The sequence below is a fragment of the Phoenix dactylifera genome, chromosome 17 (assembly GCF_009389715.1).
Source record: "Phoenix dactylifera cultivar Barhee BC4 chromosome 17, palm_55x_up_171113_PBpolish2nd_filt_p, whole genome shotgun sequence".
NCBI classification, from domain to species: Eukaryota; Viridiplantae; Streptophyta; class Magnoliopsida; order Arecales; family Arecaceae; genus Phoenix; species Phoenix dactylifera.
In genome coordinates this window covers 11,719,309-12,001,571 of record NC_052408.1, presented here as the reverse complement: position 1 = coordinate 12,001,571, position 282,263 = coordinate 11,719,309, and the positions used below count along the sequence as shown (strand labels likewise).

Genomic DNA, 282,263 nt, shown 5'->3' with positions numbered 1-282,263 from the left:
TTGGGGGCATTCACTGGAAGCATCAAATAGTTTGGCCCAGACGGTGCCTCTAAGTATCAGCATAGGAGAAAATTCTAGTCTGGATTATTTTATCATCTGAGTAATGGATTCCAGGCACCACAATTGCCGGACAGAATGCGGGCTGTTCATCTTCTGCAAAGAAGTTATCAATATTTTTGTTCAAGACCATTCACCCAACAGGCTGGAGATGAACGTCTTCTGGACAGAGCTTGGTGACATCAAGTGGGTCAAAATCAAATTCATCTTCAGGGTCAGGAATCAGGATCAATGGTCTGGATGAAAAGCTTCCACTATGGACAATTTCCAACAGCGATAGAATCATACAGATCCTTGGTGGCATGGCTGTGGTTACTACCCCCAACAGGCAGCCTCATCATCCAACAAGCACTTCACACCACATGTTGGTTTCCAGTGGAACTTGACATAATGAGCTTTTCCATCCTTATTGATAAGAGTATAAGTGTTCACACCAAAACCTTCCATGTGCCTGTAGTCTAGCGGAATACCAGCATCATCAAAGAGAAAGGAAAGCATGTGCAAACTCTCTGGGTGGTGCGAGAAGAAATCTAGGATCCTCTAGTTCTCCTGTATGTGGGACTTTGGGTTCGGTTTGAGAGAATGAACCATATCGGGAAATTTTATTCCATCACAAATGAAAAACACCGGGAAATTATTTCCAACAAGATCGAAATTACCCTGAAGCCAATAAACAAATATGACAACAGTCATAATAGTGAATTTGATCATGTGAAAAAACAATTATTTTATTGACTTTTTGATCATTCATGTAGATAGCTTGATAGAAGTATAAGTTGAATTTACAATACTGAAATCAGTACAATAAACAGAATCTCGTACCTTCACTCCATTGTTATATTCACATACACATACAAAAAATTCACGAAGATAGCTTTTCATGAACAGGTGGCGGCATTTTCACCAGTATAAAACCAAGTTCAGAACTAAGTAGCAAACAGAGCACAAACTTATATGATGGGTTCTTCAATAAATCTCGAATCATGGTAAGTATATTTATTTTACCAGAAGGTATCGATCAGATAGTCACCTTGAATAACATTGCTGCTACTTAAGAATGCTTGCATATTCCAAGTTTTATCCTCGCACAGGTAACAAGATCCTACATGTCATTAACTAACCAAACAAATGGAAGAGAAATGAAATAATACAGAACCAGTAACCCACTCCAAGATCATATAGAAATTGTACACTACTGAAATGAAAATTTAATTCCACAGCATATTAATGGCATAAATAACAGTGCACCATGGAAGATAATAGGACGACAATAAACACAAAACAATCATACCTTTCACAAATTAAAACAAATAGGGGAAGGAAACTCTGAACCAAAACAAAACATTCCACAACAAAATTACAACTCAGAAGGATAAACCACAACCTGCAAATGAGTAGAACAGCCCACTTACCTCTCTAGTGTAGAACTTGACAGCAAAACCACGTGGGTCTCTCAAGGTTTCAGGGCTTCCACACTCATGAATAACGGTTGAGAAGCGAACAGTGATGGGGGTCTGAACCCCTGGGGCCCGAAGGAAATCAGCACAGGTGACGTGAGAAAGATCATGAGTGACCTCAAAGAAGCCCTTAGCACTAGCTCCCCTAGCATGCACAACCCACTCAGGGATGCGTTCCCTATCAAATTGAGCAAGCTTTTATAACATGATAATCCTCAAGAAGAATACGCCCTGTCCAATGAAAACGGATTAGAAAATTATGTGTTCTTGATCACTATCATAGGCATATTAGGTCTATACCTTATTTTGATAAAGCAGATCCAGAATTTTCAAATCAGGAATAACCAGTCTTAGGAAATGAGAATCCATTAAGCCAAATTAAATAGTTGAGATAAGGCTGATGGTTATGGTTTCGGTTACAGGAATAACCATTCTCTATAGTCTCTCCATGAAGAAAGATAAAGAACTATCAACACCATAAATTTATAGTTACTTTAGTTTCTGTTATTGAACGTGCATCAGCTGCATTGGTAATCTCTCAATCATGATTCTGCATACCAGGAATCTACGATATCAACTCAGATACAGGCAATTTATTATCCAATCTTTCTGATGCCTCTGCTGCTGTGCTATCTGTATCCTTGTACCAATCAGTGAATCTATAGCTCAACTAACAATCAGTTTATTTTCTTGTGTAAAGATCTCAATATGATTCTCTTAAATTTTGGTATAGGTGTTTGCAACAATCAATGCAATAGTCCATAAAACATTACAAGCATGAATTTCTAATGGGCCTAACATCCTTTCATCAAAAAAAAGAAAAAAACCGCTCCAAATAACTCTGGTCACTTTCAAAACCCATCTATTCCTATCTCCAGATTGGTACCCTCCGCTCTGGTACCCGGCTAAGGTCCTGCCCCATGTTGATGTGTTTCCTGGATGTATTCTTTCCTTTTTACCAGTAAGATACGTGCTAAGCGCAGGGTCTTACTCATAAGGTGCAAAACTTCTGAAATACTATAACTTTGCCTTAATACCTGAAGATACTACCTTCGCTGCAAAAAATATCCCAGTATCAAACTGTACTATAAAGCCTAGAATAACAGGGAAGCTTACCTTAAAAGCAGTTGCTTCTGATGCTGATAACCAATCAATTTCTTGAATTTTCCTACTTTGAGAAGGATCTATTTCATAGTCGGCTGTGCCGGTACTAGGCACCAGATAGGTTGCCCGACGGCACGGGTCGGTACGGGCCCGCATCATGTCGTGCCCGGCCTGTACCAATATAATAGAAGAGGCGGGAGAGAGGGCGAACGGGAGAGAGAAAAAGAGAGAGAGAAGGCAGAGAGAGGAAAGGAGAGAGAGGAGGGTGACAGAAGCCGACGGAGGGCCAACGGAGGCCGGGTGCGCTGGCCCTCTGTCGGCCCTCCGCCGGCCTCCCTCTCTCTTCCTCACCCTTCCTTCTCCGCTCGCTCTCTCTTTTCCTCTTTTTCTTTCTCCTTCTCCCCTCCGGAAACCGGTTTCGTTTTCATTGTTGGAACCGTTTTGATCTGCTGCCGGGATAGCTCGATACGACCGGAACCATCCGGTTTGGGACGGTTCCGCCGATCCTGATATATTTTTTTAATAAACGACAATTATCATACATTAAAGCAAGGAAGAAGAAATTTTGAACCCACATACAGTGGTTTGGACTATATAGTGCTCGGGGCCACCTAAAACTTTCAAAACCATAATCACACAACAAAGCACTGACAAATAAAGGACCTAAAATCTGTCATTTCCCCAAGTCCCTCGACAGCCTCTCCAATGCAAACACCTAAAAATATCCAAAAGACAAGCCATGCATCATTAACACAATAGCTAGCCCAATCTTCATACCAAAAGCAAAATTGTCACAAAATAACCGCAAATAGCTTACTGCTTAAAGATATCACAAAAAAACTACCCAATAAACAAAACGATTCACACCACTAACTCATTGATTCATGCAATACAAAAAATATATAAGAATCAATTGATAATAGAACCGAGCGATTTCACATCCATTAGAAATCATGAAGCAAAGATTACAAGAAAACCTCGTGAATCAAAGATAGATCAAATGTTACCTCGCGATCCGACCGTAAGTGAGGAATTGTTGTTCCAAACGGAGTTGGTGGTCAAAAAGGGGGCGTTGTGGGTACTCGAGGGGCGGTGCTGCATCAAATACAAACCCAAATTAGAGAAGTATATAATGGTGAGTCGCATTAGCTCAGCAAAGAATCGCCACTCGGTAACAATCGAACCTAATGCGATTGCAACCCGTAAACAGAAAGATCGAATCAAAACCTCAACCCATCAAAAGATCATGACAAAAAGAGATGAAAAAGAAACGATCTTTGAGGGCGAAAAAATCAAACCAGTGATTAAGTCAAGGGGGAAAAAAATGCGAGAACATCAAGAATCCTATCGAGAAATCGAAAATCTTGGATTGTTGGGGAAAAGATGTTACCTCGCAGGGATCCATGGGAAGAGAAGCGCGAAGCTGGACTTTCTTTCTCGATCTGGGATGGGATAAGAACGAGGAGGGCTCGCGCGTTGCGCGCTCGAGAGGACGTACCTAATGCGATTGCAACCCGTAAACAGGAAGATCGAATCGAAACCTCGACCCATCAAAAGATCATGACAAAAAGAGATGAAAAAGAAACGATCTTTGAGGGCGGAAAAATCAAACCAGTGATTAAGTCAAGGGGAAAAAAAAGCGAGAACATCAAGAATCCTATCGAGAAATCGAAAATCTTGGATTGTTGGGGAAAAGATGATACCTCGTAGGGATCCATGGGAAGAGAAGCGCGAAGCTGGACTCTCTTTCTCGATCTGGGATGGGATGAGGACGAGGAGGGCTCGCGAGTTGCGCGCTCGAGAGGACGTGGGAGGGGTTCTTTTGTTTACGAGAAACGAGGTGCGGTTCGCTATGCGGTCTGGGCCCCACCGTTGGGTATACGTGGCGGCTTTTCACGGGCGTTACACGCAGCGATTTATTCGTTCCGTTGCGCGTTGGCCACCGTCCAGAGTCTACGACCACACGGGAATTATTTAAAAATGGCAAGGATTATCCTGTAATGAGGACAGATAAATGAATTTAATCATATCTTTATCAAAACCATGTTTCTTTTTATATTTCACACATATGCCTTTTTTTTGCTTTTGTTTATGTAATTTTTCATTTAGCCATACAAAAATATAAAAACTGTATTTATTAAGAAAGGGATGGACAGGATTTCGTGCCTCATAAATTGAGATAATGGTTATTAATGGTGTGATAATTTGCCAAATCATGAAGGATTGGGGATGTATTTTTTGCAGAAAAGGACTCATTTTTTTTCAACCCGCTGAATCATTCATTGGTTGCTTTGAAGTATATACAGATAGATGCGTGTTGAATCATCCATTAGTTGTTTTGAAATATATGCAGATAAATGGATGAAAGAGTTCAGAGTGCTTTGAGATCTATATAGAAGATGATCCAATATTGAATTCACATGAAAAAAGACGAATCTTTTTTTCGTGCGAAAGATGTAACCCTGATCTAATTTTTAAGGCACTTGGTTAAATTTATAAGTGATGTCACGAGCGCTTAGGAGATATGTCTCAAAACTATAAATCTTTCTTTCATTGGAGATGTGTGTCGCCTCCAATGACAAAGCCACAACCCTCCACACAAGTATTACTACTGAGCTATTAGGAGGATTCGAATGAAAAAGAAAAGAAGTAGATAAAGAGATCAACAGGTTGCTGATTCCCCAAGAGATCACCTTCAATAGGTAAGCTTGTGAGGTAATAGTGCTATCATAATGCTCCCTTTCCGAACTCTTGCGCATCACTCGACTTTCCCACACAACATGGGCCACAAGTTACCTATAAAACTCGACCAACATCCGACAAATTCCTATATCTGCAGAAAATATAGCCCAACGAATTTGACTAGTGGAGCAACATAGCAACAACTTGTACCTCAGCATGTCACCTGGTACAAGGTTGGGTAAATAATTTGTAGGCACCCTCTTCCAATTTCGAAATAAAACGCCACCATTGGTTGCTCTCATTTATAATAGAATTCTTCACAATTATCATATACAGCAACAACCAAATATGCCACAGTGATCTTTATGCTATGCCAACTGCAAAGGAAACAAGTCCCCCCCAGCCCACAGATTTCTCTTTGTTAGTATCCTATTTGCTTTTCTCGGTCCATTGTTTCCGGACGGTATCCTTTCATCATAGCCAAGGCCAAGAGTTCATTCTGTATTTTGAGAAACGGCTCGTTGCATGTATTGACTCAAGCCGGCAGCCGTCTCGAAACCAAATCTAAAGCAACAATGACAGATAGGGACATCCATGAACAAAATACTCTCCTTTCTATAGGATGTAGAGAAATTTCTCAGGTTGATCGATGGAAAGTAACGCTTACGACATGGCAAGGAGAAAAGCGTTTATGATGAGCAACAAGCTAGAGCTGCTATCATGGGTTTAAATTTCTTGATTCTTATGTTGGGTTGGATGCCATCATAGGTCAGGTTTGGCTCATTTCTGCGGATTGAAGGCTAGATATGTGCTTCTGATCTAATTTTCGAAAAAGATTTGATCAAATCTAGTCCGTTTCTTCTAGATGTTTTGCAGACATAGTTGGAAGTACATCTCATATATCAATGTATGTATAGATACATATATACATACATATATGTACATATGTATGGATACATATATAGATATACATATACATACATATGTGGGTGGTGGATGGAAAGCTATCGTCCCATTTGAGTGAAGATAAAGATAACAGTCTCTTAATTGGAGTACCTCGTAATTGAAGATACAGCTCAGGTATTAGGTGGCTTGGCACCTGTTGTCCACCTCAAAAAAAGAAACAGGAAAACAGAGAGAGAGAAAAAAACTTAACTCAGGTAATTAGCATAAAATGTTCCTGTTCAAGGTTAATGCAAATGCTATGCTTGGACTTTTAGCAGAAACAAATCCAGCTATGGAAGCTGGACATGAGAAGGACACAGAGATTCAACTTCAAAATGTTCGTGGAAGTTTTTGATTAAGCCACATCTGTTCCAGCTCCATTAAACAATTTGATATCATTATAGAATTTTATATTGATTGCTAAATGATGGCTGAGAAGAAGTGACATTTCCGGTGCGGTAGTCGGATTTCACGATCCTTCATAGCATGAATACCATATTAGCAATTGTCCGATGCTACAAATAAGAAGATCAGTTCTTTCTATTTAAGAGTCCGAAGGTCCTTCCATGCGGATGTAGTCGTACATAATTCCCTGGAAAGGACCCTGGCTCCTAGGCTGTGTGAGAAATATGGTGTTATCACCTTGAACAAGCCAAGTACTTCGTACATCGATATTATACAACCAATATAATCCATGGATTCCATGTCTCGCAATTGCATTGTCCCTACCAATCAGCCCTGTTGCAAAGTGAGCAGGATTTGCTTTCGAGTCGTTGAAACGAACCTAAGAAAAAGATAGAGATTAAGTTAGTTCATCACAATATAATTATCATGTCGAAAATTTGAGAAAGAAAGCTTTATGAGCATACTTGTAGTTCAGAAAGTGTAACAGATGCAAGTGCCACTCGAAGCTTGTAACTTCCAGATTGATCAACACTGTCAAGATGAAACTTAATCTGCCATGTGGTTGGCTGATACGAGTTCTGATCAGTCTTCCTGAAAGGTAAGAGTAATTACAAATCAATTTCATTCAATGTTGGCGTAAAGATGTACATTGAAAAGAACTTATCACTTGATAATGAGTCAAATTCATAGTTACTTCGAACTTTATAGAAGCAGACATGAGGAAGACCAATGATAAAGGGTCGAAAGGATTTTAGAACTTGTCCAACTTGGTACTAATGTTGTGATATTTTTATATGCATTTCTAAATACGTGAAGGCAACATATCAAACACCAAAACAAATAAATCTATAATAAAATTGTCCAAAGATGTCAGAAGAAGGTTTTGTTCCAACTTTGCTTGTCCACACATCGTTAGTCACAAATGATTAACCATGAAAATACTAAACTTGGAATCAAAATCAACACCATTCTAAAGCTTGAAATTTAAAATCGCCAAGTATTTACAAATTTGAAGTCTATTGCAACCATAAAAGTAGTTACAAGGAAGAAGAGTATAAAGAACAAGCTTTAGTAATTAAGATCAAACAAGCCAAATGAAGAAATTAGGGTGTAGAAAAAGATGTAATCAGCACCACTGAACCTGAAAGTTTGTTCAAAATTGTTAAACTGAATCAGAGAGAGAGAGGCTGAAAATAGCACAAATTAATGTTGAGGAAACTTTACCTGGTAACCTGAGCAAAGAACCAATCTTTCTTATAGTCGCTGTCACCAACTGTATAGACAAGATCACTGTCTGGATATAAATCTGCATATCTCTCCCATAGGCCATATTGCCTAAATCTGTAAAAACAATGCAGGAGATTCTGTTTAATACTAAAATGAAGTACCAATTAAGAATACGACAGGTGCACAACACTAAAATAGGACATGATGATATCAAGTGCAGTCTTTTTTGAGAATAATCGTATTGAGTAGAGTCAAAGCGAAAAATATTGCCCTTCCTATGCCAATGCTGATCTCTGAAAATGAAACTACAATACTTTTGAATAGATAATGTTTATACCTATCAGCTGGATCACTGATGTAGAGTCTGTTCACATAGTTAGGATTTGGATCTGGAATATAGAATTCAGCAGCAGAACGGTCAGGGATGCCTATTTCCCATAAGGTGTCACCATCTCTTGGGGGTTCAAAAACAAGGTCACCCAAATCAATATTATTTCCTGTTTACCGAAGTTCAAAAATCATGAGATTTCCATAACAGATAAAAATAATCAAATGATTACTAAAATAACAAAGCACATGGTTACTGTACAATGACCTGAGGTGATTGTTATAGTTGCATCATATTTGTAATCCCCAATAAAGCCAGGAACCCATGCATAAAGATTATAATCTCCAGTTCGAACATTTGTAATTGTGAAACTCCCATTCGCATCTGCTCTGGTCCAAAATTGGTATCCCTGATACAATCATAATACATAAGATACTAGGATGTTCTTTTATGGCTCGTGTTTTGCTAAAACACAAAGTAAAAAAAAAAAAAAATCATTATGCATATCTTCTAATAAAAAAAAAGAATGCAAATTTTCATGGTCAACCTTGAGTTCTCTTTGCCATGATCCTGCTTCTCCTGGTAAAGCCAAACCAACATAAGCATCATTTGCATATATGTCATCACTATCTATATACCTGAGGAAAGTATCCCAACTTAATTATATGAAAATCATCTCACACCAACTGGTAAGCCCATTATTATGCCACTTATCCTAGAGAGTAATGCAAATTGCAAATCATGATAAAAAATGTTCAGAAGAGGCTTTATATTTCCTTTATACACAAAGAAAGTAAACCAATATATAGTTACCATAGTGGCCTATCCTTTTTTGCAAAGATTTTTTTTTTCACCACACAGTAATAATTTAAACTATATAAATGTATGAGAAAAAAATAACAAACAGGACTTACTTGATTTATATTCATATGCTCTTTAATATAGCTCAAACCAGAACAGCTAATCAACTTCTAAGCAAATATATGAAAGTGGAGAATGAAACCTACCTATCTCGGACTAGTAATTTACCACTAACAGACCCTCTTTGCAAGCACTTTTGGAAGTCCTCTGAAACTGGAAAGTTATAAGGCCAACTCTCTACTTCGCTCTGCATCTGAATATACAGAATAGAAGCAAGAAAGTGTAAGCATGATCCAGTTGCATCTACAATTAATGACACCAAGACCTTCCATATGTAAATTCATAATGAATTCATGCATTTACTTAAAAAAAAAAAAGCTTCATTTTATTCCTTAGTAGTACAAGAATTTTAAAACAGTTGCTCAAATTCAAATTTTGAGCAGACATATCGAATTCTTAGCATGAATATTTCAGAATTTGCAATAACAAAGAAAACCATGCACATCAATTCTCAGAGAAAGTTCCTGGCATGCAAAATGGTTTGTTTCAATAACAAAAGTCAGTCTATACATATAATTGTGAATCCATCATATACCTTTCATTGATAGTCCATCCTTTTTTTGTTATTACCATTTTTGGAAGAGTTAAATTGGAATGACACTATTTATTTCATAAAGTGATGGAAGATTCAGCTATTTTAAACATTTTGAAAACACCTCTCAAGGTTCAAAAATGGAACATACTCCAAACAAATGCATGATGTAACCACTAGGCCACAGCCCTGTTTGCAAGAAAAACCAGCAATTGACTTATCAAATTGGTTAGCATCTTCAGAGTTAATATGATAGTAGTGGGTGACCTCAATTCAGAAACACTCGAAGACAGCTCTTCATTTTTAATAATGCTAATAAGATTACATAATAACCTGAATTTTTGCATCCTCCCATAGCATTTTTGGATCGCTCTCATCCCAAGCGGAATTAAGGTAAATAAACACAGGGCCAAAAACTTTTTTCCAGTATTCTCCATTCCTGAATTTAGGCACAACATCTTGCCCGGCATAGTGAGCACTGACAAATACCTGAATATAGCAAGACAAACAATGCATAGATATTAAATATTCATAAAGATGTTTAAATCATAGGAAAAAAAAAATTGCAAGTCATTGTATCGGAAGAGTATTTATTGAGCAATAACAATTTCCATGGAATTTAATATAAATATAGTATTCTAGCCATTGATGTGCAAGAAACAGACATATGTCATCAAGATGCATTATGCATTACGCATTAAGTCATCAACTATCACATAAGAATCATGATTATGGAATAACAGGTGTAACACTATGAAGCAAAAAATATAACTGACAAGATATTGTATTTTCATCTGACGATGGTGGGGTGTGTGTGTGTGTGTGTGTGTGATTGTGTGTGTGTGTGTAGGGAGAGAAAATCCAACCAGAGAATTGCCTGCAAGAAATCCTTGGGGAAACACTTTCCAAGACTCAACCACGAAACCCCCTCCATTTGAAGGAGGGATACAACTGCAATGCTATAGCCCAGTTTGCTATATTCCCACACATATAGATTAAGTACATTGAAGACAAAGAAACTAAATCAACAAGGTTATAATAGTAAATGATGAAATGAATTCTTAGACAGAAGAGGTGATATTTCAGGCATATCACAAACTCTAAAATTCTAGATCAAGAACTTTCCAGACAATATCAACAAATATCTACTACAACAATTTCAGCTGAAAAGTGGTTACGTCCTTTTTTTTTGTGAGGGACAGCTTTTAGAAAACAAAAAATCATGTAAACAAACACATGGATCTAAATCTAAAATTGTAATGTATCCTTTCCATTTGTAATCGAAGTAAGTATCCTAAAGATGGTAAAGGGGGAAAAGAAAAGAAAACATCAAATAGCCACAGGAAGATTGAACTTCTGCATCTCAAGCTAATGAAATGCATAAGCATGCTTTGTAAATTGAAGCAGGTAGCAGGATCATAAATTGTCAGCTCAGTTGTGATGTAACACTTCTTGATACATAGCCACAAACATACAAACACCAGTAGAATTCTTTCTCTGTTCACATTAATTTTTCCATGTCTTCTCATTTGTTGTGTGCAAACAAAAGGATACTGTAATCTATATTATAATTTACTTCACTAAGGAGGAGTGTCACAATCTAATGTACTTTAAGAAGTTATAAATGACGCCAATGGGACTTGGGTCCGTCGGTTTGCACCTCTCTCCTCAACCAATGTATTAGGAAGAGGTTTTTGGTTTGATCCCTCATGGTGGCATTCCCACCGTATTTCGCATGAAAGAAAAAAAAAAGGAAGTTATGTATAGGTCATGAGGACATATTAAGACTATATACAGGAAGATGATATGAAGAAATTCCAACAATGATAACATATTGACATTACAAGATTTTTGGCCTGTCAATAATGTATACGGTCTTTTGACAGGACCATTATGCCTAAAGCTTTCTATTATGAAAGAGAAGCAGAAGCTAGAAAAAGACTAAATTAGAAAAATTATGATACTTACAGAAAGGGCGGTAGGACCAACATGAGAGGTTAGATTCTGCTTAACAGGCCCTCCTGCTCGGAACTCATCACTGGGTGTGATCTGCCAAAAGCCAATTGGAGGATCAAAACTTATCCATCCATGGACCTTGATGTCTTGATCTTCACAGGAGTATTGATACTTGTCATCCACCTAGATGGACATTTTCTTAAATCAGGTACCGTGTATGTAAATGGAAATAATAAGCGTGTAATAAGGGTTTTCTTAACATGTTTAGCTTACCTCTCCTTTGAGGTCTGGATTAATTGGATTAATGAGGAGGACAGCCTCAGGGTATGCTAATTGCTGACATCTTCCAGGCATGCGATCATCAGGCATGGGCATGATTCTCTGCCTATTGTCTGATATTGCCATGTAGTGAAACCTATAATTGCATACAAATTGGATAAATATATTCGCATAGAAATATAAAGTAAAATGAGCTGAGAGTAAATGAGCAAACTTAGTACTTTTTCTAAGATGGTTAAATGAAAATCAATTGCCATTATAGGCAATCTAAGTTAATGACCATTTTTTCCATAATTTGGGACATAAGCAACTAAGATTAAAAGAGGATGAGCTTGCTGCAATGGTAAGGTTGTTCCACTGTGACCTGAAGGTCACAGGTTTGACACATGAAAATAACCTTTTTTCCATGGGAGGCTAAGGCTACATATATTCAACCCTCCCCAGACCTTGTAATGGGGGGAGCCTCATGCACTAGGCTGGTCATTTAAGCAGCTAAGATTAAAAATCACATTGGGTAGGATCAGATGACTTATCTACATAACTGCGTATTAACTTATTAAAACATTCTTCATTTATGTAAAACTTTAATGGAGGGTAGTGGAAGTCCACTTACTTGTCTTTCCTAAGCTTGAAAGCAATCCGGGTTTCCCCTATATCGAAGTCAGGCCATCCTTCTAGGTGTTCATAGATTGCATAGGTGTAGAATCCTGAGCAGCCACGGAGCACCACAAACCTACAAACTTCTGTAACTATTAGTATCTCATAACCTTTCCAATTTCAAGAGGAGAATGGATGATTGGAACTTGATGCACCTTTTGTCTATGTTTAAGGGGACAAGTGTGCCTTTGAGGGACGGAGCCCATGATCTTGTGAATGAAACTTCTACTTGCTCTTCATTCTGACATAGTATTCTAAAATCTGTTCCTTTTATCCTGTAAGGCAATTTATAGGATCAACTATTATAAAATTTTATATTCAGGTTAAAGGTAGTAAAGAAAAAAAGCAAAGGAAGAGATTCACTCACACATCAAATATACCAGAGGTTTCAGTATCATTCCAGACAAGATCCCAATACCTAAATGCTCCGTGGAAACAAGGTTTAGCAACAACTTTAAAATGTCGTATCATTACAAGAGAAAATAGCATCTATATCTATCCTATGTTCATCCAAATTGTCTCACAAAAGTGACACTTGGTCTAATCTTATCCCCACTCAAGAACCAGACCGATAAACTGCAAGAAGTTAGCAGCTGAGTTTTCGGGCTCCAAGCATTTTCAAAAGCCCGTTCAGTAAGTGAAAAGAAACTTGGCATTCATAAAAATGCTCAAAATACATCAGAAGTCCACAAAAGATTGGGCAAAGTAATCAGTTTATGGAAGCAGTTCAACTAATACGATAAGTTCATGCATAAGGCTGTATCTGGATATTGATTTTTTTTATTTTAATTACCATTACACCTTTTTCTTTAATTTCTTTTTAAATCAAAAACTTTAGTAGGTGTTTCGCTGCTAAAAGGAGAAAAATTCAAACATAAAAAAAAAAAGATGATTGGGAGGGAGAAATCATCATGTTGAATTCCTAGTAAAATAAGAAGTTTTCAGTTTCATTCTGAAATTGTATATATCTGATCTGCATCAAAACAACCTAACACCCAGTTTTATAAAACCATATATCTTTTTTTAAAAAAAGAAAAAAGGGGGTAAAAGACATTCCATATTACACCAACATGCACCTGTGGCACAAATAACAAAAAGAAAAAGAAAAAAAAAGCTTATAGCATCAATATGCAATATTATATCTGACAAGTCATGCTATATATTCTCAAAATTCATGAGCTGTAGAGTATACAAAATTTCAGAATCATCTACTTTATGAATAAATCCAAACTACTTGGAGATTATTGTAACTATGATCCCAATATGATGCTACCTACCCTCTGTTATCTTCTTTATTAAGAACTTCCAGCAGATTATCAACACCATTATATCGAACTCCCGTTACGATCCCATCAGGATTTGACAGCGTCAACTGCAGAATGCCATTATCTATGATCACCTGCATTCATTCTCCATCAGCACCATCTTTTTACCCATTGGTAAACAACTAGACATCCAATATATAACTCAACAGCATGACAATCAAATCAAAGAGTCAGCACATACATGTCGATCTTGAACAACAAGCCTCACACCGATGGGCGACATGGCTTGCGAACACGAACAACAACCTCGTAACGCTTTCCTGCGATTGCATGAAAACAAGCATAAGCTTAATTGCACTTATATAATGCTAGAGATATACTTCATGACGTATGTAGCATCATCCATATGCGTCTCACCTTAGCTTTTGGATCGGTCCCATTGCGTTGGAGATTAGCTTGGGCTTTTTGTAGCAGGATCCAGATCTTTGCTCCAAGTGCGTTTTATTATGTCTTGGCTTGGAATCTAAGCATCCATATCTTTAAAGCCAAGACGGTTGTTTTGGAAACAAAGCATCCGGATTTTTTTCCTTTTATATTTCCTGCAGCCTTACGAATAGGACGATCAGAAAGAAGGGATCCATATGCAATTATCGAATAGGACAGGGGCTTCCATGCAAAAATCCTAAATGGCTGCATTATTAGAAAAATCTAAAAACGGGGTAAATGGGTAAGGTTACCGCTGGAGGAGACGACGGAGGTGGCGACGACGCAGGACTGGATGGCCGTATTCTCCCGGCGGTGAGCTGTTGCTTAAGAATACAGGCCAGCTCCAGAACGTTGGCCCACGTCTTCACGCGAAGAAGAACCCTAACAAGCCGGCGGAGACGTTGAGGGAGGGGATGGTACCAGTGGTGAGATTAAGCTTCATGATGATGATGCATATCATCGCCCCGAGGAGTCCGCTCACCGCGAAGGCGCGCACCGTCAGGTGCTCCCGCCACGTCGGCACCCGCTTCCCGTCGAACCGCTCTCTATCGACACCGCCTCCGCCGTCCTCCTCTTCCGCCTTCCGCCGCCGAAGCTGGTGGCTGCTCTCCTCCACCACCGCCTTCATCGCCAGCTCCTCCGCCTCGCCATCTCGCCATCTCGCCAGGCTTTCCTCCCCGGCAATCTCCTCTGGTCAGAGGTAATGTTCCAAAATGGGGAAAGGTTGGAGAAGGCCATAGAATGGGTGCTTACAAGGGAGCGGCGACGTCTGATGGAGACTGGACGGCAGTGATGACTGGTGCAACGCCACACCGGGGAGTATGATGACTTCAATGGGGATTGGAGATCCTCTTGGAACTTGGAAGTGGCGATCATTTTAACTGGGAACGAGTAAAGTTGCACCTGAACGGTTCACCTGGTTAAAGCCCGGGTTCGGGTGCGTTTTATGAGGGTGAAATTGTAATTGCGCTGCGAGAAGAAATTGGATGTATGAAGAATTGGATCTTCGAACCGGGCGTACAAAGTTCGGGGGATTGGACGGGGGATTTGTGAAAGAGACCCGTGAGGATGGTTTTTGGTTTGACCATCCTACCCACCAAAATAGTGGTTGTGGTTGGCCCACGTTCACATCTAACGGGTCGGATATTTTATTAATAAAAATTATTTAAAATAAGTTTAACTAATATATTCTTATTTATTCTCATATTTTTATATTTTTAATTATTTTAAATGAATATGAAACAGTTTATTATCAAGAAATAATATTTTTTATATCCTGGAAATCCATGCATGGTCCAATGAAATGTGCGAGGGAGATGTAATGGCAGGGGCAAAGTAGGCAGATCTCGTATGAGGAAGTCTGAATGGTTATGATTATCTTAGAAAAAATATTTTTTTATATAATAATGTTTAATTGATTTAAATATGTGTAGAATATTGTATCAAAGGCAGTATCCCTTAGAACCTTGTAAAATACTAAGCAGAGTGTTCTCCAAACAAATACTAAAAATAGAAATATTATTAATGTTTTGGAATTTCAAACTAATTTAAGTGGTTTAGAGAATACTTAAATTATGATGCTAAATTAGAGTTATTAATCATCTTTGCTGTTGCTTGGGAAATGATTATGAAATTGAAAAGTCATTATCTGATGTATAAAAAGCCGCCAACCGATGGTGACAGAAAAAAAATGGTGCGATTAAAGGAAACAAGGCACCTAATATCGAAGACCAACGGAAAAAATTAAAACAAAAGAAAATAAAAAAGGCAAAGAGAAACAAAAATTTTTAATAAGAATTCAATTGTGACTGCTGCCGCAAATAAGAATTTAATTGTGACTGCTGCCGCTAAAACCGCTGAAAACTTTCTCTGTTTACTTAGTATTTTTCTGACTTATGAATCAAAAGATTTTAAACCAATACACTTCGTCCAATGAACTGTTTCACGTCGGAGCTCGGTCTAGCTACAGCCATCCATCTTAAGTTACAGTTTTGCACAATCCAAACAATATATTGTCTGATGGGGATGACTATTTTTGGCTAATGTAGCAGTATAGAGCATTTCAGTTTATATATATATATATATATATTGGAAGGTGAATAGGATAATTGTTTTTTTCGCTGCTCAGTATTTAGAAGAGGTTCTATGGCCTTTCTAGGGAATATCCTCTGCTTTCGGCCGCCGAAGGGTAATCTCATGTAGAGCAGTAATCCATAAAAGACACAAAAAAAAAATCTTACTTATATTTATTTTATTATTTACAAAATCAAAAGAAGGCTGGTGGTTGGAACTTTTTATTAAAAAAAAAAAGTTATGGCAAGAATTAGGTATCTCCACCATGTTGTTCGTACGTGGGTTTCATTCGAGGAATTGATGTGACAGAGAGAAAGCACGCCTTGGAGTTGGTGTAAGAAAAATAATAGATGAAAGAAGGAAGAACTTATCAGTTGAGGCGTGATTTCACTGTCCTTAAGAATAGATCGCGCCCCTCGGAGATTGAATCTCGGTGTAGCAGGTAATGGCGGCCTATCCTCCAGGATACAACAACTGGATCACTCCAAGCGTACACTCGCAGATGAAGTGACGGTCGAACAGCCCAGAACCGCGCTCTTGGAATGACAACAGAGAAGAAAACAGGGAGACTCTTCTCGGGAACAAGAAACAGAGAGAGGATAGGTTGGATTAGATAACTCTATCGGATCTGATAGGGTTTAAAAAGAAATGAAGAGGCGTATTTAAAAGACACATCGTTTTATGTTTTTAAAGACGCGACGAGACGCGACGTTTTATCAAGAGATAACCAAAGAGCTGTTTTAAAGACGCGACGTTTTATTCAAAACAATTCAAAAAAATAAAACGGCAAAAAGAAACCTGGCTCAAGCCCACACCCGCGGGGGGGGGGGTCCCCCTGCGCGTGATAATCGCAACGCGCCCGGTTAAACGTTTCCGGATCGGATTCGCCAATTTTGGCTTGGACCTCCATTGGGCTCATGCGCGCGTGGGCTACTTTCTTTCTTTGCTTCACCAAGTTAGAAAGGCTGAATACTACATAAAGACCTTTTAAGTTTTATCTCTTTCCAATGTGGGACTAAAGGAAGTACACTAAACAAAAAGGCAAAAAGCAAAGAAGGGCAGAATTGGAATTTTAAAATATTCCAACAATCCCCCACATATTTTAAAATTCAATAATAAGTTAACGAGCGCGAGAGTTTAATGCATCAAAAATGGTGTCTTTGAGACTATGAACCATGTTTTAGGACTAGTAAGTATGACTTACAGAACTTTGGTGAAATAAAAATTTCTATGAACCAAAAGTCCTTCATGTAAATCAGTGACCCATAGACCACATTGACCTCTAAAGTTCTGGGCTTGTTCTAAACGGGTTGGTGCAAATAGGCCATGCACCTTACCTGGATATTCATGAGTGCTTTAGAGAACTGCCTAATTCTCATAGGAAGCGGCCCCACTCCCACACCCATATAGGTGGATCCATCAAGTGTGTACTGCAGGTAGACACACCATCCTAAAGGACTATGGTATCCATTAAGAGCTTTACCTCATCCTTATCTACTGCAGTTTGCACTATCTACACCATAGGGATGGATTTTCAAAATTAAATATGATAGTGTACTCACAGTCAACTAGCGACTTGTTATTACCCATATGAACATGCTTCATGGGATCTCCAATCACACATGTTGGGTTTCTGTCGTTATTGACTTTGATATAGGCATTAGTCCCATCCCCCTCGATGTTTCACTCACTAGTTTTCTACCTAGTGGTTTTGTCAAAGGATCGGCCAAATTCAACTCTGACTTTACAAACTCAAGAGATATAATCCCATCATCAAGCAGCTGCCTTACAATATTATGTCTCAACCTTATGTGTCTATTCTTCCCATTATAAACTTTATTCTTAGCTCGATATATAGCAGCTTGGTTATCACAAAGAATAGACACAGAAGGTGTTGGTTTATTCCATAATGGAATATCTCCCACAAGATTTCTAAGCCATTCAGCTTCAGAACCTGCCTTTTCTAAGGCAATAAACTCGGACTCCATTGTAGACCGAGCGATGCATGTTTGCTTGGATGATTTCCAAGATACTGCACCCCCACCAAGAGTAAAGATATATCCACTCGTGGATTTTATCTCATCTGAATCAGAGATCCAATTTGCATCACTATACCCTTCTAGTACAGCTGGAAATCCACGATATAACAAACCATAATTAATGGTTCCTTTCAAGTACCTTAGTACTCTATGAACAGCACTCCAATGGTCCTTACTAGGATTATGAGTATACCTACTTAATCTTCCTACTGCATAAGCAATATCAGGACGAGTGCAGTTAACTAAAAACATTAAACTACCAATGATGCGAGCATATTCTATTTGTAAAATACCATTATCTTTATTTTTCCTTAAATGTATACTAGCATCATATGGAGTAGATACGGGTTTACTATCATAATGCTCAAATTTTCTTAAAATTTTCTCAATATAGTGTTCTTGTGATAGCATAAGTCCATTAGAACTTCTTGTTATTTTAATCCCAAGAATTACATCAGCTTCACCCATATCTTTCATATCAAAATTTGAAGCTAAAAATTTCTTAGTATCTATAACTATATTCAAATCAGTTCCCATTATAAGCATATCATCAACATACAAACATATGATCACAACAACATTATTAACAACCTTACTATAAACACACTTATCAGCCTCATTAATTAGAAAGCCATTAGATACCAATACTTTATCAAATTTTTCATGCCATTGTTTAGGTGCTTGTTTTAATCCATATAAGGATTTTACTAATTTACAAACTTTGTGCTCATTACCAGGAACAACACAACCTTCAGGTTGTTCCATGTAAATTTCTTCATCTAATTCTCCATTCAAGAATGCAGTTTTTACATCCATTTGGTGAATTACTAAATTATGAATGGATGCTAATGCAATGAGTACTCTAATAGATGAAATTCTAGAAACTGGTGCAAAGGTGTCAAAATAATCAATATCTTTTCTTTGTGAGTATCCTTTTGCTACTAATCTTGCTTTAAACTTATCAATTGAATTATCTGGTTTTAACTTTCTTTTAAAAATCCACTTACAGCCAATTGATTTAGCACCTGGAGGCAAATCAACTAAGGTCCATGTATGATTAGACATAATAGACTCTATTTCATTATTAATAGCCTCCTTCCAAAAAGGTGCATCAGCTGAAGTTATTGCTTCTTTATAAGTTTGAGGTTCATTATCAACAAGAAAGGTGTAAAAATCATTTCCAAAATTTTTCTCTTTTCTAGTTCTTTTACTTCTTCTTAAATCAATTTCATAATTTTCATGTGCCTCCTTTTCTTGTTTATTATGAGACTGAGAGTCAATTTTTTCTTTACCTAGTTTCATAGGAAAGATATGTTCAAAGAAATCAGCATTTTTAGATTCTACTATAGTGTTGGGTTCCATAATATTAGATTCACATTTTAATACCAAGAATCTATAAGCAGCACTATTTAATGCATAACCAATAAATAAGCAATCAAAGGTTTTAGGTCCCAACTTTCTTTTCTTTGGTTCAGGTAATAAAACTTTGGCCAAACACCCCCACACTTTAAGATATGTAAGGTTAGGTACATGACCTTCCCAAAACTCATAGGGTGTCTTACCAGATTTTTTATAAGGTATTCTATTTTGAATGTGACAAGCAGAAAGAATAGCTTCCCCCCACAAATAAAGAGGTACTCCTGAGCTTATTAACATAGCATTCATCATTTCTTTTAGAGTTCTATTTTTACGTTCAGCAACTCCATTAGATTCAGGAGAATATGGTGGGGTAATCTCATGGATTATACCTTTATCTTCACAAAATTTATTGAAGAGATTATACTCATATTCTCCTCCTCTATCAGTCCTTATTCTTTTAATTTTCTTATTAAATTTATTTTCTACTTCAGTAACATATTGCTGAAATTTTTCAAAAGTTTCATCTTTAGTCCTAAGTAGATATACCTTAGTGTATCTAGAATAATCATCAATAAAAGTTATGTAAAATCTTTTTCCTCCTCTAGTTGGAGTGTTTTTCAAATCTCCTAAATCAGAATGTATTAATCCAAGTAATTCAGTTTCTCTTTCTATTGACTTATGACTCTTTTTAGTAGATTTAGATTCTACACATACTTCACATTTATCATTCACATTTCCAAAGGTAATATTATTTAACAAGCCTAGGTCTTTCATTTTCTTGATATAAGAAAAATTAACATGTCCTAATCTACCATGCCATACATCAACAGAATCAATCAAATAAGCAAAAGATGATGCATTTTCATTCATAGTTTCGGTTACATTCAAGACAAATAAACCCTGGTTACAATAACCCTTCCCAATGAAAACATTGTTCTTAGTCATTACAATTTTATCAGACTCAAAATACACTTTAACTCCAGCCTTTCCTAATAAAGAAACAGATACTAAGTTCCAACGGATATTAGGAACATGCAGCACATCATTCAGGGAAAGGACTTTTCCTGATGTTAGCTTGAGGAGTACTTTTCCTTTGCCAACCACTGGCGAGGGTCTCGAATCACCCATGAACACTTGTTCCTCGCCTTCATTCAATGGAGTGTAGGAAGTAAACGCACTTCTATTTCCACAAATATGTCTGGTAGCCCCAGAGTCTACCACCCAGTCCTTTGCTCCCATAACCATGTTGGTTTCAAACACAACTGCTGCAATAATATCTGTCTCCACCAAGTTAGCATTTGGTTTAGCAGATATATCATTCCTTTTTCTAAACCTGCATTGATTAGCATAATGTCCAGGTTTTCCACAAACAAAACAAGTTCCTTTTCTTTTAAAACCTGGACCTTGGAACTTAGGTTTCTTATCATTTTTGAGATAAGGCTTCTTGGACTTTGAACGAGACCCACCTGGTTTGCTGACTATAACATTGGCTTTTGAAGTCATTTCCTTGGCCAATTGTTCTCGGTCTCTGACTCGATTTTGTTCTTCTATTCTAATATGAACAATAACATCTTCAAGACTCATATGTTTCCTTTTGTGCTTCATGCTATTTTTATAATGTTTCCAAGACTCAGGTAATTTTTCAATCAAACAGCCGGCTAGGAAAACTTCTTGAAGCATTATATCTTCATTTTTAAGATCAGTGACTAATCTATGAAAATCATGTATTTGGGATGACACATCCCTATCCTCGGACATTTGAAAGTGCAGAAAATTTCCTATAGCATATTTCTGTACTCCAGCATCTTCTAACACATATTTTTTATTTAGATTTTCCCAAATTTCTGCAGCTTCTTTGTATGAACAGTAGACATCAAAAAGTTCATTGGACAGTGTACTCAGAATTGTGTGTCTACAGATTTTATTTCCATGTTCCCACTCTTTGAATTTAGTGTCAAAATCTTCAGACCCTTCTATCGGTTTTGACTGATTTAAATACTGAGCAAAATTAAGCATATCCAATGCAGAATAAACACGTTCTTGCCATCTCTTAAAATACATACCATTGAAACTCTCAATTTTAGAAGTATCAGGAATTGATCTAGCAGTAATCATAGCAGAATCCATGCCGATCTATTCTTAAGATTGTAAGAAAAATAATAGATGAAAGAAGGAAGAACTTATCAGTTGAGGCGTGATTTCACTGTCCTTAAGAATAGATCGCGCCCCTCGGAGATTGAATCTCGGTGTAGCAGGTAATGGCGGCCTATCCTCCAGGATACAACAACTGGATCACTCCAAGCGTACACTCGCAGATGAAGTGACGGTCGAACAGCCCAGAACCGCGCTCTTGGAATGACAACAGAGAAGAAAACAGGGAGACTCTTCTCGGGAACAAGAAACAGAGAGAGGATAGGTTGGATTAGATAACTCTATCGGATCTGATAGGGTTTAAAAAGAAATGAAGAGGCGTATTTAAAAGACACATCGTTTTATGTTTTTAAAGACGCGACGAGACGCGACGTTTTATCAAGAGATAACCAAAGAGCTGTTTTAAAGACGCGACGTTTTATTCAAAACAATTCAAAAAAATAAAACGGCAAAAAGAAAGGCAGGGGGGGGGGGGGTCCCCCTGCGCGTGATAATCGCAACGCGCCCGGTTAAACGTTTCCGGATCGGATTCGCCAATTTTGGCTTGGACCTCCATTGGGCTCATGCGCGCGTGGGCTACTTTCTTTCTTTGCTTCACCAAGTTAGAAAGGCTGAATACTACATAAAGACCTTTTAAGTTTTATCTCTTTCCAATGTGGGACTAAAGGAAGTACACTAAACAAAAAGGCAAAAAGCAAAGAAGGGCAGAATTGGAATTTTAAAATATTCCAACAGTTGGTAGGCATGGGAGTTCATTAATTGCTCAATATCAAACAAATCTTGGATATTGTCCTACTGTTTTTGATTTTAGAGTAAAAAAAATAAAATTAAAAAATAATTAGATGCGTGTTCCATCCCAAGAGTCTCACTCAATGTGAATAACTTGGACTAGTTTGAAACTCAAATTCAGAATTTTCACTTGAAGAGAATTCTCAATTACGTAAAAATTAAATAGGCTGAATCCTTGGACAGACGCCACTTAAAATTCAAATCCAGAATCTATGACTTATAAGAAGATAGGTATCATCACCAAGATAAGTATCGGCATCCCATTGGATCTTTTGCAAGTGGGACACTTTGCAAGTAACACCATATTGTTCAGAAAACAAAAAAAATATAATCATTTTTTTTTCCTACTTGCAGTTTATGTAGTTTATTTTAGATTTACCATTCATTTGCTATGCTACTTAATGAAATAAAATATAAAAATAACCAGAAAAGAAGCTACAAAAGATACACTATAAATGAATGAAATAGTTTTTTTTCTTTGTAGTGCATCACAAGGCTAAACATTAAGAATCCTATTGAATAAACGAGAACTCAAATCAACTCTCACATTCTTAACAAGGGCTGGAGGATAGAGATCCGTCCATGTAATAGATCATGTGGCTTGAACCCCTTCTTTGAAAATTCAGCCTGCCAATTGATTGACTTCCTTGCATACGCAAGCACATAACATAAACAACAAGGGTTCAAGGTTGGATTGCATGTAGATGTGGGTGTGGTAAGAGCTTTGTTGATAGCCTCTATACCACTCTAGAGTGCCCTTCAATCCAAAATCTTTGAAGCACGAAGATTGATCCTTGCAAACCGGACTTCATCTCAAGCACCATGTAGCTCTGCATCTACCAGTCTAATAGAGTGAAGATGTCTCAATCCTCCAACCAATATACTCCCATTCTCACCTCTATTGACAGCCACAACCCACCAAGAAGAATTCTCTTGGAGGGGCCCATCAAAATTAACCTTTACTACTGAGCTTTGGAAAATTCGAATTAAAAGCAAGAGTAGTAGTAGAAGATATCAATACGTTAGTGATTCCCAAGAGATCAGCTTCAATAGGTCAGCTTATGAGGTAATAATCCTATCGTAATGCTCCTTCAGTTCAAGTGGGACAACAAATTCTTGTTCGATTTTGTTGTGTACTTTTGAACACTTACTCAGCCCTTGACAACTATATTTCAAGCATAATATAGGCCACAAAGGACCTCGAAAACTTGACCAACAAACCTGTAACGACCTAAGCTTCATCCAAAAAGGCTAACCAAAAGATGTTATTTGGTTTTTTTGGTTGTGAATATGTACCTAAGATCTACCCAATACATGGTCGAATAGGACTAAATATATGCCTGCATGGGTCTTTACAAACTCTCCTCATTTAAGTCCAAGCTCATCACCAAGTTAAGGGTCTAAGTCCATTTAAATTCAATCACAAGTACTACAAATCCAATCACAAGTATTATAAATTTAATCACAAATATTACAATTAGCTCGTAGTTAACCTAATTTATAAACACATAAGATCTTACCTAAAAAGGTTGTCTAGAAGGTATTATTTGGATTCCTTGGCCTTGTGTAATTATCCAAAATCTATATGGTGCATAGCCGATGTGGGATTAAATACGAGCTATACATAGGTCTTAACATACTCTACTCTTTAAGCCTTGGTGTCCTCACTAGTATATAGGTCTAACTCTATTCAAATTCAATCACAAATACCGCAATCAGTTCAAAATGGAAGCACATTGTATCTAGGAGGCCCTAAGATGTACCTACATTGGAGGGATACTTTTTTATGGAATAGCATGAAAACAAATATTGCTCAGTATATCTACCAGTGTTTACTAAGCCATCTAAATCTTAGATGACAGGCTGAGGGTCTATGTCTTGGACTTAGGAGATGCATGGGAAAGTCCTTAGTCAAAAATAGAGTTTTTTTGCAATAATAGTTATGAAGCAAGTATTCGGAGGGTTCTTTTTGAGACATTATCCACCAGGAAGTGCAAGTCTTCTATTTGTTGGGATGGTGTGAAAAAGAGGAATTATTGGATGCATAGTTACTGCAACGAACTATGGAAAAGGTGCAACTTTTCAGGTTGTGGCTTTGCATAGCTCAAAGCAGGTAGAAAAGTTATGAAAACTAGAGTTGGAATTTTAAGTAGAGGATCATATTTTTCTAAGGTTATCTCCTATTGAAGGTGATAATATTTGGGATTCGCAATAAATTGAACCGTAAGTATGTGGATCCATTTGGAATATTAGATAGGGTAGGAAAGATAGCATATCGATTGATATTACTACCAGCTCTATCAAGCTTACACAATGTGTTTAATGTGTTGATATTAGGGAAGCATGCGCTGAACCCTAGCCATGTATTAGAATATAAGTTGCTACAACTTCATGAGAATGTGACCTACGAGCAGCACCCAGTATGGAATGTGGATAGGAAGGATCAAATCTTTGAGGAATGGAATCATTCATTATGTAAAAGTTCAATGAAATAATCACACCAAAAGGAAGACTACTTGGGAGCTCGAAGATGAGATGAAAGCTAAGTACCCTCAAGTTTTTGAAACTTCTAGTAAGTTAATTTCAAGGGTGGAATTATTTTTAATAAGAAAAGAATAAAATTACTAGTCTATCTACATCGACTTGGACCAGACCAACACAACCTGTATCTTGAGCATGTGCTTTGCATGTGATGGAGCCCTATCAAGACTCCCAATGAGAGTCAAAAAGCTTGACAACTCCTGTTGGAGTCAGAGTTCCAAAGGCCGCCGAAGGTACGAAAGAGTTGGCTGTGCTCATGCCAGAGCAGTGTGAGCAGCCGATGCACCACCAAAAAAAAATAAAAGAAAAGAAAAAAAAGTAAAAAGAAAAAAGTAACCAAGAAGATCAATTATTTCTATTTAAGAGTTTGAGGGTCCTTCCATACGGATGTAGTCATACATAATTCCCTGAAAAGGGCTCTGGCTGTTAGGCTGAGTGAGAAATATCGTATTATCACCTTGAACGAGCCAATTATTTTGTATATTGATATTGTACAACCAATACAATCCATGGATTCCATGTCTTGCAATTGCATTATCCTTGCCATTCAGCTCTGCTGTAAAGTGAGGAGGATTTGCTTTCAAGTTGTTAAAATGAACCTTAGCCAAACATAGAGATCAAGTTAGTTCATCCCAATATAGTTATCACGTCATAAATTTGAGTGAGAAAGTTTCATGAGCATACTTGTAGTTTAGAATGAGTAGCAGATGCAAGTGCTACTCGAAGATTATAACTTCCAGATGGATTAACACTATCAAGATGAAACTTAATCTGCCACGTGGTTGGTTTATATGAGTTCTGATCAGTCTTCCTGAAAGGTAAGAACAATTACAAATCAATTTCATTCAATGCTGACGCAAAGATGTAATCTGGAAGGAACTTATTACTTGATAATGAGAGAAAATCATAATTAGTTCAAACGTTTACAGAAACAGACGTGAAGAAGACAAAAGAACTTGTCCAACTTGGTGCTAATGCTGTAATTATTTTATATGCATTTGTAAATGTGGGAAGGCAACATGTCAAACACTAAAAACACATATATCTAATTATATATAGTAAAATTGTCCAATGTTTATCAAAAGAAGGATCAGTTCCAATTTTGTTTTGCTTGCCCACACATCATAAGTCGCAAATGATTAACCATGAAAATACTAAATGGCGAATCAAAATAAATGCCATTCTAAAGCTTGAAAATTGAAATAGCCAAGTATTTGCAAATTTGAAGTCTATTTACAACCATATAAGTAATTACAAGGCAGAAGAGTATTAACAACATAATTTGGCAACTAAGATCAAACCAACCAAATGAAGAAATTAGGGTGTTAAAAAAGATAAGTCAGCCAGTGAACCTATAATTTTCTTCAAAATTGTTGAGCTGAATCTCCTTTGAAAAGAGCATAAATTAAGGTTGAGGAAATATTACCTGGTAACTTGAGCAAAGAACCAATCATTCTTATAGTCGCTTTCACCAATTGTATAGACAAGATCTCTGTTTGGATATAAATCTGCATATCTCTCCCATAGACCATATTGTCTAAATCTGTAAAAGCAATGCCGGAGATTCTGTTTAATAATAAAATAAAGTACCAATTAAGAATACGGCAGGTGTTCGACCCTAAAATAGGACATGATGATATCAAGTACAGCCCTTTTTTGAGAAATAATCGCATCAAGTAGAGTCAAAGCGAAAAAGGTTGCCCTTCCTATGCCAATGCTGATCTCCAAAAATGAAACTACACTACTTTTGAATAGCTAATATATACAACCTATCAGCTGAATCATTGATGTAGAGTCTGTTAACATATTTGAGATTTGGATTTGGAATATAGAATTCAGCAGCAGAACGGTCAGGGATGCCTATTTCCCATAAGGTGACACCATCTCTTGGTGGTTCAAAAACAAGGTCACCCAAATCAACATTATTTCCTGTTTACAGAGGTTCAGAAATCATGCCATAACAGATAATAATAATCAAATGATCACTAAAAGAACAATGCATATGGTTAATGTACAATAACCTGAGGTGATTGTTATAGTTGCATTATATTTGTAATCCCCAATAAAGCCAGGAACCCATGCATAAAGATTATATTGTCCAGTTCGGACATTTCTAATTGAGAAACTCCCATTGGCATCTGCTCTGGTCCAAAATTGGTATCCCTGATAGAATCAAAGTACATAAGATACTAAGATATGTTCATTTATGGCCCGAGCTTTGCTAAAACAAAAATAGAACCTAAAAATATCATTATGCATTTTTTTAATAAAAAAAACATAAACTTAAATGGTTAACCTTGCATTCTCTTTGCCACGATCCTGCTTCTCCTGGTAGAGCCAAACCAACATAAGAACCATTTGCATCTATGTCTTCCCCATGTATGTACCTGTGGATAACATCCCAATTTAATTATATGAAAATCATTGCACCAACCAATAAGCCCATTATTATGCCTATTATCCCTAGGGACTAATGCAAACCATGCAAATCCTTACGCGAAAAGAATTTTTTTCTTCACCACACAAGAATAATATTAGGCTGTGTAAATGTATGAGAAAAAAATAACAATCAGGACTAGATGAATTGAATTTTTATGCTCTTCAATATATGAAACTGAAAGAGCTAGTAAACTTTGAAGAAAAATATATGAAGTGGAGAACCAGACCTACCTATCTCGAACTAGTAGTTTACCACTAACAGAACCTCTTTCTGAGCTCTTTTGGAAGTCCTTTGAACCCGGAAAGCTATAAGGCCAACTCTTGACTTCTCTCTGCATCTGAAAATATAGAATAGAAGCAAGGAAGTGTAAGCATGATCCAATTACATCTACTATTAATTATAGCACTACCTCCCATGTGTAAATTCATTATGAATTCATGCATTTACTTTAAAAAATGCTCATTTAATTCCTTAATAGTACTATAATTTTAAAACAGTTGCTCAAATTCAAATTTTGTTCAGAAAAATTGAATACTTAGCAAGAATATTTTAGAATTTGGAATAACACAGAAAACCATGCACATAAATATTCAGACAATGTTTTTGGCACACAATGGTTTGTTTCAATAACAAAAGTTAGTCTACATGTATAATTGTCAAGCCATTGTAAAACTTTCATCAAATAGTTTATCCTTTTCACTATTAGCATTTTTGGAAAAGTTAAAGTGGGATCTGATGGAAGAATCATCCATTCGAACATTCAGAGAACACTTCTCAAGGTTCAAAAATTGAAAATACTCCCAAAAAATGCATGATGCGGCCACTAGGACCCAGCTGTTCGCAAGAAAAACCAGCAATTGAATTATCAAATTGGCTAGCATTTTCAAAGTTAATATGGTAGTAGAGGACGACCTCGATTAATAAACACTGCAAGACAGCTCTTCATTTCTAATATGCTAATAAGATTATATAATAACCTGCATTTTTGCATCCTGCCAGAGCGCCTTTGGATTTTTCCCATCTGAAGCGGAATTAAGGTAAACAAACACAGGGCCAAAAACTTTTTTCCAGTACTCTCCATACCTGAATTTAAGTACTTCCCCGGAGTAGTGAGAGCTAACAAACATCTGAATACAGCAAGAATACATAGAATATCAAATATTTATAAGATCTTCAAATGATAGGCATAAAATGCAGCAAAACCAAAAAACAAAAATTTCAGTCATTGTATCAGAAAGAGTCTTTATTGAGCAGTAACAAGTGCGATGGAATTTAATCTAAACACAGTATTGTAGACATTGACATGGAAGAAACAGATATATCTTAGATGACATGCATTTTGCGTTAAGTCATCAACTATCACATAAGAATCATGATTTGAGAATAAAGGGAGCAACATTTTGAAGCCAAAAATATAACTCAAGATATTGTATTTTCAACCGAAGATAGAGGTGTGTGTTGAGTATAGGGAGGGAAAACCCAACCAAAGAATGTATGCACCAAATCCTTGGGAAAATGCTTTCCAGGACTCAACCACAGAACCCCCTCCATTTGAAGGAGGGATACATGTATAGGGCTATGGCCACCTTGCTATATTGCCTCACATACAGATTAAGCAGATTGAAGACAGAGAAATTAAACCAACAAGGCCATAATTGTAAATGATGAAATTAATTTTTAGGCAGAGGAAATGATATTTCAGGCATATTACAAACTCTAAATTTCTAGATCAAGTACTTTCCTTAAACTATCAATAAATATTTATTACAACAATTTTAGCTGAAAAGCTTTTTTTTTTTTGAGGGGCATCTTTTAGAAAACAAAAAATTGCGTAATCAAACACATAGATCTAAATCCAAAAAGGTATCGTATCCTTTCCATTTGTTATCGAAGTAGGTATCCTAAGGATAGTAAAGAGGAAAAAGAAAAGAAATATTGAATAACCACAAGAAGATTGAACTGCTGGCAATTGCAACATCAAATTATATATAGACGAATCACAAGCTAATCAAATGCGTAAGAACAACGTGAATGCTTTGTAAGTTGAAGTAAGTAGTAGGATCATCAATTGTCAGCTCGGTTGTGATGTAGTAATTATTGATGACACATAGCCAAATGCAAATACTTGTAGAATTCTCTATATGTTCTCGTTAATTTTTGCATGTCTTCTCATTTGGTATGCAAGCAAAAGTGTCATATAATCTATATTATAATTTACTTAACCAGGGAGGTGTGCGACAATTCAATGTACTTTAAGTTGTAAATGATGCTAATGGGACTTGAGTCCATGGTTTGCACCACTCTCATCCTCAGCTCAGATGCTGGGAAAAGGTTTTTGGTCTGATCCTGCATGGTGGCATTGCTACTTTCTCAAAAAAAAAAAAAAAAAGTTATGAATAGGTCACTGAGACATATTAAGAGTATATACAAGAAGATGATTTGAAGAAATTTCAACAATAATAACATATTGATGTTACATGTTCTTCGGCCTTCCATAATGTATATGATGTTTTGATAGGACCATTGTGTCTGAAGTTTTCTGTTGTAAAGGAGAATCTGAAGCTAAAAAACTTGAATTAGAAAAGTTATAATACTCACAGCAAGGGTTGTAGGACCAACATGAGAGGTTAGATCTTGCTTAAGAGGTCCTCCCGTTCGGAATTCATCACTGGGAGTGATTTGCCAAAAGCCAATTGGAGGATCAAAACTTATCCATCCATGGACCTTGTTGTCTTGATCTTCACAGGAGTATTGATACTTGTCATCCACCTTGACAGACATTTTCTTAAATCAGATGCCATGAAAATGAAAATAATAAGCTTGTAATAAAGGTTTTCTATAATATCTTTAGCTTACATCTCCTTTGAGTTGCGGATTAATTGGATTAGTGAGGAGAACAGCCTCAGGGTATGCTAACTGCTGACATCTTTCAGGCGTACGATCTTCAGGCATGGGCATAATTCTCTGCTTGTTGTCTGATATTGCCATATAGTGGAACCTATAAATGCATACAAAATGGATTACCACATCCTCAAAGAAATATAAAGTAAAATGAGCTGAGAGTAAATGAGCAAACCTAGTACATTTGTTAAGATGGTTAAACTAGAAATCAACTGCCATTATATGCAAGCTAAGTTAATGAACGTTTGTTCCATACTCTGGGACATAAACAATTAAGATGAAAAAGGATGAGCTTTGGTGCAACAGTAAAGTTTATTGGAACCCAAGATCTCACTCAAAATAGCTAGCCAAAAAGTATTTTTGAGTTCTTTAGTTATGTATAAGTATCCAAAATCTTCTCAGCGAATAAATGATGTGTGAGTAAATATACGCCCGTACGGGTCCTGACATATTTTTTCTGTTCAAGCCATGGCGTCTTCATTAGACTAAGGGTTCAAATCCATTCAAATCTAATTATAAGCACCATGATCGGCCCGTGGTCAACCTCCATGAACCTATGCTGCGGTGTCCCCTAGTTTACATAGGCTATGGGTCGAGTTCACTCTGATGCAATTTGTCATGACCCAAGATTTTACCTAAAATAGCTAGCCGGAAGGTATTTTTTGGATTCACCGAGGCGGATTAGGGCCCTTCGTAGGGATCAACTCGGGTTCGTAGGTCAAATCGATGGAACTCGATTCATGGATCCATGAGTCCTTTTAGAGAGAGAGAAAGGGAAGGTTCTCTCTCTTCCTCCTCTTCTTCTCTTCTTTCTTTCTTCTTTGTTCATGGCAAATGGTGGACCGGTGGCTGTCATGGCCGTGGTCCGGCAAGGACGCAGCAGGCGTCGATAAAGGGCAGTGGAGAGTGGCCACTGGCAACGGCTCGTCAGCTGAAATTAGCCCAACATAGGGCCGAACAGGGGTAGGGACTTAGCTCGATGATTGTCGGGTCCTAGCTCGCTCGCTGGCTGCTGGGGCTCCGGCCCCGGCTGGAGGCTGGTGTAGAGAAGGGGCTGAGGGCTTCGATGAACGTCGATGGTGGCAGTGGTCTGAACAAGAGGAAAGAAGGTGGAAACAGAGTAAAACAGGGGTCCTTTTCTCCGAGAAGTTTTCGGGTGATTTCTCTGCTGGCGGCCATGAATCCTCGTCATTCGAAAAAGAAAAAGGAAAGGAGAAAAAGATCGGAGTGTTACCTAGGCTCCAAAGGCACCGACAACCTTGATTTCTGGTGAGCACAATAATGGGTAGCTACAATTTCGAAGCAAGAGAGAGAAGAAGATGCTATCACCATTTTGGAGGGCATTAGAGGGGAGGAGGATTAAATAGATGATGTCTCTGAGTTTTAGATGAACTCGAATGGCCTCCGATCCCGCCAGAATTGGAAGAGGAAGAAGGCTCCTCTTTCTCCAAAGTGAAACGGGGCACAGTTAGCCCCTAATGGGCCATGGCCTCTTCAGACCAGCCCACAATCTCGCTTTATGTGCGGGCCGGCTAATGGACAAGGCACTTACAAAGTTGCTCTACTGTGACCTTACAGGTTCGAAATATAAAAACAACCTCTCTACTTGGGAGGGTAAAGTTGCATATATTCGACCCTCCTCGAACTCCATGATGACAAGCCTTGTGCACTGAGTATGTTTTATAAGCAACTGAGATTAAAAATCACATTGGGTAGGATCTAATGATTTATCCAAGCAACTGCATATCACTAACTTATTAAAACATTCTTCATTTATGTAAAACCTTATGGACGATATTGGAAATCTACTTACTTGTCTTTGTTAAGCCTGAAAACAACCCTGATTTCCGCTATATCAAAGTCAGGCCATCCTTTCTGGTGTTCAAAGATTGCATAGGTGTAAAATCCTGAGCTGCCGCGGAGCATTACAAACCTAGAAGCTTTTGTAACTATCAATATCTTGTAACCTTTTTCAATTGCAAGAGGAGAATGGATGAGTGGAACTTGATGCACCTTTTGTCTATGTTTAAGGGGACAAGTGTGCCATTGAGTGATGGAGTCCACGTTCTTGTGAATGAAACCTCTACCTGCTCTTCACTCTGAAATATTATTCTAAATTTCGTTCCTTTTATCCTGTAAGACAATTTAGATGATCAACCATTATGAAATTTCATGTTAAATTCTATGGTAGAAAAAAAAAACGCAGAGGAAGAGATTCGCTCACTTATCAAATATACCGTAGGCTTTAGTTCCGTCCCAGACCAGATCCCAATACCTAAATGCTCCATGGAAGCATGATTTAGTGACTACTTCAAAATATTGTATCTTTACAAGAGAAAATAGCATCGATATCAGTCCTAAGTTCATGCAAATTGTATCACTAAAGTGATACTTGGTCTAATCTTATCCCCACTTGAGAACCAGCTCTATAAACCATAAGAAGTTAGTAGGTGAGTTTTGGGACTCCATATACAGATTTTCAAAATCCCAATATCTGTAATGTACATTAAGTGAAAAGAAACTTGGCATTCAAAATAATGTTGAAAATACATCAAAAGTCTGCGAAAGATTTCAGAAAATAACCAATTTATGAAGCAGTTTATTAGAACCATAAGTTCCTACATAAGGCTGTATTTGGATTTTGATTTTTTTAAAAAAAATTTAATTTCCTATAACACCTTTTTCTTTAATTTTTGAATCAAGAAAACCTTGGTAGGAGTTTCATTGCTAAATGGAGAAAAATCCAAACATAAAAACATTTAGATGACCAGGAGGTGAAATCATCAAGTTCAAATTCCTTGCGAGATAAGAAATTTTCAGTTTCATAGCTTTGCATTGGGTATATCCTCATAAAAACAACCCAATTTTATAAAACCATAGATCATTTTTTTTAATGAAAAGGGTAAAAATGCAAATATCATGATTCCATATTACACCAACAAGCATCCATGGAACAACTAACACAAAGAAAAAAATGCTTATAGCATCAATATCCAATATTTCATTTCACAAGTCATGCTATATTCTCAAAATTTAGGCATTGTAGGATATACAAAACTTCAGAATAACCTAGTTTTTGAATAGATCCAAACTAAATAGAGATTCAGAGATTATTGTAACCATGATGCCACCTACCCTCTGCTGTCTTCTCTATTGTGAACTTCCATCAGATTATCAACACCATTATATCGAACACCCGTCATCATCCCCTCATGCTTCGACAGCTTCAATTGGAGAATGCCATTATCTATGATCACCTGCATTCATGCTCCATCAGCACCTCCTTTTACACATTCATAAAAAACTTGACATTCAATATATAATTCAAAAGCATGAAAACCAATTCAGAGAGTGAGCACGTACATATCCATTTCGAACAGCAAGGCTCACACCGGCCGGCGACCTGGCTTGCGAATCGTTGGAGAACTGCTGTCCGCTTGCATCAGTAAAAACCTATAATCAAAATGCCAATTTTTCAATGATTAAGAATAGCTAATTTAAATTATAGAATTTTTTTCTAATCAAGCTATGTACTAGATTTCCTCCACCGGACTCCATCACATGCCCAGAATAAGAATTTTGTACAACTTAGATTATAAATTGATCCACTTTTGATCTATTTCATGGTTGCATCATATGAACTAGTGGAGGTTTCCCACATCATCCATGGAAGTTGTTTTATGGTTCGATTTAATTGGTTCAACTAATCAATGATGGGTGATGATTGAATATGAGACACATTAGCAGCCATGTTGCGTAGCTAACAGAAAATGGTGGATGATTTAGATACTAAGCAGAAGCACGAAATATATGGATTTGAAATTTACTGCATTATAAGAGTTGAAGCAAGCAATTTAAATTTTTTTTTTCGGAGTATACATGTTTATAAAATCTAAAGAATAACCAATCTTGATATAGAAACATATTTGTACTGCTGAACATCAATTAAGCTTGTTTTTTAATCCTTGAATATATGATGAAACAATATAATTATTTGTCAACATATGATACACTTAAAATTTTTAAGCATAATTATGAATCCATGTTGCACTATAATTTAATTGCACATGGAAATTGGTAAGACACTAAATGGACAATTTAATCTTGAATATTTCTAGGAAATAATTATTCTTTATATCAAAGTTATAGCTTGATGACCAATAGTTTAATTTGACAAAATATTATACATCCATAGATTCAATTTTGCATGAGAAAAAACCACTATAAATATGTTAACATCAATTGTAGAGCTACTCAACATTTAAGTTACTATCAATTTATAGAGTAACTACAATGTGGTAATTTTTCCTTTGTAGCCATGAAAATAAAGCTAGAGCATTTCTGGTCTCTCAGCACATCCAAGATTAGTTAGACCTGAAACCCTTGATGTATAATATTTCTAGACCTCTACTTGTCACAATTAAGTGACTTAGCTAGTAGCTTCAAAAATAACCATTCTCCAGCACTGAAAAAAACAGTTGTTATGTTACTAGAGAGAGAGAGAGAGAGAGAAGAGTTTACAAGATTCAAACCTGAAATATTAAAATTGTTAGGAGTAACCAAAAAGGAGGCTTTTTAAGAGCATGCTGATCGGGCCCTGTTCTGTAATTTGCAAAAGCATGAACAAAAATGGGTTAGCCAATCATTAAGATAATTTGAGACCTGAAACAGTTCTGTAATTTTTTATCTGCATATAAATCAATTACATAGCATATAAATTAAACATGAAATGTGCAAAATGGAAATACGCAAGCATGTTTTTACATATAGGTCCCTTCTATCCATAGCTGTAAACACAGATTCATGACGGATTCCTTAAAAATTATGAATAGGTCATTTAATTGCTATGTTTCTGCAGTTGCATAACATCACAGATCTGGATTAGCCTTCAACCATAACTAGTTTGGTTCACCTGAGCTAGATATCAGATTAAATCCGCAAAATACCGCTTTACGATTTGGTCCCTTTCAGTCAGTATCCGTAGATACAGATTTACAGTCAGGTCCGTGCACCATTCTACAACAGCGGAAAAATTCAGTCTGATTAAAAAACCCAAAACGAATCAGGTCTGGTTCAACCGAGTTGGTTCACACCAGATAAATGGTTTTATAATATCGAAGGCCCAACCAACATAATGGATTTTATAACTTAAAAACCGAATAGATCAAATTTAAGAATATATATATATATATATATATATATATATATATATATATATATATATATATATATATATATATATAGGGGATTGATAACCTACTCTCTATTATGGTAGGTTATCAATCTACCCATTTTTCATTGGACAAAAAATACCCTTATTTTTTGTAACTTTTAAGGGTGCTTTATGTCTTTTTACAATCTCACATTTACTCACCCTCTTAACCCCTCCAATTAATGCTCTCCCTCTCTCTCTCTCATACATATACATATACATATGCATACATACATACATACACATACATACATACACACACATACATACATACACATACATACATACATACACGCATACATACATACATACACACATATACATAGATACATAGACATACATACATACATAGACATACATGCATACGTATGTATGTACATACATGCATACACACACCGGAGAGAGAGAGGGAGAGAGCATTAATTGGGGGTTGAGAGGGTGAGTTAATGTGAGATTGTAAAAGACATAAAGCACCCTTAAAAGTTAAAAAAATAAGGGTATTTTTTGTCCAATGAAAAATTGGTAGATTGATAACCTACCATAACAGAAAGTAGGTTATCAATCCCCATATAATGTGAGATTGTAAAAAGATATAAAGCACCCTTAAAAGTTACAAAAAATAAGGGTATTTTTTGTCCAATGAAAAATGGGTAGGTTGATAACCTACCATAACAGAGAGTAGGTTATCAATCCCCATATATATATATATATATATATATATATATATATATATATATATATATATATATATATATATATATATATATATATATATATAGGGTTATATCCATTAACATCAAATAGAACAGATTTAAACTACAACATCTTATAACAAAACAACCAAAAAAATCCAATACAATATTTATGATTTTTTTTTTTAATACTAAGGAAGGCAAAGGCTACCCAAGACTATTAAAAGAATTGATAATTACATAAAGGATGAGTCAGAAAGTAGAGAGTCTGTCAGATCAGAAGGTATCAATTGTAATCAAACAAACCCATGAAAAAGCAAAGAACATAGCAATCTGTTAGCTATGTATAAGTCAGAACAGAAACAAAAAGAAATAAAAATTGGGTCATGTTCTTCCTCCTTCCCTTTTTTTTCAATGGTATGAAATATAGCTATTGAGAGGAAAACAGTCTTTTATTATTATTATTTTCATTATTTTAACAGATTACAATAACGTACTTGATTTCTCTTTCTTGCTCGAAAAATCAACGATCGTTCTGCTTCTACTTAAGAACCGGACGTAGAGGAAAATGAGTCGATAAGACATGAAAACAAGGAAAAAGATAGAGAAAAGAAAAAATAAAAGAAAAAAAGAGAAAAATTAAGCTACATGCATGATCGGTGGCTCTGATGCCATAATATAACCTCTAAGGGGTAACAAGATGATGACTCATGGGGAGAAGATGAAACCATTATTTATTGATGCCAGTACCTTGTTGCAACACGAAAAGGAGGACTGGACATGCTCCTCGCGCCCACCAACACCATATCAGTTTCCTAGGCTGTCCAATATTGAGCCGGGGAGAATAACTAGATTATCATCGTCAACAACATTATTTATATTGTTAAAGATATCCATTTATAAGATGAGGAGGCAATAATTAGATACTTTTACCATACAGGCTATTTTTTGGATAATAATAAGAAATTAATACTATATATATAAGATGAGGCAACGTTGCTTGAAAATAAGATTAGGCTAAACCATTTATATTTTTGGCCATTAAAAGATACTTATTACTTGCTTGAACGTTACCAGGTGGCAAGAGAGGATTGTTGCAACTCACGAATTTGCTGCCAAACATAGAAATAAGTCGATTATGAAGTTGCCGAGTCAGAAGCTGTGGAGTTGATGAACTTTATATTTGCACCTTATGGGAGCCCCAAACCATTTTCATTTAGTCTTCCAAAAGAATAGCACCGTTTCAACGATTCTTTGGTTTGCCATGCATTCTCGCTAAGACAACCAGTGGCCGGGCAGGTCACAGTTTGATTTTTCATTTTTTTTGAACAAAACAAAAGGCAAAAACCAAAAATTTTCGCGAAAGGATGTTTTATTAATTCCGATTTATTGCTTGATGAATGCTTGAAAGCAAAAATGGAAATGGAAGATATGCTGGACTTCAGTGCCATGAAACGGACAGTGAGGAAAAACTTCCATGTTCAGGGTATGTTTCTCAAGTGCAACAAATTAAGTTGGTAACGCATCATCAAAGGTTGCACAAGAAGGTGCATCACGTCCCAAAAACCCACGCTAGCTCATGCAGGCATATGACATGACCACAATGGCGCCGGCAGGTCCAGATCCAGCGGCAGCCCTATCCTCTCCGCCATGGCCTCCATGGCCGCCACCTCCATCCCCGCCTCCTCTGCAATCTCAACCACCACCTCCGCCTCCTTCTCCTCCAGAGTCTCAACCACCAAATCCGTCGCCATCTCTTTGCTAGTCTCAGCAGCCACCTCCACCACCACCTCCTTCACAGTCTCAGCCTCCTCCTCCTTTGTAGTCTCGGCCACCACCTGCGCCGACGTCTTCCATCTCCCTCTCCTCCTCCTTTGACCAATCTGCACCTCTATCCCTCCCTTACCCACATGAGCACCAGGCCCACCATACCTCACCCCATGGTCTCCATTCCCATTCCTAAGTGGACTTTGCATGGCATCCCTTGACGCTCTGATTCGCCCTGTGCCCCCCACGGTTTGCCAGGTGTCGAAAGCTCTCCCACACCGGGAACACCGCTATCGCTTCACCCACGCACCCTCCTTGGCCGACAGCCTCACCATCGATGACGCCACCTCCTTCTCGCTGTCCGGCTGCAGCACCGGCGGTGTGATCCCCCGCCACGCGTGATCGGGGTGGCACCGCTTGTACATGCATCACCTTCGGACTGGCGAACTCCTTGCCGCAAGCGGGCTTCTTCTTCCTCCACTAGGCGGCGCTGACGAAGGCGGCAGAGGTGGAGTCGTAGTTTGTTTCCATAATTAGCGTTGGGACCAGTATTCTCTTCCTCATCGGGGAAGGCAGGATTAGCGTCGACTGCATGGGTCAAGGGGAGATGCCAGCGGCGGGGGTTGCATCGTCACCATGACCGTCGAGGCCACTGCGGCGGGCAAGAGGCCGGATTGGGCCCCGGAAGAGGGGGGGGGGGGGGGGGGGGGGGGGTGGGGGTGGAGTTGCGGGGTTTTTTTTTTTTCTTTTCTTTTCTTTTTTTCTTTTTCTTTGATTTTTGTTTTTGTTTTTTTTGTGGGGCAAGGATGCCCTTCTAAAAATTTATAACACTATTAATAAAAACCATATTTATTTTAATTAAAAATAAAATATAATTTTGAAATTATTTTTTTCATCGTGACCATCTTATAATTATTTCTTTTTTCACATTTGGTCATTTTAATTTGAAACCATTAATTTTTTAACGAAGTTAGATGGCATAAGTGTATATGCAAAAATAAAAATAAAAAAAATAATAGAATATCAAAATAAGTGTTTTATGAGGGTATACATGTAAATATTAATTTTGGAAGGTATTTATATAAAATTTGATATTTAGAAGAATATTCATGCAAAAAATCTAAATTTAATTAAAAAAAATATTTTTGGAATATTTTTTCTATTTAAGTATGAAGAAGGAGGAGGAAGAGACAGCGACGAAGTAGAAGAGAATGAGTCCCCCTTGCTTTCTCTTCTTTCTCTAGGTTCTCTCCAAGAAGCCCTCCAACGTGATGGGGGTAGAATTCAAATGCAGTTGCCGCATTCCAAAGGGATGCGGTTAGAATCTAACAAGGATGCGTGAATGCCAACAGCTATATTTTTCGATAAATAACAAGGATTTAGTAGATCCACTATGTCGTCCATGGAAAAGGCCATGACTACACGAACTGCCTACCTATTTTTAACAACTATGAGGAGGTTGAAGAGAAAAGGAATTTATTATGATGTTATTCCACCAAAAAAAAAGGATAAATAAAAGCCAGAGAATAAAAAAATAAAAAAATTGTATTGTTGCTCTAGAACTCATTTCTAATGCGAGGAATGTATGATATGCTGTAAATTTCGGACAAGGTGGTGAATACTTGGTCACACGTGGGGCAAACTAGCCACAAGCATGAAACGTTTGGAAAGTAGATGTGGAGAATTTCTTGAATTTTCTTTTGTCAGTAAAACTTAAGCATGTTTACACCACATTCATGATTAGTTCATCCTAGTTCAACATGGACAGGATAAGTGAGAACAATAATCTATTGCCAGATATCAGCACCACACTACAGAAAAAGAGGTCCGTACAGACAAGCGGCGTCTGTCGCGCTCCGAATTCGAGGCGTGACACCCTTAGAGTTACGCGGCCGTGGCATACGGCCGACCCAAATGAGTTTGGGGCATGAAAATATCAGAACCTTTTTTCTCATAAGACTTCTTCATGTAACTGCTAAAAATGTACCTTAACAAGTTTGATAAATCAACAAATATAGTAGTAGGTCTTTCGTATTTTCTATAATAGCATGGCACGTGTATAGGTTGGATTCATATGTATATACGTAGCATTAATGTATGCATGTGTGTATTTATATATGCATGTGCACATATACATATATATATATATATATATATATATATATATATATATATATATATATATATATATATATATATATATATATATATATATATATATATATATATATATATATATATATATATATATACACAGATGGATGGATGGATGGATATTGAGTGGCTTGCCACCCCTTGTCCACCCCAAAAAGAGGGGGGAAAAGGAAAGAAAATAGAAAAAGGGAGAGAAAGATATAGCTCAAGTAATTAGTAGAAAGTGTTCTTTTTCAAGGCTTATAACAATGCTATACTTGGATTTTCAATAGAAACAAATCCAGCTATGAAAGTAGGACATGAGACGGATGCAAAGAGGCTCGGCTTTAACAATCTAATCCCATTCATGGAAGTTTTGATTAATCCACTTCGGTCCAAACTCCAACAAACAATCCGATATCATCATAGAATTTTATTGCTCATTGATGTCCAAGAAACAATGATACTTCTGGTGTTGAACTCTTGCATGGTTTGAATACTATATATTATTTGTCAAATGCTACAAGTAACCAAGAAGATCAATTATTTCTATTTAAGAGTTTGAGGGTCCTTCCATTCGGATGTAGTCATACATAATTCCCTGAAAGGGGCTCTGGCTGTTAGGCTGAGTGAGAAATATCGTATTATCACCTTGAACAAGCCAATTATTTTGTATATTGATATTGTACAACCAATACAATCCATGGATTCCATGTCTCGCAATTGCATTATCCTTGCCATTCAGCTCTGCTGTAAAGTGAGGAGGATTTGCTTTCAAGTTGTTAAAATGAACCTTAGCCAAACATAGAGATCAAGTTAGTTCATCCCAATATAGTTATCACGTCATAAATTTGAGTGAGAAAGTTTCATGAGCATACTTGTAGTTTAGAATGAGTAGCAGATGCAAGTGCTACTCGAAGATTATAACTTCCAGATGGATTAACACTATCAAGATGAAACTTAATCTGCCACGTGGTTGGTTTATATGAGTTCTGATCAGTCTTCCTGAAAGATAAGAACAATTACAAATCAATTTCATTCAATGCTGACGCAAAGATGTAATCTGGAAGGAACTTATTACTTGATAATGAGAGAAAATCATAATTACTTCAAACGTTTACAGAAACAGACATGAAGAAGACAAAAGAACTTGTCCAACTTGGTGCTAATGCTGTAATTATTTTATATGCATTTGTAAATGTGGGAAGGCAACATGTCAAACACTAAAAACACATATATCTAATTATATATAGTAAAATTGTCCAATGTTTATCAAAAGAAGGATCAGTTCCAATTTTGTTTTGCTTGCCCACACATCATAAGTCGCAAATGATTAACCATGAAAATACTAAATGGCGAATCAAAATAAATGCCATTCTAAAGCTTGAAAATTGAAATAGCCAAGTATTTGCAAATTTGAAGTCTATTTCCAACCATATGAGTAATTACAAGGCAGAAGAGTATTAACAACATAATTTGGCAACTAAGATCAAACCAATTAAATGAAGAAATTAGGGTGTTAAAAAAGATAAATCAGCCAGTGAACCTATAAATTTCTTCAAAATTGTTGAGCTGAATCTCCTCTGAAAAGAGCATAAATTAAGGTTGAGGAAATATTACCTGGTAACTTGAGCAAAGAACCAATCATTCTTATAGTCGCTTTTACCAATTGTATAGACAAGATCTCTGTCTGGATATAAATCAGCATATCTTTCCCATAGACCATATTGTCTAAATCTGTAAAAGCAACGCAGGAGATTCTGTTTAATAATAAAATAAAGTACCAATTAAGAATACGACAGGTGTTCGACGCTAAAATAGGACATGATGATGTCAAGTAGAACCCTTTTTTAAAAAATACTTGCATCGAGTAGAGTCAAAGCAAAAAATATTGCCCTTCCTATGCCAATGCTGATCTCCAAAAATGAAACTACACTACTTTTGAAAAGATAATATTTATACCTATTAGCTGGATCGTTGATGTAGAGTCTGTTAACATATTTAGGATTTGGATCTGGAATATAGAATTCAGCAGCAGAACGGTCAGGGATGCCTATTTCCCAAAAGGTGACATTATCTCTCGGGGGTTCATAAATAAGGTCGCCCAAATCAACATTATTTCCTGTTTACAAAGGTTCAGAAATCATGAGATTTCCATAACAGATAATAATAATCAAATGATCACCAAAAGAACAATGCATATGGTTAATGTACAATAACCTGAGGTGATTGTTATGGTTGCACTATATTTGTAATCCCCAATAAAGCCTGGAACCCATGCATAAAGATTATATTGTCCGGTTCGGACATTTCTAATTGAAAACCCCCCATTGGCATCTGCTCTGGTCCAAAATTGGTATCCCTGATGCAATCAAAGTACATAAGATACCAGGATATGCTCATTTATGGCCCGAACTTTGCTAAAACAAAAATAGAATGTAAAAAATATCATTATGCATTTTTTTTTTAAAAAAGAAACTAAACTTGAATGGTTAACCTTGCATTCTCTTTGCCACGATCCTGCTTCTCCTGGTAAAGCCAAACCAACATAAGAACCATTTGCATATATGTCTTCACCATGTATGTACCTGAGGATAATATCCCAATTTAATTATATGAAAATCGTTGCACCAACCAGTAAGCCCATTATTATGCCTATTATCCCTAGGGATTAATGCAAACCACGATAACAATGCTCATTTATAGAAAGTAAACCCATATATAGTTATTGTAATGGCTTATTCTTATTCATAAAAAAAAAAATTTCCTTCATCACACAAGAATAATATTAGACTTGATGAATTGTATTTTTATGCTCTTTATTATAACTGAAACCAGAAGAGCTAATAAACTTCTAAAAAAAAATATATGAAGTGGAGAACCAAACCTACCTATCTCGAACTAGTAATTTACCACTAACAGAACCTCTTTGTGAGCTCTTTTCGAAGTCCTTTGAAACTGGAAAGCTATAAGGCCAACTCTCGACTTCTCTCTGCATCTGAAATACAGAATAGAAGTACGGAAGTGTTAGCATGATCCAGTTACACAATATTAATTATAGCAATACCTTTCATATGTAAATTCAGTATGAATTCATGTATTTACTCTAAAAAAGGCTTCAGTTAATTCCTTAATAGTACTACAATATAAAACAGTTGCTCAAATAATTCAATTTTGTTCAGAAAAATTGAATACTTAGCATGAATAATTTCAGAATTTATAATAACACAGAAAACCATGCACATAAATATTTAGAGAAAGTTCTTGGATTACAAAGGTTTGGTTCAATAACAAAAGTTAGCCTATATGTATAATGGTCAAGCCATTGTAAAACTTTCATCAGATAGTCCATCCGCTTTTTTTTTCGTTATTATCATTTTTGAAAAAGTCGACGTGGGAGCGCACTAATAATTTCATAGAACTGATGGAAGAATCAGCACATGCATGATTCAACCACAAGGCCACTCCTGTTTGAAAGAAGAACCAGCAATTAAATTATCAAATTGGCTAGCAATTTCAAAGTTAATATAGTAGTAGGGGACGACCTGAATTCGTAAACATTGGAAGATAGCACTTCATTTCTAATATGCTAATAAGATTATATAATAACCTGCTTTTTCGCATCCTGCCAGAGTATTTTTGGATCTTTCCCATCTGAAGCGGAATTAAGGTAAACAAACACGGGGCCAAAAACTTTTTTCCAGTACTCTCCGTAGCTGAATTTAGGTGATTGTCCGGAGTAGTGAGAGCTGACAAATATCTGAATACAGCGAGAATACAAACATATTAAATATTCATAATGATATTTAAATCATAGGTATAAAATGCTGCAAAACCAAAAACAAAAAAATTTCAAGTCATTGTATCAAAGGAGTCTTTATTAAGCAGTAACAATTTCCATGGAATTTAACATATAATCTTTATTGTAGCCGTCGACATGGAAGAAACAGATATATCTTAGATGATATGCATTATGAATTAAATCATCAAGATGCATTATGCATTATGCATTAAGTCATCAAGTATCACATAAGAATCATGATTCTAGAATAAAAGGAGCAACACTCTGAAGCGAAAAATATATCTGACAAGATATTGTATATTCAACCAAAGATAGTGGTGTGTGTTGTGTATAGGGAGGGAAAACCCACATACAGAATTGCCTGCACCAAATCAATTGGTAACACTTTCCAAGACTTAACCATAGAACCCCCATCATTTGAAGGAGGGATACAACTACAGGGCTATAGTCCAGTTTGCTATATAATTGCCACACATATAGATTAAGTAGATTGAAGACAAAGAAGCTAAACCTACAAGATTATAATTGTAAGTGATGAAATGAATTCCTAGGCAGAGGAAATGATATTTCAGGTTATCAGAAACTCTAAATTCTAGATCAAGAACTTTCCTAAAAATATCTTTTTTTGATGTAAACTGTCCTGAAAATATCAACAAATATCTAGTAGAACAATTTTAGCTGAAAAGCCGTGACATTTTTTTTTTTTTGGAGTGGCATCTTTTAGAAAACAAAAAAATGTGTAATCAAACTTGTGATCTAAATCCAAAAGGATACCATATCCTTTCCATTTGTCATTGAAGTAAGAATCCCAAAGACAGTAAAGAGGAAAAAGAAAAGAAACATCGAATAACCACAAGAAGATTGAACTTGTGGCAATTGCAAAATCAATTATATATAGATGAATCTCAAGCTAATGAAAAGCATGTCATAATTTGAATGCTTTGTAAGTTGAAGTATGTAGCAAGATATCAATTGCCAGCTCGGTTGTGATGCAACGGTTATTGACACAGCCACCTACAAAGTAGTAGAATTCTCTATATGTCCACATTAATTTTTGCATGTCCTCTCGTTTGTTATTTGCAAACAAAAGGATACTAAAATCTGGATTATAATTTACTTAACCAAGGAGGAGTGTCATAATCTAATCTACTTTAAGAAGTTGTAAATGATGCCAACAGGACTCGTGTCCATTGGTTTGCACCTCTCTTCTCAGCCCACATGCTAGAAAGAGGTTTTCAGTTTGATCCCTCATGGAGGCAATCCCACCGTACTTCTCAAAAAAGAAAAAAGAAAGGCTATGAATAGCGTATCAAGCCATATTAAGAGTATGTACAAGAAGATGATATGAAGAAAATCCATCAATGATAACATATTGACATTGTAAGTTAATGTATATAGTCTTTTGACAAGACCATTGTGTCTGAAGCTTTCTATTATGAAGGAGAAGCTGAAGCTAGAAAAAATACCAAATTCAAAAAGTTATGATACTTACAGCAAGGGTTGTAGGACCAACATGAGAGGTTAGATCCTGCTTAACAGGCCCTCCTGTTCGGGCCTCATCGCTGGGTGTGATCTGCCAGAAGCCAATTGGAGGATCAAAGCTTATCCATCCATGGACCTTGTTGTCTTGATCTTCGATGGAGTATTGATACTTGTCATCCACCTAGAAGGACATTTTCTTAAATCAAATGCCATGTACGTAAATGGTAATGATAAGCTTGTAATAGGCTTTTCTATAACATCTTTAGTTTACCTCTCCTTTGAGGTCTGGATTAATGGGGTTAGTGAGGAGGACAGCCTCAGGGTATGCTAATTGCTGACATCTTCCAGGCATGCGATCATCAGGCATGGGCATGATCCTCTGCCTGTTATCTGATATTGCCATGTAATGAAACCTATAATCATATACAAAATGGATAAATGCATTTACGCACAAATATAAAGTAAAATGATTAGAGATTAAATGAACACGCCCGCACGGATCGTCACAGAATTCCTCCGTTTAAATCTATATAAATCTAATCACAAGTACCACAATTGGCCCGTAGTCAGCCCTAATGGATCCGTGATGCAGTGTTCCCTAGTCCACATAACCGTTACGGGTCGAATCCGCTCTGATACTATTTGTAACAATCCAGGACCTCATCCAAAATAGCTAACCAGAAGTTATTATTTGGGTTTCTTAATCCTATATAAGTACTCAAGATCTACTCGGCGAATAACTGATGCGGAACTAAACACACGCCCGCACGGGTCCTCACAAACTGAGTTAAAAAGAGGGTGAGCCTTAATACAATGGGAAGATTACTCCCCCATGACCTAGAGATCATATGAAAACATGAAAGCATTATGAAGACTGCTTACTTGTCTTTCCTGAGCTTGAAAGCGACCCTAAGTACCCCTATATCGAATTCAGGCCATCCTTCCAGGTGTTCGAAGATTGCATAGGTATAGAATCCTGAGCTGCCACGGAGCACAACAAACCTAGAAACTTCTATAACTATCAGTATCTCATAACCTTTTCAACTGCAAGAGGAGAAAATATGATTAGAACTTGATGCACCTTTTGTCTAGGTTTAATGGGATAAGCGTGCCATTGAGGGATGGAGTCCATGTTCTTGTGAATGAAACTTCTACCTGCTCTTCGCTCTGAAATATTGTTCTAAAATTTGTTCCTTTTATCCTGTAAGACAATTTAAATGACTTATGAAATTTTATATTCAATTCAAGGTTAGAAAAGAAAAAATAAAGCGGCAGAAGAGATTCGCTCACCGATCAAATTTTCCAGTCCAGAAAAGACTCCAGTACCTAAACGCTCAAAGGAAGGAAGGTTTACTGACAACATTAAAATATGAATCCTTACAAGAGAAAATAGCATCTATATCGATCAGTCCTATGTTCATCCAAATTGTTTCATGAAAGTCGCACTTAGTCGAATATTATGCTCACTCAAGAACCAAATCTAGAAACTGTAGGAAGTTAGCAGGTGAGTTTTGGGGCTCCAAGGATTTTCACAAGCTCAATATCTAGAATGCTCCGTAAGTGAAAAGAAACTTGGCATTCACAAAAATGTCGAAAATACATCAGAAGTCCATAAGAAATTTCAGAAAATAATAAGTTTACAAAGGAGATCAATTAAAATGATGGTTCCTGCATGAGGCTGTATTTGGATTTTTATTTTTCTTTTTCATTTTCATTTACCATCACACTTTTCTTAAATTTTTTAAATCAAGAGCATTTCAGTAGGAGCTTCACTACTGAAAAGAGAAAATACAAACTTAAGAACATTTAGATAACTGGGAGGGGGAAACCATCAAGTTCAAAATTCCTAGTGAATTAAGAAGTTTTCAATTTCATAGTTCTGAAATTGAATATTTCTGCATCAAAACAACCCAACACCCAGTTTTACAAAACCATATATCATATATATTTTTTTCAAAGAAAAAGTAAAAGGTAAAGATACAAATCTCATGGTTCCACATTACACCAACGTGCATCTATGGCACGAGTAACAAAAGATTAAAAAAAAAAAAGCTTATAGCATCAATACCCAATATTTTATTTGACAAGTCATGCTATATTCTCAAAATTCATGAGCTGTTGGATATAGAAAATTTCAGAATCATTTACTTTATGAATAAATCCAAACTAATTGGAGATTCGAAGATTATTGTAACCATGATGCTACCTACCCTCTGTTATCTTCTACATTACCAACTTCCAGCAGATTATCAACACCATTATATCGAATGCCTGTCACAATCCCACCAGGATTTGATAGCGTCAACTGAAGAATGCCATTATCTATGATCACCTGCATTCATGCTCCTTCAGCACCACCTTTTACGCATTCATTCAATATAAAACTCAACAGCATCACAATCAAAAGCAAGGAATCATCACGTACATATTGATCTTGAACAGCAAGTCTCACATCGGTAGGTGACCCAGCTTGTGAATTGTTGGAGAACTGCTGTCCGCTTGCATTAGTAACAACCTGTAAATAAAATGCCAATCTTTCAAGGATCAAGAATAGTTGTCAAATTCTTCAAAATTTATATTATAGAAAATTTTTATAACTCCATCACATTCCCAGGGTAAGAATTTACTACAACTTAGACTATAAATTGATCCATTTTTGACCTGTTTTATGGTTTCATCATATGAACCAGTAAAGGCTTTCCGCATCATCCCTGGAAGTTGTTTTATGGTTTGATGTAATTGGTTCAATTAATCAATGATGGGTGATGAATGAATGGGACACATTAACAGCCATGCTGCATAACTGACCGAAAACAGTGGATGATTTAGTTTTGAATACTAAGCAAAAGCACAAATTATATGGATTTGAAATTTATCGCATATAGGAGTCGAAGCAAGCAACTTAATTTGAAAAAAAAAAAGCTCAGGGATTTTTTGAGTATACATATTTATAAAATCAAAAGAATAACCAATCTTGATGTAGAAACATATATATCTGCGCCAGAATTTAGAGAGGAATAAACTGATTGACTTTATTATACTGCTCATCATCAACTAAGCTAGTTTCTTAGTCTTCAGATATGACGAAACTATATAATTATTTGTCAATATATGATAGGATTCACTTAACTTTATTAAGCATAATTATGAATCCATGTTGCACTATAATATACTTGCACATAGAAATTATTAAGAGAGTAAACGAACAATTCAATCTTGAATAGTTCTAGAAATTAATTATTCTTTATATCAAAGTTATAGCTTGATGACCATTGGATTTATTCGACAAAAAATTGTACATGTATAAATTCAATTTTGCATGAGAACAAACCACCATAAATAGGTTATAATCAATCATAGGGCTACTTATCATTGAAGATACTATCAATTTACAGCATGACTTTTATGTGGTTTTCTTTCTTCTTTCTGATATGTACTGTGGATATAAAGCTAGAGCATTGCTGGTCTCTCAGCAAATCCAAGATTAGCTGGATCTGAATTTCTTGATGTATATTATTTCTACGCCTCTACTTGCCAAAATTATGTGACTGAGCTAGTAGCTTCAGAAATAATGATTCTCCAACACTGAAAAAACACACAGAGAGAGAGAGAGAGGGGATGGGGGGCGACGCAAACCTGCAATACTAAAATTGCTGAAAGTAACCAAAAAGGAGGCATTCTAGGAGTATGCTTGCCAGGCCCTGTTCTGTATTTTGCAAAAGCATGAACAAAAATTAGGTTAATCAATCATTAAGATAATTTGAGACATAAAATAGACCATTAATATTTTATTTGCATATGAATCAATTAAATAGCATATAAATTCAACGTTATATGTGTAAAATGGAAATAAACGAGCATGCTTTTATATATAGGTCCGTACTATTCATACCTGTAAAGTCGGATTCATATGTAAACAGATTCCTGAAAATGTCAATAACAAAGTTTATTATTATTATTATTTTCATTATTTTAACAGATTATAATAATGTTCTTGATTTATCTTGCTTGTTCAAAAAATCACAAACCTCTCTACTCCTACTAGAGAGCCAGACATATAGAAAGTGAGCCAACAAAACATGGAAATAGAGAAAAAAATGGAGAGAAGAGAAAATAAAAGCAAAGAGAGTAAAATTAATCTGTAGGCATGATAGCTCTGATTCCATAATATAAACTTTAAGGAATAATTGACTCATAGGAAGATGAAGCTGTTATTTCTTAATACCAGTACCTTGTTACAGCATGAAAAGAACTGGATGTGCTCCTTGCGCCCACCAACAACACCTTGGTTTTCCAGGCTTTTGAATGAGTTGGGGACAATTTGTTAGATTATCACTGTTAGCTAGACTTTTTATATTGTTAATAAGATTCTTCATATAAGATGAGGCAATAATTAGATAATTTGGCTTTAAAAGCTATTTGGGTAAACTAATAAAACATAAATTTGTATATAAGGCATGCAACCATATGCACATCTTTGGCCATCAAAGAGCATAAACGTTGTAACCCCCCGCCCGTTACCAAAATAAAAAGTAATGATTCCCGGTTCATAACATGCATGCAAACAATCATCTTGCCAGGATAAGTTGATTGTGAAGTTGCCAAATCCGCAGTTGTAGATTTGGTAAACTTTATATTTGCACTTCACGGGAGCCTGAATGAGGACAGCTAGATTATGAGTTTGTTTGTTAATTTTTATCTCTGAATAAATGCATGCAAGCAAAAACGGAATGAAAGATATGCTGATTTCAGTGTCCATGAAGCAGACAATGAGTAAAAACTTTCCATGTCAAACCTGCTACCTTGCTTGAATTAGATAGGGGTATGATTCTCAAGTGCAACGTAGACAATATTTTAGAGCAATGACAAATTAAGTTAGTAATGCATCATAAAAGCCTAAATAGGCTATCAAGTGGACGAACCAAGGGTGCACAAGAAAGTGTATCACATCCCAAACCCACCACTCATGCAGGCATGTGACATAACCACATATTCCACCAGATATAACCCTATGAAGTACATGAGGCCTACTAATGAACAAAACATCAACAACATAATCATCATTTTCAAGAACAAAATAAAATAAAATAAAATAGTCCATTACGTTTATGTAACAAAAATAGTTCAACCACAATGTTCAAACATTCAGTGGTATTAGAGATATTTTAAATCCTCTTCGCCTCACACTACTAAATTCTGAACCTCCGTGGCTGTGAAAAGAAAGACAAAAAGTGTCATGAGCTAATATAAATAAATTAATTGATTGTTAACAACAAATATTCTATAGCAATTATAACCATTGGATAATATTAAAATATTATCATCATGAAAGACACATGCCGGTTATCCATAACTTGAATTTTATTTCCATCACTCAAATGTTAATTCCTTTCGATAGTGGTTCATTATCAACAATTTATAATTATTTCATAACGTATGATACGGTTGGATTCGGCCAATATCTTGGGTAGCGTTTGCCATATCAACCCAAACAACATGGTTCAGAGGATACTGATCCATATAAGCTTCTGACAATACGGTGCGGCATACGTCGCCGCCGCCTCCATGGAGAAACATGAGCACCGAAAGCTGGTGCTTAGGGAGCTTAACTCCCTCATCTCCGGAGGAACATGAGCACCAAGCCGATGACGCCGGGACCCAGGCGAACCAGCGGTCGAACATGGTGTAGACGGAGACGGCGTCGGGTCTGAAGCCGCTCATGACGGTGCGGGCCATGCTAAGGCCCATCGAGTGGGCCTGGAAGATCTGCTCGCGGATGGCCTGGAAGGAGTGGCAAGGGTTCGAGTCCACGAAGACAACGTCGTCCGAGATGAAGATCTCCGAGGAGTCCGGGTCGGAGGCGTTGAGGCGTGCGTGCGTGATCATCAGGTACTGGCCCCGGACCAGCGTTGGCAGGACGGCTCGCGGCATCTTGGATGGCTATGGGTTGATGAAGCCCAGCTGGGGCGCGATTGCCGCGATCTGGTCGTGGGCCCCGGCCCCGGGAGACGTAGCCGTGGTGACCCCCTCGTAGGAGACGTAGCCGTGGATGGTCTCGACGTGGTCGGGGTCGTCGGCGCGGTACAGTGCCATGGTGACCCACTCGTAGGAGACGTGGCCGTGGTGACCCACTCGTAGGCACGGGAAGAAAACGCCTCCTCTGGATCCGGCCACGGACGCAGAGCAGGCGCGGGCGGAGCACTCGCGCGGTCTTCCTCCTCCTCCACGGGAGTCGCCGCAAACAGAGAACCCGCGCGTAGGATGAAGAAAAAAAAATTTTCTGGCGTTTCTCGGCCTGGGAGAGAAGGCATGGGAGGGAGGACACCTCTAAGCCCACCACGTGAAGCAACAGAGGGCAAACAAGACAACACCTCTGAGCCCCACGTGATTTTTTTTTTTTAAAGAGTTAAAAAAAAAAAACATATCATAGCCCCTGAGCATCCTCGTAGGCCGGCGTCACCTTTCGATCGAGAATTAAATAAAAAATAAAAAACTAAAAAATAATTAAAAGAAGAAGAAAGAAAGAAACCTAAAAATTTATTAGAATTTCGAAGAAGGAAACTTTGAAAGCTGCCGAGGCTAGAGCCCTCGCTACCTTCTAAACGAGACATGAGAAATAGAGGATTTACGAGCGACGATGATGACTATAAGAAAGATGGAAGAGAGGACGGCAATAAGTTACGTGATCAGTGTCAGGAGCAACAAAGGCCAAAATGGGGATCAAAGGAAACAAGGGATTGGAGAGAAAAAAAAGACAATTTTTTTTTTTTGCTAGCCTATGATACTATGTTGAAAAAGAAGAACAAGAAAAGAGAAGTTGATGTCCACTCTACCGCCTTGAGTTTGAGAAGGAATGTTAGGATCATTATAGGACCAATGATTCTAACATCAATGTCGATCTCCTTTCCGCCTCTCCCTCTCACCTTTTTTAGATTTGAGGCCTAAATAGGCCAAAAATAAGGAAAATGAAGGAGGTCATGCCAAATTTTTATCGTTCAACATGACTTCATGATATATTGTAAATTTAAGGATGATCTATGAAAAATCAAAAATTCACTTTTTTTCATAAATCATATGATTTTTATATTAAAGAATATATTTTTAGACTAAAAATAATATAATATTTTAAAAATCTCTATAAAATTGGCAACATGATTTGGGTATGCATGTTACTTGCTATCTTAATTCGTTAGCAATTTATTTAGACCTGGACAACATGAACTTAAGCTCAAATTGAAATAAATTTAAAAAATAAGTGGCAATTAGTACATAACCATGGGTTTAAAAAAATATCAGTAGCACCTTTGGTAGGATGCTACACTAATTCAAATTAAAATTAATTTTCTAGATACATAGTTTATTACTAAATATCATTTTATTATTTAAAAAATGATTAAATATATATATAAATCAAAAAATGTTAAAATTAGTATTTTGTATAGATAATGTAGGAGTATTTTCTGAAGTATTTTAAAGATTTTTGCATTCCAACATAAATTCACTATTTTTTTAGAAAATTAATTAAATAATTATAAATTTATATAAAAATACTTGAAATATGTTCGTCAAACTTATAGAAATGGATTCAGAAAAGGAGGAGCAAAAGTGCAACATAGGTTAGGATCATAGTGTGATCCTATCGGAACAATACTATTGGAGGTGCAAGTGGTACGGTATGGAATTTAGACAAAGGGATAGCCAAGTCATAGCAGTATCTAGATTGCGGTTATCCTAACATATCAGCTTACAAGAAATGCCTATAGTAGGTCTATCAACTGATAAAAAAGTATTTTGTTAATTTTAATATTAGCAAGTGAAAAGCAATGACAAAAAGGTGGAGATTGAATGTTGGGCAGTTGAGGCACCTTTATACCACTCAAGGGATCTCGAGGACTATGAGGCATTGAATTCGGATGATATGAAGTTGACGTAGATTCATGCTACCATATGAGGAACTTGAATGACTAATGGTGGAGGGAGGACATTGCCCGGCACAAAACTTATAGTTTGGGCTCTCATAGTATAGGGCAAGTGGTGGTTGTAGGTTTGCATAGGCAAATCCAAGCTATAGAGGACCTAGTTAGTCAGAGAGATTGCCAGTAGAAGTGGGGGTTAGATAGACTCCATATTTGGAGCCTTTAATAGTAAGAAGATGAAGAAGTCTATAGGCATATTAGTAGAGGCCGCCATTTACGATGTAGGTCCACATGCCTTTTTCTGCATAGATTCAATATCATGATAATTATAAAAAGTTAGAAAAAGAACGTGTGGAGAGATATTGCATCATATTTTTGCTTCAACTACATCCTTGCAAATATGGTGGACAATACATACTACTAATTTACTACCAGTTCTATTTAGAGAACTAGGCAGGGTGTAGATCCTCCAAGCTTAAAGAATATAAATGGTAAGCTATTAGATAATAATGAGGAGTTAGAGAAATAGATAGCCTCCTACCAAAGCAGGTGGGGCACCTAAGGACTAACTCTAATATATGATGTTTTGATGGGTCTTAACAGATAGCACAACATTAATTTCCTGGTCTATCTTTTAGGTTGGGTTAGCTTAGCATTGAGGTATGGTCAGGTTTGGATTGGGTTGAAGGCCAACTCTAACTCAATTATACATAAGACTATATTTTTTCAGTCCAAGGTTACTCAAAAATTTTCAGAACTTTAATCCAACCTAACCCAATAAGCGGGTTGGACCGATGCGGGATAAGCCCAACCCAAGTTGCATCCTGGGAGGAAGAAGACGACATTCACACAAAATGTAGCAATGAAATACTAGATACTTGAATAATGGACACTTTATTTAAGAGTTTTATTCTTCTATAAGAAATCTACAGTATGTAAAGGAGTAGAAGTCAACAAAAATGTCAGGAAAACCTCTCATCTTAATCAAAAATTAATTAAACATTTCATCTCTTGAAAAAGAGTACAATTATTGCAACGATATACACTTTGCTTTATACCTTGCATCAAGAAGGGCATCAACTCGTCTCATCCATTCCAGGAATGGTAACATGTTCCACCATTAGGGTAACAAGTTCACAGGTACACTTTGCTTTATACCTTGCATGAAGAAGTGCATCAACTCGTCTGATCCATTCCAAGAATGGTAACATATTCCACCATTAGCATGTAACAAGTTCACAGGTACAACTTTCAACGGGCAAGCATTTCTCAAACCGGCCAGTAGAGGAATGAAAAATGGAAACTAAAATGATTTAGTTCAAACTGTCAGCAAAAATTGACATGGTTAGAGCCCCAAAATTGCCAATTAGACGGGGGCAAAACCTAATCTTTGCACATCGTTTGTCAAGGAAGCTGTACGTTGTCTACTTTTATATAATAGCAACAAGAACGTAACGAGAACTAATCTACGAGAACAAGTGATCTACTCATCATCTTGGCTGGGCAACTTCTTGTTTAGGTCGATGATCCCGGATGATAAATCATCATTCTTGTCCTCCGGTGGCGCCGGCAGGTTCAGATCCAGCAGCAGCCCTCTCCTCTCCGTCACGGCCGCCACCTCCTCCGCCGCCGCCTTCTCTGCAGTCTGAACCAACGTATCCGTCGCCGTCTCTTTGGCAGTCTCAGCCGCCGCCGCCTCCGCCGATGTCTTCCATCTCCCCCTCCTCCTCCTTTGACCAATCTTCACCTCTATCCCTCCCTTACCCGCATGACCACCAGGCCTACCGTTCCTCATCCCATGGTCTCCATTCCCATAATTCGTACCTTCGTGCTTGGACTTTGCATGGCATCCCTTGACACTCCTATGACTCGCTCGGTGCCCCCCAAGGGCTTGCCGGGTGTCGAAAGCTCTCCCACACCGGGAACACCGGTATCGCTTCACCCACGCACCCTCCCCGCCCGACAGCCTCCCCAGCGACGCCGCCACCTCCTCGCTCTCCGGCTGCAACGACGGCGGTGTGATCCCCCGCCACGTGCGATCGGGGTGGCACCGCATGTGACCATGCAGCGCCTTCGGATTGGCGAACTCCCTGCCGCACACAGGACACTGCAGCGTGGGGTTGATGCCGGCGCGCTTCTTCTTCCTCCACGGGGCGGCGCCGACGAACGCCGCCGAGGTGGGGTCGTAGTCGTTTCCATCATTAGGGTTGGGATCAGGGTTCTCTTCTTCATCGGGGAAGGCGGGGTTAGCGTCGACTGCATGGGTCAAGGGGAGATGCCCGCGGCGTGGGTTGTCATCGCCACCATCACCGCCGAGGCCGCCGCCGCCGGCCAAGAGGCAGGACGGAGGGAGGGAGGGTTGGGAGGCACTCATGGTGGGAAAGTATAGAGGTTTAAATAAGGGAGTATTTTAAGGATATTTTTTTCTTTTTAAGGACGAAGGAGGGGGAGGAGGAAGAGAGAGCGAGAGGGGGAAAGTAGGAGAAGAGAATGAGCAGTTACGTCCTCCCTTGCTTTCTCTTCTTTCTATTGGATGCCTCTCTACGAAGACCCCCTACGTGATAGGGGTAAAATTGGAATACAATTGCTGCATCCCAAAGGGAGCGGTTAGATACGGGAACGCCAACAGCTATATTTTCTGAGAAATAGCAAGGATTTAGTAGATCCACTTTGCCGGTCATGGAAAAGGCCACGACTACACGAACCACCTACCTAGTTTTAACAGCAATTAGGAGGTTGAAGAGAAAAAGTATTTATTATGATGTTATTACACCAGAAAAAAAGACAATAAAAAGGAAAGATTAAGAAAAAAATTATAAAAGAAAGTGAATAGTTGCTCTAAAACTCATTTCCAATGTGAAGAATGCATTACTCAGATATGGTGGAAATTTTGAACAAAGGTGGTGAATACTTGGTCACTGAAATATTTGGAAAGTAGTAAATATGAAGAATTTCTCAAATTTTCTTCTGTCAGTAAAACTGCAAGGAGTGAAGTGAATAATTAGAATACATTTTGTACTGTCATGTTTTTTAATACAAAATTATACAGATATAAACAACTAGACTTGCAATGCCACCATGAGACCTAAGTTCGCATGACCTCCTAAAAAAGACTGCCGAACCACGACTGGCTCCTTGGTGTGACCTTTTGCAAATGATCTGAACACCTAATATTAAGCATAGGAGAAGAAAGGAATTTTACATAAATAGATCAATAATAATTAATGGGGATAAGTTACACACAGAAGCCTGGTTCTCATTTTTTGTTTTGGAAGGATACTTTGCAGTACATGCTCAAATTTTGTTGTTGTTGTTTGGACTATTTATTGAGCCATGGAGCCTAACATTTGAGTGCTTTGTGTGCTAAGAACTGTAATGAGTACTCAAATCCCAGCCAAATAGATGATGGACTTGCATTACATAGCTTGCATGAGCTTACTGAAAAGCATTACATATATCATCACCACCAGCTAAAGCACTCAAAATTTCGGAGCATTTTGTAGATAGGTAAAAAATTAAATATATGTGATGTATAAAAATCAGAAGTTATTGGGTAGCTCATCGATATCAATTGTAAAAAACAGATATAATTAACAAAATTATCAAGTTGATATAAAATTAATGAGCAATTTGATTTTTTTCTTTGATATTTTGGAGACTATTACATAATTAGAATTCAATAGCAATCTAATGAATTCATACATACAAGGCTGAAAATTGGATCCACATACATGTTTCTGTATTTTGCCGGATATCATATTTGAATCTGAATTTTAAGGATTTCAGAAAAAGACTATTTACATCCCACCTATACGAGGGATCGAACCATTAATTGACCTCTCAGCTAGTTAAAGCCACTCAACCATCATAATGATATCTAGTTTTGTTATATAATTATGGTTTATAATACTTATTCTCATTATAGAATATAATCATTTAAAAGTTATTCAATTTCGTTGGTGTGGCTATTCTTGACTTTTAAAGGATTTGAATCTTGTTTAGCTGCAACTAAATTTTTATTTTAGTGAGTTTCGCTTTCCGAGACAGATTGTAGTGATTTTGTCATATGATTAAATAAAGAGGAGATGTAGTTCATTTATGCATGAGGATTTCTTTACTTGTTGCTCGTATGACTCCACGAGAGTAAAACTAGTGGGGGTTTACAGTTTTTTATCATTTTACTTGTACTTTCTGCTTCGATATGTTGGTCTTCAAATTTGCAAGAACCTGTAGGAATTTTGATAGCAAAACAAGGTAGCATAATGGAACGGGAACAGTTAACAAAGGGCTACAGTGGAGAACATGAAGGCTTGTATTTGTAATGTCAACGGAAACTATCATAAATATGGAACTCCTGTCTATATGATTAATTGTATTGTACGTAGTAGGTGCTAGATTTTGAGGGATTTGAATTGAATGGGTTGTTGATCAACCACTCTTATAACATCATCTTGAAGCATCCAAGACAGACTAAAATTTAGCCAAGAGTTTAATCTTTAAATAGAATTGACACCCTTATCTACAAAATTCAGTAATAAAGATTCGGCAGCATGTCTGAACTCTGAAGAAGCCTCAGCTTCATTTTAAGACATTTGGGTCCCTGGAAGGCTAGAACAATCTTCTTACCTTCTTCGGAACCTCCTTTCTTTGGCTGTCGCCCCTTAGAGGGGCTAAAGTTGAACTTTGATGGAGCTTTTTGGAGTTATTAACTGTTAAAGTTTACCACCGGGTCAGCCATCTTTAACTCTTCTTTTTCTTAAAGCCGATCCCTGAAATCTTCTTCCACAAAATTTTTAAATAAAAAATTCAAGAAATGAATCTATAAATCTACAAAAGAATTTTTTTCATCACTAAAAAAAAATCTAGAAAAAGTTTTTTCACCGGAACTATATGATGCCCAAGCCTGTGGGTAACACCAAACACTAACCTGTCAATCTCGCGTGGCATTTTCAGAAGCATGCAGTTGACCGTCGATGTGGTATAATACTTGATCAAACCTCAATATAGAAAGGCAAAAGTTTATTTGATGGCAACAAGCTGCTGATCAAAATCCATTTGAGCTGCATATCAGCGAGTTTAACGTGCACCAACTACATATTATATCAAAATTAGTCACATGATACATTCTCAACAGTTGCATTGTATTTCCCATAGTTGCTTGGATTAAACTAAAGCAACAGAAGCTAAATCGCACCAAACAAAGTGTTTAACACTTGCAAGCACAAACATTTGATTCAACATGCCAAAAAGATACAAAAAAGCGGAAGTCTCCTGCTCTCAACAAGAGCAAGAAAATCCTTGCTTCCCCATCCATAACTTAAAAAACAGACTAATTGGACGGTACCTACTGTCTTCTATTTCTGAAACTGTGCCTGTAGAGGAGAAGGGGTCTGATTTGAAATTGACGTATGATCCTTGGATGGAGCTTTTCCCAGAACATTCAAAACTTTCATTCGATGCAACTCCTTACCTGCAAAAAGAAAAGAATCATTACAATCCGCATTGGTAGAATCATTTTCTACTGGGAGAGAAGGCTTAGCTTGAAAAAGACCAATTAGATGATTCACACAAACGTCAACCATTCAGAGTAATTTTGATTATTGGGTGGGCTGTTGTCCTCCCCTATTACTATTTTTAAAAAAAGTAAATTACAAAAAAAACTCCATGAGGTTTACGTTTATTACACTTACATCCAATAATTTGTAAAACCTACATTTATGCCCAATTTAATTAACGGCATTAGTAAATCCGTTTACCTCAAATGAAAAATCAAAATTGCCCCGAAATGAAAAAGAGGATGTATACATTTTCTTATGTCCTTGGGTGGTTGTTATATCACGTAAGATTATTTTGACCATTTAAAAAAAAAAAATCAGACGTGGCATTTGATCCTATATAAAGTTAACGGTTTGACTAACATTTTGTTAGGTTATAGGTTAATGTATTGGATAAAAATAAACCTCAGGAGATAAGTGTAGGATTTTCATACTATTGGGTGTAAATGTAATTTATCCCTAATCTCAAAGAGATTTTTGTAATTTACTCTAAAAAAATGATCATATAGTATATAGTCATAAACAGTTTTTCTGCATAGATATAATACTATTTTAGTCTATACAAATGCTACGAAAGACATGCAGAATTACCTTCCTCCAATAAGAGATGTATTGCTCTCTTCTCCAACTCAACAGCATGCCTGCTTCGACCGACCGCCGACAAAGATCGAAGCACTAATATTATCATTAATATGTATAAAGTTAGCAGAACATAAATGATATAGATTTGTTGGGTTATATTACTTAACAATGTGACTTACTTCGAATATATTCCTCCTGGCTTGACTGGTCACAGCTCTTCAAGAACATCTGCAGCCGAATAAACCTTTCTTTCCATTCTTGACTACCCGATCTCGGAGGGTCTGCTTGAACAGCTGTCGCGGAAGTGACCATTGAATCGTGTGGTTCTGGCACAGCCATTCCAGTGATGGGCCTTCCTGGACAGGGGAAAACTGACGATCCACCAGATGAAGTAGCCAGAGATACCACTGGCATAGGCACAGGATGAGAAGCCTCCTTAGGCTCTTGGGTCTGACCCTGCCGCAGATTTTGTTCTTTTGTTTTGTTGCCAGATTTCCTTGACTCGGGAGTATCAGCACTATCCATATTGAGACAAGTGCTCATCTTGCCTTGCTCAGTTTCAAGTTTCCTACGTACATACACAAGATGTCCATTTGGACCAATGTTGCCTGGGGCCTGGTGACTGGAAGGACTTGATGGATCATCAGGCTGTGGCCTCTTAGTACCAACTTCCTTCACAGAATCTGGGGTGATTCCTTTGTCTTTAGGAAGAGGAGAGGTTCCGGGCGGCTTAGTAATGATGTTCCTAGATTCATTTGGCAACTCCCTTAAAGCCACCTTTTTTACTGAGATTGGATGTTGCTTGTCTCCAGCAGGCATGGCACGTCCACTGCTAGGCAATCTGTACCCACTAAACTTATCTATCATTTGTTGAACCATTGGCAGATAGCAGCTCAACCAGATTATGCTGAAGAACAACCAGAAGAAAAAAAAAGAAACGAACGGATATGAGTAGAATGTAGAAAGAACATAGCAGTCAGTAAGATTTCATGTCCAAATGCCAGTGCGATGAGACAACTCAGAAGGTAGACGCTAATGGAAGTAAACATATATTTGCAGTAACTCTTATAACAGAAATAGGACTAGCAAGAAAGCACAATGCTTGAACAAGATACACAACATGAAAAAACAATTAATAACTCAAAAATGTAATCAAAGTTGTAAACATTCAGGATTAATCATTTTTCCCTTAATCTTTTCTTCCTGCGCAAGATCGAGAAGAATAATTAAGGGGCATGGAAGATTGAAACAATGGATAGCTTCTATGCCTCTTCATGCATGTCACAAGTATTTGAGGCTAGCCTCATGTGATGTTAGTGCACACACATTTTCACTCTCACAGATACTCAAAGACAGATTTGAGCGCCACACCCCCCCCCCCCCCCCCCCCCCCGACCGACACACACACTTGGCCTTCAAAGATCTAAATATCACATACCCATACAATTTCAATCAATTCTCTATTATTTTATTCTTGATAATTTAAATCTTACAGTTCATATACACTCTAAATACCTGGGCAGTTAATACATTCGTTCCTCAGTCGGTCCTTTATATAGTTTCATCAAAGACTATAATTAATTTTAACAATTTCTGCACAATTTTCATGATTACCTGGATCACTTTCATTTTGTCCTCAATTAGCACAAACTCCTATAGCTTTGATATACTCATTTCGCTTGAAAGTTTTATGATACACCATATCTGGCATTCTCATTTATGCCGAACTCTTCTTTTTTGCTAGGCCAACTTCTTTATCACCCAACATTGTAGACTATACAGCATTGAAGACCTTACTGCAGTTATTCAAATTTTCCCTTCAATTGTCAAGACATGTTCTAACCGCATAACACCCAGGAAGCACCTCGCCTCTTCACCCATGCAACTCAGGTTTTATTACATAACATGTCTTCATCCACCTCTCTATTATTTTTGTATAACAGACCCAAATATCAATAGCAATCACATCAAGGTATTTATTGAACATTAAATTTGAATGAGACATTATTTTAATTTCCATTTCTCCATTAAAATCACATTTTGCATATACATGTTTCCCCTATTGATTTGTGGGTGTATGTATATACATATATCTATATGCGCATAATGAACAAATACACATATTTAGACAAAAAGAGATATTACTTTGTACATAGCAGAAAGAAAACGAATTTTTACAACATGTCCTTCCATACCCAGCAGCAAGGTCTGGGAGCTGGCACTCAGTGCATTCACCCTCCCCCTTAAACTTCCTTTACATTCCCTTGATGACTTCCTAAGCTTGGTCGAGCAAGCAGTAAGGAGGACAACTAACGTGCACTATATATCCCACAATATGTGGGGTGGTAGATCTGATGCAACATAGAATGATTGCATGTTTAATGCCTGGCAAATCCCAATGCACTGAGGATTCAGCAATAGTGTTTCCCAAGCCATGGAGCTTCTGGGAAAAACCTCATCTCTGGGCATCCAACAGGGGCATTCAAGTCCCACTGTCCACATTCTAGCACTTCTTTCCCTTGGGTTACCCCCCACCCCCGCCACAACCAAACAGAATACCCCCTGTGGGAACATTTAAAATCAATTCCCAAGGCTTCATCAAGTAGACAAATGGTCACTGCAGGGCAGGCCATATCATACAAGATCTCTGAGGCCAACTTCTTCATGCTCAGAAAATTGGGTTCTTAGATGCTTCTGTGCCAATTCTGGAGCTGCAAGCAGCTTTGGAGGGGCAAGCCGTGCCGTAGACAATTATCCTGGCTACTGGATCTAGCAGAGGTTGACTTAGTGGCAGCGACCCAGCGGCGACACTGCTGCCCTAACCCTAAAGAGAGCTATGGTTGATCCCTCTTAAATTTTTGTTGCTCATCCAGTCAAGGCTGGACATGGAGGTTACACATATTTTGAGGCAAACAGCATGGTGGACTGGGTGGCCAATTTTGCAGCTGAGCATTGTGGAATGATAAAGTGGGCAAGTTCACTTAGCGACAGACTCATGAAGCTGCTTCATAGTGATAGAGAGACATGTGTTTCAAAGATTTTACCAAGCTAGAGAGAGAGAGAGAGAGGGAGAGAGAGTTCTCCAGACCTGAGGCCAAATCCAACTGGACCACTAGTCACAGATGGCCTAAAAGATTTGATTAAATCTAGATTTAAGAACGGAAACAAGATGCCAATCATTATACCATAGCATCATTATTTTCATAAATGATTTGTTAAATACACTTGTCTTTTACTATGCCAAAGTTGGAGTTTGTTATGCTCCAGCAACCTAATGTAAACAGAAAAAGAGCTCCTGGAAGATAATACACAATGATTCCAAAACTCAATACAATTTAAAGACACACCGCATTTAATATGTCTTAGAATCTCCAATCATTAGAATAATTAGTTTATGGAAAAAAGGGTATTTCAAAGAGAAGTTCAGCATCATTTTAGGTTTGCACAACATAGGCAAATAATCCTGTCATTTTATAGAATTTGAACTCAATCTTACTGATCAGTGTCCATTAACTACTCTTGCTGGTTTGGAGTAATGTGTCAACGACTGGTGTTGTGTCCTCTGAAATCAATGCTTGGGATGTAAATGTCTCAACTAGGCCCATATAACCACCCTGCATCCAACCCACACCCAAACCCTGGATGATATTAGGTATGCTTCCGAACTTAAGACCTAAATTCCAACAAATGCAGATAACAATCTTACAGAACTGAAACAACCCAAATAAACCTGATTCCAACTAATCAAAACCGACAGAAATTGGTCCAAAGATCAGGTCTCAACCATAAAACTTAGGGCAATAAAAACCATACCAGAAAAGGGACCAATCACCCTGGCTCATCAAATATATGGTTGTATTTGGGTCTAAATGATATATCCAGGCGGTTTCAGTCAGATCTAGTCAGCTTCAACCTAATGCAACTTGACCAAATTGTGCCTCCTAACCAGCATGCACCATCACAACATAAGCCCAACTTTTCATTAATGAATTTCCTTGTTGGTCCTGATATATTTAGGTTACATCCTCCCTTCATATCTGAACAATTTTCTTCAATTAGAGCAAATAAGCAATAATTACCCAATAATATTAATATAAAGAGTTGATAATTTCTGATGTAAATGCTATGTTGGTATAGATGTAAAGGCTTTGTTCTAAACAGCAAGTGAACAAAAATCAAGGTTATTCATAACAATAGATAAGACTTACTATAGCATATTTGTAACAAAATTAAACAAGAAATTTGTATGTATTAGGGATTTCAGCTTAAAAAATTAACTGGTTTTGCATTTTGAATGAGGTCAAACCATATTCCCTATTCATTGAGAATTTGCATGTAAATATAAGGGTAATCAACTTTACTCAATGAAGAGAAAACATGAGACCACAAAGAGTTGAGCATGAAGCACATGCATTAATGCAGAAATGATATGAATTTTACATACTACAATCAGAAGGTTAAAATTAAAACTACGAAAGACCTATGTTAAAATTTCATTTGTCAGTTGTAAAGAATTGAACAGTTAACAGGTCCTAAAATTTCAAAGTTCATTATACTATTTATAGAACGATGTTCAGTTATATGCTGATCAAACATAAGCAGCCAGACATGGAGTGATGTCTTTTATTACCTTTTTTGGCTTGGAGGAACTTGGTATACGAGATGCCATCAACAAAACAATTGGGAGTGTAAGGTCGATGAAGCAGAAAGAAGAAAAAGAATCTAAATGATGGCTTTTTTTCTGATTCCTGATAAGATTAACAATATAATAGGTAAAGCCCTTAGTTGATAACAAATAATTGTGTAAACCTGTCTTACTGCTAGTATATCATAAACAAGTTAGTGTTGTTGAATTATTGTGACTACTGCCTTAATCCAATATAGAATTTTTTCAGGTCTTTCACTAGTTCTCCTGCCTTTTTCACTTCGAAAGGTAAAAATTATGAGAAAAAAAAATCAACTAGAATGATATCACAACAATAGAATCCCAGCAAATGAGTGTTGTGCCCTGCGAATAAAGGAGGCTGGGGCAGACCCAACAGTTCAGATGACACACACCATAACAGTCCTGGATGCTACAGAGTACAGGGTCACAAATAGTATAAGATGACAAGTGTGTAAACAAACTAAGAAATAATCAAAAACATTATAGAAACAGAAATTTAAAGAAACCATAAAAGATCATGAAATAGATAAATTTTGCAAGTATATATATAGTTCAAGGAAATTTTTGGCACAAGTCAGAAGCATAATGTTTTAAATTATGGTTCAAATAAAAGCATTTATTTCAGAAAGAAAATGTATATAACAGAAAGTTTGTGACAAAACTGAAGTAACTGAAAAAAGCCGAATTTCATGGTTTTATCCAACATGCTTTTCTATTCTACTATGTGAATATAGCGCCATGCATAAGGAAAAATCAATTTTCTTGCATAAAATCAAACTTTTTAAAATTATGTTGAAGAAAAAGGTTAAATATAATGAATCTAACCAAAATGATATCTATTTCTTCAATTTTTCTATTTTCCCTATTTTTTCATTTCTCCTCTCTTCATTTCCTTCTTTGATGTTAGAATGACAAAAGCATGAAACAACATGCCTCATTTAACTTCAAATTCTTCTGAAAAAATAAAAGCAGGCTGCACCGCCACCAGTTAATCCTCCAATTTAGCCAATTTCAGGATGTACCATCCAACTCCTACAGCCAATCAACCCACATGCTGATTGATGAGGTACAAACCCTATCAAGTGTTGATATTAACAATATGTACCAATGAAAACATACTAGTTCCAAGTTCCAACTACTTGTTAGCTTCATACTGTATTTGCTCTTTTTGGACAAAAGAGTGCATCTGCTAATACTAATGCCATTAGCTCAACCAAAATAAGGTTGACAAAATGAATGAGGATATGAGGATATGATATATGACAGCTTTACCAGAACTTTGAGAAAGAAATGTGCCTTAGCTTAGCAGTTAGCACAACTCATGCTCCTAAAATCATAAATAGGAAGTTGAAAAATACAAGTGTCAAAAAGAACCCCAGTGGTGAAAAAATTTGGATATCCAAAGCACATCAAAAATAAGCAGAAAGAAAGAACCATGGTGAATGAAATACTTATTGAGATGCATTTTAGAAACAGGTCACATCAATGAAATTGCACTCCTACAGTGGATTTGACCTCATAATGCAAAATCTTCTTTTTACAATTACAAAGGCCAATTCTTTGTATAAGTATGCTACCTTAGCTTCCACACTATGCATTCGACCATCATATTCACATTTCTACAACTTTTTTGTGCCTTCATTGGTATGTAGCTAAAGGTGGATTTTTAGAAACAGAATATTGTCCCACCACCAGATATAAGTATTTGCAGTGTTTTCAAATATGGTGCATAAGACTGCATATGCAACCGCACATGTAGATGTTGTCCTTTGACCGCACCGCATTGCCTATATGCAGTTACTATATACCACATATATGCCCAAAAGGCAACCCCTTTCGCACTATGGGCCCATGTATGTTGCTCAATTAGAATTTAGTAGTTGCATGTGTGGCTCATTTAGCATTATAACGCAAACATTTGGCCCACTCTTATGGAGGCCTTTTGAGGATAGAGCATGTGGAACCTAATAGTTAGTTTGGATGAAAGTTTTATTTACTTATTACTATTGCTATTAATATTAAGTACTAAGTACTACACACTAGTTATTAGTTGTTACTATTATTAGCATTGACATGAAAGGGTGTCCTAGTGCACAAAGTCCCCACCATTGCAGGATCTTGAGAGGGTCAGATGTAGCCTTACCGCGCATGCGGATAAGCTATTTTCGTGTTTCGATGAAGCAACTTTACGATAGCGTCAAAGTTGGTGTTTTGTTACTAATATTGATATTATTATCCAAAAACAAAAAAAAAATATCATGATTGTTGTTTGACTGGTACTTAATATATCTTATTTAATTTTATATAGTTAAAAGTACTAACTGCATATGCGCTTGCAAATGAAACCAGCATAACCTATATGCACTATGCAGTCTCTTGACCATCCATACACTATGAATGATTTTTAAAACACGAAGTATATGCGAGAAATTAGAAAAGCCTAATGGCATGGAATCAATGAAATTTCACAAAAATAGATTATATCATCCATAAAGAAAAAATCAGAATTTTATTTAACTAAATGAAGCGAAGTTGCCCACTTGCTTATTCAACATTGATTAAGGCAGGAAAAGGGTCACAACCATGCACAGAGTAGGATGAGCTCACTTAAACATGAAAAGCTATCATTACGCATTAGACATTCCAAAGGAGGAAGACTGAAGATATCAAATGGAACTCCGGTGGCATAGAATATAAGTCGTAAAATGTGATATTTATCTACTAAAGATAGTGTTTTCTATTGTCTTTAGCATTAAGAAAAAACAATTCAAAAAGAAAAGAAGGAAATCCTAAATCATAACATAACTGACAGGCCTTGTTATATTTGGGGTATGCACTAAGAATTCTTCTCAACCAATTATTCCTATTTGAGGGCTGCATCATTGGTCATTGTTATCTTTAAAAAATAAAAATAAAAAGAGGAAAGGAAGAAAATCATAGCCTCTGTATATTGTCTTTGCTCTTAGCTTATCTCACTTGACCATTCAAAAAATATCTAAACTCCTCCAGTGTGGCAGCTGCATTCTAAAGGCAGAACTGAAAGCTAGGTCAAGCTTCATCGTTACAGACCAAAAAAGTATATTCGTGGATTCTGTTCTTATGTTAGTTGCTATCATGGAATTAAGTTAGCATTAGAAGATACTAGATTTGTAGTTCCTTAAAAGAAAGTGGTAAGGGTTTGGATCAAGGGCAGGTCCTGCACTATTATTCAAGATCTTTTCTTGATGTCAACACCTCCTGAAAGAGGTTGTCCATCTACAAGGGAAAAGGAAGTCTCCCATAATTTGAAGGAGGGCAAGTAACTTGTGGAGTGGCAATGATCCAGGTAGAGAATGTCCTTTGTGGACAAAAGGGACAAGCCAGAGCATCAGCTTGTCACTAAGAAAAGGATGCAATATTAAAGTCTTGCAGACCTGAAAAACTTGGGCATATGGTCATAGAAACTCAGCATCCAGCTTCTAAGATCACAAACACACATAATAATAACAACAAATCATGAGTAGGCATAAACAATCCTTGTTGAATTTCTAATTTTTGGACCAACACTTGAGGAATGTAACTTTTTTCAGCTTGCAATTTGGAGCAACATTCAAATTCTGTCTATGCCACCACAGGGTTAAAATCCTGCTATCATTCCTTTTAGCTCTAATTTCGTGTACCAAGGCATTAAAGGAATGAGAGTATGCCTAAAGCCATGTGAGAATATGAGTGATTATTAATACCACCCGACCAAGTGCTGCCATGCCTAACATACAATTTTAACTTTGGACCATATCCTTAATCATCTGATTCACAAAGATGTGCTGTCCTCAGATGAGAGGTTCTTTATCTTTGAAAGCCAATTTCAATAAAGATATGGTTCCCGGTGCCTGTCTTAATTTCTTCATCTTTTTCACTTGCAATGATGATGATGCATTCACCCTTTCCTTGCGGGGAATTCAAAAGACCAATTTTACCATGGGATATCCAGTATCAGACGAAGCTCTTCTCTAATAGCTAGGAAGTCAAATGTAAACTAAACTCTGAGAGAGATCGAAAGGCATGAAGACTGTTGGGCCAGCACAATTTAGAGATCATTTCCAAGAACATCATATCATCATCAAGTTTGGTCTTTGAAGGCACCATGACAAGCCATCAACATCCCAGGCCTCAACAAAGATGGAAACTGATCAGAAGAAAGATCGATTGCAAAATTCACTTCGCGTAGAGATTGCATTCAACCAGTTGCCGTTAAAAGAACACACAATTGAACCAGATAGTAAGTTAAAGAGAATGCTAGAGTTGGGCACGTAATTTTCACAGAATGTAAAATTTTCACTTTTCGGACGCAATGGCATAAAAAATTCTGAACTTTTGGGAAGGAAGCTAATGGAATCGAAGGGGATATCTTAATGGAATTCTAAAGGAAGTATTTGGTACCCGATGGAGCTCGATTACGGTGAAATTTTTCAATTTTTGGATACGTTTCGCACCAAATCACATAGGCTCCAACAACCATGGAGAAAAATTTGAACATGAAATCGCCCTCATTCGTGCCACGAAAAAAGGTTAAAAAGTTCGAAGAATAAACTGAAGAAATTCCAAGCAAATTAAAAATCGAAACCCCAATTCATAACACGGAAAGAGACAGAAAGAATGAGGCAACTATTACCTCTACCGGCAATGCCGATCATCGCCGGTTCGAGAAAATCGAAGCGGTGGTTCCCGTCGCAATCGCGGTTAGCGGGGGAGGAGAGTTTAGGGTTAGAACACTGATTTTGAACTGGGCTCGGCTGTCCGGCGAAACGGCTCCCACGGAGAGCATTATGAGGTCGTCGAATCCGTCGTCCGCACCATAGTGTGAAACCATCTTCTGCGCTCGTATATGTGCGCCGAATGTGGGCGGTTTGGATGGACTTTGGTAGAAAATCAAACGGTGGATGCAGCAGTTACATAACGTTTTTTATGCAGACGTTAGGATGCCGTATTATTCCCGACTTTGACGGCGGGGCTTTTTTCCCTCTTAGAAAACATTCGGGGGACGTTTCAACCCGCTGGCGGTGGCCATCAAAAAGAGCTGGGTCATATATCAATTCGAGTGAAATGCAGGTTGGATTGAAAAATTCTAAATCTGAATCTGATTTATTTATTAAATATATTAAAATATAAAATTTAAATATAATATATTTAATAAATAAGTAATCTGATTCGATTTATATAATCTACTTAACTTGGTAACCTTTATAACGTCTTAACCTATATAATCTATATAACTTGTTAACCTATTTAATAAATAGATAAAATGCTTAATATTCTTAACCCGACTTGATTAATGAATAGATTAAACGGGTCGAGAGGATGAAATCTGAACCCAAACCGATTAATAAACAATTTAAATGGGTTAACCCTTTTATACCCAAATCTGTTTATTGTATTTGGAATACGGATTGAGTTGACATGGCTGATCATATTTTGCCAACCCTGTCCAGTGCCACTATAAATTTGCAGTGTTATACACAAGCTCACAAAGGTTGATTTTAACCTAACCCGTGGCTGATCTCCAGATTTTAATACTCATGCTTTAATAGCTAGAATAGGACTTCATTGAATTTTTGGTGAGCAAATGATTTCAAGTTTAATATTATGTCCGAGACTAGGCAAAAGAAATGCCATGTCGTCGCGTAGATGCATCAAGGCATTCGTGCAATAAGATTGAAATTATTTTGGTAAACAGTTGTGGAACGCCTGCATTTATTTGGATTCTTGGAGCCCAAACTAAAGGGAGATGAGAGAATCGATCTTTTCCATGAGAGTCGGTCTGATTAGAAGGAACCTCTTTGAACCATTGTCTGCTTCAGCTAACCATGGCATACAAAATTAGATCACGCCACAAATGGGCTGGGTTTATATCTGATTGCTACAATCTTTCCATTCATACTAACTACTAAGGAGATCCAATATAGACCAGCAAGGCTCTGTGATTATCGTGGTAAATAACTCCTAGAGTGTGTTTGTGTTGCAGCTTATTGGTTGTCCCCAGTTGGGCGGCAGAAAGCTCGAATACTATATCAACCACTTTAGCCAAGAGAGTTTAGGCTATCCTCAAAAATGCCTGATAATTATAATCACCAAATGAGAAACGGGAGAAGACGATCATATATCATAGACAAAACACAAGTCAAAGCAGTATACAAAGTGTGTATTTACAATGACAACCAAGGGTCTTCATATACATATATATACATATATATATATATATATATATATATATATATATATATATATATATATATATATATATATATATATATATATATATATATATATATATCATATCAACAAAGAGTGATGCATCCAAATGCATCAATAGTTCAACAGCTAACATAACAAGTTACACAGCTCTTGACCACATATATCTACTTATTTCTCGCCAAAATTACGATGCTGAAACTGAGCAGCGTATGGATATAAGCTATTATAAAATGGATAGCATCACATGACAGTGATCTATTGACCGAGATTCCTTAAGAGACGCTCAACTGCAGCATGCACATTCCCGGCAGTGGCACTCAGGGCACGGATGTTCTCCTGGGTGTCACAGAAGCCCATTTCTTGTAGCTGAGACAACTGGGTTGCATAAAGCTGCTCAGGAGGCACTGCAGCAAAAAAGATTCAGTTCTTTAAATTTCTGCATGACTGTTTCGCAGAAGAAGATGCAAGTCACATTTGAAGAAAGAAACAATCAAATATTTAACCATCAGAGGTATTAGGAAGACTAAGACCGCCAGCCCCTCCAAGTCCGCCAAACATGTTCATCAAAAAATCCAGCCCAGTGCTGTTTGGCGTGCCTGCAGCAAAGCGGCATGATGAAAATTCAATTGTCAAGGGAAAACCATTAGACCACGCTCCAGTTTGACAATGAGCCAAAGGAGGTTTGGTCTATTGACTACAGTGTGGCATCAGCAAGTTAATAGGGTTTCCACGAGCTGAAATAAATATTTAACTATGCTAACGAACCAACCGGTGTCATCTTTACAAAGATGCATCAATAGAATTTCACGGCATATGATCAAAGCTATGCAACTCGCAAACACCAGGCAAATGATGACTGAACATTTTTAATTACCTGCACCACCACCTCCCTGATTAGGCTCCCTGCAATTTGATAGCATAAACAGCAATTAGGGAAAAAACAAGAAGACAGCACAAGAATTCAAAACCAGTATGCTATCCAGCCTAGGGATCATGGCAAATCTAGTATTATCTCAAATGAATGGATTAAGAATGGGCCATATCTTACATAAAGAATTCCCTTCACGGAAAAGTTGACAAAATGAAACGAAAAAGTGAATTATTAACCATATAAAGAAAACCAACATTGCAATGATTTTGCCATCTACAAGACCGCCATGTTTACCACTCTTAATAAGGGGCAGAATCAAAAGTTCGACAAGACAGCAGATAAAAAGAGTGAAGGGAAAAATACAAATGCCATCTTTAGGTGCTGACTTACTGGCTTGACTGTTGCCGACCAAGCTGGGAAAAAAGTGATTGTTGTAATGATAGAAATTGCTGCAAGAAACAGAAAGAACAGATTATACCAGGACACAAGTTTATCAAGTCTTGCGAGATTGAATTTACCTGCAGTGTCTCAGGATAAGTAAGCTGGCGAATAGATTCTGGATTTTGCAACATTTCTCTCATTTGGGTATTCGATTCAGCCAAGCTACGGAGCTGGGGACCGAGAGCTAACATCTAATGGCAATCAACAATCACAAGGTAAGACAGGTCATGCTAACATTCTTAAACTGTAAGGAACAACTACCTGATTCATGAACTGAGGGTTGGAGAGGAGGTTCTGCATCATGTGTGTCATGGCTGGGTTTTGCATAATCTGATTTACGAGGGATGGATCTCCCGTGCTACCAGCAATCGTTTCCAACTCCGATAAACCAAGTCCATTGGTAGGAGTTGATCTTGAGTTGGTTGTTTGTGCACCTCCTGTTGAAATAACTTCAAGTATCAATATGATCAGGCAGACAAAGATCAAACAAAAGAGTGAAACAAATAAAACTCACTAGCATTGCTCCAAGGATTTGGAAGTGGGTTAGTATTTGGTGCAGCAGACCCAGTTGTTGTTTCTGAACCAGTAGTCGAAGGGTTTGGAGATGAATCCCTAGACTGAGTAGCACCTTGATTTCCAAGCAGGGCTGCAAATGGGTTGGAACCCAAGTCCGTTCCTGCACCCCCTGCCATTGTTGCGGCGTTGAGAAATGGCTCCTGAACAGTTTCATACATCCGCCTAAGCATGTTAAATCCTTCTGGAGAAGATTCAATGTTGCTCATAGCCCTGTCAGTGTTCCGCATCATCTCTCTCATGATTTCAGGATTTCTAACAGCTTCCAAGGTCTGTCGTAGAGTGCTGGGGTCATTAATTACATGTGCAATATCAGGATTCCTGTCTATGATATCACGCATTTGGGGATTGTTCATTATCATGTTTCGCATTAGCTCAGGGTTATTGATAACATTCTGAATAGCAGGCATGTTCATTATTTCCCTCATCATGGTAGGATTCTGAGTCAGCTGTCGTTGCACCTGATCAAACTCTGGGGATCCAAATCCAAACAAATTGGATCCCCAACTACCACCCAGCCCATTAACACCAAGACCAGGAAATAGTGAACCATCAAAACCAGTTCCAAAACCCCCACCCTCATTGGATCCAACACCCCTTGCAACACCTGACATGCTGTTTGGAGTTCTTGAAGCCGGATCCCCAGATGCAGTTGATGATGCAAATCCACGAACCAAGTGAATAGTGTGATCAGAGTCGACACCTGCCAAGAAGTGTCTTATGCCATCAGAAAGAGAGAAAAACTGTTTTTTAAGTACCCATCAGAAACAATACAGATCAAAGAAGTGTCTTATCCCCATAATTACTTAGCCTTCAACTTTGTCATTTAGAATGCAAAGCAGTTCTGACAGGCAATAAGGCAATGTGAATGGCCAGAAAAAGCCCTCAATGCCACTGATATATATACACACACACACACACACACACACACACACACTAAAAAACATAATAATACCAAAAATGCTTGAACTCTTCCTACTCGTGGCTATTGCGTGCCTAACAGTCAACCTCCATGACAATGGAAACGAATACTCTATGCGCTCCAACCAAGTCAAGGAGTCATAAGTGAATTACAAGATCAAGCTAAAGTTCAGCTGCATTTTCAAATCCTACCTATTGTTGATCTCATATTCATGCAAACAAGTTCTCAAGACTTCCCAAGTGGCAACAAAACCAATTGCAGAAAGGCAATGTCAAATGCAATGACAAGGAGTTCTCAAGGATTGATGTCAGACAGCAGTTGGTCATAAACATCTGCGAAATTATTCCATAAAGCCTTATTCACTCACTTGCATCAGTACCTCAAGCCATCAACATTTTGATGGAAAAAGGCTTAAAGGCTTGGAGGAGGAAGAGGAGAAGGATACATTTGCAATAACCCAATAAATTTCCCACTGCATCCACTTCGAACGGATTCCACACTATTCTAGCAAAGAACTTAAGGAACATGTTCTTAATGTTAAAATTCCTAAAAACATGAGAATACATAGCCTTAGGTGCATTATACTCAAAATTGGTAGATCCATCCATGTTTCAAATAATATTTGGAGATGCATTAGCACATTTTTCATGTTAGCACCAAAATACCATCATGCATTTAAGATAATAACAAGTTATAAACTTGTGCTTGGAGATATTAGTCTAATCATATCCTCAACAAGAAAAAAAAATGATCACTGAGCTGCATCTTAAATGTTCCAACTATTATGAATTTAGATTCAAGAATAACATCATCCATATTAAGTTGAACACTATCGGCATATTGTACAAGCAATACTTGTGTAATAAAACACCTGTAAGGACCATCAAGTCCAAACTGAATAATCTATCTATATGTACATATAAATAAGAGGATCTATATATGTTGTACATATGTTCCCTAAGAACTTGACATTTTCTAAATGCACCTCCCACAAGCCAGCCCTTACCCTACCTACTACAAAATGCATACCTACTTCATGCAACTAAGGCCTCAGGAGGGGGGAGTAGGGGTTTATAGCATGTGGTGACACTAGTATAAGTCTCCTGAAGATGACCTAGAGAAGCATTAAAAGAATACCATGAAGAAGCAGCGAAAAGCATTATTGCAAATAATTGCATCCTTTTTCATTTTTTGTGAAAGTTGTGTGAAAACTAATAGCCTTAATTATCATAATATGTGCATCAACAATTGCAAATTTACAAGCAATTGAAAATTTTTGAAATAGAATTTCATTCTTTTACTTGAATTCATGTTCCATGTATTATATCTTCCAAAGAAAATAATACTTGCTCCTGGAAATCCTGTTAAATTTCAATAACAATTTTGTATCCAATTATTGTTGAGAGGTTAGTTTTATAAGCCCCTCAATTTAATTCCTACCAATTTTTGTATTCACTAAATTGAAAAGAAAGAATGTCATAATATGTTTACCGTAAAAACAGATATTGTAACACACAAAGAGAAGTGCTACTTTGCATCAACAAACTGGGAAAAATAGAAAATTTCAAGAATTGCCGCATGTCAAATGAATGAAACCTGCTGGAAAGTTACCTTGATACTGTCACTTATGCAAGTACATATAATTGCATATCAATGAAGTCATATCCCATTTGACTTATTTAACTAATAGTTTTGCAACCTAAAAATCGTGCTATCTGCCTGTCCACTTAATGATGTTTAGTCAATCTTCTTTAATCAACAAATCTATAGTTTACTATAGAAAATTACTCATTGCTTTGTGGATTGAAAGCAGTTATTAATTTTCTTATCCCTTTTTTTCGGTGCACCCGGTGTCGAGTGAAGTAGCTTTTTCCAGCATTCCTTGTAAATGTTTACTTCGCACATCAAAGCAACCCATCAAATAAGGGACGTAAACATTATACAGTAACTTTTGCATCTCAATAATTCCTCCCAGTCATCAGTCTAACAGACTAATCATGTGGGAACATCAGATCAAATGGAACCTTAAACATCCATACCCATCATTGAATGAAACACAAAAGTCTGAACCCTACCATAAACAAAGCAACAATTCTAAAGTATCTCCCTCTTGCCTAACCGTCCATAATTAATCAGATAGTGCCGATGCTAATTCAAAATCAATGAGAAACAGAGAATCACAAATTACCGTCGTAACAATCACCACACTGCTCATCATTTCAAGATTCTACATTCTTGTTATATATTATAAGCAAATTCATGAGCAATTCAAGATAAAAAATTGGTTTCTGATGATTCTTAAACAACAACAATATCGCCTACTGGAGATCAAATCATCATATATAACAAGAAAGAGTCAGCCAGAATGGCTAACCGTAGCTCGCTAGGGTTTGGTCGTCCTTCAAGATCCGGCCTTTATAAATCAGCCGCTGCTGCTCCGCCGGCACGTCGCACTTCTCGGCAAGAAAGGCCTTGAATGAGCCCACAGTGGAATCTAGGCCGGCCTGGACGGAGAACTTGGACCCGTTGGAGCAGCGGATGTGGACGGTCGTCCCGCCCCCACCACCGGCAGCGGCGGCGGCGTAGGCGGAGCCGTCCGCGTCGAGGGAGTCGCCGTCGGCACTCATGGAAGGGGGGATCGGGAGCCCTAACCCCGGACGGAGAAGGATTGGGCCCCGATCCGCGATTAGGAATCGAGAGAAGGGACTTGGGGAGGGAAAGGGCGGGGAGGGTTCTTGCTCGCCTTTTTTTTTTCCTCCCTTGCGGTTCCTCTCTAATTGCTTGGGAGAGAGGAAAAGGAGCGATGGAAGCAAGGAGGGGGCGGAGGAGGAGAGGTCGGAATGTCCTTCGCCCACCCAAATTCTCCCGAAGAAAGGAAGTCTACTTTACATGGAGGAGGGCTGAGAGCTCCGATGGAATTAGGTTCAAGGGGGCACGTGATAGGCATGTGAGTAATGAAGGTCACGTGCCTCTCACGGAGGCAGGATGGGGTGGCGACGGTTGATGGGGATGGATCGATGTTTTCCTGGCGGTTGGCAAAATGCATTGAAGAAGGTTCACCGTTATGCGTCAATGGGGCGCGGCAAAGGTGGTGACCTTGGAAAGTGGGAGAAATAATAAGCGTTCAGACAATCTACGGTGCAATTTTTGCAATGTAGAATATGATACTATCTACCATATTATTCATTTTGAAGATAGATGGCTCTTAATTCATTTTTAAGATGTAGTAAAGCGCCTCTAGTAAGATATATGGCAGATCACATGATGAAAAAGAATCATCTATTTGTAAGATAGAAGATGTGGCGACTATCCACAAGATACTGCATTCTATGGTACAAAAGAATTCCGTATCAGATAATATGTATGCGATCTTAACCGAAGTATTATCTTAGTGGTCGCATCTTCTGATTTTCCAAACAAAAGGCCTAGGGTTTGGATGTTGAATCATATTATTGCATGAGTCAACTTTTACAGCCCAGCCTCTTGAAAACAAATTAGTATAGAACTGAGAAGAAAACTTTAGGGCATTCACTAAATTGGAAGTAAGAGTATTGAATTTTAAGCGGAAAGCATTGCGAGGAATATATCCATTTTGCTGCTTTTACATGTGAAGAAAAACAAGGGTGGCTAGACAATGAGACTTCCCAAGCTTCATTGTACTTGTTCACAATTGCTGATTAAGGCTTTTGCTTTCCTTTGAGCTCTGTCAGTTCCACTTTTTACGATCTCATCTAGGTGGTCATGAACGCCAAGCTGGATTGCAGCTGATAAGAGTGATGAATTATGCGATCCCAGTTCGAGAAGAACAGAGAGTGCACATTCCTTGTTTTTGGGGGTCCCTTCTTTGATGAATTCTACAAGGGTTTGAATGAATGATTGCTGGCCTATAGCATTGCACCCATCAGGATGTAATGTTAGAAGAAAAAGTATTGAGAGAGCTTCATCAGCCATACCCAGGTTCGTTTCACCCAGTACTTGAAGTACAGGTGCTATAATGCCAGCTTCTATGGCTCTAGCCTTGTTTTTACTGTTTAGAACCAAATTGAAGAGTGCAGTAGCAGCATCCTTTTTGCCTCTAATTGTCCCATTTTGCAACAAATCTATCAATGGTGGCATACCATTCAAATTCCCAATCATCAGCTTGATCTCATCAAGCATAGACAGGCTGAACAAGGCTGCTGCTGAATTCTCTTTAGCTGGCACAGTGCCTGTCTTCAGAATCTCGATAATAGAAGGAACGGCTCCTTCTTTAGCAATAAGCTTCTTGTTCCCTTCATCTATTGATAAATTCAACAAAGCAGTCACAGTGTTCTCTTGAATTTTAGAATCAGGATATGTTAGAAGACTGACCAGGGCAGGGATCCCTCCATTCTGAGCAATTGCAAGTCTGTGATCAGGGTTCTCTTTCGAAAGCATACGGATCTTCTTAACCGCCCTTCGCTGCTTATCAAGATGGATAGAAGAAAGATCCTCAACTAGTGATGAGATTTCTTCTTCATGATCTGCAGCCTCAGAGTCAAGATCCGTCTCTTTTTTCAGTAATTCAACTTTGTTCTTCTCACACCACTGCAGAATTAAGTTTCGGAGGGCATAGTTAGGTGCCAGTGAAAGATGGGACAAAGTTTGCCTAGTCTTTGGGCAGGTTCGATGTCCAGCATCCAACCATATCTGTATACTTCGTCTTTCAAATGTCTGGAACAAGAAGAAATGGAAGAATTTGTCAGGAAATATTGTCAATTTATACAATGAACGAGCAATAACCTTTGAACTATTCGAAGCACCTGCCCTGTTGCAACGATGACAGGATCTGTCATGATCTCTAAAGATATTGGACAGAGGAAATCATTAGGAATCACCAAAGATGGACACTTTTCCAGATACTTAGGCAAGGCAACTTCACTTAGCCCATTACTGTCTTCAATGCCGGCAATTTGTTTGAATCTATCCAATAGGTCAATGATCTGCTGAGTACTTTCAGCATTTTGACTGCATCTATCTTTAATTAGCTTTTTTATAGCCATTGTTTCTGCTCTTAAATCTGGGAGAGCCTGCAGCTGTAATCTACTAGCCAGCCTTTCTAGTACTGCTCTATCTACATCCAAATCCTCCTCTCCAGAGAGTACAACCATAAGATCCATAGCCAACTCCATGTCTTGCGTATCTGTCCTCCTCTTGGCCCTTTCAAGTTGCACATTCATGAGCTCAACCTGACAGCATGAATATCAGAAATGTAACTCATAATGTGAAGGATCACATTACATATAACGTGAATATTTCTAAGGTTGCAATGAAATATGCCAAACAAACATCAAATTCAGAGCAAACCATACTCAAAATGTAAAGGTGAAGATACAAGATCTAATCTCCATGGCAAGAAACTTCACACTGATGACTCAAGTTTATTTTAGTCTGACCACAATTAATAAAATAAAAAGTGAGAAAAATAAATGATGAGATTCCTTCATGGAAAAAAGAAAGAAAAAAAAGAAATAAAGAAGGAGATATATGATCTCTGAAGGGTAGACATAGATAATGCACAAGGGAGCCAGAGCTTTGAACATGTCTGAAGACTTCATGTGAACTATTTGTTGAACTTGAAAACTGAATCACTTAAATTTGGGTCTTCCTTTTTTATTTTGAATTTTAAATCTTCTACAGCTTTTGAACATTGAATTATTTCAGTAGGTATTAAAAACTTGGGATGAATTAAAATATAGGCAAATACTTCCTTGTGCTCATGTTTACATATTACATTCAAGGGCGACTTCCATCAAGCAAAAGCCTTTTGCTACAAAATTAAGATACAGCAATCAAATTTGGTGCAGCAAGTCTAGAACTATAATAGAATGTTTGAGTTTAAGTTATAGGTAACCTCCTGGTTCAAACTTATCCACCAAGGCAAGCAGGCAACAAAATAGATAGAAAATATTCCATTTTACCATTATCATTATCACATAATATACAAATGCAACAAATGATAATTTATACAATGAAGTGGACCAGCAGCACATCGTCTATTCAATCCTAAACTACAATTAGAGAGATGGAAATTACGGTATCACTTATTAATTAACTTTATACACTCCTAAATTAGAAACAAGCTATTTTCCCAAATATAAGAAGAAGCAATGATAGAGGCAAAAAGTAAATCAATAATACCACATCATTTCAATAAATCCAACACATGTCATCCGCAGACTTCAATAAACCATACCTTGCACCAACAAGACGCATCTTATAATTGATTTTGACAATCATAAGCAACATGTTATACTAATCTAAAAGTGGACACATAACCATATTTTCTTTTTTTCTAATTATTGGTCAGAGAAAAGTGGAGATGACCCACCCAAGATATGTAGCATAGATCCTAGTACTTTGGAATGCACCACCAAAGACTCACCCCGCAACCTTCTGAAAGGCGAGAAGGGGTATGAGCACTAATTGTATTTCTCCCATTATGCGCAGAACCATAATCAAAATATTTAAACTCATACTTTCAGCCAATCAATAACCATATCTTCCAGCCAAATCCCCAATTTACCAATAATCTCTCCCTTCAGACAATCCAAGACCCTTCAGTTCTTCTTGCATTGCATAAAATGAAACAAACCCATGCAGCTTGGAAACATATCATTTCTTACCAAAATATATCATCAATGCAAAATAATCTTTTTTAAGTAAATATACAAGACTTATTTGTAAGAATTTAGTTCATATTACCTACAAAACTTAATTAGAACCATCAAAGATTAATAAAGCTGGAAACACATTAATAAAGATTAACGAACCAGAGAAAATATCATGAAATGGAGAATTTTTTAACATCATAAACAATTTAAAGGGCCGAGAGACCCACTTGCTCTTCCACTTCGTCCGTAATGCGGAGCTCATGGTACGGCATCCCAGCCAATGCACGATTCAACTTTTCATAGACCGCACGGAATTTGCCCACGACCGCCTCACTTTCCAGTGCCTGATCCCAAAAGGATTCAACTTGTTTCATTTTCTCAGTCAAAAGATATGCAATTTTTCGCCTTCAAGTCATCCAAAACAAGCACTCACCAAATAGATCTTACTCCCATCATGACAGCACCTCAGAAGCTTCTTTGCATCAGAGAATGCCTCAGCGAGATCACATAGCCGTGCAAAAGCTGTGTCGGAGATGGGGGTCTCGAGCTCCTTGATCTCCTCGAGCAGAGGCGCCACCAGCTGGAGCCGGCGGACGAGGTTGAAGCACTCCTTCCTTTGCGTCCGCCGGAATTCACCGAACGACCGGGCCGTATCGATCACCTCCAGCATCTCCCGGGTCAGGTCCTCCTGGTCGTGCTCTCTTTCCATCAACCTCTTCCCTTCTCCTCCTCCGCCGCCTCCATCTCCACCTCTGGCGACGGCTCCCTCCTCCGGCATTGCGGTCACCTTCTCCTCCGCCTCCCCGATCGTCGATTTCAAGCTTTGGCGACAAATTTGGTTGACTCTCAAGAGGGGGCCGGAGACGGAGACGGGATCGGTCGTCATGGTGAGGTAATGGAGCACGAAAGAGAGAGATTGAGACGATAGCAAATGTGGAAGAGGAGGCGGAGGGAAGGGTGGCGGAGGACTCCGCGGAGGCGATAGATGGAGAATATTTTTCGCGCGGGTTTGGTGGGTTTTAAAGGGAAGTCCTATGCCACCAGTAGCACGGTTAGAACGAGGATTTGTTTTCACCGGCGCAGTATAGGTTCCGATCGAGCGGACATCATTAAATATTGAAAATCAAAATCAGATGCCTTTCGTATGCACATGCATAACGCCATCTAATTCAGCTGAGATAACGCTGAAAGAATGTACTCACACGTAGAATAGCCCACAGATCGAGAAGGATATGAGCAAAATTTATACATTGAACATTTCCTGGTAGAAGAGAAGCTAGTAGGTGTGAGGACCCGTGCGGGCGTGTGTTTAGTCCCACATCGGTTATTCGCTGGGTAGATCTTGGGTACTTATACAGGATCAAGGAACCCAAACAATACCTTCCGGCTAGCCATTTTGGGCGAGGTCCTGGGTTGTTACAAATGGTATCAGAGCGGACCAGGCCCATAACTTATGTGGACTAGGAAACATTGCAGCATGAATCCATTAGGGTTGACCACGGACAGATCGTGGTGTTTGTGATTAGATTTGAATGGATTTGAACCCTTAGCCTGACGAGGACGTCAGGGCTTGAACGGGGGAGTATGTGAGGACCCGTGCGGGCGTGTGTTTAGTCCCACATCGGTTATTCGCTGGGTAGATCTTGGGTACTTATACAGGATCAAGGAACCCAAACAATACCTTCCGGCTAGCCATTTTGGCCGAGGTCCTGGGTTGTTACAGTAGGAGCTGCTATGCGGGTTTCTCTCCCCATCCTATTTTTCACCAAAAAAAAATCCTATATATATATATATATATATATATATATATTAAATCCATTTTTATTGAGAAGAAAATGTGCTAAACACTATCTCTCTCTCTTTTTGTTAATTTCAAACTTAATTAAGAAAATGCTTCATTCATTACCAAAAGAATAAATGCTTATTGCATCTGATCTGGAATAACCAGAAGCCACACCCCACTGAATGTATATGTGGTCCATCATGTACCGTCCAAGATCATCAGTTCAACATTTGGTGCGATCTGATGGTCTATGTAATATAATCATAACCTTGATCATCAAGTCTTATTGTTATAGAGTTTTATTTAGATCTTTTTACTATAGTTTAACAAGATTTTATGATGGGCGCTCAATCTAATACCAGTCGTTCACATTTCTCATCTGGACTCGAGATTAGTCATGGCAGCATCGGAGAGTATGCATTATATGAGTTGATGTATAATAATCCATGATATGTTTTTTTATTGACGTGACCGATCAGCTGCAAATAGAATCTTAATAGCTAAGATATTGTAGCAAGACTTGCATGCCATATGGATGAATCCTTTTTTTAAGATCTGCCTGGCATGCAAGCTCTTATATTGGATCTGTTGTGGTTCAAATTTAGCCCGAGGGTGGCCACACCGGAGGAGTCGAGGGAGCTGCCAGCTAGAACGGAGAAAAGAGAGCCACCTTCTGTGCAACAGCGTGCCTGCACAAAGCCTCACCGGTGGTTCCGGTGAGGGCCCTCCGACGTTCCAGTTAGAGTGGATCTTCGTTAGTCCAAAAGTTCCCCCCTTAGCGTTACCTGATGGGGCTATTTATAGTCTCTGTAGAGGTGTCCAGATGGCGAAGGTATGACTCGTCCTCATTATGGGAGGAGATGGGTTTTAGACAGATAGCGTACAGCTAGAGCTTGTTTGAAGCACAGATATAGGCCGTTCCTATGAGCAGTAAGGCGTTGATAAGTGTAACGGGATATGATTGGAGCAGCATAGCGTTGTCCAATCATAGTACTTAGATTAGTGGATGAACGGTATCATAGTAACATACTAACATTGATACACCAAGCTTGACATGCGAAGGGGGAAAATGTGCTAGTTCATGTTGGGCACAAATTATTGCAGAATGATGGAAGTTGCAAGAGAGGTCAAATACATGTCTCCAGTAAATCGCGTCGTTCCTCCAGTACAATTCATGAGAGTAGTAGGATTTCAAGGGGGGTCTTCGATCTCACTTAGCAACCCTGATCCACCATTACACTATATAATTTTGTAATTAAAATTTTATAAATTAAATCATTCTAAATTTTAAAAAATGGCCAATTTCAATGTACCTTGGGAGTCCTGCAAGCTATCAAATAATACCAATAGCATGTTTTTCCCATACGTTATTTCACTTATATGTGAATGAATGGGCCATAATGATAGCATGGAAAATGAGAAGCAATTTGGGTAGTCACCTTGCAAATTGTATTAACCATGGAATCCACTCTTGTGATGCGCATGAGTGCAATAAACATGGGACATACATCACGCACTTGGACCCTCTCAACATAATCCATCCGAGTTTGCGCTTGCTGACCGATGCCAAGATAAACCAAATTCCTACAAAAATGGTTGATCATCTCTCCATACGCATGCTGGTGTTTGTGAAATATGACACTAGACAGAATTTCCATTATCAAAGTAGGTATTAGCAAGAAGTGGTTCCAAAGATGTTATGAATCTCATCAGAATTTCTATAGAAATTAACATCTAACATTCAGTGTATTTCAAATTAATCATATGTGTCAAGTTGATGGCTCATTTTAGCAGCGAATCATCATCTCTCATGTCTAGCAGATGCGGTACCATCAAACATATTCTATGAATCCCCATGTAATAGAGGACTCTACTTGTGATTTCCTTTAGGAGTAATGATTCTATCACGCCCAAATTGGATAGCATGAGCCAAGCATATAGTAGATGGCCACACATTTATAGAGTTTAGTCTTACAGGACATACCTTTTTCATATTCATATATCATCCAAATACTGGAGTAGTGGTAGCAAAAGCAATAGTTGATCTAATAATTTTCAAACGAAAGTCTACAATCTCAAGAAATCAATAAAAAAATTTCATACAAATGTCTGATCATATTTATTCTTTCAAAAGAACTAATAGGTATCGTCTAGATCCTAGATTCCTCTCTGCTCAGTCCCAACCCCAGCTACTCCTCCATATCTAGAAAGGTGGTGGCCGATGGTAGATGGCTAGCGCTTCGATAGACGGTCTCATCGAATGGATTGATTCTGTTACAATGATCAGTTTAAAACAAGAAGTTTACTTTAAAATGAAATATAACAAATTGATAGAATCAAAATTCTTATACCTATTAAATGACAAGGAGAGAGAAAACTAAGCCCCACTCTAAAATTCAGAAAAATTAGAAAGAGAATTATAAAAAAATCGACTCTTCTTAATTATTTTTGAAAATTATTAAAAAAGGAAAAAATATTCTCCTCTATGGTCGTGTAAAAAAAAAGAAATAATATTTAATCGCTAATATTTTCCTTATACGACTCGTTATAATCCAAACTAAAATTTTGTTCAAAATGAAAAAAAAAAATTCATATTTTCCTCCTCGAACCCTTGATAATTCAAAATAAATTTTGTATATGAAAAGGAAAAAAATCTGAAATATATTTTTTTCTTAAAAAGGAAAAAATTTGTTCAAATGGGAAAAAATGTTTCATAATCCAAAATAAATTTTGTTCCTTCTATGACTCTTCATAATAATTTTATCTAAATATTATTTAAATCCGAATTTGAGAATCCTCTATGTTTCGTTTGTCAAAGGACTCTTCATAATAATTTTATCTAAACATTATTTCAGTTCAAATTCAAGTATCCGCCACATTCCATTCCTCATACAAAAGAAATTAGAACTAAATTTGAAATAAATTTCATTGAAAAAGGAATGCACAAAAAAAAAAGCTACCACGTGTGCAAAAAATACTAAGTCATGCAAAAAAAAAAAAAATCATTTAATAAGGTATTTTCAAAAAGAAAAAAACACCACGAACACAAATAATGCTGACTAGATTGCTAGCATCGTACACGGGCAACTCAAAAAAGAAAACTCAACATATATCAATTTTAACATTCATCTATAATTTCATCACTCTTCCGACTTCATAATCTTTATACCGACATCTTATTATTACTCGTGCTATTGTTGCTATTATTATTCTTATTGTTGTTATAGTTATTATCAGGCCCGTGCTATTTCTGGCTAAGAAAGCGTCATTTGGTTTTCTATTTAGCATTCATTCTTCATTCCATGCAAACCAGATGACATATTAAAAAATAAAAAGGGAAGGAGCGGTGCAATAGGACCATGTGAGGGAACAGGGTGGTGGCGACTAATCCAAGGAAGAAGTAGCGAAAAAATAAAGCTGACCGAACCCTAACCATAGGCTCGTAGCACCACCCACCACCAAAGATTTTGAAAGCACGTGCCAAGATATAGCCGTTAAAGCCCCTCTTGCCCCATTCACTAGCCGTTGGTTTTAAATAAAGTATCCCTTCACCCCATCCAACGGCTACTATTCACTAGCCGTTGGTTTTAAATGAATCATCCGCGGACAGTATCCGTTGTTTTCGTTCTCCCCCCCCCCTTTCATACATCGAATTCCTCCGTTCTTTTTCGTCTTTTAATCCCCCTTTCTCTCGCCTCCCAATCGCCTAATCGAGCTTACACACACACACAGAGAGAGAGAGAGAGAGAGAGAGAGAGTTCCATTCTTGGGGTTCTTGCTTCTTTGGCTCCCTTTCTCCTTAGCGTCTTCCAAGAGGAATTCTAAGGAAGGCCGGGGTCGAATTTGCCGGAGCCAAGGAGTTCATCAGAGGTTATGATCGATCTCTTGGAATAGATTTTTGGATATTGTCTTTTGGTTGCTTTTTGTGGGATCCTTGGTTTCCTTTTCAAAATTTTCTGATTTGGGTTTAAAGATTCCGGGCTTGGACAGGTTTCTTGAATTAGTTTATATTCACTTACTGCAGATTTTAGCAATGGACAGAGTTGGTGAGAATCATAGAGGCATGATAAAATCATCCAGTGCCCGAGGTATGATCGCAGTTTTTCTGGATTTCATGGTTTCTTTTATGGGATTAGCTCAAGATTTGGACTTTACCTCCGGGACCCTAGCTGAGGAATCCCAAATTCGTTCTTTTTTATTTGATTTGATTATAATTTGGAAAAAAATGCAAAGGTGTTCCAGTGGAGGGCGTGAAATTTGGCGCAGACGTGGGGAATAATAACAATAGAAGAGCACTCAGGGATATTAGAAACTTTGTGGGCGTTCCCCCCTATCCAAGTGCAGTGAGCAAGAGGGGGTTGCAGGAGTAATTAACCGAATCCTAATCTTTTTGTGATCTATTTGAATGCTTCTAAGTCTAATTACTAAGTTTTTTTGCTTTATACTTTTAGTACGAGCATTGTGGATGATAAGAACCCACAAAATTTTGTCAACCGGCGACCAATGACAAGGTTGGAAGCCCTCGTATGTTTCTTTATGCCAATTTTTTGGTTTCTTTTATTTTTAATAATATTTGATGGACTGCCATGTAGGAGATTTGCAGCTTCCTTGGCAAACCAATCACACCAGGTACTTTCAATTGATAAAGTGAGAATGTAGTAGTAGGTTAATTTGTTACTTGATCATGGATGATTGATCCCTTAGTTGGATGATTTATGTTGATATAGGTTTCTAGTGCAAGGCTTCAGCCAATTGGGAGCGAGAGACAGAAGAAACCCTTGTCATCGTCTCCCAGTTCTAGTGCCTTGGATGCTTCTACTGCCATAGATGTGGATGATTTCAAGTCAGCCAATGACCTACCTCTGCCTATGATTGAGGAGATGGAAGAAGTGGTTTGTGTTCACCTGTCATATTTTGAGATAGATCTTCGAATTTTTCTGAAGTCTCTTACCTTTGATTATAGATAACCCTGACTGCGGATAAAACTACTTCTAGGAAAATTGTGAGCTCAAGGAGGTAGAAATGGAGGATCTAGAGGAGGAGCCTATTCCAGATATTGACAGTTGTGATGCCAAAAATCCTTTGGCAGTTGTTGAGTACGTGGAGGACATCTACAACTTCTATAGACAGTCCGAGGTGAACTTTGACCCCTCCTGGATTCCAGTTATGATATTAGATGGACCGAATTACCAGTACTTCAAAATTCCTTGTCTATTTTATGTTTAACACATGTTTTGGTATGAAAAAAGAGTTGATCTGGTTAAATCCAATCATCTTAAGCTCCCTAATGTTTATACAACCAACTTGAATCTATTTCTTGTCTATTTTATGTTTAACACATGTTTTGGTATGAGCAAAGAGTTGATCTGGTTAAATCCAATCATCTTAAGCTCCCTAATGTTTATACAACCAACTTGAATCAATTTTTTTCTTCCTATGACAACCCATTGTCATGGGTGTAACCCATGTATGTTGTTTGATGATAGAATGCCAAGCTTGCAAAAGCTATGTAAAATTTAAGACTTATGAAGTTGGAGCTAAAGTGATTGTTAACTCGATTTCCTAGTTCAGCAAAGAACAACAGATTAATATTTGTTAGACTAATTCTGGAGCTTTTTGAAAGCATCCCCTTATGACATAACAGAAATGTTAGCTCATGTGTTGTGCAGGATTTAGGTTGTGTCTGCCCTAAGTATATGTCAAACCAGTTTGACATCAATGAGAAGATGCGTGCCATTTTGATTGACTGGCTCATAGAGGTTAGACACTTTTTCCTTAACATCAAATTCTTTTTTTCACCTATGAGTCGGTTCATTCTCCATCTTTTTAGATTCCTAATTTGCTCCAATTTCTTTTTTCTCTCACAGGTGCACTACAAATTTGAACTTATGGATGAGACACTATTTCTAACTGTTAACATCATTGACAGATTTTTAGCACGTCAATCAGTTGTAAGGAAGAAACTCCAGTTGGTAGGAGTGACAGCCATGCTTCTTGCATGCAAATATGAAGAAGTCTGTGTTCCTGTTGTGGAGGACCTAATCCTAATTTCAGACCGTGCTTACACCAGGCAAGAGGTTCTAGAAATGGTAATGACTTTGAAATTAAATATTAAGTATGCATGCATTGGCTTGATGAAACTATATATCCTATGTTTCACATCCATCGTGAAATTACTCTATATACCACCCATTGTCTAAATTGTAGAATAAAAATTCTTAGTCTACTGTAATATTTATGGGATTACTTAATATTTGGAGTTTGCTTTCTGTTTGTTTATTACATCTATTGTAAGTGCTAATGGATTCTGATTTCATCTCATTTTAATTCTTTCCATGTTGGTAAATGCAACAGGAGAGGTTGATAGTCAACACCTTGCAATTCAGCATGTCTGTGCCAACTCCTTATGTTTTCATGAGGAGGTTCCTCAAAGCAGCTGAGTCTGACAGGAAGGTATACTTTGTTGGATAAACAACTAGCATGAAAAGAAAATTTTCTGAATTTAGTGACAGTTCTTGACTGAGAGATTTTTTGCATTGAAACAGCAAGAATTTCTATCTTTTTTCATTATTGAGCTCTGCCTTGTCGAGTGCCAAATGCTCAAGTTTCGCCCTTCATTGTTAGCCGCCGCCGCTGTCTACACTGCTCAGTGTACTCTTAAAGGGTTCAAGCACTGGAGTAGAGCTAGCGAGCTGCATACAAATTACTCAGAAGACCAGCTTTTGTGAGCTCTCTTTTTCCTGTGTGTTTGCCAGTGAATAAGTTGAACTTCAGTATTTTCTGTTTAATGTGCTACAGCACTCTGCTGACATTTGTATGCTTTGGCTCCCATTCCAGAGAGTGCTCTAGGATGATGGTGGAATTCCATCAGAAGGCAGGACATGGGAAGCTTACCGGAGTATACCGGAAATATAGCACGTTTAAGTTTGGGTGTGCAGCAAAATCTGAACCAGCCCTTTTTCTGATGGATTCAAGAGCCTAGAACTGGTCATTAAGAACTCAATGCAGATTTTTTAGCAGATATCATTAAGGAGGTTAATGATGATTAACAATACAGTCCAACTTCATGAAGTGATGTGCAATGGATGACTGCTCTGAGTATGTGCAACATAAGTTGCTAAATTTTGCAACAGATGTTGCAACAGATAGCTGGAGTGAGTATTATGTGTGTTTGATACTTTACCATGACATTTTTATGCTGATGTGTGTGTTCCATAATTTAGAGAATTTACTGATTCAAATTATCAGATTTAAGTGTTAAAAGTTGATGTTGAGATAATTCATTGCATATTTCACCATTTCCAAGTGGCAAATAAAAATATTTCTTTTCTGGTTCAATCTCTCTAAAATTATTTTCTCTGAGGTAAATCTTCCAACTGTTAGATATACTCGACAATTTGTCAATTTAGTACAGTGAGCAGATCTTACATTTCAATTCAAGTGACCTGTTGATTGTTTGTTCATTGAATCTTAATAAATATCATTACAAGAATATTGATTTACCACACTGGATAGCTATGCTGATGAATGTACAGTATTCAGATTTTTGTATTAGATTATAGTGATTACAAAATCAGATATTTCGCTTGAAGATTTTTTACAGGATAGACACACTAATTATAATATTAAAAAGATTTTCGAGTCAAGGGTTATTTGGCTTACTTGCTTACATCAAAAGATCCTGTTCTTGCAACAGTGTACTAAAGAATTTCACATACCTATGATTTTTCGAATCGTCGTGAGCAGAACTAATGATAACTTAGGAAATCGGTTCTAGCTTTGCTAGAACCTCTCATATATTACTGGGTTGTTGTAGTTGCAATAATGGTGTGCATAATTTGACATGTTCTTGCCACATTGCTGTACTAAAGAATTTGATATCTCTGCAATTTTTTCAATGTTTAATTCAGCTTGTGGGCAGAAATAAATGGTAACTTGTAACGGATTTCTAGCCTTTGCTTGAGATGGAGGGTGATGAAAGTGGTCCATGATACCTCTCATAGGCTGGGTTGTTGTCATCATGATAATGATGTATGATGTACATTATTACACAAAATATGAAGTCAAATTTACTTAACCCCTATCATGACTTCTTTTTCTTTTTAATTATTTCAATTGAATATCACCCACATTTTTGGTAGAAAATTATGAAGCAAGTATTTGAAATGACGAGCATAGCAACTATAGTTACTGAATACTTGGACACTAATATTGCAAAAGAAAATATATCAATGCCGCGTAGCAATAGTTACTGAATTTAGGGAGTATTTACAACTAGAGATACATTGTAATAGAAATTGCATACATGTGAAATGACAACATTTGTAGTTGTATGCAGCTGAAAATTTTTCATTTAGATACAACTGCAGTTGTTGCAACTCAATTTGATTTGTTTGGGGAGTTGCAATTGAAAATTGTGTAGGCATAGAAGGCCTACATATTCCTCTCAGACATTTTATCAAATTCTTCCTGCAAACAAGTTGTTGATAAGAATGTCGGATCATGAACTTCAGTTGTGCGGCGCCTCTTGTATGGATTCAGAAGTATCAATATTGCTCACCCGAGGATTCTCGTAGGAAAAGCAATCAGGTAGGTTCTTCAAGTAGCACGTTGGTAGCGAGAGGAAGATAGATAAAGAAAGGATTTGGTGCACAAAAGCAAAAGAACGGTAGTGATTCTTTGGGTGATAGTGATGTTGAAGAGGGTTATTACAGTCCTTGAAAGTATGGGCACTTTTGATGATGCTAGGATTTTGGATTAAGAAAGTTCTTACCATGTTTGCACCATAAGAGATTTTTTTTTTTTTTTGATTCCTTTGAGATAAAGAAAGGTACTATTTAGATAGTCGATGGTTTAGTTTGTGATTTCAGTGGTGTTGGAACATCAAAGATCCTGATGTTTGATAAAGGCAGTGTGCATTCGGGAAAGGCGAGGTATGTCTCTAAGATGTGCAAGAATCTAATTTTGCTTGGTGCATTTGACTCCAAATGCTATGGATCTTAATGATAAGGTGGAGTTTTGAAGGTGATATGGGGCATCATAGTGTTGATTAAGGCCAAGAAGTGCAGGAATATAAATTGGACATAGTTGCAAGTGGAGTTCGGAGATAGTGCATACAATCAAGTGGAGATGTGATGTTGGGATGTAGTCTCAGGTATACAATCATGGAAGTGTCACTTTTACCACGACAATAGATTTGGTTTACCCAATTAGTTTTAGAAAAGCAATGCTATAGGTCAGGCATGTCTTTCGGGAGGCGAACCAAGCTGCAGATTGGGTTGCCTCATTTCTGTGGATCCAACAGTCCTCTGTTCCTTTTGCTTTGTGTAGGCTTCTTGCTAGTGATGTAGCTGGTTGCGCTCATGCGAACAGTGAGCAGCCGATGTACCAAAAAAAAAAGCAATGCTGTAGGTGGTAAGACAAGTGGATTTGACCGAAGCTTAGATTCGTGGCAAGCTAGGAAGTGAGCTAGTTGTTACCCTAGAGATGGTAGATTTGGGGCTCTGCAAGATCTCCTGGTTTGGCTTGACAGTAGAAGCCAAGTTGGAGATTCTTGAGAAAAGTGGTTTCTTGTTACCAAATTATCACATAGAGTACAAGAGAAAATCAGGCTATGCATCGTAGCAAAGTGGAGTGTCCATTTCCAGCTTGATGCTTGGGGCTTGACTAGACAGAGAGAGCAAGACAATGCCTCATCTTCTCTTATAAAAGGTGGGGGTCATGCAACATAAAAACTGGTGCAAAGAATTGGGTTCTATGGCTCTAACGGCCGTGGGTGAGTGAAAAAATAGAGAAGGAAGGAAATGGAAGAGGGGAAGAGAAGAAGAAACAAAAGAAGAGAGAGGAGGGATAAGGAGTAGGTGAGAGAGGAAAAATTACAGATGACCGTGCTTTTTAAGTTGAATTGAGTTCTGATTTTTATATCAAGACCTTCTCTCAATTAGAATCAAACTCCACATTTCTCCCTAATATATGGTATCAGAGCCAATGGATGATAATCCTGGAAAAAATCTCTAAATTGTAAAGGAACTAGAATTGGTGGCTCTTTTAAAAAAGGATAAGAGGCTAGCCAGTAAAGTCGAGTCATGGTAGTCGCCGTATGCCAAGTGGGTGTGGCAAAGGAGCTCAACGGAGTAAGGTATTGGGTTTGAGTGCAACCTTGAGCATGGTTCTTAAAAATGTGGACTCTCATAAGGGTGTATTAAAACTTATGACTCTTGAAGAGCTAATAACTTTTTGACTTAAGCAGTAACACACTATGTCAAAGTGTAGTTCTTGAAAAGTAGGTTGTTGGACTGAAGCGGAGATTCATGGTGCACTCAAGAAGAGTAATTGACCGCAGAGCCTGATCAGATGGTGGTGGATTCGATCAGAGTGAGAATTGAGTCAGCACACATAAAAAAGAAAAGATTATTGAGGATCATGTGTGAAGTTTAGTCCCACATAAAATAATTAGTGGAAGGTATTCTCCTGATCGGCCTTAACCGTAGATAAAGACATTTCCACTTGTTCGTTATGCACCCACCATAGGTAATATATCTAGGTTGTAAACAAAGCAGCTATAATTATATAATAAGCTCAACATGCTTCAAAAAATAATAATGGAAATAGCATTGACACCATTAATTGGGGTAGATATATACTTTAAGGTGCTTAAGTGAGAAAAGTACCATCACTTAAGATTAAAATATTCCAATGCAGCATAATTAAACATGTTCATGGAGATCAAAAATTCCCTAGCTTTAATGAGTTCGAATCCTCTCTGGTCCGTGTTTTGAACCATAGAAGGTCATGTATGTTTGGATAAGAGGTTCGGGGTGAGTTGCCCAACCAAACGTACACAGCGCCCTGCGAAAGGATCCTGACTCTGGTTCTAATTAATCCCAGATCAGTGGAAAGATAAAAGAACGTCACCTAGGGTTTAGGGCTAAAGCAAACAAAATCTTCTCGATTTACAAAAAGTTGACTCCACGGCAAGATCCTCGATCCTAGCTATGCGGAAGATCGCCCCATCTCCCTCAAAATCCCCTGATACTCCTCCGAGTCCTCCATCGCATCTCTCCCCCTTCCTACCGCCTGCAAGCTCGTCCGCCATCGGCCGGAAGTCCGCCAATAATGGCGTCCCTTCCGCATCATCGACCAGCTCCGGCGAGACCCGCGGCTCCCGTAGCCAGGCCACCAGCTTCTCAGCATTGCGGCACGCCATCGCCGCGATTCTCTTCAGCGACAGGACCCACTTCTCCGTGCTTCCGTGGTTGCACCGTTTCAAGCATCGCCTCCACCGCTGCTCCAGGCGGCCCCGCCAAACTCTGGGACGCCTGCTCGCGGAGGCGTCCCGGCTGGCGGTGGCCGCCGAGACCCACGGATCCGGTATCTGGGCCACCAGATGCTCAGCATGGCGGCACGCCGTCGCCGCGACTCTCTTCAGCGACAGGACGTGCCACTCCTCCGTGCTTCCGTGGTTGCACCGTTCCAAGCATCGCCCCCACCGCTCCTCCTCCTGGCGGCCCCGCCAAACTTTGGCCAGCCCTTTCAAGCCGCGGATCTGCAGTCCGAGATCCCAGATCACGGTGCCGTCCCGGCTGGCGGTGGCCGCCTCCACCGCCGCCACCACCGCCGCCTCGAGGGAAACAGCGGCGTCCTTGATCTCGACGCGACAGCGGATGAAGACGACGTGGAGCTCCCCGAAGGTGGAGAGGTAGGAGGAGGAGGAGATTTTGTTTCGGGCGGCGTCGATGGCCCGGTTCATACCTTCGAGGGCCTCGACCATGGAGCGCGTTGCGGCAACAGAGTCCATGGTAACGGTCTCGCTCTCTCCGGCGTCTTGGGCTTATTAAAGTAGGGAGATTCTAATGAAGAAGAGGGATTTAGTTACCCCCGGGCCGGGGTCTATAGAGGAACAAATATATCGTGGAAGTCGATACGGATTACCGAGCGAGTTGGATATGATACGAATCCCGGTCGTTTAGGAGTCCCTGCCGTGTTAAGAATAATCGGTACAGCTGCCAATATCATCTCTCCTCTTGAAAAGGATTGTGAGAAAATATTTTTTTCTTCAAAATATCTTATTCATGATAAGTTTACACAATTGGTTCTGCATCATGCAGGGGACGTGCTTGAGTGGCGATGCATGCCCATAACGACCAGACTAGAAGTTGCAAGTAGGTGATTACGATGGACAACATTGACACACCAGTTTAAAAAGCAAATTTTTCTTTAGTAAATTATTTCTTTATAATATCTTTATAAAATAAAGATATTACAGTGTTTAGACAAAATATTTCCAGCAATCTAAGAACGTGATCTTGATTATAGTAGAAATTGCTATTGGATTGTTTATCAAATTTTGTCCAATTGCATAGGACTAAATTTAATTTTAATTGTATGAAATAAAAAAGCTATAATTTTTTTTTTACAAAAATCAGCTCTTTTAGAAAGTCATATTGCTTTGAAAATTGTGCGCACAGAGTTTTTGCAACTTTAAAAACTATATAGATTTTTTCTGACACTTTAAAGTCTGTGCACAAATTTTCTACAGATTAAAAATCCATGTAGAAAATTACTACGTACAAATTTTCTACAACTTTAAATTTCGTGCAATCTATTTTCTATAATGTTTAATTTCTCTGCATAATTTTCTGTGTCTTTAAAATCTGTGTAGAAAACTCTTACACTTTTAAAAGCCGTGCAGAAATTATTGTTGTTTTAAAAACTATGTATATTATTAGATGTTCTCAAAATATTTACTTCTGCATTGAAAAACGTACAAAAATTACAAAGTTACATTACTTGTTATATTTCTTAGTATGATTATTTAATTTTATTGATATTATTGCTCTTTATTGTATTTATTTCAAAATCTAAAATCTAACTCAAAACCTTACGAATCAAAAGAGTAGTGACAAAAAGATAAATCGACATATCCGAATTCGTCATAACTTTGTAAGACAACTTAAAAAGAGTAATGTTATTTTCTTCAAATTTGTCAAGTCCGAGAAAAAATTTGGCAAATCATTTAACCAAGGATTTGTCTAAGAGTGGAGTCCTAAAATTATCGAGGGGGATGGGGCTTAAGCCCACCAGTGGGTACCCAATCTTTGTAATTGGAGATGCCATGAAAGAGGTTTAATGTGGTAGAAATGAAACTGATTGAATGATCATGTTTGAACATATTTTTTGGAGTATATCTTCTTCGTTCTTATGATGATTGCTTTTATGAGTGACAAATATATATATTGAAAAAGTTGAGTTGTACTTGAGTCCAAGATAGGAAATCTGTAGGGTATTAGGTCACAAAATCCTGGAGGACTTTCTTATATGAGAATTATCATATAGACCGCGACTAGGAATTTGGGCTAATCCTAATAAAATTCTCATAAAAAATTAAGGTACTAAGTGCGAGGCCCTTAAATGGCGCCGACTGCATAAAGACCCAATTAATATGTATTGTATGTGTGATAAGTAGAAGTCTGAGATAAAGGACCTAGTTCAAGATCTAATCTACTATGATTTGTTCAGATAGATACTATCAATACTAAGTGAGGTTCAAGTCCATGGGATATCTCATCCATTGTATATAACTAGGATGATTAAATCACAATGTATATAACCATGATAACACTAGGATGATTAAATCACAATGTATATAACCAGGATAACACTAGGATTGAATTCTTCCAGCTAAGTGGCAGCCAATAGCATTTATGAATAACAAATCCGTGATCATTTAGCTTGCTAAGCCACCGAGCAGCCACCCGCCACCCGTCAACGTCACAAAGGCTCTTTTGTAATTAAATCAAAGTGCAGGCCCCCCTTCCTTCGCCGAGAGCCGGCGCCCCCCCTTCCTTCGCCGAGAGCCGGCGCCCCCCCTTCCTTCGCCGAGAGCCGCCGCCCCCCCTTCCCTCGCCGAGAGCCGCCCCCCCCCTTCCTTCGCCGAGAGCCCGACTCGGAGAAGGGAGAGGTGGGGGGGGAGCGGGAGAGAGGGAGGGAGGTCGGGTCGGGCCTGGACAAAAATTTAAGCCCGACAGTCGGGCCGGGCCGGGTCTGGGCATAGCCATCGGGCCTAATTTCTGCTGTAGAGCCCGGCCCGGGTTTTGATCACCTCTACTTTACGGCCACCGGGTGGCTCTAAATTAGTTTTAAATCTAAATTATTATTATTGTTGTTATTATTATTTTTCTATGCTGCAAATGCTACTGCGCCTATACTCATGATGAGAGCTTTTTTTTTTTTTTAGCAGAATAGTTATGCTTTCAAATAAACATATGAATATTCTTACAGAATTGAGTTAAAAATTCTAGAAGATTTGTGGATTTGATCATCCATTAAGTATGACTCTGTATCAACCAAGCACCGTCCAACCTAAATTTTATCGGTTTTTTTTTTCTTTCTACAATCCAAAAGCTAGAATTTGAGCTAAATTTAAATAGATTTTTAGAAAATACAACCTAGAGATTGTCTCCCTTTTTTTTTTTTTGCTGAAAGCGGGAGTATCATACATAACGTATATGGATACAGCCAAAAAAATCAAAAAACAGTACCTCACGGAGTGCACTAGGCAACTCCGCCTCTCCTACTCAGAGGTGGTTCCCCAAGTGGTCGGCAATAAAAGAGGCCACCTAATCTGCAGCACTATTGGCCTCTCTGAACACGTGCTTCGTCTAGAGCACTATCCCACCACAAACCATAGCATGAATATCTCTCAGCAGTGGATGGTAATCACCGACCCCCTCCGGACTCCTGTAGGATCCATCCAATGACCGTCACAGAATCATTCTCCAGAAGGACCTCTCTCCCTTGTAGAGCATGTCGAACATAGCACAATCTCGCCTAGGTCGCTCTCAGCTCCGCCCCTGGCACCGAGGTGTCAAACAAGTAGCAACCTCTAGCAACAACTATCCTGGAATTCGGGCCTCTAACAATAAAGCCTCCCCCACCCCTCCTACCTCCCTATAAGACACATCCATCAAAATTGACTTTGAGAAAACTTGGGGGTGGGGACTTCCAGGTGAAAAACATCAAACAGGACGCTCGATGAGCAGCTGTGGAGCCCCAGATATTTCGAGCTGTCAAAGGTCTATTCGACCGGATCGCCTGAGAGGCCTCCACTGCCAACAGACGCGCCCTCTCCACCACTACCCCCGGTGGGGGACAACCCTCCCCAAAAGTCCATGTGTTTCTTGCAAGCCAGATCTGGTAAACAGTATAGGTCGCCCGAACTGCCTCCGGTCTGGACTGAAAGGCCCTGGCCAGACGTTGAAGAACCTGAAGAAAGGACGTTGCATGAGCCCAGAGCACCGTGGGGAACCTCGCCTGCCTCTAGACCCTTCTTGCCCGGTGGCATTAAAAGATGGCATGGTCCAACGACTCATCACTCTGACACTCCAAGCACTGGGGGTGGATGTCCATGCCTCTCTCGCACAGCAAAAGTCTCGTCGGTAGCCTGCCCCAAGCAACCTTCCAAAGGAATAAGGCTACTTTAGGATGCAAGCCAAATCGCCAAATCCAGCCAAAATCTGCTCCTAATTGCCCACCATCTGGACTAAGCCGTAAACATCAGCCACACTGACTCTAAACCTACAGATAAAGCTCCATACCCGAACATCAGGGCAAGGGTGCCCCGGAACTAGGAGCGACTGAATCCGCTCCGCAAGTGACTCTCCGAACAACTACTCAATTCGACCGGTATCCCACCCCTCACCTCCGGGGAGGAGTAGATCATAAATATGGAGTCCATCCGCAGCCTTAACACTGACTAGTGTCGGCCATCGCCGCAATAGAAGCTCATCCACCCAAGCATCCTCCACCAATCCATCCTTTGGCCATCTCCAATCAACCACCTGCATCTCGAGAGGACCACAGGCAAAAACCTACTAATCTCGCGCCACACCGGTGAAGCCCTCCTACACCCAGGTGGAGTTGCACCACTCCCAAAGGGGCCATATCGAGCGACGATCAACCGACTCCAAAGAGACTGCGGCTCCAAGAGAACTCTGGCAGCATGCCGAGTGATCAGCGCCTCCCTCCTGGTCAACAAAGACTGAATGCCCAACTCTCCTGCACTAGTTGTTTGGCATACCGACTCCTAATCCACCTGATGCACCTCCCGGCTGCCGCCCTGCGAACCTCAAATAAAGTCCCGAGCCAACCTCTCGATCCTTGTCAACACTGTCTTGGGAACAACAGTATTCGACATCAAGTAGATATGCATAGAACAGAGAAAAGACCTGACCAGAATGACTCTTCCCATTATGGAAAGCGAGGTTGTCCTCCATTTTTCCTAACCTATGACGTTCACCAAGGCTCATCCTTTGTTATATAACAACTAAATAACGTGGTTAATTTTTGTGACCTCGATCTAAATTCAAAAGAGTTGGATAGGCCCCGCATAACGGTTGGATAAGTGCTATGTAAGGGCTGGAAGCCTCCAAAATTTCGCACCGAAACGTCTAGAACCGGGTAAACCGAGTCCACGAGAAATTCGACCAGACCAAGCAGAGCTACCCACAATGACGAAGATCCTCCGGTGCGATGTGGCATCATGCAATACAACACTGTCCACGTGTCAACACGGACAGCCAGCAGTTCCGTGTGAATTATCGCCGCTTAATAATCTTATTTCATGTGATTAAACAAAAATACGCGAAGAGAAATTAGGAAAGGCGCAGCCTGCGGCGGCGAGAGCGACGGAGGGTGGAATCGATCAAAGGTCCGATATGTGATTGAATTAAAGGCTATGTCTCGATCTACATGTCCTCAAAATCCATTTTTTTCTTTTCTTTCGTGATTTCTATCGTCTGGATCGATTCGTTTTCTTTTGTCTCTAGCATCAAATCTGAGTAAAATTTGAGGTGGGCTTGCTTCGAGAGCTGATATTTTTTTTCCATGTTGTTTATCTTTTCAGGAAGATTCTGAGAAGGAAAACGAAGTTTTGTGATGGAAGTGCAGCTTTTTTTTCTTTTGTTTTTTTTATTATTGGGATGAAATAGGGCAAAATGGATGCTATAATTAGTGTTTTATACAATTTCTTGTAGATATGGAAGTGCGAACCCTAGGTTGTGGGCTTTCATGTCCACAATTGAGGTAAAAATTGGATTTTTTGAGGGCAGGATGCGAGAAATTATGAGGTGGGTTGTCTTTGTAGGGAATCTGGAATTCTAGGTCATCTAATGGATAAAGTTTGAGGTGGGTGTGGTTCCAAATCCGTTCGCTCTCATTTACTGATGTCTTTATGTGCCAGTTGTTTGGGTCCTTCCTCGCCCCCCCCGTCTTTACTTCTAGTGGGTTCATTAGTTACAAGTTCAGAAGTCTTTGAGGTGGGATGTCTCTCAGATTCTGGTGTGATGTCAGCAATTTTTTTTTTCTAATTTAGAATTCGATTCGTAGCACATTTTGAGCAGAGTTAGAATGAGAAATGAGACAATTTGAGGTGAGTTTCTCCCAAAATGGCATCCCAATGAGAAAAATCTGGGTTTATTTTCTCAGAAATGGATACTTGGTCTAGTAGAGTGCTGCCGTTCATTGAATTTTCATCTTGGCATCTCTTTCATTCGTTTTCTGGGCAAAAACTAATGGAGTTTTTTTGTCAGAAGAGAAAACAGAAGAATATGGTATATTCTGTGGTGGCACTTTTTTCCGGAGTTTTATTTAGATCATATATATTTTCCTTTTGCTGTAGATATTTTCTTTAGCTGGATGGTACATATGATAAGATCTATGCTGTTCTTGACACTATATATATTGGTCTCGTCCGCTGGAAACTTATATATAGACTTTGTTTACTGGGATGCTGCTCTAGCTTATCTGTTTCTTGCTATTCCAATGTATGAAAAATTCCTGCTCTTTATCTCTTTTTTCCTGAATTTTAGTAGATGAGTGGGATTACTACTCTTTCCATCAAAAAGAAAAACTTATGCTCTGTCTATTGCATTCCTTGGTCAGCTACTCAAGTTTTGGTTATAAAAACTAATATAATCATCATTATATTAGAAAGCACTAGAGATTAAATGATTCGACTGTAATACAACATGTTTCTATCAGGGTAAATTTTTGAATAGAAAGCTTCTTGCTTTTCCTGTTGTTTATATGAACGTGTTCTTTTTTCTTTTTTTTCTTTTTTGGCGCATTTGAAATATCTCTGAGATACTATTTAGGATATGGTAAAATCAAGTTTTAAGGGGTACTGATTCTTTCTTTCTGGATTTGTCAAGCTCATATTTGTATTGATTTCTGATTCTTTCACTTTTTCAGTTTAAGCAGGGAATATGGGTGTGGAAAAACAGAAGAAGTTTCTTACAGTTGCTCCTTTTGAGTGTGCATGGCGTGAGGAGCTGAGGTTTCGGGAGGCTGGGCGAGGATGTGTTGCCTTTGAAGCTTTTGCTCAAAATGATGTCACCTTGGTGTTCAGGGAGCAAGTGGGAAGCCAACATTACCATTACAAAATGGATAACGGTCCAAATTACACTGTCATTTTGGGCAGTCATAGGAATCGAAGACTGAAGATTGAAGTGGATGGGAAGACTGTGGTGGATGTTGCTGGTATTGGACTGTGCTGTTCCTCGACGTTTCAGAGCTATTGGATCGGCATATATGATGGCTTGATTAGTATTGGCAAAGGAAGATATCCTTTCCAGAATCTTGTTTTTGAATGGCTCGACTCAAAGCCCAATTACAGTGTTCAATATGTTGGGTTAAGCAGCTGGGACAAACATGTGGGCTATAGAAATATCACCGTCTTGCCCTTGACACCAAATCACAACAGCCTCTGGAGCCATATTGACTACAAAGAATGTGATGTGGGGGATGATGAGGATGGAAGGTCGGAAGATGCAACTGATGGCTTTGAAAAATGGGGGCTTTGGAATTTTTTGGAGACTTGGGATCTTTCTGATACATTGTTTGTAGTTGGTGCTGAAGGGAAGGTTGTTCCTGCACACATGGTTATATTGAGTGCTTCAGGGGATTTCTCTTCTAGATCTGCTGATGGTAACACCATTGTACTTCCATCGACAACATATCCTGTTCTCCATGCTTTTCTGGAGTATATCTACACTGGTCGGACTCAAGTAAGTTAGACAATTTTCCTGCTCATCTTTAGTCTGCTGACTGCTGTTATGTTTGTAATTGAAGTATAATTTTACTGATTATCATTACTGCTATCTTTTACTATGATGCAGATTGTCGAGTCGCAGCTTAACTCTCTGAGGGATTTAAGCATACAATTTCAAGTCTCCCCATTGACTAAGCAGTGTGAAGAAATTATAGATCGTTTTAAAATGAACAAAAGAATATTTGATTTCGGTAAGAAAGTGGAAATTGCAAACACTAGTTGCGAAGTTAGGCAGTTTAGCACCTTGCCCTTCGAACACCCTGTTGATGTACGGAAGCTCAAGCATTTCCTTGCAACTGGTGAGCACAGTGATGTAAACATATATATAGAAGGGCATGGTCTTGTTGCCCGGTCACACAAGCTCATTATTAGTTTATGGAGTGTGCCATTTGCAAAGGTTTGTTTATCTTTCTCTTCATATTTTATTATATACTTGTATGCCTTGTCACAATACCTTAAGATAGTGGAGAACTTATTTGTCTTCTGTTTTTGGCTGATTGTTCTTTAAGTTAACAGTGGAATTATATTGTGTTATCTATATTGGACACGGAAGACTTTAGGCATCTGATTATTGCTTATTTGTTTATTTTAATGTACATATTGGTAAACTAAAAACCACTTTGCCAACATCTTGTCCTGAATTTTCTGAGACTGTTTATAATGCAGATGTTCACAAATGGAATGATTGAAAGTAATTCTCCAGACATTTCGCTCAGGGATGTCTCTGCAGAAGCTTTTTCAGTCATGCTTCAATTTATGTACAGTGGGAAACTTGAGATGGATAGCATGGAAACAAGTTCCTTACTAATCCCACTACTTCTGCTGGCAGACCAGTTTGGGGTTACAAACCTTCAGAGAGAATGCTGTAGATGCCTTTTGGATTGTCTATCAGAGGTACTCAGTCATTTGTGATTTCTTCATTCTAATTATTTAGGGCCATTGTTTTATCTGATTACATGACATTTATTCTTTCTCCTTTAATATTCAAATGCTTGGTCCATATGGCAAGAATTAGAAGAACAGCGAGGTAACTTTGCTTGTGCATTTAGATTGTATAAATTACAGAAATATGCTAGTTTTGAATCTTAAAGATCCCAAATCACAGAGGCAAAAAATTTTCTTCTGTTGTTGTCTTGTCAAACTATTTACATAATTGAATACTTTAATCCCTATTTTGTTAGCTGTAGAGATGAAGTTTTTCAGTGTCAAACTTCAGTGGGATCTGAGACGCTGATTCATAAATATTCTTTTCAATATTATTAAAGTCTTTCTTATTTATTTATATGTATTATTTAATAAAGAAAAAGTCCTATTAGTATATGCCATAGAGGCCAACGTTCATGATGGTGGGAAAGGTTACAGATGGGGCCGTTGAATAACTGCCTCTGGTGAAGAATATTATGTATTGATACATTTTATGTACATATATCTGCAGGGTCGGTGTTGTCCTACTGGAAGAAGCTCATCCCTCAAGACTTATTTCTATTTTGCAAATTTAATGGACAAGGCCTCCGAAGATTTTGGAGAAGTTGCTAGGTGCTTATGTTGGGACTAACCTCTCAAAGTTTGTTGCAGGATACAGTTTATTCCATTCTACAAGCAGTTTCATCAATCCCATCATGTAAACTGCTTGAAGAAAGTTGCAAGAGGAACTTTTCGATGCACTTCGATTATTGTACAACAGCCAGCAACGAGTTTGTGTTGTTAGATGAGGCAACTTTTAAGGACATTCTTCAGGCAAGTTATACTATTCATGTTATGGAAATTGGTTGACTTGGTTGACTTGTTGGACTTCTTAGTTCTTCAAGTTACTTGCAGTCAAATTTCAAGTTATACCAAGAATCTCCTGTGGTTTCTAACTCAAAATCTTATGAGATGAAAGCATATTAGGTCACCTCTTGATAGAATGGCGGCCATTGCATGATGTTATACGCCATGTTGATGAGGTTTAACAATGGTAAACTATCTCACCATCTGGTATGTATCTCATACAGTGTGAAGCAGTTCTTTCAAGGTGTGACCTAATCCAATTCCTTCCTAGCACCTCATGTTAAATTGAAATCAGGGAAGTCTGTGCAAAAATATATAGCTTTATGACTTAAAGGCTTCCTATATGTTATTGCAGACTGAACTCAAGAGTATTTTCAAGTAATCTCTGGATGGATTGCCTGATTTGTTATGTGTCTTGTAACATTAAAACATATTAAAATGTATACTTTTCTTTTTTTGAAGAACAGGAAATAAACAATCAATTGACCCAATTATTTAACTCATTGGTGGTGCACTTGTTTCTCATATTTATCTAGTTTCTTACATGATTACTGTGAAAGGCACTTGCACTGTTAATTCATAATGACCAAATACATTGATCCTAAGTTTGTGATCCATGGTCCATCTCCAACACATGTTTCCTAGAATTTAGTTGTGTAAATTATCAGCTTATGTGCACATATCAGCTGCAAAATGTGCCAAGCTTCTTCGAGATCCATACCCGTTCTTTTCTTTGAACCGTGATAACATTTTAAGTTTTAGAAAAAAATCCATTATGCTTGTCTGATCGTTTTTTTGGCTAGAAATTTCAGAATATGGGATAGTCTGACAACCTCTGGAAATTTAGGCAGTGTTTGTTGATGCAAACTTTTGGTCACATTAGTAATGGGTTTTGCAGCATGCTGATATGACTGTAACATCAGAAGAAAAAGTTCTGGATGCAATTTTATTATGGTGCATGCGAACCTCTGATATCTGTGGCTGGGCTACAGTAGATGAGTTCTTGGGTTCTTCGACTCCTGAACAGCTTTTTGGAGAGAGGCTTCCATCGATTGATATGTTGTTACCTTTTGTGCGTTTCCCGTTAATGCCATTGCATTTACTTCAGAAGGTATACTTTGTAGATTATGCATATAAGGATGAATGAGCCTCTCTCAAGGAACATATCTGTCTGATATTAATGGCACTTGCTTTGCTTAAACACAGCTGGAGAAGAGCAGGGTTAGCAGCCAGATTCCTATATTTGAGCAGCTGGTGAGTGAATTGACAGATCATTCAGGATTTGATATTCATGCTTGACATAGATTTTTGAAAAAGCATCGTTCATTATGACATGGTAGGTGAAGGAAGCAATTCAATATTCTAGCATGGGATATAAAATGCCAGTAATTGATCAGAAGTGAGTCATTTTTTGAATTATATATTGGTTGAGGACTTATACTGACTATTTTTCTCGTGATTTATGGTTGATCTGATCACAAATGTGGTGTTCACCCTTTTAGTTTTAGATTCCAACACAGACGGTCAAGCTATAAGGAGCTCCAATACATATGCGATGGCGATAACAATGGAGTCATTTATTTTTCTGGGACATCATATGGGGAACATCAGTGGGTAAATCCTGTTTTGGCTAAGGTGAGTTTTTCAAGGCACTTTTCTGGTATTATGTTAATATCTTTGCTTGAATTATGATTTTGACAACCCTTGATCCACTTCTTTCGTTTATGTTCCAGAAAATTACTGTAACAGCAAGCAGCCCTGCTTCTAGGTACACTGACCCAAAGGCATTGGTATCAAGGGCATATCAGGTATGGAAATCATATCAAGTTATTCGAACCTGCATTATGAATGTGGTTTTGAAGGCCACAACCTTGGAATTCTTTAGGGCACCTCTTTTGCTGGACCTCGGATCGAAGATGGCAAGAATTGTGCATGGTGGATGGTGGACATTGGGCAAGATCACCAGGTTTCTGTTTGGCAATCTAGACTTCTGTACTATTGAAAGCAATGATGCCGATAATTTCTTTACGATATTTTTGGAATATGCTTTAAAAGTTATTTTTCCTTGCGGCAGTTTGTGAACGTGTTTGAAGTCCTAGGAGGCAATTGCACATATATGTGATATGAATTCTTTAGGAAATAAGTAGGTACAGAGAAGAAAAGGGGAACATTTTTCACTTCAAATTAATTTATAACTGCAAGGAATTTTTTGTTATGATGCAATACTGAACTTCGTAGAGGCTGATGCTTTCAGACCTTCCAAGTTCAAGCCAAGTTTTCATAGTTTGTGATGTTGAATTAAAAACAAGCTATAGCCATAACTAGTGATGAGTCCAGTCTTTTATATGCTTGGAATCTATAGCTAGAATTTGTTATACTTGGACCTACCCAAAATTTCAAATTTATAGGCTGTAGCTTTTATATGCTTGAACCACAAGTCATTCCCGACATGAACATATCCAAGTCATGTTCAATTAAACTAATTTGCTACATTTAATTTTGCACTATTCAAGTATGTGCAGAATTCATTGTTTGAAAAGCCTTGCATGGCCTTGCCTTTGTAGGCATGCACTACTAAAGCACCTTGAAGCTGATGGTCAAGGCTATGTAGAGTGGCACATATTGCACGGAGAGCTTTTGAAGTGCTCTTCTTGTGCATTATGCCATGCATTGTATGGGGATCAGTTAGGTTTTCGTTTTGGCTATTGGAGGGGAATATATGGATGTTTACAATTTATTTTTTAAGTTATTTTTTACATTGTAAGTGCACTTTTGTCCTTGCAATTAATAAATCCTTACCAAATTCTGTAACCATGGCCAAAACCAAATAGCTGGAAACTGCCACACCCACTTCAGAATCTCTAGAACTGACTCTTGCATGGCTTCCTAAGCACTTTCTCATGTCCAATTTGTTCAAGAGGTCTGCAACCTTGCATGCATGCCCCAAGGCAAGCATTCAGTGGGTGTAACACTTACGTCCATTCCATATGATTTTTCACAGATTTCTATTGCTCATGAAATTACATGGGGCTTACACCTTGCCTAACGGAATGCTTATCTTACACGTCTGCCTCCATAAATTTAATATGTAGCTCCAGGACTTCCTTGTTTCTCCCTTTTATTATTGTTCTTATCATCTGGTTTGTTTTCTATGACTTCTCAGACTAGTATATTCTCTTGTGACAAAAATGTAAAAAAGGGAGCGATGCAAATTCTATAGGGAAGACAGTTCAAGTCATACATGATTTTTGAGGCTTTTGATTCATCAGAGACACTATGTTTGCTCATAAGTTGTTTTTGAGCATCATTTCCGTGTTTTTATCAAATGATATAATGGGCCAATCTTCTAACTAGTCAGTTTCTTATTGGTATAGTATCCCACTTTTTTTTCATTTTCATAACTTATATAATTACTTGAGAAATCATGCAGCGGTTACATCACACAAGTGACCCACTGAAGATACCTGCAATAAATTAGTAGTCAAAAAACTCAAAACTAGGTTTCTTAATTAAAAGTTGCAATTCAAGGTTCTTTTTTATGTATGCTTTCATCATAGTCACAAGAAGAAGTCTATTTCTCAGAATGACTCAAATCTCATCATCACGCTCATTGGCATCTTGGGATCCAAGATATTAGATTGTCTCTTTTGGAAATTATCATAGAGTTGCTTAACGTTATGTGACTTTGCTAGCCAATTAACTTCACAATGTCTTCTCCCATAGTACAACACAATGGTTTCAATTGATAAGCTCTGATGAAGAAGCTAAAATAGACCGATATGAGAATAACTTTAGAAATAGGTGCATTATGCATCAATTTACTGGGTACTGGTTCTGCTAACCATCTGCTAGATGTGCAGACAATTGAAAACTGACCTCAAGGATGGTGTTATTTTTTTGTGACATTATAATCCCAGCTGATTGATGAGCTATCTACTGTGTTAATATCTGTTTTTCATTTTTTGTATCAACAAGGGTCCAGTAGAAGCTTATCATATTCTCTTTCACTGGACCTCCATCCGATTTTTGAATCAATTGGAGGTCCAGGAAGATGACCTTGTATTTCTTGGTAAGAGTTTTTATGTTGATAGCGCACATTAAAAGGCGTTGTAGTATGTTGGTCGCATAAGAAGAGATTAGCTTGATTCTTGAGATTTTAAAATAAGTTCATTTCTTATCAAAAGAAAGTCCCATTATAAGTATATAACGTAATAACTGTGTCTGACATATTCCTGCATCTGTTTCAATGTTGGTTGCTATGTTGGCATCATTCAGTATGTCTGGCTGGAGATTTAGGAGTATCAGGCCATTGTATGGTAAACTGCACACATTCTCTTATTGGGAGGAACTTAAGGTTGAATGATTCACTTGGAAAGGCAAATTCACACTTCTTCTAAGCGTTCCTGTTTTTTGGCAGTCTAAGAATTCCTGTTTTCATCTTTTAAAATCACATTGGTGTGGAGAATTCAAAGTTAGCTCTAAATATTACTCTTTTCTGTTGGATTAAAAAACAGATGTCAGGATCGCTGACTGTCACACCGTTGCTTTACACTGGGCAAAGCACAAGATACGCAATTGCATTTCTGTTTGCAGATGAACTTTCTAAAGCAGAATATTTGGTTTCTTTTCTTTGTTATTTCAGCTCATGTGCAACTACTACACCTTGAGACAGGATGGCTCCACCACATACATGAGGTCATGGGCTTGCCAGGTAAATTTCTTTCTTTTGTTGCCTTAGCTTTGAGAGGATGGAACAATTATTGCTAATCTTTTCTTTATCAGGGATCGATGGATGGTGAGAATTGGACCAACTTGAGAGTTCATGAAAACGATCAGACAATCTGCAGGCCTGGCCAATTTGCATCATGGACCGTAACTGGCTCTACTGCACTTCTTCCTTTCAGGTTCTTTCGAGTCATTTTGACAGGCCCTGCCTCAGGTGATTCGGATGCGTGGAATCTTTGCATTTGCTTCATCGAACTATATGGTTATTTCCGCTGATCGAATAATATGGAAATCCTGCTGGAAATGTCCTTCAATGATCCATCATACATTAATGTGTACCCTGTGCAAGTAGAATAAAAGGCATTCTAATTCCAGATTTTGCTGTGCAAATTCACATGTTATATTTTACATGCATCTCCAGCTTAATTGGTGCACTTGACTGTCCATTCTGGAAGTCAGTTTGTGATGCTCCTCATCTCCATTCAGTGGCTTGAGAGGTAGGTTGTGGATGAAGCATGCGAGCTAGCTATTTGAATAGCTGTAGTGTTTATCAGCGTGTAGAGTGTATTATTGGGGCTGAATTTCTACAATGAAGCAGAGGAAGCTCAAACAAGGCCTCTCAAATCAAATATTACATATCAATATTGTTGTGGTTGTAAGTTTAGTAACCTGGGTATATATAAAAGAACCCAATGGTGGATGGAAAGCTCAACAAGCAACATGATTGAGGGATCATATTAAAAGTCGGTGGATGGTGTATACTGGTTGGTATTTGTTACTGCTTCTGCTTGCTTGGATTGTTTTCCTAAATTGTAAACTAAAAGAAGCTGGATTTTTGTGAAATTTCTTGATCTTTGAGCTGGTGGAATTTTCTCTTGCAGAGTTGTTCCATGATCATAGGTGTGTAGAATGTCATGCTATTCGGTGTCGATCCAACAGATCTGCTCACGATCTTGAGCAAACATCAGAAAAAATAATAAGAGAGGGTGGAACAAATATTTTGGAGTGAGAAGGAATTATTTTCTTAAAAATTTGTAAGCTGACAATCTAACTCGGCTCTCTCTCAACAAACAAGTCACACACGAACACACCATCACACTTGAGCTAGACTCTATTTCCATGGGCATCTCCACGCCCTCATGTCTTCTTTTTTTTTTAATTTGCTGAAAATGTCTTCCTTTCAAAATCACCATGCAACTCTAATTCTCCAATAACCCTCTCTCTATTTGACATGACTCTGGTAACTAGTAATCAAGCCGAGATGAAGTTATATATATTGAGCCTAAAGATCAACTTAATAAAAGTGGACCAGCACTAAAAGATAAAAAAATATTCTATGATGATCCGGTGATGACTCGAACATTCTTTCTCATTTTGATAACATCAAACTTGTCGATGCTATAAACCACTACAATAGTTATTACTATTATTATAACTGTAATATGCAACAATTTGACGAACAAGCAATTTTTTTGGTTGGCTTGAACAAAAACTACTTCATTGACTCTTCCCCTTTGATGCATGTCTTAAAGTTGACAATGTCTAATATTTTTTTTCCGCATTGACTTCATGGTCACTATAGTAAGATGCTAGAGAGAACTTAGCTTATGCTAATTAATATGTGTACTATTATACTCTGTTATTTCAATAAAGTAACGGGTTGTGCTCTCATTGTTATCCTGAAGGTTCTTTTTCTGTAAAGAAGAAAAACATTTGGGCAACATAATGAGTGGTGCTGGACATCTTGTCAAGAATCATATCCTTTGAGTTCTATTTTCTTTTAGCCATACTGTGGACTTATTGCGGCAATAAAATCATACGAAAGTGTGGTATTCCTTCCAAGTTCATTCTTTCTCATCAAGAGGACTGATCCTAATCTGTCTTGCTAACTTGAGTCATACTGATACTTAAATACTTCTATCATTATTTTAGTACATACTAGTACACAATATTCTCATTTGCAATTAAAATTGCAAAAAATTGTCTGAATCCACCAACTTGCCATAAGTTGCTCGCAAAAATCTAGGTTTCAGATGGCCTTTTGAATGCACATATAATCATGTAGAATCGCTAAACTCATCGATGGGTTCATAGAAAAAAAAAATGGAGATTTAGCTACTATTATATTGGTTTAGCCTTAAAAAAAGGCAAAATCGCAAGGCACCCAATTCTAGTGGCCTAAATATTCGCTAAATGGTCACACCTCTTTGCTTCCAAGATTAAGGATTCAAGTTTTGAGTTTGAGAATTTTGATCTGGCTCATATTCCATGAGTAAAATGCTGGTTCAGGAATAATAAATTTCACCCATATATCTCCTCTTTTCTTTTGTTTTTACCCTTGTTTACAGGGGCGCAATTTTTATGAAGGTTGTCATTTGCTATTTGCTCGTAGCTTTATTTTGCTTTATATCAAAACAAATGACCTAATATGTCCTGAGGGAAACGATACAAGAAACGGTGCCGAAAGAAACGGGAATCGGATTCCCAGTAACTCAGACAGTAGTGCGGCGCTCCGCATATACTTCCGAGAGTACCCACCTTCCTCCACCCGAAGCAGAGATCCCGGGAGCTCCCCACCACCTCCCCCTCTCTCTCCCCTACTTCTCTTCTCTGGATTTCGATTTCGAACGCGTCTCAAACCCTAACAGAAAGAAATCGAAGAAGAAGAAGGAAGCAAGAGGGTTTGGATTCCTCTTTTTCTTCCGAAACTTAGAGATCTCGTCTCCGGATGCGGACGTTGCAGCTGGGATTGGCGATCGCTCTGACTTCGGGCCTCGCGGCGATCTTCATCTATATCACCGGAATCTCCAATTCCTGTGAGAGAGACTTATTATCGATTCATCCCCCAATCTTCTTCGTTGCCCTCCTTTGGATCAGATTTCTAATTGTCAATTTTTTATTTTATTTATTTTTTGTTTTTTTAATGGTGTTTTCACTCCCTAGATGGCGTCTCTGGGGTCTCTGAGGAGGACTTGAGCGCCTTGATGACACTGCAGACTGGCTTCAAAAAGTGTGTTGTGAGTATCCTCTGTTTACTCCCTTGATTTCCTCTTTCTTTCCCTAAGGCTTCTTCTTTTTCCTTTTTAGTTTTTTTGGAATTTGGTAGAATGTGTCCATTCACAGTTGGAATTTGATCTTTTGTATTCGAAGTTTGTTGGTGTCTCGTTTAGTAATAATAAAAGCTGAGATTTTGAGACTTCTTAATGGCAATTATTTGTTATTTTAAGATTTTCTCAACCCCAGATATGATTCAGTACATTCTTAGTATCTCATTAATTGCCGGGAGCAGTTAAATTGTTGAGATAGATTTTGATTAAAAAAATTCTCTTTTTTTTTTTGATTTGGTGAATTGAACTCATGTTGTGGATGTGCAGAAGGCAAATGGACTGGGCCTGCAAGCTGTAGGTGGCAAGGATTACTGTCAAGTTACTATACAATACCCAAGTGACACAGTGCCTAAGTGGGTGCGTTTATCTATCTTAAAAATATATGGAATTTCCTGATTGTTGATTTAGATAAATCTCACGGAGCTGACTGATATGTTCTTATGTGCTAAATACGATGATGGAGCTGTCCTTAGAATTTGATTTCCTGCCCCACAGCTTTCCTTTCTCATTTACCTGGCACCCGTCCAGTTCATCTAGTGATGTGTTTCGTGAAAAAAAGTAAAGGCAAGGGACCATTGAAATGCAAAATTTAATAATGCCGTTATTGCAAGATATTTATGCAATTTAATTGAAAACAATCTTTTTAATCTGAATAAACATGTTTTTATACAATGATGTTCTTTCTGCATTATGAATTAGCCAGTTGATGGATGCTCCTCTATTTGTTCGTTAAGTTGGGTGCTTTTGGTACTTTGGCTGAAATTGCAGGAGCCAATGGAATACCTTTGGTATTCTTTGAATTTTCAGTCAAAACTCTGAAACCAAAATGTTTCTATCTAGACTGATTTAATATTTGAGCAGTTTTTGGATTTTGTCCAAAACTACTGTACATACAGTCAGGGGTCCTTTTTTTTTTTAATAAATATCTTCATTTTTAGTTACATTTTGGGAAGCATTTTCTCCTGATTTAACTTATAGTTTGGAAGTTTGAGAAAATATGAAGCATTGTGAGGCTAGGCTATAAAATGAATTTTGGGGAAATGCAAATTTTGTTTAATGAAGGTCTGGCTATTTAGAGATAATATCTTGTAGATATTTAACTTATCACATGTTATGTTTCCACATGTTATATTGCCATCAAGTAGGAAAATGATATATTGCACTTTAAACATGACATTTTGATAAGTTATATTTAACAAATAACTTTTAACTGTTGTAGTTCCAAACCACTAAAATGATATATCCAGTGGTTATAAACATTAGAATATACTTTCAAAATGGTTTGTAATTGATCTTCACAAGTTATTTCATTGTTCTTTTTAATATTTTATCTGGTTTTTTCGTAGTTGATTTTCTTGTAGTTTCTTATTAAACATGAACTGAATCTGTCTGACCGAGTCGGAATCAGCAAAACTGCTGAAACACAAAAGCCAAAACTCATTTGGCCAAAACAAAGCAAAACTGAATTAAAGTTTTCAACCTGATTGTGTAATTGATTACTATTGTAATTTTTGTGAACTTGACAGAGGGATCCCAAAACTGGTGAACTTGAGGGTTTATCATTTGATTTAAATCTCTGCGAAGCAGTGGCCACATGGGAGCAGGTGAGCTTGCTAACTTTGTATCTTTATGGCTCATTCAATATATAGAAGCACTGGCTGAGCATGCACAGTTCATTACTTGATTCAAACTCCTGTGAGCAAGATGTGTATTATATGACAACATCATGGTTAGACAGTGGACATTCTAGGCACCTTTTGGATGTTTGTAGGGATGATGTAGTTTTATTTATGATGTTTTGTCTTTCGCTACCATTATTTGATTGAATGCTTGAGATCATAATATTTATAAGTCTAAAGACCTATGGTCAACCTGCTCATTATTTTAGCTCTGAATTCAGGTAATTACATAGAATTTTATTTTCCAGGTTCGCAATAGTTCAACAATACTTACAAAGGAGTACATTGATGCTTTGCCAGATGGATGGGAGGAATATGCATGGCGCAGAATCAATAAGGGAATACTTCTGTGAGTATCTATTAATTAGGATATGCAAAATAAATAATTTAGCTGGAAAAGCAATGGTTTAAGCATCCTGCAATTACCTTGGCAGAATGCTATGATGAATTTGATGCACCAAATTATAGGAGATGCTTAGAGATAAAGTCACGTTTGTTTTTATGTTATTCTTTTACTGATTTAGCAAGCCTAACGTTATTCTTATTGTTTCTTTGGTGCTCCAGCAATCGATGCAAGAATAAGACACTGTGCATGGAAAAACTTTCGCTGGTACTAATGGAAATACCACCTTTTGTGCCACGGCAGTATAGTCGATGTGCTGTTATTGGTAATTCTGGTGATCTTCTGCAAACAAATTTTGGAGAAGAGATTGACGGTTATGATGCTGTTTTTAGAGAAAATGGCGCACCTATACAGGTCTAAAGAATACCATTTAAGCTTGGCTGCTCTTCGTATTTACTTAATTAACACTTTTTTTCTTGCTGATGTAACAGAATTACACTAAATATGTTGGCAAGAAAAGTACGTTTCGCCTTCTTAATAGAGGATCTGCAAAGGCACTGGACAAAGTTGCAGAATTAGATGGTATGAGAACTGCTCCATGTTCTTTTCAGGTCCTCCTTTCTGTGCCAAAATCATGCTAAGTATTTGCATTATACAGAAACTAAGAAGGAGGTGCTCATTATCAAAACCACCATCCATGATACCATGAGCAAGATGATTCGGGTATTTGTGTTTTCCTTTCAGACTATTTTGATGCAAAATTTATGACACATTGTCATGCAAGATTTGCTCAAAACACAATTTTTCGTGGTTCTTGATTGATAACACTAGATCATTATTTTGATGTTTTTCTGCATACTGCAAATATATCTACATGTACAATATCACTTGAAATTTAATATTTGCTTCTTTGTAGGAAGTCCCAATTCACAACCCGGTCTATCTCATGTTAGGCACATCCTTTGGTTCTTCTGCTAAAGGAACAGGACTGAAGGCTCTTGAATTTGCTCTTTCCATTTGCAGTACTGTTGATATGTATGGATTCACGGTGGACCCAGGCTACAAAGAATGGTTTGCAGCAATACGAAGCCTTCAACTTCAGCTAAAGTAAAGGAATGTAGTATCATTTTTTCATTTGAGCTAGATTTTTTTTTTGTTTTCTTCTTAGGACAAGGTACTTTTCAGAGTCTAGACAAGGCCATACTCCACTCCAGGGCAGGGCATATTATCAGATGATGGAATGTTTGGGAGTATGTTCTATAATTTCATTTCTTTCTTCAAACCTGCCACCTTGCACTAATTTTATGATCAAATGGATGTCTGATACTGCTGTTCCCTTTCTCTTATATAGCTTATCAAAATCCATTCACCAATGCGGGCAGATTTTAATAGGGTGGTGGAGTCGTTACCAAGTAAAAGCATACTTCTTGCTGCCAGAGTTGCATCTGAGAAACTCTTGAGGTAAGTAATTATGTCTGATTCCTTTTCTGTCAAACTACCTTTAAGCATTTGCAAATCAGAGAAAGTGGATACTTTATAGCAAGTTTCATGATAAGTTTCATGCTTATTATTAATATTTGATTTGGCAAAATTAGTATGAGGAAGTTTCATATCCTAAGTGATGCACAAGTTACAGCCGTTTGACCTTTACTGAACAGATGGATCTATAAATCCTATAGTAGTTAGTTGCTTTCTGATGCTAATTGAACTTCATTGCTGTGAGATACTTTTTCCATTTCCAAGCCTCGAACTACTTCTCATTAATCTTTTCATTTACCGATATATGGTGAATATCCTTTTACCAATAATGGAATACTGACCAAAATACTACATAGAAAGGGTGCAAAACTAAAAGGAACACAATACTGAACATAGTGGTCAGTTTTTATTTACTTCATTGCTTGAGTTGGCTGTTATAATCTTCATCCTGGTAATTCACTGTCCTTTTATAATATCAAAAGTGCAAGGAATTTCTTATTCTCATCTCATACTGCTATTACGTTGTTAAATTGAGCAAATCATGGTTCACTAATAACTTCTTGTTAGATCTGTAATCATATACCTTTTTTTTGGCTATTCTTAATATTTAGGCAACTAATTAGCTTTGAATGGGTAAAATTTTGCTTCGTAGATATATATCTTAAGCTCTACTGCTTGTTTTGTTTTTCCCTTTTTTCCCTTTCTAGGAGGGCTGGAGCTGGAACAGGAGACCCATGGAGTGCATGCTCTATGATAAAGAAGCGTGATAAGGGAAAGACTCCATACAAATCTGGCCTCAGAGAGGCTGCCGTTAATCATCAAAAATATGTAAAAGGTGCAACAATGTATCCTCTAGAGCGAAGCTTTGGAAATGGAATGCTATGTATGGTCCCCGGCTGATGACCTGTGAGAATCGTGCATGAGCCAATTTGCCAAGAGAAATCCTGCTTATCTGGTTGACGATTGATCAGTGTCATCTCCAAGCTGCCACGATCAGCCATGATGATCCCAGTTATATTCTAAATGCAAATTCTCAGTCGTCCATTTTTCAATGGTTACAATAGTTTTGCGGTTAAGATATTTTAGGGTTCAAATGCTTCAAGCTTTCTGGTGAATGCTGTCTGCAAAGCTATGAGATTGATGGAGAGGGTAGTGTCAGCACAGGCTTTTCCGATCTACATTTCAAGTTAATTTCAGTTTTTGTGTATTTAGGTTTGATATTCAAATTTAATCTCGAGGAAAGTTCAATTTTTGTAATTCAATTTCAATGATTTTGAGTATGGAAATGGAGATGCAGTGATGATTACACTATCCGGAGCCTTGTATCCAGCATGCCTGACATGACAAGCGAGATGCAATTATTTGGTTGGGGGGATTATTCTTTATAATGCCCTTTTTATCTGTGTCCTCCTGCACCTTGTTTGAATTTCAAATATGATGCCTATATTCTGTAGTAATTCCCAGCAAGATGACGATTATTTCTACGAAGTCATTTGTACCATCTGTCATGAATTCATGTTAGTCTTGGCTTCTAATGCTTTGTATGAAATATGCATGTAATTATGATGCTAATTTTTGATCGGAGAAACCTAATGCTTTGAATAAAATGTACATGCCAATTCATGGTGGCTGCGACATTAGACCTTTTGCTTTCTGCCAATAGTAAAATCGGCAATTGGTGACTCTGGGCTTTTGTTTGATTTTACAACTTTAGACTGTATAATTAAAAAATAAAATATGGTTTTATTTTTTTTATTTTGATTTTTTTATGAATATTTTTTCAAAAATTTAAATTTGCATGGGTACCCTCTTAAAATGTATGTTTATTTCTGTATTTTCATACAATACTGTTTTCGCATAAATACTTTTAATATAACAGTTCTTCTAAATAAAATATATATTTATTTTAATTAAAAATAAAATAAAATAAAAATTTGAAATTATCTTTTTATTCTTCATTGTAATTGTTTTATAAATATTTTTTTTTTGTACATCTATCCATTAAGAATATTTTAGTCATTTTAATTTGAAATCGTTAATTTTTTAACGGTGCTAGATGGCTTGAGTACATATACAAAAATAAGAATAAAAAAAAAGAGTAGAATAGTAAAATAAGTGTTATATATATATATATATTAATTTAAAAAAATATTTATATAAAATTTGATATTTAAAAAAATATTTATACAAAAATTATTATTCTTATTTTCCTTAGTAGCAACTAGTTATTCTCCTCTTCAGATATGTGGGCTATTGTCTATAATGTCGTTCTCAGCTCTGGCACAACTGCTCGTGTTCGTTCTGACCTCCCATCGTGCTTATCCAAACACACGACGATATCAGTGGTGTCCCCACGTTTCTTGCCTTTTTTTTTCCGAGAGTTGCGAGCCCTATCGTCCGTCCAGTCTCGATCATACGGATGATACTGACCAATTGAGTCTTAGAGGGCACATCTCATCATCAGCCGCCTTTCTCGGTGTATCGCGCGTCGCCGCACCAATAAGCGCGCCTCCGGATTCTTAACTCCCTCGTCGCTGGTTGCGGGCGGGCCCTCCGCGAATCCTCCTCCTCCTCTTCGCTTCTCGATTTGGTTTCTAATCTCTCTGGTTCGTCTAATTCTCTTCTTCCTTTCGAGTTCGTGAGGTTCTCAGATCGAATGGGAGCGGACCACCGCAAGCGATTCTTGTCCTCGTCCCGTTGTTTGACGGCTTATGGGGTCGATTGGTTTGCGTTTGATGGGAAGAAGGATCTTGGATTTCTAGTTTCTGCCGTTTTTTAGGGCGCGCAGCATTAAAATTGTAAGTCTCGCTTTCTTTATTTTTTTTTGATATTTTTCTCTTTTTTGGGCATCTTGGAATCGGAGGTCGACTGTTTTGAGCTACGAACGGTTAGATTTTAGATTTTTGGAGGTGCATGTTCGTACCTTTTTCTTTACCTTTTTGAGTTCTAACTTCCATCATTCGCAAGAAGAATTACTTGTTGCCAAGTGCTTTATGGAAACTTGTGATTTCCAGGTTCTTCTGAGGAATTATCGAGTGGGCTTTCTTCTAAAAGAGTTATCTTTTTGATCGCCCGGGCTGAAAATCACTTAAAATAGGGATAAAAACTGCGGCTTTTTTGGCTTTTGGGATTGTTCAAATGTTCTATTGACCATTTGGATTATACCCGGAAGCTAGGAGAGTTTAGGGCAGAAGACATGTATCTTAGTCAATGAAGATGACGGAGCAATTCTATCCGAGTCTCTTGTCTTATTCGCCACCCATATGGGCCACACTGATTGCTGGTCTCTTTGTAGTCATCTCCCTGACACTGTCCATGCTTCTAATATTCAATCATCTTTCGGCATATAAGAATCCTGAGGTTCCACCTTGTCTCCTTGATTTTGGACATGTTCTTTTGTGCAGTGCTTGGAAAAGACTTGTTTTTGTTTGATGGTTGCTTTTGCTTATGGCTTACAGGAGCAGAAGTTTCTGATTGGTGTCATCCTAATGGTCCCTTGCTATGCTGTTGAGTCGGTAAGATATCTAGTACTTAGATATATATGATTCTTCACATGAATGCGTGGAAAGGCTTGACTTTTTGTTGCAAGAATGTGGTTTCTTTGTCAGATGACTATAGTGTCCCCACCATGTTGCTTTGATGATTATAATGTATGCTAGATGCAATGATGTAAGAACATTTAAGTTTTCTTGACTTGTGAGATTGCAATCTCTTTATCTTCTAAATTATGAATGTAAAACATTAAAGCACCTTTTTACAAACTGTAATAAATGGCTTTTATGCAATGCCAATAAATCCCTCTTTATAGAAGTACTCTGAAGAATCAGTGCATATATAGAATCATAAACTGTACCACCCGAACATGCATTCATTGAACTTAAATCAGAGTTCAAGAAGTTTTAATTTGGCTAAAAAAATTCTGAAATGGCAGGCTCAAGAATGTGGTCTTGTTTCCCGAGTGGTATGCTTCTTTAGGTAAAAGATTTTGACTAGTAAAGTTAGTCTTCTTAAGCAATGTGAAAAGCCATTCTTTCCTTCTTTCTTTTATTCATTGAATTGATTGGTTATTAAAATTTAAAAATTAAAAGTAAATTGTGATAGTTGAAATTGCTTCAACATAGCCCCAAAATCAAAATAAGTTGATGAGTGTTATGTGGACATTTCCAATCAAAACTTTATGTGAGTTCTTGCAGTTGAAATAAGTTATCCATACAGAACCAAAAATGTGTCAAGTTCTCTTGCATGCCGTTAAATCTTTATTGCAACTCGGATTGCTATATCGTGTAGTTCGTATACACTAAAGAAAGGAGTAAAGACCAGTAGTTTTTCAAGGCATGTCGGCTGGTATGGTGGACAATTGTTGGCACTCCATCAACATCACCTGCTAATGGATGCTAGTCGGTGGTGGAAGCTTTGCTGTAATTAATTATCTGCCTGGATGATGTACATGCAAACCTCGTGTTTTTTGCCCTTCAAATGCTAGATCCTGATATGGATTTTGCAGGTGGAAGAGTTTTATGGAAGAGAACTTTGTCCAGATGTAAATACAGTTAGGTATATCGTTTGTTTAAGCAATCTGCACCTTTGCTATACAGTATCACCATTGGCGATATCATATCACCACAAGAAGCTACAGCATTGGCTAATACACTATTACATGGGGCATTACATGTTATCTCCCTTAACCTTGTGTGTTCTTGTACTCCTAAGCTAAGAGTTTATGAAAATATCATTCAGTATGGTATGCTAAGTCTCAGAGGATATTTAGTAAATTGAGGAAGTTAAATCATGCAAGTGAGACCTTAGTTGATTGCACATAGAAGGTAACCGCTGATTGTGCCATCTTGTCATAAATACAATGTGACTAGCAAATTTGAGTATGTTATATTTTTTATAATAGCCACAATTAAGATCTTGCTGGGACCACCAAATGAAATAAGTCCAGTGTTTTTGGAGGTCAGCCATTATATGGTTCGGATTAAAAGGTGCCTTCACCTACATGCATTTTGTAGGACTTGTAATAGAAAACACCATGGAAGATATGCACCTGCTTAAGAAATTTTAAATTTTGCATATGTGCTTATAATACTAATGAACTCACCATCTTCCTCTTCAGCTTAATTTGATTAAGGTAAGACCACAAACAATGCTTCAGTTCAGGTTTCCTGTAAAAGACGAAAAGCATGTTGCCAATAGAATACTGCCTTTTACAGACTTGTAAAAATGTTGGTGACAGCATAGTTCCTTACTCAAGGTCAGACCAGTATCATGTAGTATCTCTACATTTAGTGCAAACCTGTTGCACCTCAGTAGAAATTTTTTTGATTGTTTGAAGTAAAATGTACAACATGCAACTATAACTAAGTTGAACGTCCAATATTCTCAGGCTGAAGTAATTTATGAGCTTAAATCAGCCATATGACCTTAGCAGAATAAATTTTAGAAATGAAATTGCATTTGCTTTCAAAATTAGCAGTGAATTTTGGTTGTTGGAGAAGAGGGATTTTAGCATGAATCACTCAAAGGATTCAAAGATGATCTTTCCAGAAGATTGTGATTATTTGAGACCCTCAAGTAGGTAAAATTGGTTGGTGCACCAAATGGCCAAAACAAGGGTAACTTCTATTTGTTTTATGTACGAATGTATAGGATCAGACTTCTACCAGCCATTTTTAAAGTTGTATGACAAGTATATTACCAGTTAAAGCATAGCCAATGTAGCATTAAACAAATGTGCACATACTTAAGCTTATGCTCCCCAATCTCTTCTATGTGATGTTAAATCATAAGCTTGTCGATTTGCAAAGACCTATTAATTAATTACATTTTTATTTATCTTTCTAATTCCTTGCAAGATAATTTCATACAACTGACAAAATATGTGTTTAAGCACCACACATATTCATAGTCTTTTCATCAATTGTGCAATAAAAGGTTTTCCACATATATGTTTTGATGGGTTTGTGTTATCCCCAGTTTGTCATTTTTCATTATATCAAAAGCATAGTTTCTTTTCATTGTGAGTACTACTTTGTGACTTCTAATGGACTCACACCTAGATTTGACATCTGGAGCTAAAAATGTTGGATGTTTTCTTTTTTACTTTTTCTTATGTTGCTGACAAATTGATGGTTGTCTTCTTGCTTTGCTGTCATTCAATTCAAATTTTGAGAAAAGTTTTTCCCAAAAAAAATTGAGAAAAAAATCCATTCTTTTTACAATTCTATCAACTGCATCGGTGGCTCTAATAACCTACTGAAGCTCCATCTAAGAAATATTTGTGTTATTTTAGTAATGTCAAGTGTTGCATATAAAAGATTTGCTGAACCTAATTTTGTTTTTAATGCAGTATGTATCACTGGTGAATCCATCAATTAGTGTTGATTGTGAGATCCTCCGTGATTGTTATGAGGCCTTTGCCATGTATTGCTTCGGAAGATATCTAGTTGCTTGCCTGGGTAGGCCTCTCTCATGGGAGCTCTGATGATATAATCTTTGTCCACATTTCTTTTTTATATGTTTGCATAAGATGCATTCTTTGTTAAGCATGCATTGTGTGGTTACATCTTGCCAATCGGTACACCCATTAATTTAGTTGGAGCATTTGAACTCTGATGATATAATCTTTATCCAAATTTTCTTTTTCTTGGCATGCATAAGATGCATTCATGTTAAGCATGCATTGTTTGTTTACATCTTGCCAATTGGTACACCCATTTATTTAGTTGCAGCCTAAATGCTGTATATGATCCAGGAAAAACTAAGTTGGATGAAGGTGCTTTAATGCTTGGTGAGGTTTTTTAGAATTGCATGAATTTGTTGCGGTGTTTCTGCAGAAATTCACAAGAAATTTTCTGGTGGAGCATAAACTAGTGAATGGGCAAGGAAAGAAGTTGATAGTTCAACAGATGCCTTAATATAAAATTCATAATCTTTTTATGGCCATATTCTTGCACTCAACTTACAACTATCCTGGGTCAACAAATTATTAGTGCTGGCAGTTCTTCTACTGTCTATATATAAAAAGGCCTACTTGGTTTGTTTGCATTAGTTAGAAGTTGAAATTGTGGATCTTAGTTGTCACGCAAGTGACTTGTATTTTCATGTGATGAAATTACAACATCTTATATAGGCAAGTTCCTAAGCATTGTTTTTGCTGGTATATTTGTTACTATACTATATGTGTCTTTTCATCATGCTGACAGGTTCTTGCTTATGAGTTCTGATTGCAATCCTGCACTTATTTAGGTGGGGAAGAGAGAACAATTGAGTTTTTGGAGAGGCTGGGTGGTTCGTGTTCCTCCGCCCCCCTATTGCAGCATGCTTCTGAAAAGGGAGTTATAAAGCATCCTTTTCCAATGAATTATATTCTAAATCCATGGAAACTTGGCGAATGGTTTTATCAGCTTATTAAGATTGGAATTGTTCAATATGTATGTTATCCATCTGTCTGTGAAGAGTTCTCAACTTTTTTATATTAAGGCAAAATAAGACAATGCAATCTCTCCTTTTCTTCACAGATGATAATAAAGACAGTCACTGCCATTTTAGCTGTGGTTCTTGAAGCTTTCAATGTATATTGTGAAGGAGAGTTCAAATTGAATTGCGGGTAAGATGTTATGAAATTAAAAAGATGGAAGATAGATGGCATGCTTGATTTATTGTTTATTTTTGCCAGCTGAATGAAATGAATCTTTTATTGCTGATCCCAATAGTTGGAATCTGGCTTTTATCTCATGGTTATTGTTATTATTTACTTACTAATTTTTCACTCTAACTTGATTTTAATTTCAATTGTTTACTGGATCTGTATCTTGTGGCTAAAAGGTGCCATGATGCATTATGTTGTGTTTTTTTCAAGCTTCCATTATTTGATGCAGTTTAGTCTTATGTTGTGTCTTTAACATCAGATGGGATTTTATGTAATTGTTTTGGAGTTATCATCTTGCAAAATATTGGAACATGTTTAGGCATATTACTGTTAAGTTGGTAAGCATTAGTATGAACATATCATGCATCAGTTATTAATTTAGAAAAGATTTAAAAAGTTCCTGATATGGATCAAATATTTTATATCTGAGTGGCTTTATTCCAGTTTTGTTAATAACGGTGCTTCATGCTGGTGAAAATGGATATGAGGCCTCGAAACCTTAGAGTGATGTCATCTTTTTGATATGGTTAGTAGAATAAAGCATATGGATTTATTGGTGTAAACGTGCGTGCATTATATCTGTCATTACCATTACAAGCTGGGCATCTTGTCTTTAACAGGAGATTCAGAACTTATATTGTTGTAGACATTGCACAGAACATTAAATATTATACCATAATATTATAAAACCCTGATCGCCTATGAAATTCGTAATTTAAAGCCAACTTGAAGCCTATAATGATTTGGGTTAACCTTGCATACCAAATTATTGGTAAATATAATATCTTGAAAAATTATGCAAGGAGAGAGAGAGAGAGAGATTGTACTTTCCACATTTGAGAGTTAGACGGTTAGAGCTATATGGATGATAACAAAATGTGATATGCATACTCAAGTAGCAATGCCTATACCCAGCTTTTATCCAAATATTATCCCCAGTGATTAACCGAACCTTTAACAGAAATCCTTAGCCCTACCATGAGACTGCTTCTTAAGTAGTCCGTGAAACCCAAACCATTACAACAATCCAGTGGGATCGCTCCAGCCAGTCCAGTCACACATATACGATCTATCCCACCAGTCACATGCTCTGCAAATGAATCCCTAAAATTGGACTTTATCCAATCACTAAAGCATGGTAAACGCATATGATAATGTTTCTGAGTCGATAATGTTTTAGGAAGAAAGACAAATTTCTAACATGCAGCAATCTGAAGTTAGGTTCTATAGAATTGAAAGGGGCCCCGCTATGAATATCTTGTAATGTGAGGGAGATCCAAAGGTTTGGAAGGGAATGGATTCTTCTGCACTTAAGGTTTTTCTAGTACTTATAGTTCACTCTTAAGTCGAGGTTCTGTGAGTGCACTCAGTTATCTGAGATTCACACTTAAGTTGAGGTTCTGTGTATGGATGAAATTATTATGTGATTCTTGTCAGCGGTGCATAACTGCATTTCTGAGTTGTCAAGTGCATTTTGAGTGGATCATATAAATTTTAAGTCGAGTCTAGATAATTCAAAAGGTGTTGGCTGGTTTCATGTATTGCACAATATATCAGGGGAAAATGGGATTGTATTAGTTTGTGATTAGGTGTCATTTTATTAGCTGGAAAAGGATGGTGCTGTTTTGTGATGGGCCTTCTATCTTCAGAAATATATGTACCCATTTGTTGATCCTTATTGCAAAAATCAGGAGGATGAAAAAGATGATTCTCCAAACTTAGTAGGTGAAGCATTGGAAAAATAAAGGATATATTTCTCCTTAAAAAAATATGCATTCTGTGATCTGATACTGCAAAAAGGATGAATGTCCACCACATACAGGGTGTTAAAAATTTACCACGTAGAGGTTTTAAGGAAAATGATGGAAGTCACTTATTTTTCTTTGCAATATTGATTATAATGTTTTCAATATTTGATAATAAAACCCTAACCAGAAAAAAAGTTTAACCAACATGATTTATCCTGTTCATTTGTACTTACATAAGATACTACCTTTCTGCTTAAATGGTTCTTTTCCAGAGAATTAATTAGTAAACTCATGATTATTGTATGCAAATAGGTGTCAAGCCACTACAATTTTCCTATTTATCTTTTAATTTGTGTCAAAATTCAATAATATTTCAGGGGAATAAGCTCCAAAATGATGTGGATATTGTTACTTTGTTGGCCATCTGGGAACCAGAGTTTGTGCATATTTTTCATGGCCAAGCATGTTTCGTAGTGACTTTAAAATCAGATATGTCATTGTCATCAAACTAATATATTGGTTCAAATCCTCAGTTGTGGTGATCCTTTTCCTTCACTATGTTCTGATGGTTGTAGTCTGAAGTCCATCTACCCTACTTTGTGCAGTAAGACCTCAAACGCCAAAATGCAAAGCATGGGCAATCGTACAACCTTTGAAAATATTATACTAATTTTCCAAATGTTGATTTGTTGAGATAGATGATCACTAACCTTTTTGTCATTCAATTGCATGCAAACACTCATTGCTTATTATTTATGCAGTATTGAATTGATCTACTTGTGATTGCGTTATGCTAATATTTTTCAACTTTTATCATGTAAAATTGATCTATCCTATGTATATCTGAAGGTTTAGATGTATATCATTCTACCAGAATAACATTTTGATCAATAGACAGATAATAGCTTGCAGTATGCAGCCATTGAACTACATACGAGCATTCCATTTTTGGGCATGCCATTTTAATATATATTAATAGATATTCACACTGGATTTTATTCTGGTAACTTATTAGTTCATTCATTTGAGTTGTAATTGCCAATGTTCGCGCTTAGGAGTTTTTGTTTTGATAATTTTGTGTACCTATTGCGGTAAGAGTCCACAGCTTTTATGACAAATTTTTGGTAGAGCAGATGATGACCATTTGTATTCTGTATTTGTTTCATGTGAGAACTCCAGTATTCTTGATGAGACATTACTAGATGTTCCTTTTTTATAAATTTTGCAGGTACCCTTACATGGCTGTGGTTCTTAATTTCAGCCAATCATGGGCATTGTATTGTTTAATTCAATTCTATACTGCAACGAAGGATGAACTGGCTCATATGAAACCATTAGCCAAATTTTTGGTATTCAAGTCAATTGTTTTTTTGACTTGGTGGCAAGGTATAGCAATTGCACTTCTTTATAGCTGGGGTTTGCTCAAAAGCCCTATAGCTCAAGGATTACAATTAAAGTCAAGTATTCAGGACTTCATTATTTGTATAGAGGTACTTAATATTGTGTTTTTCTTTAATTTGAAATTCAGATATAACCTATTAGATAGGATCTACTACTGCAATAATACTTATTTCCGTAATTTCTGTTACCCAGCTGCTATGTTAGAGTAGTGTAAAGGATTATGCATACTTGGCTATGCTCCTGCTATGTTTGTAGGGGACAATTTTGTTCAAGCATATATTCTTTTCTTACATGTTAAAATGTCGATCAATTGTTTATCTGGTATATAATGTGATCTGGAATGTATGCAGTGGAAAAATAATGGTTGTGTATGAGGACCAAGTATTGCAGTCATATGTATATGTTCATTATCTTATTTATCTGGCTCGGCCTATTTTGGGGAGTCAGATGTCCTCTCTAAAAAGTGCACTCATGCTTTCATGTTTCCATAACCAATTTCCCTGAAATTTTATCTATGATTAGTTCATGAAGATTTTCTAATATCCTGATGCTGGCTGAAGCTCTTACAGTCACGTATTTCTTCCAGCACAGATGGGTGTTGCTTCTGTTGTTCATCTCTATGTTTTCCCTGCCAAGCCATATGAAATAATGGGGGAATGCTTTCTGGGAAGCGTCTCAGTTCTTGGAGACTATGCATCTTTGGATTGCCCTTTGGACCCTGATGAGGTTAGGGACAGTGAACGGCCTACAAAGCTTAGACTTCCCCAGCCTGATGTCAAAAGTGGAACAACAACTATAAGAGAAAGTGTGCGAGATGTTGTCATTGGAGGAGGAGAATATGTAAGATATCTCTTTCTCTCTCTCATATTTTTAGCTTTTACTAGTACCTAATAAGATTTCCTGGAGCTCATTTCAATTAGCATAGGGCCCATATTGTTTTGACAAAACCACAAACACAAATTCCTGATTCTCCTCCTAAGATTTTCTTACATTCTTGAGCTTTCTCAGCTCGAATGTTTATAATGTCTTGGACCTGTGCAGGACAAACGGACATGATGCATGGATCTGAGTACCATAACTCTAAAAGAAATTTGTGGTCATGTCTTAGAAAACCTCGACAGAGGTCATAGAATAAAGAATCCTTGATTTAGATTACTGATGTTTTTGGTTTCAATAATAAATCTACATTTCAGATCAGTCAGGAAATTTTGATGGGAGTAGTATACCTGGCCTCTTGATTACATCATTATCTAATTTTGATGGGAAATGAAGCTGATTTCTAGTTTCACATCTAGAAACCAGAAAATCACTACTCATTTTTCATGGAGTTTTAGACACATCGTGGATTCAAGAATGTGAACGATCCTTTTTTCTTCTTTTTGTCCTTCTATTTTTATTGGAAAATAAAAAATTGATTAATGAATTGCATTGTAGAATTCCTAAGCTCCTTTTTCCCATCTGCAGATTGTAAATGATTTGAAGTTCACAGTCAGCCATGCGGTGGAGCCCATGGAGAAGGGCCTAACAAAATTCAATGAGAAGCTTCACAAGATCTCTCAAAACATAAAAAAGCATGAAAAGGAGAGAAAGAGAGTCAAAGATGATAGTTGTATCGGTTCGTCATCACCAACAAGGAGAGTCATACGTGGAATAGATGATCCGCTGTTGAATGGAAGTGTTAGTGATAGTGGGGCCTCCAGGGGAAGAAGGCACCGTAGGAAATCAGGTTATACCAGTGCAGAAAGTGGGGGAGAAAGCAGTGATCATGGTCATGGCGGTTACGAAATTCGGGGGCGCAGGTGGGTTACAAAGGATTGAAGGTGGCCGTGGCAGTAAATCCAGTCCTCTGCATGGACAAGGTGCTTGCTGGTTGGTCTAAGCACGGAGCATCAGCACCAGGGGTTGCAGAGAGATTCTAATCGCATTCTCCATCATAACCCTGCAAGTGAAGGTTCTTGGTCTTTTCTTCGCACCAGTGTTAGGCAAATTTAGATATGCCTAGCGGAAGATTTGTATATATACCTAGATTCATCAGAGCTCCCTGGGTGGAGCAAAAAGAAATGGCCACAGCTCCATCAATGCTCTGGTGCAGAATTCATTCAGAGAGATCGACACCTTTGGGAGGGTTCTATTGATCGAAAAATCTTCCATGTAATGAGGAGACCCAGCAAGCTTATGTATCCCAGTGGCACTTGTTGTAAGGGTAAGGGATGTTGTAAAGTTTCAATTTCCACCAGCAATTACAGGTACTGGTTGCCTGCTCTTTTGGGTTGTTTTGATGACATCCAGCAGGATTTCTTGAAAATATAGCGAGTACCATGAACATATTGAATTTGAGTACTACCAGGTTGTTACTGTCGAGATGGTAAGATTGGCCACCCCAGTATGTTTCAACAACCTGTCAGATATGAACAATATGTGTATGCGTAATTTTCTTTAGCACCAGTTGCTTCCACATACCTCACCGCTGGGGCAAATCAGCCACTGGCTATTTCCCGTAGAGTCACCGAAGTCGGTTGCCTGCTTGAAAATTTCAAGACTGCTCGTAACAGCTCCGGGATCAAATGACAAGCAGAGCTGCAAACGAACAGAGAACAGACTCCTTTGATCTTGTTCAGCTGAGAAATCAACCGAGCTTGAAAATTTTTTGAAGCTCAGCTCATAGTTGACCTGTGCTTGAACACCGTAGGTTTGCAAAAGTGTTTAGAAACTCAGTAAGTTCAAACAAACACCAAAAAGAAAAGCCTGAATATATACTGTGAACTCTGTTCAAGCTTTGATTGCCCCTTTTTTAAAGAATGCCCTTGCAATTTTTTTTTTTTTTTTTTTTTTTAAAAAAGCGCTAAGGCTGAGCAGCCTACAGGCCTGACTCCGCTTGTTCGCGCCTCCAAGAGTGGAAGGCTCGTTGACAGCTAATTAACAGTAAATCATACAAGAAGCATGGAATAGACATTTATGAAACGATATAAAATTTTATACCAAGGTTCGGCGGCTAGGTTAATAAAGTAAAAAAATACCATCTCATGCAAGGTTTGAGTCGAAGTTTTCTGTAATATCGTGTTATCAGTAGAACATCTCACCTCACTGTTAAAATGCATAGCAATTCCAATTACTTGATCCTCCCCCACAAACTTTTCGATAACATAGGAGCATGACCCAACCAACCAATAGGTTCCACTAGATTGGAATATTCACAATTTTTTGCCTCAAGTAAACCTTGACCAATTTGTTTTTTTTTCCCTTTTCTTTTCCTGGCTAATAAATTTCAATATGTCCTCAAACGACCGGGAAACCTGTGTTTAAATTTGTTATTCATTCAAAAACATCCAATTGGCATGGTTGATGCAAATTTGACGTGACATGATTTATCTGCTCCAAATCTAAAAAAAAAAACTCAAAATACAAAACATCAACTTGCACATAGCTGCAACAAAACACTGCATCTGCAACTTTAACAATCAATTTAGGAACAACACTGGCTCAATAAAAGTTTGGAGCTACTAGTTGCAATGAAGAAAAGTACTGAAGGCCATAACAACAATAGACTTCCGAATGTTGGTCATCAGATGCCTCGAGGATTTAAAAGAACAGAAAAAATGTCTTCCTGACATCTATTAAACAAGTCAGTGCTTACATCCTTTCTAATATAGAGAGATTTAAAGAAATAAGCATATGTGATCTCCATGGCAGCAAGGTCTGACCAACAAGGAAACCGGGGCCTCAAAGGTGACTACCTCCTAACTGGAGGCACACCACCCCTACCGGCAGTAGCACCAGCACGACCAGCAGCTTGAGCCTGCAGCAGGAGAGATTTTTTTTCATAAAAAAAGAGGAAGAAGGAGCAAAATAAGAAGAGGAGATGATAATAATGATGTTTTGCATCGTGATACTAAACGAAGTCAGTAATACTAGATGATAATGGACTGAAGGAAAAAGTTACTTAAAAAAAAAAGTATTATAGAAGCGATCACAAAAATTCTTTCATTCAAAATCCAAGAACTCTAGCCTTCAACCAAATGGATGCGCAAGGGAAGCTCAGATATTTTTACAAATGAAGACAAGACAATAATGGTATATGTTGTCACTTTATTATGTTTTTTTTTAAGTAATAAAAATTTATAACCTGCATTATATCTTTCAAGTGTTCATGAGCTTTTATTTTCACTCCGTATGCCTTAGCATATGCTAGAGTTTTGATTTAGGGGTAAGCAGGCTGCAAATCCAAAAGTAGCAAAATTAGTTGCAGGCAGCCATTTGCAGCTGTCTGGTTGGCTGAAACTCATTTGCAAGCTGCAATTGGATTGCAAGTAAGGCGAAAATATTTGAAAAACTCTATACAGTTAAAATTGAAGAGAGGAAGCTAATTCTTTTTCTTCTTATTTGAGAACCATCTGCTCTCCAATACCACCCTCATAGTATTGAAGAGGGGAGACTTTTTGTTTCTTTTCTCAAATCAGGGAGGTTTTACTCTGTTAGTTCACAAGATTAGCAGGAAGTGCGCTACGATATTCAAGGAAACTCTAATTTCAATACCTTTTAGCAAGCCAATCCTATTAAGAGGATAGGGGATTTGAAGTAGGAAGCTCAATGCACATGATTAAAAAAATTCCCTTTGCCCTAGAAATGCAAATAGTCTCATTCTCATCAAATTTTCAGGAACCATATGCCTGAGGGCTTTTTATCACTGAGTATTCGGGTCATCTTGGTGAGGTCATAATTCAATGTCTTGAGGTAAAGGGATTACGAATAGGAGTACAAGATTGTCTGGGTAACGACCTCAACAAACCAAAAAGTGCTCAAGGTTAACATCAATCAATGCTACTATGGTAACATAAAATGATTCAGTTTTGTGATGATGACTGAAGATCATAATGTGGTTTTCTTACTAGTGATTTCCAACATGTTTGGTGTATTGGTAAAAGTGCTTATAGAGTTATGGTGAAATGCTCTAGCTCTGCCCTGCACTACAGATTAGGGTTCCGTTTCTTAGGCAAATAGTGGAAGGCTACCTTGGAAGCTCATTTAAAGATGACATCATGTCTACATATTACCAATTAATTTGATATTTCCTAAGCAATTTAATACCCTAATAAATGTACCATACTACCATCAATGAAAGATATGGAGTTCTCTATCATGTCATTTCAATTATTTTTATTCTTTTGCTAACCATAGGAAGCTTAATTTAGGGCTTCTTTCACAAATCTCACCTGACTTCTCCTTATGGAAGAGACTGGCATTTCTCTTTTCACAAAGCCCCTGCAATGCTTAGCGTATTGTCATACAATCCATTCTCTCATTGCTCTCTACTTTTAAGGAGAAAATTTGAATGCATAATGGTATCACATAAAGCATTAGCTGATGAGAATGTCCATATTTTAGTTGACATCAAATGGTTTATATTCGATCTTGTTTAAGAAATTAATTTCAGTAGCTCAAAAAATTGATAGGTATATGAAATTTTATCTAATACATGGGACAAGTCATCCCAGACAACTAGAATCGTTATCTTGGATCTCAACTCCAAGGACAGCTATCATCAAGCACAGTGGAAAAGTACGACCCTTTCAAATTCATGACTATAATAAATTATTTGGCACAAGCAATATGAATCTTAGTCTAAATAAAATACTAAAATATGAATCTCAAAGGTTGTGCAATTTATATAAGCAGTTGAATACGATGCTAAAAGTTAGACATTGTTGTGGTCAAAGCATGACAGCATTATCAACAACAAAAGTAATGTTCACGGATTTCTCATGTTTAGTTTTTGAGAAATCAGTTTTCAGGTTCAATTGCAGTGACTCACAGTTAATCTGAATTGCTTCTCACGGTGATAACAAAGTATTATTGGGCCCATCTATTAAAAAAATAATATATAGAGGCAGGGATAACCAGCACATTGGCAGTGACAGACCTTCACAATAAAAGGTGAGCAAAGAACATAAAAGGATGACAGAAGTACAGAACAAAATTCAGTGGCTATTATTAAGTAAATAAACATCATGGACAGCATCATAAAGGTATGCCGCAATCAAACTAATAAGCACCTATAAGACAAGAAATTGCTTTATAAATATAAACAAACTATCTGGCAAAACAGTTAATAAACAGTTTACAGGGTAATCAGGCAAATTATTAAAACAGATTAACTCACCCTAGCTCGCATAGCAACTGCCCGCCCACGTCCAACTCCAAGAGCCGAGCCCTTGCCCTTCATGAAGTCAACAAATAGATTAAAATCTGAGGAAAAGGTTTACACTATCAAAATAACATAGGGAAAAAAATGTATTTCGTACTCTGATTCTAGCATCCAAGCGTTTGAACATTGGAGCATTTTTCAGCATATCAGGAATGACCATAAACCTGTAATTAAAATCATTTAGATATCGATCTAATGAAACTAACATATGTGAAATGCAGGGCGTGATGAACTTGCCTTACTTTGCTGCCTCTGATGAAAACATGCTCGAGTTGTGATACTTTTCCATCCTAACATAAATAAAAAGATAATGCATATCAAACACCCCCATCATGATAAATCAAAAAGTATCACACTGATGATCAATCCTAATGGATACAAGTATATGGTCTTTAACAGAAGTGCAACAGTCAGATTTAACACAATATAGGTCAAGAAGCACGGAGGTTAAGCCGACAGACCAGTAAGATGTGGTGGAGACTGGCTCCACAAGTCACCAGATAATCAGCCTAGCTGTCGATGCCAGATTTTGTTTAAAAAGTCAAAAATAACAATTTAACACTTCAATACTTCTGCTTGTGAACATAAAGAAATTGAAACTAGCCTATTGTTCTATCTTTTGGCAGCATCATGCAACTTTCCACGTATGTACTATTTCACATGTTACACAACAATTCAAGACCACAACCAGCCCCTCGATACAAGAACAATGCATATCATTTAATTCTTTGGATTTTATTTTCACGCCATGGGTTATGACCAGGTAGACAAAACTTTGCTTGATAATAAATATTTTGATCAAATGAGTAAGGACATGTCTAAGATGCAAATCTTATCCTTGTTGTCCCCCAAGCACAAGGTGATGTGGTACATGGTGATGGCAGGCACAAGATCTAGGCTCATTGGAGAATAAATTATTTGAACCTTGTGGTTTATTTTACACTCTTGTGAGCCTTTTGAGTAGCACTCTGTGGTCTTAAAACCTACACACAGCATTTAGAATGAGTTTGATGGAAGGCATGGTAAGTTTTTGGTTGCTCATAAATTGGATTTGAGAATCAAGTTCGACAGCATTAACCTTCTTCTAAAGAATATATTCTTTAGCAGTGCGAAAGAGGATTGGTGGAAGGCCAATAAGTTTTATGTTTGCTGCAAAACAAGCAAGTGAAAATCAAGTCCTACATGACTACTAATAATATAATTTTCAATATACAGATTTATGCAAGTAGACAAATTCATTTATATATCTAAATGTTCGAGAGAATGAAAGCAGAAGTTTGTGTACCACCTAGTTCAAACAAAGTAGGAAAATTTAAGAATGGACACACGATAGAAAGATGCAGTCATTAGTAACAAAGAACGTTGGGTAATTTATGAATAAACCAGCAATGCGTACCAAACAGTTGCACATCAATAGTTCATATTCTTAGAATTCTTAAGCATCATCATTTACACCTAACTACACTCACCCATGTACAATGTGTATTTGCTGACCTTTTATATCACAAATCTAAAACTACAAGTAGAAACCAGAGTACAGAGCACGTGTAATGTAAATACACACTGAGAATGCAAGGCAATGTGAAACAGAAACTGCAGGTTTCATGATGCCAATGAATCTCCGCAATCTGGAGAATAAATTAAAAAAAGTTCTTTCATTTTGAAAAGAAAACAACATAAAACTTCAAGAAAGGCGGTTCACAGTTAAAAATTCTTCACAAACCTCAAGATTATTAGTTATTCAAATATTGGCATCACTGCATCAGCCTTTCATGTAACTCCCCTAAAATCTAAATCAGCATTTGCGAAATTGCAGCCATTTATCGATCTTTACTTTTTTTTTTTTTTTTTTTTTTTTTTGCTTAAGAAAAGGGGTAGGGGGAGGAAGGGACAAGCCCACCTCCGCGTAGCAGCTCCCACTGGCCCCCGCCCCGCCAGGAGAATGTTCGATGCGGGCAGAAATGGCCGTGTGTTGGGCACCCCGACCGGTTTTACTCATACCCTCCCCACCCGTAGGCCCGGCTCAGCTACTCCTCTGAGCTCTGGCTCGAGTCCCACGTGTGAGTACGTCACACCCGGCACCACCCCGGCTACTAGCCGTTCAAGAGCGGTCCTACACCACAAGTCCAAGCAGTAGCCAAAGTAGTGAGCTCTGGTCCACAATTTAATCGTCGCCGCAGCGATTCGAACTTGAGACCTTGTGGTTAGAATTGCTGCCTAGTACCACTAGGCTACCACCTTGGTGGCGTGCTTATATGTCTATCTGGGTTATCCACGGTCAAGTAAAAAATCTTTAAAACAAGCGCGAAATCGATCACAATTAAAATAAAAAACGAAACGAAATCAAAAAAGAGGCAACACGACTTCTAATCTAATATAAATTAAAAAAAAAAGAAAAAGAAAAAGAAAGGGAAAGCAAATCCAACCGTAAGGAAACCCTAAATCGAAGTCAAGAAGAACGAGAGAGGTTCCATACCTTGGCGGTGTAGGTGATGTTTTCGAGCTGGCAGTTCCAGTTGTCCTCGCACTCGATCATGGAGCCGCGGTAGAGCTCGCCGCTTTTGAGCTCCACCGTCACCACGTGCCCCGCCGCCTCGTGCAGCAGCTTCACCGGTATCCCCAGGCTCCGGCTCATCTTCTTCTTCTTCTTCTTCTTCTTCTTACTGCTTTCTTTTTCTCTCTTCTCTCCTCCTTCTGGGTCTGCCTCCGACTCTAAACCCTAGTAGGCAGAGAAGAGGAGAACGGGCCTTTCGGTCATTTGCGCGAGAGAGCCGAGCAAAGGCAGCCGTATAAATATTAAAACGTAAGCAAGCAGGTTACCCCTTCACTCGACTCGGGTCAAGTCCGGCTCTGCAAACGCTTACGCTATGACGGGCGACCAGGTGCCACCACAATTGCTTTGTCGGACGATTTCAGGCGTAGTTATTTCCAAGTCACTTGGTTGGTTCGCATTCGTGATATTTTATTTAGAATTCAATCCATATTCATTTTTACCAAAAAAAATACATATTCATTGATTTATATAATTCAATCTAATAACTATCGGAATTATGGAATGTCATCCATCAGCCTCAGGCGAGGGTTTTTGCTTCCATCGACACCTGGTCGGATGCTAAAAATTATCCATCTCAGCCTGCGCTCAACCAGTATAGCAGACTCAAAAAGGTCTAATTCGGCATATGTTGGAGCTGTAGGAATAGGGAGATTTTTACCATCACAGATTTTAACGAGAACCCAAGGCCTAACAGAGAGGATAACTTGATGCAGAATGGAGAATGGGGTCCCCGGGATATGGGATTTCGTCCTTCATCCCATCCCCATATGTTCGGTGGGGCCATTGGAGGTCATCAGGGCTGACTCCTAATTTGCCGCTGCCATTCCATTGCAACCTTGGCTCCATTGATCGAGTAAACTGCTGCCAACGAGGCTCTAAATGCTGCCTTTTTCCTAATCAATGCTGGAACAATATGGCTTGGAAGCATCTCTCACACCGTGGTTGCATGGATCGACAACAAGAAGTTCGCTCCCTTCTCAGAAACATAAGATTAATGAAATCTTTTGCTGCTCGCAGATGCTCCGGGAAGGTAATCAACCGGCAGACTTCTTCACTGATCTGGTCTCCTCTGGTGCTCTCACTCTCAGGCCCCCAAGCCTGGTTTGCAAAAGCTGAATTTATTAATTCAGTTTGATGCAACTGGTTGCTATCTTCCTATAATGCAGCCCTGCTATATTAAAACTTTGAAAGTTGGGAAGTACTCCTCTAACTACTACCCCAAAAAAAGAAAAAATAAATAACTATCACTCCACCGTAACAACTCATGACTGAGACTAGAGAGACTCAAATAGAAAATTTAAATTACTTTGTAAAGAATCATTAATTGAGTGACCAGTCCACAGGCTACCAATGACCACCACCAACCATCATCAGTTAAACTCTGGCTAACTACATCCTCACTGATAACTTTTTTTTAACTAATTCAGCTAATTCATCCATCCATCCAACATAGTCTCGATCAACAAGTCCAACCTTAAGAACATAAATTTTACAGTGAAGCCAGCAAACCCCAACATCGCCTATACTTTGGTGCTGCTCTTAAATTTATTGACTATTCTAAGCTAACTATGTTTTTAGAAGCTTCGAACTGGTCCTGTAAAGCTTTATTCACATAAAATTCCATCCACAATCTCAGGTCTTCCAAACCAAAGTCTTGTTTCTTTCTTTTCCAGAGAATGGGGACGGTGCAGTGTGGCATACACTGCTCGCTACGTGCACCGTCAAAGTCTATGATAGCAAAGAACGAAATAATAAATTGTAACAAGTGAAACAAAATCATTCATAGCATGAATAATTACAGACCACGGAAATACAAAAGTAGCCTCATAGACATTTCATGTCCCCTACAGCTTGGCTCACGTAGCTAGGTATCAAAAGTACAACAACAAAAGGGAACCAGAAATGAAAAGGAAAAATACTGAAAGAAGTTTCCCCCTTTTAATGATTCAAGTGACAAAAACCAGACCCTGTAGAATAGCAAAAAAAAAGCAGAACTGCATGAATGACTATATATGATTTCAATCTTATTGCAAAAATATCCAACAAAAAAACAGTCAAAAAGCAATTCAATGCAGATTTACATGGGAATTGAGGTTGCCAAGACATGGATGAAAGTTGTAAACTTATCCCCATTATATTGGGTTCCACATACTCTACATTTGGATGGCTGCATCTATTGCAAATAGTTAACCCTCTCTGTAACCTAGCAAATATGGGCCAATCACTTGTGCACAGAAGTTTCAGACGCAAGTTGTGCAACCTACAGTTCACATATCATGCAACCAGAAAGAGAAACCAGAGTGAGGACAACTGGTCTAAAACAGGGCAGATGCTTCTATCATTATATGAAGGATTGCTACTTTTGAATATAACAACACTTTCAAAGATTATCACTGCACATTTCTTAAAATCAATTTAAATATATGAGCAAGGAGTAGCATCAAATGTTTTTTTCAATGCAAACGAAAATTATCCTCCCAACTAGTCTACACACATCAATCAGGAATATCCTCAAAATAAGGAATCTTGGAAATCATCACAGCACCAGAAGGCTATTGTAATTGAGATACTGGCAAAATTATGCCCTCATGATCAAGTTGTTTTAGGTGTCCCAAGAAATGCTTTCTGGAAATGCAACAACCCTGTTGCACAGGAAAGAGAATTTCCAAATTTGAATGCTGCCAAATCAGCATGAATCTAGGAACACAAGGATTTCTCTATGTGTTATTTTGCAATGTTGATTTAGTTTAATATCTTAACATCTATACATGGCAGGAATAGCACATGGTTATAAAAATTTTCATTTGCAGTATCATTGGTATGTCAAATAGGGCTATAGAAGAAAGATGAGCTCAGGGTTAAGCAACATGTAGCATAAATATAGCATTTCCTGCCACTCTAAATCAATCAGATTATCAGAACTACTAACTTTTAGACCAAGACGATACCAGAAGCAAGAATGTAAAGTTCAATAGGAATCTTGCTGTATCTCAGAATAGACTCAAGAGTTTGGGTCCTCAAGTGAGCGCTTTAAATCCATTTCAACTTGGTGAATTGTCCATTGCATGCCTTCCAATTTCTGCAGTTCAATCATTATTATTACCAGAAGAGACCATCAAAGTTGATTTGATTAATAAAAAATTTGCAAAAATAAATTTACCTTTACAATATCATGATATTGTCTTGCAATCGTATCAAAATGTGGATCAACACCTTGATACTCCCTTAAACGTGTAACCTGACAAAAGACAGGAGCATCTATTGGTTTCAAATTAAAGTTGGTAAATACAAACATCCTATGCTTCGTGCTTAGTTGCAAAAAAGTAGGAAGTAAACTGAACTTCAGCAGAGCAGAGGGCAGGCATCAGAATCAGATTTACAAAGTAATCCATATTAACCATGCGGCCCTCATTGTGATTGAAAATTACAAAAGAAATGAGTTATAAGAAAAACAGATGACCTTTGCTGTAAAAGATTATTTTAAAAAATATTTAACGGCTAAGCAACCTATACTAAAGACTTGCTAAATCAGTACTTGCTCAAAAGTGTTCTGCAATAATGCAAAAAAAAAAAAAAAATCTAAATAAGCCATACTGCTTTATTGTAGGCGATGGATGCTTCTTCTGTTGCTTCCAAGAGATATTTCCTGCAACAAGTGGCGAGTTGATTAAAAAAAAATCACTTAAATCCATAATCAACATAAAAGGTAATCATAAATTACCGAATCCTATGCAGAGCTGGCACGGACTCCTTAGTGTAAGTGTCCCGCAAGAGTAGATGCTCCAGAACACTATAACCATAAGTAAGAAAACATATAGAGCTCCACAGAGCAGCAATACATTAACATGAAAGTTCACACATACGCAACTAGACTAAACTTCTTAATAAATACATCATAAGAGCATGCACACTCTGAACTTTAACGTTGCTGCAAAACTTGCCATGTCATTTACAGGGAAAATTGTATTTAAGGAATGATTAACATGCAGAAGCTATAGACATTGCACTGTCATGTTGGAAAATCTTGTGCCAAGCTTGTCATATGCAATGACTTAGGAGACATTCGGTGTAGTCATTAATACAGCATATTAGTAAATCAGATGAGGAACATCAGGAGACACGTATCTGATGTAACGAGGGTAAGAGAAGATCAAATCTTTAATCTTTTTGTAATTCCATAAATGTAAAATAAAACCCTTGGACAAAAGAAAGATATGCATTGCAGGTAAAAAGTTGTAACACTACAAATACAAAAAATAAACTATGCAATGACAGGACACTCATATCAGCGATTTCATAACTGACACATTTTGACACATCCATCTCACCGCGTCAATGACAAGTATGTCCAGCTACAAATTTTTGTGATAAAATAATAGTTACTCTAGAAAAGGTAATAGCTGTCAATAGGCAAAGAGCTAGAATATATTTCTTTCCATGGATTATTGCTAAAGACAGTAATCATATACCTGAACCTATTGAACCATCAGCTAACACAGAAAAGACACACAAACCTACACAAACACACATTCCTTTTCCGTCCCACAAGGACAAGAAATTCAAAATTGATAAAAGAATTCCAAAATAACAGATGGGCACAGCTTTATGACTACCTGCTAAGTGAAACGAAAAGCACTAGAACAGAAAGGAAAGCCACACATGCTGGAAAGGACATAGAATGAGCAAAAATGGATACACAAAAGGTGGTCTCTATTCTTTGTGGAATTATACAAAGCATGCATTGGCTATAAAATTGAAATTCATGCTTCTTAAAGTATTCAAGCTTGGATTTCAAATATTCTTGATGGTGGAGCCAACTTCAACAGACACAATAGACATTCTATACATTTTAACAAAGAAGCACGCCTCACAAGGATGCCCACCCCTGTGATGCACCCATTAGGCAATACAACTACAATGTTACAATGTGCACCCTTGTCTATCTTATGATACTTGCTCCATAATCAATATTATTAGTTGGTTTTGATGAATCAACCTGAACTGATACAGCATAAAATGGACAGGACCCATAGCAGTAAAAGAAAAATGAAGAGTATAAAGAGCACCAGTAGTGGAATGGCAACTTTCAACCACAGTTGAAGATTCAAAATAAAAAAATCTAGAGACATACCTCAATTTTGCATTCATTGTTTGGCACCTTTTACAGAGCCAAGTTTTCCTTAGTTCATCCTGTTTCACATAAAAAAATAAAACAAGCATGATCAAACATTGCATCTCAGGAATAAAACAATAACTATCATGCCTATATCTCTTATAGTTGGCAGGAGATGAACAATTTAGCAGGCTTACATATTGATGCTGATGTTGCAGCTTCAGATCCCTAACAAACTTGACGAGCACCCCAAGTATCTGCTCTAGAACCTACATATGTATAATATTATCGATGGTCATACGGTCAAATAAAGAAAGAAATGGAAAAAAACACAGGAGCGATGAGAGTGAAATGCAAACTACAGTGCAAATTTAAATGAAGACCTACATGAGAGACAGGGAAGTGAAAGGATGTGAAAAATAAGATAACATACATTATAGTGTTCTGCAAACTTCCTATCCATTGAATAGAGATCCTCAAGCAAAACAGCCTCTTCTCTTTCAATCTCCTCGATAATTAATTTTACCCTGACCATGAGAAAGCTTTAAGATTAGAAGTAGATAGGGACAACCATAAATCCATATCAACAGTGAAGCTGATAGCCTGATAGCCAGAGCAGTCAGCATGATACCTCAGACAGAGACAATCTATCACTAATAACTTTATTAATCATTCAAAATATGCTAAACATGCCAATACATGCTTAATAGCAGCAAGATAATTAAGATGGTTACTCATATCCCATAACCATAGGCACGCGCGTTCAATTCACTTGCTCAAAATGATCAAAGACAGATCTAAACATCAAATATTTATAAATCAACAAATCAAAGTCCTCTACAGATGGAGACACTACATTACAACAACAAAAAAAAGAAGAATGTTCTCCTTGATCTAAAGAAGAACAAGAAGAAGACAGAGGGGAAAATAAAGAAACAAAGATAAAATGAAAATTGAGGGTGTAAATTCTAGTAAAAAGGAGCAAAAACAAAAAAGAATTTCTCATCAATAGAGTTCATACTAAAATCTGTACTCACGAAGCCTGTTGTATACACCTTTAAGAAGGCCAACAACATAACATTCTGGTTGAGGGCACCAACAAACTACCATAAAATTAGAATTCTGAAACATATCTCAAATTTAAACCCTCTTTTTTAATGTGGTGTCAAAACATGTATTGAATTGACAAAAGATCTAGATTCATAAACAAGTATACACATAGATAGAGGCAGCATGAAAAATTTTGGTAGCTTGGCCTCACCAATACAAGGATTCAGACTGGAAATGCCCCTGGCCCTACACCTTTCTGAACTTTGTTTTTCTTTTCAAATGCTTCCTAGAGGATCATTACCCCATTCTTACATCTCATCTGCCAGAGTACGAACTCTTCTTACTTTAAGCTAAGTAGGTCTATCCACTTGTTAATTTCTGTAAACCAAAACCTTTTGTTTGTTTACCATCAAATATTCCTGGATTATAATTTGGTAATATGCAAACCTTTTGAGGAAGGCTAAACATATAATGCATTCCAGCCATCTATCCATGATGAGATATCTGTAATAGAAAACCATGCACTAGCACCTTATTTTGCATTCTTGCTTAAAGGAAAAAACTTATATAATTAGCTAAAGTTAAGGCTCGAGAGGAAGACTTCATATTTGATCCTTAACATGCAAAAATTTCAGGGAAACAACCAAGCCACTATCCTCCACAAAGTCAAAACTATTGCCCTTGTTTGATCATTTTAAAGAGAGCAATTACCACAATTTTGAACACAAACTGACTTGCTTGTTGATATCTAAGCTTCAACCACCTAGATTCTCACTCAGGGCACTCTGCTTTATGTTTTTGAATTTATGCACAGCGAGTGTGAAAAATATCTACAACTGCAGCAGTGACAATTGCACCAAAAACATGTTAAGAGTCAATCAATTAATGCAGAAGGAAGGGAAAGCTGAAGCATGGCTAGAGAAACAATCAAAAGTAATGATATAGTCAACAATAGCTGTGGCAGCTTTGGTTTCATCACATGATCAATTAAAGAAATCAAAATACAGGTTTTTAAATCTAGATGGCAAAGGTTGTTAGACCGTTTAAGATAATTGCTATGAATAATGGCTCCATAAGGTAAATGAAACCATTTACTTTCTATAAGCGACTCTACTACCTCTTTGGGTTACATCTAGGCTGACTGTGTAAAGAAGAAACTTTATGCATGACAACTCCATAACTTTCAAATGACTGTTGAATATAAAGACTGCCCATGCCACACATAAAGCTACTTCATGTTCTGGAGTCTTACATAAATTTGAATCTTTTGGGCCTCACTAGTAGTTTAACGTAGACGTATCTTTACTTGAAATTAGAGATGCTTCCAGAACAAGAAGCACCAAACAATATTTTTACTCCATGCTATCTTCTAGTACAATCTTTAGACTGTTTATACAGCATGTTGTTATCTCTTTTGCACCAACATATGGTTTCCAGCAACCTGGCACTTCCATGTAGAACACCTCATATCTCATAGTTCCTGAGGCACTTGTATCTCATAGTTCCCCAGGCATTTAACAAGAAATATGGACTAAGAGGTAATAATTAGTTAGTAATGCACTTTCCTATTACATCTAATAGTACTGAAAATGCTATCTGGTACTACATAGCAGGATTTTAGTTCATTAATCAGAAAAGGAAATACTGCTTGCATGAGAAGAAACTTTCAGTTCATAAAGGGCTGTCAAGTTTGGACAAAGAAATTAAAATAAATAACAACCATATGGAAATAAGCTAGACAGTGGACATGATGGCATTTTTAAAGCCATCAAAGCAAGCAACAGAACATCATATGCAAGATATTTAGCAGGTCAAGCGAGGAAAAGAAACATAACATAGAAGAGAGAGGAAAGAGTTCACCTTTCTGGAAGGCGAGCACTTGCTATCTGACTGATGGAAGAGGAGTCTGCTGCACATTGACAACAACTTACACATCAGATGGATTAAATAAAATGCCAGTAATTATATATATCATCTTTCTGATATTGCTCAATTTACTTTTTTACCTATTTCATCCATTGCAAAGACATCAGCTAATGTATCACACTTTGCTTCTAAGCGAGATTCAATTTCTCTAACAAGGGATCTCTGATATTCTGCCATGTCCTACAATGACAATATTACTGTGATGTATGGATGAGGGTTGAGCTATGTTAAATATTAAATGTTATCAGGGACTCCACAATGCAAAAAAGAGCTCAGATATGTGTCTTTGCAAAATCAACTTCAAAACCATGAACTCCAAATATACGTACCACATCCATGGCCGGTTGCTCTTGATGGACTTGCCATAGATAAGCTGGTGTTACTCCAAGAAAACGATTTGGCACTCCACCAACTCCAGGTTCAACCATATCACTATTAGGTGGAGAAGCAAGACCCAACATACCGACACTGCTAGTTGCATAACTATTATTGAAGCTTGTAGAGTTTGAACTTGAGCTGGGTGTGATACTGGTAGTTGTACTATCAAGAGAGCTCCTTGATGTCATGCTCAATTTTTCAATCTCTTCCTCATGAATTTCCCCATCTTTAGAAAGAAGAGGAAGTCTCAATCTCTGAGCAGCCTCAGCAACAGCTAATCGATGCTCAAGAGATTCATAAACCTGAAACCATCAGAATGTTTCAAATCCACCTGCTCATAGACACAACTAAAGAAACATATGGTATATGGAAACAAAAAGATCTAGATGCTGCACGTGATTCATTGTAACAAAATGAGATACCCACTTAGAGTCCGTACCAACACCCAACATCAATATCCAAGTCCATATAACTAGTCAGTTACTGGCAAAGCAAATTAGATTACTTTTCAGAATCTTGATGTAAATCTCCATCTTATGCAGTAACCACTTGCTCTGAAGCTGAATCGGAGATCTAAATTTTTTGATTTGTATGCTTTGCTTAGTCGATATGGAACTTGAGACATATCTGCAGATCTCATGAGGAATCATTAAGGTGGTTCTGTTAATGATGGGAACTTTTTGGTTTAGGACTACTCTGAAAATTTGTAAGTATTGACTAGTATTTTTCTTCCCAGGATCAACATCAGAGATACTAAGTTGAAAATATTAAGAAGCCATTACCCAAGAAAGAAGATGATAGAGAATGAGATGTACAAGTTCTGATGCAGGTAAATGAAATACACCAATATAAATTAGATCATGCATCAGGCTCTTGCATAGTTCTTCTTTTCCTAATTCTAATCATCAAAGTTCAGATAATTATTAAAATTACACTTGTAGACAAGCATAAACTACCTACTTTTACAATCACTCAAGAAATGATATTATATATTTAGATGTAACAACAGTTCCCAGGAATTACAAATAAGTTTGATTGTCCGATTCTCCAGCAAAATCTAAATTTTTTTAATCGAGTGCAAGATCAAAGCTTGAGACGGGTAAGGATAGTGAACTCTAACACTGAAAGAGCCAAAAGGAAAAGAAGGAAAAAAATAATGGTTAGATCTTTTGACACAGACAGGCAAAGAGATAGAGAGAGGGAGCACCAGAAATACTAGAAAGGAAATTGGGAGCATATGCTGGTGTTGTAGGAGCCTCCCTTCGGGCCACATCATTTGGGTATAAAATACAAATGAACAAACGACCAAATATTTACATCGAAGAAGTCCTCAATTTCAACTATGATAAAGGCGATCAAACAATCTAAATTAAAAGAATGAAAAGTTTCTGTAAATTATAAGCAATAACACATCGAATGGAAAAGAACAGCAAAAAAAGGAAAAGAAGATTAGAATGCAGGCATCAGATGACACAATCTGCGATGATCAGAAAGCAACTTGCCTGGATGATGACCAAGCTATTATCACTTGAAAAAAGAATGAAAACCTTAAAAATAATATATAAAAAAATGATACCAGTTGATGTGCGAGAAGGTCCTCTAAAAATGGCTAACACATGCACCACCTCCTTCTCCCCTTCTCATATAATCAAATATTAACATCCATATAAAACAAAAAATATATCTCTTAAGAACATATAGACATAGGAAGCTTGATAAGACGGTTGCTGACAATAAGGAAAATGGCAAGCCGGCAAGCTTTCTTCCCTCTTTTCTTGGTTAATATAGCTACATCCAGATTCGACAATTTCAAGACGACGTCAACCCAAATCCCTAACCTTGGTAGATGTAGCCCTAACCTAACAACCATTCTAAAAATCAGCCACATATAATTGAGAGGAAACCAAAAAAACCCCAAAAAGTAGAGGGAAAAGGATAGTGGACTCTTGCACCGAAAGAGCTGAGATGAAAATAAGGAAAAGAAAAAAGGTTAGGTCTTTTGACACAGACAGATAAACAGCAGCCAAAGAGATGAAGGAGGCACTAGAAACCCTAGAAAAGATATTGGGAGCATATGCTAGTCTTTTTAGGAGCCAACCTTTGGACCCTCATTGGTCTATTAAACTGTGGTTGGCTCTAAAGAAAGATAAATAGTCCCACATCGGTTGGGTGCAAAATCCAAATGAACAAAGAACCAAATATTACATCCAACAGCTTGTCTCTTCCAACTTTGACAAAGGTGATCAAACCATCTAAATGAGAAGAACAAAATTAATATTGTCGATTCCAAACAATAACACATGGAACATAAGATAGACAAAAAATTGGAAAAAGAATCTGGGATTATAGGATTCGGATGATGTGATCTGCGGTGACCACAGTGCAGCTTGCCTCAATGATGACTGAGCTATTATTAGTTGAAAAAAACAATGAAAAGATTGAAAATAGAAGAAAATCGATAGCTCTTAATGTGTGAGAAGGTCCTCCAAAAATGGATAACACATGCGCCAACCCCTCCTTCCCTTCTCATATAAACCAAATATTAATATCCATATAAAACAAAAAAGATATATTTCTTAAGAACATATAGATGTGGGAAGCTTGGTAAGTGGGTTGTTGATGATAAAGAAAACTGCAAGCCAACCAATTTTCTTCCCTCCTTTCTTGGCTAATATAGCTACAGCCAGATCCAGCAATTTCAAGGCCAACACGAAACCTTGCCCTTCGTTCATGTTGCTCTAATCCTAACAACCGTTATAATAAAGCATGCCACATAATATTGAGAGGAAACAAAGAAAAACCAAGAAATAGAGAGGTGAAAGGATATGAAAAGAACTCTATTACACTGAAAGAGCCAAGGTAAGGAGAAGGAAAAGAAGAAAAGTTAGATCTTTTGACACACACACACAAAGAGAGAGAGAGAGAGAGAGAGAGAGAGAGGCACCTAGAAAAGAAATTGAGAGCATAAATCGGGAGCATATGCTGGCATTTATAAGAGCCAACCTTGGGACCCTTGCTAGTTTGTTAAACTACAGTAAACTCCAAAGATAGACAGTCCCACATCAGTTGGGCCTAAAATCCAAATGAACAAAGGATCAGACATTAAATCTAAGAACTCGTCCCTTCCAACTTCCACAAACTTGATCAAATGATTCTAAATTAAAATAACAAAAAGTTATTTTAAATGCTAAAAAATAACACATGGAATAGAAGAGAGTAAAAAAATTGGAAAAGAAGATGGGAGTGTAGGCATCTGGTGACACAACATGTGGTGATCACGGTGCAGTTTGCCGAGCTATTACCACTTGAAAAAAGAAAATTGATGAAAACATTAAAAATTGATAGTTATTGATGTGCGACAAGGCCCCATAAAAATGGTTAAAGAATGCACCATCTTATTTTACTCCTTCTCGTAAACCAAACATTAACATCCATATAAAATAAAAGATATATTTCTTAGGAATATATAGATGTGGGAAGCTTGGTAAGCAGGTTGCCGACAACAAAGAAAATGGCAAGCCCACAATTTTTCTTCTCAGAGTTCTTGGTTAATACAGCTACAGCCAGATTCAGCATTTCAAGACCAGGGCAACCCGAATCCCTAAACTTGGTATCTGTAGCCATAACCTTAATAGCCATTATAATACAATCTACCACATGATATTGAGAGGAAAAGAGAGAATCCCAAAAAATGGAGTGGAGAAAGGATAGTGAACTCTAACACTAAACGAACCAAGACAAAAAGAAGAAAAAGAGATAATCTAGAAAAATGGAGTATATGCTAGGCAAACAATCCAAATGCACCACAAGTAACTCTAAAGATAGGCAGTCCCACATCAATTGGGCGTACAATTAATACCTGCTCATTAGGCTCTTAACTAAAGAAGGATGTGGTATTCTAAGTATGATAGATGGCAACATAAAAAGATGTAAAAACATTTCCTTGATCTAGATGCAACACATGATTCATTGTGATAAAATGGGAGAATCAATTAGAGTCCACAGCAACCTCCAATATCAATATCCAAGTCAATACAACTTGTGAATTATTGGCATAACAAGTTAGATGACTTTTCAGAGTCTTAACATAAATCTCCATCTTATGCAGAAACTACTAGGTTTGAAGCAGAACTGGAGATCTAGAAATTTTGACTTTATGTTTTGCGTAGTCAATATGGAACTTGAGTCCAATCCAGATCTGGTGAGGAATTATTAGAGTGCTTCTACAAATTCTAGTAGCATTTTCATTTAGGAAAACTCTTTCTTTTTCCTAATCTCTCTTTTTCTAGGATCAACACCAGTAGACATACAAAGTTGAAATATTGAGAAGCCATTCCAAGCATTAGGATGTTAGAGAATGTGATGTACAAGTTCTGACGAGGGTAAATGAAATATTCTGACAAAACCATGCATCAAGCTCTTGTGTAGTTCTTCTTTTCCTGATTCTAATAATTAAAAGAAGCTTTGCACTTACTAATTTTTCAATAGACTATCAAAATTATACTTGCACCCAATCATATACTACCTACTTCACGACCGTTCAATCAAACCTGGGGAGAGCAATTCAAGCCAAGCTGTTGGTGGAGACCCTGAATATCTCTAGCACCCCCGAGGTTCGCAGCAGACACAGCCTGATGGTATTCTTCCACCATTGCAATTGCCTCGCAACAAACCGCCTGTGCTCCCACCCAGAAGAAATCCCATTACATAATGATCATTCTCAAACAAAAGAAACCTAACCCTAAAAACCTAAACCTAAAAAATCCATCGAAGGGGGGAGATCGCGTACCATGGCTTCCAAGTATCGCGTCCTCTCTCTGGCCATATCCTCCCTCGCCTACAATTCAAATCAAAAATAAATCAAATAAAAGAGGGCTGAAACCGAGATCTGGGGACAGGGGAATGGATTGGAGAGGGGATTACGAGCTGGAGATCGGCGTGGGCGGATTTGGAGACGTAGGAGCCATCCGGAGCGAGGCAATGGCGTTCGAGCTGGTCAATGAGATGGGTAACATCAGCCGGCAAGCTCTGGGACTGTGCGTTCTTCGCCATTGATCGTCGCCGGCGGGGGCGAGACGGAGAGAGAAAAGCAGCGTGAGGAGCGAGGTGGGCTTTCCGTTTAAATTTAGACCGGTAGTGCGTCTCGAAGCCGTCCAGAGTAATATTTTTTCGGCTTCTCGGTGACGGTTTATTTATTTATTATTTATTTATTAGCCAGTTAGGAGATACGGTTGATCGTGTTTAGCCTAAATCCTAACCCACTTGTTTTCTTATTTTTCCTTTTTACTAAATCAAACATTTTTATTGAAGTACGGATACACTAAATAAAATTAAAAAAATAACAAATCTTAAAGCACATTGAACAACGCCGCCTTTCAGCCCACAAGGTATCTCCAAAATGATATACCACGTAAAAAATCACCCAACCCGCAGCCCATTAGTCTCGTAAAAAATCCTAACCCGCTTCAATCCAAACTCGTCAAACTTACAATGAGCGGGTTGTATGGTTCGGGTTTTGTTTCAGCCCAACCCATGCTGCACTCCTCCTCCTCCCCGCCGGAACCACCCAGCCCGATCCCATCTCACTTCTCCCGTCCTCCAAAAGCTTCAGCTATATTTCAGCGGCAAACACTCAAACAGTTAACATCTTACTCCAAAGTAGCAAAAGACTCGACTTTTTGAAAAGAAAAAAAAATTCCCTTTTAGTTTTCCCTGTATCGAATCATCTCTTTCAATGTAATCAGACTGAATACCAACAGGCGCGATGCTGTCAAAACCCGTCCAGATGCTAATAGAGCACCGTGAGGTAATTACGGAGAACTTCTTCAGAAGCTCCGTGAATAGAATCAAGGCTCTGTTTTCAAGTAGTTCTTCTGAGATAGCCGAGTATGTTGAGCTCCCGAGGCGGCGCCGGGGATCAGAACGGAAGCCTCTCGTAACACCCATCAATGAGCTTAAACGGAGAGCGCGAGTGGAGAGGAAGATGAGGCGAGAAGTGCGCGAGTTTACGCTTCGGCCGCCCGAGAATGGGTTCTTGGTCAAGAGCCTGATTCCAGTTGCCCATGACGTGTTTGATGCGAGAAAAGTCCTCTTTGCTGGCGTCTTGAGAGTGATGGAGAGCATCCCTATCCATGTGTGCAGGTAAATAACTCAATATGCTCAGTTTTTACCAAAAAATTCTTCTTTTAACTATTGAAGTAGATCATTAGCATTAATTGGCTGCTATTTGATCAAATTTTGTGACATGAAAAAGATATCATATGGTGGTGAATTGAATTCAGTTTGCACACAATGTCTAAAACTGGTGCTCATTTTCATACTTCATTGCTCGCGATGTTGCGTGATTCAGATTAGAAAGTTGTGATTAGGTAGGAACCATGAATTGGATTTGAAAATGTTGTTTTTTTCCTTTCTTTTAATGAATCTGTTGTAATGCAGAGTATGTGGGGAAATTCATGTGGGAATAATTCCTCATCGGATACATTCATGTGATGTTGCCGGGAGTTTGTCCACCAAAGAACACAGCTGGGTAAAGGGAGGAATCGAGCATGTTCTTCCACTTGTGGAATCCTTTCATCTCTATGATAGACTAGGTAGAGCAGTTTCACATGAAGAGCGGCTCGAAGTTGATAGGATTCCAGCTATTGTAGAGCTTTGTGTGCAAGCAGGCGTGGACATCCCTGAGTACCCAACAAAGAGACGGGCCTTTCCAGTTTATAATATAGCAGGGAAGATGATAGATTTTGAAAAGAAGTTTCCGCGAGATTATTCGAGTGGGAAGGATATCCAGCCATTTGGATTTTGGAGGTGGAAGAAGAAGCCTGAGGATAATGATTCTCCACCATTCTCATCTGTTGACAGTATTCAAGGTTTGTTGTCATATAATTATTCTCTCTCTCTCTCTCCTATACTTTGCATAAGATGCTTTATCATATTATGCTTCTAATCAGATTAAGTTGCAAACCAAATTTCATTCAGTGTTTTTTCTGTGAACTCGAGATCACTTTCTTTTTGCTGGAGGCACTTAATATTCCCACATTTGGAGCTGAAATTTGGGCTGTGTCATGGAACTGATGGGAGATCTAAATTTTCAGAAGAAAATCTTGGTGTGGTGCATAGGAGATTTGTGAAAATCTTCCTATTTCAATGCTCAATTAGCTCCTATGTCACACACACCCTGATCTCAAGGTGTATGAAATTTCATACTTCGTGAACTGTGGTCGGGTGTTCTAGAGTAGAAGGAAGAAGATTATTTCTCACAAGGAATGATCGGGACTTGAAGAATGTTGAGAAACATTAGATAAAACATAAAACTAGGTTGAGGAGGATGAAGTCCTGTTTATCATGCTTCTTTGTATTGTTTCATCTCTTTGGTAGCAGCAGGGATAAGGGCAGGTAAGTACTATCTGCATGAGGACTTATGTAGGTATGTGTTTAGTCCTATATTGGCTATATACCAGGTACATCTTGGGTACTTATACAGAACTAAGAAATCCAAATAATATCTTCCGGCTAGTTTTTTTGGGTGATGTCCTAAATAGTATTAGAACAAACTAGGCCATAGCTCATGTGGACTAGAGAATACTATAGCACAGTTCTTTTTTTGGGCTGACCATGGGTTGATCGTAGTGTTTGTGATTGGATTTGTGGTACTTATAATTGGATTCAAGTAGATTTGAACTCTAGCGAGAATACTGGTGCTTAAACAGGAGAGTATGTAAAGATCTATGCAGGCATTTACTCCCACATCGGCTATGCTCTAAATAGATCTTGGGTGTTTATATAGAGCCAAAGAATTCAAATAATACTCTCCAGTTAATCTTGTTGATGAGGTCCTAGATTGTGACAATCCGTATACCCTCCCTCTTATCCTATTTGTTTTTTGTTGCAACCTTTTCGCTGCATCCAGATCTATTTTGTGTGCAATAGTACTCATGAATTGTACATGAGCATACGATGTATGCACTCCATGCACTATAAAAATATATACAAGGTTTCTGAAACAACTGTAAGCATGTCATGGGCAATTTATGTTGCTTTCTCAGTGTCATTTGTGACACTCTATTCTGAATTTGCGCTAGTGCATCTAACATGTCAAGGTGCATCTTCTGTAGATATAGCTGCGCGAGGCCTGGAAGCATGGGAGAAGATGCGATCAGGTGCTTTGAAGCTTATGAAGAAGTATCCTGTCCAAACTTGTGGGTTCTGCCCTGAGGTCCAGGTAGGGCCGAAGGGACACCGGGCGAGGATATGCCAAGCCTACAAACACCAGATGAGGGACGGGCAGCACGCTTGGCAGGAGGCCGCTGTTGATGATCTAGTGCCGCTGGTCCATGTCTGGCATGTGCCTGACCCGAATGATGGTAACCCGCTCGTGCATGAGCTAAGTAGGTACTATGGTAAACTGCCTGCAGCGGTAGAGCTCTTTGCGCAGGCTGGTGCTATTGTTGGAGAGGAGTATTATGGACTGATGAGGAAGGATGCTGCACTGCCTGCACTGGATGAGGAGAGGTTGGTTGTGTGAAATAGTTGAAGCTAGTGATTGGATTACTGGAGTAAGCTGTAAGTGTTATGATCTAACAGTACAATATGCTTCAAATTTTCTTGCTGCTTCCTTAATGAGTGAAAATGGATGCAGGAAGTGCACAACTAGCATTTGATATTGGTGTTATGGATATGAAGTCAGTGCGAATGTATGTTTGCTATATTGTTGTACATGGGTGTTGCCCTCTTAACTTTCTAGAGCTTATAGCATGTTTCGAGACTGCAAACTTACCTCAGGCTCAGTTCGATTCAATACACCTTAGAATTTAGAGTAATGCCATGGAGCACGCAAAAAAGATTCTTCATGACACAATGCACAAGATGATTGATGCAACTCATGGAAGTTGTTGCCAAGTGCACATTATCCGAAGAATTTTCCTGCATTCTAGTGCTCAACATCTTTCAAGATCTGCCCATTAAATTACCTCAAGTGACAATCCCCAGACAAGTGTTCTTTATTTGATATATCTAGAGATGTAAACAGCAAAATGTTTTTGTGCAGGAAATAAATCATCTTAAAAAATCAATTATTCGTGAAGTAAGGAAGTGGTTATGCCACCAACCTTCTCAATCCGTCTGAATCACACTAGATTTTAAAACGGGAAATCTTCCAGATCCCAGACATGCTCATGGAGTCATGTCATGGGCAAAGTATCCTCCACGTGGACGAGCCAGGGTCCAGGGTGCACGGCTAAGCCTCACCGATGCACCGGGACAGGGCTGGGCCACACTCATGCAATGGGACGAGAAATAAATCCGTCCAACTCTGCGCGAAAGGACGGCGCGCGGGGCGTCAACCGTCCGCTTCATCCAGTGCCTGTCAAGGCTCCAGCTCTTGGGTCACTTTTCTTTTTAAAAATCACACATCCCTTGCTTGTTTCCAGAGAAAGACCGGGAGCGCGAGCCGGGAATCGAGGGCCCTCAATAACCAACATCACGCGAGGTGGAATTATTTCCAAGCCATGGAAGGCTGCGAAGAGGCTTTTGCTGCTTAGCAAAGCATCGGCGAGAAAGCCGTCTCAGAGAAAAGAAAAAAAAAATGTCATCCTCTTCTCCTCCTCTGTCTCTCGCTCGAGCTTCTTTGAACTCCGGAAGGAGTTTCAGAAAGGCACGATTCATTTGCTCTTACTTGGAATGGATTTTTTTTTTTAATTTTAATATTTGTGATTTTTGTGAGTCTTAAAGACTTTGTCGCTTCTCTTTTTTTTTTTTTTGATTTTTTTTAGCTGTAATATGTGGTGCCTGGTGCTAATTTGATCTTCTTTAGGTTTTTTTGCGTGATGTTTAAGTTGTCTGTCACTTTTTTTATCCCCTTTCCTCTTTTGGGGCATTCTCTGCAGTTTGTGTTCCTGTGATCTTGTTTCCTTATTTAGATGGCCATTTCATTTGATCTATCCTGTTGCTATCTTTTCTGGTCTCTTTCTGCAACAGTCTTTGTGCCCTTTAAGATTATTTTGCCATTTGGGTTGGTGGTCGTAATGCTATGTTTTTATTTTGTTTTACCATCCGATTGTGCTCGTTGATTTGATTATTGTAAGTGATGTATGTATAATCTGTGTGTTTTCTGCGGGAGGGTCGTCTTGTGATGCATACTTTTGGCTGATGGTGCAGTGGTGAATTATGATAACGCCTGGATGACTTGAAAAGTGTGCCTCCCTATCTAATTTTGCACGAAAAAAAAAAGTTATTGATGCCTGGAGATAATGTTACATGACAAAAAGAATAAGATGGTTCGATATTCGACAAATAGACTAAGATCATGCATTGCTAAGTAAGTAAATTGGGTAGAAACTGGGAATTAGAACGGATGTTCATGTCAACTGAATATGTTTGTTTTTATGGAAGATGCAAAAAACTGACATGCTGCGATGAGGCTTCTTGGTAGCCAACCAGCCTTATCTCAGCTGGTTGTCACCCCTCTATCTGGGAGAGGTTCAGGGTTTGAATCTCGGTGGTGGTGTTCCCACCATATTTTGCAAGGAAATATGGCTATTGAAATGATCTTTTGGTTTATATATGCATGATATTTTGGTCATACTTTGTGTGGGAAGATATATAGCTTGAGTTAAGAGTAATGAATCAAACAGCTGAGTGTTCTAAGTTGATAGTGCCATTTCCAAGGGGATTGGAAAAATTTTGAAGTTAACTCTAGAAAATTGTCATGGATGTGTGAGGCACCTACTTAAGAAGTTTGAAATTTTATAATTGCAAGGGATCTAGGTTCCTTTATGCTTATGAATGTAACTATAAATGATGTCTCAGGTTTGTCAGTATGCTTAGCTGCCATCTTAGGCTTGTGTTTTGCTTCAACACATGTAAAGTGTACTTGCAATGCCTTTTATCTCTCACTCGCAGGCTTCAAGCAATCAAGATCTTGGTCAACCACATTCGTTTTTTCTAGCTATTGGATCCAAGAGATCTCACTGGCAATATCCTTTTTCATGCCCGCATAGATTATCAATAAATCAGAAGGTAACTGATTCTCCTGGAAAGTTATGTTTTTGAGGAAATATGGCCAACATCTTTGCTAAATACTAGTTTGAACTTGCAATAATATTATTAGCTTTGACTGCTATAAGCCTATCATTACATGGTTCTTCTCTTATTGATTCTTTTTTGCACCACTACAAGCCTGAGCATGATTTTGCACTCTCAACTATCCTGAAAGACAACTCAGCTATGACCGCGATTGAGGAAGATGCTGCACATCTTGGTATCATCAATGTGGATCCATCCTTAGAACAATTTAAAGACCATTTTACCTATAGATCAAAGAGATACATAGAGCAAAAATCATTGATTGAGAAGTATGAAGGGAGTCTGGAGGAATTCGCTCAAGGTGAAATTGTATTTTTGAAATACATGCAGTTGCCATCTACGTATCAGTTTTAACTCTCTAGGTCACCTTATTCCTGCATGAGTGATATATTTACCAAGCGAAATTATCTTACTGGTCACATGCTCCTTTCTTCTTTTTTTTTTTCTTATTCTTTTTAAGGTTATCTGAAGTTTGGATTCAACAGAGAACAGGATGGAATCGTATACCGTGAATGGGCTCCTGCTGCACAGTGAGTTTTCAGGCTATCTTTCAGTTGTCTAGCTTCCGGACTGCTTTGAATTCTGCTTGCTTTTAATTGCTTATATGGTCTCATATTCATTGCGTGGTCTGTTATGTGCTAGTTTTGTGCCAAGGATCACAATTTTAGTGGGACTCTTATCCATTATCATATTCTGAAACTGTTTAATGGAACTGAATAGTGTTGGCTGAAACTGGATGAAATTAGTCTGCCAGTGACCTGGCACTGGCAGTTCAAAACCAAATGCTCTAGTTCTGGTTGAATGCAACACATTTCAGAAGTAAAGAATGATAGAGCCACAAACATGGTAAGACTGTAAGAACGTTATTTTAGTGTCTTTGAAATGGTTCATTCGAACTCCGAAATGATTTCCTTTTGACAAATTTCTAAAACATGATTTGCACATTTAAGAATTTTCAATGTTCAAGATAAAAATGCCACACTTATCCTGAAAATCATGAGAAATAAATCATAATTCTAGTATTTTACTACACTGCCACGATAACTAATAAAGTCTTGTATGTACAAAAGTTCTTTTTTCTAAATCGATATAGAAATTTCATTGACTGATGATTATTGAATGTCATTGCAATCATTGGATGTATAAAGGAGGAAGTTTGCATTTGCTGATGTAGGGAAGCGCAACTTATTGGGGACTTTAATGGCTGGGACGGTTCCAACCACAAAATGGAAAGAAATGAATTTGGTGTTTGGACGATTAAAATTTCAGACACTGATGGGAAGCCGTCCATTCCTCACAATTCCAGGGTTAAATTTCGCTTTAAGCATGGTAATGGAATATGGGTTGATAGAATTCCAGCTTGGATCAGATATGCCACTGTTGATTCTAATGGATTTGCAGCTCCATATGATGGAGTTCATTGGGATCCACCACCTTCAGAAAGGTCTGAGGTCCTTTTTTCTTTTTATAACCCTCAATCTCAGAAATGATTTTTTGTTTTTATATTGCAATATCATGGCTATGACTTGTTTGAGAGCAAAAATTCTAAATTTATATTGCAGGCATGTGTTTAAATACCCTCGCCCTCCAAAACCTGCATCTCCACGCATATATGAGGCTCATGTCGGGATGAGTGGTTCAGAACCACGCGTGAGTACATACAGAGAATTTGCTGACAATGTTCTGCCTCGCATACAAGCAAATAACTACAATACTGTTCAGTTGATGGCTATTATGGAACATTCCTACTATGCATCTTTTGGCTATCATGTCACAAATTTTTTTGCTGTTAGCAATAGATCAGGAACACCTGAGGACCTCAAGTATCTGATTGACAAAGCGCACAGTTTAGGTCTGCGTGTTCTGATGGATGTTGTCCATAGCCATGCAAGCAACAATGTTACTGATGGTCTTAATGGGTTTGATGTTGGACAGAGGACTCAAGAGTCTTACTTCCATACGGGGGAACGCGGTTACCATAAGCTGTGGGACAGCCGACTATTCAACTATGCTAATTGGGAAGTCTTGAGGTTCCTTTTATCTAACCTCAGATGGTGGTTGGAAGAATTCCAGTTTGATGGTTTTCGATTTGATGGGGTCACTTCAATGCTGTATCATCATCATGGTATCAACATGGTATTCACTGGAAATTATAGTGAGTATTTTAGTGAGGCAACTGATGTGGACGCTGTTGTTTATATGATGCTGGCAAATCACTTGGTTCACAAACTCTTGCCAGATGCAACTGTAGTTGCTGAAGATGTTTCAGGTACACCAGCTCTATGTCGGCCAGTTTATGAAGGTGGAGTGGGTTTTGACTATCGGTTGGCCATGGCAATTCCTGACAAGTGGATCGACTACTTGAAGAACAAAAAAGATACGGAATGGTCAATGCAAGAAATTTTGTGGAATTTGACCAACCGCAGATACAGTGAAAAGTGTATAGCATATGCAGAGAGTCATGATCAGGTAGCTGAAATAATGTCCATATGTTAATCATTCACTAATCTTTTGGCACGGTGCACACTGGTGATGATATTAATATTTATTGCAGCAGTTGTCAAGAGTCTAAAAGTTTGAGGCATTGTTGCATCATGTTAACAGTTGCTGTTTTCTTCGAAGTCAAGGAATAGATGATCCTATGACTTTATTTTATTAAATTCTTAGATTCAATTCTCCTGAAAATAGTTCTGCGGGGGAAGGAGATCCTCTATCTTTTAAACACAATACCAAATAAATAGCTGAACTGCAAATCTTTGGACTTAGAAATTCGACCGATTTCATTTTATCTATTCAAGTAAGTTTCTGAGAAAAACACTTTATTTCCATTTTGGCAGGCCATCGTGGGAGACAAGACAATTGCCTTTTTATTGATGGATAAGGAAATGTACTCTGGAATGTCTGATTTACAACCCTCTTCGCCTGTAGTTGAAAGAGGGATTGCACTTCATAAGGTTTATGCCTGTGGCTTCTATCTTAAGCATTTAAAGTAGAGGTCTATGATGGTGGTCTTTCATAAATTTTAATGGTTATCTTTGTAATGTTAAAGTGACAGCATTTTTTGGTAGCTTTATGGCTTCATGTGCTATTATAATTTCAGTGTTAGTAATCACAGAGTATCTCTCTTCTGTATGTCTTTTGTTGCAATTATTGCAGATGATTCACTTCATAACCATTACACTAGGAGGTGAAGGTTACTTAAATTTCATGGGAAATGAGGTATGGTTCTTTTCTGTGTTTAATTTTCTGCTGATTATAATGTAAAACAATACTAAGATTTGAATATCATTTGTCGAGCAGATGTTTGTATGGTGAGGAAGAAAGAGAGAGAGAGAGAGAGAGAGAGAGAGAGAGAGTCTTCCTGATGTGCCTGTGTTGTGGATCAAAACTGGCAGAGTTAACCTAATGATACTAACGAAATATAAGCTAGCATGAAGTTCTTTGAGTTCTTGGCAAGGTCATTTATAGTACAGTAGCTGCTATCGCGATCAATTTTTACTACTCAGTAAAGTGCACGTCCTATTTAAGATACTGGGCCTTGTTTTCTTCTGATAGACAAATGATTCTTGGGGTTGTCTTCTCCCTATATCTCATACTAACCTTGCTTACATGGTGCAAGACTATTGATGCAACCACTTAGCGCTTTTGCATATCTGAAACAATAATAGGAGATATTTAGTTTTATAAATCTAGGTCTTTGAAGCGCAGGTATATAAATATAAGGTGAGTCTTCCTACAATTGATGGTCAAAAGGGAAAACCAAAATCAAGCTTGTCGAAATTAAATCAGCAACCATTCTCTACTACCTTCTGCTGTTTCTTTACTGATTACATACAAGTGGTTAGTAAGCCTGTTTCTCTCATGATTAAAAGAAAGTGATAAATAAGCTGCGAGCACATAAATGCCTAAAAGTCATAGTAATGTTGAACAAAGTGGATTTGAACAAACTTGAATTAATGCTAGTATTCAATAAAGACATATAAAAGCAAGGTTTGCCCAACTGGTACCGAGCATTGTGCCAGCCGGTGACCAGTTCGGTATGGTACGACCCAAGTTGTACCAGAACCGAGGGAGAGGGAGAGGGAGAGGGAGAGGGGAGTGAGGGAGAAGGAGAGGGAAGGGGGGAGAGAAAGGAGAGAGAGGCAAGTGAGAGAGAAAGAGCGGACGCTTCCTTGAACAAAGAGGGCAGGAGAGAGGAGAGAAGCAAGAGAGAGAATGGAGAGAACAAAGAGGGAGGGTGAGAGAAAGAGACTGAGAGAGAGTGCCATATGTATTGGTTTGTTGTTGTCGTCGTTGGCGGCAGCAGTGATGAAGCCCTATACCTAGCAAGAAAGATGAGCAAGGGGAGAAAGAGAGAGAGCAGCGGGCTGCCTCGAACGGAGAGGGCGAGAGAGGGTGGCAAGCACAAGAGAGAGAGAGAGAGACCGGAGAGAATGAAGAGGGCGAGGGATTGAAAGAGAGGGATGCGTACTGGTCCGTCATCATCATCATTGTAGCCGTTGGTGGAGGCAGTAGTGACGAAACCCTAGCCCTAGCGAGAGAGAGAGAGGCCATCGAGATGAGCGAGAGGGTTGTATAAAAGCCCAAACCCAAATCAAATCGGAAGCTTGTTCCATCTCGATAACCAGCTGATTCAGGACAATACTCCCTGAATGAGGTGGTTTAGGATGGTTTGGCCATCTTTGCATAAAAGGGAAACTAGAAAATTATGTTAATGTTAATTTTTTGCTACATATAATTTTCACTAGTGGCCCATGCACCATGCTTGAATTTTTCTTAAAATTTGACTGGCAGAATTTAGATCATGTTTTTCTCTCATTCTCTTGTAACATAATTTAGTTATATTTCATCGATGAGACATTCATCATTCTAAATCGATGCATGAGAATGTGATGGACTCGCTAGAGTATTAACTTTCTCCATTTTGGTTGCTTTGTAACTACAGCACTTGTGAATTAAAGTATGAAATTTTTCTTTCCCATAAAAAAGTTTTTTTTTTATATCCGACAATGTCAGTTCTAGCTGTTTACTCATGATCATTTCTTCTTCCCTAATTATATGCCAATATGTTAACCACCATTGCATATAATCGTTACAGTTCGGTCATCCAGAATGGATTGACTTTCCAAGAGAAGGCAATGGTTGGAGTTACGATAAGTGCAGACGCCAATGGAACCTTGTTGACACTGATCACCTAAGATACAAGGTTTGTGATTTTCCTCATAAATTTATTCTTAGAATGTTACATAAGGTCATTATTCCATGATAGTGTAAGGGGTCTCCCTCCCTCCCTTTCTCTCTCAAACAAAAAACAGGTTTGTTGTCTTCGTATCTCCAAACCTATCAGTTAATTCCATTAATACCTTTCTCTCAAAAAAATGTTGTCTTTATCTCCAATACCCTATCAGTTAACTTAATTCCATTAATACCTTCAAGCTTTGATTCACATGCACAAACCTTTTTAAAGTTGCAATCCACAAGTCATGTTCATACCGAATATAATACATATTTTCTTTCACTGAATATATGTATTTCAAGAATTTTTAGTTGCCTCTTCATCCATATTGTATACCATTGGAATGTACTTGTTGCAACCTTTTTTGTGGCATATGTTTTTCCCTGTTCTATGCTAACTAACCACTAGACCCCAGAAGTTTAAGTTGTCAGGAAAGGGGTCAACAATGTATACCAGACCTTAGTGCCTTCCCCTCACATGTGCTCGGGACCACACATGCAAAGGCATGAATGAGTCAAAACCAACTTGGTAATGAGTCAAGAAGAGAAAAGGCTCAAGATAATAAATGGCTGGTGTGAAAAAAATTGGCTTGAATGAGGATTTGAACCAGTGATCTTTTGCTCTGCTGCCATACTAACTAAGCACTAGATCCGATAAGCTTAAGCTGTTAGGGAAGGGGTCAACAATGCATATCAGACCTTAACAATCTATCTATTAACTCATGCATCATCCGTCTTTTTTAATTTGAGTTTTCCTCTACATCTGAACAATCTGTCTTAACTAAGCATATGTAATCTTTGTTTATTGAAACCAGCACTTGAATGCGTTTGATAGAGGGATGAATTTGCTTGATGATAGATTTTCGTTCCTTGCATCAACAAAGCAGATTGTGAGCAGTATAAATGAAGAGGACAAGGTAAACTTGTTGCAAATAATGGGTTCATGTATGTCATTTTTGTCTTTCTATTTTTCTGTGCATGTTTATTCACCTTGTGCAATTTTTCTTCACGTGTAGTTTTATTGTGGTATACCTTGAGAGGTCAAAGTTTTTATGGGTTATGCTGCTAATAAAGCCCTTTTTGATGACTTATCAAAATATCAAATGCTTATCAACTTTCACTCCAGAACCAGCTTATCTGTTTTTGTGTGTGAACAGTACGGTTAACTCTCCCTAAATGCTCATATCTTATGCCTGAAATGCCTTATTTACAAATGCCAAATTCACAAAATGCGAATATGTATAAAGAAATTAAGCTAGACCACATCAATCTGTTTCTTCACTTCCTGATATGTGCATTCAGTTTTTTGAGGGACTGATATGAGCATTCTCATAGTAACATACTTAAAGTGTTCACTGATACTGAATTTGGAATTAACACTTGCATCTTTTCTGAAGATGATATACATTGTCAAAAGACTTGCTGATCCATTTCTGTAATCCAGCAAACTAAGAATTCTTGCTAATAGTCAACGGGGCTTCATCCTGTTGCTCGGCACCTCTCAGTGCTTGGTTGTGCAAGAGCTTCCAAATTTGACTCAAAAAGATGGCAGTCCGACCATCCTTCTCAAAGAGGGAGGGGAAAAAGGCAATTATCTTGTAACTGCTAAAGTTGACTGGATTGTGTGCAATGCCTTCTTAAGCCGCTGGCTGTATGACTCATCAAAATGGGTCTTTTGTCTATATGTAGAGCCACCTCTCCATTTGGGATGGCCTGGTTCAAATGCCAATATCAGCATTTGTATCAACATTTCGGAGGGGGGAAAAGTACCTTATGCTTAGTGTATTCCTTTCATTTAAATGTTATCTTGATTTGCTGGCTACAGTGTCTCTAAAACAAGAGTTAAATTACTTCCATTCTACTTTTTTAAACCTGAAAGTTACAGCTATTAGCAAGATCATAGTTCCAATTTCACTTGTTTGTTGTTTCAGAAATTTAATATATAGATTTGGTTTTTATCCAGAAACACTACCCAATCTGGTAGAGGGTTATTGTGATAATAAGCCTCCTCTCACCTGTCCACTCTAGACTTATCATTTCTCTGCCCATCCTAAGATTTTAAAGTGAGTTCTTTTTATTTGCAGGTAATTGTTTTTGAACGTGGAGATTTGGTTTTTGTGTTCAATTTCCATCCTGAAAACACTTATGATGGGTAATTTATTATCTATTTAAGATAATTTCTGAAGTTTTCATTTCTTGAACCTGATATCTAATTGTTTTCCAAAACACAGGTATAAAGTTGGGTGTGACTTGCCAGGAAAGTACAGAGTTGCACTGGATAGTGATGCTTCTGAATTTGGTGGACGTGGAAGAGTAGGATGCCATTACCATACCTGACAATTTTTTTGTTTATGCACATTTCTCAGATTTCGTCTGCATTGTTTGCTGCAAGAGTAGTTTGTGCCTTCTATGTCATAAATTGATGCAGCTGCATGATTGCATGTCACATATTACATTTGGACTACTCATACGACATCTCCCAGTTTAGACGTTGCAGCGCCACTCATGGGTCAACATCAAATTTCTAATGTTTACACAAAATATTGAGTTCCATTTTACCATAGAATTACCAAATACTCATTTCTGAGATCAGATTCAGTTTTCCATAGTTTTGCTGTAAGAGCTGTACTGTTGAGACGCTTGACTATGTGTTTAGATGTTGCATAATTAATTTCTCATTTATCATCCCCCAACACTGGTGAATAAGCAGCATGCATGAGTTACATTAGCTTCGTAGGTCAGCATGAAACATCATTGTTCTATTTTACCAGAAGGTTCCTCAATTCCTGATCTATCATATCCTGATACCTGTAATCTATAGATATATTACCTCTGATTTTGCATTGCAGGTTGGTCATGACGTGGACCATTTCACTACCCCTGAAGGCATACCAGGGGTACCTGAAACAAATTTCAACAATCGGCCGAACTCGTTCAAAGTCCTATCTCCTGCTCACACTTGTGTGGTATGATAATCATAGTCTTCTATGTTCTCTTCTTGAAATTGCAGAACGACTCCTATATTGATTGAAATATCCTTATTTACAACTTACAGGCATATTACAAAGTTGAAGAAAACTCTGAAGGCTTTGATGAGGAGATGACGGATACTGAGGAGGCAGTAGCAAGAGACAAGGAACCTGAGAGGGAGACTTCCTACCAAACTGCTGCTAAAGTTCTGGTCCCAATGAGAGTGGGAGATGAAGATGAAATAGAAGATATGGGAGATGCAGAAGCTGATGGTTAAAATTAATTATCGTACAGAGTTATAACTATCTGTTGATAACCTGTAATAAATGCCAAAATGACCTCCAAGTTGGTTAAAACAGGTCCATATTTGAATATTTTATCATGTCCATGATGGAATTGCCATTATCTGTGGTCAACTTGGTTGTTTTTATCTTGATGCCGGAACAAGCATGTTCTTTTGATTCTCCTCAACCATCACAAAGGAATTACTTTTGAGCTCAGGCAAGATAAATAACTTTTGAGATCAAACTGATGAGGCAAAACTAGTGATAGTCAAATGACTAGAGGACAAAAAATAATCTCTTTAAGATATAATGTAAGAGATTTGACTACGAATTTGCTTGAAAAGATATATTAGGGTAAAATTAAACCTTCGATATCGTTATTAGAATTGTTGAAAGATTAACACAGAGATACAAATGAAATATAATGTATAATTTAAGAACATAAGACAGAAAAATTCTCTGTTTAATCTAGGACTTATGGGCATATATGAACCAGTCATCTAGAAGCTTATGGGGATATCAAACTTGAAGAAACTTTGTTTGCTGGATGTTTATAATTATTTAATCCACCGTCGAGGGCAGGTGGAGAAGGGATTGAGGACCTCTTGGATGAAATGCTAGCCAGATCCAAGAGATAACATTCTAATATATCAGCTCGTTAGTTTAAATGCTGAGGTTCAATAAATTTACATACTTTTTTATAGGCTGCTGCAAATAATTCAATCTGAAAGCTTGACAATGGACAACTTTTATTTGCCATCATACAACCTGGATCACATCAAAGAAAAACGTGGCCTGTCCATCTTCAGTTGTAGACTACAGGTGCAATCACATAATTCAATTTTTCTTTTTTAAAAAATAATCATACTGGGTTCCTCCCTCTGCAAACCTAGGTTCCTTAGAGCAGTTGTGATCCTTCTTGATCCTGAACAGCTAGCTAGACATGCAAGAGATTTCAATGCTTGGGTTTGGTACATCTCAACAACATATATTAAGTGACTGAGGCAATACAAGTAGCAAAATGGCTCTTCATGGAGCCTCCATTGATCACCTTGACAAAGCACAACATTATAAAAAATAATAAAATATTTAACATTCCAACCCAATCAGACTGCTATCTTGGAAATGCAACCGATACTTCACAAGGTATCCAAAGCAGTATTGCCAATTCCCAGAGACCACCGTTGAGCAATGTGAGAAAGTATCAGTATTAAAAGTAGCAGTATTATTATTGGCCCTCAATATTATCCAACTGGTGAGGAAAAGAAGACCTTGATGAGTAACCTAATAAAATATATGCTTTTGAAGCCTCTTTAAAGATGCAAGATGCTCCAACCAACTTTATAGTTGGTATGAAGGTAGTCAAACGATGCCATGGATTAAAATTATTTTACTAAGAAATGCACTTCTCCATATTTAAGAATCAAAGTCATATGACACGGCGCAGCTCTCCAGTATTCAAGGCGAACTTTCGGTGTTGGGATAGGATTGAATGCACCATAACTCCTTTAATTCTTGACAAAATGCCCTCCGCACTGGATGATGCATGTTCCTTCACTGCATGGAGAACTGTTTGCAATATTTGAAGTGGATCACCATGGCTGACAACAAGAATTGTACATCTGCAAAAAAAAAAATCTGACGCTCGTTAAAAAATGACCAAGTGTGTATACCAACCACAATAAGGAAGACAAACATGCTAAAGAAGAATGGGAAAGCGGCACTATAAACATTTTCGAACAACATGTATCCAGTTGTCACTTGATAGAGAAATGTCATTTGGAATATACCTAAGCAGTATTTTGGTTATGTTGGCAAATGTAAAGATCACTAGTCAGCATTAGATCTTCTAGCTAAGCATTCTGGTTATGTTGGCAAATGTAAATATCACTAGTCAGCATGAGATCTTCTAGCTAAGCAATCTTCCAAACAAAAATGGATGCGGCTTGTTAATTATGTTTCAATAACTTTGAGCCTTCTAATTACAGTTTATTCCATGTATAGCATGTTCAGTGTTGGTGTTGGCCAAGTATCAACTGTACAGGATAATCTGCTTAGAGAAAAAAGTTAAGTCACAATGACTTTGATACAGGGAAATCAGACAGAAAATCTGATAGAGTAAATAACCAGGGGGGTTTGCATTTTGTGTAGCACGGATGGTGAAGTTACGACGACTCGAGTCTGTGTCAATTATTCTGGCAATGTCTGTTAAGATATTCACAAACACCATATAGCTTATATCATATCCCGAGTCTGTCATGATGCAGATGTACAGAATTAAACCATCCAAGATACTCAGAAGCCTCAGGGCCATCATAGATAATGATGTGAACTGGACCAACAAGAAAGTTTCTTAACTTCATTCATATGACTTGCATCGGCGTCAAACTTAAATGTTGCAATTTCTTGTCTATTCGACAAGTTTCAATGCTATTCAGCTAACAGAAACATGCTAATTCAATACAATCTTAAAATATATTATGATATTTCTGGGTCTATTGAAATGCTCATGCCTAAATGTCTGATATTTAGTAAGAAAAGCTGTTGCTGTTAATCCATATGAATATGAACAATAAAGCATATCATGGAAATCCCGAAAGATATGCTGTTGAAGGCAAGGTAAACAAAAATACCCTTGAAACTCTGCCTCTATTGCTGCAACAGCAGTTGCAAGTCGAGAAGCAACGTCTGCAACACTTTCTCCACCTTCAGGTGGCACAAAGGGATCCTTTTCATCAATTGCCCATATCTCTGAATACTGCAAATTATTTTTTGTTAATAGTTATGGGAAAGCGAAGTGGTAAACAGAAATAGGAAGGTGGATAACACCTTTCTGCAAAACATGATGTAGAGAATATAGTTATTTAAAGGATTGGGCACATGTATAAACCTTGGAAGGTGTATGATTAATTGCATTTAGAATAGTTATATTATTTGAAGATGCCCCATCTTGTAGAGGAGCAAATGTTTTGATCAGGTAAGCACACGTTTATGAGGGAAGCATATTTCACGTTTACCTAGCATATGTTCAAACTTCAAACCCATAAATGAGAATATTTATCACCATAGTTTTACAAATAGCTCACCTTATCATGTGAAAAAAGCTCAAACAGTGCTCCAAAAAATCGTTCCCGAAGCTCTAGCATCACCTGTATGACAAGGTAACCAAACACATTATATTATTACATTCTAGGGATAATAGGGAAAACAATAACGACAACAATCAAACAAAATCAATAAAACATTTCCCTTATACAAAGGCAACAATGTGTTCCAGAAATGAATATATAGACTGCAGAAGCAAGTTGAACAATATTAATCAACCAAATCGAGAAAGTTAGGTGTAAAAATCATTTCTTGAGCTGGATATTTGTGTCCTTCTGGTGTCGACCATTTTTGCCTCTTAATGAATGCAGTAATTGAGTTTATTAATATTCATGTCATATATTTCAGTCCATATATGCATCATCAATCTATAAAAAATAAAATGTGGATTAAAATGATATATAAAAGTTGAGGTACGTACATGTATGACTCAGAATTATCAATTTATCTATTCCTGTAACCGGTCTTTGGTTACATATCTTTCTTTCGCTAATATTAGCTGTCTTTTCTTAAATATTCTTGAATTATCATAGCATAGGATTCCTAAAGCAGAAATAAAATGTTGTTAGGGCATTTACAAGAAAATTTGAAAATGAACTATCCAAATTTCAAAGAGAGAGGCCTTCTAAAAAAAAGTGAATGAGAATATCAATTCATGTCATTTTATTTTTTCCTCCCTTCACCCAAAGAAGTGGATCCTTGAATTCCAAAAATGAATAGGACTTATATACAACTTAAACCAAAATTAATTAATCCCTAAAGTTTAACAAAAACTTATTATTAAAGCTCATCAGGGTAAAACTTCCAGAATAGGAGGATCATTCATGGAGATAATCGTCCGGTCCTTTCTGCCCTACTTGGAGCAAAACATAATGGAATAAAACTGCACTTTTAGGGAATGAATCATGAGGGTTAAAATGTGTTATATCTTGATGCATTGATGCATTATATACCGTAATAATTCTGATAGCACATTGTATTATATAAATTCAAGACTCTGAGTTAGAATGGTAGATGTTCTCACTCTACCACTGTATCTTCTTACTGCATTAAGAAACTTTGCAACAAAGAACAATTTAGGAATTTTATGATGCAGCCATTATGTTTACTTATTTGACAAGCTTGACAATTTTAGTTTGTTTTGCTTATGTCCAATTAATACATATAAGATTTTCTCACTTATATATCATTGTTATCTTTGTCATGGCCCTTGAAGGGAAAAGAAAAGAGACAAAAAAAACTGAGCTGCAAAAGAATTTAAGCAGATGCCTATGCACTAAACTACAGAAAATATGTAACTGAAAAGCAATAGGAAGAAAATAGAAAGTACATAAAATTGCTAATATAATGTTCTCCACAAACCTGGAACAAATGCATGGGAAGCAACTTTCTTTATACTACTATACAAATGGAATGCCTATGCATCTCCCTTGCTGTCTGACTCCAACCTGGGAAGCATACTCCTTTAACTCTTTCAATTTTACGCTCATTTTTTTCTTTATTTTCCAAATTTCCCCTTTTAAATGGTGCAGACTAGTAAATGCACTAATCTTTCTTCCTATGATGTCATCAATTGAGCCAACAGATGTGCTGATATTGAATAACTTTGCTCTGCACCTATGGCCCAAGTTCATGCCCAAGCTACATACGAATCTTGTATGAATGCCTTTTTCTTTTTTGGATAGAATTGCAAATTCTAGATATAATATGCTTACTTTACATTGAGCACTTTCAAATGAGATGCCTAGCACATTAGCGACTTCTTTGGCAGTCTGAGTTGTTCTTGAAAATGGAGAACAGCAAATTCGAACGGTTTCTAGCAGGATGTTCTTTTCCTCGAGTTCCTGCATAAACAAATCTGTTTTAGCAAAAGAGAATATCGAGTAAGTGTCACAAAAAGTAAGAGTGCATCTAGAATGTATGTATTATTTCTCTAGGAATTTGTCTATCTTTGTCTAATTGCATGTTATATTGCACACATTTAGCTAACATTATATGTCCTACTTAGTTTGGTTGAACCAATCTTTTTACTCATAGCTTTAAAATTTCCTACCATAGCTGCAGTTTGAATATTGGAAGATGCAAAATCATCTGGTCAACAAGCTAGAACTATGCAAAGAAAATAAGAGCTAGTATGATAAAACAACTTTATCCCTTCCTAGTGCACACCACTGATATTTTCCTCTCCCTTTTTATGTGAAAAAAAGAGTAAAATTCATGTTACAAAGGGGAAAACAGAAGTTCACTAACATTGTCAAATTTCATCTTATGACCTTCAGCAAAAATTATTACTAAAGGCTGAGTGGCGTAAGGGTCGAAGGGAGCAATTTATGATCCTAGGGGTATCACCTATGGAGAATCACCAAGACCTGAACTTACAAGGCTTTCTCACGAGAAATCTAGAGAGAATGGGCAACTAGGAATGCATTGTGTGCTGCCCCCTATCTATGCTGTTGAGATGGTGAGACATTTCTTCATAGGAAACTCTCACAGATATGGTAAGTGCCAAAGAGGACTGCCTTCGCTGTCTAGAAGGCTTGCCTAGGCACACATATATTTTGAATCATGTTTGAACATGGAGAATGCGAACGACTTATATGTTAGTACTGGATGTTGTCAAGTTGATGCTTCCCATATGCTTACTACACCTTATTTTATAGGTTTTGTATTATTTGTTGAATTATAACTAGTTTTTACTTTCTTCTTATACCTATTAATTTTCATGGTCTATTAATTTTGTAGTACCTTTACTTCTGGGCTATTGCCTTGGAGCCTGCTTAGCACTTAACCACCAGGTGGTCTCCTGAACCACATGTTTGTCATTTATAGTCTTCTAAAACACTGATTTGGCGAGGCACATGTTTTCATCTCTGAATCCTTCTAATATTTATTTCATTATTTTGTTGGCAAAGCCATTCATCATCGAATAACATGCAATTGTGACAGCAATAGAAATATGATAATGTAGCCAGATGCCTCATGGTACTCTTTAGAAAAGTGGAAGCATTGTCGTAATTCAATCTCACAAACTATCAAAACCTTAGGCAGACTGTCAGAGAACCATCCATCATAACTCATAATTAGAAAGAAGCCTCATTAGATAAAGATTAAAGAATGATACCTTCAGAAGTAATTCTCCAGCCAGTCGCGCTTGATCAATACCCTCGGAAGCTAATCCATACTCTTCAAGTGTGCCATTTTCCTAGAACGGATAACACCGAACATGTAAATATAGAAAAGGACATTTCAAGGATTCATGGCCAATTTACATAAAAACATGTAATATTTCAAAGAGCTATATTTTGCAAGCTCCAATCTTTTGGCATTAAAAATGTCTTTTTCTAAAGAGTATCAGGATTACCAGAAAACGCAACCCTAAAATACATTTCATCAATAAAATTAGAAGAACCAAAAGATTTCTTCTTTCTAATTCCAGAAAACAACAAGACTGATTTGAATGAGAGAGAGCGAGAGAAACGAACCATGGAAGAAACAACAAGGCCTTTCTCGTTGGGAATACTCTTCCCGTGCCTCAGAACCCAATAGCTGTTGCGAAGAAAGGGCGATCCCTCAGCCATCTACGAAAAAACTTCGACAAGAGAAGAAGAAGAAGCGAGAGAAAAATCGGAGCTTTTCCGCTCGCTAGCCGAGACGAATGATTCCAGTTTAACGCGCCTCTCCCTCCCCGCCTCTTAAAAACCGACTCACTTGGATGCACATGTACGCCCCTCGCGAAACAAAAGAAGAGGAGTGCATCAGTAAAAATGGAAGTATATATATCAAGTTCCATGGCAAAGGGAAGGAAAAAATCCTTGCTCGGACGGGTAAATTGTAGCCTTCCCTTGCCCGACAGCATGCGGACGGCGATACCTATAATAGTAGTGTAACTTCAAAAAATAGGGGTACTCATATAAGGTCGGCGCCTCTTATTTCTAGGATTGCCGACTCTTCAGCCAAATTTGAGACGAAAGGATTCCAGCCTTTTTTCTCACGTGCTGCTCACGTGCGATAAGATCGGTCGAGGTCGCCAATGGTTTCATCTTACTCCTCTCTCCTTCCATCACTTCTCCCCCCTTTCGATTTCCAGATCCCAAGCCAAAGCCAAAGCCAAACCCTAACCCTAGAATTCTCCCTCTCGGCGAAGGATCTTACAAAACTGTAACCTAGAAGGAAGAAGACCCTCGGGAATTGTCCCATCCATGGCGCTCAATCTCCGGCAGAAGCAAATGAGTAAGTCCGCTCCTCCCTCCGATCTCGATATCTTCTTCCCTCTGCTTCATCCCCCAATTCTGATCCATTTTTCTCCCAGGCCTCATCGTCCGCATGCTGAATTTGAACCAGCCGCCGAACCCCGGCGGCGGGATCTCCACTGCCGCCGGCTCCGAGGAGGTCTACAAGATCCTCATTATGGACGCCTTCTGCCGTGGCATCCTCTCCCCCCTGATTCATGTCAATGACCTCCGGAAGCACGGCATCACCCTCTTCTTCCCCATCGACAAGAACCGCCAGACCGTCCCCGACGTCCCCGCCATCTACTTCGTCCGCCCCACGCCGGAGAACATCGACCGTATGGCCGCCGACGCCGCCCGCGGCCTCTACGAGTCCTTCCACCTCAACTTCTCCTCCTCCCTCCCTCGCCCCCTTCTCGAGACGCTCGCCTCCAAGACCCTCGAGAAGGACGCCGTGCACCGGATCTCCAAGATCTACGACCAGTACCTCGAGTTCGTCACCCTGGAGGACTCCCTCTTCTCGCTGGCACAGCCCAAGACCTACGTCCAGATCAACGACCCCTCCGCAGGGGATCGCGAGATCGAGGAGATCGTGGAGAAGATCGTCAGTGGCTTGTTCTGTGTCCTCGCCACCCTCGGGGTTGTGCCGGTAATCCGGTGTGCCCGCGGTGGCCCGGCGGAGATGGTTGCTTCAGCTCTGGACTCCCGCATCCGTGACCATTTGGTGATAAAAAACAATCTTTTCTCAGAAAGTGGTGGTCTTGCGAGCTCCTTCCAGCGCCCGATCCTCTGCATATTTGATCGGAATTTTGAGCTCGCAGTTGGGATCCAGCATGACTGGAGCTACCGGCCTCTCGTCCATGACGTGCTCGGAATGAAGCTGAACAGAGTGACCATGCCTGCAGAGAAAGCTGCTGCTAAATCTTATGAATTGGATGACTCCGATTCGTTCTGGTTTTCCAACAGTTGGTCTCCATTTCAGAAGGTTGCTGAAGAAATCGAGATCCAACTGAGCAAGTACAAGCAGGACATTGATGAGGTGAACAAGCGGACTGGAGGGAAGGATGGGGTTGAGTTTGATGGTACTGATCTGATTGGGAACACGAAGCATCTGATGAATGCTGTGAACTCACTCCCGGAGCTCACTGAGCGGAAGAAGATGATTGACAAGCATACCAACATTGCCACCGTGCTGCTGGGTGAGATCAAGGAGAGGTCTTTGGATGGTTACTGCAATCTTGAGAATGACATGTTGACCAAAGGAAGTGTAGATAAGAGTCAATTGCTTAGTCTTCTTAAGGGGAAGGGCACAAAGGTGGATAAGCTTCGGCTTTCGATAACATACCTTCTCTCTTTGGAGACCACACCACAATCTGAGGTAGAAGCGATAGAAGCAGCATTGAGGGAGTCCGAGGTGGATACTTGTGCCTTTCAGTATGTGAAGAAGATAAAGTCTTTGAATGCATCATTGGCAGCTTCAGCAAGCTCAGCAAGCAGGAGCAACATTGTGGATTGGGCTGAAAAGCTTTATGGGCAGTCCATTAGTGCGGTGACTGCAGGTATGAAAAATCTTTTATCAGGTGGAAGGCAACTGGCATTAACAAGGACAGTGGAAGCATTAATGGAAGGGAAGCCAAACCCAGAGGTGGATTCTTACCTGGTGTTTGATCCACGAGCCCCTAGATCAGGATCTGGGTCACAATTGAGGGGACCGTTCAAAGAAGCAATTGTATTTATGATAGGTGGTGGAAATTATGTTGAATATAGGAGCTTGATGGAGCTAGCACAACGTTCACAGCCTGTCAAGCATGTCCTATATGGTACTACAGAGGTCCTTAATGGGGAGGAGTTTGTTGAGCAGCTCATAGAGTTGGGGCAGAAGATGGGTCTAGGAAGCAGTGGAGTGGGTACATCCCAATAAGGGGTGTAAGTTTTGCATCATGTGCTGTTTGTGGTTGAGAGTTGTGGCAGATAATTGGTACTCAGACTTAAGAAGCTAATAGAGAGCTTTCTTTATCTAGAATAGCCAGATTTTCTGGCAATCTTAGATGAAGCGATAAGATGCTGACATTCTTTGTGACAGGAAACTTGCCGTCTGTACTCAAGTGAGTCGTATGTCTGCCACCATATGCTTTTCTTTTCTGTTTTACTTTCATTTTTTTATTGAAAAAAAAGAGCCTAGTTTGATGCTGTTTGTATGTTAAATTCTGAATCCGCTGACCTAAAGCAATTAGTTGTAACCTATTCTATTATCAAGTTTAGGATGAGCCTTGCTTTTGTGATGATGTGCTTTTAACTTTTGGTGATTAAGGGCAAGCATTTGCATATAAGAAGCGTGAAGGTACTCTTCCCAAAGAGAACACATTTTTGGTGCATGCATCTCTATCTGTATTGTATGACTGTGTGTGTACCATGTAAGGATGCATTTGCACTTGTTTTTGATTCCTTGTATCTCTGTTTTACAATTGATGGCATAATGATAGGCTTTTAGTGCTGCCATTTTATTATTGAATGTTTATGAAACTTCAGTAGATTTTTAAACAATTTTATGACCATCATATTATTATCTATTTGGGAAGTGAAGAGAGCACATGGGCATATGATTATTGTGAAAGGAGATGGTGATGTTGAAATATATATTTGATAAAACTAGGGAAGCAATCAGTTCTTTTGAAAGGTTGAATATGTGTTTTTATAGGACCAGTTCAGGACAATCTTTTTTTGATGGCCTGACTTGGTTTCTCGTCGGTCATAGAAGTTCTGAAAGGGTTCCTAGATCAAATTTGGATAACCAAAAGAAAAGAAAAACAAAGAAGAGCTGGATTGAGCTTGCAAGAAGGGGGTTTTGGTGAGAGTTTACATTTTCATGGACTAGATGTTTGATTATGTAAAGATGGCATCTCAAGTGTATGGAAAATGGTATGTTTTTTGTGCTTGTGTTTTGGCTTTTGACATCTTTGATGGAATTCTTTTTTCTAGCTAATGTAGTTGGAAACTTATGTCCAATAATACGTGAAAAATGGTCTTTATCCGTCTAGTCAAATAGATAGATTAAGTTTCTTAACAGCTAATACTCTGGTTATCTCAGTGCGTGACATATTCCTAGATGAACCAAGTTATAGGTTTATCTTGGATGAGATGAAAGGCCTCAAAAGTTTAGAAGAACCAAAATATGCTAAGATTTTGGTGAATATATAATGACTGAGATATTGGCCAATATATTAAAATTAGGAGAAACTACAGTCTTTTAGACATTAATTTTAATCTTTTGTATAAAAAAAACCCATTTAAGATAGTAAAATAAAGAGTAAAAATTGCAGCTCATACATTGATTTTATATCAGCCGATGTTTTGGAGTATGTTGGTTTAGATTGGCTGATATACTGAGGTTATCAGTGAGGCTGTGGTTGGTTTCAATGAGTTTTGGAACTAAACTAGATTAAAATTGACTGATTGTTCCAAAATCAAGTGTTGATGGTTAATTTTGGCTTGATTCTACTTACGGTTTGGTTTCCGTTGAAGCTTGAAACACTGACTGGTAAACCTTTCAGCTAAGATGAAAACAATGCATATAGCTATTATGGGATTGCCTTTTCAACTCATGCATACCCTTTATCTTATTTTACTTATGTTGCTAAGAAAAAACATCCAATAGCCTTTGTTTTGCAAAACAAATTACATTGGAGACCTTTTTGATGACATGTTCTTCATATGATTTAAAAGACAGTAGGTTAATGGATCTGCTTGACTTACATGCATAAGCAGAATTTAAATTTGAGAAGAAAACCAAGGGTTGGAGGCAGCATACTAGGTGTCCTTCAATGGAATGTTCATGTACAATTTTAATGTTGATGAGAATACTGAAAAGCTGAATGTTGAACAAGTTTGAAATGAGTCCTTAGAGTTCAGGGATTTATGTTTTTGATGATACAACACCACCTATCTAAAGGTTATCATAAAAAGAGGAGTTAGTAGATGCCTAGTTGAAGCAACTCATGTATTGACTGCAAAATAAGTGGCCAAGGTGTTGGTTCGATGGTTGAGCTAAGATAATGCTCAAGATGCACAAGCATTAATAAGAAGTCACAGTCACTGGGAAATATCAATGTAATAGATGGAATAGAGGAAATGAAGGTTTGGTGCTAGTGACAGCACTCATCAGTTGTGGAGCTAAGATGAAACTTGAAGGAGCTTCCGGAGCATCATCCTTAACCATACATTGATTTGATGTGAGCAATTGTTGAAAGAGCGACAAACCTCTGCCTAAATTCTCAGATGAAAATGTGGATAGCTAAGTGCACCATCGAAACAGTGCTGTTAATAATGTAGATAAAGGGGGAAAGATGGGAGAAACAAGCTGCAGACAGGTTGAACTTTATGTTAGTGTCTGGAAATAAAGTAGGATATTTGCATACACTAGCTTACAGGTGGACTGCTTGGTGTGTACCATGTGTAAAGGTGAAGCCATGGGAGATGATTATAGGAATCTTAAGGAGTATGTGGATAGGCGATTAGTCATTACTATGGATAATATATTGTTGAAATTACACTTCAGGTGGCAAGAATATCAAGACCGTGAAGGAAGTATGAAGACATCTAAGGTGCTAGAAACTGATGCTGGTAAAGAGGAAGTGGTGACTTCATAATGTTTTCCAATCTCAATGCAACAAAGAAAAAGGCATTTGGTTTCATGCCATGGCATTTAATGGTTTGATGAATGAATAAATGAGTAATCATGCATGACTTGTAGACAATCTTTTGGATATGTGTGCCAGCTCAATGTAAGGTTGCAAAGTATTGAATCAAGGAAGCAATACTTTAAGAGCAACCTTAATGTCTGGTCAAGCATCTTGACTTGGAACAATGATCAAATAAAAAAAAATACACTACTTGTAGGCCGTAGAATGCTGTGTTCCACCACCTATGCAAATAGAGGTTAATTGACAGGATCTTGAAATTAAAAGGCTGAATTGAAAATTGTACAGGCAAAGGGAATAAATTTTGTGGAATAGGAGTCTGCAATGGTCTAGGGAGAGGGGACAACTAAGAGGTCTGCAGACTGCAGTTTGTCTTTAAGATGCAAAGCAAAAACAAAACTGAAATATGATCGGTGAGTCAGAGAAGCATACAACAAACTTAAGAAAATAAAACCATGATGGTGTAAACCTAGACCCTAAAAGGAGAATTTTTGAGAACCAAAGAATTTGCTGCTACATAAATGACTGTCCCAAAGTGTTTTCCTCCAGGTACAAGTAAAGGATTGAAGAAAAGAGGTCGAGCGACAACATTCAGTGAGCTGGAAGTGAAAGAGACCAAATAGAATCTGGTGTCATTTAGTTTGGTCCAGCAAAGTTAATTTGCAAAGGCTCAGAGAGATGAATAGAGGAATGAATAAAAATGCAACAGCCCATCGAGGTACAATTCTAAGAAAAGGGAAGCTAAAGGGGACCAAATATGTCACCTAGAGGACTTAACAGAGCTGAAAAATTAAACCGAAGCTGGGGTTCAAGAGATGCTCTAGACCTTGTAACACAGGCTTGATAGGTAAGTCTATTTGAATCTGTTCAGAGAAAAAGAACTTCAGAGATGAAATAAGAGGTAGATACAAATTGTAAGATTCTACCAACAAAATGGAGTCTCATTGGTGATGGTGAAGTGTTGGAAGAATAGTTCCTGAGCACTGTTCACTTGCTGAAACAAATTGCCTGAACTTGATTGTTAGGAGATTGCTTTGCTGTTAGAACCTTTAGGAAAAAAAAGCCATCATTGGAGCAAGCAACATTTGTTAATGTTCCAGCAGTGCACGATGGATGATGTGGTATTAGAAGCTTATTTATAGAACTTGTTAGATAGAAATCTCTTTCTGCTAGATGTTTGTGATCATCTCCTCCTTGTGAAAACAATGAGGCAGTTAGTACCGATCCAGATTAAGAAGTTTTATGTTCCACTAGTGTCCAAATTGGTTGTGTGCTGCATTCTCATATATATTTGTTTCTTTCTAGATGGTGTAATTGGTTTTCTTTTTTATGTCCTAACAACTGTCGCTTTAAATAAGAAATTATGAATCCCCAGGATATCTTCCAGTACTGTATTTTTTTTTTCTAGTATGCAATTTGTTTTAGGGATAAGAGTAATCATATGGCACATGAAAAATGTAATTCTCAACAACCTGTAATTACTACTTTCACAGGTCTGTTTGATGATAATTGATAATGGATTACAACGTAGACAGACCATGTAGTGAATCACTTGTCTGTCTAGTTTCAGATGAATTCCCAGCATCCATGATATAAATGTGAGATGAAATGTAGATTTTGTAATTCGGTACCTCTATTCCACATTCGGCAGATTTGTCTAAAGATAGGGTTTGAGGATGGATTGACAATGCAGCATTCCCATTGAAATGTTGTAAGATGGAAGCCTTTATATGACACAGTGGAGCTAGTGCATCTTTGACATTCAGATGTAAAATTTTAAGGACTCGGTTCACGATGGATCAACAGTAGGCTGGTTTCCTACTTGGCAGATGGATGGTAGTTCAAAGCATATGTGAACTACTATCTTGCTAGTTCGCAAATGCTTGTGCAGCACAGTTAGATTATTGCTATTTGGCAATGGAATATTGAAATTGGTTTCTTGTAAAACACCTTTATTACTTGTAAAACACCTTTGTTTCGTGCTTCAAGATTAATTGCAATTGTAGTTGAAACGTTCTTTGCTTCTGTTTCATTTCTCATCCTTGTACTCTTTCTGATTCTGCTTTATGATTTATTGCAGTTGCCATCTCTGAAACGTTCTTTTTTGTGCTGTCATCAGTTAAAACTGTTAGATAAATTCCAGGGCCAAGAAATGATTGTACGATATTGGTTGTTTGACAACAAAATCACAAGATCGGCGCCATTAATTCTGTCAAATTAAACATAATCATGCCTTGTTCCTAACTCGAGAACACCAAAATCATAGGTGGCTTCAATCTTCTGCAAGTTGCAACGTGGCCAAAGCCACCTTCCAAAACATGCCTTCGAAAATGTAATTCCTCAGTAACTGAGGCAACAACCTAGATATATCCGTCAGGGACATGATTGACCATTGTATCTTCTCAAAATACAGACCCTCTCCCATTGTCAGATTTATCATATGGCCTGTTCCATTGATTCCATGAATCAACCTTACCCCCTCTCATTGTCAGATTTATCATGTGGCCTGGTCCATTGATTCTTTGAATCAACATTAGAGCTGAAAACAGATTGGATATTAATATATTTATATCTGTATTTATATTTTTCAGCAGATATGAATTCAGATATAGATATTAAATATTTATCAAGATTAGTAGATGAATACTAATGGGACATGACTTATTCATATTTGTTTTAAATTGATGCTGAGACAAATTAGATATTTGTTATAGCCTTTTTCTCTTTTTTTTTGAAAAATGGATATAAGTTATATATTATTCAAATATAAGTCAGAGTCTGAATTGATTTCGGCAATGAAAATCAATATAAATGACAGTCACTCAATAACCTTTAAACATTATTGTTAAGATGTAAAGGTTTCTAAACTCTTGTTATCTCAATGGTCTGGTTTGGTGATTGGTGGCTTGACACTGAGATGGAACCCAAACAATCATGAATCCAAGCAAGGTGTATATATGTGTGAGAGAGAGTTATGCAAGGACAGGAGTTGAAATAGACCAGGAATTAATTAAAAGTGTTTAATAAGAACGGAATTCTGTCCTTGACAATTCCCAAATTTACCCATCTAAGCCTAGCTCAGTATTTTCATGCTATTTACAAAGAGTAACGGGAGAAGTATGGCTGCACGTGCATTTATCATTTGTCAGAAGCCAAAGGTCTGAGACTGCAACTCACTTCTCTACTAACACGGTGCTGGTAGGATATAAATATCACGGGAGTGTGGTGGTAAAATCAAGGAAAACAAGACAGGCAAGCTTCTCAAAATATTTTTAATATTTTAATAGGGCTCAACTTGGGTATCAAGACTTAGATTTTGTACTTGGTGTGATTAAGGCCCAATTTGGTAAAGCTTTTAGAGGATCAGAAAGTATTTTTTGGCCTTCCAAAAATACTTTTGAATATTATAATGGTGTTTGGTAAAGAATCAGAAAGTTATTTTGGTTATGCCATAAAGCTAGAAAGAATTACTTGAGAAAAGCCTTATTTTGGAGCTTTTCTCCAAAAGTACTTTCTGACCAATATTGGAAAATCATTTTGATTTTAATTAAATTTTTCTGATGATGAAAATGTCATCCAACAAATCTCATAATTATATCTTACATCATATCATATCATAATATATTATTTTACTATAAAAATAATATAATTAATAATATATTATGCAGTCTTATATTATAATAGTATAATATATTATATTATTGTAATAATACATAATTATAATATAACATATTCTTATATTTTATTATAAGCATAATATAACATATAATTACAATCATAATTTTACATTATTATTATTATAATAGATATATTATGATAATATATGATATTATTATAATAATATTACAATATACGATTAATAATATAAAGATAATATATTAGATTATATTAGATTACATTATAGTTTATTATATGATTATATTTTAATAATACTATATTATTATGAAATATATATAATAAAATTTAATAATAATCTAATATAATCTATTATTAGATTAGATTGTGATCCATTATATTATATTATATTGTTGTAGTATATTAGATTATTAGTATATTATATATGTATACACACATTAATAATATATATGATAATATATTTGATTATATTACATTATATTATATTCTATTATATGAATCTATTATAATAACATTATATTATTATTAAGTATATATAATGATATTTAGTAGTAATATAATATAATCTATTATTAGATTAGATTCTAATCTGTTATATTATATTATATTTGTGTATTATATTACAATATTATTATATTATATTATATTATATTGTAGTAATATTGTATGCTTAATAATATATTACTATAATATGTCATATTGTATTATGTTATATTATTATGTTGTAGTATTCAAATTTATATTACACTATATTATAATAATATTATACAAAATAATAATATTTTATTTTATAATAATATATAACATTATATTGTATTATACTTCACTACGTAGTACTATACACTATCTTTTATTGTCATGTTATTATATCCAAAGTACTTTTTTATTTTAGTTACCAAACATATGTTAAAGTTTTATAGTATTTTAGAAATGTAGTTACCAAACAGCAAAAAACTTTTAATAAAAACTCTACTTCTAAAAGTTTTATTTTTTGAGAGCTCTACTTCTAAAAGATTTAAAAGCTCTACTAGGAATAACAATCTCAAATAGAGCCTAATGGAAGAGGGTTAGGGCTGAAATCGAATTGGGTACAGATCGGATATCGGTATATCCATATCTATATTTGTTTTGTAATATAAATACGGATACAAATATTAATCGAATGCAAAGATTCATATCTATATTTATTTTAAATGGGTACAAATACAAATCGGATACTAGAAGTATGGATATGAATACAGATATAAGTTGAATGGTTAAACTTTTTGGCCACAACATCATAGATATTATTGAGTAGGTGATAAATTAAATAAAAAAATATGTTAATGTGATTATCTATTTTTTAAAAAAATAAAAAAATTTATATAAAATTAAATAGAGTTATAAATAGAATCAGATATTTAAGTATGCATCGAATAGTTGTCTATTCATATTCATATTTTTTTTTTTGATAAATATAAATATGGATGTGGATATTTATTGGATATTTTTAAATTGTTATCCAGATACATTTAAATACAAAAATAAATTTAAATAGATATCACCGGTCCACTATTATTTATTTTTTATTTTTTGGAGGGGTCGGTGAAAATGCTTTCCGGTCGGGTACAGAGTGCTTACTCGCTTAGCAACCACCATGGTCCGTCCGGCCCCACAGCGGCATATAGTTGTAAATAAATTATACGGACTCCATCACGAGTCACGGCGGCTAATCATGCGATAAACGTACGGCTCTAATGAGTGTCCGATTGGCTCCCCACCGTTTCCTTTCCTCGGTAAATATATTATATATATAGGTCTGTAATGCGAAGGGACACCCAATCACGTGAAGACACCTATCCTCCACTCTTTTTGAGTATGCCATGATCTAACTTTATAATTGTGGAACTGTTGGTTCTCCCTTTTTTTTCTTTCTTTTTTTGTTATAAAAAGAAAAGCTCCGACGGGTGACGTGACGGCGTTCGTTTCTATCAATATGGGACAAAAATCCATGTCCCAGACTGCGGCCTGATCCGGAGGACTCGGGGCTCAGGAACGGGGGGGCGAGAAGGGGAAGCACCACATGATGGAGGGCGCGGTCCGGTGCTCCGCCAACTACGTTCCCCTCACCCCCATAAGCTTCTTGGAGCGCGCCGCCGCCGTCTACGGCGATTGCGCCTCCGTCGTCTACGGCCCCACCACCTACTCGTGGAGGGAGACCCGCGATCGCTGCCTCCGCCTCGCCTCCGCTCTCTCCCGCTTGGGGATCTCACGCGGCGACGTTGTAAGCCAGTTTCTTGATCGATGGGAGCTTCAACTTTGAGATTTCTGATGCTAGTGCTTGCGATTAGTTTCTGTTTACAATCTTTCAGCTTCTCTTCTCGAACTTTTTTATTAGCTGATATGATGAGCTTCGTTCTTTTGGGTAATTGGTGTGTACTTTTGTGTTCTTTATCCTTTTATTCAGTTAATCAGTTATTTTTTGGGGTTTCCACTCGGTCTATCATTAAATTCTGCACTTGTGAAATTTGTTTAGTGTTTGCTTTTTCGTAATTCATTTGCATTTGCGGATTTTCCTTGCTCAATCATTTCGCTTCTTAGGATTTATACTTCAATCCAATATAATTCGAGTTCATTCGGTTGTTTGCTTCTCTGTAATTTACGACTACTATATGTGCTCCTCTGTTTTTCGATTCTTAGGTGAAGATGTTGTAAAACTAGAGTTGATTTAATCAGCATTGATGGTATATGAGAAGTAGTTACTAGCAGCGTTCCGGATTTCTGGCCCTCATGTAGGAAAATTGGGTTGTTTGAGGAGGTGCATTGTCCTCATGTATTGCACTAGGGCTTTCCCACTGATCCACAGGCATTGTGATAGGCGTTGAGGAGCCAGCACTAGTCTCCTATTATTCATCTTTACTTCAGTTTCTTATTTTAATTGCCAAGTGTAGAAAACATAGAGATTCAAACTTTATAGTTTTGTTTTTATGCCACTCTGGTTTGGTAATTCTGACAGATTAGATCAGGGACTTGCAAGCAAAAGTTCTGATTGGCTGTAATTTGAAAGATGAAAACTAGGAAATAAGAGAAGAAGAAGGGGCAAGCAAAATTTAAACGGTCATATAATTGGTCAAATTTACAGGATGTTGTTGCACCTTCTATACATGCCAAGTGACTTGACTCTCATAGATTAAAAAAAGTCATGGTGATGATTGTAATCATAAAAATCTTAATAATTGTTCAAACTAATAGTAACCAAAGCTTTAGATTCACAACTAAACTATATCACTTTTCATCAACCTGAAGAGAATTTTGTGCAGATTCCTCTACTCTGTAAAGTAGAAAAGACTTATAAATATAAAATTTAATTTATGGATTACGAACAGGGTCTTTTCAGCAATATCTAACTAGAGATGCTCTCTTCTATCCTCCAATCCCAGCAGGGCAAATGGTATTTATGGGTTCTCTTGAATACTAATTTGAATATTGATGTCTTTTGATACCCCATATCAATGGAAAAAATATATATATCCCAGATCAATGAAAAATAATGGAGGCAGCCTGTACAGATCCTCACTACGAAACTGATGAAAAAAAGTCAACCTTTAGGATGTGAATATTGGAGCTTGAGAATGGTTAAGAAAGAGATGCATTTGCATTTTGTATCCCAATCCCTTAGTCATGTATCCTAACTTGTATATCTTCTACTAGATATTGGGAAAAACTGTTGAGGGACATGGGGAAGAATTTGCTTCTCTTCAAAAACTTTTCACTTCATGGTCTTTCATGACACTCTAAGAAAGAGAAATAAAGGTGGCATGGACGTGGTTGGATTTAATATATCGATGACTGTGTAATGGATTATATAGTCACTGATCCAACCTCTCCATCCATGTAACTTGGAGAACTCATATTCTGGTGTCTCATCATCGCAACACCAGTCAAATTAAATAAGGAGATGTTTGGATTTAATGTATTTTCGACTGTTTATGGATTATAACAAGGTAGATGACCAATGAACAATCTAAATTCTGATTCCTGTAATAGCCTGATCTATACAGATTCCTGCTTTTCAGCTTGAACCCCAGAAAACGCATGCAACCATCAAACATGATATAATTGAGTGTCATGTCTTTTTAACAAAAAAGTAACTGAGTATTATCATTAATAACATCCTAGGTTACATGAGCTGCAACCAAACAAAAGAAGAAAATCTGGTTAACCTGTTAGCTGCTTTACCTTGTCCATCTTTATGTTTAATCCTCTTATATAACTTGCTTCTTTTGCTAACACAGTTATAGTGTATTGATAGTTACATTGATTTACATGGTATAAAGGAAGATTGTGATCATTTTCTATGCAATAAAAGACTTTCAAGTCATAGAAAAGGAACCTATGAAGTTGGATCCATTTGCTTTTCTTCTAGTCATTTCCTTGAATACAGGTTTTTTTCTATTTTTTGTGTTGTTGTGCACTTGAATACATTTTTTAAGAAAACTAATAGTTATGCTTAGTATGCAGAGATATTTATCAGTCTGTGTACCTAATGAATAGTATAAGCTATCAGCCGTAATATTTGCCGTACCACCCCAAACGGTCCAGTTCAGGCATACCATACCATTCCATGTCAAAACTGGTATGAAAACATCAATCGGTTTGGTGTAGACCAAATACCAACCTTTACCATCCAATACCACTCCAATTCGGGATGTGTACCATACTGTACCTACTTGTACTGACCTGTACCATTTGGTTTCATGTGGTACTATGATGAAAAGTGAGAAAAAAGAGGCTTGGTACGACATGCATACCATATCATACTGAACCAGTAGTGTACTGGTATGGTACTCAATACTGAGATTTCGGACCTTGATCAGCTGCATAACAATTGTTTTGTTTTCAATCTGTGCACTTTCCAACTGATCATGTGATTATGAACATTGCATCTCAATCAAATCAAACAGAACAGAAGCGTTGTGTTAGACTAGAAATTGCACCCTTAGATCAATATGATTTTTTCTTCCTTAACTCTTTTCTTTCCTCTTTTCTGCAGTTTATTCTCATATTATTAATGTGGATACAACCCAATCAATATTTTGTATATCTAATTGGAATGGTTCAACATTTCTAAGGGGAGTGGGTTGCTTTCTCCTATATTTCTTTGAAGAAGTACTAGCCTTGAGAAATATATGATTTTTCTTCTGAATTTACATTCTGCATCAACATATGATTTTTCTTGCAGATTTTTTTTGGTTACATTTGCATGTGGTTCGTCATTGCTGTAACCAACTGCTGTTTTTTGAATCAGGTAGCTGTACTTGCTCCAAACATTCCAGCAATGTATGAACTACATTTCGGTGTGCCAATGACTGGTGCAATCCTCTGTACACTCAACACACGTCATGACTCAGCCATGCTATCAGTCCTTCTGAAGCACTCTGAGGCTAAAATTGTCTTCGTGGACTATCAGTTACTTGAAGTCGCCCAAGGAGCACTCAAACTTCTCTCCCAAGCCAGAGTGAAACCTCCCCTTCTGGTTATAATCACAGAATCCGGTGGATCATCTCCTGCAGTTCCAAATTTCGCTGCTTCGGTGGATGAGGAATATGAAATTCTTCTGAAGACTTCACCTCCTCGGTTTGAGATCAAATGGCCTGTTGATGAACGTGACCCTATCTCACTAAACTATACATCTGGCACCACATCCAGACCCAAAGGTGTTATCTACAGTCACCGGGGAGCCTACCTAAATGCCATTGCGACAGTCCTCTTCAATGACATGACCACAATGCCGGTGTATCTGTGGACTGTGCCCATGTTCCATTGTAATGGGTGGTGCCTAACTTGGGGTATAGCAGCTCAAGGTGGGACAAACATCTGCATTAGAAATGTCTCTGCAAAGGTTATTTTTGAAAACATTGCCCTGCACAAGATCACCCACATGGGTGGTGCACCCACAGTTCTTAACATGATTGTGAATGCTCCAATGACCGAGCAGAAACCATTGCCTGGAAGAGTGACTGTGATGACTGGTGCTGCACCACCACCTCCCCAGGTTCTATATAAGATGGAAGAACTTGGTTTCCATGTCATCCACTCCTATGGCCTCACAGAAACTTATGGTCCAGGGACAGTTTGCACATGGAAGCCTGAGTGGGACTCCCTCCCTGCCGAGGAGCGTGCAAGACTCAAATCCCGCCAGGGACTTCAACATCTTGGAATCGAGGAGTTAGATGTTAAAGATCCAGTTACTTTGAAAAGTGTTCCAGCTGATGGGAAAACCATGGGGGAGGTAATGTTCAGAGGCAACACAGTCATGAATGGATACTACAAAGATTTGAATGCAACCAATGAAGCTTTGTCTGGAGGATGGTTTCGATCCGGAGACCTTGCAGTGAGGCATGCTGATGGATATGTAAAGCTCAAGGACCGATCGAAAGATATTATAATTTCAGGTGGGGAAAATATAAGCACTATAGAGGTAGAGTCTGTGCTGTTTAGTCATCCAGCCGTGCTCGAGGCTGCAGTAGTTGGACAACCAGATGATTATTGGGGTGAGACACCCTGTGCTTTTGTGAAGTTGAGGGAGGGTACTCATGCTGGTGCTGAAGAGATTATTAGATTTTGTCGTGCCCGGCTGCCACACTATATGGCACCTCGCACTGTTGTTTTTGAGGATCTTCCAAAGACTTCGACCGGGAAGACGCAAAAGTTTGTCCTTAGGGAGAAGGCAAAGGCCATGGGAAGCCTCTTCAATAAGGGTACTAGCAAGCTTTGAGGTAATCTCAGCAAGTTGGCTATGATGGCTACTGATCAAATAAGTGGCATGTAAGTTCATAAGGTTCTCACTATACCAGCAGCAAATCATCCGGAACTGGGAAAGTGCATCTTTACAGGTACTAGCAAGAAATGTGAACTCTCTTATGGTACATAATATTTTAGTAATAAATTGATATCTATTCTCGGTGCGCATATTCTTTATTTAGAATCTCTTCCCGACCAGGCCAGGCTTCGCATCAATGACGGAATCGGTCATCGGCAACTTTTCTGAGTCTTTCCGTCTGAATATCCCTCTGAGATGTTTGCCCGGGTAATTGGTATATACATAGCAACTTGCTTTTGCAGGCAACACCTAATATTAATTGAATTGCATTCATCAAATGCAATCCCTTGGATCTATTACACATGGTGCAGACTTAAGTTTTAAAAATGAAGCACCGAACCACCACCAAGCGCTTGCTTAAATGGTATTATCTCTCATCCTTTGAGCAAGGGGTTGGAGGTTCAATTCTAAATGGTTTAAGAAAAGTCATAGCTCACTCTTTTTAGGTTGCATTTGTTGGCCACCATGGTTGCTACTATAATAGCACCGAGTATAAAATTTGAGAAAACCTATGTGTACCCTAGCTTGAAAAATGATATTGCATCTAATCTTTTGTGTGAATTTGTATTCTTGAACATGAAGTACTTGATTTCTAGGGCCTCTCAAATTTAATTACCCTCGACTGCGAACTTACAACCACCTATATGGTTACCTACATTCGCGTGTCTAGAATTAATTCGATGATTCTCTAGTGGTCCAAGTTAGCATTTAATCTTTAATATCAGAAATACGTGGCCTAGATTTGCACTAGCATGTATTCCAGATGGGTTAAACTTAGACTAAGGTTTAGTGCTATGTGCAGGGCTTCATAACACCTTAAACTCAATTGAGGCCACCCAAAGTGCTTCTTGTGTGAAACAGAAACCTGAGTGCAAGCCAAGCTTGATAGCATATGTTCAAGATTAACCTAGTTTCGTCAGCTGAACCTAGCTTGAACAAGCTTGTTACTGAGCCAAGCCAAATTTCAAACATGCAAGCCCTGATCGTTTACAAGTCAAGTTTTACATAATATTCGAGATGAGATCGTTAGCTTTAAATAATGTGCTTTCTCATTAGCTGAATCGACATCAAGATATCAATCCCTTCCATTACTCCTCGGTTCGCTAATGTGGACATAGCAGCTTTGTAGAGGGAGAAGTTGCTGTCGTGCCATGGCAATAAGAGGCTGAGGCAATGACAATGGCCTCATGATGCACTACTTGGTGTTCGGTTTGGGACAACTCTTTATCAGGAAAAGAATGTTTGGCAAATTATTCGAATTCTAGATGCAAATATATGAGGTAGAAAATAGGTTGAATATGAGTCTTTGTTCCAACAACACTCTTGCTTACCCTAGTAATAATCGACTATTATTTTTCTGAAAAGTGCTGCGCAAGCACCACCAATTTATCAAGATTATAAAGTGGTTACAAGGAGAAGAGTGGATGATCTTAAGGGAAGAAGGAAGCAAAAGGAGAGAGATGGAGAGAAAAAAAATAGAAAGAGAAGAAGAAGGGAAATAAGAGGAACAAGGCCACCCAAGAGAGACTGACCCTGCCCTTTGATTCTTTCGACTCCCCCTACAGCTGGGTTTGCTAGTTCATGCCTGAATAGCTTGCCAACTATCCAACCAAGCTGGGAAGAGACATGAACAAGATGGCTTCTACACTGCAAGTGAAGTCGGAAATCTCTGAAACTTATGCACCGAGATCGGCATGGCATGCATACCTCTAGCGCTGAAACAAGACAAAACTACTACTCTTGCGCAATAAACTCAACAACATGCTAAACCCAAACCATCTGCTTTAAGGCAAGTCTCCTTATGTGATAAGGATTAGTGTACACACATCGCACTAATCACTGATAGAACTACTATAGATATACCATACTTCCATATGTATATAAACCCAAGACTTGAGGTCTCTTAATAAGGCAACCCTCATCATTTGCAGTTGTAGGGATGATAGGTGCAGTTGGATCCATGATTGCTTCCTTTGTACCTAGACATAATAATACAAAAGGCCTTCAAGATCAAATTTATTTAACAACACATAATCAATAAAAAAAAGGAATAAAAGTTCAAGGATTATATTCAATGTAAATATTAAATATCAATAAACTAATATATATTATGTCCATCACCCTTAAAACACCAAATAGAGAGAAACGTAAGTGTAAATCATCCATGAAAAATTTGTACAAGTCAAAGTTTTTATTGCTATTAAAAAGAAATTCTCTACAACCTTAAGTTCATGAGAACATAGGTTCTCCTCGGAAGAAGATATGGACGTAGGTCGCTTTGTGGGATCAAAGAGGTATCCATTCTTAATGATATGGCTCTTCAATTCTCATGATTTATGCCTATAGCTTTGTCTCTAACCAAGGATGTGCCCAAGCTTATAATCTATTGGATCAATGGAGCTTCTAAGGAGAGAAGCAAGTAGAACAGAAGGGGGAAACGAATTTATCATCATGGGATTCAAAAATCCTGATTGTGGCCCTGAACAAGAGCTTCAATGAGAAGCGGTTAAGAGTAAGAGAGATGGACACATGGAAATGGTGAGGCCTGAGGGGGAGAGAAGCACAGTTCTGATAAGGGTTTTATGGCTTGGGTAAAAAAGTTATAGAGAGAGGAAGATGTTGATTAAGTTTAACGAGAGAAACAACCTCTTTGTTTTCTTCTTTGAATGGATGACTGTATTTTTTTCAAAAAATATGAATTAAATCAAAGTTTAATGGAGTAATTATTGCATTTATAAATAAATTTAATATAAATTAGTGTATTAATGAGATAAAAGATTTAAATTATAAGGAGATATTAAAGGAATGTACAGTTGACTTGATCGTGAACATGAATTAAGAAAAAATATGATGGTCATTTTAAATTATATAATAAAAAATTAATGATACAGATAACACATTATTCATGCTAATCAAAAGGCAAATGAGTTAGTAAGAGAAATCAATTATAAAATAAGAGTAATGATAGAAACATAACTCATAATTCATTCTAATTAATATAAATTTGAGAGTTTATAAATGAAGAAATTTGTGTTTAAGATATTTTCAGTGATCAAATTAGAGGGGATAGTTTAGACATCTCTTAAACCTGAAATATTTGCTATATTAGTCTTTATAAATGGCATGGTATTTAATAGTTACTATATTTGGTCGAATGAAAAATCTTGCATGATATGAATTCATAGCACAAAAATTGATCATAAGTCTTTATCATTCTTTATGGTTCCTTCCCCATATTTATACAAAGACTTTGAACCCTCCAAACTATTTTGGTGAAAATGAGCATCACGCATTTATCATTTAGGAGCACTAGATTATATATATTAGTCTTCATAAACGGCATCGTATTTCATTGTTACTAAATTTGGTCCAATGAAAAATCTTGCATGATATTTTGTTACACTCTAAATAAATTTTTACACATATAGCATGAATTCATGGCACAAAAATTCATTGTAAGTCTTTGTCGTTCTGTATGGTTTCTTTCTCATATTTATAGAAAGACTTTGAATCCTCCAAACTATTTTGGTGAAAATGAGTATCTCACATTTATCATTTAGGAGCACTATATATTAGTCTTCATAAATGGCATGGTATTTAATAGTTAGTAAATTTGGTCTAAACAAAAAATTTTGCATGGTATTTTGAATCCTCCAAACTATTTTGATGAAAATGAGCATGACGCATGTATAAATAGAGTTTGAAAAGCCTATTATTTTTATTTTCCTCCCCTGTTATCACTCCCCATCTTCTCAGAGAGGAGAAGAGGAATGGAGAAGAAGAGGGTGGGCATCATTGGGGCGGGCATCAGTGGGCTGGTGGCATGCAAGCATGCACTGGAGAAGGGCTTCAACCCCATGGTGTTCGAGGCTGACACCGATATTGGTGGCGTGTGGCTGCACACCCTGGAGTCCACGAGGCTTCAGTCACCTCGGCCAACATACGAGTTCTCCGACTTCCCGTGGCCGGAGAACGTCACGGAGGTGTACCCGCACAACACCAAGGTGAAGGAGTATCTTCGCTCGTATGCTCTCCACTTTGACCTTCTAAGGCACATCAGATTTAATGCAAAGGTGGTAGGGATTGAGTACGTGGGGGTGTCCGAGGAGGAGATCATGGCCTGGGACTTATGGGCCGGGAACGGCGAGGCTTTCGGTGGCAGCGGCAGCGGAAAGTGGCACATCGCAGTGGAGCATGGAGAGGCAGATGGGAGCACGGAGGTAAGACCAACCACATCTACACATGGATTTACTGGGTTATTTGATAGTCCAAAGTAGCATCATGCATGATATCACCCAAGGGCTCGGGTGCTCATTTTGCTTGCACCCCCCAAGAGCTGGGTGGCCCTCAAAGACCACCGCATCATTCAATAATGGAGATGGATGACCATCAAATAGAGCATAGCATTGCTTGCCACCCACGATCATCACTTTTGATAACCGTCCATTAATTCCATGATCGATGAGATGGCTGTTATCGAAGGCTGTGCAATACTCTATCTTGGAAAATGCGCATTGTAAAGAATATTAACTAGAGATGCAAATGAGCCAAGTAGCTTGCAAGTTGCTCGAGCTCGACTCGGATCCAAACTCATTTGTTACCGAACCGAGTAGCCTGAACAATTTTTCGAGTTGAGCTCCAGTAGCAAAATATTCGGCTTAAAAGCTTACGAGCCCATTCGAGTATATTTTTTTTCTCAATAATACTATATATTATTAACAATATATTATTAATTTAATATATTGAAATATTATATTATATTATATTTTAATTATATTGATCAAGGCTCGAATTCGAGCTCGAGTATGGCTCAATGGATACTCGAGTCAGGTTGAGTCGATCTCAAGTATTATTTTTTTTGATCAAATTGAGTTTAAGCTTGAATATTAAGGCTCGATCAATCAAGCCACTGCGATAGAGCACGATGGCTTGCTAACAGTGATAGAGAAAAAGAGGAGAGAGAGAGAAAAAAAAGAGACGGGGGTTTGGTCTCAGGGGGTCAATAGAGAAGGAGGAAGAGAGAGGAAGATAAGGGCCAGATCCCTTAAAAGGGACCAACAATCACACCAAAAAGATAGAAAAAGGAAGAGAAGAGGGCCGGATTTACGAGGAGTGGTCTACAATCATGCATGCCATGCAAAGGAGGGGGGAGAGGGGAGATGGCATAGGGTGGAGAACAACTCCTCTTAATCCTAAAAGAAAGGGAAAAAAAAGGAGCAAGGTTGCATCATGATATATGATACATCTTGCCCTAGGAATGAATTAAATGTGTGCTTTCGTTGATGGGGGATTTATTTTACTTAGGTAGCAATTGAATCAATAGCACCTCTCTCTCATTGGCTTTATATATATCATTACGGTTTTTTCACTCAATGCCAGGTATATCATGTGGACTTTGTGATCCTCTGCGTTGGACGATTTAGCGGCATCCCAAATATCCCCACAGTTCCAATAAATAAGGGGCCGGAAGTATTTAAAGGCCAGGTGATCCACTCCATGGACTATTCTATGATGGGTGGCACTAGAGCCACCGAATTAATCAAAGGTAAAAAGGTCACAATAGTGGGATTCCACAAATCAGCATTGGACATCGCTATGGAGTGTGCAAATGTAAATGGTAAGGATCTTGAATTTTAAGTTTTAAGAGAGCATTTGTTATGGCATGATGATCTCAAGATCAAGAATAATATGGTTGGAGATGATGAGATCACCACCGCATTTGATTGCACCATGGTGATTCTGTATGGGAGTGATCCCAAATCACCCTCGATCCTCAAACTACCACCTAACTCAATGATGGAAAACCTATTCTTGAGAATGGATATCTAAGATCACCCTACGACAATGATATTGGGTTGAAATTTAGGGTACCTCTTAGTCCAGTGGAAAAATTGAAAATATCAATATGTCATTAATATATTATATCAATATTGTATACATTAATATTATATTGATATTACATATATAGTATTTATGATATATATTATATTATAATATATCGTTAATCATAAGATTATCATATCATTGTTCAATTTTTTTAAATTATAATACAAATATATTATTATATTACTTTTATTTGCCTTATTTTTCTAATCAAACTAAATATTAGTATTAAAGTAATAATCTATTATAAGTATAAGTAAAAATAAATTAATATATTAATAAATTTATTAATAGATCATTATAATTTATTTTACATGATTAATAAATATATTTTTATGGAATATATCATGGATAATTTTGGTATTATATGATCAATGATCTTGGATTTCTATGAAATACCAAACAGGTTACTCGTAAATACATGGGATCTCTAATAACTTGAATATAGCGCACCAAATATGATGATCTTAGATCATCAGGGATCAAATTATCTCAGAATAAGAATCACAACTGGTCTAGGATCATTTTAGTGATCCCTTTTGGGTCACCAAAGGGCTCCTAAAATTTTAGTGTTCACACCCCCCTCCTCTTTCCGGAGGAGGTTGGAGGAGTGGCGCATCTCTAAGTACTTGGACCTGAAGTTTTATCACTGTAATTTAGCTCGATCGGATGGTCACTCCTCCTTTTCTCTTCAACGAACTTACCAATAATATTTCTAACAAACTGAAAGCAAGATAACATGATTTTTTGGTTTGATACTAAGATTACTTTTACTCGTAGGGGCGAAGAACCCATGCAATATGGTATGCAGGACTAAGCACTGGCATCTAGACGACTACTATGCTTGGGGAGTTCCTCTTGCTTTCTTCTATCTTACTCGCTTCTCGGAGCTTCTTCTTCACAAACCTGGAGAAGGAATCCTACTTGGCGTTTTGGCTACTCTTTTGTCACCACTAGTAAGAATATTTCATTTACTGACATGTCCTGTTTAGTTCTTCCTAATCTCCAGTTCTGTGTCTCCAGTCTCCAACTAATTAGCCTCTTTTTATGTAACTTCAGACATGGCTTATATCTAAGTTTGCTGAGAGCTACTATAAATGGGCGATTCCTATGAAAAAATTTGACATGGTACCAGACATGAGCTTCTTTCATGACATACTTTCTTGTATGACTGCACTGCTGCCAAAAAAGTTTTATGATAAAGTGGAAGAAGGGAGCATTGTTCTAAAGAAATCCAAAACCTTCAGTTTCTGTAAGGATGGGGTGATCATTGATGGTGCAACCGAACCTATAGAGGCTGATGTTGTAATCTTTGCGACTGGATACAAGGGTGACCAAAAGCTTAGGGACATCTTTGTATCGCCTTCCTTTCAAACGATTGCAGCGGGTTCATCGACTACGACGGTCCCTCTCTACAGGTTCATATATATATTTCTTTCAAAATATCAGATACTTAGATATATTAATTATGCTTTTTGATGAAGCTTTTTCTTTTTGAAATTGTGTTGCATAAAACTAATACAGCTGCTAGCTCAGCGAGTGAGAGGTCTCATATTCAAATTAAGCTTCATGGTGAATGACCTCCATGTTCTCTTTTCTTTTGTGGAAAAAAAAAGAAAGAAGAAGAAAAAAACATAGTTTCTGCATAAGCATCCCCATTTTTATTTTTCATGGACATGGCCTAGACGTTTGGAGTGCATCTAATTTTGATTATTTTTCTAGCAAAAGTTTTTTTTTTTTTTCATTTTTGTTGAAGTAAAAACTGATGAAGGTTATTAATTTGATAGGGAATGCATTCATCCTCGGATTCCGCAATTGGCTATTCTCGGGTACTCGGAGAGCTTGGCAAATCTATATACATCGGAGTTGTGTTCCAAATGGCTGATACATTTCCTTGATGGTGGTTTCCGACTGCCGAGCATAGGATCGATGGAAGAGAATGTGAAGGAATGGGAGAAGTTCATGAAGAGATACTCTCGGGATAAATTCCGGAGGTCGTGCATCGGATTTCTGCACATTTGGTACAATGATCAGCTGTGCCGAGACATGGGATGCAATCCAAAGAGGAAGAAGGGGTTCCTGGCAAATTGGTTCCTTCCTTATGGTCCTTCAGACTATGCTAATCTTCAATTCGAAGCCAAATGAGAGTGTTTTCTATTGTAAGATTAGCAGTACTTTGCTTACTCTCTCTATCCCATTCCGTGTGAAGTATTAACTGTTTGATTATGTAAACTTATTTCACTATGAGGAGATAGTATACAAAATCTATGGTGGATCCAAATTGTTTGCACTCATAAGATCCAAGGAATTATTAAGAAATCCCATGGGTTGGCCCGGGGTCATTATGGTGACTGGCCTGAGTCCAGAAGGCCTTATTTTCCTGGATCCTACAAGAATTTTCCTTTTTAATATCAGTGTGTTTCACTTTTGTTTTCTTTCTTTCTGTCTATCTTTTTTTTAAGGAATATATTCTTGTTATTAAACAAGCCAAAAACTATCCATGATTGCGAATTAGTTTATCCAAAGGAACCCAGCGCATCCATCCATGCTGATTTACGGACAACCGGCAGCAGCCAGAGGGACAATGGTAGCCTGCATACGAGCCAGGATTTATTTGTTGGATATCTCTAGATGGCTGCAAGAAAAAACAAGACGTGTGAATGGAATGAAGAAGAGCTCACTGAATCCTTTCATTCAGTGTAACTTGTTTCTTTTCTTGGAAAAAAGAAAATATATATATGGTGATGATACATCATCATTGCTTCTTGCACAATCCAATCTTTTACGCGCGCGCGCGCACACACGTATGTATGTACATATGTATGCATGCACGCATGCATGTTTATATGGATGGCAGATTTTGGAATACTTTGAGATTTGTGTGGTAGATAATCAAAAGATAATTTGTGTGAAAGAAGATGAATCTTTTTGCATGAAAGGTACAGTCCCTATAACCTCAACCATCTAACCATTCCATCCATCATGTCATTTGAATCTATCCTATTCATTCTTATCTGTAGATGACTCAAAAGAGAACTTATGACCTTGAAGATAGGGAAGGAATCACTTTAAAACCGACTCTTTCAACTAGACCACCCACTTTGCCTTATCCACCTACCGGTTGGTATACGTAAGGGCAACTCTATATGATTGGTTGCTTAATTCGCTACACAACCAATATTTAATTGCTATTAATTATATGCCATATAGTGAACGAGGACAAAAGAAGAGGGAGAAAATTAAACAGCACCTTTCAAATCATGCATATAGCCATATTTCTATCATATTACTATTTTTTTTTGGAATTTACAGAACTTTCAACACGCATGGACGTCAGTGTTTTTTTCTAAGAGAAAAAAAAAACATATGCATAATTTTCAATTATGTGATTGCATCATGTAGATCAATGACCAGACCTTTGGGACAACAAATTAAAGCATGGGGACAGGGTCATTGTCAATTGGAACGAAAGATTTTGTTTATTTGATGGTATACGCAAATGGGATGGAGACATGATCAGCTTCATTAAGATGGATTGAAGTAGATGGGTCGCATAAAGGTGGCGAGGTGGAGACGCCATATAATATTTACAGACAAGCATAATGCATTACGTTTCATAGTAACTAGGTAAAATTTCTAAATCCAATTCAACTAGCATCAAAGGTTGGGTTGCTGCTCAAGTAAAGACAGGGCCCTAAACAAAATACAGTATGGTCTGCCATGAAAATCTTTAGATCTAATTTCCTGTGCAAGGTTTTCTTGTTATCCACCGAGCAACATATTAGTTGTTTAAATAGGATTTGTTATCAACTCCAATGTAGTCGTGGAAATAAGTAGTGATGCTTAAGATGCACCCTTGATTATTTCCTTCTATCTTATGGACTATTTCCTTCTATCTTAATCAATGATTCCAAGAACAAATTTAAAAAAATAATGAATTCAGCAAAATACTATCAGTCCATGCCAATTAATTAAAGCTTCCCACGTAGCCAAGCTACGATAACCCCAACAATTTCCTGCAAAACTATAGATCTCTTACTACGTCTTCCATAAAAAAGGAACCGGAAAACTTCCTCTTGTAAAAAAGACATGTAACATGCTGGCTGGCAGAATGGAGGACCTACTTATCTCTTGTCAGCCAAGGGGGCCAATGGCGGTGTGCATTCGGAGCCATGAGGCCAGATGCAATGGTAGAGAAGCTAGCAAATTCATCAAAAATTCAGAAAAAGCCACATCTTTATCAGAAGTCCCATGGCAAGAAGCATTTGATTCTTCTTGAACCTATATCTCAATCTAAATGGTCGGCCCGCAAGTTTCCATAAACTTTGTACCCTGTAGCGTGGGAAGAATAAGTCACCAATAGAAAGATCATCATGATATGTTTACCACGTATGGTTGGAAAGAAATGCTCATATTTTTTTTGAAAAAAACAAATGCTCCATTAATTTATACAAACAATTGTGTCTTACATTGCTCCACTTATGTATAAGACTTGATTTTTTATATCTTTTCTTCTACTAATTAATTTTTATACGGCCAAGCAATCATCGTGATGTGTTGGCACATATAGTTGGAAAGAAACGCTTGTCTTCTTTTAGGAAAAAGATGCTCCATTAAAATATACAACCCTCCAAAAAATTTTCAAATGTTCCAAAAATAAGAAATGAAGGGAAAGTCGTCAAACAATTTTGCCTGGTCTACTTATGCATAAGACTTGATTCCTTATATCTTCTCTTCCACTTAATTTTTGTACATAAATTTTATACTTACTAAATTAGAAAAAGTATTTTGCCTCCCTTTTTTTCCTTCAAAAATAAAAAAAATAAACTAATAAAAGTTATAATTTTTCAAAAAAATTATAATTCATTTAGATAAAAGTAAATAAAAGAGAGACAAGACTACCGGAAATTAGCAAAAATAATATTATGGTTAATAATCTGCATTTGTTATTATGTTATATCACATAAAGGTTTTCTGAACTACTCATAACTTAATCATAAGATTTGTGTACAAATTCATTAAGCCCTTCAGCTTAATTGCTCGACGGTTGGACTGATCCACCGCAGCCAATAATTTCTCAGCAGGCCCGAGTCTAATGCGTCACGGGCCACGAAATCCCGCCGACCCACTCAAAAGTAAGAAGAAAAAGGCACACCCAATGGAAAATTAGAGTGGAAAGACAGACCCTGGCCTCTTATATATTCATTCTCAGCCATTGCGCAAGAAGAGAGAGAGAGAGAGAAGGATGGAGAAGAAGAGGGTGGGCATAGTGGGGGCGGGCATCAGTGGTCTGGTGGCGTGCAAGAACGCGTTGGAGAAAGGCTTCTTGCCGACCGTCTTCGAGGCCGAGGCCGGCATGGGGGGAGTATGGGCGCGCACGCTGGACTCCACGAAGCTCCAGTCGCCGCGGCCGATCTACGAGTTCACGGACTTCCCGTGGCCCGCAAGCGTGACGGAGGAGTCCCCGGACCACCGGCAGATCATGGAGTACCTGAGCTCGTACGCCAGCCACTTCGACCTCCTTAGATACATCGAGTTCAAGGCGCGGGTGGTGGAAGTCGAGTACGTCGGGGCAAAGGAGGAGGAGATCATGGCGTGGGAGCTGTGGGCCGGAGACGGCACGGCGTTTGGCGGCGGCGGGAGGGGGGAGTGGCACGTGTCAGTGCAGAACGGGGAGGATGGTTCCACAGAGGTAAGGCACAGGATTCCTCTTAATTCTCCCGTGAACTGAACTGAGACCGCACGAGTTCATGCAGCACGGTCTTACGTAGCCGACGATCGCGAGCTCCGTACCGGCCCCGAGGAGCCATGCCTCCCCGGCCTCATCCCAATTACGGGAGTTCGGGCAGAGGAACGCGTTTTCCACTGCACCGATCGATTCCTTTTTTTTCTTTCTTTTTTTTCTTCTTTCAAATTTGAGTTTGAATTGCCAATTGCGAGACAAACCCATTTTTGGGATTCTCACATGCCATCACATGCATACCTAACTGACTTGCCGTAGTTGTTTTCCCTTCGTATTTGGAGGGTCGGGGTTGTATCTTTCGTGCTTATAAATGATTCACCTTCCTTCACCCAAATCCACCATTAGATCACCTACTATACAGATCTCAAAGCACTCCAAACTCCATCCAAAGCTATCCGCAGATGGATGATCCAACAGTGGATTTGCATAGGAAGATGAAAGATGTACCTCGACCCATGTTTGAATTGGAGAGGTCCATTTTAGGTTTATTAAAAAAACATATTATGCAACACAAGAAGTTGCACATAGCCTCTAATCCTCTTTGATAATTCAAGTGTGCAATTCAATCGTCCGTAATCTATGCATGAGCTAACTCTAAAAGATGAGGCCTTGAATCATCTCCATCATTCTCGAAAGATTTTTTGGGCTGAGCATGTTTTTGCTTCTTCGCCATTGTGTAGTCTAGTGATTTAGCTGTTGTGCCCATCCATGTGTTTGAATTAGAGAGGTCTAGTGCATATCATATCATTTGTACTTGCAGAGCTAATGCCTTTATTTGCAACTTTGAGGTCATCATAGCGAACGCAGCCACCGAGAAGATAAAACCAGTTTTAGATCTGAATAGACAATTTGTGCAATTGCGATTTTCTTGGAAACAATTTCGTGCAAATATGAAATCAAATGCATGAGCGTGGCCTCTAACTCAATGTATCGGTTCCTGATTACCAGACATACCAGGTGGATTTTTTGATCCTTTGCGTTGGGCGATTCAGCGGCACACCGAATATCCCCACATTTCCGGCAGGCAAGGGTCCTGAAGCGTTTGATGGAAAGGTGATGCACTCCAGGGACTACTCCAATATGGGCAGCGCTCGCGCCGCTGAACTCGTCAAAGGAAAACGAGTCACGGTGGTAGGATTCCTAAAGTCGGCTTTGGACATTATAGCAGAGTGCGCGAATGCAAATGGTACAGGATGCAGAGTTTTCTATATGATACACTCCTCAGCACACTCACAGCAAAACCTATAGGGATTATAATGTTTGAATCTCTGCTTTATTTACTTGTAGGGGTGGAGCATCCATGCACTGTGATATGTAGGACTAAGCGTTGGAATATGGATGGCTTCTCTGTTTGGGGAATCCCTATAGCTTACTTCTATTTCAGTCGATTCTCGGAGCTCCTTGTTCACAAGCCTGGTGAAGGACTTCTGCTTTGTTTATTGGCCATGCTGCTGTCGCCTCTTGTAATGAAATTGGAATATGCTTCTTAATTTTTCATGTTAGTTTTCCCTTCACAGTCCTTGAGCAATTAATGTTTGCTTGTCTGATTTCAGAGATGGCTGTTCTCTAAATTTTGTGAGAGCTACTATAGATGGGCAATTCCTATGAAGAAGTATGGCATGGTGCCGGAGCATAGTTTCTTCCAAGCAATGGTTTCTTGTTTGGTTGCAATACTGCCGGACAAGTTCTATGATAGAGTGGAGGAAGGGAGCATTGTTCTAAAGCCAACAAAATCCTTTAGCTTCTGTAAGAATGGGGTGATCATCGAAGGTGAAGCAACACCTATAGAGACTGATATACTGATCTTTGCCACTGGATTCAAGGCTGATCAGAAGCTTAGAGACATCTTTACGTCACCTTTCTTTCAAAAGATTGTAGCCGGTTCATCAACTACGACGGTCCCTCTCTATAGGTTTGTATATTTCCTTCTAAATATTGAGCGCTACAAAATTTAACATGAGCTTGAATTAGCTTGAGTTGGTGGACTAGCATATTGATCCAATTTTATCATGTCTCCAATTTTATAAAATTTTAACTCTTATGTGAAATGTTAAATCAAAAGTAATAGTAGTGCTCTATAATCGACGACCTTAGTGGTTGAGTTGGTAAAGTTGCTCTGTATTCGATACTAGTGATTTAGTTTTGATATGGTGCTCGCCCTAATTTTAGCTAGTTAAAAAGAGAGCCTAGAGTGATGGAATGCCTTGCTTAAGATGGTTGCTGCATTGACCTCATCTCATGTTTTAAGTGCATCGAAGTTTAATGGAAGTTATTTTAACTTTGACAGGGAGTGCATCCACCCCCGGATTCCACAATTGGCAATCGTTGGTTACTCGGAGAGCTTTACAAACTTACATACATCGGAGTTGAGATCTAAGTGGCTGTTTCATTTCCTCGACGGCGGTTTTCGACTGCCTAGCATAAGAGAAATGGAAAAGAATGTGGTAGAATGGGAGAAGTTCATGAGGCGATATTCTCGTGAGTATTACCGGCGATCGAGTATCGGAACTCTCCACATTTGGTACAATGATCAGTTGTGCCGAGACATGGGATGCAACCCAAGAAGGAAGAAGGGGTTCTTGGCTGACTTGTTCCTTCCTTATGGACCTACAGATTACGCGGATCTTCACCCTACAAAATAAGTGTTTTCTGCCATGACACATGCATGGTGTGGCCTTGTTCTCGAGGTGATCAAAGGTCCTAGTTCTATTAATGTAATGTGGTTAGGCTTCAGACATGGTCTGATTTCCTGTTATTGTATCTATCTATTATCAAATATGCATGTATGTTGAAGCTGCCCACATGCACTGGAAGCCGACATGTGAAACTTACTGAGGAATGCATCCCAACCAATTCCTGCTACTCTGGGATGATTAACTTAGCTTCTTTAAATCAAAAACAGATTCGCCTCATGTTCTGTTTGGGCAATACAGCAAGATTTGTGGATTCAGCAATCTATTTGGGATTTGATAAGTTGATAAGTTACCACATATGCCAAGAACTAGTTTATTATATATGTAGCACAGAAAGCTTTGAGTTCAAATCATGATGTTAATTAGGTTTGGAGTGTCATGATGCATTGACTTTTGGCATCATTATCATTATTTATTATTATTATACTTATCATCATCATTATTACCATATCTGATGGATGAGCACACGCTCTAGTGAAACCCATTCAAACCGAAAACTTCACCAATTCATCTAGGAACAGTGGAGTCCCACCAACTAAAAAAATCTTTAAATTTTTTTCTTTCTCCAAGAGTTCTAGTAGCAAGTTGGGGAGCCAAATCCATATACTATGGCACATCGGATTGAGTCCCTACTAGGTTGAAATTTGATTCTTAACTTCTTCCGAAGGTAGATCAAAGAGTGTCAATCCTTCAGAGAGCGACGAGACATGGACGTCTTTCTCCAAGTTCGAAACAGCTCGCACCTCACGTTACACAAAGCCAAGAAGAAAGTCTCTTTCAAGAAACTTAAATAAGAGAGCAGCTTCCGTCGAAAACACCCCAACGTAATCGAACTGAGCTTCATCTGTCGCCTTCGAAGTCTTCCATCGAAAGCACCAGACACCCGGGCCACGGAGATATGGAGGAGGTCCCCAGCTCCTCTCCCCTAGTCGGTGGAGTCGGTACAAAATCTGCTACATTTGTTGAGAGTTTCCATGTGGAGTCCTAGCTCAGTTGAGACAGGGGTCCTTAGAGCATACCTGGCCTACCATATTTGGTTGGACAGGAATGCAGCATTGTTTGAGGGCAGGAGATCCTCTCTGAGGATGGTGGTGGACAGAGCAGTGTTTTAGGCCGGAAAAATCGTCTCATGTGCCGCTATGTTCTCTCTTGGGATGGCCGAGGATATCTGGGGTACTCACTTCGTTGTTACAGCGCCCAAGTTCGTTCTTGTTTCTTGGGTACCCCCATCTCCTGATCATCTCAAGGTCAATTTCGACGGCACCGTGGTGGTGAACGGGAGGTCCAGAGGTGTCGAATTCGTGATCAGAGACCACTACGATAGACTGGTTGCAGCAAGGGGCACCGCACGCATGGACTCACGGTGATCGGGGCAGAGGTTCGGACTGCCTGGGAAGATATATCATATGCGAGACAGGTGCTTGGTTCCGAACGGGTATATATCGAGGGGGACTCCTCCATAGTGATCGACTAGATACGAGGTGCGAACAGGTATGGAGATGGTCATCCACTTATTCGTGAGACTCGCAGGTTGGTTATAGAGCTGGAGGAGTATCAAGCAGTGCATGTATTTCGGAAGGCGAACAGGGTAACAGACTGGGTCGCCTCCTATGTTGCACGGCATTCTGGAGAGCTCCTATAGACGTCTATAGTAGAGCTCACGCCCTCATTATATTTTTTGCTTTCTTCAAACTTGGCAGGATGTACTCACGTTAGAACTATATGCATTACCGTTTTTACTATTAAATAATAATAATAATAATAATAATAATAATAATAATAATTAAAGAAGAAGAAGGAGCAGCAGCAGCATCATGAGGAGGCACCCTGGACCACCTGTGGCCAAAATTTTCCTGCTCCTGTTTCTTGGAACCATGCAAAGATCCCATGGAGGCGAGACATTCGCCCAGATCCGATCACTTCGATGCACCCAGCAAAGAAGCTCTCATCGGATATGGCCGATTTTTCTTCTGCCGACATGCTCGCAGAAACTATCACGGCGGTTTTATATGGGAGGTCAGCGGCCCCGTTAAGATCCTGGTTTGACCCCTGTAATAAGCGGCAGAATTCGTAAGACGCAAACCAAACACCAAACAACACGGACATTTCCGACGAATCAGGGTCAGCGCCCACATCCCTGGTTCTGGTTGGTGGGCCCGGCATATAACCTAAAATTTTCGGACACTAAACCCGATTTTTCAGCACCATACGTCGAACTTCGCGCCGCGCTCAAAAATTACCGTCGCACCGCCTTCCGGGTCAAACGGTCATTGACGACGGGAAAAATCCCAAAAAGATAAAACCAAAAAAAATAAGCAGGGTGGAAAACAACAAGGATAAAAAAAAAAAGCTGGCAAGAAGAAGAAAAGGAGTAGAAGAGGAAAGAGGGGAGGAAAAGAATCGAGAGCTTTCTCTCTCTGTCCCTCTCTCTCTTCGCCCGAATGGGCTTCCTTCTTCTACCTCTCTATTTCTTATCCCTCCTCCTTATCGTCTTCTCCGCCGCTGTCCATGGTGCCAATTCCTCCGCCTCTTCTATGACCCCGATCCCTCGCGATCTCTACCATTCGAGGTATCTTTCGCCAGATCTATCTCCGTGTTTTCTCCCTGAGTTTTACGAGATCTTTACTGGGTTTTATGTTTGAATTTTTGATAGGAGAGTCGTTAATTTGGTTTCGATTCGTTTAATGTTTCTTGAAGTTTTAATTGGAGTGGTGAAGCAAAAATAGGGGTTGACATTGGTTTTGAAGGCCATGCTGTGAAGAAATTCGAAGAAATTCTTTATCTTCGCTTTTGCGACCAAATCAGATTGCTTTCTTTATCCGACTCTCGAGTTGCTTTCCTGCATTTGCTGAACTAGACGGAAGTGTAATAGAAATTAGCGAGATTTGAAATGGGCATCAAAATAAATATACAAAGAAATCATTTTCTTCCCTAATTGTAATAATTAAGTTTGTTCTTCTGATTCATCCAATGGACCCTTGGTTCTAATTTTGTTTTTTTAATATTAGGCTTCACCAAGAGGAATTTTATTGTAGCTTGAGAACTTCTGACTTTTTGGGAATCCTGATTCTTGGTTTCTCTTTTTTTTTTTGGTTACGGATTTTCTTTCTTTTTTTTGGGAAAATAGGTGGAGTTGCTATGATTCTTTTCCTTACTGTTCTTTTCTAACTTTCCAGTGGTGCTTTGTTGAATGAGATCGAGGCCTTGGCGAGTCGGCATCCAGATGTGTTAACTGTGAGTGGGTTAGCTTATGTTTTCTTTTATCAATGTTCCCTCGATTTATTTATTTGTAATTTACATCCCATTTTGGCCTATATCCCATAGATGGAAAAAATGAGGGCAGACAATAAGGGATATGCAGCAGAGATTGTAGTGATCACATACAATCATGTAAAGAAGCAGACAAATAACAAATCGAAGTTCCGGATTCTTCTGGTGAGTCTTCTCATGCTTCATTAGAGAGAACGTGGGTGGTCTCAAATGATGCTAGAATTGCGTGATGCTAAGCAAATGATGCTATTCGATGTCTTAATATCAGAAAAGAATTTCCATGTTTTCTTCAGAAGTAAAGAAGGGATTCCTTCTGATGCTAATCATTTTACATGCATCAAAGTAGAGATAGTCAGTTGCTTTTTTCTGGATAATGCAGTGAATAGTTGTTAGTACCTTAGTACAATTGCTTGATGATTTCCTCCAGATTTTAATGGCTTGCACTTTTGACAGAACATTCCCTTGTCTTCCAGAGCTTTGGACAGCATGGGAGGGAGCTTATTACCTCTGAAGTCGCATTGCATCTACTTTCAGTTCTAGCTAAAGAGCAAAAGATGCTCAGCATGCAACCGACATCCTTTAACAAAATATTGGAAAATATTGTCATTAAGGTAAGATCATAGCAGCTACTTTAGTTTGTGTTCCTCTTTTCTCCCTTTTTTGATGAACAATAGTTTATGTTCTTTATCACAAGGCATTAGTGCTATTCACCCTGCATTCTAATTTCAAACCTCCACTTCTAGCATAGGCAATCACATGTTGATTAAATCTCTACAGTCATCTATCATTTGGAATTCATTTATGGCATGAGCAAGCATATACACTTTTGTCTCAAGGCAGTTCGTCTATCCATTGGTCTAAAATGGGAGTTGTCAAATACCTTTGAACCCCCCCAACCCCCTAAAAAAGGAACAAACTAAAAGGGAGAAAAAGAAAAAGGTAAAGAGAGACCAAAGGAGTTTTTCTCTTCAGTCTGGGGAGGGCATCCGAGAGGGTTGCACTGAACCCATCATAACTGAATCTGGAGTGACTAATGTAACATTTCTAGGATAAACTTCTCATTCATCACCACTTATGTATCATGCCTATGTTATTAAAAGCCTCACAAAGAAAGATCATGAAAAGCGGCTTCAACTTCAAAGCATCACTAATCTTCATAGAAATCAATTCATATCTTAAAATAGTTTCAAACATGACCTCCTGACAATGAAAACCAACAACCTGGCAAATTATATAAAAAAAGAAAAAAATCCAATAACATTCTGGAACAGAAAAGTTGATGTAACTTAAAGTTGTATCGATTAGTTATATGATTAGATTTGGAACTTCTTAATAACTCAACATTATTGCATTATGCATAAGATATCAGTACTAAGCATCAAGTAGATCGTGGTTTGGTGCATTTTATTAGTGTTTGAAAACTCAATTTCCATTTTGACCCAACCAATCGCTGTGGGTTTTCGCAAGGTAGGGTCTTCATGGTTTGTGATATAACTTGAGCAGTACTAGTTGAAAATTAATATGAGAAAACCATTAACAAAATCAGGGGAAAATCCAGAAATAGTAGTACAAGATAACAAATGAAACATGATTTTACAATTATATTCTTTGGATTTTGAGTATTTTAGGTAGTACGATTTCGGTAGTTTTGCACTATAGCAGTCAAAAAGAGAAAAAGCAACTGAACAGCCATTTTTGAGTGTAATGTGCTATTTTATTAACTGATGCTTCATATTTGCATAAATTATGAAACTTGAGTTCTAGTATAGCCAAGCTTATGTCAAAAAGTCTGTTTTCCTTTTATTCTCTTTGGAACTTGGAAGTCAGCAACAATTTCCTCCTATTATTCCACATGATTGCTTCTTTCTTTTGGAAGATAGAGATGAAAGGCTTTCCAAGAAACTTGCAATGACTTTGCTTTGAATTTGATAGGTGGTTCCAATGGAAAATCTGAATGGTCGCAAACTTGTTGAGGGAGGGGAGCTTTGTGAGAGAAGAAATGGTCATTTAAAATATAATCACTTGTATTTTTAGCTTATAGTTTGCCTATTTTCAGTTTTGCTAAAGTTTTGACTGTCACCAGGAAGAGGAGTTGATCTCAACAGAAATTGGAGTGTGGACTGGGGGAAAAAGGAGAAGGTCAGTTCTCTGGTATATTGTTCTTCCAGTACTTGATTCGGAGTTATTTTCATCTTTGTTTAGCATTTACCAATCTTCTTAAATCAATTATTCTCCATTTTATTTAACTAATGCATACTGGACAGACCTTAGGAAATTATATACATGACACCGATTGAACTAATTTATGACCGTGACTCTAATAACGGTGAAAGATGTACAGACTCCATTATAATTGAAATACAGTGTTGAGAAACTGTGCAGCCTTGGCACACACAATGCAATAGGTTGGTGAGTTGGTCTATGAAGGATTAGCCGAGATAGAAGATGTACAGGTCAATGGATGAGTAATATAACATAAGCATGCTTGTCTTGTTTTACTTGCAAAACTTATTTCAGCTGCATATATTAGTGAAATGCAAATTTATGATAATTTGGCAAATCCTAGTGTAATTTTGAAATAAAGTCTCATTTTTAACTATCTATGTCAAAATTTGATGTCTTACTTCTAACATTTGTTTGTTTTTCCAGGACTATGATCCATATGAAGAAAATCCTGGAATTGCCCCTTTTAGTGAGCCTGAGGCTCAAATAATGCGGAAGCTCGCCAAATCATTTGAACCACATATTTGGGTGAATGTACACTCTGGAATGGAGGTAGATTCTTAACTCATTTCATCTTTTATTTTTTGTAAGGCTCCATTTGAATAGGCTATCTTAAAATTCAATTACAATGAATTTTTTGATTGCGAACATAATGTATGTCTAAGTTGTCTCACTTAGCATCGCTATGTGCGAAGATTTGAATTTCTAAACTAATGGCATGGACTATGTCAATATTTTGTTAGACTTGGTTTTTGATTATAAAGTAAGGAATACCATACTTCTTTTTATCTACTAGTGCTTCTCTGTTAGTATTTTCAGTCATTTGCCTAAGCAAGGAAGTTGTTTCCATTGTTAAGTGGCCTGGTATGAAGCTGAGTTGGTTTCTGAAACTAGCTCTTTTTAACATAATGAAGACTAAATATCAATGAAGATTGATGGACAAGAGATACCACAAAGTGACCAATTTTGTTGTTTAGGATCTATTATACAAAATAAAGAAGAGAGAAATGAAGATATATGTAGCAGAACTAGAGCTGGTTGGATGAAGTGGAGAGGTGTATCTAGAATATCATATAATAGACACATGTCTCAGAGATCTGAGAAAAAGTTTATAGAACAACGGTAGGACTTGCAATGTTGTATGGATTAGAGTGCTAGGCCATGACGAAAGCATATGAAAACAAATTTAGTCTGCCAAAGCTGAGAATATTAAGATCAATATGTGGTAAAACTAAGACGGATAGATTAAGAAACTTGGAAAATCTATATGGTTTGCAAAAATTAAGGACAAGGTGATGAAAAATTGATTGAGATGGTCTGAACATGTACAACGAAAATTTGAAGGGGCTCATTTAAGGAGAGGTACTTTAGTTTGTCTTGAAGGTTGTGAGAAAAGAAGGGTAAGACTTAAATTAATATGGATGGAGGTTGTGAGGAAGATATGGAGAAACTTGAAATAACATTAGAGGTAGTCCTAGATGGAAATACTTGGCATGACTCCAAATAGTTGGGAAAGGCTAGATAATCATGATATATATTAATAGGAACACGAAACTTCTGCACTCATCTGGCATTTTCCTATATTTCATGATTTCATTGGATAATTAACAAAATTAATGTGTCTTCTTCTCTTATCAGTGTTCATATACACCTGTTCTTATTTAATACATCCCTAATACCTCCCCTATATGTATTATTTCTGAAGCGACCCCTACTTATTCCAGATAACTTATGTACTAAGTCATTGCTCTAACAAATGATTGATCTGCTAATCTTTATATCTCTTTTTGCCTATCTGCATGAAGGGATGGAAGATTTTATCTTATTCCCCTGCTCTATCAGTTGTTGTCAAATACCCTAATATTGCAGGTTCCTCCTTTCATTTAATTCAATCTGTCAAGTTTGGAGTTTCTGCATAATAGGCAACCTTGTGCTGATGGAAAAGATGCTCGCTTGTAGAGGTGGATAAATGGAGCAGACAAAATAAAGGGCTTCCATTTCATAAATTCCCATGTAATTACATAACAGCGAGCATTTGATAATATGGTGATATCCCTCAATAATCAAAAGCTTATCATAGCACGAATATGCAATAATAATTGTCCTCATATAAGTTGTAGACTGTATAAGAAGTAGCTAGATTGGTGTGGCATTGATATAGCTTTGACGAGTCATGTGATACTAGAGAAGCAAAGAAAAGTGATAGAGCAGGGTTTAGGGAAGCAATGACAAAAATAAAGGAAATAGTTTAGTGCTAATCAATCAATGTAAATAGAAAAGCATGATAGGAAGAGGGATGTGCTGGCAATATGGCTCTGATATCCCACCTAACATGAATGAAAGCTGACCCCAACATCTTGGATTTGGGCCACGGGAAAAACAAGCTTGGTAGCCGGATAGGGTCGTGTTGGATCCCAAATTTGAACACCTGAAGTGTTATTGTGTTGGGTTCGGGTTAAGCTAATCAGTACCTGAAAAATCAAAACCCATTTATATGCACATACAGTGCTTCACACCAAATGTTAAATCTTTATCAAAAGATTTAATAACTCCAAATTGATAAGGGCCTTGTTGGCAAAATCCTGGTAGAATAGGTGGAGAGAGTGCGCTAGGAGGGAGAAAAGAAGGGAGCGGGAGAAGGGCTCCCATACGAGGGGTCACAAGCCCAATCCTGGCAGGATTGAAAAAAGACTTTTGCCCTCTCCCACTCACCCTCGCACCCCTCCCCCCTCTTTTTTTTTTTTCTCCCAAAAACACTCTTCCCCGCTAATCCTGTCAAATCCAGTGGGAACTTCCCAAACAAGCCTGAATATTTTATCAATATCTGTTAATCATGATGCACCACTAGACATGCCAAAAAATCAATCATCTCATGTTTTGACAGTCTGCTACCTATACATCAAATTGGTGCAAAAAGTGGACTCTTGCAACTATACTAATGTGCCAAAATACATGATAGGATATATGAACACATATTTCGATAGAAAAACAACATATCATGCCCTTAAAGCTGTCTGTTTTTCATCCATTTGATAAGTAGGCTAGAGACCTTCAAAACATGTGGTTTTTGGGTTCTAGGCATTTTTGGAGGTCTAGATCAATGCCAATAGCATAAATCTTCTATTTGAACAACCCATCATTTTTCCTTTGAAATCTTTGATCTTTTTACCAATGTTTGGTTTGCCATAAAAAAAGATCTTTTTACCAAATACATAAACTTGATCCTGCAGTCTATGTGTATATCTGTGAGTGTTTATCCTTTCAGCTGTGAAAAAATTGATAGGTTAAACAATCAAATCCACCTTCCTTTTCCTCTAGTCCGAGTGTTCTGCCTGGTGTTGATTCCCACTGCTTGTGGTGTAACAGTTTAAGTTCATGAATTAGGTTAAATAGTGTGTAAATGTGCTGAAATAGATAGTGTGGGCATCTTTGTTTTCATTTCTTCTCTGCTTCATTCTTAATTGTTTGGTTCCAGGCTTTGTTTATGCCATATGATCACAAGAATTCTACACCGAATGGACTCACATCGCGCTTAATGAGGTCAATGTTACAAGACTTGAATCATCGTTACTTTCAAGACAAATGCTTGGTTGGTTCTGGTGGGGGCTCTGTTGGGTTTGTACCATAACTGAGCAATATTACCAATAGAAATCAAAGAATTCCAAAAAATACGACTATTGAACTAACTAATTTTCAGGTATCTTGCGCATGGAACAACAACTGACTACATGTATGACATTGCCAAGGTTCCAATGGCTTTCACTTTTGAGGCAAGTTAGCAATTATTTTCAGCAATCACCAAATTCACGTAAATCATTCAGAGTGAAGGATTTTGTTGACCTTTTCAATGAGCAGATTTATGGAGACCTGTCAGCCTCTTCCAAAGACTGCTTCAAAATGTTCAATCCAGTAGATAAAGTTACATTCAATGTATGTAATTTGGAAAAGATTATTACTTTTTTATTTTTAGATGTGATATTAGAATATTTATGCAATGCTATTTTGGCTTCCAGAGAGTTCTCAACAAATGGGTTGCAACATTCCTCATGCTTTTTGAGATGGTGCCCAGCCGGCTACACAGTATCCATCTGGCAGTCTCTTCAGTCAAGTTGGTCCCTATAGGTGGTAACGTAGTAGATGGAAGCTTGATAGGTGATAGCAGGGAAAGCAAGAAAATTGAGGGCCTCGAACTTGGGATGCAAGAATTAAGAACTTATTTCAGGCTATTCTTGCTATCTTCAGTCTTATTGATGTTCATGTTTTGTTCAAGGATATCAAAGAGTAAATGTAGACCGGCATGCCCGAACCTTGCAATTTGAATTTGAATAGGGGCAAGTCATCAGTTTATCATTTTCATCAGTTGCTTCTAGATTAATGCCTTCTGCAAGAAATGCATGGACTGGAACAGCTCTGATGGCATTACATCAAAGGTATGGACCAGAAGACGACCTTTTCTAACGCATGATGTATGTTCAGCCAATGCTTAATTATTTTGATAATATCGTAGGAGGTTCAGTCGAATCTTGAATAGCCAGTTTTTCAACATGTTAGAATATAATGTGGCAGAGAGGATCCTGTGGTGATGGTTCATGCAAGATGAATTAGGTGGGGCTGAAGCTGTAGAGGTACTAGATGCATGCAAGATAGATGGTGCTTGCAATGCTTGGCTGGGTGAACAGCTAAGCGACTGACCGATTGTTTTTTTCGTGAGCAATCTTTCACATTGTGCTTGCAATCCTTGCGACCTGTCAGACGGGAGGCTTGTGATATTGCAAGCTATTTTGTTCTTGCAAACTATTTTGTTTTGACCCTTTATAAATATGTAATTGATTGACTTCTACCACCAGAATTTATGTATGTTTTTTGTTACATATCTTTCATTAGTTCATGCGTATTACAAAAAGTGAGCATAATAATGCATGATTTTATTATGAGAAAATCCAAACTCCTCTCACGGCAACCTTTGAGGTAATAAATTTCTTGGTAATATTATCAAGCAAGACTCAAAAAATTCGTCCATCTAATGTAGGTTTTAAAAGATGGAATCTGTTGCTGGAATTTTTCTTTGCACGACAGCATAGTTCCAACCGAGCTGAGCAGAGAAAGCGACTGCATCCTTCATGAGGTATTGTCCGCTTTGGGGTTCAACGCGCTCCTCACGATTTTGCCCTTTAAAAGGCGCCTTGTGAGGAAAAAACTTTTGCCCTCCATTTAAGGCACAGATCTTTCCGCTACTTAGTCGATATAGGACTAAATTCGGACCCTCCCACAACACAGCCCCTCTAGCGAGAAGGTCCTGGGCCAGGTTTTTCCCGACGCAGCCCCCCAGTCCTCATGGGGGGAGGGTGCCCCTTCCCGGCACGCCATCTGTTGCCAGTATTTTTTCCTGCATGAACCTCAGAGCGGACAATACCTCGTGAGGGACGCATTCGCTTTCTCTGCGCGGCTCGGTTGGGACTATGCTGTTGTGCAGGAAAAAATTCCGGCAACAGATGGCGCGCCAGGTAGGGGTACCCCCCGAGGACTGAAGGGCTGCGTCGGGAAAAACCTGCCCAGGACCTTTCCGCTAGGTGGCTGTGTTGTGGGATGGCCTGAATTTAGTTCCATATTGACCAAGTAGCGGAAAGGTCTGCGCCTTAAATGGAGGGCAAAAATTCTTTCCTCACGAAGTGCCTTTTGAAGGGCAAAACCGTGAAGGGCGCGTTGAACCCCAAAGCGGACAATACTTCGTGAAGGATGCATTCGCTTTCTCTGCTCGGCTCGGTTGGGACTATGTTGTTGTGCAGGAAAAAATCCCGGCAACACTTTCATATCCTTCAATCAATGCTTGCGTGGAAGCCACGCCATTTGCGTGATTCTTCTTAACCATTTTATGATGGTTTGAATGGCACGACAGATAACTTGGAATTGGAGGTGTTAAATTGTTAATTTTTAAGCTTTTGAACGGGAGAAAAAGAATAACACTTTTACTTTATTTCCTCATTTCCAAGCCATGACAATCCCTTTTTCCTGTCCCGGATAAAAGAATTGAGCAGATCCCAATCTGAACATTCAAACCATAAAAATTCAGCATCAGGAATAGGCTAGCTGATGCTTCTTTCCTGCTCTTCCCTTTCTTTTTAGGGAAGCCAGAGCATGATTAGGTTTTGGGCATGGAGGGCAGATCCAAGCGCAAATTCAAGTAGCAATATGCTCTTCCTTGTGATTAGAATAAGGAGGAATTATCACAATGCGTCTCATCAGAAGGAATGAATATTGGTTTCCAACTAAAAAAATTCCCACTTTACACATAATGCTCTGATCTTTGCATATCTCAAAAAAATCAAATACCAAAAGAACAAAAACAAATTGCAAATTAAAGTTGTCATTGTTATCCTCTAGTGAAAACTGAGACTGAACTTCGTTTCCAGCACGAAAGTGTCAGTTCTTGGTCATGGTTTATAGATGCGCTTCAATCTACAGCGAGTACATTTGCATACTCCACCTCGTCATCTTCTGCTGGTACCATGGTAACTGAATCATACTGGGGCTGCATGACCAGAAGGTATCCCAAGGACATGCCAGCAATATTACCACAAAATCATCAGAAAGAAATCGTTATAATGATAATCAAATCATACAGATTGATGTGAAACTACAAGGTTACCCCTTAATCTGAAAATCATGTATTAATTTTATTTTGTTAACATCGAACATCTTGTCCAAACATTATACAAGAATTTAAAAAAGACAGATTTTCTTCATTTAATCTCGATAATTTTGTAAAGACGTAAGTTAACAGTCGCATATAATGGTATTGTAAGAAAGAAAAAACAACTAAATAATACTTAAGCTAATTTCCTTCATATGGTTCTTGCATGTAGGATGTTTCAAGTGGCCTCGCGAGATAGTTTCAAATATGAAGTTTTGATTACAATCCATCACCAAGAAAATTCCAGAAATAAAATATTGGTAAGGTTTTACAGGGGACAAAAAAAGTATGTATGTTATCTATCCAACTCAAGTAAGGTAGATGTAATGGAAATGTGTTTTGATACGTGCTGACCATCAAAATGTGTTTCACGAACTCAAATTTGGCAAAAACGAGGGGGTGCATGCATCAGACGTTCATAACCATTATGAAGTTGAGGTGGATGTATCGAAGAGTGAAAAGCTATGCACATTCATAAGCAAAGAACTCAAGAGGCTACAAAACAGCAAGATATTAAATGACAAGGAGAGGATCGAAAAGCTCTGAAAAATTTTCTACTTGAAAGTTCTTAGGAAGGAAAGGAGGAGCTAACAACTGTCAGCACTCAACCTTAGGGGCCTTCAGGAGGTCTGGGGTTCAAAACCTAGCGATTGCTCAAAAAAAAAGAAAAGAAAAGAAAAGAGAAGAGAGAGAGCTAAAATTAGGGGTACCGTGTGACTGTCTACCACAGGCCCAGTAATGGAAATAATGGAAACACCAGATTAATGGGGAAAGTTTTGCAAGTTTTGGTCATCTTTGAAACTGGTCTATTCAAGCACAAACATCTTGAGAGAGATTTCTTCAACATCCTTCCAAAGGATTCCAGGATGTCAATAGGTTCATTTTCCAACCGAACTGAACAGAGAAACTTTATCTGATCATTAGGCTTTTTGAGCATAGGCATAAATATGATAGCTCACTAAATAAAACATGATTACAAAATATGCTTTATGTAGTAACGATAAAATTAAAGTATTAAGCGATTTAGGCATGTCATCACCTACCTCAGATTTTGGAATTTCCTGCTGTAAGAACCACCATGGACCTGTTTTCCAATATAATCTGCAAAATGAAAGCAACCAGATTCAGTTGAATCAAAATATAGATGTTGGCCACGACAAGGTATGGTATGGTTACAAATACTCTCTAAATATCTGCTCAAGAAGACAGTGGATAAAATGAACAACAAGAATTAATTGAAAAAAAAATGGATGTCCTGTTGAAAATTAAGATAACACTATCAAACATGAGAATAGAAATTCGAGTATTGGATGTAGAGGAGGGATTCAGGAAAGAGAGAATTGACAATAGTCAAATAGCTATATGAGCTGTAAGATGAGCTAATATTTCAATGACTGATGATATCCAAGAGAAGAGTCGTAAACCTAAGCCAAGGTTTCATAATTTGATTAAAATTAATCTTTGGGCCTTTACATGAAAGCAGATGAGTATAAGTATGATACAAGAAACTTAACACGTGTAAGTATATTTGCATTACCAAATCACATACAACTCAAAATAGAGCAATCATCTGTAGGAGGTAACACTGCAAGGAGGTGTAAGTATTGATACAGATGAATACAAGATCAGATGATCCAAGTATCAGGCTTCCCAGGCTCAGTTTGGTATACAAAAGTTGTGCTTGAGCTCAGCTTGAGCTGAGCTTAACATAAGTAATTCAACCTCAGTTCATATGTTCCGAGCAAAGCTTTTATCGATGAGCTAAGCAACCTTTTACTTTTGCAAGCCACTAATGTAAATGAGCCGAGCTCTGAAATATGTTTGAGCTCAGCCATCTCCTAAATGAGCCAAGCCTAAATAAGACACCATCAAGCTGATCCCCAGCTGCTTATGAACAGCTCATATCATTGGCAGCACAAGATATCAGTCTTAAATGGACATGATGGACACAAGTCCAATTTTGATAAGTGTCAGTCCAACTCAGTAGAAGGCAAGAAATCATGATCCAGGGGCTTGTATGTACTTTTTTTAATCAATAAATATAAAAATATTTGCTAAAACATTAAGAACATTTTCTTAACTTCCACATCCAAGAATGACGAGAAAATGTAAAGCAGTACTACTTAGCAGAAACAGGAAGCAAAATAAAAGTTGATCCAATAGGGGTCAGAACTCAGAATCACCATTATACCAGCTAACATAAATTAAGATTCTTTACAGAATCTAATTTCATTTCTTGTAAACTATCATCACCATAAAAATCCAATAGTGTTCCTTTCATATGCACAGGCATGTTGGGTGATGATTTTATATACATACATGCACACACACACACACAGAGAGAGAGAGGATACATTCTGATGGTAAGAAAAAATAACCATGTGGATTGTGAACTAGGTGTATCAAGTTTGAGCATGAGTTACAGGATACAAGTTAAAAACTGTATTAGCACACTGCCTCTGCATACTAATAAGTTGCACTAATCAAACATAAAATTCATCAAGCATGAACAACCATCATGGGATAACAAACAGACAGAAGGAGGATAGAAAATGATGAATATACTGAGTGGCACAAGCATGATAGCTAATACTTCCATTAACACGCATGAATTACCTCAAAAATCCTGCAGCCATGCGCAAGCTCATGAAAAGGGTCAAGCCAGACCAAACTCCTGCAAGGCCAAAAATGGATGGAGCATATAGCAAGAATAAAGAAGATAATGCCCCAACCATCATCTGGAAAACCAACAAAACTATGTCAATGCCAACAAAAAAGTGTAAACCAAATTGACAATGATGAAGTTAGGCTTTCAGAAGGTGCAACATACCATAGAGCATGCTGAATATGAGAAATCTGAAACACCATAATGGAGACCATCAAAAATAAAAGCAAGAGCATTGATTGGTTGACTGGCACTGACAAACTGAAATACATTGGTGGAGAAAAATCAAGGAGGACCGAGAAAGAAGTCCAAGATAATTCAAATATAACGCCAAATATGCATACCAGAACACCAGTTCTAACAATTTGAAGCACTCCAGCATCTTTGGTGAATAATTCTGCAAGATTACCAAATGATGCAAAAAGGACTCCAGCTAAAGCAATACCAATAAACAATCCTGTCTAAAAGGGAGAACATGTATTGGTCAGATAGTTCCATAATAAAGTAAATCAAATTACATTTAAAAGTGTGCTTCAGTCAATAAAACAAGTCTGTAAGACTGCAATGCAAGCTAATAATATTTTAGTAATGAATTACTGGTAACTCATATTGCATCTTAACGTTCAACATAATAATACAAAACAAAAGAACGATTACCTTTAGGACGTAGTGAGTAATCTCCTTCACTCTATTGTAGTCACATTTAGCAAAAGAACTTGCAATCAACGCCTACCGATAAGCAAGAAGAGTTAAATAAACTGACAGGAATAAAAAGCAGAATCACTAAGCTAAACAAATTGATCAGCATCCACTCATGTACATGGATAAAGTGGTGAGGAATGAATTCTAAGATTTAAAGAAACCATAGTTAGATGGAAAGAATTGTTTATGCTACATGGCCATAAAGAGAGATGGAAATGCACAAGATCCAGACTTGGTAAATCTCCACCCACCTGCGCAGAAAGAGCCAATGCATCTGAAAGTAGAGATACAGCCAGCCATACTTGCAAGCAAATCTGATGAGCAGCCATAGCCAATGGCCCTTGTCGTGCAGCCATTGATGTTCCAAGGGTCATAGTTACTAAGACTGAGAGAGTTCTTCCCAGAAGCAGCCCCCCTGAGAAACCAAAATTTTCAATAATAACTTGCACTAATTCAGAGAATGAAACATAAAAAAAAGAAAGAATAAAACAGATGGGAATGGTGCGAATCTCAAAATAGACTGAAGATCTAGGTGACCCAAGAAAAGGAATCATTGAGGATACTAAATATGTAGTTATGTGCGGAAAGAAAATAGCATTTTCAGTTAACGTTCATATCAATTCACCCAATAGACAACTGAGACCAGAAAAACTGCAGCTGATATTATTTTAATATAACTGATTGTTATCCCAGTCTCATGCAACTATACTAAATACTGATTTCTGCAAAACATCTTGGTGGCTTCTTGAATCAAATGCTAGCCTCCATGATCACTAACACTAACCCTTCTAGCTCTATTCATTATTTGCAGCAAGGCTTCTACAACTCATTACCTCTAATTAATGGTCACTTGCCATTACGCATCATCTCAATGCACCACGTGGGTCATTCCTGTAATTATCCGCATTCCTACTTTACTATATAATAGATTATCATCAGCAGATACACTGTACATAATATATTGGTTCATCTCATAGTAAACTCTAGGTGTACAATCCACCTTCAGCTTAAAGTGGTTTAAAATGTTTGAGTAGCCTATAACATTAAAGGGCAAAGAGACTCGATGCCATTCAATTTTCCTTTTTTATTCAAATCTAAAAGTCTGTAGCATATCTTATGAATTTCATCCTAAAGGTTCATAACTGGATTCTATATGTACCACCCTTGTCTTGTTTCCTACTCATGAGGCATGGATCATCTGAAACTATGCACATCAGGGAAGATGCTACGAAATCAAGCAAACTCTAAAATTTCATTCTTGAGTTTTAATCATAAACAATTCTCTTCAACCTCTAACTGATCTAATGATCTTGCACAATGTCGGTTTAAATTTCATTGCACATATATTGCATCTAGCTTCTTATCTTATGTATAACAACAGCTTTTTGTTTTCATCTAGTAAATTTGTCTACAGGAATGGATTACGAATCATATGATTGAAGATGTAATGCAATAATGATGAATACATAACATTGCCTTAGATATTGCCACTAATAATCAAGCAATTACCTTGCAAGCCAGAAGTTATCTAGTAACAATAATGTTATAGAAGACCTGTTTTTTTTGGACAACAAAAAACTGTAGAGACCACATTCATAGCTATCCATGAGACAGAAACACTTGTTAGAGACACGATATCACTAAACAGCATCAGATTTGATTTCAGAATCAAAGCTGCAGATGTTTTGAACCACTAAAGTTATTTCCAATATATTACTCACCAGATTTAATATATCCACCAAACTGTAGATCCTCGATCTTAGGAGGTAATATAACAGCTCTCTTACCAAGAGACCAGAGAAGCAGAAAGGCTGTAATATACCTGAAACATTTAAAAGGTTAAAATAAGGACTTCAAATGGGTACTACAAAGAACTCTATAATACAGCTAAAATCATAAAGCAAATATACTCTTACAGATTATTCATTTATGAATATTTGGGTAAATATACCCCCTTTTTTTTTGGTACAAAAGTAAATATACCCTTTGTGATCTTAATACTAGATGCTATACAGATTCACATAATAAATGAAGATCACTTCAACATGCTACATTATATGCACCAATAATAAATATAAAACCAATGAGGTACTAAACAATTAAGATCTCATCATATGCAACCATACTGTTCTGGCAGGTTTCCAGCATTGTCCACGGTTTCAAAAACCATCAAAACAAGATAGTACAACTGGAACTGTATCTTCTAGCATGTTTCCAGCACTGATACACAGTATGCCGGCACGAGGTCCACTACAGGTATTTGAAACCTTGGATAACACAAAATTTCATGAAACTGAAAGGCAGGAATATAATTAAAAAACATCCAATGTTCATGAGCACATTTATCATTTTTTTGTCAACTCATCAGTACCTCAGAGTACCAAATTATTAAAGTTCAGTTTCATTAAGTACTAATGGAGTATATAATAAGGCTAATGGAATGTTGTACGTACTGAGATGCAATAGTAGCAATAGCAGCTCCAGTCACACCAAGCTGGAAAGAATATACGAGTACTGGAAGTAAAAACACAGCTGAAAGATTGCCAAGTCCTGCATCGATGACAAATGTGTTACTTGAAGCTACTAATTAGAAGATAAACAGGAAAGTCCCCCAGTACATATGACATATAATTTCAATAGTCTATGGAAACTTGCCTACACAAAGCAGAGGAGTCTTTGTGTCCTTGAAACCACGAAAGACACCTTGAACTGCCAAGGAAACTACAACTGCAGGAGCCCCCAAGGCCCTTAAAGAAAGAAACAGCTCTGATGGATAACGCATAGGTGAAGCCTGTTCAGAAAATGAGTTTTATGAAACAATCCTCCCCTGTAAATAGAAAACCATAAATATAAAAGATGGAACAAAGTTTGCATCAAATATTGCAAACTTAGCTACTGGGCAAATGAATGCATTACCCACACAAAAAAAAAATCAAGTTTTTATACTGGAGCAACTGCAAACAAATAATGCTTGAAATATAGAAGTAAAAGAGGTCAAGTTTTTTCTCAGTAGCAACTGTTCGCAGATAATAGTTACAAGACAGAGGAAAGAGGGGCTAATTATCCTGAAGTTATCCTGAAGTCATCAGGTACTTACAAGCGGCACACCCATCATGTTAAGGAACAAGCCAGCTCCCAAGAACAAAGCTACAGCCTCAATGGTACCAATTGCAGCAGCTAAAAGTAAGGCAGTGGACACAGAAGGTAGTCTCAGTCTCTCTACCATCTCACTGGTTACCTGTTTATCCTTGAAATTCTCTTCTTGCAAACCCCTACCTACAAAACCATTGATCTAAGTCAGCTAGGCAAAGATCCCCTCAGATTACAGTATATGAATTTTATTTAACCATGGAGCACCTGAAATAGATTGGCCAGTGACATATTTTGAAATGTCTTCTGCCACAAATGAAGTTGTGATGCTCAATAATGGAACATTAAAGAGCTTTGATATAATATTGAAGATTGACACTGAAACCCCAGCTGAAGCGAGCTCCACAGGACCTTCAGACAAAGAAGATCAAAACCAACTAAAATTGTATAGGGGTTCCAACAAATGCAGAATGCAAATATTGCATATGTTATGCACAATAGGATGATTACAACTAGACACATTATAAAGCAGTTGGGTTGATCCAGAAAAGTTAACTATCAGACATTTATGAAACAACTAACTATAAATATATATATGTCTTATGAAATAAATATAAGCATATATATATGTGTGCATAAATGTATAGTAAAATCACCTTCGGTTAGCTACAGACTCAGTTGTCTACCCAATGAAGTAGATAATTTTGAGTACAACTGAACTTTGACTTTTTAAAAATCAATATAGCTTGTGGAGACAGCTTTATTTTAGAAATTGGACTTTTGTCAGGCCATTCCACCCTAAACTGCTTAAGGACTCAAAGATACACCTCACTGAACTCAGAATCTCAGATCATAGTCCAGTAAAATATGCTCCCCCTTCAAGCAGTTATGTTTGTGCAGCTGTCTTTGTTACTAACCGCTTAAAAGCTGCCCAACTTCTGCAACAACCCAGACATTCTAAGAATAACAAGAAAACAAAATATTCAACTTCTGTTACATAGGTGTCCCCAACAAGTAGCTCAGATATACAAACTTAGAACAAGCAGATGATTGCCAATAGATGAGCTAACATTTTAATGGTTCAAATCTTAAAAAAGGCGAATTATGGTACTTGCTAACTTGATAAATCAAATCTCAAAGATGAAATAGTGAGCAGACCGAAAATCAAACTCATCGCACTCTCTAATAAGACCATCTCAATGATATCAAATTGGAGTTCTTATGAGAGAGAATGCAAGGTCCAGACTTCAACTTGATCCATCCTCTACAGTCCAACGGCTCAGTATTTTACAGTTATACCATCATGTAAAAAATAAAGAAATCTAATCACATTATCAACATACAAAGCTACAAAAATGAAATAAATAAAAGGTTAGTAATGACAAATTAATTAAAAAAAAGGTTTAATCAAAGGGAATGACACATTTCCAGCAGCATAGCAGTGCTAGAGAGCTGTTCCAGCATAGAGACAATACCTAATCCACCAATGTATGCTGTCTCCATCAGCTGTGCCAGTGGATCAATAGCTTGCCCAATAATAGCTGGTAAAGCAAGAATTATAAGCTCATTTCTCACATTACCAGGATGAAGTACACTGGCAGGACCTCTAACAAACTTACTGGGGAAAAAAAACACACGAATTACTCTGTCAGAAAAGTGAACAGTTAATCATAAATCCTGTCATAGAAGAAGGCTGCAAATATATTATGAAATGTATGAAGAATGCACTATAGCAAGCAAAATTGAGAATAGACTTTGTAAACCGTTTGCTTGCACTGTAGCAACCAAAAATTGAGAATAGACATGGTAAACCATTCGCTCTTTGCTTCACTTTTCTCCTTTATAGGCAATATGGAATTTGGGGTAAAAACCAACTCCAAATCAAGAATGGGGAAAAAAGAGACCAACATAGAGTTTACAGAAGCAGCACATTTAAATTTAAATCATACAAAAGCAATCAGCTTTTCTTTTTGTGCTCATAGCCCATGAATCTATCCATGTTATCGTGACCTTTAAAGATAACACTAATATTCTGCTACACCAACTTGCTAACCATAAGTCAGACATAGAATTCCTCTGTAAACCTGTGAATGGAGTAGTCTCCCAACTCTCAAGTATATATGATCTTAGTTATTCCTCACCAAGTTTCCTAGTGTTTTAACTTATCAAACTTTATGCTTTTTTTCCAAGATGTGCAAAAGAGTTGGTAGTTAACAACAACAACGAGAATAACAATAAAGCACTAAGCAAATCATAAAGGCCAATAAGGAAGAAGGAAAGAGGGGATGAGATGGAAGTAGGAAAGCACTGAAATTGCTCCTAAAAATTTATAGAAGAAAGAGGGAAAAGGTAAGATAAAGATAAAAGAAAGAAGCCAAAGGGTGGAAACTAATAATATAAGGAGAAGAGGGCCGGGGAAAAAGGGATGATAAGAAAGGGAACAGATAAGAGGAGGTAGAAGAATGTAGACAAAGAAATAAGAAGAAAGAAAATGAGAAAGAAAACAAGGAACACGTATGCAAGTTGCCACCCCAAAATGAATATGAAGAGCAAAAGAAGAGCAAGGAAAAAGCACATGAAGCTGCCGAGATAGCCTCTATTTCATGTATGGTGGTAATCTTCATTGTATAAAGTGCTAGAAGAATTAAGTCTTTCAGAAAGATCAATTGGGGCAAAGATGATTTTGAAAATACTGAAAGTTCATATGGTTAACAGAAATAAATTTAACCCAGTTCTGCAAAAAAAAGGGTTATATGCCATGCTCCAATCATTTTGTCGACTCCTGATCATTTTGTATTCGAGTATGTAGCAACAATCCACACATTTTAGTAGACAGCAGATCCACATGCAAAAAAAATGCTCATCATTCTAAAATAATGTTGCAGAAACTTTCATAGGAGATATTTTTTTGTTTGATATATGTAATCCAAGAAAGACTAACTAAGAGAGACCAGTTGTTGCAACAATTCTGGTAGATCATTTGGAATTCAGGACATCAAAACAAAAAGGGAGATAACATCAGTTCGGCACAAATTAGAAAGCAAACATATAATGACTAGGGTATGCATTAAGGGATTTTACATGTGTGCATGCGACAGAGAGCAACAATTTAACTGCTATCATGTGGTGAAAGATATATGTAATGATTTTGAACTGCCTAAGCAATAACATGTTGACGAAATACTGCTACATAAGATCAAAGTTGTATCAATATTGTACTATTCTATGTAAATAGCCATTAGTGATGCCCTAAAGCTTGACAAACTTAGATATGCAAAGAACAATTAGAGGTAAGAACTCATGGGGAGCTTACTCTATACCATCCTCAGTGCCATCCAAATGATACTCATTCTTCTGAGTGGATATTCCATTTACTTCATATGGACCCGTGTCACAATCTGAACAAGACTGACTCTTGACTACAGGAACAATGCGTTTTCTACATGCATTAACAGCAGAAAGAGACGACTTTGCAAGATCGATGGATAGGCAATATTCTTTCATGATGGAAGAACTAGGCAAAGAAGAATATCTCATTTTCTTATTAACTCTTCCATTGTGATCGCTGGTTTCCAGTCCAGGAAGAAGTCGACGCTGGTGAATAGCCTTCATTTTGTCAAGCTTATAAAAATTGAACAGATACAGGTACCGGATAAATTCAGGTTATCCACTGCCTCTGCAAGAAGAGAAACCAAATATTACGAACTCATTACTTTAAATCTTTTAATAAAAAGGATTTTACCCACAGATACTGGATATTAGCTTAAAGGATTAAAACATAGAAATAAACCACAAGCCTCATCCCATCAAAATTTGGGCTTGGCTAAATGGATCCACCTTCCCCAATGACCCCTATCAAGAGCCAATTCCTGTTGCAACAAAAGAATGTCATCAGATCACATCTCAGTGCCTCCATCCAAGTCTTCACTGGTCTCACCTAAGCATTTGTAACCACTCAACCTTTATAAAAGACGGGATGCTCTCCCTCACCACTGCATTTTGACCTATACTGAGAACTTTAAACCATCTCAAACACTTTTCCCCCCATTCCTAACCATCATCTGATTTACCAATTCTCTAATACTATACGTCCGAGCTTTACCGCACATCCACCTCAACATCCTCATCTCTCCCATGCTCCTTGACCCCCAACAATTCCACTCCGCACATGCAGTATCTAAAACACCTTGATCGATAAATTGTAAAAAATTATAACATAAACGACCACAAGAGTATCTTGACACCACATAAAGAAAACCCTATCTTGATAACCACAATAATCACAAACCCATATTTTTTCCCTAAAGATTACAAACAGCATCTTGATATAAATAATCAAAAACAAAAACAGATCCTTCATAGCGTAAAAGATGGAAAACGAATAAAATTCTATAGTATAGTGGGGAAAAAAAAAACCATGACAAAAATAAAACCGACGAACTCGCCCAAGGAAACAGGACCGATTACTCCCAAACAGTATAAAGTCGTCGGATTATATCTCAACAAAGCCGGGGCGAATCAACGAGGCATTGATAAGAAAAACGCTCCACAGAGTCCAGTATAGAACCCTGCAGAAAGAACCGCATTCGAGGGAGCAAGAACGGATAGACTTCGGCTTCCACTGCCTCTAAGCCTCCGCCCACGGTCTCAAAAGAATTAAAACACAAGAAAAGTATAGATTCCACGGCTTACCCTAGTCCTCTCTCTGTAATTCTCGCTCAATTTGTCTTTCTATCGTCTTCTCCCCCGCCTCCCTCAGGAAATGAAACGGAACCGACTCGAGAGGGAGAGGAACCGAAACTACCGATGATTCGGTATGGAACGAGCGCTGGTTTTGTTTCTAAGGAGCAGTAAATAATGCCTAATTGCCGGGAGGGCGGCGGGAGCTAATAGAATCGGATCCGATTCCCGGTTTTGGACCCGACCCACGGGCTCGTATAGTAATTGCATAGAGTTCCTGGTCGGGTAATCGGGTAAGGTCCATTTATAATATGACCGAGTCCGCAGATTCATTACGAAAAAATAAACGTCTCTTTTCACATCCGAATTTAGAATATTACGTGACCCCTTCCGCAAGTAACTCCCAGGAAATGAAGAAAACCACCCTCTGTTTCTATAATTTTCAAAAATCCCAGTTTCTCAATTTTGGCTTCCAAGATAAAAAAAGGAATATTCGCTGGTTTAGAGATTCGAACTTTAAGATTCGAACCAATTAATTAGCTATGCCGATCCCTACAAATAGTTGATCATGTTGAACCATGTACAACCTTTTTATTTGATCAAGACCATGCCAAATGATGCCAAATAGGAGTTTTATTAACTCCTAACAACACTTATGAGTCCATTCAATCAACATCAATCCCAGAAGTATATTCCGGGTCTAGACATTCCCATAAGTTGCTTTCGATCTATTCATCCCATGAAGGACCAACTGGACCTAGTAATTAGGTTTAGGAATGAATTGACAAGCTCAAACATGCATGAACCATAGCAGTTAACTTTCTTCCTTTCTTCTTCTTTTTTTTTTTTTTTTTTGTGGTACATCGACAGCTCATACCAGTCACGCATGAGCATTGCCATCTGAGTCAAGAGATAAAATACTCCACTTAAATCAAAACAAACATATAAACATCTTAAAAAGTTATTCTATTATGGACTTATTTTGTTGAATCACAAAACATCCAACGCGGCATACATCGAAAAAAGAAGAGAAGAGAGAGAGAGAGAGAGAGAGAGAGAGAGAGAGAGAGAGACTAGTCTACTGGTACAACAGCCATGTAGGGAAAAAAGTAGAACCCTTTCAATTGGTGCCACGCCAAAGAAAACCAAAACAAAGCAAACCAATGTGAACGGTAATGAAAAGCTCCATCCAATTCAACCCCTGTAATCCCAACCCTGGAGCAGAACTATTGCTTGGCTGAGACTGCGGCGCGCTCCCATCTGGTCGGAAAAGAACACAAGCAAAGAGCGACCATTAAAAGATAGAAATGATACCTTTATTTAAACTGACCTGTGCAATTTAGAAAAGGAGGTTTTAGAGTTAGAGACAAAGCCTACTGTTGCATAGAGACAGGGTGGTGAGGTTGGTGTGAATGGTGAATTTGGTGGTATTGGTGTAGCCAGCATAGGCACATAGAGTGTTCTCACAAGCCGAGATGGATGATGCGTTGCCAAGATAAAGACTCCCACACTTTGCAGCAGGGCAAGTTGAGGAACTTATTCCTTGGGTTGGTTGGCAGTTTAGCCTATTAAACACACAGAATCCCAGAGAATTATTTAGAACAGATACTAACATGCGAACAGGTTCAAACATACAACAAATTCCACACAAAAAGATGATTCCAAAAGGGACAACTCACTGCCAAGTGGAGGAGCTGCAGCTGCAGAGGACACAGTCATTGGCAGTGAGAGCATAGCTATCATTGGGAAGGCGGAGGTGACGGTCGATAGATGTGTTGCTTATTGAGGAAGAACAAGCTGTGGAATCAACATATATTGTTAATCCTTTGCTGGTAAAACAGAAAACAGAGGAAAGGGGGTGAAAATTAGAGCGTAAGAAGAATATGTCTAGGGACAAGATCCAGTCAAACCTGCTTCTCAAGTTTCAATCTAGTAGCATGTTAGTAATATTCCAGAAAGAACGAAATGCATAACCCAAGTGTATTATCATTATTACTTCTAAGTTTGTCTATATGGATGCCGAATAAGAACGCAGAAGAGAGCAATTTATAGAGAAAGTTTAAAAAAAGCTTCACTACAAAATAGTGCAATTTGGATTTAAGTTTTTAACATACAAAGCTTGTGCATAACATAATAACATATAGTCTTTCCTCAAAAAAATAATAATAATAATAATAACAAACGGAATATGCCTAAATAATTTCTTCTATTGTACAAATTCAAGTGTGTTGTAAATTCTTTCGCGTTCATTGTACCTTCGCCCACTCATTTTCCTTCTGGTAATTATCCTTTCCCTACTGCTTCTTTTAAACCTGTCCATCACATTCCATCATTCCATTTTTCACACCCACTGATTTTCCTTTGGTAATAATCTTCTCCCTAGTGTTTCTTTTATAAACTTGTCCATCTCATTCCATCATTCCATTTTTTCCCCAGGATCATATATGTGATGTGTTCAAAGACTTTTTTGAGAATAATGTGTATTCAAAAATAATTAATACAATGTTATCAAAAGTTGAGATTTGATTCACAGTCATGGTGTTGCTTTGCCTGAAGAACCGGATGGACTGATTGTGGATCCAGACATTGCATTTTAGCATAAAATTGTGAGGAAGCTGGGAAACCCTTGTTTTCTTCGCTTTATGCTTTTATTTTTTCCTTTTTCTGTGCATCCGCGTAGGTTTATTTTCCTGTTGTTTTTTTTCCCCATTTTTTGGAGGTGGAGGGGGAGGGGCAAGGAGAGGGAGAAGGGAAGGGGTTGGGGCAGAGGCAAGGTAAAAGTATGTTATGAGCCAGTTTTCTATGTTTGCTTTTATATTTGATGTTTTGCAAATATCAAAATCCAAAAGAATTCTGAAGTCCATATCAAACCCTCTAGAAACCAAATTTTGACTTATAATTTTTATTTATAATAAATTTATCCACCATGCGAACCCAACTATTGCACTCCCTTGCCACCCTCAGTCCTCCTAAATCCTGGAAGCCCTCCATTTACTAATCATATAATCAGACTATGACATGCTAATTAATGACCTTTCGAGGTGAACCCTCCATATATGCAACAGATCTAGATGTATCATTTGTTTAATGAAATGATTAAATCCTGAAATGTTAACCATGAAATTGTTGTATTTCCTGAATCTGACCTTTTTTGGCTCTTTCTCTCAATAACAACAAGACATTAACCAGTTTTTAATTAATATTTTAAGACAAAAGGATATATATTCAGCCTACTAAAAAATAAATGCTAGTCATGATAGACATGAAGCCACTGGATGATTATCACATAATTTGGTTTTCTAAGCTCAATCTTGATTTGCAGAATGTCATCCAATCTGAATGGCACTCCCCAGCCTTTCTGGATTCCAATGGATTAGATTCATTTCAATTCATTCCAAACACTATGCATAGCATCTTGCTGTTGAAGAAAACATTCAGACTACTCCAAATGCGTGGCACCACAGTTGCAGGCTAAAAATGATCAGGTACCTACATTTACAGGGTTATATGCATGGTTTCTCTTAAATAAGAGTCCTCAAAAAGAAAAAAAATTTCCCCACCGCTTTCATGAAGGAGGTTGCTTCAAAGCATTTACACAATCACACCCCAAAAGGTTAGTGTACACCTCTTTCCCTTCCATTTTAACATAGTTCTTTGGCAGGATGTCAGAATGCGGGTGTTAGCATAAGGACATCTGTTGACAGAATTCAGAAGTTGTACATACAAGCAAGGAGACAGACTTGTGGACAAGGATTTAATTGATCATAATGGGATTTAGATGAATACTTGTATGCTAGAATTAAGAAGATCAAACAAAAAAAATAAAAACATCAAAAAGGGGTCAAAAAGGAAATTATGAATACTAACATACTATTGAATAATGCAAAGAAATGATACAGAAAAATATTCCACCTACAACACGATAAAGTGAAGAGTATAGAACAACATTGCTCTTTTTCAAGGGAGACATTTGTCAAGTATAAGCCCTCGCTCCCTTTGGTGCACCAAAGTTAGCATCCGTGATAGGATCTTGAAACATTTTTTACTTTAACAAACAACCAGACCATTAAGGAATACGCATGCAAAACGCCAGGGATTTATCCGACAAATTGATGTTAAGGTGCCCTTTTCTTCTTAGTGACACTTTAAGTACCCATAGAATTTGGATACGGAGTCCCAAAGCCAAAGAAATCCAGTAGTGAACTGTGAACTATCCAAAGTGACAAAAGGCTGCAACTAGAACGACAGGGAAAAGAGAGGAAAAGAAATGGATGGTGAAGTGTAAGTCCTCCATCTTAAAATCCTACTCGCTTATTATCCAAAATTCCAGCTTTCTTGCTTCAAAGAACTAAGATACTAGTTCTAAAGCGTTTCATCTCAAATCCTGCTCATTTACTGCTCCAAGATGCCACATTAGTTGCTTTAAGGAATTGCTTCTTAAACAATTTGAGCTACTCCAAGATTGCTACTTTTTTGCTTTAAAGAACGATAGGTTACTTCTAAAACAATTTGAGCTACTCCAAGTTTCCAACTTTTTTGTTTTAAAGAAGTCTTGGATTACGTCTAGAACAATTCGAGGGGTAGAAAGTTTGGTATCTAGCAACAAAATTCGATAAGAAATTGAGAGGGGAACCGAGCACCAGACCTCGAAGAGGGACATCAAGAACCTGGCCGGCCAGAAGCTTCTTCGGATCGCTAATCCCATTCAACCGGAGCAGCACGTCCACGTCCGTCCCAAACTCCGCCGCGATCGCGTCCACCGAGCTCCCGGCCGCCACCACGTGGGCGTAGTGGACCACGGCGGCGCCGTCCACCGGGTCACAGCTGCATGGCAGCGGAATCCACAGCTTCTGTCCCACCTCAATCTTGTTGGGGTCGGAGATATTGTTCGCCGCCGCGATCTCCTGGTAGGTGACGAAGCCGTTGAAGACGTTTCTGGCGATGGCGTCGAGACCGTCGTCGGCCTTGACCTTGTAGACGGGGTGGTTGCGGGCGGAGACGCCGGTGCCGTGGGAGCAGGAGCAGGGGAAGCGGACGCGAACGGTGGAGCCGGCGGGTACAGCAGCGGAGGAGTGGGTGGAGATGGGGAGGCCGTTGGCGCCGAGAAGGGAGCGGAGGGAGCGGACCTGGAAGAGGGACTTGATGGCGGCGTAGGTGGTGGCGTTGGGGGGCACGTAGCCGAGGAGGGCCTGGCACGAGGCCTTCGCGGTGGCGTTACAGGTGAATGGCGCCGCCAATGGCACCTCCTCTGCCGCCGGGACGCTGCCGTCGGCGACGAGGAGGAGGAGGAGGAGAAGGACGAAGGGGAGGGGGCGAAGTGGAAGCACCGCCCTCATCTTTCTCTCTCACTGCAAGGTCGAAGTCAAGTCTCGTAGCCGAGTGGGAATCATCATTTTATTGCCGTCCGGTTGCTGGAAATGCACTGACTTAAATATTGACTCACGGGTGCATTAAATGACGATTTTTGTTCATTGCATGAGGGGGGTGGGCAGAGTCCAACAACAAGAGGCCAAGAACTAGACCAGTTTGATTCCTTATCTCTACCTTGGTGGATGGACCCACTAGGAATGGGGATTGAAAGATCCCAGGTAAGCTATATTTATCATACTTTTAGCCACTCCTTTTCTTGTTTGATGGTGCACCACCCCATGTTCAAACTCATAGACGCATGTGTAGCTCTTATATTATGAGTGGGACTTGGATACAAAAAATATTAAATTTTAAATAAATTTTATTTAAAATTTATTTAATAATAAATATAGTTTAGATTCGAATTCTGACTTTTTTTTTTTAATGCTCTTCGCAATTCACATAAAAACATATCTTTTACATGCAAATAGCTGTTAATCCTAAGACAGAGATCATTTGGCTGGCATTTTATGCTCGAGTGCTTGCACTAATATTTTACTATGATTGCTCGGCATGTGGAATACATGTAGTTGTAAAAACAAAAAAAAATCTAAAATATCAAATGTAAACTGTTACAAAAATATAGAGTCAAAAGAAGGGTGGAGTCCTATCTTAAAATTCTCATTGCAATAGGAGAGATGTTAAATCCTATGCATATTTAAGCTACTTTTTTTTCTGTATATTTATGCATATTTTGCTCAAATTTGCATTTTAATTTGTATAGAATAATCAAGGGCTAGATAAAAGATGGCCTTTGAATTTAAAGGGCGGGAATGAAGTCTCTGGTCAACATAGATAAAATATAAAATGATAGACAAACAAAGCATTGGATCTTAATTACACCTTTAGAAATATAAGCCTTATGCCGAGAGTTGACCAATTTGACATAGTGACCCTATCTTGGTGGGGCTATCAAGTGGGGAATGAAAAGTCCATGAATCTGTAAGGATTGACCTTTGATGTTTATCATGAAAAACACTGTAAATGACTATGATATTTAAGTAGAAAAGCTAATATAGTTCAAAGGCATGTCTTTACTAATTATTATTTATTGTACTAATAATCACGTTATTAGTCCTTGGTTATTATGATTAGACCAAATACTTAACCTATACAATTATATTCGGTACTGGTGATTTGGATTCAATCCCACCCTCACCCTTACTTCAAGGGAGCATCATCTTGCCCTGGTTCTCTCTCTCTCACACACACACAGATTCTGCATAGCGGTTTTTGGTAGTGAAATGAGATCTTTTTTGACTGTAGGAAGGAATTGGTGAATCAATTTATGATGAAACCAAAATGAACGAACCAAAGGAATTAGGTCATTAAGTCGATTCTTGAGTAACTCAAATATTAAAAGGAAAAATTATTATGATAATTAACTGATTCTGTTCAGGAAAATCCACTGAGTAGTGAACAATGAAAATCTTTTATCAAAGAAAAGTGAATGATGTTAACCGATAAATAACCCATTAGACAATATCAAACAATAATGTAATCCAACGGACAAACTATGAATTTTAGATTTAACATATCAGAAATGTGGAAAGATCCAACACTTTCAAAAAAAAAAACATAATCCATGAGTATATGATATTCATAAACCATGAGATTATATCCTTATATATGTATCACATTATGAAATATACTTATCTGGATGTGTTTAGTTTTGGTTAAATTGAATTGCTCAAACCCTTGATGCAGAACCAAAACAGTCCAGCCTCTTTTCTCAAAAGAGGTTGGAAAGGGACAAATTTGAACTAAAACCCAAGCCAAATCAACTTGAGGTCTTGTTAGTTCGGTTTGCAAGTTCACCTAGTACCATGCGAACTACACCTCCTTCTAATTTGCCTTCAAATTTCGTAGCATTATATTGGACCAAAATCCTGCCTGGAGTTTTCCTTTGAACAAATACAAGATGCGTAGATCATCACCATATATACTTAGTTCGATGACTGCCACCTACTTAAGCAACTTTTCTCAAATTCATGTCAATTTTTATATGAGGAGCTCCTTTCGGAATTGTTTTCAGATCCAATTGATATAAGTTCTACATATAGAACAATGCTTGCGGCCATGGATTGTTTTAGTAAAACTTCATCCACGAATCAAGGTAAATGCATGATATCATAGTACACCATACTGTACCGGCTCGATGCCAATATATAGTATGGGAGATATACCGATACTTGGTACGCCAAATCAGCCTCCATACCAAATAGACTGATACAATAATAGAATAGCACCAATACGGAGCCAATACGAAGGCGGCATACCTTGCATGATATAAATCCTCCTTGAGCATCACTAATAAACGTGTTGGCATCCTCTCACCCACCTCTAAGAAAGTTGTCTAAGTTTGAAACATGTCTATAGAGGGCTAGCCGGAACCCACTAGCCATGGAGCATGAAGAAAAATATTTGCTACAACTGCTAGTCTTCATGTCGAAAGAATGCTAACATGGTACTACCGTAACCATGTAAATTTATCCCTACCTGGTAAACTAATCCTCTTGTTTGCATGAAAAATCATGGATTCTTACTGCCCCAAAGTCCCGGTGAAAGGGAAAGACCACAATCACACTGTGGTGACTGTATCTGAACTCTTTCTATAGTGGAAGAATAAAAGGACTATCACAACATTTGAATGTCTCTTGGTTGGACCAAGGAGACGTCTTTATAAGTAACAGCTCTTTTGCTGTTTCCGCATGTCTGCTTTGGGTTCTGAAGTTGAGAGTTGTAGGAAACTGAATCCTTCAAGCATACATTAGGAGGGCTCAGTTTCCTCCAACATCTCATCTTCAATGGCTCAAACGATTTCCCTACCAACCCAATTAGTAGTTTCTTCTATAGGTAAGACTGATGTTGAGTTTTGAATGCGAGAGAATTGGAGGAGATCAAACCACTTGCAGCGACAATTGGTTTGGTTTCCTCCAATTTTTCACTTTCAACTGCTCAACCAATGACTGGGTGTTGAAGCTGAATGTGAGAATTAGAGGAACCTGAACCCATATTTTTATTATAGTCGCAGGTTCAGTTTCCTCTAATATCTCACCTTTAGCTACTCAGCAATATGCAATTCAACTCATCTGGCCTTCCAATCAAAGAAAGGATATCCTTTTCTTTTTCTCAAAAAAAATGATGAAAAAAAAGAAAGGGACAGAAAAAGATGGAGCAAATTGAAAACCTGGGCTTCTTTAGACTTCTTCGCTGCTAATCATGTGTTTAGAGAAGCTAATTTTCCTGCAGACTAGCTGGCTGGAAGAGACTTGGATTGTGATATCTCCCCAAATATTGTTCTGCAGTCTCGCTGAGATAGTTTAAGCCTGGGATGGAGTATTTTCCTTTGATGCCTCCCCTCCAATCAGTCCAAGCTTCTGAAGCTCCTGTATGTTTGCTCCATATCTTACAATCCCCAAGGTTGAAGTTCTCTTAGTTATCATCATGATGCCTGCATTCATTAGCTTCAAGACAGGATGCCTTCATTCGGTAGATGATTAGAATTTGTGATCGTCTCTTTGTATTAACTTAACACTGTTTGATGCAGGACCCCGCTACTGCATTAATAGGCTTCCTTGCTTTTTAATCTTCATTTGATTTGCTAAGGAGAAGGCTGATAAGAAATATTGGAGAACCCACGATGGCAGGGCCTGGCAGAATACACTCACCAGAGAAGTCGACGAGAACTTCCTTTTCCTTTCGTCACACCAAGGTTGCAGAGAACATATGCATGCCTATGGATTGTAGTCCATTTCAAGTGATAGCTTTGCTAATATCAGAGATAGAACTAGACAAAGTATGCCGTTTTGTTATTTATCCTTTTCTTTTCATTTCCTTATTTTTTTTTGATCATACGCCACATTTTGACAAGGCCAACTCACGCCAATCCGCTCAACCAAACCAGCAGTATAAATCAATCAAGTAAAACCTAAAAAATCTTTGAAACTTGCATTCTTATATATATTATAAAAAAAATACATGGGCACAATTTAATTTCCTCTTCTACTACTAATGTAAGAACAGAGACAGTTTCTCTTCTGCAATGGAGCCTTTAGGACGCCAATAGGCTGTGTGGCTGCTGAGCATGTACATAAACTGGATGCTCAATGGATTAAGGTACACTAGCATGGCAATTCTCACAGCCATTTACTCTCACTTTAATTAGAATTAACTGCTGCTATGTCTTCAGACGTTCTCCCCCGGTGGTAGCTCAGCAAGCTTAGGAGTAGTGCCCAGCACTCTTTCCATGTCAAAGCGCACTTCAATATTGCGAATGCTATAGCCAACCACCATTAACCAGTAAAGCAGATTGGCAAGTTCAGGAGCACTTGTTTCCGTGACGGTGGTCTGAGTATGTGAAACGATAAGCATGAGATGAATCAGGCTCAACAGTAGAAAGAAGAAGAAAAAATAGAAATGATAACTTTGAACAGCATGATGAACAAGATGTTGATATGGGGCAGTGATTTCAGCCAGCCCATATGTGATGAGTTCTGTTTCCAAAGATAATTATAAAAAAAAAAACCTAGAACATGGTTAAAGAACAATTGAGCACAAACAACTTAAGTTAACCTCTGGGGTTCATTTGTCTAATGGAATTTATGTTACTTCAACTGATCAAAAAACTAAGCATTTTCAGCTAATACCAAAACTTAGCCAGTTTCAGCTGAAAATGCCCGATCAAGGAAATAATTTTTCTATCAATAAATTCAGTCGAAGCCAGAGATACATACAAATAGCATCTAAAAAATTACTGCATGAAAATGAAAAAAGAGAATGGAAATTCAAGCAAATTGCAATATCAGAGTGCAGGAACCATGTCCATGCTTTGCCAAAAAACAAAATCAAATGGTAAGAAACTATCAGAGGAAAGCAGTTCCTAACAATGCAGACTGATAATTAATGCATATCATGCCAACTATTATCAGCTACATCTCAAACAACCGGAAAAAATGTTTCCTTGATGGTGTGGATTAAAGCAAATTAAAACATGTCCACATCCTGATGCATTTTTCTTTTCATCTACTAGAACTCATTGGCCCTTACTTTTTTTTGAACCACAGTTGCTGCAATTCCTCCTAGTAACCTATTAACAATTCATAATACGTTACTATCTTGACCACATTTCATGTGACGTGAAATTTTAACAATGTCTTTTTTCATAAGACAAACATCTATCAATGTCATGAAGACTAGGTAAACCTTATGTCACAAAAGTCGTGAGAAAGAGAGAACAAACAATAGAAAATATTACACAGAGGAATTAAATAATTTAATAAGTCAAGGATTGGTTTCATTTGCCATCCTTAATCTCTGGTTAGAAAGCGTCAGGGAACTAATATTATTTCCAGAGCCCAGCTTACCCCACACAACCAAGGACCATATGAAGGAAGGATATACAAAAGCACCTGCCATTAGATATTACAAGATGCACAGTTTTAGACCTGCTACAGAATGATACTCAACCTGTAATTAATGTTTGCAACAAGCATAAAAAAAGAAGATATATTACTTCATGCTTCTAATTAGTAAAATAACTGAATGAACTTGAGGTTTCATCTTATTATATATTAAGAAACAACTGGTGTTTTCTCACATCTTATTAGGCACATAATAATGTTGCTTAACTTCCATGTATACAATGTTGATCAAGAAATTTGTTTCCTTGTCACAAGACTTATCTTTTCTATACAAAAATCACATGCATCATGCACACACCAACAGTGTTCTTTCTTATCTCCAACCTGAAAAATCCTAGAGAGGTAGCTAGCCATCATGCCTCAGATACCAGCTGTCCTCAAATTCCAAAGGACTGTGTATCAAAACTACGATTGACAATTCCCAGTAAAGATGTTGAACCCAATCTATCGATCATTAACTTAATAATATCGTCAAAAGGATTCCCCAAAGACAATTTTTCAATTGTTGCCGAACTATGAGGATAAACAGAATAAAGATACTGAGGTTCCACAAGTAGGTCTGCAGAAGAGGACAGTAGGTAAAGTTCATAATCTAATATAACTCAAAAAGGAAAAGGCCATATTTAAAGAAATTTCTGATTATTTTATTCATTGTCAGTACTACAAAAGAAAAAATTGAGAGATTAAAAAAAACAAGTTACCAGATAACTATTATGAAATTAATAGACATACTATTGGGCATGATATCTAAAATTCAACATTAAGTGATGAATGATATTCTGAGTAAAATAGGAGGCTTGTTGGAACCCACCTCTTGATTGATGATGTATTTAAGCAATACCGTTCACATTCATGCATGATGTTGACATCACCTGAAATACTTTTTTCTGGTTTTTCGACAATTACCAGTTTGCACTTATCTTAGACATCAGAGTTGTAGAATTTCAATTCTTGATAGAGCTTTACATTGATCAGGATGACAAATAATTTGATACTTAAAGCATGGACATCTATATTTTTGGGAATTAATGGCATAGAAATGTAATATTTGGTTGAGGTTGGGATTTGGAACCAAGACTTCAAGGTTGAGAAATTGCTGGTATAACTACCTTTCGAACATTGATCAAATCTTCATGCTTTTCAATGATAAATTTGAAGACAAACAACTATAACGTGAAGATGCGATAACCTTACAGTCTTGGACCTAATAGAGAAATAATACAGAAATTATTTACCTAAAATAAAAAACCGAATTCCACACCTTCAGAGAAGAGTAGGTGATTAAAATAATTTGAATTTTATCAGCAACTTAATTTGTCATAAGTAACATTATTAACCATTAATGAAACTTCCAGTCTTCAAAGTTAATATCCGCAATCCTCTCGTATACATTTAATTTTTGAGAAATCATATTCATAATTAATTATGGCCATTAAACGAACATGAAAGCAAGAGTGAAAGTTCGAGTTTGACCTTCATTTTTGCAGGATCTGAAACTACCAAAAGGCGCTTTATAAAGGTGTTCATAGCAAAAATAACATCCTCTCCAGCACTACTTGTCAGTTCCTGCATCCATTTATCATAAGGTTTAGTTATCGTATAGAAGCAGTGTGGAAGTACATATAGAGATAAAACAGTATTACAGTTTTTAAACCACCGTCCATATAATATTGAAGTTATAATTCAATTTATGCAGTTTATTTATCTTAATAAGCTAATTCCTAATTTCCAAAGAACATGTTCCTGCAAACATTAAAGAACATGTACGAAGAGAAATAATCAAAAATCATGCCAAATATATATTTTTCTGCATCTTATAGGAAATGTCTATAACTGAGGATAATAAAGAAGTATTTCTGACAAATGACAGAAGGTAAGCAGCCATGCTATCCACATACCAAATATGTAGAAAAGGATTTTAAGTCAAGTAGCACCAAAGCATCCTAGAAAGTTTCATCTGTAGCTAAAGTATAGCCTAATTTCAATAGGCCCAAGGGTGCAGCTGCTTGTGCACACTTCAGTGACATTGCTGAACTGCAGTTTGAAGAACCCACAGCTCAAATCCCACCATTTTTTCAAATATATGGACACTGAAATGTGGTTTTGAAAACCTCAACTTTTTGTTCTGAGAACTTGTAGAAAATTGTGCTGACAAATCCTTTTTGGGTTACAATGGTATCAAGTCCTTCAGATTAAATAGTTCTACCGATAACTACACCACCATATACTTAGCAATTAGATTTAAAAGTGGACTTCAAATTGTCTTCCTCCTATCTAACATAAATGAAAAATGTAATCCTCGATGTCAATGCTTTTGTAAAAATAATTTCTTTTTCCTTCTCCAATGAGCCAAATTTCAACTGCTTTCAGTCTACAATTTCAGTAGCAATGTACATTAGACAGCACCATATGGAGAAAGTAGAACCACCTAAAATTATAACTAAACAACCTTGTCACCAGAGCCAGGCTACCCTTTCTCCATATTGAAAGGACAGTTGCACCACCTTTCCAAACCAGTAACCACCCAAAATGCAACCACATGTTGCATGGTAGTAACTAGCAGCACTTCCAGGCGGGGAACACAAGAATTATACTATTTCATAATAAAGATGTTCTGCCAATCAGCGAGTTTATTACCTCCTGCAGTTTTTCAAGTGAACAGCATTATGACCATGTCCACAATATTAGCTTGCACTAATCAGGGTGCATGCCGAACTAGTTTCGACATATAGCAGTAAGCGTAGGTAATAAGCCTTTATATTTTATGTTTAATTTCAAAACCAATTTCCCAAACTCACTTATTCTGCTAGTGATTGACAACAACATCTCTAATCCAAAATCCATAGTCATCACCTATTGATTCAAGAAACCAGTTAACAGAACTCTATAAATAAGAAAACAATCTTCATCACAACGATCATTTAAGGTTCACTTTTGGTTTTGGTAAAGGGTTCGAACAAGGAGAAATATTATCCCTTTGTTGTATACTCAGACTTAAAATCTTCAATATATTTACATTTAGAGCACTCAAAGGCCATGAAGTTAATTAGGGTCATGAATTCCATTAAAAAAAGGATCGTGGAAGGCCTTAAGTCAGCATGTAATCTCAAATACGCTAATCACACAACTGTTCCTTTAAAAGGATGGATGAACATAGCCTTAGTAATATAAGCTCTCTTGGATGTTATAAATGGACTACTGATTGCTAGCTGAAATTAAACAGGAAAGGTATTAATTGGGTGAATGCACATGCTCCAAGGTTTGTTGAAGGAACAGGTTGTCATGGATGTGAGATGTGAGGTTAACAGTTTTTTCTGTGAGAAAGCTTAGGCTCCCTCGAACTTAGGACTTAGGAGTCCTAAGAGAACAAGACTGCATAACATCACAAGGATATTTACTAATACACTAGCAATGTAGCAAGGAAATTATTTGTCTACACTCGAGTAACTGTTGATGACGGCACTTCGGGAATGCCCACATACGTTATGCCTCTCTTCTAGAAATATGGTGGCTATAGCTAACAAGCCAGAGATAGTGCCAAGAAACTTCCTCGAAAAGGGTCAACTTTAGGGACAAGGTGAACATAATCTTTTCAAGTGTAATGAGTATGGCTCTTTTCTGGGAACTTGTTGGGTTGGAGTGACTTGTCAGAAGGAAATCCTAGAAAAGTATGCTTAGATTTTATAAAGAAACAATGAAAAGTAAGGCCATCGTTGAAGCCTATGATCCAAGGTTCACCAAACCGGTTTCGGAGGATGTATCGGACAGTGACTGGTTCAGCATGGCATAGATTTGTACTGTGCCGTTCTAGGGTGTACCAAAATAGGGAGAGCCGGAGGTGGTGGCGGAAAGAAAAAAGGCGAGAGGAAGAGAGAGACGGGGGGAGAGAGGGAGGAAGGGGGAGGTTTAGAGCGAAACCCTAACCCTCGGAGTAAGAGAGAGAGAGAGAGAGAGAGGGAGGGAGGGAAGAAAGGGGAGGGCCAAGGGAAACCCTAGCCTAACCCTTGGAGCAAGCTAAAGAGAGAGAGGGAAGGAGGGAAGGAGGGGGAGGGAAAGAGAGAAGGGAGGCTCATGATTTAAGCGAAACCTAGGCCCCATCTCGAATCAAATGGATGAACAATGCCAGTCCCCAACCTGTCCAATTCGATAGGCCCCAAACCAGCCAGTTTGGCATCGTTCGGCGAACCATGTTAAGATCCTTTCAATCAACATCAGTTTAAGGTGGGAAAAAGAATAGGCTGAGATTGTGTAGCAAAATTTGTGGCCCTAATTTACTAGAAGTTGCTAATAGTGACCTGACCCTTTGCCATTGCTTTGGTCATACTCAGGACAAACTTTAATATCATGAAGGTGAAGAGCTTTAGTTGTCTTCATTGAAGAAATGTCTAACGGGCATGAAGCACAAGAAATGTGCTTCTCTCCTTTGATATTAGATAGAATTAATCCACTTCTCTTAAATTAACAAACAGAAATTTTAGGGATCGGATTCGATAGATATTTTGAGGTGAATACAATATATCGTTTCATACTTATGCAGAAATTGTTTAGATGGTTGCTAGCTGTAACAAAATCATGAAGAAGGCAATTCATAGAACAAAAATTTGATAAAAATGATAAAGAGCAACTTTAAATACTACGTATAGTAGGGTACTAGAGAAAGATGTGCAGAAATTAAAAAATCACATGATCCTGTAAAAATTTTTAATACCTTCAAATTCTGAGGTTCTAAAGATTTCAAATAATCCAAAAGTTCATTCTGTCCATTTGGAGATCTCCTTGCAACTTGGCGGTTCAGTTCCTCAATTTCTGCTTCAAGCATTTCTATGTATTTCACTGCATCCATTTTCTCAAGGCCGGTAGCCTCATTCCACCTGATAACCTCTCCAGTCACCTTTTTCTGTGTGCCAGGCGCATAATCAGGTACATCCTACAATGGTAAAAAGGGGGCATATTATAAGAATTCCAATATTGAGACTAAAAACAGCATGAAGGAAAATTGTTTATTTATGTAATGCAGCAAAAATAGAAACATCATCAAACAGGTAAGCAATACAACATTGCAGAAATTAAACAAAGATATACTACATCTCTATGGCTAAATCTTTTGTGGTACTGATAAAGGGGGTTTTCTTTTTAATATGCAGATTAGCATGCCAAGGCTGCTGGAAGGAACTGTATAATATTAGTATATGTATAATTTCCAATTTATCTAAAATTCCATGGATCAAAAAATCTCCATTTTCAATGACAAAAAAGCACACTAGGGCTTCACACGTTTTTTTTTTTTTTTATCAACAATATAATGATTTCATACTCGCTAGCATAAGTTTGTCTATTTGAGACCTTAGCGCCATGACACGTGCATTTAAATTAGTTAAAGAATAGTTTGAAAAACAAAGAGCTTCCAATATCTCATTTTCATTAAACCAAAACTTGGCACTGATATGGAAATTGTTTGGGTCCGATTATGTATTTTATGATGTGTTTTAGGTAGGAAAGTAACTAAGAGTTACAACTCACGCTCTGTTGTGTGAAGAGTTTGTGCTACAGTAACCGTGATCATTTAGGAGTCCTGGCAAGAGTCAAATAGGTTGGTACTCGGTGGGATTTCAAGGGAATCTTTCTTTCTGAATTTGGAAGAGGCCCTAGATGACTCAAAGTTTTTTAGAGGCTGGTAGAGTGTATAAAGAGTCCAGAAGGGCTACTGAAAAAAATACGGTATGCTGAATTCTGTGAAAGAATAAAGAAGCCCTATTGGCCAAAGTTTGGCTGTCTCCTCTTCTATCTCTTTCTCTCGTACTTCTTCTCCCCTATCTTTCTTATTATTTTCTTTTCTTCCTCTTCTATCTATACTTTATTATTCTTTGTTCTATTCATCATTGATTGTTGATGTTGCTTAAGTTTATATCAGAGTTCTGTGAACAAATTTTGCATCTCCATATTATGATTTATTTAATCAATATATCAATCTATTTATTCCAAGAAAAATATTGATTCCTCTCTTGGTGTTTTGCTGCACTCGAAAAATCTCTAACAAATATTTACTATAATCTGGTCCAAAATATACACCAGATACTTCAGTTAAGAACTGCATTCGTTCTATTCCTTTTTCCTACTAGCTCCTCACTCAAAAACCCTAGACAGAACTTTTTGCACTACCATTTGCCGATAAATTTAGTTCTATTATTTGCTGTCCAATTCTCAGGACTTCAGACAGCGAGCAATAAAATTGCTTCACACCCTAAACTATCCAATCTCTATGATCCTCTCACACAGAACAGGCCAACCCTAAATGGTCCTGCATTAATTTGCATCCCCTCCTTTTCTTCCTAGCCTTTCATCATGTTATCAAATAAAGAGTTAGGTTTCAGGATTGATGCCTTTTATCAATATATCAAGTATGAGAAGAAAGTTTTCGAGCAAATGCATGCTGATTTGACACTTGTCAAGAGTGATCTAGTGTCAATAAACATACCTTTGAAAGCAATTGCACCATCTCTAGATATTAGATCATGTAGCAGTTCTAGTTCATCTCAAGCTTGCAAGCATCAGGTTTCAAAGCCAATCTTTTTAGCTCAAGGCGAAGTTGAGTTGCATGAAGAGCCTCCAGTTGAAGGCTACATTACGTGAAGGGCATGTGAGTGAAGTTCCATCATGTAAACAAGCTACAATTGAAGATCTACCAATTGGGAACCTTATACTCGTTGGGTCATCTAGCATTTGAAAGTTAGAACATCAAAGTAACAACAATGCACACGGAGAGCACTCGAGGTGAGATGAAGTCACAGTCTTCAATGCAATGAAAGAGATCAAGCAAAATGAAGATCTGTTCCGCATCACTTGGCTGGATTCAATGAACCATTAAATGTATACTATAAAGCTTGTTGATTGTCAATGAATAGCCATCAAACTGACCAATCAATAGTGTGATTGCAAGAAAATTCTAAGTAGCCCTTCATCATCAGATCTTGAGATTAAATGGTAAATCAAGTTTCAGAGTGACATCATGAAGATCTCGAGGACAAGATCTAAGTAGCAGAAGCGTATGATGCAGGAGCATCTTTTAGGTCCATAGATAGTCAAAGAAGGTAAATAGTCCAAGAGTCTTTTTGTTTTATTTGGTAAAGAAATTATTTGTCTCTGAATTATATATTTTATTAATTGATGTGTTTTAAATAGTTCACATCGCTGTAGCATGTACAGTATGCATTATGGTCACCGTGATCTTTTAGGAGTCCCAGTAAGAGTCAAGTAGGTTGGTAGTTAGTGGGATTTCAAGAGGATTTTTCTTTCTGCATTTGTAAGAGTCCTAGATGACTCAAACTAGGAACTTTTTTAGAGGGTTGGTAGAGTTTATAAAGAGGCAAGAAGTGCTTTCAAAAATATATATATATGGTATGCTGAATTCTACGAAAGAGCAAAGAAACCCTTTTGGCCAAGGTTTGCACGTCTCCTCTTCTCTCTCTCTCTCTCTCTCTCTCTCTCTCTCTCTCTCTCTCTCTCTCTCTTCTTCTCCCCTATCTTTCTTAGTAATTTTTCTTCTCCCTCTTCTATTTATACTTTATTATTCTCTGTTCATTGTTGACCATTGATGTTGCTTAATTTTATATCAGATTTCTGTCAGCCAATTCTGCATCTATCTATTATGATCTATTTAATTAATAGATCAATTTATTTATTCTAAGATCTATATTTATTCCTCTCTTGGTGTTTCGCTACACTCTAAAAATTTCTGCGCTCAATATTTACCACACTGGTCAAAAATCTCCAACAGACTTTTCAATTAAGCCCTTATTCTTTGTGTTCCCTTTTCTAATAGCTACTCGCTAAAAACCCCAGCTAGCTACACCCTAAACAATCATATCTCTATGGTCCTCCCATGAAATGCAGGCCAACCAACCCTAAGGGGTCCTGCACTGACATGCTGACTTGTTTATGACCTACTTGATCAAAAATGATGTTTGGCCTCCACAAGGCACAGAAATTCACTTGGTTAGCAAAGAAATCTTTCTCACGAAATCACATCAGTTATTATCAAGAAAGCACCAGTATTTTCAAAGTCAGGTATCCTGAGTTGCAATTTAATGTCACAAGATAGGACTAACATTTACATCATCTCCAGGGGGAAAAAAAAAGAAGAGAAAAAAATCCTTATAGAATAGAGTTTCCCATTAAAAGGTTAATAACATATAGCTATCTAACATAAGTTTCTTCTAATGTGGATATTAGCAAGAGACATGCACGGAAGCATCAAAAACTTCCTCGCCATTTTTTTACAAAATATGATGTTAATGCATAACTTTTGGCGTACCTTCTTATCTGTCGGATCTGGAAGAGCGATCTGCTCTAAACTTTGCTGCAGTTCCAAACGGTTCTGTGCATTCCTAAACATGTAGCCAGTCATCATGACACTATACATAAGTTGTGCCAGATTTTCAGCTACCTGATTCCATATGAAGCACATTATGTTCACATTAATAATATTAATGCCAAAGAAATGATTGCACAAAGCTATCAAAAAATGGGCATGTCACAGACCCCAAACTAATCATATTTCCCGTTACCAAGGAAAAGAGATATAGCAGAATTAAAAACCTAATGATTAGAATAACATACTGTGGTAACCGTTACTGCAAAAAATTGAGGAGGGAGCGTTCCAATCATATTTGTCACCGTTTGGCGCATGGCTTCAACAACCTCCAAGAGGAAAAAGAAGACATAAAAACACCAGGGTCGAGAAAAGCTTGAGTTTCTATTCAATTATGCTAGTATAAAGCAGTGTATTTATATGCATAGAAACCACATAATAATTTGATTTCTTAGGACAAGCTTGAACATGAATCTGAAATGGGTTCCATTCAAATCTAAAGAAAAGCTGCAATATTCAGACAAATCAAAATATATGAGATGGCACCTTACCTGTTGTGGTGCCCTTTTTAGAAATAACTCCATAAACTCCGGTTGAACATTTCTTACATATTCCAATAGAATGTCCCTCCTGCTCTTGGGCTGAGAACATTGAAAATCAGACTTAAGCAAGCTTTCATTTGAGAATGCATATTATCCATCTTAGTAATTACTCTCAAATATAATTACCCTCGCAATAGCACATAAGCAACTCAGGGCATAAACAGCACAATATCCAATGAACAATACAAAAAACTAAGCAGAAGCCATATCATGTTCTAGATAAAAAGAACTAAAGCAGACTAGATCACAGGAGTTCGGAGGGAAAGGGAGCAGGAGATAGAAATTGATATACTGTATCACCAACTTTTCTCATGATAGATTCTACCAACAGTTCATCATGAATACAAGAATAAGGAAGTATCAAAAGCTGGCAAGGTACATGAACTAGAAGACTATCATCCTAAAACTTAGAAGCAAAACATGTGAATGCTATGCTGCTTTGATGCATGTGGCATAAGTTACTCCTTTAAATATGATTAACCAGAATGAGATGTAAAAGAGGTGCAACTTTTGACAGATAATAAAAGAAGTGGCCCATTTTGAGAAATTTACCAAATCACACTCTATTTATAACAATTAGCTCTCTTGTCCATTAATGTCTGAAAACTACCACAGTTGTTGCATCATGCTTATGAAACCCTTCGCATCTGCAACTATGACAATTGGCAAGATCTTGGAATGGGACTGGACACGTCAGAAAATTAACAGATGATACAGGTCAGCTTATCCAAATATCACATGATACATAATAATAAAAAATCTTATAGAGAAATTAGGAAAATGTACGACTTCGAGTGTTCCCAAAAGAAAAAAAGAGGATTCTCTGAGTAAGCACCGCAAGGAAGAAAATTTTAACTAGCAAGATTTAACGATCGTCGCAAATTATCATGTGAGGAAAAATCAGAACTTTCGCACCAACAGTACAATAAGAAAGTGCTCTGAGATTAACCTAACCCAAATTTCTCCTTTCCAAGCCTAAACCTTTGTCGCTTGATATCATCCCTTTACCATTTCAAAAGTCGGAGACTTTGCACTACTGAATTCTGAGGTCCAAAAAGCAAACAAGACGAGAAAGTCCAAAACCATTTCAAACCCATCTAATCAAAGAAGCAAAAGCAACTGATCTCATCACATTCACCTCACCAGAGAAGACATATCAATCCAAAGTGCAAAATCGAAACAAAAATTGATCCAGAAGGCTACCAAGGGGAATGAGGGATACCAGATTTCCATTGGGGGGCTTGGAGTCGCCGCCCCCGGCCACGGCGTCAGGATCCTGGGCCCGAACTACCCTCAAACGGCATCTGCTGCTCCTCCGGAGTGGAAACGAGAGGAAGTGAGACGGAAGAGAGGGTGAAGAAGGGGAGAAGAGGAGAGACGACGGAGAAGTAGAGGGAGGAGGAGACAGGGTGGAGAGAAGCTTCGAGGAGGCAAGTAGGGAAGCCATGAGCTCTCTCTCGTTTCCTCTTACACTCTCTTGTTCTCCTCTATCCCGGGAATAAAATTGCCTCTCGCTGGAATTTTTCTCCGAGAAAATATGAGAAGAAGACGACAGAGAGGGAAGGGTGGGGAGAATTTGGCCGGCCGCTGGCTCCTCTGAGGCGAACGGAGCTGCGGAGGAACTCGAAGCCTAACGGCCCTTTCTCTAAGCGAAGATGGACCGACATTTGCCGTCCGATTCAGAAGATTCACTTATTTGACGGTCGAGATGCTTTCAGACAAGCTTATCCTTATGATGGATGGGGTTACATTGGTGCGACCAGGTTAAACGGCGTACAACGGATTACGAATCCACCGTAATGGTCATGTATCCGTACGTACGATGTTTGTCCTATTGAATCATCCACCATTGATTTGTGGGAACCAGCTTGGCTGATTAAATTTTGTGCATTGCACTGAACGCGGACTCGTGAGCGAAGGGGCATCTGAGGTTGGGGCACGTGATCATGACTACGCCATGTTGGTAGGAGTTTACTTGTCCTCAAATTAGAATTATGTAGCTGGATACTAAATTTAGGTTCTGGCTTAGTAATTTGATAGCCTGATCTTGGATTGGTCAGGAGATTATTTGATGTTCTTCAGGGAATCATAACTCATGCATTAATTTAGGTTCTAATGTGGATATTAACAATCGTCTCTTTTTATTATTATTTTAATTCAAATAGAAATTAATCTCGTTTTTAATATTTTTTAGAATTAACTGAATTGTCTAGTGAAGTTTGACGGCCTAAAACGGTAAGTAAGCCTCGTACTCTTTACTAGTTTTCAAACTTGTAAGTAAATCTTGCACTCCTTATTATCTTTTAAATGATCATGTCTTCCGTTTATAAAATTTGCTCATATAAATAACATGCTTTTCTTAAAATTATGAATCAGCATACATGTTATGAAAATTGTGCTTATTATAAAAAATAGTTCCATAAATGATTTAATGAAAATATCTTTGCTATAAAATATAAATCAGCCGGTGTCATTTAGTTTTTTTATCTATTTATATATATTCTAAGAAAAAGATATAAATTTTTTAAAGACTCTTCGATAGCTATGCATGATCTTTTGAATTGAAAAAATCGACATCCGAAGCTAACATTCCTACTAATACTGGCTGCGCCAATGAATATAAAGTTGGCATATGAATATGAATATGAATATATGTCGATTACAAACACTAGCCCTGTCATGGGCATAAAGCGATCATAGCATAAATATCTGTGAATAATGTTTTGAACTATGATATAACTATATAGCAGAAGAATAATTTATATACTTATTTAAAAATAGATATATAAAAATGTTACGGGGGAACTTAGCCACCATGCCCCACGTGACCGGCACGCGCGCCCAGGAAGACTACGGCTGCCCCTTGATCCAGCAATCCGACCTCGGGTCGGATATCTTCGGCTCCGCAGCCCGACCCCGAGTCGGCTGCCCCTTGATCCAGCAATCCGACCTCGGGTCGGATATCTTCGGCTCCGCAGCCCGACCCCGAGTCGGCTGCCCCTTGATCCAGCAATCCGACCCCGAGTCGACAATCTCTCGACAACAACAGACTGTTCCTCTGAGGCACTCCGCGGCCCCCTGCTCCACTACTCCCTGCAACGGCCGTATCCGGCGCTGCCCCACGATCCCCTGTAACAGCCGTACAAAGCGGAGCTCCACTATGCCCTGCCATGGCTGTACCCAGCGCTGCCCCACGACGCCCTGTAACGGCCATGTCAGTGGCAGCCCCATCGTGCCACACGATGACGAATCCCCGGAAAAACCCCCCAGCCTGATATATATGAGGCTGGGGGGGAAGGGGGAGGGTAAGATATATCTTCCAGAGTATCATCTCACCTGCTACCTTCTCCTTCTCCTTCTCCTTCGATCTCCTCCGACTTGATCGTCGGAGGGCCCCCACTACCCCGGTGGTGGTGCGAGGCTTGCTTGCAGGTTTCACGACGGAGGGCGGAGCGCAACCAAAGCAACTCAAAGGGAACCCCGTTCACACCGCTGTGCCAATCGTTCTCGGTTTGGACTACCAGCAACAGTTGGCGCTAGAGGAAGGGCACGGATCTCAGAGCGATCGTAATGGCACGGCGAGGTGGTCGTGGAGCTTCCAATGCTTCCGGTCGCGGGGCCTCTCGCGCCACTGGCCGGGAGGCCGCTGCATCCCCAACACGCTCTCAGCAACACTCCACCGCCCCACCGCCCATTCAGATGGTCGAAGCCGCCCAGTTCGACCAGCTAACCCAGCAGGTTCGCACCCTCGCGGAGGCGGTGCAGAATCTGCAGGGTGCGATGTCCCGGGCGCCGCAGCAGGCTCAGGAGCCGCCCCTGCCTGAGCGTTCGCCTGTCCTCCTCAACCCGCGTTCCTTCCTCTCCCATGGGGAGGAGCGCCGGCGCGAGGAGGATTCTCGAGCACGCTCCATTCTGCCGGGACCTTCCCACCGGAGCTGCGCGGGGTACGAGAGGCGGGCCCGGGCGCGTTCCCAGACCCCCCAGTCCTCGAGGAACCCGCGCTCCAGTCGGTCCCCCTCTCGCCGCTCCTTGTCTCCCACCCACCGGACGCGTTCCCTGGACCGGCGGGTGGACGATCTCCACCGGCAACTCCAGGTCCTGAAGGGCCATTCCAAAGATCCCTTCGCCGACTTAGAGATCTCCTCCCAGCCGGCGCTCGCCTCGAGGATCCTGCGGACCCCGAATCCGCCGGGGTTCAAAATGCCGGCGATCGAGCCCTATGACGGGGCGGCGGACCCGCGGGATCACGTCGAGAGTTTCAGGACCCTTATGCTCCTCCACGGAGTATCAGATCCCTTCTCTGCAAGGCTTTCCCGGCAACCCTCCGTGGCCCGGCAAGGGCATGGTTCGCCGGGCTGGAGGCTGACTCAATCCGGTCCTTCGACCAGTTCACTCGCCTCTTCATCACTCATTTCGCCGTCAGTAGCCGGCGGCGACTGGTCTCCGACTCCCTCTTTGATGTCCGGCAAAACGAGGGAGAAAGCCTGCGGGATTATCTTACCCGCTTCAACAGGGCTACGCTGGAGGTCCGGAACCTGAGTCAGGAGGTAGCTCTTTCAGCCCTGAAGCGTGGCTTCCGGAAGGGCAGACTCACCTTCTCCCTGGACAAACGCCTGCCGCGGAGCTTCCCAGAGCTGTTGTCCCGGGCGAACCAGTATGCGGACGCCGAGGAGGCGGCCGCCCACCGGAGCAAGGAGGCCGCCGAGATCCCACAAAAGCTTGGGAAGAAAAGGCGGAAAGAGGCACGCCAGAGGAGGAGCCCGACGGCAGACTAGCCTGAAGCCCCGACCGGTCGCCTCGGCTTGCGCCAGCCTTGGCCGACCAACGAGCGGAATTCCCCGAGGCTCGGCCCTCGGATGCCAGGCTAACCCGATGATCATCCCGGGAGCAGACTAGCCTGAAGCCCCGACCGGTCGCCTCGGCTTGCGCCAGCCTTGGCCGACCAACGAGCGGAATTCCCCGAGGCTCGGCCCTCGGATGCCAGGCTAACCCGATGATCATCCCGGGAGCAGACTAGCCTGAAGCCCCGACCGGTCGCCTCGGCTTGCGCCAGCCTTGGCCGACCAACGAGCGGAATTCCCCGAGGCTCGGCCCTCGGATGCCAGGCTAACCCGATGATCATCCCGGGAGCAGACTAGCCTGAAGCCCCGACCGGTCGCCTCGGCTTGCGCCAGCCTTGGCCGACCAACGAGCGGAATTCTCCGAGGCTCGGCCCTCGGATGCCAGGCTAACCCGATGATCATCCCGGGAGCAGACTAGCCTGAAGCCCCGACCGGTCGCCTCGGCTTGCGCCAGCCTTGGCCGACCAACGAGCGGAATTCTCCGAGGCTCGGCCCTCGGATGCCAGGCTAACCCGATGATCATCCCGGAAGCAGACTAGCCTGAAGCCCCGACCGGTCGCCTCGGCTTGCGCCAGCCTTGGCCGACCAACGAGCGGAATTCCCCGAGGCTCGGCCCTCGGATGCCAGGCTAACCCGATGATCATCCCGGGAGCAGACTAGCCTGAAGCCCCGACCGGTCGCCTCGGCTTGCGCCAGCCTTGGCCGACCAACGAGCGGAATTCCCCGAGGCTCGGCCCTCGGATGCCAGGCTAACCCGATGATCATCCCGGGAGCAGACTAGCCTGAAGCCCCGACCGGTCGCCTCGGCTTGCGCCAGCCTTGGCCGACCAACGAGCGGAATTCCCCGAGGCTCGGCCCTCGGATGCCAGGCTAACCCGATGATCATCCCGGGAGCAGACCAGCCTGAAGCCCCGACCGGTCGCCTCGGCTTGCGCCAGCCTTGGCCAACCAACGAGCGGAATTCCCCAAGGCTCAGTCCTCGGATGCCTGGCCTAGCGCCGGAAGAATTTCCTGAGGCCTAACCCTCGGATGCCTGGCCTAGCGCCGGAAGAATTTCCTGAGGCCTAACCCTCGGATGTCTGGCCTAGCGCCGGAAGAATTTCCTGAGGCCTAACCCTCGGATGCCTGGCCTAGCGCCGGATGAATTTCCTGAGGCCTAACCCTCGGATGCCTGGCCTAGCGCCGGATGAATTTCCTGAGGCTTAACCCTCGGATGCCTGGCCTAGCGCCGGATGAATTTCCTGAGGCCTAACCCTCGGATGCCTGGCCTAGCGCCGGATGAATTTCCTGAGGCCTAACCCTCGGATGCCTGGCCTAGCGCCGGAAGGATTTCCTGAGGCCTAACCCTCGGATGCCTGGCCTAGCGCCGGAAGGATTTCCTGAGGCCTAACCCTCGGATGCCTGGCCTAGCGCCGGAAGGATTTCCTGAGGCCTAACCCTCGGATGCCTGGCCTAGCGCCGGATGAATTTCCTGAGGCCTAACCCTCGGATGCCTGGCCTAGCGCCGGAGGAACTTCAAGAGTCAGGAGTCGGCGAGGCGCTACCGAGAGTTAAAAAGAGGAAGGATGTCCGCCGAAATCCGCAGACCGCGAGATCAGCGACAACTGCCATACGCCATAAAGAAGGTGGGAAGCTCGGAGCGCGCGCGCCTTTCCGAGGGATGGCGGCAATCTCGAAGCATCACTCCCTTCACCCGTTCCCCTCCTGGTTCCAGGCTCGGGAGTGGGGGGCTACTGTTACGGGGGAACTTAGCCACCATGCCCCACGTGACCGGCACGCGCGCCCAGGAAGACTACGGCTGCCCCTTGATCCAGCAATCCGACCTTGGGTCGGATATCTTCGGCTCCGCAGCCCGACCCCGAGTCGGCTGCCCCTTGATCCAGCAATTCGACCTCGGGTCGGATATCTTCGGCTCTGCAGCCCGACCCCGAGTCGGCTGCCCCTTGATCCAGCAATCCGACCCCGAGTCGACAATCTCTCGACAACAACAGACTGTTCCTCTGAGGCACGCCGCGGCCCCCTGCTCCACTACTCCCTGCAACGGCCGTATCCGGCGCTGCCCCACGATCCCCTGTAACAGCCGTACAAAGCGGAGCTCCACTATGCCCTGCCATGGCTGTACCCAGCGCTGCCCCACGACGCCCTGTAACGGCCATGTCAGTGGCAGCCCCATCGTGCCACACGATGACGAATCCCCGGAAAAACCCCCCAGCCTGATATATATGAGGCTGGGGGGGAAGGGGGAGGGTAAGATATATCTTCCAGAGTATCATCTCACCTGCTACCTTCTCCTTCTCCTTCTCCTTTGATCTCCTCTGACTTGATCGTCGGAGGGCCCCCACTACCCCGGTGGTGGTGCGAGGCTTGCTTGCAGGTTTCACGACGGAGGGCGGAGCGCAACCAAAGCAACTCAAAGGGAACCCCGTTCACACCGCTGTGCCAATCGTTTCCGATTTGGACTACCAGCAACAAAAAATATAGAGATGGAGGTAGGGAACATACCTGGCCCCATGCGGCAATGCCAGACCAAACTTTAGTGAGGTTCAGTTAGGCAAGGGGTGGTCCAAATCAGATTAAAAATAACTTCGGTAGGCGTACGATGTTTTATTAATTCAGCTGTCTCGTAGGCCACGTTTCTCATCACTGAACCAGACCCACCGTCCAGTTTGAAAAATTTAGATCGCACCCGGACCAAAGAGTATTTTGGCCGGCTTTTTCCCGTTACCGGCCCCACCTCCAACCTTTCAGCGCAAATAAAATACAGCCACTTGCTACGAGAATTTCACAACTCACGTGATATCAACCATTTTGGTGGGTTAAACCGTACATACACCCAAATCTCTCGCTCCACCCACCGAAATAATTTTCGACCGGCTGTCGCCGTCGCATTGCGACGCACCAACGGAAAATTAGTCCACAATATTTTAGCCAGAGCATCGCTGCGATCTTTCATTCACTTAGGTATTTTAAAATTTTTCATTAAATACTATGCTAATTTTAGCGATAAAATCAAAATAGATATGAATCACGTAATTCTTATTTATATTGGGTAGAGTTCAACTGAGAAATTATATCGCGTAATTCTTATTTATATTGGGTAGAGTTCAACTGAGAAATTATAAATAATTGGAGATCAAAGCCGAACAGATAGAATTTGGCCATGTAATGAAAAAAATAGACCAAACAATTAAATCTTCGACGAGTATTCGATAGAAGGCTGAGACAATTATATTGGTTCTAGATTCTTAAAATTAAAAAACTATATTGTACAATAAATGAAAGGAAATGGCTAATACAAGCCATGTCAAAATAAATTAAAATCGATAAGGTATGAATCGTTGGAACATAAATATAACTTTCAGTGGATAGTTATAATATTTGTGAGTAATATCTTTTTAATTTTGGCTGGTTCATTGGCTTTCTTTTTCATCTTATTTTTTATAGAAATATAAGCAATTATATAAATTATACATGTGTGTGATCCCATCCGATCACCGGCATAGGCACATTCCTAGTTTTGCTTAATTGACCTTTCCCATTTCTCTTTTTTTTTTTTTTTTTTTTTTGCGGAAAAAAAAGGGGAAGAGGGGGGAAGGGCAAGCCCACCCCGCGTAGCAGCCCCACACTGGGCCCCCACCCCGCCAGGAGCATGTTCGATGCGGGCAGAATGACCGTTTGGTATAGGCCCAGCTCACCAGACCCCAGCCATATTTTAACTCATACCCTCCCCACCCGTGGCCCCGGCTCAGTTACCCCACTGGGCCCTGGCACGAGTACCCCGTGTGAGTACGTCACACCTGGCACCACCCAGGCTACCAGCCGACCAGTAGCACTTCCAGACCCCGTGTTCAGACGCGGGGCATCCGGTCCCCAGATTTAATCGACGCCCGTGCGTTTCGAACCTGAAACCACTTGGTTAGAAGCAAACGCCCCGTTCCAACTGGGCTACCACCTTGGTGGTCCATTTCTCTTTTTTGAAAAAACAAAATTTAGAATTGGCGTATATTTTTTAAAAATAGCCGTATAAAAATAAATTTCGCTACAGCTTGCCGACTTCATGTGATTCCAACCGGATAGAAATTTTTATTACCGACGTTACATGATAAATATAATCCCAAAATTCGCTCGTGCACTCCTCTTCTTTCTTTCCCTCCCATCTGAAAGAAGACCAAACAATGTGGGGCGTATTCAGTAAATACAGGAGTGTACATATACGATAATGCCAAAGCCCATCTCGTAAATAACCCCAGTCGTACTATCGGCTACTTTCCGGTCGCTCGAAAGGAAAGGGGTGACGTCCATGGATTCGCCGCTGTCGCCTTCCGCCTCTGCTCCGCCAGCGAGAGGCCGAGATTAGAGAGAGAGAGAAGAGAGAAGAAGAGAGAGGAAATTGGGGCCGACGCCGCCGTTGCCAATGGCTCCCCACCGGCGGCGCCACCACGATCGCTGCCCGATCCTGGCGGTGCCCGCCATCTCTTCCCTCGCCGCCTCCGCCCTCGTCCTCCTCCTCGTTCTCGCCCTCCTCTCCTTCTTCGCTCCGCCCCTTATGGACCCCCCGCCCCTATCTCACCGCCGCTCCCACCGCCATCGGAAGCCCTCCAATCTGACGGTGCCTTCTCCGCCCCTCACTCCTATACCTTCCTTCAATCGTTAATCCCTCCCTAGATTCCTCGTTTCCTAATTTTTATACCGATTTTTATGTAATATAGGTGGGGGATTCTGGTGATCTCCGAAGGAGCACGGCCTCTGTGGAAATTTTCCGCGTTCCGGTTTGTGTTTTTTCAAATTTTATTAATCATCCTATGGAATGCATCGGTTCGAATGGTTTTGATGTAGTTGAAAACAGCGGAAACATTTTTTTTTTTTTTTTGTTGCTTTTGTGGTTGTGTAGCGTGGTGGAGGGAGCGTCAAAGGTGATCTCTGGGTCTCGAAGCTATCGAAGCACTACCATGGATGCAGCAATGCGAGCAGTAAATTTCTAGGTGTGTATTGGATCCGTGTTCTGATTTATTGATCCACTAAAAAGTTGAATAGGGTGTCGAAGTTACTCAAAGTGTGACGCTTTTGAGGGAAAGAATTTGTTTTTCGCCGGAAATATTTGGTGTGTGTCTTATTATTATTATTATTTTTGGTCAAATGTGTCTTATTTTTTATATAACTCAAGGTTTCGTTCCAAATTTCAATAGAGGAATTGGGAAACGTGAGGACTTAATAAATAATTGAAGGAATATCACTTTTGCATTATTCATCAGCTCATTAATGTTTATCTCACAAATGGTTATTATAGTTTTTAAATTGCTGCTAGTTGTTTTTTTTTTGCTTTCTGCAAGTTGATTTTATTGCATAAAATGGACTTTCTCATCTCATTTTGTAGCAGCCAAAGCAATCACTGTTCCTGGTAGGTACTTGATGATCGCAACAAGCGGAGGCTTAAATCAACAAAGAACAGGAGTAAGATAGTTTCCTACTTTTCTATAGTTGTTTACTTGAGAAACTATCCAAGATCTTCGTTGGTTTTCTTCTTTGCTACATATTGAAACTCTGAGCTCAACTTGCAACTTATGAATAAAATAATCTGAGTTGATTTAGAGTTGGTCTTTGATCGGTCCGTTAGTCAAATATATTTTTTTGAATATAATACTCTTTATGAGTCATTTGTTTATCGAAAGAACAACTCAGTCAAATAGGAAAAAAACCTTCACAAAGAAAGACTGCTAAATAGGCATTTTTTCTGCAATTATGTGATATTAATTCTACATGTCACTTGCTGTTCTTCTTTAAGCTGAAGTCGAATTATAGGTGTTCTTGTATTTTAAAAGTTAAATCCACTTATATACCTAGTCTAGTTCATATGAGGTCATGGTTATGCATCGAATCATGATTCATCAAGGTCTGAGAAAGTGCTACAAGCGGCTATAAACCTGATATCAACACTCTACAAGTTGCTGCCAAATTCCTAGCTAAGGAAAATTTTGGTAAGAGACTATCATATGTCTATCTTATACAAGAATTCAGATGCACCATCTAAATATATTTATACTTAGGAACCATCTAAATGTAATATGCTTAGAAAGACTCTTGATGGGCACCATATTTGTAGTAAAAATGTGTTTGGTCTTGTTGGTTGATGCTTTCATGGTACTTTGACCAGGCATCATTGAATAAAAGGGCACTCATGTTCTTGATTAATATGAATGCAAACTTGATCTGACATTTTTAAATGTTATATGAGATTAAAAGAAGATAATATCTCAGTATATAATTGCATCATTCTCGATTCATCAGTACTTAGTCCCTTGTGCCTCCATTTCATATCCCTTCTGCTTTTTGTGACAATACACTTAGTAAATGGAGTAAGTTCTATTATGGAATGAAATGCCTTTCAAATTGGGGCAGTTTCCAATGTGCTTTGTGGCTCCAATTTTGTGTATACACAATAATATATAATCGGTGCCTACGGTCCATGTCACCATGGCATGATATTGGTCAGGAGTAAATATTGCATCCAATAAATTCTTCATGTTAGGAAGGGTTTGTGCTTTTTTTTGTTAGTGGGATTGCTAATTCTTCTTGTTATTTTTGGAGCTTATATCAATTTCCTTAGTGATAAATATGAGCACTAACCATCTTGTTATTTGGTCAGAGAATAGAATAGTTCTATTAGAATATCAGACCTATCACTTGCTGATGAATTTGAGGACTGGAATACCTATTTCTTTTCTTCTTTTTTTTTTTATGTAAAATGGAGGGAGTGAGTAACTTCCCCCAAACTTTATTGAAAGAAAAGAAATATTTACAAGAAGGAGGCTGGTAATTACGCACGTAGAGAAGACAGCTTACCTAAAAGACAGTCGTGGGAAAGAGAGGTTTTGGCATTACAAAGACAGCTCCATAAGGAAAAAAGTACAATATTTTATGCAAAACAGAGGCAGGCAATGCTTTTCCTTTCAAGAAGATCCTTGAGTTTCTCTTGTGCCAGATGTTCCACATGAGTGCCATGAGCAATTGATCCCAACTTTTTCTTAAATGGACCTGAATTTTCCTTCTCCTCCATGTGGACCAAAGAGATGTTAAATTCAGGGGCAAACCACGGAGATTCCAGTATGATAAAAGAGGAGATTACAATGCTTGGGCAAACAGACAGCGAATGAAAAGGTGAGAAGCAGTCTTAGAGCGGGAACCACAAAAGGGGCATTGTTCTATCAGTGACATTGCTCGCCAAATGTGAAATGGATGGTAGAGTCTAGATCAAAAAATTTACTGGCTAGAAGTTAGTCTCCTTTGCAAGGTTGTTTCTTATCCCATCCTTATCCTGTACTCAGCCTGATTCTTCTAAAACTTTTATTCATGGTGGGAGAATGCTTAAACTCTTGATATTGACAACTAGTTTGATCCACCCATTGCTGTAGGTTCCTTTTTGACCTTTAACAACTAAGATCTTACCCTTATAGCAAAAGAAAACAGTGCTGGTGGAGTTGCTAGAAGTTTAGATGGATAAATTGTTCTGACATTTGCTAATCCTATTGCCATTTAAGGACTACTCATAGGGAACGCTTCTGATTGTGGAACAAGTTGCCAAATCTTTTCAGCATAATTCAATGTTTGTGAAAGATATTTTGATGTAATACGATTTATTCTTGATGGGCTGGGTTAATCATGTGCTGCAGGTGGAAGTTTCATGACAACATCATTCTGTCAGCCTTAGTCTTTTAAGAAATGTTATCATTCTTAAAGATGCTGTATCAACAGTTTTCATTAAACATTGTTGCTTACGAGCCATAGCATTTAATATATTAATAAATTATCATATAATATCTATATTTAGATAATACTAGGATGCTTTCCCTAAATTTGCTGCTTTTCTTAAATTATTATTTTGCCGCAGAATCTAGGTAGTTCTGTTGCTTAGAGATGTATGATTGTGCAGATAATCTGTACATTAAGAGCTTATTTGCTGACTAGTTTTTCTGGTCTCGCTACTAATTGGAGTGATCTAAATTACTAGTGGTAGGTTATGATGCAGTGGTTGATTCTCTTCCAATTTTTTATTTGTTTAATAATCTGGACCTTCCTATTAGATTGCTGATGGAGAACTTGTGATACCTATGGTTTGTTTCAGATAGTGGATTCTGTTGTTGCAGCACGCATTTTGAATGCTACTCTAGTTGTTCCAAAGCTGGATGAAAGATCTTTTTGGAAAGATGCCAGGTCTGCTTCAAATACTGAATCTTTTAGGTTTTTCAATTAATGGAGTAATGGTGTTGGATATTGCAAGCTGAATTGCAAAATATATTGTGCACTGGTTTGTGATACTATGTATGATGCACAGCAATTTCGCCGAAATTTTTGATGTTGACTGGTTCATCTCATTCCTCTCAAATGATGTTAAAATTGTAAAAGAGCTTCCAAAAAAGGGAAGGAAGGTTGTTAGGGCTCCATATAATATGCGTGTTCCAAGGAAGTGTACTCCAAGATGTTACCAAAATCGAGTCTTGCCTGTTCTTCTCAAGAAACATGTAAGTACTGAAATTTCTTAAACTTACAACTTTTATTTCTCACAGATGGTTTCCTCAAATTTCAGCTGATTGTATTTATTTAATTCAAACAAATTCTTTCGGTATAATTTTCTTTATGGAAAGAACTAATAATACTAGTTGAATACCTCTGCCTGTTGCTGAACTTAAATTCATTCAGCATTAACTGTAGCTATATTGTTCGAGTCTTTTTATATTTTGTGGACAAAAACGACTTTCAATGATTTGCTAAGATAATTAAAAGCCCATCATGTAATCATCTTTCCAGTAATTTGTAAATTTCAATTTAACTCGTGTGTATATCTTTTCTGTACTGACATGTCTTAGATTTATTTTACAACTCAACCAGGCTTCTACTTTATAGTGAAGTCTAAACTGCAGCTGACTATTGACTTTCTTTCAAAATATTTACTTATAACTATTCTTTCATAATTGTGTTATTAATTTTGTTAGGAGAAAGATTGTATGGTGATTATTAAAGGGATCTGACAGCATAATGTGATACTATCATCTCTTTTGTCTCTCTCTATCTTTATCTGTATCTCTCTTTATGTATGTTGTTTGTTCATGTCATGGTTGAGAACATACAGTGAGAGGGGGTGGGGCAGGGGTGGAGGAGGTGAAACCTGGTATAACATTATCACATAACCATATATAGGCAGTTGATCATGTCAATCCCATTTTATGATCATCCACTCCTTTGATGTACCGTAGCAAGTTGCCATATATGTGTTGTTAGATCATCAATGAATTGTTGAATTATGATGTTTATTTTCTTAAATGACAGCACCCCAGTGGCTGTGTAGTGGTGCTGCAGATATTGTTGAAAATCTTCTATCGTGAATGGATTAGCAATATGGGGAGTGCTATGCCAAAGGATCATTTTGCCTATATAACAATAAAGTAATGATCAACCTTTCTTACTTTTTGGATGCATGTAATGCACCAGCTAAATGAACAACCTGTTGGCTCTTTCCATTCAGCATGATGAAGTCGGATGGTTTATTGGTCATTTTTCTACACTGTAAAGATTTCCATATGCCCTACACATAAAAAAGTTTAGGAACTACTTAAATACCATGGATCATACTTGTCCTTCAGCCCTAAAATTTTCAAGCACTTACGATATGTCGCATCCTTCTCTCTGAGGCAAACAATAATATTCATCAGCATTAAGGTAAAAAGCTTGCTCAGTAGTCAAATGAGAAATCATCATATATTTGCCTGTCATTTTCATGGAACATCTTGGCTTGTGAGGTTAATCCATGCGAACTGATTGATCTATATTGGTTTGGCTTCATGCCAAAGGTTATCAGGAAAGCACATTCAGCAGCACTAGCAATGTAGTACAGGGAATTGTTTCTAAAATTCTAATGATCTTGCATCACCAGTGATGGCTTTGTTTCTGCTTATGTCAGACGTATTGTTAATTATGATGGAGATGTTCTCATTAAGGATGCCCTAAAAGGGAACAGCAACTTCAGGGAAATCGTTACGTGTTCAATATGCTCTTCTTACTGTTATCTGTGGAGGAAACATACCCTGCTATACAGCTGTTTTTACCTGATAAAAATTTAATCATTACTAAAAGAAAACACAGTGTAGCTATCTAGTTCTGATAGAAGAGTCTGTGTGGCTATGCATTGCTTTGGAACTTTGGGGGAATACATGATACTCTTATCTCCTGTGACATGAAATATAGGGGCTTACTCTTCCTTTATTTGAAGAACTATTGTAGGATGTAGGATAATCACAATTTGCATTGAAATATTAAGGAAATATCTATTCATGATAGGTTTTATATTCCTGAGTGTTGTCAAGTAGTTTAAAGAGGGGCTGAAATTGCGACTTTATGGAGCCTTTGAGCTTGATTTAACAACTTCATTGTCATGTTGTTGTTTGCTTGGTGAAAGTTTAGGTTATGCTCAAACTTGTCCTTTGATTATTAAGTCTGCGATGTCTCCATGTGAAATCTATGATCTTCATGGTGCCGCAGGTTGTCCAGCTGTCGAAGTTTGATTATAGGCTTGCAAACAAGTTGGAGACAGATCTGCAAAGACTGAGATGTAGAGTTAACTATCATGCTTTAAGATTCACCAAATCAATTCAGAAAATGGGTGATATGTTGATACGTCGAATGAAGGCAAAAGGCAAGCATTTTATTGCCCTGCACCTGAGGTAAACTTTTAATTTGGTCATATTGTTGTCTTTGATGGTAGTTTATGCAGAGAAAACTTTTTCCTTGTGCATTGCTCTATGGTGAATGTCTCCACAACTTGGAAATACTTAATTGTTTTGGCTGAGTTTACTTTCAATCTGGCTTTGCACAAGTTCAACTGAACTTAATACCCTGATGCCAAATGGGCTAATTGATAATTGCCATGCGTTTTGGTGAACCAAGCTGACTTTTCAGACATGGCTGCATATTTTATTTTATTCTACAAGATGGTTTTACTTGCTCTTGAAATATACTTTCTCGCTTTTTTCTTTCTTCATTTTTACCCCTTTTGCTTCATTATTTAGTTCATTAAGTTGAAACATTGTAACCCAAGGTCTGCAATCTTAATATTAGGTACCATACTACTAGGTTATTGGTTCACTATGGTACAATATGCACCCTGCACCGAGATAGCTCTCGAGCCATTTTCTCACTTTTTAATCTTGGTACGCCTTGATACGTTTCGGTACACACCACAGTCCTTCAGTACGGGTCAGTACTGGGCATTCACTGACCTAAATATGATCTTCATACTAGTACCACCCTAGTATGGTATGCCCCGAACCAGGCATTTTGGGGCGGTATGACATATTATGCCATAATCAAATTATACCTATCTAATTCTTTCCCTCTCTTAGTGGGCTTAGTTCTAAAGATTATATGCTGAAAATTTCTATGAGATATTTAAGGTGGTATTGTTATTAAGGGATTGTTAATATATGTATGTGGCCATCCATTAATGTGATTGTCCTCATTATTAGTTAATGATGTTTTATTTTCACTGGACATCTAGGTTTGTTGATTATTATTTGCGGGGTTATCTGTTATTTTTGAAATGAATATAATTTAGGCGGACCTCTTGGGTTGATATTATTTTTCTATTAGAAATATGCTGTTGGGACTTGGAATTACCTTTATGCACATAGTTGCATGAAGCTAGTGATAGAATGTTGAAAGTCCCGCCACCCATTAAGATGATTATTCTTGCAGATTTGAACCTGATATGCTTGCTTTTTCTGGGTGCTATTATGGTGGAGGTGAAAGGGAAAGGAGAGAACTTGGTGCCATTCGCAAGCGTTGGAAAACTTTACATGTAAGTAAATCAATAATTTTTCTTCCTGAACATGTCCAAATTTGGCTGCATCTTGCATGGCTAAGATGTTCTGCTGAAAAATGGGCAGATAAGCAACCCAGACAAGGAACGAAGGCATGGAAAATGCCCGCTGTCTCCGGAAGAGGTAGGACTTATGCTGAGGGCATTGGGCTTTGGCAGTGATGTTCACATCTATGTGGCATCTGGTGAAATATATGGAGGGGAAGAAACCCTGGCACCCCTGAAAGCACTCTTTCCCCATTTTCATTCAAAAGAAACTTTAGCCAGCAAGGAGGAACTGGCACCATTCTCCTCATTTTCATCTCGCATGGCTGCTCTTGATTTTATCGTATGTGATGGAAGTGATGCTTTTGTAACCAACAACAATGGTAACATGGCTAGAATTTTGGCTGGCCGAAGGTAAACGTTACATTTTAATGTGATTTGGATGTACATAAACTCTGACACCTTTTTGAGAACATTGAACTCTTAACATCTTATCTTTCTTATTGCATTGATTTGCATGTTATTCAGGAGATACCTTGGGCACAAGAGGACAATACGTCCTAATGGTAAAAAACTGTACTCTCTCTTCCTACGCCGAGCAAACATGACTTGGGAAGAATTTGCGTCAAAGGTGCGCACTTTTCAAAAAGGATTTATGGGGGAGCCTAAGGAGATAAGACCAGGTAGAGGTGAATTTCATGAAAATCCCACAAGTTGTATATGTGAAAATGCTGAGGCTAAGGCAGCAGCTGACTCTGATTTCCATAGTCACAAGGTTGGCAGTCAAAGCATAAATGGTAATGTAGGCGTGCATGTTGGTGAACCAACATATTATAATTATACTGATGAAGATCTGGATTGGAGTGACTTAGATTATGGAGAGGTTGCACCTCTAGGGAAAAATTCATTTAATGGCACAAATTTGGACTATGATCTCTTCATAAGACCTGAGGACTCTTTGTTGGAAGAGATTATTTCAGATTAGTGATGTTGCGCTGGAGAAGATTTTTATACTTAAATCAATTCTTTCGTCACATTATTTTGTTCGGCAATTTGAAAGCTTCTCTAGAGAAACATTCTGATCAACTGCTGCTGCGCTGTTCTTTGTACATATGGCCTCGGCAACAGAACTGTACAGCATCTTTTCTTCTACCTAAGCTTGATGTTGGAGCACCAACACGAGAGAGCAGTTTGGCTATTGCAGAACTTGAGTCCATTTTCACTTGCTTTTGTATAACTTGAGCAGGGTATAAGGTTGTTTGGCAATTTCTTTTGGTTCATTTTGTAATCTTTCATTTTCCATTCATGGAAATTTGTTATAAGGTTGTGATGAGAATGCCCTCATTGGAAGCTGGACTAGAAGAGAACATAATTATCTCATGTACTCACCGGACAAATTTAGTCAATCAATGATGGCCTGTGCTGGATAATTTTTCCATAGCATTGTGGATGATCTCCAACCTGCCTGTTATTTCTGCATCTAATAACTTTTTTGATGCTTTGGTTCTAAGATTTACAGCCGCTCGTGCAGCTCTACTTCCTTGCATTGAAACAGGTTCTTTCTAGTGTAGGCATGTCTCTGTGGTGATGCTTGGGTTCTTAGATTTACAGCTGGTTGTGCAGCTTTACTTGCATTGAAACATGCTGTTTTTAGCGTAGGCATGTCTCTGTGGTCTCTGAGTCTGCTTTCCTTTTCTATTTTTTTTGGAGCGCGAGTCTGCTTTCTTTCCTTGGTAGGAATCGATTTTCCCAAGTTACGAGCCAATTCAAAATGTCTGATGATCTGAGATAGAGCACATCTTCTCTAATTTACGGATTACTTGAGACTAACGTTAGTATAGATACTATGAATCCTTTTCAAATTCCTGGTCAAAAACTATATTAGCCAACGTTCTACGGGCTTATGCCTACTTGGAGGCTTGGAGCTAAGCGCCTGTGCCAGAGAGAAGTTTAGAAATGCGACTCATGCAAGTTAAAAATAAATCTGGCGCTATCATTTTGCCCCGAATTGAAGACGATGTTGCCAAAGGTGATCAGGATGCCAGCCAAAACTATAATTCTTCCTAATAAAATTATGTTTCAATAGGACATTCGAGCTGGCTTTTTTCCTTGCAGACCTCTCACCACCTTTTGACCTTAAGAACATTGTAGGACGAGCCGCAACCGACTTAAAAAGTGACAAACAGGAAGATTGGTTCCAGTGTGACTCGCATTAAATTCAAGGAAGGGGACGCTATCATTGAGAATTAGCTATCCCGGCTTCAGGCCTAGCTGGAACTACAGTTAACCGAACCAATGGAATAAGATATTGATGTTTAGGAAATCAACAGCAAAAAAATAAGAAAATAAAAGCTAGCAAAGAAAAAGCGCAAGGTCCACGTTCTGCTTCTATCCTCAAAGGGCTCCTTATGGTAACATTCTGAAAGCTTTCAGATGGAGAGATAAGGGCACCGATGTGATTAATACAAAGTGCTGATTAATTTCATTAATCTTGAAGCGTTTAAAACGAATGTGACTGATTAGAATTGCAAAGCACTCGAAGTAAAACTAGGATGAATATGCCGGCGCGGCTTCGAATGATCCTGGATGCGGTGTGATGCAAAAACCTGGCTGAGTCACGTCATCGTACGGTAGAGAGGGTTCTTGGGTATCGAGGACTACTCCATTGCACATCCCGTTGGCAAAAGGCCTCTTTTTTTAAATAATAAAGAGGAGAGAAGGAAGAGGGGAAAAAGGGAACATAAAGGAGTAGGCGGCCTGTAAACTGCGACACCTACATAGGGCTCGTTTGGTTCGCCTAAAGTATTTTTCTTCTAGAAATATGATTTTTAGAAAACAAATTTCAAGAAAGAGGATGCCTAGAAAAGTACTTTTGGCATGTTTGGTTGATCATGGGAAAGTGACAAATTTCCAAAGGGCCTATGTTTGGTTGGCCATCCACTTTTCTGAAAAAGTTATGTATAATTCCTATTATGTCCTTAATAAAAATTAGATCTTTAATGCCTCTTTAATGCTGAAGGGCCTTTTTGAGAAAAAATAAAAATAAAGTGATTCCCGCCTCATGGGAAAGAAACTTTTCCATGTTTCTTATGGGAAAGACTTTTCCATGAAATATGTAAATCATATTTTCATGGGAATACAACTTTTCCATTTCTCTTCTTTGAAAATTCGAACTAAATAAGAGCTATCTCGTTACTTTCCCGTTGACCACACTTTTCCTCATTTTTCCGTGAACCAAACGACCCCATAGATGCGGCGACCCGCATTATCCGCCTTTGTATGTTGTAAGACGTGCCTCCAAATTCATGTAGGTTAAATATTTTAAAATTGAAAGGGATATAGTGGGATCGGGCTTGCTTATAGTTTTCGAACACTGAAGTTACTAAGCAAGCATAGGAATTTCACCAATTGCCCATTGAATAATCGATCACGCTAGTATTGCCACAACCTAGTTATGGATATTTTTGAGTGACAACCGTATGGTTACCCGATCAGGATATAGTTAACCACAACCTAGTTATGGTATGGAAAACAGACACCATTCATAACAGTAACAAAAAAAAAAAATCATATATAATAACTTTCAATATTTTTATCACTTGCTGAAAATAAATCATGAGCCCTAAGATCAACGTCATACAAATTTTGAGGTGCAGGATCGAAATTTTATGTACAAACGCACTGTGAGCTGCTGAGGTGGTCAGGTTGGTAACCTGGCCACCTGGGGCGAGTATGCAAGTTGGTCATATTTCAGACCGCCGACTTTCTTATTCTTTTTTGAGGAAAAACCGTTAACTTACTAATTAAATGTGGGGCCGCCACAACGTTCGGTGGAGATTTGCCAATTCCCCCTCATTGATATGGAACAGTTCCTAACATTCTTATGGGAAAAATCAAATCACACATTCTCACACTGAATCAAATCTCATTTTTCCTTTTATTACAACCCTTCTTACTTAGCAATTACATAAATGGAAAACGTCCCATCTCAAATCCACAATGTGCTAACGCATACAGAGCATAGTTATTCATCAAGTTACAGCATCTTTTTGCATGCTTAGGCACAACCTATTCCGAGATTCTGAAATAATTTGTTGTGCTTGCGGTTCACAGAATCCTGTCAATGTTCTCAGGACAAAACAAAGAAGGATAATAGATGATTCCATGTGTATGATGTTTCAGGAGATCCAAGCATGCAGGAATAGGAGTTCCAATCAAGCTTAAGTGTAATATCCTGTGCCAACAATGACCATGCGCATCATATAAAACAAGTCTCAGTACACACTATAAAGAGTGAACAAGAAACCTTAAACTGTTTCATGGCTTACTATGGCGGATGCTTTTTTCAACTTTGTCCGGATGTACGGCTTTACTGATTCAACGACCACCTGAATTTTCAAAAAACAAACATCAGAACCCGATAATGTCAAAATTAAGAATGATAGCAAACAGGGACAGCACAATTGAAATGGATGACTCGCGAGATTCACATTAGCATGTATGAGAGCAATGAGGACACTTGTCTCATCACTCACTTATGCATGTGGCTGTTGCTCCTGCTTGCCAGCCGAATGTTCCATTTGAAATATGAATATTAGTAATATGTCACTTCCTCAGAAATTTTAGCCATAGCAAAGTTTCTGATGATAATATGATAACCATTCCAGCTTGTCATGAAAACTCGAATAAAAGTTCAAGCAGAAATATATTTATTAAAACTTGATTTTTGTCAGTGGTGCTTATCACAAACCATCAAGGGGTTTTTGGATGCCTCAAGATCCTAGCGTGGATAACTTGCTTGTGCATAAGCATTCACTGTAAAGTAATTGGCTGGGAGACAAAATTATCTTGCTCGATGAAATGGGACCCTCCAAGTTCATGGATATACAAACTATTGCAGTGCAGTCAATTTAAATTATAAATATTGCAGTCTGAACTTTATTTCTATTCTCTTCCATCCTCCATCTCCTTCAAAACTGTGTAAAAAAGTTATTTTCCAATTGAGAGCTGAGTCTCTGTTATTGTGTATCACAAATATGATATCCAAAGATTTCTTTAGGTAATAGATCAGGCATTTTCCTTATATGACATCAATTACTTATTAATGAGTTTTATTTTAGTCCTACAGCTTGTAAGATATGCATATATGCCTTGAAAAAGCAATTCTCTACCAATCTTCACCATTTTTCATCTTTGTTCAGAAGCTTTAGGGAAACCTTAAGAGGGGAGTTGGTCCTATGTTGCAGATAGGTTTAAATTTAATGGCAAGATGTAGTCTGCTTGAACTTGCCTTGGTCGAAGAATCAGACACCAAATTAGAGAGTTATTATCAGGTCAAAAGCCTAAATTTTGGTAAATTACACCTTGATATATACAGCCAACCCATATTTACATGATACAGTTTGATGGTTAAAAATCTCTATCAAACTAAATATACGAGGGAGGCAGTGATTTATCCTTGATTTATCATAACTCCATAATGCTTCATGAAATTACTCTTTTAAATATAAGCTTACGGGAAAGTTAATAAATTTTGAGAAAGAAGGCAAAGTTAATATAGCAATCAGTTCAATAGGTAGTGATTCCTTCGATACGGCATGTGCCATGTTGGACAAGTACAAGCAGAACATGGGGGTAAGGGTGCAAATGAGCCAACAGCTCGTGAGCTATTTGAACTCAACTCGGATTCAAGTTCAAGTAGCGAAATACTCAGCTCGAAGGCTCGCAAGCCTAGTCGATTATATATATATTTCTAGTATTACTTTATTTTTTTATTTATAATATACATTGTTAATTTAACATTTAAATTATATATATATATATATATATATATATATTAAATCTGACCAAACTCCTAACTTTTAACCATATTTTTCAATTATGACCAAGGCTCGAATTCGAGTTTGAACTCAAGCTCAAATATGGCTCAGTTGATATTCCAGTCGAGTCGAGTCAATTTTGAATATTGTTTTATTTTTGAATGAGTTCGAGCTTGGATATTAAAACTCGATCAATCTCGAGCCCGAGTATTTTGAATTGAGTCGAGCTCGAGCCTCTAGTTACTCGGTTAGGCTCGATTGCACCCCTATATGCGGGGTACATACTTCTGCGTTGAGCATACTGGTTCATGCTGATGCAGGCCTGTTGGAACATACCAAAGTAGACCCTTTTGTTTGCTGCATGCCCTAGCAAATGACAGGCATAGCACAGCACCACATGATACAATAACATACCATAATAGCCCGTGAGCAGCAAGTGCAACAGTTGCTTGCTCATTGTTGTTATTCATGCTAAAAGAATTTCTATGCATACTTTCATCTTCTTCTACAAGGAAATATAAAATTCATAAATGCATGTTAATCTACATATTTAAATGGCACAACTTTCTACAGAGGGTAAGTGTGATGCACTATCAACTTCCATCAAATATAGATATCCTGTCAGCAGGTATAATGAACCTTAATTATTTCAGTCTAAAAGCATGCCAGATACCTCATATTAAGTAATATAATTACATATCTAGAATCTTCAACACTGACTTCTGTTGATAGTTTTCTTACCCTCCCATCATAAGACAATGATGCAAACATTGAAGGCTCCCTGACAGCTCCATGCGACACCTAGCATTTCAGTATTAGTTTGTTATCCAATTAGCACCTTATGCTTTCACAAGAAAGACCAAAGAAAGTTTGAAATTACCATAAACGCTATCTTCATAGTCATTGTATGAGTTGAGAAGTGGATCTATCTGACGCGTAGGTGAGTCAACTAGACTGAAAGAATGAAGATATATCAATAGGAGAAACATACCAAATGACAAATCAATAGAACAACAATTAGCTTTCATGAAATGCTTTGGAATGGCAAAAAACCTTTCAGCTGCTGAATCATCACTGCCAGTGGTAGAAGCCAACCACAAGTTGACAGCTGAATCTGTTCCAGCACTCTGTAAGGTTCCAATCTAATCAGCGAAACAGAAAGGGCTGCACAAGCGTGCAAACTGTACATAGTTACTCACATGACATGTGTGCACATGCATACAGACAGACAGATACAAACATACCCACGCGTCCGCGCGCACATACACATACACAGGCCGCGCGCGCCGCGCGCCACACACACAAACACAGAGAGAGAGAGAGAGAGAGAGAGAGAGAGAGAGAGAGAGAGACCAAAATCAGCTCATCATACTCTGGGTTGTAGCGAACAGCCCAAGTCCTGCCAATATATGATCAAAACAACCTTTGGTCAAATCAAGAGAATGCAGGAAGGAATGTAAACTAGGCATACATTTTATGCGCTAAATCACATTCATATAAGCATAAGTCATATATATACAGCAAATACAAGCAAGTAGAAATATTATGTGAAACATGAATAAAAAGCTTAAGCATCAACTCACTGGTGAATGATTAATATATATGCACTAGCATACATGCAATCAGAAATATTATCTGAATATGAATAAAAGTGCAAGATCAGATAATTGGTGCAACTCTAATGTTACATTAAAAAGGGTTCCTGTTTGCAGCCTTACGGTACAATAAGAGTATGTACCAATGTGCATGTCCAGGGAGCTCTTTTGCAGGAAGCCTAGGCATTCTAAGATCCCATAACCGTATCCCACATTCATCCTCTGCCGTGGCCTGAAATGTTAAAAAGTTTCTGCTTCAGCAGAAAAGAGACAAATTGATGCTAAATACAATGAAGCAATCTGACAGCACCCTTGAAGCGAAGAAAACTTCAGATGCAAGCATGCATGAGAATAATTTTTCCCAAAACAATTCTGAATTGTATTACACTAACTGGTCCATGATTATAGTACGATTTTGGATAACCTTTTTTCGTAAAGAATTTGAAGAACCAAAATAACTAGCTGGGAAGCAAACTTAGTAACAAGTAAGCACATTGAGAAACACTAGATGCTTAAGAAAGAAACCGAAATATGAGGTCCACACATAAGTCAGAAACTGAAATACTCATTGTCTCTAAACACCTTAGATACAATTACAGGTTTCGCAGGAATTTGTGCTTTCTGTCTATGCATGTATTTATGTGTGCGTTTGATGATCAGGCTAGCAAATTTGTGCTCCAGATGGGCAGATGCACTTTAAGCACAATTATGTGTTCATGTGGCGGCTGGGGATTGAAGGACCTGAAAATAGGACAAACTATTATGATTCTTATCAACTGGCGAATATGTTGTCAAAAAGGGTAGCTGCACACAGAAACAAATCAATATCTATTCAACAATGTAATATGTTGTTGAGTTCCTCCTTGCTGGGGTGTCAGTTAAATCAATCTTAAAAGAATTAATAATTAAATCAGTAAGCGTGGCTTTCATCAAAAAATTAGCAAGACATGGTAAAGCCATTATCCTATACAACCATGAGAAAAGCCAATGTTTCCCAACCACAGGCTACAGGGCCCATGTAGATGATACCTCTTGAGGAAAATGTCAGATTAATATCATAAAAGAGGATATTTTCATCAACTATGCGCTACATTCAATTGCGTTACTCTTAATATAATCCAAGACATCATACTCACAAGTATGTGCTGCTTTTTGGGATTATAATCGACATCCCTAACTTGTGCGTGCTCAATTGCATTTGTCTTCCTGAAACAAGAATACATACAGCAGGATTATCAGCAAGCAAGAAAATCTAAAATGAGTTTGCAAGAAAGAGACTAGCATAAAGTGAAGATACAATTATGGACCCACATATGAAACATACTACTAAATACATATTAGAGGATTAATACGACAACAGAGAAAAATCACGATAAGAATTTGGAAATGAGTTTATCCACAAAAAAACAGCAAAGCAAGATGCAAAACTTATAACCAGATTTACACTGAATGTTCATCGCTAACTTAATCTGGAGCTCTCGAACTGGCAATATGTCCATCATGGACACAATTACACAAAAATTATTTTTTTTAAGAAAAGTATTTGCTGAAATTGATTCACTACCTGTCTTACTAAAGAGTTAATAAATGGACATGACCATAGCGAGAGGCAAATCATTTAGGTAAAACATATAGGATATACAGATAGCATGACTTTATGCACTTCAGGAAAATTCTAAATTGAAATGGTTAAGATAAAACAACAGCTTCAAAGTTCAATATTAGACTCGGCATGATACTTCACAGGAAACTGAAAGGGCAGAAAAAAGCTAAACAGTCTCTTACATGAATAATGAAACCATTATAAATGAAGTATTCACATCAAAATTCCCTTGTCATTTCAATCATAATAGCAAAAAACCATTCTGTGATATGGATGCATACTCCCTTATTGTCATTTTTGAAGAGAAAGAAGGAGCAACAGTTCCCAAGAGCAGCCATGTACTCTTTTCTTGTCAAAACTTAAATACAGGCATTGTAACTGATGAATTCAATGATGGAAGTACTAATATAATGTAACGTTTGGTGAGTTCAGTGTAGAAGCAGAACTTCCAAATTTACCCATGATAACCTTATGGTAGATTTGCATAGTGTTTCAAACTTTCAATAGGTTTTCACTTTTCTATCATCCATTGTCATGCAATCATAAGAATTGAAATGCAGAAAATCAAATAACCTAATTAGATCTTCCTAGTAATGTCTTCCTGACATGGAGATTTCAGATATCTTTTTTTCTATCAGGCATGATTCTCGAAAATAGAGATCCATCCAACATGTGGACTAAAATGGTACAATCAGAAAGTAGGTGTATAATAAAACTATAACAAAGCGAATGCTAATAGAGACAGTACATACTTCATTGTGCGAAGATCCCAAAACTGAAGCGATGATCCACATATTGCAGCAACAGCATTCTGATCGTGAGGGTCCCATGCTCCACCAGACAAGTTATGAAGCATACCAACAGATTCTTTTGATATCACCTATATCTTAAAATCTTGTAAGAATCACCAGCTTAAAGTCAAGCACTAAATATTCTCTTAGCATAATAAGTGATAGTAATCATTTCATTGGAATGACTGTCCAAATAATAGGCACATGTACGCAGATTGAGTATACATCAATATATTCAATATTAAAAATAATATAAAAGAAAAACATCTATGAAAATATAACAAATCCTATCTGCCTGAAGTTCCAAAACTTCCTTTTCTGACATTTATGTCGCACAGGAGATTACAAATTCACAAATTACTGATTTGATTTCATAAGTAGTGGAGTCATCCCTCCATTGCACCATGTCCCGCACACTGCAGATGGTGTATAATGCACAAGTTGAATCATGTTGGTAAAGAAGAAGTTTCTCAAAATTTAGGGCCGCTTAAGTCATATCCAGTAGGCGAATCAATTCATGATCTTCTTTTTTCATTAAACATTTTTTAATGACAATTATCAGTAAGATAAAATGTTTTAAGCACTCCAACGAACAACCATTGTGCAAATGATCACTAAAATTGCACCAGGCACAAAATTATGGTACCCAATGAGATAGATAGACAATATCACAGAATTCTATAAAAACAAATTGCTTTTAAGCTGTACCATAGTTTCATTTGAACAGCTTAGAATCTTAAAATGGATCAGTACAAAGTTCATTAAGGACCATACCTTAGCTATCTTACTTGAAGAATCTATGCTCCACAGGAAAAGATTTCCCTCATCAATGCTAATCAATTTATCATGCTTTCCCAATGGCCACCAAAGGACACTGCCAGAAAAAGGTTATGGGCACATGTAGAATGACCAAGAAAGTAAAATACAAGCTGGCACCTTAGAATTCTTTCAGTTGCTTGAATAACTAATAGAGAAAAGCCTTACCTTGAGAATACAAGCACATGCATGTATATGACGAAGAGCCATAACAGATATATTTATCATACGCAAGACATTATGATTTGAGATAAGAAATAATTTTCAGCAAGGTATTAGTCATGGAAACATTCCAGAGAGATAATAACCATCCAATGTTATGTGCACAACATTAGCCTTCATAGTTGATAGTAAAAAAATTCTTTCCTAGGAATCAAGAATTTGATTGCTCCTGCAAAGCTTATAAATGTTGGAAAAGTTTGTTGATTTCATCAGGTTTAAAAATTAATTGCTCCTAAATGCAATTCAATTAAGAGACCTAGGTTAGTTAGGAATGATGATGTTAAGATTGTTCGCGTCCGCCCCTTTCAGAAGGTGAAGAAAAAGGTTTTAATACAGATATCAAGCTCCATGCTGTTTTTCCCTTGGCGAGGTACGGTATTGATACGGTACTATTACAAAAAGTACGTACTAAAACTAGCATCTTTCAAAAAATTAAAAAGCCCGTTGGTACCGACCGGTATGGTCGGTAAGATAGAGCCGGTATGCATTGGTTAGGCAGGTTCATATCAGTACATTTGTTTCGGTGTCCAAGCACCCATACAGATGCTGGTTTCATGCCGGAACGGTACGACACTGATCATACTATCCTGTTTTGGCGATTTTGAAAACCATATACATGTAGTATGTTCAAGTGAACAAAGTATCTATCTAAACTCAAAAAAGAATTAAATGCAACCTTCTGTCCAAAGAAAGAAACAACTCAAAGCAATGTTGAGCAATCATAAACAAGAGCATATCCCTAAAGCAAAATACAACCAGTGGTCTACAATGAATCACCATTACCATTTTGCAACTCTTTGGTCCACTCTTCAAGAAGAAATTAGATCTTATGTCTATGATAAGAAGACCCGCAATGGCAAGGTCCACAGAATTTAAGACTCTTAGCAAATTATACATGATGTTAGGTACTTCTTTTCTAATCACTTCAATATTACCTAGAAGCTAAGACCATGAAATCTTCCAACAATAACAAATTTGTGGTCTTCCTTTGATTTTGTAAAATTATCTGTCATGTAAAATATAATTAACAACAAAACTGTTAGTACTTGAGAGATCAAGGTATGGTCTTGTAAGTTTGTACTAGAGAAGCACTACAAAAATCAACAATTATTTATTCATCCAAACATATGTAACCTTTCCATGAGAGGCATATACATGTATTGGCATTATGATTCAGTATATACTTTAAGATATTCAAATAAATTTATTTTCTCATGTAAATTTAACCAATGCCCACTGAGAATGCAAACAAGAAACCTTTTTGCAAGCTAAATCCTACGACTTTATGCTTCCTAGTCTCTCTAATTTCATACGTATAGCTAAATCCCACTATCTACTAGGCAATCCACCATGACCTACCCCATCAGACCAGGAACATGCCCAGAGGAGGACAGAAAATGGGAAGGAGGAAAATATGGCAAGGATTAAAGCAACAAAATATAAGGTGGCATAATGCTCATGTCTAGGATCATATCAAATGGAAAAATAAATGGAGGAAGTTTTGATGGTCATGCTCCTTGTTTCTAGAATTTTGATGACGTAACTGATTCTGAAAGTATAAAGGAAAAGTTGTCCGTTTCTTTTACATATGCAATGCCAGCAATCTCCAAGGGTGAGTAATATCCTCTAGGTAAATAATCAATCCAAATTGATGCTTGCTTGTACATTTGGCAGAGTAGCACATAGCTAGAAGTTTCCCATGGACCACAAAGGCAGGACTTTCTTTGGTAATACTAGGACATTAGCACATGTTAAAAAACCCTAAGAGTCAAAATTTGCTCAAGCAGTCAAGGATTCAAGGCATGTATAAGAACACTAAAACATGAAATTTTTATGCCACAACCTCCCCTGCAGTAAACATGCTATATATGGCCATGGCTCTGATGGAGCAATGCAGCGGATGCTTCATCTTCAAGATACTCACTTTCTGGATAACAGTGACATCACAACTTTGAAAGAAACTGTGCCAGCAGGGCCAAATATATTCTCAATCAGAAAATTCATTGCCATTGTCAGCCTAAATTATTGTGAAATAAGGATAGCAAGTAGGACAGGAAGCGCTATAAAAATATACCAAGGGATAGATCATGTATAAGTGAAACCCTTTGTAAAAAAAAGGAATCTAGTGGCTGCCAAACAAAGAACAATAAACTCACCATTTGATCTTAAAAGAATGTTCATTCAGAGAGACAAGCTGTTCTAGTTGAGGGGCATTTGATTGACCATAGAGCTCAGGAATCTTCCAAATGGACGCTCCATAAGTTTCACCTTTAATCACACAGAGATTTTAAATTATCACCAACATATATACGAAAATCAATTTCATAACTTTCAGAATAAAAACAAAAAAGGCGAAACATGACGGATACATAAGGCTCTTCTACATATTCCTTTTGTTCGATCAAGATCAAATGTTCGACAATCATGTGGATTGTAACCTACAAACCTTATGGAACAAACTGAAAAATAATATACAGGTGGAAGCATAGAAAATGATAGGATTAATTGGTTTCAATTTTGTGTTATTTTTGTGGAGTACTCATGTGAATGTGGAGTAACAATTTTTCTCTTTTCCCCCTCTTTCTTGGTGATTTTAAATCAAATTCTTCAATGTACTTTCTAGTCAGTGGTCCAGTCTTTAAACATGAGTCTCGAGACCAACTAGCCTCCACATTTCCCCTTAGAACCCTTGAATCCAAAGTATCAATCAAATGACATCCACTCTTGATTCTTGATTCATATAACAGAATGTGCTGTCACATTCTTTACATGGGTCAAACAATCTCGACATAGAATCAGAATCAACCACAAATTACGCAGATCTGATAAGTATACCACCAACCCTAGCTAACACCTGCTGCTATCCAGAATTACATACACAAATCTTGATTAAAACGACAAAATGCTGCATAACTACGTCCAAATGGAATCCCTATAGAATGAGGTCACGCAATTCGAATAGGAAGATCGATTGCTTTTACCGGAGGTGAAGACGGTGGAGAAGATTCTTGGATCGAAGGGGCAGGACTTGAGATCCCAGATCTCGCTGGGGTGGTAGAACAAGCCCTCGCACACGAGCTCCGTTCCCGAGGGCGAGAGCCGGATCAAATGGACCTGGACGAATAAAAGTGCGAAAGATTGTTGAGGAACGATCGAGGAAGAGATGAAGAACCAGGGTTTTGCGATCCGACCTCGTTCTCTTCTCGAAGGCTGAGGGTGCCGGCGAGGAAGCTGGTGTGGTCCGGATCAGCTTTAACGTCGGCGATGCATCTGGCCTGGAGAAAGAAAGGGATTTGAGTGCTAGGGTTTTGGCGTCAAAGAGATGGAATTGTTGTGTTCTTGGGGGTCACCTGGTACTTGAGGCCGCCGTAGACGATGCCGGTGGAGCCTCCCTGCATTTCCGACGGGCTCACGGGCGCTCGCGCTAGGCGGTCTCACCTTGTGAGAGATCTGGTCGCATTCCGGTCTCCATATCAGACTGAAATAGTCACGTGATATGCACGTGCCACCGAGAGAATTTCTTAGCGTTGGCGCTAGTTGATCTAGAGTTTTTATAAAAAACTGTTCCTGTTCAGTAATTAAATTTCTTAAATACTATAACATTTTAATATATGTTTAGTTACTAAATTAAAAAAATATTTTTAGTATGACAAAATGAACGTAAAAAAAATATTACATAGTACTATAGAATAAAATATAATAAAATATAATATATATTAATACAAGACATTCGTGATAGTGGATAAAAAAATAATTTCAAAATTTTATTTTATTTTTAATTAAAATAAATATGATTTTTATTAACGGTATTAGAAGAACTGTTATATCACGGATATTTGTACAAAAATAGTATTATAAATGATACAGAAATAATATAAATTTTAAAAAATATTTATATAAATTTAAATTTGTAGAAAAATATTCATATTAAAAAACCATATATATATATATATATATATATATATATATATATATATATAGCAGCAAAAGATCATCAATGGTCCTCTCCTGCTAAAGTAACCGGATAGTATCGTAGATTCACTGGTAGCAAAGAGGCGTGATTAATGCCATCCCCATCGTTAAGATAAAGGTCGCAATGAAATTGTGAAAAGGAAAATAAAATAAAGAAAGCCAAGTTGGCAATTGCATGATCCATTCCGGTTCGACGTGGCAGAATAGAGTCGACTGCTTCGCCTCGCCATCCGCTCCCCACCCACAACTCCCCTCTTTCTCGCTCTTTCTGATTTCTACTCCAAATCTCCGCCGGATGCCGGACAGCAACGCGACCAGCCTCGATCCACTTGACGCGGCAAGTCGAAAGAGAGGATAACAAAAGCAGTGTTCCCACTACCAATGGCTTCGAGGCTCGGCTCTCTCCCTCCCCAACTCAACTCCCCTCGCCTCGTCCACCACCGCCGTCGCGCCAACCTCCCCTCCCTCTCCTGGGGCCGCACGTTAGCGCCGGTCCAACTCCAAGCCGACCTCCTCTTCCCTTCCCTTTCCTCCTCTTCTTCACCAGGCGAGTAAAAAAAATCTTTTTTTATACTGTTTTTTGTTTTATTTATTGCTCAACTTGTGAGTTAATTAAGAGTTCGAGCATTGGTAGAACAAATCAGCTACTTGGAATTCCATTTATAGAATCATTAGTGCACAGATGCGCATACTATTTTCAGCAATTGATTTTGATTAGCTAAGTATGACTGCTCTTTTCATAGGGTCTCTAATTGGATGCCTAGCGAGTACAAGAATCTGATATGTTGAACTTGTTGCAAAATTTAAGGTCTTTATGCCTTTTGCATGAAGATAGTTCTGGCTGTGCATGGAGTGCTAGTTGCATGATGCTTAAGATTCTTCATTTGATGGCTCCATTATTTTTTTTTGAGGGATGAGGAGGGACTCACCAATTTATTAAAAGTCATTTCATTGTTTCATTATTGAATTTCAGTTTTCGCATGTCCTTCATCTGATTGCAATCCAAAACTTAATCTGTGGAATCTCTATTGCAATTCCAAGGCTCTGTTCAGACATTTACACTTGACTCTTTTACTCTATTCAGGCAGGCATTATACGCCATTACAGGTTTCATGTAATGCTCAGACTGTAGCTGCAACAAGTATATCACAAGGAACACCTGTTAGGCCAACAAGTATATTAGTTGTTGGTGCTACTGGAACTTTGGGTCGGCAGGTTGTTAGGAGGGCGCTAGATGAAGGCTATGATGTTAGATGTCTTGTAAGGCCTCGGCCAGCTCCTGCTGACTTCCTTCGGGACTGGGGTGCTACAGTTGTCAATGTATGTTTCAAGTTTCATATGTTTTCTGCTTCAAATCAGAATGTTTTCTTATTTTTGTTCTATACAATGATACTAGAGAAATACCCTCTTGATATCTTAAAAGCTTGTTATTGGCATTATATATACAGGTAATTATACCTGTAATACCTATTTATATTTTAAACTGACAACCTTTGCAAACTTGAATATGCTGTATTTTTATAGTGCACTTAGGTGTCCAGAAATGTGTTTTGCTTTTTGTTGAGAAAACACAGAAGAGGCAAAATGAATAAATTGTGGAGGTTCATCTTTTGCCTAATTTTATGTGAGGTAAGCTCAGGTGCACTCTTACAGTGAACTTGCTTATCTATTTGTACATATATTTGTCAAGCGAACAATTTCGGTGGGAAACGGATCATCTAAATCATGGGTTGGAAAGGTAAGGGTTACCTGAAAACTTAACTGGTTATTTACACCAGCATACTTGATCCCCATTTGGATGTTACATACATATCATGCAATCTTTATGTGCATGCTCTTGTTTTCAGTTTGTATGAACTATGAAGAATAATTAGTTGTTAGTTGCTTGTTTATCAGCTGCAACTGAATGTTTAACATTTTCCCTTGATTTCGTGCTGAGGTCTGCCCTTCCTTTTTTATCTCTCAAAGTCATGCTGAAGTGTGCACCTTTCTACTTTTTGAACAGGCCGATCTCAGCAAACCAGAGACTATACCTGCAACTCTTGTTGGTATTCATACAGTAATTGATTGTGCAACAGGACGGCCAGAAGAGCCTATCCGCATGGTACTTTGTTTATGCTCACCTCTATTTTCTTAGCTCTCTAGAAGCATTTGAAAAGAACTTTCTTATGAGACATTGTTACTTCCACATCCATGTGCAATATCACACATATAAATGATGATTTTTCATTTGATACAAACATTATATAATATAGACCATTTAATTTTCTGGTCCGCTGTTACAGAGGGCCTTTCTCTTGAATCTTGATGAGTGCTTAGCTGTGTAAGCTAGTCCTTTGATATCCATATCTTATCCATGGAAAAGAAAGAGGGTCTTAATAGATGAATCTCAAATATATTTTCTTTCCTTATTGGACACTTGTTGCCTGCAAATGGAATGACTGATGAAAGAAATTTATTAGGATGTGGACAAGCCACAGCCCTTGGTTCTGATGAAGTATAGGTACTATCCAAAGTTTGAATTTTGGAATATTAGTCTCTAGATGCATTCTTGTTCTTTCTCTCTACCTTGTCTTAGTTACTTATCTGGTTGTTTACCCACAAAGAATGTACGAATGGTTCTCGTTGGACAAACAAATACATCTTGTGCTTCTCAGGTCTTATGTTACCTGCAGTTATATGAGAGAATCGTAATGCAAGTTCTTTCAGGCATTTCAACCCAAACTCCACTGAAAGTCTTGTAGTTAGACTGGTCCAAAGTAAGCTTCTAAGACATTGTGAGGACAGAGTATGTCCCATGAATCATGAATGCATCCAATTCCTGTTAATTTTGACAAGATCTGGGAAAATTTTGAATGTCTAGAGCTATAGTAACTTTGATTTTTAATTTGACAAAATTTCATACCTCATTAACTTATGAGTCCTGAAAGATGACCATCATATGGAGGTCTGATAAATCCTCCTCCAGAACATAAGGCTTCTATATGCACTAATGCTTGTCCATATTCTTATTGAAACTAAGCAACTATGAAACTTATGGAAAAGCACAAATTTTATCATGAACCAAGGCACTGCAGATCTTGTTCAGGGTACACATAAAAACAATTTTAGGGTTTGGCCATTTATGAGTTGGGGTTGACTACTGCTGCTGCTCCATTTATAGGTGCAGTTTACTGTAGATTTTCTATTACAATAATTTAAGGAAATTATATAGCTAATATGATTTATAAAATATTTTCTGTGAGTATGTAAGAATCGTGAAGCATCATTTGCACAATTCCATTGAAAAGTTTGCTTAAGAGAAACTGACACTCCTGAGGATACTAATTCAATATTTTTTACTTTCTTATAATCACTTCTTTTGGGTTAAACAGTTTTAAGGCATTTATTTATCAACCTATTTATACTTCAATTCTTCTAAATCCTTCTATTGTTATCTCCTATCGAGCGCTTTATTATGACATAATATATGGCTTTTCATGCTTGGATGCACGTAGAAGCACTTATTCCATGTGTACATTAGACTATACACCCAGTAGCTATCTCTTTTTTCCTGTTATTAATTGTCTTTCATTTATTTCATTAAGGATCAACTGGCACTTGTTTGGCTTTGGCCCATTCTGATCAACTTTTATATTTAGGTAGATTGGGAAGGAAAAGTTGCTCTCATACAATGTGCAAAAGCCATGGACATTCAGAAGTATGTATTCTATTCCATCCACAATTGTGATAAGCATCCCGAGGTTCCTTTAATGGAAATCAAGCACTGCACTGAGAAATTTCTTCAGGAATCTGGTCTAAACTACATCATTATTAGGCTATGTGGTTTCATGCAGGTATTTCACATCCACATATATTTTGAACATGGTCTTGAATGAGGTTTACTTGACTACAAAAGTTGAAAATAGTATATCAAAGAGAAAATTTAAACTCAAGTTGATTCACCTAAAATCCATGTAAAAGTATGGAAGGATAGCTATAAAAAACTAACTGGATAAAGAAGGCACTAAACTGAAGATCGTAAAATGAAGTACTGATCATAAAGCAACAGGTCTTCAAATGGTATTGCATCTACTATATCATCTGCAGAAGGTTAGGTGCAAGCAACAACATTCAAAAATTTGCTTAACTTAACCCACTTTATTGGTTTTTTCAAATATCCTGTAATGTCGAAGAGGCCTAAAAGCTTCTGTGCGCCCAAAGGGCTTGGGACCGTAGGAGGTTTGAGTGTTGAGGGTGCAATCTGTGGTTCTTGAATCTTGGTTAGACATTACTATTATTGGGGAAGTTTGTTTTTGTGATTTATGGTCGAGGTCAAGCTTCTGGATGGTTGATGAAGCTTTGCCTTTTTGTCATCTTAAGCTCATTTATTTGGGATGCTTCTGCTCCAGCATGAAGTTTAGGTTGGATTCCCATGCGGCCCACAATTTCAGCATTGGGAACCCTTGATGGCTCTGGATTGAGTTGTTATTATTCTCTTCTTCTCTTTTGTTTCTCTCTCTTTTCTTCTTTCTTCCCTTGATCTTTCCTCTCTTCTTCTCTTTCTTTTCTCTGTTCCTCCCTTCTTCTATTCTCTGTGGGGTTTATCCTAGCTTCTTCTTGTAGATCGTTATCTTAATGAATTGGGCGAGGTTTCCCCTCCATTTTTCTTAAAAGGAAAAAAAATTGCTTCACTTAAATGAAAAACTATTCTACTATCTTTTGAAAAAAGGAAATCTATGCCGCTATTTTTTTGTAACCATGCAATTCCAAACAGGTGGTACCCTGCCCTGTTTCTGGCTTGCAGACTGCTAGATGACTAGCCGACTAGGCATGTGGTTTTCATCTTCACTGAGATCTTGGCTAAGATTCTTATAACTATCAGACAGATACAATAGAAGTAAAACATTCAGATCTTTTTTCCTTAGTCCATATACTATAAACTGATATATCCAAGATATCAGCGGATATAGTATTGATGTATTGACTGAGAAAATGTAATTTATTTTACTATTTTTAAGTCACTAAATATTAGAATTAGTGATTAAAATGATAGTTAATCCTATTTATTACTATGTCAGCTGATATTGTGATGTCTTGCTTGTGATTTATTGACTCAGATATCTAGATAACCCAACCATGTAAAAAGTAAAGCCTTTCATTTTGACAGAGATAAACTGAGATTCTGAAGATTGCAGAGATAAAATATCTTGGCACTTCCTGCAGATCATTAAGTACTGTTGGTAGATTGGATATTGACCTGTTTTAGATTCATGATACCATTCTCATGATGAAGCTTACATATGGAATCAACTGTCAAAAAGTTATAAGAGAGTTGAATATCCCCAGAGCACTTGAAATTAACTGTCAAGGCAGTTAAAGATTTCAGGGATATCCTATCATTGTCTTTGAACTTGCTACATTACATGTAATGTTTGAAGGTTCTCCGCCTCTGTGGATTTTATTCCTGTCTTCTGTATTCAAGTCTATATGAATTGGTCGTTTTGTTTATTTGTTATCACTGCATGATGCAATAGGGCCTAATTGGGCAGTATGCTGTGCCGATACTAGAAGAGAAGTCTGTGTGGGGAACTGATGCCCCAACTCGAATCGCTTACATGGATACCCAGGTTCTTATTTGTTTATTGAATTCTTGTTTGTCTTGACTGTAGAAATCATTGGACTGGTTTTCCTGAAGATAGATTTTTTTTTTCCATGTGTGGTTAATAAATCTGTTTGCTGATTCCAGGATATAGCTCGACTGACATTTATGGCTATGCGTAATGAGAAAGTTGACAAGAAGCTCCTAACATTTGCTGGACCTCGTGCATGGACAACCCAAGAGGTAATGAAAGATCTAGTATACTGTCCAGGACCTTAATCATTGAAAATGTCGAACATAATCTATATCAACTGGTCTATGATATGCTCTGATTCCATTCTCTTCTTATAGTTGAACTATAAGTTATGAATTCAAGAAATAGATATGTCCCTAAACAGGGTGTTAAAGGTCCAGGCTGAGCAGACGAGAGTTTCCATGCTTAGGCTGAAGAATAGGGCTGGTGGACTAAGGAGAGGAGAAAAAACAAAGAAGTTTTTTGTCCAAGCTTGATGACTCGAATCCTGATATGTGTTTTGACCTGGCCTGATATATCAACACCGGTAATTATGCAGGAATACTAAAAAAAAAAATCCCTTTTTAATGGTCATTTATGCCTCGCATATTGAATTTAGTATGTTCTTGTGAATTTCAGACATGTCAAGAGGATGACTGAAATTTCTGTCAAGGTTTGCACAGAAAAATTCTTATGCAAGATAATACAATATGCGAGGCATATTGTATTATCTTGCATAGAAATTTCCGTCAAGGTTTGCACAGAAAAATTCTTATGCGACATTGCAAAATAATCGATTTAATGTACAAAATTAAAAATATGTCACATTAGCACCATAATCATATTGCAAACTTAAACAATAAATTTCATATTTCATTAAGTTGAATTTGGATTAAATCCTACTTCTCTGTTGGTTCCTATCCAAACCTCAGTCACGGAATGCAACTCTTGTTTTATGCCACATCCATAAAAAATTAAAAATTATGTCCATCATCTTTGATTGATTGAGTGAAGAGATGCAATCTTTTAAAGGCCCAACGGGTGTTCATGAAGAGTGGAAGTCGTAGAATATTTCTTCGAGTGACAGCGAGCAGAGAACCAGATCTGTGTTAAAAAAGTTTACGGGAACGATCCATTTCTTCTCTTTGAAGTATCTAAAGAATGTTCTTTTGTTTCCAGGTGATTACTTTGTGTGAAAGACTAGCAGGGCAAGATGCAAACATAACCACTGTCCCTGTTTCAGTCCTGAAATTCACTCGCCAGCTAACTCGGTGTTTCCAGTGGACAAACGATATAGCGGATCGATTGGCATTTTCAGAGGTAAATCTCTATATCGGTCTCTCATCTATTGGTAGCACTGACTGGAATCCAATTGAAATTTCAATCAATTAATAGAAAATGTTGTAACAATACAAACATACATCTTGAGAATAAGCTGATCTTGTTATCTTTTTTTTGTGAAGTAAGGAAGTTTTGTTGTCTCCCCGACTCCGACCATCCCCTTCGACTGAATTAGTACATCTGTGGGTTAATAATCACTGAGATTAATGCATTGAATCTCTCCATTGGTGGAATTTCAGGTCCTCTCAAGCGACACTGTGTTCTCAGCTCCCATGACAGAAACATATAATCTCCTTGGGGTGGATCAGAAAGACATTTTGACTTTAGAAAAGTATTTGCAGGACTACTTCGCCAATATCTTGAAGAAGCTGAAGGATCTAAAGGCACAATCAAAACAAACAGATATTTATCTATGAGAAATTCAAGTTCACACTACAACAATGAGTTCAAAGAGCATACAAATCCAAGCTACATGCACTTCTGAGCCATTCAAAAAGACCTGATGGCGCAAGTAGTTTTTGTTCATTCATTCTGCATATACAAATTAAGATTGTGAAAAAAGTAACGCCTTTTATCCTGAAGCTAGCTTAACTTGTTTATAAATACTGACTGTTTGTTATTAAATTAGTCTGGATTTTTGTTCAAGCTGATTAAGATGAAAAGTTCGCACTGCGATATCAATCAACACCCGGCTCAATGCCAAGAGACTTTTCTGGTAAAGTATTCGAAAGTGAAAGCCACTGGGGGGCTCATCACATCCTTTTCCGACCATTAATGATAAGGTTTTGGAGGTTGTAGCAAGGAACTAGCGCCGAGATTTAGCTCGATGTTTGTTGTCATTTTCTATAGCACAGATTCTTCAGTGGCTGATCAGCTAATCATCCAATGCAGAACAGATAGGAGATAGGACGAAGGATCTGCTGGCTGAGCATCAGTAAATCCTTCCGCGACCTATAGTTAAAAATAATTTTTTAAAGTTTAAAGATTAAAAATTTATAGTTGAAAGTTTATTTTTATTTATAATTAATATATATATATATACACACACACACATATATAATTTAGAAAGTAATATACATATTTTATTATTTATAGTTATTTTTATTTATTAAATAAATATGAACATGAAAAGCAGCTCAAAATAGATGTATGAAAGCCTTGAAAGACCTCCGACTATCACCAAATCTCTCAAACGGCCGTTCTGAATAATTTGAGTTTGGCTTGAAACTAAATGAGCTGCATCTTGATTATGAAGCAAGCTATGCGCTGCTTGCTCGCTCAGGTTGACTTACATCCTTATGACATGACCTCTTCTACATCACCATTCTATTGTTGCAGAAAAAAAAAAGGATCTAAGATTGGAACCTTGGGAAGAGTGTCAAAGTGCACAAATGTTACTTAGTAGTAGACTATAGAGGTGAGTGCTCATATTCATAGTTTAATCTATTATAACGGTTTCTAGAAGCTTCCTATCATGCATGTCATATGCAATTGGTATTTAAATAATGGCCATTACTTAACTACCAAGACATGGCCATTACTTAACTACCAAGACATGGCCATTACATGGTCATTTTACTTAGCCATTGCATAGTCATTTTACTTGGCCATTACATAGCCATTATTCTGTTCTAGCATCCTTACGTAGTGAATGTTATTCTTGGCTTTTATTTGAATTTTATCATTCACTAAGGTGCAAGGCTGTCATTTTAAACACTCCAAAATAAATTTTATAACAACTCAGGATCTCACCTAACATGGCTAGCCGAAAGATATTATTTAGGTTCTTTGATCCTGTATAAGTACTCAAGATCTACCTAGCGAATAACCGATGTGGGACTAAACACACGCCCACACAGATCCTCGCATATTCTTCCTGTTCAAGCCCTGATGTCCTCGTCAGGCTAAGAGTTCAAATCCATTCAAATCTAATAACAAACATCAAGATCAGCTCGTGGTCAACCCCAATAGATCGGTGCTGCAGTGTTCCCTAGTTTACATAGGTTATGGGTTGGACCCGCTCTAATACCATTTGTAACAATGCAGAATTCCTTCCAAAATGGCTAGCCGGAAGGTATTATTTGGATTTTTTTATCCTGTATAAGTATCCAAGATCTACCCAGCGAATAACCGATGTGGGACTAAACATACGCCCGTATGGGTCCTCACAAATTCAGACCTCCTTTTT

The 282,263-nt window shown here is 38.1% G+C and overlaps 26 protein-coding genes, 1 non-coding gene and 1 pseudogene across 56 annotated transcripts; 13 read left to right on the top strand and 15 right to left on the bottom strand.

The window, feature by feature from the left end:
- LOC103701117 overlaps nt 1–4,428 on the bottom strand; it is a 7,313-nt pseudogene extending 2,885 nt beyond the window's left edge.
- A 2,284-nt stretch (nt 4,429–6,712) lies between these two features.
- LOC103701115 (probable rhamnogalacturonate lyase B) lies at nt 6,713–14,975 on the bottom strand. The gene is made up of 17 exons (XM_008783090.4): nt 14,553–14,975; nt 14,233–14,414; nt 14,057–14,135; nt 13,828–13,949; nt 12,918–12,968; nt 12,706–12,825; nt 12,507–12,626; nt 11,888–12,029; nt 11,627–11,797; nt 9,992–10,147; nt 9,213–9,319; nt 8,753–8,843; nt 8,473–8,614; nt 8,215–8,374; nt 7,875–7,991; nt 7,115–7,241; nt 6,713–7,029 (listed from the first exon to the last, which is right to left on the bottom strand). Exons 2-17 carry the CDS (start codon nt 14,253–14,255, stop codon nt 6,790–6,792), a joined length of 1,968 nt encoding a protein of 655 aa, XP_008781312.2. The 5' UTR covers nt 14,256–14,414; nt 14,553–14,975; the 3' UTR covers nt 6,713–6,789.
- Nucleotides 14,976–25,612: 10,637 nt separating this feature from the next.
- Nucleotides 25,613–33,815, bottom strand: LOC103701175 (probable rhamnogalacturonate lyase B). The gene is made up of 14 exons (XM_026802168.2): nt 33,730–33,815; nt 32,819–32,869; nt 32,608–32,727; nt 32,408–32,527; nt 30,550–30,691; nt 30,292–30,462; nt 28,671–28,820; nt 27,924–28,030; nt 27,550–27,640; nt 27,275–27,416; nt 27,023–27,182; nt 26,680–26,796; nt 25,938–26,064; nt 25,613–25,852 (listed from the first exon to the last, which is right to left on the bottom strand). Exons 1-14 carry the CDS (start codon nt 33,798–33,800, stop codon nt 25,613–25,615), a joined length of 1,809 nt encoding a protein of 602 aa, XP_026657969.2. The 5' UTR covers nt 33,801–33,815.
- A 7,046-nt stretch (nt 33,816–40,861) lies between these two features.
- LOC103701173 (probable rhamnogalacturonate lyase B) lies at nt 40,862–51,613 on the bottom strand. The gene is made up of 16 exons (XM_039115220.1): nt 51,170–51,613; nt 48,108–48,197; nt 47,893–48,014; nt 46,973–47,008; nt 46,764–46,883; nt 46,565–46,684; nt 45,954–46,095; nt 45,693–45,863; nt 44,009–44,158; nt 43,290–43,396; nt 42,896–42,986; nt 42,619–42,760; nt 42,361–42,520; nt 42,019–42,135; nt 41,277–41,403; nt 40,862–41,191 (listed from the first exon to the last, which is right to left on the bottom strand). Exons 1-16 carry the CDS (start codon nt 51,611–51,613, stop codon nt 40,952–40,954), a joined length of 2,379 nt encoding a protein of 792 aa, XP_038971148.1. The 3' UTR covers nt 40,862–40,951.
- Nucleotides 51,614–58,665: 7,052 nt separating this feature from the next.
- Nucleotides 58,666–69,200, bottom strand: LOC103701114. 2 transcript variants are annotated; one of them, XM_017841329.3, is made up of 5 exons: nt 69,053–69,200; nt 64,366–64,483; nt 59,915–60,642; nt 59,745–59,828; nt 58,721–59,068 (listed from the first exon to the last, which is right to left on the bottom strand). In XM_017841329.3, the coding sequence occupies exons 3-5, from the start codon at nt 60,612–60,614 to the stop codon at nt 58,953–58,955; spliced, it is 900 nt and encodes a 299-aa protein (XP_017696818.2). In that variant the 5' UTR covers nt 60,615–60,642; nt 64,366–64,483; nt 69,053–69,200; the 3' UTR covers nt 58,721–58,952. The 2 variants fall into 2 exon arrangements, with proteins under 2 accessions (XP_008781311.2, XP_017696818.2); XM_008783089.4 differs by lacking the exon at nt 64,366–64,483 and having other exon boundaries at nt 58,666–59,068; nt 69,053–69,199.
- A 1,486-nt stretch (nt 69,201–70,686) lies between these two features.
- LOC103701100 (ubiquitin domain-containing protein DSK2a-like) lies at nt 70,687–76,313 on the bottom strand. The gene is made up of 8 exons (XM_008783069.4): nt 75,814–76,313; nt 72,459–73,220; nt 72,206–72,381; nt 72,022–72,135; nt 71,894–71,952; nt 71,507–71,535; nt 71,136–71,228; nt 70,687–71,036 (listed from the first exon to the last, which is right to left on the bottom strand). The coding sequence occupies exons 1-8, from the start codon at nt 76,064–76,066 to the stop codon at nt 70,888–70,890; spliced, it is 1,635 nt and encodes a 544-aa protein (XP_008781291.2). The 5' UTR covers nt 76,067–76,313; the 3' UTR covers nt 70,687–70,887.
- Nucleotides 76,314–76,870: 557 nt separating this feature from the next.
- Nucleotides 76,871–81,155, bottom strand: LOC103701164 (U-box domain-containing protein 15-like). Of its 2 annotated transcripts, XM_039115048.1 has the most exons (4): nt 80,505–81,155; nt 80,299–80,415; nt 78,221–78,646; nt 76,871–78,131 (listed from the first exon to the last, which is right to left on the bottom strand). In XM_039115048.1, the coding sequence occupies exons 1-4, from the start codon at nt 80,955–80,957 to the stop codon at nt 77,091–77,093; spliced, it is 2,037 nt and encodes a 678-aa protein (XP_038970976.1). In that variant the 5' UTR covers nt 80,958–81,155; the 3' UTR covers nt 76,871–77,090. The 2 variants fall into 2 exon arrangements, with proteins under 2 accessions (XP_038970976.1, XP_038970978.1); XM_039115050.1 differs by lacking the exon at nt 80,299–80,415.
- A 4,316-nt stretch (nt 81,156–85,471) lies between these two features.
- LOC103701098 (cyclin-B2-2-like) lies at nt 85,472–89,192 on the top strand. 3 transcript variants are annotated; one of them, XM_039115046.1, is made up of 12 exons: nt 85,472–85,724; nt 85,879–85,942; nt 86,097–86,220; nt 86,306–86,365; nt 86,447–86,483; nt 86,582–86,746; nt 86,850–86,990; nt 87,524–87,613; nt 87,722–87,943; nt 88,209–88,307; nt 88,400–88,578; nt 88,692–89,192. In XM_039115046.1, exons 2-12 carry the CDS (start codon nt 85,888–85,890, stop codon nt 88,834–88,836), a joined length of 1,317 nt encoding a protein of 438 aa, XP_038970974.1. In that variant the 5' UTR covers nt 85,472–85,724; nt 85,879–85,887; the 3' UTR covers nt 88,837–89,192. The 3 variants fall into 3 exon arrangements, with proteins under 3 accessions (XP_038970974.1, XP_008781288.2, XP_038970975.1); XM_008783066.4 differs by having other exon boundaries at nt 86,088–86,220; XM_039115047.1 differs by lacking the exon at nt 86,097–86,220 and having other exon boundaries at nt 85,473–85,724.
- A 9,267-nt stretch (nt 89,193–98,459) lies between these two features.
- On the top strand, nt 98,460–108,300 carry LOC103701097 (BTB/POZ domain-containing protein At2g30600). 5 transcript variants are annotated; one of them, XM_008783063.4, is made up of 13 exons: nt 98,460–98,562; nt 100,104–100,918; nt 101,030–101,359; nt 101,629–101,856; nt 102,538–102,699; nt 103,631–103,843; nt 103,939–103,986; nt 104,073–104,131; nt 104,235–104,367; nt 104,466–104,540; nt 104,618–104,698; nt 107,375–107,443; nt 107,515–108,300. In XM_008783063.4, exons 2-13 carry the CDS (start codon nt 100,118–100,120, stop codon nt 107,731–107,733), a joined length of 2,418 nt encoding a protein of 805 aa, XP_008781285.1. In that variant the 5' UTR covers nt 98,460–98,562; nt 100,104–100,117; the 3' UTR covers nt 107,734–108,300. The 5 variants fall into 5 exon arrangements, with proteins under 5 accessions (XP_008781285.1, XP_038970973.1, XP_026658038.1 ...); XM_039115045.1 differs by lacking the exon at nt 98,460–98,562 and adding an exon at nt 98,566–98,704; XM_026802234.2 differs by lacking the exon at nt 98,460–98,562 and adding an exon at nt 99,482–99,676.
- Nucleotides 108,301–109,992: 1,692 nt separating this feature from the next.
- LOC103701096 (sialyltransferase-like protein 4) lies at nt 109,993–115,464 on the top strand. The gene is made up of 12 exons (XM_008783061.4): nt 109,993–110,273; nt 110,401–110,474; nt 110,832–110,921; nt 112,091–112,168; nt 112,492–112,592; nt 112,808–113,000; nt 113,078–113,168; nt 113,245–113,309; nt 113,503–113,657; nt 113,755–113,836; nt 113,938–114,047; nt 114,773–115,464. The coding sequence occupies exons 1-12, from the start codon at nt 110,186–110,188 to the stop codon at nt 114,963–114,965; spliced, it is 1,320 nt and encodes a 439-aa protein (XP_008781283.1). The 5' UTR covers nt 109,993–110,185; the 3' UTR covers nt 114,966–115,464.
- An 895-nt stretch (nt 115,465–116,359) lies between these two features.
- Nucleotides 116,360–127,277, top strand: LOC103701095 (protein LAZ1). Of its 6 annotated transcripts, XM_026802228.2 has the most exons (10): nt 116,384–116,863; nt 117,080–117,425; nt 117,524–117,580; nt 118,570–118,614; nt 120,415–120,523; nt 121,314–121,498; nt 121,586–121,674; nt 124,693–124,954; nt 125,457–125,705; nt 126,330–127,277. In XM_026802228.2, exons 2-10 carry the CDS (start codon nt 117,276–117,278, stop codon nt 126,681–126,683), a joined length of 1,500 nt encoding a protein of 499 aa, XP_026658029.1. In that variant the 5' UTR covers nt 116,384–116,863; nt 117,080–117,275; the 3' UTR covers nt 126,684–127,277. The 6 variants fall into 6 exon arrangements, 5 of the variants coding, with proteins under 5 accessions (XP_026658029.1, XP_026658030.1, XP_008781279.1 ...); XR_603134.4 differs by lacking the exon at nt 118,570–118,614 and having other exon boundaries at nt 116,360–116,863; nt 125,452–125,705; XM_026802229.2 differs by lacking the exon at nt 117,080–117,425 and having other exon boundaries at nt 116,388–116,863.
- Nucleotides 127,278–128,290: 1,013 nt separating this feature from the next.
- Nucleotides 128,291–133,847, bottom strand: LOC103701094 (small nuclear ribonucleoprotein SmD3b). Its single transcript, XM_008783056.4, has 5 exons — nt 133,544–133,847; nt 131,305–131,357; nt 131,165–131,231; nt 131,023–131,079; nt 128,291–128,661 (listed from the first exon to the last, which is right to left on the bottom strand). Exons 1-5 carry the CDS (start codon nt 133,700–133,702, stop codon nt 128,596–128,598), a joined length of 402 nt encoding a protein of 133 aa, XP_008781278.1. The 5' UTR covers nt 133,703–133,847; the 3' UTR covers nt 128,291–128,595.
- A 1,413-nt stretch (nt 133,848–135,260) lies between these two features.
- LOC103701092 (AUGMIN subunit 4) lies at nt 135,261–147,253 on the bottom strand. 4 transcript variants are annotated; one of them, XM_039115044.1, is made up of 15 exons: nt 147,012–147,253; nt 146,878–146,925; nt 146,639–146,764; nt 142,040–142,390; nt 141,791–141,890; nt 141,645–141,690; nt 139,168–139,261; nt 138,932–139,003; nt 138,753–138,811; nt 137,343–137,411; nt 137,216–137,267; nt 136,782–136,859; nt 136,570–136,700; nt 135,703–135,881; nt 135,261–135,588 (listed from the first exon to the last, which is right to left on the bottom strand). In XM_039115044.1, the coding sequence occupies exons 1-13, from the start codon at nt 147,138–147,140 to the stop codon at nt 136,623–136,625; spliced, it is 1,302 nt and encodes a 433-aa protein (XP_038970972.1). In that variant the 5' UTR covers nt 147,141–147,253; the 3' UTR covers nt 135,261–135,588; nt 135,703–135,881; nt 136,570–136,622. The 4 variants fall into 4 exon arrangements, with proteins under 4 accessions (XP_038970972.1, XP_008781275.1, XP_008781276.1 ...); XM_008783053.3 differs by having other exon boundaries at nt 141,645–141,693; nt 147,012–147,252; XM_008783054.3 differs by lacking the exon at nt 135,703–135,881 and having other exon boundaries at nt 136,551–136,700; nt 141,645–141,693; nt 147,012–147,252.
- On the bottom strand, nt 144,677–144,774 carry LOC113462343. The gene has a single exon (XR_003384532.1). It is a non-coding gene; the product is annotated as a small nucleolar RNA snoR109 (small nucleolar RNA).
- A 302-nt stretch (nt 147,254–147,555) lies between the features above and the next one.
- On the top strand, nt 147,556–150,811 carry LOC113462341 (APO protein 3, mitochondrial-like). 2 transcript variants are annotated; one of them, XM_026802230.2, is made up of 4 exons: nt 147,556–147,727; nt 147,848–148,229; nt 148,527–148,957; nt 150,203–150,811. In XM_026802230.2, the coding sequence occupies exons 1-4, from the start codon at nt 147,592–147,594 to the stop codon at nt 150,610–150,612; spliced, it is 1,359 nt and encodes a 452-aa protein (XP_026658031.1). In that variant the 5' UTR covers nt 147,556–147,591; the 3' UTR covers nt 150,613–150,811. The 2 variants fall into 2 exon arrangements, with proteins under 2 accessions (XP_026658031.1, XP_026658032.1); XM_026802231.2 differs by having other exon boundaries at nt 147,557–148,229.
- Nucleotides 150,812–151,418: 607 nt separating this feature from the next.
- Nucleotides 151,419–161,791, top strand: LOC103701163 (1,4-alpha-glucan-branching enzyme, chloroplastic/amyloplastic-like). Its single transcript, XM_026802226.2, has 14 exons — nt 151,419–151,740; nt 152,988–153,104; nt 153,264–153,471; nt 153,631–153,700; nt 154,345–154,614; nt 154,733–155,639; nt 156,008–156,124; nt 156,327–156,389; nt 158,269–158,376; nt 159,221–159,322; nt 160,490–160,557; nt 160,637–160,718; nt 161,255–161,371; nt 161,461–161,791. The coding sequence occupies exons 1-14, from the start codon at nt 151,672–151,674 to the stop codon at nt 161,650–161,652; spliced, it is 2,490 nt and encodes an 829-aa protein (XP_026658027.1). The 5' UTR covers nt 151,419–151,671; the 3' UTR covers nt 161,653–161,791.
- Nucleotides 161,792–162,626: 835 nt separating this feature from the next.
- On the bottom strand, nt 162,627–168,564 carry LOC103701091. Its single transcript, XM_008783051.4, has 6 exons — nt 168,247–168,564; nt 167,886–167,966; nt 166,480–166,608; nt 164,746–164,808; nt 164,293–164,417; nt 162,627–163,281 (listed from the first exon to the last, which is right to left on the bottom strand). Exons 1-6 carry the CDS (start codon nt 168,340–168,342, stop codon nt 163,089–163,091), a joined length of 687 nt encoding a protein of 228 aa, XP_008781273.1. The 5' UTR covers nt 168,343–168,564; the 3' UTR covers nt 162,627–163,088.
- Nucleotides 168,565–168,727: 163 nt separating this feature from the next.
- LOC103701090 (SEC1 family transport protein SLY1-like) lies at nt 168,728–175,722 on the top strand. Of its 3 annotated transcripts, none has more exons than XR_005506695.1 (3): nt 168,728–168,994; nt 169,074–171,098; nt 175,342–175,722. XR_005506695.1 is itself a non-coding variant. In XM_008783050.4 (2 exons), the coding sequence occupies exons 1-2, from the start codon at nt 168,964–168,966 to the stop codon at nt 170,912–170,914; spliced, it is 1,872 nt and encodes a 623-aa protein (XP_008781272.1). In that variant the 5' UTR covers nt 168,728–168,963; the 3' UTR covers nt 170,915–171,289. The 3 variants fall into 3 exon arrangements, 1 of the variants encoding a protein (XP_008781272.1); XR_005506694.1 differs by having other exon boundaries at nt 175,184–175,722; XM_008783050.4 differs by lacking the exon at nt 175,342–175,722 and having other exon boundaries at nt 169,074–171,289.
- Nucleotides 175,723–179,274: 3,552 nt separating this feature from the next.
- On the top strand, nt 179,275–184,489 carry LOC103701089 (probable acyl-activating enzyme 1, peroxisomal). 4 transcript variants are annotated; one of them, XR_603130.3, is made up of 3 exons: nt 179,275–179,589; nt 182,614–184,201; nt 184,309–184,489. XR_603130.3 is itself a non-coding variant. In XM_008783049.3 (2 exons), exons 1-2 carry the CDS (start codon nt 179,389–179,391, stop codon nt 184,081–184,083), a joined length of 1,671 nt encoding a protein of 556 aa, XP_008781271.1. In that variant the 5' UTR covers nt 179,275–179,388; the 3' UTR covers nt 184,084–184,277. The 4 variants fall into 4 exon arrangements, 1 of the variants encoding a protein (XP_008781271.1); XR_003384526.1 differs by having other exon boundaries at nt 184,292–184,489; XR_003384527.2 differs by having other exon boundaries at nt 184,314–184,484.
- Nucleotides 184,490–184,625: 136 nt separating this feature from the next.
- Nucleotides 184,626–192,506, top strand: LOC103701162 (probable flavin-containing monooxygenase 1). The gene is made up of 5 exons (XM_008783136.4): nt 184,626–188,408; nt 189,568–189,805; nt 190,852–191,027; nt 191,131–191,489; nt 191,859–192,506. Exons 1-5 carry the CDS (start codon nt 187,959–187,961, stop codon nt 192,214–192,216), a joined length of 1,581 nt encoding a protein of 526 aa, XP_008781358.2. The 5' UTR covers nt 184,626–187,958; the 3' UTR covers nt 192,217–192,506.
- A 2,729-nt stretch (nt 192,507–195,235) lies between these two features.
- LOC103701088 (probable flavin-containing monooxygenase 1) lies at nt 195,236–198,830 on the top strand. Its single transcript, XM_039115043.1, has 5 exons — nt 195,236–195,763; nt 196,763–197,000; nt 197,102–197,277; nt 197,368–197,726; nt 198,102–198,830. Exons 1-5 carry the CDS (start codon nt 195,317–195,319, stop codon nt 198,454–198,456), a joined length of 1,575 nt encoding a protein of 524 aa, XP_038970971.1. The 5' UTR covers nt 195,236–195,316; the 3' UTR covers nt 198,457–198,830.
- A 2,035-nt stretch (nt 198,831–200,865) lies between these two features.
- LOC103701086 (carboxypeptidase A6) lies at nt 200,866–208,883 on the top strand. Of its 6 annotated transcripts, none has more exons than XR_603129.3 (12): nt 200,868–201,076; nt 201,684–201,741; nt 201,832–201,942; nt 202,251–202,388; nt 203,710–203,779; nt 203,861–203,928; nt 204,427–204,552; nt 207,476–207,615; nt 207,698–207,770; nt 207,856–207,930; nt 208,014–208,430; nt 208,567–208,883. XR_603129.3 is itself a non-coding variant. In XM_008783046.3 (11 exons), exons 1-11 carry the CDS (start codon nt 200,949–200,951, stop codon nt 208,317–208,319), a joined length of 1,218 nt encoding a protein of 405 aa, XP_008781268.1. In that variant the 5' UTR covers nt 200,866–200,948; the 3' UTR covers nt 208,320–208,883. The 6 variants fall into 6 exon arrangements, 4 of the variants coding, with proteins under 4 accessions (XP_008781268.1, XP_008781269.1, XP_008781266.1 ...); XR_603128.3 differs by having other exon boundaries at nt 208,508–208,883; XM_008783046.3 differs by having other exon boundaries at nt 200,866–201,076; nt 207,476–207,540; nt 208,014–208,883.
- A 1,299-nt stretch (nt 208,884–210,182) lies between these two features.
- LOC103701085 (protein DETOXIFICATION 45, chloroplastic) lies at nt 210,183–221,983 on the bottom strand. The gene is made up of 15 exons (XM_008783042.4): nt 221,841–221,983; nt 220,462–220,824; nt 218,624–218,793; nt 217,416–217,559; nt 217,156–217,334; nt 216,714–216,849; nt 216,512–216,608; nt 215,780–215,880; nt 214,310–214,473; nt 214,014–214,085; nt 213,701–213,817; nt 213,522–213,617; nt 213,308–213,429; nt 211,735–211,792; nt 210,183–210,529 (listed from the first exon to the last, which is right to left on the bottom strand). Exons 2-15 carry the CDS (start codon nt 220,758–220,760, stop codon nt 210,452–210,454), a joined length of 1,833 nt encoding a protein of 610 aa, XP_008781264.2. The 5' UTR covers nt 220,761–220,824; nt 221,841–221,983; the 3' UTR covers nt 210,183–210,451.
- Nucleotides 221,984–222,773: 790 nt separating this feature from the next.
- Nucleotides 222,774–227,284, bottom strand: LOC103701084 (chitin elicitor-binding protein). The gene is made up of 4 exons (XM_008783041.4): nt 226,474–227,284; nt 223,508–223,625; nt 223,206–223,393; nt 222,774–223,088 (listed from the first exon to the last, which is right to left on the bottom strand). The coding sequence occupies exons 1-4, from the start codon at nt 227,162–227,164 to the stop codon at nt 222,949–222,951; spliced, it is 1,137 nt and encodes a 378-aa protein (XP_008781263.2). The 5' UTR covers nt 227,165–227,284; the 3' UTR covers nt 222,774–222,948.
- A 3,878-nt stretch (nt 227,285–231,162) lies between these two features.
- LOC103701083 lies at nt 231,163–243,254 on the bottom strand. Its single transcript, XM_008783040.3, has 7 exons — nt 242,853–243,254; nt 241,580–241,669; nt 241,277–241,357; nt 240,972–241,103; nt 237,369–237,587; nt 234,134–234,226; nt 231,163–231,587 (listed from the first exon to the last, which is right to left on the bottom strand). The coding sequence occupies exons 1-7, from the start codon at nt 243,075–243,077 to the stop codon at nt 231,426–231,428; spliced, it is 1,002 nt and encodes a 333-aa protein (XP_008781262.1). The 5' UTR covers nt 243,078–243,254; the 3' UTR covers nt 231,163–231,425.
- A 7,471-nt stretch (nt 243,255–250,725) lies between these two features.
- LOC103701082 (O-fucosyltransferase 16) lies at nt 250,726–259,775 on the top strand. 2 transcript variants are annotated; one of them, XM_008783039.3, is made up of 10 exons: nt 250,726–251,080; nt 251,181–251,240; nt 251,363–251,453; nt 251,849–251,922; nt 254,591–254,679; nt 254,801–254,987; nt 257,002–257,183; nt 258,214–258,316; nt 258,405–258,736; nt 258,851–259,775. In XM_008783039.3, exons 1-10 carry the CDS (start codon nt 250,886–250,888, stop codon nt 259,305–259,307), a joined length of 1,770 nt encoding a protein of 589 aa, XP_008781261.1. In that variant the 5' UTR covers nt 250,726–250,885; the 3' UTR covers nt 259,308–259,775. The 2 variants fall into 2 exon arrangements, with proteins under 2 accessions (XP_008781261.1, XP_008781260.1); XM_008783038.3 differs by having other exon boundaries at nt 251,846–251,922.
- Nucleotides 259,776–262,236: 2,461 nt separating this feature from the next.
- LOC103701080 (WD repeat-containing protein DWA2) lies at nt 262,237–272,682 on the bottom strand. 2 transcript variants are annotated; one of them, XM_008783036.4, is made up of 14 exons: nt 272,519–272,682; nt 272,360–272,443; nt 272,150–272,282; nt 271,325–271,436; nt 268,905–269,004; nt 268,092–268,219; nt 266,873–266,942; nt 265,880–265,968; nt 265,495–265,540; nt 265,195–265,268; nt 265,022–265,095; nt 264,883–264,942; nt 262,651–262,710; nt 262,237–262,556 (listed from the first exon to the last, which is right to left on the bottom strand). In XM_008783036.4, exons 1-12 carry the CDS (start codon nt 272,564–272,566, stop codon nt 264,890–264,892), a joined length of 1,011 nt encoding a protein of 336 aa, XP_008781258.2. In that variant the 5' UTR covers nt 272,567–272,682; the 3' UTR covers nt 262,237–262,556; nt 262,651–262,710; nt 264,883–264,889. The 2 variants fall into 2 exon arrangements, with proteins under 2 accessions (XP_008781258.2, XP_038970969.1); XM_039115041.1 differs by lacking the exon at nt 262,237–262,556 and having other exon boundaries at nt 262,671–262,710; nt 265,860–265,968.
- Nucleotides 272,683–273,327: 645 nt separating this feature from the next.
- Nucleotides 273,328–280,720, top strand: LOC103701161 (protein HIGH CHLOROPHYLL FLUORESCENCE PHENOTYPE 244, chloroplastic). Its single transcript, XM_017841314.3, has 8 exons — nt 273,328–273,687; nt 274,225–274,460; nt 275,146–275,244; nt 276,782–276,976; nt 278,657–278,749; nt 278,869–278,964; nt 279,914–280,054; nt 280,315–280,720. The coding sequence occupies exons 1-8, from the start codon at nt 273,522–273,524 to the stop codon at nt 280,489–280,491; spliced, it is 1,203 nt and encodes a 400-aa protein (XP_017696803.1). The 5' UTR covers nt 273,328–273,521; the 3' UTR covers nt 280,492–280,720.
- The last annotated feature ends 1,543 nt before the right edge of the window (nt 280,721–282,263 follow it).

Bases quoted from the DNA above. Each gene is read 5' to 3' on its own strand.
- LOC103701115 (XM_008783090.4), bottom strand. From the start codon at position 14,255: ATGGGACCGATCCAAAAGCTAAG. The intron at 13,950-14,056 runs GTATGTGCTGAC...GAATGAATGCAG, and splicing joins TTGTTGTTCAAGATCGACAT to GTGATCATAGATAATGGCAT. The intron at 8,375-8,472 runs GTCATTGTACAG...TTCGGTAAACAG, and splicing joins AACTATAACAATCACCTCAG to GAAATAATATTGATTTGGGT.
- LOC103701175 (XM_026802168.2), bottom strand. From the start codon at position 33,800: ATGATGACGGGTGTTCGATATAATGGTGTTGATAATCTGATGGAAGTT. The intron at 30,463-30,549 runs GTAAGCTAAAGA...ATGTCTGTCAAG, and splicing joins ATCCGCAACTCAAAGGAGAT to GTGGATGACAAGTATCAATA. The intron at 25,853-25,937 runs GTATGCTCATGA...TGTTTGGCTAAG, and splicing joins CTACTCATTCTAAACTACAA to GTTCATTTTAACAACTTGAA.
- LOC103701173 (XM_039115220.1), bottom strand. From the start codon at position 51,613: ATGCCGCGAGCCGTCCTGCCAACGCTGGTCCGGGGCCAGTACCTGATG. The intron at 46,884-46,972 runs GTGAGCGAATCT...ATTGTCTTACAG, and splicing joins TGGACTGGAAAATTTGATCG to GATAAAAGGAACAAATTTTA. The intron at 46,685-46,763 runs GTGCATCAAGTT...AGAAGTTTCTAG, and splicing joins CCATTAAACCTAGACAAAAG to GTTTGTTGTGCTCCGTGGCA.
- LOC103701114 (XM_017841329.3), bottom strand. From the start codon at position 60,614: ATGGTTCAACAAATGATAGATAAGTTTAGTGGGTACAGATTGCCTAGC. The intron at 59,829-59,914 runs GTAAGTCACATT...TGATAATATTAG, and splicing joins CCAGGAGGAATATATTCGAA to TGCTTCGATCTTTGTCGGCG. The intron at 59,069-59,744 runs GTAATTCTGCAT...TTCTTTTTGCAG, and splicing joins ACATCTCTTATTGGAGGAAG to GTAAGGAGTTGCATCGAATG.
- LOC103701100 (XM_008783069.4), bottom strand. From the start codon at position 76,066: ATGAGTGCCGACGGCGACTCCCTCGACGCGGACGGCTCCGCCTACGCC. The intron at 71,953-72,021 runs GTAAATTCAATC...TGTTTCTTGCAG, and splicing joins CTTATCCTGAGACACTGCAG to CAATTTCTATCATTACAACA. The intron at 71,536-71,893 runs GTAAGTCAGCAC...ATCAAATTGCAG, and splicing joins GGTCGGCAACAGTCAAGCCA to GGAGCCTAATCAGGGAGGTG.
- LOC103701164 (XM_039115048.1), bottom strand. From the start codon at position 80,957: ATGACGACCGATCCCGTCTCCGTCTCCGGCCCCCTCTTGAGAGTCAAC. The intron at 80,416-80,504 runs GTGAGTGCTTGT...TTTTGGGATCAG, and splicing joins ATGGGAGTAAGATCTATTTG to GCACTGGAAAGTGAGGCGGT. The intron at 78,132-78,220 runs GTGCTTCGAATA...TTCTTGTTCCAG, and splicing joins TCATCGTTGCAACAGGGCAG to ACATTTGAAAGACGAAGTAT.
- LOC103701098 (XM_008783066.4), top strand. From the start codon at position 85,888: ATGGACAGAGTTGGTGAGAATCATAGAGGCATGATAAAATCATCCAGT. The intron at 86,366-86,446 runs GTTGGAAGCCCT...ACTGCCATGTAG, and splicing joins AACCGGCGACCAATGACAAG to GAGATTTGCAGCTTCCTTGG. The intron at 88,579-88,691 runs GTGAGCTCTCTT...CTCCCATTCCAG, and splicing joins TACTCAGAAGACCAGCTTTT to AGAGTGCTCTAGGATGATGG.
- LOC103701097 (XM_008783063.4), top strand. From the start codon at position 100,118: ATGGGTGTGGAAAAACAGAAGAAGTTTCTTACAGTTGCTCCTTTTGAG. The intron at 103,987-104,072 runs GTGAGTGAATTG...ATGACATGGTAG, and splicing joins TTCCTATATTTGAGCAGCTG to GTGAAGGAAGCAATTCAATA. The intron at 104,368-104,465 runs GTGAGTTTTTCA...TTTATGTTCCAG, and splicing joins TAAATCCTGTTTTGGCTAAG to AAAATTACTGTAACAGCAAG.
- LOC103701096 (XM_008783061.4), top strand. From the start codon at position 110,186: ATGCGGACGTTGCAGCTGGGATTGGCGATCGCTCTGACTTCGGGCCTC. The intron at 110,274-110,400 runs GTGAGAGAGACT...TTCACTCCCTAG, and splicing joins CACCGGAATCTCCAATTCCT to ATGGCGTCTCTGGGGTCTCT. The intron at 110,922-112,090 runs GTGCGTTTATCT...TGAACTTGACAG, and splicing joins GTGACACAGTGCCTAAGTGG to AGGGATCCCAAAACTGGTGA.
- LOC103701095 (XM_026802228.2), top strand. From the start codon at position 117,276: ATGAAGATGACGGAGCAATTCTATCCGAGTCTCTTGTCTTATTCGCCA. The intron at 117,426-117,523 runs GTTCCACCTTGT...TATGGCTTACAG, and splicing joins CGGCATATAAGAATCCTGAG to GAGCAGAAGTTTCTGATTGG. The intron at 121,675-124,692 runs GTAAGATGTTAT...TAAATTTTGCAG, and splicing joins GAGTTCAAATTGAATTGCGG to GTACCCTTACATGGCTGTGG.
- LOC103701094 (XM_008783056.4), bottom strand. From the start codon at position 133,702: ATGAGCCGGAGCCTGGGGATACCGGTGAAGCTGCTGCACGAGGCGGCG. The intron at 131,358-133,543 runs GTATGGAACCTC...TATTTATGTTAG, and splicing joins ACATCACCTACACCGCCAAG to GATGGAAAAGTATCACAACT. The intron at 131,080-131,164 runs GTACGAAATACA...GACTTCATGAAG, and splicing joins GCTTGGATGCTAGAATCAGA to GGCAAGGGCTCGGCTCTTGG.
- LOC103701092 (XM_008783054.3), bottom strand. From the start codon at position 147,140: ATGGCGAAGAACGCACAGTCCCAGAGCTTGCCGGCTGATGTTACCCAT. The intron at 141,891-142,039 runs GTACGTATATTT...TTGTCATTGTAG, and splicing joins AGCAACCGGCCATGGATGTG to GACATGGCAGAATATCAGAG. The intron at 141,694-141,790 runs GTAAAAAAGTAA...GTCAATGTGCAG, and splicing joins CTTTGCAATGGATGAAATAG to CAGACTCCTCTTCCATCAGT.
- LOC113462341 (XM_026802230.2), top strand. From the start codon at position 147,592: ATGGTTCGGGTTTTGTTTCAGCCCAACCCATGCTGCACTCCTCCTCCT. The intron at 147,728-147,847 runs GTTAACATCTTA...GAATACCAACAG, and splicing joins CAGCGGCAAACACTCAAACA to GCGCGATGCTGTCAAAACCC. The intron at 148,958-150,202 runs GTTTGTTGTCAT...CATCTTCTGTAG, and splicing joins ATCTGTTGACAGTATTCAAG to ATATAGCTGCGCGAGGCCTG.
- LOC103701163 (XM_026802226.2), top strand. From the start codon at position 151,672: ATGTCATCCTCTTCTCCTCCTCTGTCTCTCGCTCGAGCTTCTTTGAAC. The intron at 153,701-154,344 runs GTGAGTTTTCAG...TTGCTGATGTAG, and splicing joins GAATGGGCTCCTGCTGCACA to GGAAGCGCAACTTATTGGGG. The intron at 161,372-161,460 runs GTATGATAATCA...TACAACTTACAG, and splicing joins CTCCTGCTCACACTTGTGTG to GCATATTACAAAGTTGAAGA.
- LOC103701091 (XM_008783051.4), bottom strand. From the start codon at position 168,342: ATGGCTGAGGGATCGCCCTTTCTTCGCAACAGCTATTGGGTTCTGAGG. The intron at 167,967-168,246 runs GTTCGTTTCTCT...TATCCGTTCTAG, and splicing joins GCCTTGTTGTTTCTTCCATG to GAAAATGGCACACTTGAAGA. The intron at 164,418-164,745 runs GTGAGCTATTTG...AATAATTTGCAG, and splicing joins AGCTTTTTTCACATGATAAG to TATTCAGAGATATGGGCAAT.
- LOC103701090 (XM_008783050.4), top strand. From the start codon at position 168,964: ATGGCGCTCAATCTCCGGCAGAAGCAAATGA. The intron at 168,995-169,073 runs GTAAGTCCGCTC...TTTTTCTCCCAG, and splicing joins TCTCCGGCAGAAGCAAATGA to GCCTCATCGTCCGCATGCTG.
- LOC103701089 (XM_008783049.3), top strand. From the start codon at position 179,389: ATGATGGAGGGCGCGGTCCGGTGCTCCGCCAACTACGTTCCCCTCACC. The intron at 179,590-182,613 runs GTAAGCCAGTTT...TTTTTGAATCAG, and splicing joins GGATCTCACGCGGCGACGTT to GTAGCTGTACTTGCTCCAAA.
- LOC103701162 (XM_008783136.4), top strand. From the start codon at position 187,959: ATGGAGAAGAAGAGGGTGGGCATCATTGGGGCGGGCATCAGTGGGCTG. The intron at 189,806-190,851 runs GTAAGGATCTTG...TTTTACTCGTAG, and splicing joins GGAGTGTGCAAATGTAAATG to GGGCGAAGAACCCATGCAAT. The intron at 191,490-191,858 runs GTTCATATATAT...TTAATTTGATAG, and splicing joins ACGACGGTCCCTCTCTACAG to GGAATGCATTCATCCTCGGA.
- LOC103701088 (XM_039115043.1), top strand. From the start codon at position 195,317: ATGGAGAAGAAGAGGGTGGGCATAGTGGGGGCGGGCATCAGTGGTCTG. The intron at 195,764-196,762 runs GTAAGGCACAGG...CCTGATTACCAG, and splicing joins GGGAGGATGGTTCCACAGAG to ACATACCAGGTGGATTTTTT. The intron at 197,001-197,101 runs GTACAGGATGCA...ATTTACTTGTAG, and splicing joins AGAGTGCGCGAATGCAAATG to GGGTGGAGCATCCATGCACT.
- LOC103701086 (XM_008783044.3), top strand. From the start codon at position 200,949: ATGGGCTTCCTTCTTCTACCTCTCTATTTCTTATCCCTCCTCCTTATC. The intron at 203,780-203,860 runs GTCATTTAAAAT...GACTGTCACCAG, and splicing joins GCTTTGTGAGAGAAGAAATG to GAAGAGGAGTTGATCTCAAC. The intron at 207,616-207,697 runs GTTTGTACCATA...ACTAATTTTCAG, and splicing joins TCTGGTGGGGGCTCTGTTGG to GTATCTTGCGCATGGAACAA.
- LOC103701085 (XM_008783042.4), bottom strand. From the start codon at position 220,760: ATGAAGGCTATTCACCAGCGTCGACTTCTTCCTGGACTGGAAACCAGC. The intron at 218,794-220,461 runs GTAAGCTCCCCA...CTTTTCTGACAG, and splicing joins GGCACTGAGGATGGTATAGA to AGTAATTCGTGTGTTTTTTT. The intron at 213,430-213,521 runs GTATGTTGCACC...TTGGTTTTCCAG, and splicing joins CATATTCAGCATGCTCTATG to ATGATGGTTGGGGCATTATC.
- LOC103701084 (XM_008783041.4), bottom strand. From the start codon at position 227,164: ATGAGGGCGGTGCTTCCACTTCGCCCCCTCCCCTTCGTCCTTCTCCTC. The intron at 223,626-226,473 runs GTCTGGTGCTCG...TTGATTCCACAG, and splicing joins TCTTGATGTCCCTCTTCGAG to CTTGTTCTTCCTCAATAAGC. The intron at 223,394-223,507 runs GTGAGTTGTCCC...TGTGTTTAATAG, and splicing joins TGCAGCTCCTCCACTTGGCA to GCTAAACTGCCAACCAACCC.
- LOC103701083 (XM_008783040.3), bottom strand. From the start codon at position 243,077: ATGGCTTCCCTACTTGCCTCCTCGAAGCTTCTCTCCACCCTGTCTCCT. The intron at 234,227-237,368 runs GTATTAAAAATT...AAATGGATGCAG, and splicing joins TAGAACCTCAGAATTTGAAG to GAACTGACAAGTAGTGCTGG. The intron at 231,588-234,133 runs GTCAAACTCGAA...TCACATACTCAG, and splicing joins CAGATCCTGCAAAAATGAAG to ACCACCGTCACGGAAACAAG.
- LOC103701082 (XM_008783038.3), top strand. From the start codon at position 250,886: ATGGCTCCCCACCGGCGGCGCCACCACGATCGCTGCCCGATCCTGGCG. The intron at 251,454-251,845 runs GTGTGTATTGGA...CTCATTTTGTAG, and splicing joins TGCGAGCAGTAAATTTCTAG to CAGCCAAAGCAATCACTGTT. The intron at 258,317-258,404 runs GTAAGTAAATCA...AAAAATGGGCAG, and splicing joins AGCGTTGGAAAACTTTACAT to ATAAGCAACCCAGACAAGGA.
- LOC103701080 (XM_008783036.4), bottom strand. From the start codon at position 272,566: ATGCAGGGAGGCTCCACCGGCATCGTCTACGGCGGCCTCAAGTACCAG. The intron at 271,437-272,149 runs GTAAAAGCAATC...GTGTGATTAAAG, and splicing joins CTCCACCGTCTTCACCTCCG to GTGAAACTTATGGAGCGTCC. The intron at 265,096-265,194 runs GTTTTTTGCCAT...TCATTCTTTCAG, and splicing joins GATGATTCAGCAGCTGAAAG to TCTAGTTGACTCACCTACGC.
- LOC103701161 (XM_017841314.3), top strand. From the start codon at position 273,522: ATGGCTTCGAGGCTCGGCTCTCTCCCTCCCCAACTCAACTCCCCTCGC. The intron at 275,245-276,781 runs GTACTTTGTTTA...TTTTATATTTAG, and splicing joins CAGAAGAGCCTATCCGCATG to GTAGATTGGGAAGGAAAAGT. The intron at 278,965-279,913 runs GTAATGAAAGAT...TTTTGTTTCCAG, and splicing joins GTGCATGGACAACCCAAGAG to GTGATTACTTTGTGTGAAAG.